Below are 243,793 nucleotides of genomic sequence, written 5' to 3'. Positions count from 1 at the left end.
CTTCAGGGCTCCAGGTGAGGTGTTAGTTCTCAGATATGTAATATACTGTGAAATTATCTCAGTAAATATGGCATTTGAAGCGTTAGTCTTAAATTAAGTTAAGCTGGTGTGAATACAAACCAGGTTACCACTGGTCAAAAATGATTGGGCGTTGGTCAGTAAGTTGTAAGGTCCCACCAAAACTTAGACCAAACCTTGCTGGTACCTGAGAGACTCACCTGAGCTCAGAGGAAAACTGAATCTGTTTGGTACTTGTCACCAAGGGCGTAGGTTTGGTCTAAGTTTTGGTGGGACCTTACAACTTACTGACCAACCCCCCCCCCAATCATTTTTGACCATATTTGTCTTTTTTCATTCATCTCTTTTATTTCATCTTTTCAAAGTAGTTTTTGTATTTGTGCAAAGTTAAACCAAGAAATGTTTCAGCGTTTTTGGAAATGTCTTTGTGTTTGTTTCCTATTTTGATCTTTTTCTCTTTATTTTTAACATTTAATTCATTTATCTGAACCAATGGCGCCAAAACAAACGAGAAGCAGAGAGAATCAGATCAGGTTAAAACCATCGGATCGGATCCAGGACGGACAGAGCCTCGCTCGCCAAGTTAGCGGTGATACCGCTGGGGCGGGGTTGGGTGAAATGGTCCGTGAACGCACCAGGGCCGGCTCTAATCATCTGGATAATCCCTGTTTTTCTTTCTCCTTCCTCATCGGCTCTGACATCATCATCATCATCGGAGCTCTGACTTCATCCCTGAGATCAGAACAGAGAAAACCTGATGGAGTCTGAGATCAGCTGCTTCTGCATCCATCATTCATCCATCCATCATTCATCCATCCATCCATCCATAATCCATCCATCCATCATTCATCCATCCATCCATCCATCCATAATCCATCCATCATCCATCCATCCATCATCCATCCATTCATCATCCATCATTCATCCATTCATCCAACATCCATCCATTCATCATCCATCCATCCATTCATCCATCATCCATCCAGTCATCATCCAACATCATCCATCCATTCATCCATCCATCATCCATCCATGATTCATCCATCATCCATCCATCCATCATCCATCCATTCATCATCCATCCATACATTCATCATCCATCCATTCATCATCCATCCATTCATTCATCATCCAGCCATTCATCATCCATCATTCATTCATCATCCAGCCATTCATCCATCCATCATCCATCCATCCATCATCCATCCATTCATCATCCATCCATCCATTCATTCATCATCCAGCCATTCATCATCCATCATTCATTCATCATCCAGCCATTCATCCATCCATCATCCATCCATCCATCATCCATCCATTCATCATCCATCCATCCATTCATCATCCATCCATTCATCATCCATCCATTCATTCATCATCCAGCCATTCATTCATCATCCAGCCATTCATCCATCCATCATCCATCCATCCATCATCCATCCATTCATCATCCATCCATCCATTCATCATCCATCCATTCATTCATCATCCAGCCATTCATCATCCATCATTCATCCCTCCATCCAACATCCATCCATTCATCATCCATCCATCCATCCATTCATCCATCATCCATCCATTCATCATCCATCCATTCATCATCCATCCATCATCCATCCATCCATTCATCATCCATCCATTCATCCATCATCCATCCATTCATCATCCATCCATCCATTCATCATCCATCCATCCATTCATCATCCATCCATTCATTCATCATCCAGCCATTCATCCATCCATCATCCATCCATTCATCATCCATCCAGTCATCATCCAACATCATCCATCCATGATTCATCCATCATCCATCCATTCATCATCCATCCATCCATCCATCCATTCATCCATTCATCTATCCATCATTCATTCATTCCTCCATGATAATGACTGACAAAGAAAATAATCAAATTGTTCTAGTCAAAGTCCACCATAAACAGAGCGCCATGGCGGCCATCTTTGCTACCATAAGCTGCTGGGAGGCTACGTTTTTCTTCTTGGTGGATTTAATCGTATTTAATTAGAACCATGAACGATCAGGCAGAAAAAAAAATTGATGTTGGTAAAACAAGAAAAGTCTTAATTGAGCATCAAGATCTGCTGGTAGCTTTAAGGTGTGTGTTCAGAGTTGCCATGGTTACCAGACGTTGGCCGCAGGTAGAGTCAGACTCTGCTCTTTCAGCAATATTTATTGCTTCATGTTTCCCTGAAATGTTGGCAGAACCGGGCCGGTCATTACATCAGAACCAGGAGAACCTCCGGCTGCTTCCTGCCGATGGCCGCTCTGATTGGCTGTTCATGTCCTCACAAGACTCACAGTGGCCCTCACAGAGGCAGACATCCACACAGCTGACACACACACATCATTGATCTTTTTCTTGCACTCAAGAAGCAATAATGTCACACACACACACACACGCACACACACACACACACACACACACACACACACACACACACACACACACAGCTGGTCTTCATGCCACTTTAAGGCTGTTAGTGTTTCCTGTTGACGTCCAACAAGAGGCTCTTCACCAGACATTATTATCCAGCTGCAGAGACTCCAGGCTAACGCTAAACTGCTAAACACATAAAAAACATTTGTGTAAATTTACGTTAAACCACTAAGCACACAAAAATCTGCAGAAGCTAATGCTAGCTTACAAGTTCCTCTCAGTCTGTCTCCTTCCAGTTGATTGGTGTGAGACTCTCTAACAGCAAAGTCCTGATTCTTTTGCTTCATATTGTCACTTGATAGTTGCTTGAACAGGATGAACAACGATTAAAAATTTGGTGTGACATAACATCATGGCATGAAAATGAGAATAAATGGTTCGAAAGGTTCAAAAATGCCAGCCATCATGAAAAATGTCTATCATCCAGAAGTTCAAGTGGCTGATGGGAAAAATGAAGAACATCTGAGCTGAGGAGTTAGCATGCTCATATTATGCAGCTTTATTTTTGTTTACAGAAATATTCTGAACTAATAAATGTTGTTTTCTGTTTGCAGGTTTCCAAAGAACTTCTAAACACAGATCAGCTTTACGCAAAAGAACAGGTTGGTTCCTGTAACGGTTTGTATCATAATGCACAGAACAACCTGTTTACTAGTGATGTTACGTGATGAGCCGAGGCTTCGAGGCGTGTGTCGAGTAATGGAGGGGGCGTTTCCGTGAAGCGCGTATCGAGGCTTGCTTCATTTAGGGGAGGAGCCGAAAACGATGACGTCCGAGGCCTCGCTGCCCGGCTGTACCACGTGACTGCTTCGGGAAATGGCTCAGATTTTGTCGCGCGGTTTGACAGCTTTATAAACCCCACAGGCTCCATTCAAAATGTGGGTTGTTGTAGGCGAGTTGCGGTCAGTTGAGAGAGTGGATAGAGTTTTGATAGTTTGGATAGCAGAGTTTGGATAATGGTTATTTAGTTTGAGACAGTTAGTTTGGTGTTTGGAGAGTTTAGGAGAGAGATAGATAGATAGGAGATTTAGGAGGATAGGAGTAGGATGGAGCCAGCGAGAGGTAAGGTGAACTGAACATTTGCAGATGCATTAGGTTTGCTTATGAGGAACTGTATTTTTCACTGTTTCTTATTTTCTGTAAAGGTGAGGTGTTTATTGTGCACCAAGGAGTTGGGGTACAATAATAACACCTCATCCATGCTAAGACACTACCGTGCCTTGCATGAGAATAGGGAGGAAACTGGAGCTTCACCCAGCCAAGGTATTTCATTACTATACTATATACTATACTATAATCATCGGTCACTGTACCCCAATCTGTACAAACTTGCACTTATTTATTTATGCACCCCGGCATTATCTGTGCCATGTGAGCGTGTCTTTTCAAAGGCTGGAGAAGTAGTGTCAAAAAAGAGAAATCATTTGAAACCTAAAACTGTGGAGAAATTGTTGTTTCTTAATAAAAATGAATGAAATCATCCAAGTTACACAAGCATTAGCCTATTCACTACCCCCTCCCTACTTCCACAAGCACTTTCACTGTCCTCTGCCTGATTAAGCTCATGCCATTTTTCTAGAGTCACAGAAAAACATTATTACACAACATGCCATATCACATGACACTATTTTGGGAATAATTACACACAGAGAATACATTCAAACAATATTTTATTGTTCAAACAATATTTTATTGTTCAAACAATATTTTATTGTTCAAACAATATTTTATTGTACACATATGTACACCTTTTGTGAAGTTATTCCCAAGACCCATAATAGACAAAAATTCAATGCATCACATGTGTTAAGATACAGCGGGCTGTGATTGTACACCTGGCCAGTAGGTGGTGTCGTGTGCACATGAAGCCTCAAGAAATGAACCCTTTCTCGAACCAATTGGCTCAAGTGGTACAATGCCTCATGAGGCTTCATCTCACCATCACTACTGTTTACCAATTCAGACTAAAAATATTGATATAAACATTAATGGGCTGAACACTGAACCCTGTGGCACACCACACCCCACTATTAAACCACCACAATGTATTTGTTTGAACATATCAGTCTGCCTTCTAAGTAGTTGGAATATTACTCATTTTTAAAGAGCTTTTTAAAAGTCTCACATAAAGTTTAAATTGAATCCTTTCTAAATTCACTCCAGATTTCACCTGATCATTTCTGGATTTTTGTTTTCTTCTCTTTTTATGTTCATGATTTGGTCTAGGTGGTTCTTTCTGGACCTAAATGCTGAGTTTCTGTCTCCAGGCAGGTTGGATCTGATGTCTGCCTCAGAGTTCATCATGTTTTCAGCTGATGGAAAAATTGGACTGTTCCTCCAAACTGGTTTATAACCAACTAACTAACTAACCAGACTGACAGACAGACAGGCAGGCAGGCAGGCAGGCAGGCAGGCAGGCAGGCAGGCAGGCAGACAGACAGACAGACAGACAGACAGACAGACAGACAGACAGACAGACAGACAGACAGACAGACAGACAGACAGACAGACAGACAGACAGACAGACAGACAGACAGACAGACTGACAGACAGACAGACAGACAGACAGACAGACAGACAGACAGACAGACAGACACCGCCGCACAGAATGGAGGTCGACCTTCCTCTTCTGCTGCTGCTCAAACTTCTGCTCTCCCCACCTGTGGAGCTGGCTCAAACACGTGACTCGACGCGGAAGTGGAAACAGCGCAACGAGTTGTCAACAGCTGAGCTATTACAGAGATCGTCTAAGAACACAATGACCCACTCCGCAGTTTAGCAAAATAGATTTTGTTCTAAAAATCTGTTTTTAAATTTAAACCAAACACAAACAAATAAATACAAAAAATAAACAATAAATTATGACGTTTAATGCTGGAGTGCTATAAATGGATATCTTCAAGTCAAATCCAGAGATTAACAAACAGATTCAAACCATTTCTTTTTAGATAACACCTGTTCACTTCCACTGTCCACATCATTTGATACTGAAAAATAAAACGATATTTTATTTATTACGTTTTACAGAAGCTATGTGTGAAAAATTACAATGCGAGCATTTGCTTTGTTATGAATTTTTTTTAAGATGACTGAAATTTAACAAAGTATAAATAAAAGCTAATGTTTTCAATAAATGCTGACAAAAAATAAAGCCAAACTATTTTGTACATAAACTATTGTAGAAATATACCAAACAATTATGAAAATTTTAAAAATATTGAAAAATATGTATTAGATTTTAAATTTTGGGAAATTTACAGAGTCTTTATATAAAACTAAATGCATTAACATACAAAATGTAGATACAAAAACTACATTTTAATTAAAATATATCAACACACTTAGCACGCTAACTAAAGGTTTCAACATGAACCTTTATTTACATACAAATAGGAATATACAATAACATGGCCATGTAAATATTAGGTAATAAAGACATATGGACTAGATAAAATAAGCAAAAGTGATCAAATATAATGAGATTATGTTATACTTTTGTCCAAGCTATATAGAAAAATAATATTTCACATCAAGTATTCTCTTAATCATACTTTTTACCTATTTTCACAAAAATTACACTCAGATACACTTAAAAAATGTATAATGATTCGTTCTATTTCATATTTATTTTTGGTTTATTTTCTCTGATTAATAACTTAGTTTTTCGTTTATTTTACGTGTGTATTCTGGATTTAGTTGCTGTATTTATAACCATAAATTATGTATATATTTAATTTCTGCAGGATATTTAATGAATAACTGAGTGAACAGAGTGCATCCATGTTGACGATCCCATAGAGCCTCTAAAAACGGACTCAGAGTGAGCCCTCTCGCAGCTCTTCCTCTCTCTGCGCAGCTAGCAACGGCGGCTAATCCGGCTAACGGCGGCGGTGATGGCGGAGCTGGTGCAGGGACAGGCCTCGATGAACCAGCCGGGGCTCAAGTCAGACGGCCTGGTCGATGTTTTACAGAGGGCCCGGCAGGTAACAACTCCTCTGGGGCTTAGCACACACTTGTTCCGGGCGGAGCCGCGTTGTTTGGACCGAGTCGGAGCACTTTTCATGGTGTTTGAGCTGTTGCTGCTCCGAACTTCTGCTCCGTCAACACAAACACACTTAGCATGCTAACTAGCTCAGAAAGGTGCTCGGAGTTGGACTTGAGGCCGGTTCGGTCCGGTTTACCGGGCCTGACACAGTTCCCGAGTTAGTTTGAGGGGAGTTTGAGGAGCTGTCAGCGGGAACGGAGCGCAGGGGGAGTCGGAGTGGAAGTGAAGGGGGGAGCGGGACTCAAGTTTTGGCCACACGTGTCAGAGACTCTGCGGGGCAACCTGTTGGTTCCGAGCGGGCAGGAGGAGGGAAAACCCCGCTCACCGGTGGGCTTCTGGACCCAGCCACCGGTCCGGGGAGGGGGTCCAGACCCGGCCGGCAGGACGGAACCCCCCTCCCGCACCGCTCCCTGTGCGGGCGGCTACTTACCGTGAGGTGGGAAGGTAGAAAGTAGGCTGGGTTATGCAACAGCAACAGGGAGGGGAGGGGAGGGGGGGCCTAATGCTGTTGCACCCACTGACTCACCTGTTCAGGTGGCTCCACACGCCCGGACCGGAGCTCTGTGGACGTGGGCAAGAAGGTTCTGGAGCTGGAAATGGACCGGAACCACAAAAACAGAACCACAGAATGAAATAGGAGCCAGGCCTGGCAGAGACCAGGAGAACCATAACCGAGCTGGAACCAGAACCAAACAGGGACCAGAACAGGGCTCTAACAGGAGAACCAGAATTGAAGTGAGCTGGATCCACAGAACCAGAACCGAATCGGTACCAGAACCAGATAGGGAACTAACAGCAGGACCAACTGAACCCAGTCAGAAGTAAAGTTTCTTCTTCTCCTCTTTCCTTCAGAAAGGAACCATAATCCAATTTATAATCAGAAATAGTTTATATTTCTCCTCAGGTAGTCAGTTTCCATAGAAACAAACGTTTCCAGCATTTCGTTTTAAAAACAGTCGCTCAGGGTTGGTTTCTGAAAAGTTTCCTCCACATCAACAAATCTGTTGATTTAAACATGCCAGTCCCACAGGGGGCAGTGTAGCACCACATTAACACCTGTCAGCCAATCCGATGGCTTCAAAACAACCACCACTTCCTGTTAGGAATTAAACATGGCGCCCGGAGGTTCCTCTGTAGGTGGAGCTTTGTTTAGAATATAAAGATAATAAATCCACGTTGATCTGGAATCGTTTCAAAGCCGACATATGAATATTAATTAACACACGGCAACATGTTTGACCATAAATCTTCCCATCTTTTCTCACACACAAATGTCCAGGTTGGTCAAAGTTTTCATAAATTATCATTTTTAATTATATTAAACTGAGATTTTGTATGGTTGAAAAGCAAAACTCATATAATATCTTTGTTCTCCCAGATATCAGGTGGACCAAACTATAAAACAATAAATCAGTTTATTACTGTCAGAGTTTCCTCCAGTAAACCTGCTCAGCCCGGGTATAAAACATGTTTTATAATAAAACATGTTAAAGTGACAGGAAATGTAAAAATATTACTGGGTGATTAAATGTTACTGGAAAACATGGAACCACTAGGAACCATATTTAAACCCACAGCTGGTCTTCAAAACTACAAATCAAAGAATAGAATGAAGATGAATCAATTATTTTCACTTCTGTTTAATCTAAATGAAGTCAGCGGCTCCATGAGGCCCCCAGGGCTTCAGGGGCCAAAGATGATAATATTTTAACACAAACCACAGATACATAAACGTAACATTTATTTACTGACATGATCAATGCTGTTGAATTTGATTTAATGGTTTCAGCATAAATTAAAATATTTTTAATTGTTTAACATTTAAGTGTCAGATTTTAAGGTTTACTTTGTAAAAGTTCAAAGACCAGATTTCATAGTTAGATTGTGTTGTTACCATAGCAACAATCTGATGCTGTGAGTGAAATCTGTTTGTTCATAAATACAAATGAATAAACTGTAATTCTAACTGATTGTTTTCAGGTTGGCCAGTTAATCTCCTCCCTCCTCCCAGATTAAATCAACCCAGAAGCTGTTAGAGCTGCTGATGTTTTAGCAGCAACAGGGGCCCCTAAGTCAGATTCTGCCCCAGGCCTCATGCAGCCTTGGACCGGCCCTGCAGGATCAGTTCAATCTGCTGTGGCTTTAGCAGCTCTAACATTTCTGTCTGTTGAGTTTTAATAAGAGTCACAGAAACTGTTTTGGTTGCTTCACTTTATGGGACGAGTTTCTCAGATCTGTGTGCATTAACTCTGTCTGACTGAGTGGACAAAGCATCTGATATGGTTTGATGGTTCGTAAGTGGAAAAATAAAACTAAAAATAATAAGAAAATGATACAAAACTAGCATGAAGCGTGTCTACGAGCAAAAGTTCCTCACTGGCCGAACCTGCATGATGAGGTTAGCGCTGGTTTGTTAACCGCTAACGCTCCGACCAACCGGGAACACAGACATGAACTTTACAGCGCAGACAGCGCCACACGCTGGGCAGCTGTTGAGATGAAAACGACCCACATAATTCTTTGTTCACAAATATAAATCATTCTTGCTGCTCCATCATTGCATCACTGAAAGCCACTACAAGTTATTCCTGCGGTTCACATAGAGCTACACAACCAGAGCTAACGCGGCGGGTTTAAACTCCTACCTTGAGTTCTCCAAAGACACATGATTTCTTACAGGGGGTTGATGTAAATATCCATACAGGTCAGCTTGTGTCCAGTTAGAGTGAAAGGAGGCCTGCGATCCCACTGAGGTAAACTTCACAAGCAGAGGCCCACATTCCCAGCTTTAAATGCATCAACTATAAACTTCTTTTGGTAAAAAAAATTTGTTCCACCAGAGCAACAGAGATGCTTTCAAATTCAAGTAAATATTAATTTATTTTTTGGGGATTATTAATTTTTCTAAAAACAAGCAACAAGGCGTCGCCCTGCAGGTTACCTGGAACGATTTAAAACTTCCAGATCTTCATGTTTATTTTCTGAACGTGAAAAACATCAAAAACAATAAGTTACCGGATCAAAACCTCTCCTCTGTGCTGACTGTAATCGGACTGGTTCTGGTTCTGTTGGGTTGCAGCTTCCCACTCAGACTTGTAGTTTCACTGCAGGTACATAGGGGGCGGTACTGAGCTGGAGTGTCGGCCTCTGTTCAGACAGAGGAAGAGGATTCCAAGATGTTTTCAAAACCGACAGAAATGTTCCTGATGATGCTGATTTGGTTTTTAGTTCTGAACCAGAAATCACAACAAATTCTTTCAATTCTCAAAATTACATATTTCATAAATTCTGTTTATCCTATTTAAAGTTAACTAAATAAGTTTAATGTCACTTTTATTATTATAATAATAAACAAACATGGCCGACTGGGCAGCTGCAGACAATATTTAACAGAAAACTAAAACCGTCTCCATCGTCCTTCTGACTTCCTGATCCGCCGGGTGTCCATTTCTGGACTCTATGTTTTGGTCACCTCGCTCTCTGATTGGCTACCTGGGGCGATAGTCATGTGACAGTGATGCAGCGTAGGATTATGGGATGTTTAACGGAAGCAGTGAAGGCGGTGTACCTAAAGCTGAGCCGCATTAAGAACTGATAAAAAACGTTTTTAAATCAAATCCAACATTTTTCTTCCTCCTAGCGCTGTGACTCTGACAGGAACGTAATGTTTGCTAGTTATGTTCAGAAAAACCTGTAAAAACATACAAATGTAACTTTTTTTCTTTTTCTTTTGTGTTTTCAAGAGTCATTGTGTGATGAATAAGTTCCAACTTGCTAATTTCTCAGTATCGGTTCTAAAGTACCGAGTTTGGAAAACGCTGGTGTTTCTGTAAAATCTCCAGGTTTGATACGTTCAAGATGATAAACTGAGTTTTTTCTTTTTGTCTCAGATTGTGGGAAAAATGGGGGGAGAAGCCATGTCCCACCTCAACAGCTCCTCAGGAAGCGTGGAGTCCACGCTGTACTACCCTGGACAGAAACGACCCGGAGAGGACGGAGGTGAGCCGGACCAGGAGCGCCTCATGTTCAGCTGTTAGCTGGGCAGCTTCTGAAGCGTTAATGGTTCCAGATTATCGATTAAATTGAAACACGATTTAATCCTCCAGACCTGTAGGTGGTGCTAAACATAGTTTGGGAGAAGGCCATATAGCCTCCACACGACGTCTAAAACACCGTCTCCAGGATGTGCTGTGGTGGCGCAGGGGTTAGGCACAACCCACATAAGGAGGCCTTAGTCTGTGAAGCGGCCGTCGCAGGTTCGATTCCCGGCCTGGCGACCTTTGCCGCACGTCTTCCCCCTTCTCTCATTACCCACTTTCCTGTCAATTAACTATTGAATAAAGGCCACTAGAGCCAATAAAACCTTTAAAAATTAAAAAATAAAACACTGTCCCTGGCAACGATGGCTCAAAAGAGTTTAACGTTCCTGTGTGGGCGGGGCTTAGGCTACAGCGAACAGCGGCGCGTCCCGGTTTAAAGCAAACATCCAGACCGGGTCCAGAGAGTAGTTATCACCGTTAGCTTGTTAGCACAGTTTCTGGACCTTATACTGTACCTGGAGAATGTCTGCAGTGTACCTCAGTTGCAGGAACTTTAGGTCTGTTCTGTGACCTTTGACCTATCAGCAGCAGCCATGTTGTTCCTGTTTGCAGTCAGAGATAGATCAGTAGACGTGATCTAACGGTGGCTTCTCTCTCCTCAGTGGGTAACCAGCTCCCACCCATGGGCCATCAGAGGTAGGAGCAGCTGCTATCGATCTCTCTCACACACACACACACACACACACAGCAAGGATCCCATAATCCTCTGCTCTCAGCTCCATGTTCTGTTTGCTAATAGCTCTCAGTGTGAGCCAAGATCATTATAGATCCATCATCTGTGTGTGTGTGTGTGTGTGTGTGTGTGTGTGTGTGTGTGTGTGTGTGTGTGTGTGTGTGTGCGCGTGTGCGTGTGCGCGTGTGCGTGTGTGTGTGCAGGGTGATGACTGAGGAGTACAAGGTCCCGGACCGGATGGTGGGCTTCAGTGAGTATCACCCTGAGGTTCTGGTTCTGGTTGGCGGCGGCCCGCTCACCTGTCTGCTTGTTGCTCCTCAGTTATCGGCAGAGGCGGCGAGCAGATCACCAGGATCCAGCTGGAGTCGGGATGTAAGATCCAGATCGCCTCAGGTGAGTCTAGAGTCGGCCCAGGACCTGGTTCTGACCCGGTTCTGATCCACTGATGGCTGCTTTGTGTCTCAGATAGCGGAGGGCTGATGGAGCGGCCGTGTTCGCTGACGGGAACGCCAGAGAGCATCGAGTGAGTATCGTCGCGCTGACCGGGTCCGATCAGAACCGGTTCGTTTGGTTCTGGTTCCCGTGGACCTGGCTCTGTAACGGTTCTGGTTCTGTCCAGGCAGGCGAAGCGGCTGCTGGTTCAGATCGTGGAGCGGTGTCGGAACGGGCCGGGTTTCCATGGCGATGGCGATGGCGGCGCCGCGGTGCAGGAGATGCTGATCCCGGCCAGCAAGGTGGGGCTGGTGATCGGCCGCGGCGGCGACACCATCAAGCAGCTGCAGGTAGGATGAACCGGACCGCTGGGGGACGGGTTCTGCTGGACCCGCCTTCAGCCTCTGGTTCTGGTTCTGCCAGGAGCGGGCCGGGGTCAAGATGATGATGATCCAGGACGGACCGCTGCCGACCGGCGCCGACAAGCCGCTCCGCATCTCTGGAGACCCCTACAAAGTCCAGGTATCAGAACCTCTGAACTGAGCGGTTCTGGGTCCGGACCCGGTTCACGGGCCTTACGAGGTGACAGGAGGTCAAAGGTCATTGTTGGAGCAGGTCGATGCAGAAAGTTACAGCAGTCATGAATCTGGATGAGTTTTGATTCTGGGTTAAAGGTTCTGTCCGGGTTCAAAACCTTCCTGGTATGAGTGGACCTGGAGTCGTCCATACTAAACCCGGTTCTGGTTCTGATCCACAGGCGGCCAAGGAGCTGGTTCTGGAGGTGATCCGGGAGAAGGACGGGGAGTTTCGCTCCGGGCGCAGCGACTTCGGAGGCCGGTTGGGCGGAACCAATCTGGACGTAAGACCGGACCCTGGCTCCAGAACACGTACCGGACCGCCATCCCCACATCTCGCTAACCCGAGGTCCGATTTGTCCACAGGTCCAGGTTCCAAGGTTCGCTGTCGGCATCGTGATTGGCAGGAACGGAGAGATGATCAAGAAGATTCAGAACGACGCAGGGGTCAGAGTTCAGTTCAAAGCAGGTCAGAGAACTGTTGGAGAGCCAAACCCTAAACCCGTTGTAGACGAGAACCATAATAATCAATGTTGTAATTCTTGTTCTTTGTATTTGATGTTTAACATCCCTCGGCTGTGGGAAGTGGTTCTGACCTTTGACCCTGGCTGTGTTCAGATGACGGCATCAGTCCGGAGCGCGTTGCTATGGTGATGGGTCAGCCTGAGCGCTGCCAGCACGCGGTGCACCTCATCAACGAGCTCATCCAGACGGCCCAGGTAAGCCTGGTGAGGCCAGAACGGGCGTTGCAAGAACCGGGTCAGAACCGCCCCTCATCCCTCCCTGTGTCCAGGAGCGGGACGGCTTCGGCTCGGCCTTGCGGAGCTCCAGGGTCAGAGGTCGCGGCGACTGGACCATGGGCTCTCCCGGTCCGCTGCAGGAGGTCACCTACACCATCCCAGCTGATAAGTGCGGTCTGGTCATCGGCAAAGGTAGGTGCACATAACCCCCCCACTGGTTCTGCTCGTACTGGACCCTCCGTTGACCCGGTCTGGATCGGGTCAGAACCGGGAACAAACTCTGAGAGCCACAGAGAGGAGAAATATTCAGAACCTATTAACCATTCAGTGTGTGGGGCGCTGTGGTGGTGCAGGGGCAAAGTACTCGGTACTTTAGAACCGATACTGAGAAATTAGCAAGTTGGAACTTATCACACAATGACTCTTGAAAACACAAAAGAAAAAGTCTTTGTGGCATTGGTTGCAGGTTCGAGTCCTGTGTGTGTGCATGCAGTGTGTGTGTGCATGCAGTGTGTATGTGTCCATGCAGTGTGTGTGTGTCCATGCAGTGTGTGTGTGTGCAGTAACCAGCAGCTCTGCTCTCTCAGCCAAATACTTTCTAAACTCTTGACATTAATTTCTCTGTGTGGCTTTTATTTTGGAAGCTGCAGCTTAAGTGGTCGATCAAGAGGAGTTCAGTTATTGATTATCTGATTGTAAACTGTAAAATGTTTCTCTATTTTCTTCAGTTTTAGTTTAAGTTTCCTCCAGATATTGATTATTGATTTCTGAACCAGAGAGCGGTAATCGACGAATCGTCACTAATCATTCAGTAAAAAAGGTTTTTAATAAAATAAAAAACAGAAAATGTTTCAGTGCTCCGTCGGACCTCCAGTCAGAACCAACAGAACCAGAGGCAGGTTATGATGGTTCTGACTGGGTTTGTGTGGGCCCATCAGAACCAGGAGCTCCTCATGAGTGCAGCTGCTCTGGTCCAGGTGAACAGGAAGTGATGCGTCCCTGCAGGTGGTGAAACCATCAAGAGCATCAACCAGCAGTCTGGTGCCCATGTGGAGCTGCAGAGGAACCCGCCGCCCTCCACCGACCCAAACACCCGGGTCTTCACCATCCGCGGCTCCGCCCAGCAGATGGAGGTCGCCCGCCAGCTCATCGACGACAAGATCGGGGTGAGCCGTCAGAACGCGCCCCGCTGAGGGTCCGGCCCGGGTTCTGGTCCGGCCCGGTCCGCGCTCACTCTTCCGTCTCGTCTCCCTGCAGGGATCAGGGATCATGAGCAACGGAGGATTCGGCTTCGGCCCCTTCACCCAGGGCCCTGCCGCCCACCAGAAGTAAGAACCTCTGACCTCTGACCTGTTCGCTGCAGCTGGGAGCCTCCCAGCCAATCAGAGGCTTCAGCTTTAAACAGGAAGTGAGGAGCTGAATGCCGTGGATCGGTCCAGAGCGTTTCCTGATGGTTGTTTAGAAAACAAAATAAAAAGTTAACATGTTTTCTAACAACAATCAAAATACAAACACTGCTAGATCTACCTTTATAGATCTATAGATCCTCCTTTATAGATCTATATATCCTTTTCTGTAGATCTATAGATCCTCCTTCATTGATCTATAATTCCACTGGTTTGTGGTCAAACAGCTCAAAATGCTGCTGTTTCTCCACCAGTCAGAAATCCCAGTTTGTTTCAGATTACAGTCCGATAATCTGATCTATTTCAGATTATTGATTAGATTTTTGGCTGAGTGTGAGCTGACGACGTGATTGGTTGGTTTAAGCAGGTGTTCACCAGGTGTTTGTGTCTGCAGCAGCGGCCAGCCGTTTGTGACCGGCGTTTGGGGAAACACCTACCAGACCAGCTGGCAGAACCCGGGACAGCAGGATCCAGGTGGGACCACACACACACACACACACACACACACACACACAGCTCTGGTTGCAGCTGCTTCCTCCTGCCTGTGTTACTCGAGTTCAGAGAAGCTCCAGGTTGGTGGTCAGAAGCTCAGAGCTGCTGGTTCAGCGGCTGAAGCTGTTTGTGTGAGTAGGTCACAGTGTGTTTGTGTGTGTTTGTGTGTGTGTAGGTCACAGTGTGTTTGTGTGTGTTTGTGTGTGTGTAGGTCACAGTGTGTTTGTGTGTGTTTGTGTGTGTGTAGGTCACAGTCTGGCTCAGACAGGACAGATGGATTACTCCAAAGCATGGGAGCAGTACTATAAGAAGCTAGGCAAGTGCACACACACAGACACACACACAGACACTGTGCATCCTTCTGAGGGAAGGGAGAGTTCATCCAGCAGGAAGCGGCTGCTGGATGGCCAGAGGCTGACGGTGTGTGTGTGTTTGTGCAGGTCAGCAGAACCAGCCCCAGAATATGATGACGGACTACAGCAAGGCCTGGGAGGACTACTACAAGAAACAGAGTACGACTGCATGAACGCTCACTTGTTGCTCAATGTAGAGTCCAGTTCTGATCCGGTACGGCCCACTTCCCTCCACCTGACATGTGAAACTGTGGCAGCTGCCATCAGGAAAGGTCACAAACAGAACCAGAAATAAACCCAATAAGGATGGAGGTCCGATGATAACACGGTGTTCCATTCCTAAGGAACCCACTAACCCTGGACTATGCTAACCCTGGACTATGCTAACTCTGGACTACGCTAACCCTGGACTATGATAACGCTGGACTATGCTAACCCTGGACTACGCTAACCCTGGACTATGATAACGCTGGACTATGCTAACCCTGGACTATGCTAACCCTGGACTATGCTAACCCTGGACTATGATAACGCTGGACTAAGCTGACCCTGGACTATGCTGACCCTGGACTACGCTATCTCTGGACTACGCTAACCCTGGACTAAGCTAACCCTGGACTACGCTAACCCTGGACTACGCTAACCCTGGACTACGCTAACCCTGGACTACGCTGACCCTGGACTATGCTGACCCTGGACTATGCTGACCCTGGACTATGCTGACCCTGGACTATGCTGACCCTGGACTACGCTAACTCTGGACTACGCTAACCCTGGACTACGCTAACCCTGGACTACGCTAACCCTGGACTATGCTAACCCTGGACTACGCTAACCCTGGACTACGCTAACCCTGGACTACGCTAACCCTGGACTATGCTAACCCTGGACTATGCTAACCCTGGACTATGCTAACCCTGGACTATGCTGACCCTGGACTATGCTGACCCTGGACTATGCTGACCCTGGACTATGCTGACCCTGGACTACGCTGACCCTGGACTACGCTATCTCTGGGCTATGCTGACCCTGGACTACGCTAACCCTGGGCTACGCTAACCCTGGACTACGCTAACCCTGGACTACGCTAACCCTGGACTACGCTAACCCTGGACTATGCTGACCCTGGACTACGCTATCTCTGGGCTATGCTGACCCTGGACTATGCTGACCCTGGACTACGCTATCTCTGGGCTACGCTAACCCTGGACTACGCTATCTCTGGGCTATGCTAACTACGCTACGCTGTATCGTGAGCGGTTCTTGGTGTCATTGTGGTTTTGCTGTTGCAGGTCAGTCGTCTCAGCAGAGTTCGGTGCCAGACTACACTGCAGTGTTAGCAGAATACTACAGACAGCAGCCCTACCTGTGGAACCCCGCCCAGATCCAGGTAACACCGGAGGCTCTGCCCTCATTGGCCGGGCTGCGGTGAACCCGCTGAACCACCGTGTCGTCTTGTTTCTGCCAGGATCACTAGAGGCTCCTTCGTCTCGGGCTCCAGGCGTCGGACGGTCGTTGACAGCAACCAAAACGGGGTTTCCAAGCAACGCTCTGCCGCTTCTTTCTTCCTTTTTGTAGAGAAAAACTAAGGATTAACTGAAAAATCACAAACTCTTTTCTTTCTGTTTTTTAACCTTTCAGAGTTGATATTTTGTCAGGCAGATTTTTTTGGACTAGCCTCTGGTCTCCACAGCATAGACCTGATTTTATTTTATTATTTTAATTTTTTTTTTTTATCAAACTTGAACTTAAAGATCTATCAGTGTGGCTTTGAACAAAAACAAATCCAGTATAATCTATATTTTGTCTAGTTTTATTTTTCTGATAAACGGTAAAAGGCTTAGCAGTCTTGAGTAAGAAAATCAGATATATTATTTTGTTCATGATAATGTTTTAAAGCATGCGTCAGATTGTGTGTTGACTCTCAGTTATCTTTTTTATTTTGGCATAGAAATATTTTAATAGCGTTGGATGGAAATGTGATGTTTTACCGTCGGAGATAAAACTGTATTTTGTACTAAATTTCTGCTCGCTGGGTCTTTCTACTCACCTGATTTCACCTGTTTAGTCGCCATCTTGGAGGTGCAATGACACGATTGTTTCCTTTGGTTTGATGATTCTTCTTCCTGTTTACCGATAGTGAACTCTCTAGGTTTTATTATGTAACGATGAAACAAGTGGCGAACATATTGTTGTCTAAAGCCAGATCTCTCTGTGGTCGACGACGTTTCCTGGCAGGAAAGAACCTCAGCAGTTCAGCACCAGTTTTTATTAAAACAGGAGGATTTCTCCTGTTTTCTTCCACAGTGAATCTGAATTATTGCTGTTAGTTCTGCTTAGTTTGTGTGGAGAAACGTTGAAGCTGGTCAGTGTTACCTCAGCGGGTGTTTGCTGAATGATTGTCTTGAGGTGAATGTTGCTGAGTGGATGTGGGAAACGAATGGACGTCACGTTCTATCAAAAAGTCCTAAACCAAGTAATCAGGTGAGCCTGATGGTTTAACATGTGAACACTGTTTTGCCTTGACAAAATTTAAAAGACCTGACAGAATAAAAAGCTATTGATCTTTGACATTTACTGATATTCTTTTTCAACTTGCTAACAAACTGCCAAACATGGAGCGCTCTATGCACAACTTTGCTTTTTGTTTTAACTAACGAAGCTCATTAAATCTGGCCTGACATGCATGAAATATTCATGTAGGCCTCCCAAATATGCTAATACAACATTTAAGTTAACATTTAAGGAACTGAAGTAACAGCAGACACTTTTCTAACCAGCTAACTTAACGTCCCTTTATTGGCTTCTAGTATTTCTCCAGTAACATTTTAACAGACATTAAGAAATTCAAACAATCATTAAAGTTAATCCTCTATTACTTTCTGCAAATAATGTGAATATTCTGCAACAGAAATAAGAAATATTTTTTAAATATCTGTTAAACTTGCTGATATTATCAGAAGTTGAGCTTAATCTGTATAATCTTTAAACAAAATATTTAGAAATCAGATTTTCATCTCTGTCCTCAATATGCAGGTTTATGCTAACCTGTGATGTCATCAGCTCACAGGTTAAAGGTCAGCTCTGACTTTACAATAGACTTTAACTTGAAAATTTTAAACTAGGTTAAATCTTGTTAAACTACAGGAGAAAAATTAAAATTTTTATAAACCTACTTGTGAAATTAATAAACTAATAAAGTGAGAAACAACCAGCAGCACGGTCAGTATTTTAATATTTACTACGTTTCATTTTTAACATCCTGATTGTTTCAGTGTGAACGTTTGTCGACTTGAACAAAAACTTAAATCCCGAGTCTTTTAACACAAAACAAGCTAGCTTAGCTTCATGCTAAGCTCAGACTCGACTTCATCCTCTGCATATGTACGCTCATTAAAATGTAAACATCTTACCCAGGTTGCATATCTTTGACATTATTGTTGGTGTTGATTTTCCAACTAACTGTAAAAATGGGTCCAGATTTCAGTTCTGATGTTTCATTTTTAAACCGTGGAGTTAGCGTGAGGAAGAACTCAAATGTGGATTTGAAATTAATAAACTACTAAAAAATTTTTGACTATTGCTAGGAAAACGGACAAAACCAGTAATGAAATGGCTCCAAAGAAACAGCTGGTCTAAATGGTTAAATATTAAATATTAACTCCAAAATGATCCGTTTTAATTTGATGAGCTGCCAAACCTGCTTTGAGTTCAACATTTTCCTGATGAGTCGTTTAACAATAATTTAACTGAAAGTGTTTTAGCTTAGCTACCAGAAGCCATTAGCTTAGCTTCTTGAAGACATTAGCTTAACATTATGTGTATCTGAGCGATGCTGATTTATGCTTTAGCTGTGTGTGTGTGTGTGTGTGTGTGTGTGTGTGTGTGTGTGTGTGTGTGTGTGTTTATTAAAGGTTGGTAATGTTCCTCACAAAGTTGTAATGTTTTTTTCATAAACTTGCACAAATGTAAATATATTTTTGGCTTTTCTTATTGAAATTCAGCTAATTTACTGTTTAAGCTTATTTGATGCAAATTTGGTCAATTTTAAAGACTTTATTTTTTAAGAGATGTCAGTCCTGAAGTTTTTAGTTATGTCTATCTTAGATTTTTCTACAAGTTTAATTCCATCTGTTGCAGTATTTCAGATTCCTTAGCGACCATCTCCTGTTAGCTGCGTGTTTTATCCTCAGATTATGCTAGCGGGCTACAGTTTGATGCGTTTGTTTGGTAGCCATGTCCTGCAGCTAGCTAGCTAGCCAGCTAGCGGCGGTTGCTCTGTTAGCGTCGGACCACAGAGAGGTTTGTCTTGTTTCTGGAGATCTGGCTGTTATTGAATCAATGGTTCTGCTTTCTGTATGTGTGAAGTTGATTAAGACAATAATAATGAGTTCTCCTCTTCAGGGGTCTATTTAAATCGTATAAATATTCAGTTTGTGGAAGAGATGCTTTGGTTTGTGTAAATTTCCACTCTGGCGGTGCTCTCCAGTTAAAATGTTTGGTTTTTTGTTCTACTGTTTAATTCACATGTTGAGTTTAACCGATATGCGAGTGTGTGTGTGTGTGTGTTTCCTCAAGACTGCTAGGTGAACTGCCTCCTCCCCCACCCCCCTCCTCCCCCCGGAGCGCCGTCCCGGCGCCGGTTCGGTTCCGACCCTCCTGTAATTGGGCCAGAGATGAGCTGAAGCTCCGCCCCTTTATGGCAGGGCGGCTCCGGGTCGGGCGGCGCCACATTGTTAAAACAGCTGGAGTGGATTCACCAGGTGTCCGGTTCTGGTTCCGACAGCTGCGACCAGAACCGGAGCTCCGAGCGCCGGCCCGCTCAGCGTCCGGCTTCCTGATGGGAGTCGGGTTCTGGAGGGCAGCTTCTGGTTTCTGTTGTTTTTCTAATGGACTGACGTCCGACTGTAACCTGCAGATTTTTCTATTAGATTCTACTGACAGACAGAACCGAGCCGAGGGCTGTTGTTCATCTGAGGGCTAATAAACCGGATCCTTCTTTCTGATCGTCTCCTTGTTTCTGAGTGAAAAAACTCTGTGGGATTTTTATCTCTTGATTTTGGTTTCAGGACAAACTGAGGTTTTCATGTGAGGAGCGTTTTGCTCCTGGATGTTTCATATCACATAGATCTAGATCTATAGATCCGCGTTTATTTGTTTTTAATGTTCATTTCTCTCCTGGCAGCCAAACTTTGTTTCTGACATTTTTAAAACTGAAAACGTTTTACTGGCTTCATTCATGAGGTTTTACTGTAAATAATAGAAAACGCTTCTAAACTCAAAACCTATTTGAAGTCAAACCAGCTGATTTCTGTTCTTTAGTGGGTTGGGTTATCTAACCCTGAAATATCTATAAAAACATTCAAATGAAGGAAAAACCTCTGGAGGTCTGGACTTCACCTCCTCCACTCATTTGGGTCAGATTTGTTTTTATGAAAATTATGGATGAATTTCCTGCTTGGCGCCAATCAAAGGACCAAACTTGTGTGTTTTGGGTCAGAACCGGCCCGCGGCCCGCTGCTTGAGCCCCGGAGGTCCTGACATGAACACGGTTCTGATCATTTATTTATGCTCCCTGAGCGGCGCAGATGGTTCTGGTCCGGCTAACGGCGTGATGTCATCGGGTCGCTAAAACGTTCCTGTAATCACCGCCGAGCGGCCCCGGGGGCCCGGGGGCCGCTGGGGGCCGCCGCGGCTCCCAGGAAGGCCGCCTCACCGTGGAAACGGATATTTACAGGAACATGAACGCCTCATGGGGACCGAGGACATTCTGAAGAATCTGGACCGGTTCCAGACGGGGCCCAGAACCCTCAGAACCGAACAGAGAAAAGTAAAGAAGTGTTGAACAACAACAATTAAAATTATTGCCGTAGTTCTGGTTCCGGTCCGTAGTTCTGGTTCCGGTCCGTAGTTCTGGTTCGTCCAACTGAAACTGATTTTGATGAATTTATTAAACAATCGGAACCAAAGTTCTGAAGGTTCTGGTCCGGTTTGTGGGAAGCTGCGGACTCCGGTCCGGTTCTGGATGTTTTCCTGATGGACTGAAGCTCTTCATGTAGCGGCGGAACCGGCCGGTTCTGTTTGTGGTTTTATAGTTCTGGTTGGGCCCAAGGGTCCGGTTCGGCTAATGCATGCAGCTCTGCGGTCATAAAGTACCGGAAGGAGTTCGGTAAGTACCGATGAAGCGGAGACCTGATTAAACATTAACGTGATGGGGATCTGGACCCGGTCCAAATGCTTTCCCTGAAGGGGCCCGGCGGGGCCGCGCCGGTTTTGACCCAAATGTTCTGGCTGAGATTATAGGCTGAAGATTTATCCTGAACCGTCTGGATCAGAACCACGGATTGGACCTGGAAGGATTCCTCCAGAACTTTAGTTTGAGACGACCGGAACCAGAGCCGGATTCCTGGTTCAAACTGAAGTCCAGGTCCAGTCGGAACCGGGCGGGTTGAGCGGCTCAGCAGAACCGGGTTTATGAGCTTTGAGAAACGAATCTTTGATTCCCGCCGGACGGAACCGAACCGGAACCTGGAATCTGAGGTGAAAACGGAAACTAGTTTTTATTTTTCTGTTTATGAATTTTATTTTTTAGATTTCATCATTTTATATTTTATAATTTTATAATTTTATTTTTTAGATTTCATCATTTTATATTTTATAATTTTATATTTTATATTTTCTCTCCCTGCTGATCCATGAAGTTTTTCTGGTTCTGGTTTTCTGCGGGTTTTCGGTTCCAGCAGAACATTTCGGAACCGCGAAGTTTTCCAGGAAATGTCCTGAAGGTCATCGGACCAGAGACCGAACCACAACAGGTTCGGAAACATTTCTGGAGAAAAGGAGGCCGATGTTTGAGGATCTGGGTCATAGAACCTCAGCAGAACTTCTTCCAAAGTGAGATTTAATTAAAAAAAAAAAACAACAACAAAAAAACGTGGGAAACCGTCCGGAACCGAGGACTCTGGGCCCGGTTCTGCAGAACCCTGAAGATGTTCAGGTTTTAGTTTCTGAAGCTCTGGACCGAACCCTCCTCCTGCCCTTGGTCGTGAGAAAGGTGGGTTCGGTTCGGTTCGTGCAGCTGACTGATGATCATTAAAAGGTTTTTAAAGCGGATTATTAGCGGCGCGCGCGCTGCGTCTGTCCGCCGCATGAATACTAATGAGCCGCTGCGCCACTTAATCGCGTTAGCGGAACAATATTATTGCGCCATTTGGGCTGATTCCCAGCCCCCCCTCGCCCCCCCTGTCTGTGCGCGTGCCAGTCACCTGCCGCTCCCTCCGCCTCTGACTTCCCGGCGTCTTTTCGGGCTGAAGTGGCTCGTTGTTGCGGCGGCGCGGAGCTTTTTGTTGGGAAGCTCATTAAAGCGTGTCCTCCTGCGGCCCAGACGCGCCTCTCCATTAAGGAACCGAAACGCCCGGATCCGCGTGCGTGGAGCCCCGCTCTGCGCCACGCAAAGAAAGGAGGGAGAGAAAGGAGGACCCAGCCTTTCTCACTCCAACGAATTGAAAAAACATTTGAAAATCTGCTTTTATTCCCGGATTTTCTCCCCTTTCTCTCCTCTCAGACTCCCGGGACAAAAGCGCCCGGTCCGGCCTGTCCGACTTGGTTCGGCCCGCTCCGGGGCGCACGGAGCTCCGCAGAGGCCGGCGGGACGGGGCCGGGGCCGACGCCGGGAGAGGAGCCGTGAAACCGGCCTGCAGGGTTCGGTGACCACCCGGAGCTCCTGGAGGAAAATTCATGATGCTGAAATTATTTTTGATTTTATTTGTAGGAACTTTTTAAGTATCCTATATTTATTTTATTTACTGGGATATAATATTTTACTGTGGGATTATAAAGGATTATTCTGAGTTTTTATTTGGTTTGTTTCGCCTGAAATTAAATAAATTTGAAATAGAAATAACTGTGTCAATTCATTTAAAAATAAATAAAAACCTGCAGTTAAAATAAAACTACACCGAGTTTCAAACATCAACAGGTTTCTGGATCCGGTCCGTTCAGGTTCGGTTCGGGTTTGTTTCAGGTTTCATTTAAAATCTGATTCTATTCAACATCCAGCGATATTTCAACGACGGGCGACAGGAATGTGTGTGTGTGTGTGTGTGTGTGTGTGTGTGTGTGTGTGTGTGTGTGTGTGTGTGTGTGTGTGTGTGTGTGTGTGTGTGTGTGTGTGTGTGTGTGTGTGTGTGTGTTCGGGGGGGTAATAAATGTTTAAAAGCTCATAAATACAGATCAGAGTGAAAGCGGGAATAATGCCGGTGTCGGGAGGAGGAGGATGATGAAGAGCAGCTGTTTCTCTGTAATCTGGCCTCTAATCTCATGTTCTGCTCCGTCACTCAGCCTGGATTCCAGCGCTGCTGGTTCCGGGAGGTTCTGCGGATCCATTTTCTGAAGCCCAGAGCATGACGGAGCCTCCCCCGGCGGGCCGGTGACCCCCGGTCAGTGCTGCGTGTTTGGGCTGTGTCTACCTGCTGGTCTGGGTCAGATCGACTCTTTCCGTCCTAATTGAGCGTGAGACCGCAGCGGAGCCAATGACAAGCCTCCTGCTCTTCCTCCTCCTCCTCTTCCTCCGTGGCTCCGGTATAAAGGCCCCCCCACTCTCCCTCAGCCCGGTTTTCCTGCAGAACCTCTCGACTCCTGCCAGCGCCTCCCGGGCTGCAAGCGGCTGGATCTTCTTCCCCGGTGAATCCAGACCGGGAGCTTCCGCCCAACTTCCGCCCCGGTCCCTCCTCTCCCCGCCGCCATGGGCTCCGTGCTGCCCGCCGGTTCCTCTCTGGCCCTGAAGCCGCAGCAGCCGCTCTCCCTGGCGGACATCATCACCTCGGACATCCTGCACAGCTTCCTGTACGGCCGCTGGAGGCACGTGCTGGGCGAGCAGCCGCCGCACGCGCACCAGCATCACCTGCAGCACGAGGAGCGAACCGGGCCGAGCGCGAGCCCCAGGACCGCCTTCACGGCCGAGGTGCTGGCCCAGTCCTTCTCCGGAGGTGAGAGAGTAGTAATAATAATAATAATAATAATAATAATAATAATAATAATAATAATAATAATAATAATAATAATAATAATAATAATAATAATAAAGTTAAAACATGGAACTCATCGCTCATATTTCAGGGACTTTAGATGAAAATGTAATTCCGTTTTCAATTTTAAACATCATAATTTGATCCATCCACCCAAAACCGAAGAAAAATATTTTCTGCTCAAAGTTCCGATCAATGAATTTGATCAGTTATTGAAACTTTTCTGAACATTAAGATGATTTTTCCAGCTCAGCGCGGATCTTCTCTCTGATTTCTGATTCATTTTTATTTCATTTTATCGTTTGATTCGTTTTGGTTTTTGATAAATTTCGTTAGAAATAATTCCAGAGAAAATATTTCACTTTTGTTTTGTCATTTTTATCATTTTCTGTCATTTTGACGGAATTATTTCTGTTTCTCTGCAGGAGTTTAGAGGCGGTTCGGGCTCAACCCGCCGCTCCGGTACCGGTTCTGTTCTTCTTTTCTAGACTTTGAATGTTTTTTTCTGTTTCTGCTGGTTTCGTGGACCGAACCGAACCGAACCCTGATAGTTCGGTTCGGTTCGAACTTTTCTTACAGTTTTATTCTTGTTTTTTCCAGCTAGTCTCATTTGGCTCCGAACCTCGGGAACTGGGTCGGGGTTCGGCGAGCAGCGGGAGGTTCTGGTGCCGCTGAGCCAGACCCGAGCCTGGTTCTGTTCGGAAGGAATCTGAGCTAAGTTTAGTTCTGTTTGTGTTCAGAGGTCCAGAAGCTGTCCAGCCTGGTTCTGCCCAGCGAGGTCATCATCGCGCAGAGTTCGGTTCCGGGTAAGCAGAACTTTTACCGAATATTTTATGTTTCTGTGAAACTAAGCAGAGATAATATTACACGCTGTAGAGGTTCGGTTCGGTCCGGTCCGGCTAATTGGACCCGTCTATGCTGCAGGAGAAGGACTCGGGATTTTCTCCAAGACCTGGATCAAAGCCGGAACCGAGATGGGTCCATTTACCGGCCGCCTGGTCTCACCGGAACATGTGGACCTGTACAAGAACAACAACCTGATGTGGGAGGTGAGGCCCGGCCCGAACCGAACTGAACCGGTTCGGTTCGGTTTGGTCCGTCATACACACCGTAACCTCCGGTTCTGTTCGCGGATTTCAGGCTTTTGGGAACATCTGAACACTTCTAGCAGAACCAGACAGAACCGAATCAGCTCCGGAAAGATTCTTTAAATGAGCCGAATCTTCAGCGGTTCTTCCCGCTGCAGCAGCGATCGGAACCGGTTCTGGACTTCCATCACATCCAAATATAAAAATATCAGTTAAACAAACAAACGGTGTGAAATTTATTTACAGGTTTTATTTTCTAAAAGTTTCTCTAAACATAAATAATAATAAATATAATAATTAATTTTTACTGGAGCCGAAAATCACAAAGAATCAGTAATAAAATCCAGTCATAATTCATAACTTTAGATTTGATTTTATTAAACATTAAAAACGTGTTTGACTGTCGGATCAAAATTGCGCAGAAAAAACTATAAAATATGAAATAAAAGAACATTAACTGTGATTTCTGTTTATAATAACAGAAATAATAAGGCTGCAGTAAAAATGATATTTAATGAGGGAATAAAACGGTCCAACAGAACCGCTGAGCGGAGAGCAGAACTCACGGGGTCAAAGGTAAAAGACTGAAGTGAGACTGAGAAGAAGAAGAAGAAGAAGAAGAAGAAGAACCGACAGAGAGACAGGAAGTGATCCGGGAACGAGACTCACGTGGGAACTAAAGACGGGAGAGAAACTCGGACCAGGAGAGATTTAACTTTAAACAATTCAGAAATAAACTATGCAACAGTTTAATAATAATAATAATAATAATAATAATAATAATAATAATAATAATAATAATAATAATAATAATAATAATAATAATAATAAAACTGTTGCTGTAAGGGACTGTAAATAATTATTAATAAAAATCTTTGCACATTTTACACTAAAAGAAAAACTTTTGACATTTTTAACTTTTATTAATTTCTCTGTGATTTTAGTGAAACTGATTCGTTTTATTAAAGATAAATAATGTGTTTAATTCATCAGAGGTTTGATCTTATTGAGAAAAATATTTCTATAATTCAAATCCAAACATTGTCTGGAACTCGAACCGCTCCACCATCGGTTCATTGGTTCCTGATCGGTTCCTGATTGGTTCCTGATTGGTTCCTGATCGGTTGCTGATCGGTTCCTGGTCGTTTGGGTCTCCAGGTGTTCAATGACGACGGGTCGGTCCGGTTCTTCGTGGACGCCAGCCAGGAGGACCAGCGCAGCTGGATGACGTACATCAAATGCGCTCGGAACGAGCAGGAGCAGAACCTGGAGGTGGTTCAGGTCGGCAGCAGCGTTTTCTACAAGGCGGTGGAGGTCAGAGAATATTGATCACTGATTATTGTCTGCAGCTCCAGATTAAAGTTATTCAGAGGTTAAACTGAAACACAAAATAATTTTGAGGTTTTTTTTATTAAATAAATAATAATTAGAATAAAACAAATGAAATGTTTTTGGAATTTAAAAAAATAATTTTCATCTTTCTGAGTGTAAATCCTCTAAGTCCAGAGGATTCCAAAGCCCTCCATTCATTCAATCATTCATTCAATCAATCACACAAAAAACTTCCTTTAAATAATTCAAGTCTCTAAATTGTTCTAATTAAATTTATTTTAAGAATTTAATAAAATACATTTGGTTGATTTTTTAAATTAAAAAAGAAAAAAATTTTTAAATGAAAAAAATATCTAAGAAAAAAAGTCAAAGTAAATTAAACAGCCTAAAGAATAAATTAGTGGTTAATTAATTTATAATTAGATCCTAACAAGCAAAATTTAATTAAATTATAAATAATTATTGACAACAGACGAAGAGAAATTTGCATAAAACTGAAATAAAATGATATAAAAACATTTTTACGGTGAAATGTTTAAAACTAAAAAGGTAAAATTAAGAGCAGATCCAGAACGTTCTCACCTGGATCGGATCAGGACAGGTGAACGCCTGGATCCGAAACGGTTCTTCTGCTGGTGCCTGGCGCCACCTGCTGGCCACAGATAGAAAAACACTGAAATCCTGAAATTTACTTGATTTGAAATTATTTAAATTCACCCAAAAAACATGTTTGGAAATTATTACTTTATCAGTAGAATATTTTTGAAATCACCCAGAGTATGTTCCAGCTTCACAATAAACTGATATTTGTTGTATTTTCATAATAAACTGATATTTGTAGTATTTTCATAATAAACTGATATTTGTAGTATTTTCATAATAAAGTGATATTTGTAGTATTTTCATAATAAACTGATATTTGTAGTATTTTCATAATAAACTGATATTTGTAGTATTTTCATAATAAACTGATATTTGTAGTATTTTCATAATAAACTGATATTTGTTGTATTTTCATAATAAACTCATGTTTCCTCAGACCATCCCTCCGGACCAGGAGCTGCTGGTCTGGTATGGAAACTCCCACAACACATTCCTGGGAATTCCTGGGATTCCAGGCGCCGACGAGGAGCAGGGAAAGAAAACCAAAACCGGTAACTTATCAATAGAGATGAGCTTGGAAGACATTTCAGAACCAGAACCAGAACCGCTGGTTTGGTTCTGGTTCCGGCAGGTCTGGATCTTCTTCTTCTTCTCCTGCTTCCAGATGACTTCCACACCTGTGAAGGCTCCTCCTCCTCCTCCTCCTCCTCCTCCTCCTCCTCTTCCTCTTCTTCCTCCGCTTCCTCCTCCAGTCTAGGGCGCATGCGCTGCGTCATCTGTCACCGCGGCTTCAACTCCCGCAGCAACCTGCGCTCGCACATGCGCATTCACACGCTGGACAAGCCGTTCGTCTGCCGCTTCTGCAACCGCCGCTTCAGCCAGTCGTCCACGCTGCGGAACCACGTCCGGCTGCACACCGGCGAGCGGCCCTACAAGTGCCACGTCTGCCAGTCGGCCTACTCGCAGCTGGCCGGGCTGCGCGCGCACCAGAAGAGCGCGCGGCACCGACCCAGCGGGGACGCGGGCGCGCCGGTGGTGGTGGTGGGCGGTCCGGGGGTCCACTCGCCCCCGCCGCCTCACCCCCCGCAGCTGACCGCGGTGCCTCACCCCGCCTCCCTGGTCCACCACATCCCCGCCATGGTGCTGTGAGCCAATCAGGGCCAGCCACGTGGTCAGCTGACCGAAAACATCTGCACAAACACAGGTCCAGTTGGCGTTGATGAGCCCGGTTCTGTTCGAAGATTAAAAGTCCAATATTAAAACAGAAACATCAAATGATGATCAGCGATAAAATCCTAGAAACAGAATAAATAAACTCGTTGGTTTATTGATTATTAATCATTTCCTATATTTATCAGGCACTCAGAGTCCGGACCGGTTCTGACCGCCCAGCTGCATGATGACCCATGTTCTGTTGATGTCGTGTTTGTGTTGCATGCTTCTGGTTCCTGTTAAAGGTTGTGATGTTACAGAGACAGAACCGCAGGTCCAAACATGGGAGGCTTTAAATGTTCTGAATATTAATGTGAAAAAGGTTCTGTCGGGTCTCCAGGCTCCGATTCTCCTGTCAGAACCTTTGAGATGTTTTGACCCAAAGTTACTGGACGTCGGTTCTGGAAGGTTCAGCTAGTGGAAGAACATGAGATGTTCTTCACGGCCTGAACTCTGCTGTCACTTTATTCCATTAAATGTATCAAACTTTAATCTGTACATAAATGATGTTTAAAGTCTTAATAAAGTTTTTCTCCTGGACTCGGCTCTCTGGACCATTCAAAGGTTCCACCCACAGAAACCAGAACAGAACCTCCAACACAGGATGACCGAGTCCAGTCCGTCTGCCTAGTCAAAGTCCGGTTCGGTTGGTGAGGTGTGAACACTAGCTGACCTCTGACCTCTGGTTCGGTTTGAATGTGAACGCCAAGCGGACCAGAGACCGCTCCTAAAGCAGGAAGTGGACTACAGCACAGGGCATTCTGGGTAAACACATCCAAAGCTAACATGCTAGCCTAGCGCTAGCAGCAGAAATGTCTCCTGGTCTTCAGCCAAAGACTAAAGAGATAAAATCTGACGCCTCCATCTTGTTTCCATCTGGTGAAGAAGGAAGTTGCTCTCAGTGTCTTCAGAGGTTTTTGTGTGGTTTCCTTCAGTGGTTGTTGGTGCAGCGCCCCCACATGCCAGGAGGGGAACAGGTTGGTTTGGGTCAGAACCACAGCAGCTGCAGGTGGAGCAGATGTTCTGGTTCCAGTAGAACCGGGTCCAACGGACCATCAGGAGGAAAACATCCTTAGAGGCGTCTCCTCTCATCATTCCTCAATCAAAAGGCTGAATCCAGCAGCCCATTCATTTTATTCAGGTTCTGGATGGTTCTGGACCCGGACAGAGACGAGGAGCAAATCCAGGTCCAGATGTGAGAACTGAACACCTGCAGCCTGAACCACAGACAGATGTTGGGAACATTTCAGTCCCCGACATTCATGGTTCCCCATGTGAGCCGATCCAGTCCTGTTCTGGAGACGTTCTGTCTCCAGAACAGGACTGTGGAGCTGCAGGGGAGAAATGAGTTCTGTGGTTCCAGCAGAACCCAGGGAGAACGTTCAGGTGGGAGAACCTCAGAACCTCCAGGGGTTCAACACCGAGAACTTTATGTTACATGAAAATGACCCAGAAGGACGCAGTGGAGGTCCAGTCCCAGACCGGTCAGGTCCAGGTCCGGTTCTGGTTCCAGGATCATTGTGGATTCTTTGAGTCGTGTTGAAAAGCATCTGTTGCAACATTTGGGACCCAGAGGGTGACGATCATTTTAAAGATATTATTAAAAGTCTGCAGAGGTCATCAGAGGTCAACAGAGGTCAACAGAGGTCAACCAGCCCTTCCATAGTTACTAAATCAAGCAGGTGTTTTTCCACTGCGCTACGTTTGTCCAGCTAACTTTTGTAGCTCAGTTGATTGATTGAAAATCAACTTGGATAAAACCAGGAACTGTTTGGTTCCCTGCTGGTTTCAGTCCAGGTTCTGGTCCAACTGGACAGTCCTCCTCTGGTCCGCTTGGTTCTGATCAGCCTGGATAAACATTTCCAGTTTCTATAAAGATGCAGAGAAAACCCAAACAGTTCAGTGTTTTTTGTCTAGTTTTTACAGCAGCTTTTCTCTGTCGGGTCGTCGGTGTTGGGCAAGACTGGAAAACACAGCAGGCTGAGTAAACTCACCTTTGGGACACTCAACCCGTCCCAGAGGAAAAGTCCTGCTGTCTGAGCGGATCGATCCCAACCCATAAAGAGACGCTCGGCGCCGCTGGCCGTCAGTCTGGCTGCTCAGGATGAAGCCGTCGGTCCTGCTGGTTTGGGTTTGGTCTCTGTGCTGGAGGACGGACGCTCAGAGACAATCGTAAGTGAAGCTCCTGTCTTCTCTGGTTTTCATTGTGGAGATAAAAGATGAAAATGATCAACCAGCTGCTGGGGGTTTTAGAGAAACTAAATGTGGAACATTTCAAACCTTCTGGCTTTAATCTGACACAAATCCTGTAAAACTGAATCTGTTGCAAAGAAAAATGTGAAAACCAAAGTCTGTCCTTTAACTGGACCAAGCCTTGGTGGCAGGAGTTCGGCCACAGCAACCCCACATCATGACGTTCACACCGCCGTGTTACACCGGAACAGAAAACGGTTCTGCAAGGCGACGCTTTGGTCCGGGCCGGTCGTCGTCTCCTGTAGAACCAAACCAAAACGGGTTGGAAACCCTGCAGCTCCTCCAGTGCTGCTGTCAGCCTCTTGGTCCCTCCCCCACCTGTTTCTGACTGCCTGTCTGAACCTTTCAGCTCATTACGATCCAACAACTGACAGGACTAAAGGAGGAAACTCAGCAAATGTGAATTCTTTTCCTGAAGGTTGGTTTTCCTCTGCTGCATGTCGACCTTCTTCTGGAAAGTTCATTTTTCTTCAGCACAGAAACAATCAGGAGCAGAAATCATCTGACGGATGGACCAGAACCGAGCCTCAGAGCAGACGATTCATCATGTCCACAGCTGAACCAGCCCAGCAGGGGGCGCTCACACGGGCCAGCAGGTTCATCTGGTGAACAAATATTTACAGCAGAATCCCAGAAAATGATCAGTGGCAACAAACATCAAAGTTCAGAGGAACTCTGTGGATCTCCATGACAACCTGAACCCGGCCCAAAAACACCTTAGAGTTTCCAGAACTTTTCCTTCTGTCCAGATTTATTCTGATGCTCAACATTTATTCCTTTTACTGAATCCTGCAGGTTTCTGGTCTAACTGGCCTCTGACTGGGAGCTTTAGTGCTGCATCCAGAGTCCTGGATCAAATCTACTCCGTTTGTCTAGAACGTTTGATGTTTTTGGAAAGTCTGAATGCAAATTTGAATTCCAAAACGGACTTAAAAACCGACCTCTGATCAGCCGGAAAACCTCAGCCTGGGTCCGGTTCAAGTGAACTCTAAAACGGTAGAAAACCTGTCTGAATGCAACCTGAATGGAGGCGTTTCAACAGCAGGAAGTTAGCAACAGTGCAGGGCATTCTGGGTAATGTCTGTCTGAGTGACAGGCTGCCACAGTTTGAACAGCAGGTGTCACTAGAGAGAAATGAATGAAGCATCGAGTGATGAACCTTTGGGTGAAGCAGTGGGCCGGGAAGCTTCATTACTTCAACAGGCTTCATTTGGCCACCACTGGCTCTAAGTCAGGGGAGTCAAAGTCCAGACGGCCAGTCGCCGTCCTGCAGGTTTTAGATGAGCCACAGGTACAAAACACTGGAATGAAACGGCTTCTATTCAGAGGCACATCTAAAAGTTTCAGGACCGTGGCCCTCGAGGGCCTAGAACATTGGCTGTGTTCTAAGTGCACCAGCCAATGTTTCCCCTGGAAACACGTGGTCCGCGGAATGAAATAGAAGGTCCCCCCACATTTGAATGTAGTACACTTAACCAAACACAAATGTACTAAAACTACCACATATTTAAACTTAATGTTTTATATTAAATACAATTTAACTACTGCAACCTTAAGCCAAACAACAGCAGCCAAAACAATAAACCAGATGCGGTCGCCTTGACAGAACTACACCATGTTTATAGAAATAAAGGAATCCTGTTTGTGGTTCCTGCTCATCCCGCGGTGGGACAGCCTGGTTTCGTGGACAGACTCCCGCCTGGTTTCGTGGACAGACTCCCGCCTGGTTTCGTGGACAGACTCCCGCCTGGTAACGGCGCCCGGAGGAGCGTCGCTAGCATTAGCGGCTAACAGTAACCAGTGACACAACCGCCAAAATCTGACACTGCTCCGTTTTTGTTTACTTTTTGTGAAGAAGAAAGTGGTTTTGTGTCGAATCCTTCAGTAGTTCTTGGTGCAGCGCCCCCACAGGCGACAGGGGGAACAGGTTTTTCAGTTAGTTTTAGTCGTTTGACTCAGTGCAGTGTGAATGCAAACTAGAGTTCTGAAAATGTAACAAATGTTGCAATTTTAGTCCCCAATCGAACCGGGTCTACTGGACTATCTGGTCTGAATGCTCCCTAAGTTTCATCGACAGGATTTCTGTGATTTATCATAATAAACCGATTCATAACGGAGTCCTGTTGGTGAACGGACTCTTCTTCTTCTGTGGTATTTCACCACCAGCAGTGATAGCATCTCTTTCTGTCAGCTTCCTGATCACAGCGCCCCTGTCGGTGTGCCTGGATGCTGTGGAGACGGTGTTTGTTCAGCTGTTCGGCTCCTCCACGGAGGAAACCGTCTACGTCTTTCTGAAGACTTCTATGGGTTCGGATCACAGGGAACTGTCCAAGGACTCCCTGCGGCTCAACAGCCAGAACAACTACCAGGGCGTCGCTAAAGTCCGGGTGAGAAATCCTCCTGAAGCACTCTGCATTACTCACCTGACTGATTATTATTATGATTTCTGTAAAATGTCCAGCAGTGTGGCGCTCAAAACTGTCAGCGTGCCGAGGAGAAGCCCAGCAGAGCGATGGCTTCCACTATGACGCTGACCTTATTAGACATTTGTTGTGTATATTTCCAATGTAAAGGACACATAAATGAAAAAAAAACAAGACAGACAGGTTTAAAGGGACAGGGGAAGTCTGCCTCCATACTTGCAAAACAAGAGCAAAAACAACTACAGAAAAACGAGAAACCATGGCAACAAACATGAAGCACAGATAACAACATCACTGAACAGCAGTTAAGACCAGATGTATTTAGTGGCAACCACAGCTCAACACGGAGTGGATCTGAAAACACCTGGGTGTTGATTCCAGTATTTCTGTGTCTCTTTAGTTGCTGCCACTTCCAGAGAATAAGGATTTGAATCACGTGATTCTTCATGTCCAATCAAATGGGATCAACCGTCACCTGTCCATCCCGGTTACCCGATCCAACGGCTTCCTGTTCATCCAAACAGACAAACCGCTCTACACGCCTCATCAGAAAGGTCGGCCGCTCTTGGTTCTTCACTCAGATTTTGGTTGACTGTTCAGGTTTGCAGAATAAAACTGTTTGTGATGTGTTCAGTCAAAGTGAGGGCGTTCTCCATGAACCAGGAGCTGAGACCAGCCAATCGCAGCGTCTTCTTAACTTTCAAGGTGAGCCCGATGAGTCCAGGACCATAAATGAGTTGACAATTCGTTGCCATGTCAATGAACATCTTTGTTCCCGACAGGATCCAGATCAGGTCACGGTAGACGTTGTGGAGATTGTCGATGTGAACAATGGAATCCCGTCGATGCAAAACCCCTTTAGGATTCCCATCAAACCAAAGTAAGGAAGACCTCTGCCGAGGCAGGAAGACCTTCGGGTGATTCCCAGATGGTTTTCCTGAGTTCTCTGTACTTGCAGGTTGGGAATTTGGACAATAGAAGCTTCCTACACAAATGATTTCACAACAAAAGCAAAGACAGATTTTGAAGTTAAAGAATACGGTACGTGTAGGAATTTGATATGAGCCCTGCTGATGGAGGCGATGATCTGTGATGTTCTCCTTCTCTGTCAGTTCTTCCTAGTTTCTCCATCCAAATGAACCCACGGACAAACTTCATCAGCCACAGTCAGTTCAGTCAGTTCCACTTCAGGATTTCAGCCAGGTGAGGCCTGATCTCCTCCAGCTGCTCAGACGTTCGACCTGAGCGGCCATGTTTACCCCGCGGTGCTCTGACCTTTGGCAGGTATCTCCATGGCGCCCCGGTGGCTGAAGGAGAGGTGTTTCTGCGTTATGGATACGTCAGAGAGAAGAACGCTCCTGTCATCATTCCCACATCAGTCACCAGAGAAAGAGTAAGGCACTGACACGCAGCAGTTTCAAAGACTTCTCTGACGGCAGTTGATGAGACTCCTGAGAGACACCTCCAACATGGGGTTGGCTTGTCTCCTCTCAGCTCTCTCCGACAGGTGAACTGGATGTGACCGTTAACATGCAGAAGGTTCTGCAAAAACATGATGGACTGAGAGACCTGGACAGCCTGGTGGGAAGCTACCTGTATGTAGCGGTGCTGCTGCAGGAGGACACAGGTACGCTGACATCATACCACCCTGAAACCAGGTCCTCACCTACTCACCGTTTGGACTGCATGTCGCCCTCCAGGTGGGATCACTCAGGAGGCGGAGTTTGCTACCGTGAAGTTCGTCAGGTCTCCGTACCGTCTGAGCCTCATCTCGACTCCGCCGTTCATCAAACCTGGACTTCCTTACAACATCCAGGTATGCTTCATGGAGTTCCACCTGAAAAGTGTTTAGCACCAGCTGGTCTGGGCTCCTTTTGCATGAATTCCAGACATGTCCAGGAAACGGACCTCCACTGAGGCGTTCCAGGTGTTGAGCTGTTCCAGAACCAGAGGCAACATCTGGTTGGACCTTCTGACTCCCCCGCGGCGCACACCTTGTTCAGCTCCACAGGCTCTTTGTCTCTGCAGGTGTTGGTGAAGGATCACCTGGACAAGCCGGTGAGCCTGGTGCAGGTGCGCCTGGTGGAGCGTCAGCTGATCTTGAACACAGGAGGAAGCGAGGTTATGTCCTGTGGGGACAGCAGAAGCAGTGGATCTGATGGCCTCTTGTATTTTATCTGCAACCCCCAGAAAAATGCAGTCAGGGCGCAGCTGAAGGTGAGGAAGATCGGTCACTGCAGAGCTGTGAAAAGTATTGACCCCTTTGAAGGCTTTAGAAAGTGCTTTCATATTCATTCATGTTCTGTTAACATGAGCTTGATGAACTGAAATGTTAGGTGGGACAAAAACAACAGATTTTTCCTTTCAGTACTCTTGTTGTAACTGGTCTGGTTGTTGTTGACCCAGTTTGAGACGGCGGACCCCGCCCTGCCAGCTCAGAGTCAGGCCAGTCTGACCCTGGAGGCCGTGGCCTATCACTCCCCAAACCAGCGGTACCTTTACATCAACACGCCCATGTTCGGCCACAGCCTCCTCGTCAGCCACTACGCCAACATCCAGGTGTACGCTGCCGCTCCCTCCTACCTGAACATCAGGACTCTCAACTACTTGGTGAGGAGGCGGTCACACACATTGCTTCCTCTGTTGCCATAGTTACTGATGGCTTCACTGCTCCTCCCCCGTAGGTGCTGTCTAAAGGGAAGGTGGTGTTTTTTAAGAGTCAGAACTTTGCCTCCAGCGTTGATGGAAGACAGAACCTGAACTTCCTGGTGACGACCTCCATGGTGCCGTCCATCAGGCTGCTGGTCTACTACGTCCTGGACGGAGAAGGAACGACGGAGCTGGTGGCGGACTCCGTCTGGATGGACGTCAAAGACAAGTGTGTCAACGGCCTCCAGGTGCTGCAGTCTGGCTGCGTCTCTGGTTCCACAGCAGAAATTCATCTGAAATGTGTCGGCGCCGGCTAACATGGTGTTGTCTGTCAGACCAACATCTTATTCCAGGAAAGACTCTACAAGCCAAAGGAGAACATCAAGCTGGACATCAGAACCAATCAGGGCAGCATGGTGGCTCTGTCGGCCGTCGACTCTGCTGTCTTCAGCCTACGACCCAATTACAGGGACCCCGTTTCCATGGTAACCATCAGTTTGACCTGAGCTTGTTTGTTGTGTTGCTTTGAGCGGTGCCGTCGGGCGGCACTCTGACAGGATGTACGGTGGCCCGCAGGCAGTGATGTCAGTAACGCGTTAATTTGTAACGCGTTACTGACGTTGGTCCACTATTTTCAGTAACCAGTAATCTAACGAGTTGCTGTTTCAAATCCAGTAGTCAGACTACAGTTACTTATCAAAATCACTTGCGTTACTATCTTCTTTTGTAATTTAATCGTATTTCCTCTACGCGTCTTGTCGAGTGACCGACGTCTCTATGCAACAGAAATGTAAACAATGGAGGGAGATGCGCATTTTGTTGGTGGAAAAACTGGAAATATTTTGAGTTTCTGTCGCCAAGTCCGATTATTACAAACGGCTTTGGGCTTCATTTTTTTAAAGTCGCTTGCAAATTTAATGAGTGGCGGGTTGCGCCTTTTTGGGCTCGTTTTTGAACGTGAAGTTGCTCATTTGGGTTTGGAAATAATCAGAGACTCATAATAAATCCCAGAATTTGTTCGTCATTAAGGTAGTTTTACTCAGTCTCTCCCTGTCCATCATTTCCCGGATGATCCGTCCCGCTGTGTCTTTGTTAATGTCAAGTTAATATATTACCTCTGAATGACGTCGAGCTTCATGTTGCGCTCCAGAAAACTGCAAATATCGAGACCAATATGAACAGCGCAATAAACGTGAAAACAGCCACGAATAAACGTGTCTGTAGTTGGCAATAATTATTATGGAAACTTAAGGCCACTATAATTATTAATGTTAAGATAAGTGTCACAAATCTGTGCAGCCATCTGGGCCGTAACGCAGAACCTGGGGAGAGGGGGTGGGGGGGGGGGGGGCTTTAAAATCCTTCTTAGAGTTTTCCAGTATTAAAGGAAGAATTACTAAGTTAGCTTAATTTTGGAAAAAGCTTGGCTCTCTTCCTTAAGGTCCCGGATACCGGGCTCTTCCGGCCGAGCGGCGTGAGGCGACAGGAAACAACGATGCGTGATGACGTCACAGAGTTTAATTCTCAAAACAAGCAACGTATGAATTAACAAGAAAACTGCAGAGTTACAGAGACATACATTCTTTACCTGAGACAAAAGAATTAAAAGAAAAAGGGACAAAGACAGAGAAAGAAAAGGCAAAGACATGTCTTTGGAGAAAGCTGATGCCAAAAAAAGGCAGAATAGGGCAGCTATCTGAATTATTATTACTGAGCACGGACTTTTATTCTGGAGGTGTGTCTTAACTTTTTAATATATTCGAATGTATTCGAAAGGCGTACCTCTGTTTTAACCAACCCGGCGCCACCTCAGGCACCCAGAAAAACTTAAGCCTTCCCTTAACTTCACGACAAGATCAAAAAGCCACTTTTGTCTCCTGTAAGACAAAAGAGCAAGAAGCTGTATTGTGACCCCCTGGTCCTCTAGGGCCACCTGAGCAAATAGACCCTTAACATAAGACTTCACATATACCTGTGAATTTTAAAGTGTCTCCTTCACAAAGTTAAACTCAGTAATTTGGTTTAAGGAAAGATTATCTTCACAAACCTAGTTTTTGCTCATCTGCACTCAGCATCTCCAAAGATTTGAATCTTTGCCTTATCACATAAATCCTGAACCATTTTCTAATACTAAACACATTTTCATTCAAACAATTTCCATTTGGTTCAGATATTATCATAGACAGTACAATTTTCAAATACATTCATCATTCACCATTCTAAACTTAGATAATGCACTTTAATTAAAAACTTGCTATTAATACTTAGAAAAATGTCTTAGAAATGTCTAGAAACACCAGACAACAGAGGATCACACAAATTATTCATGTTTTTTAATTCTTTTGTACTGTTTTTTGTACAATCTCCTCTTCAGTTCAACCTTATCAGTGGAGACACATTGTTGTTAAAGTTACTTTTTCAAAGTAACTATGCCATCACTGCCCGCAGGTCCTTCGTCACTTCGAGCACAGCGACTTGGGCTGTGGAGGAGGCGGCGGAAAAGACAACGCCGACGTCTTCCGATTGGCTGGCCTCACCTTTATGACCAATGCCAACGCCGCCCCCTCGTCCAGCAGTACGTCCTTCGCTCAGAGTAAGGAATCAGAAACAATCATCATCTGTTCAGTAACGGCTCCTTGTTTCACAGGTGAGCCGTGTACAGCCGCCGTCCGTCCAAAGAGAGAATTGACCAACGCACAAAAGGAAGCTAAAGGTACGATTCCACCGTTGCTACGTCCGTCTAACGTTCCCGTTCATAGTTTAATCCTCTTTCACATCTATATGTGTAATAACTAAAGATAAAAAATTATTTGGGTGATTGATTGATTGATTGATTGATCTGTCTGTTTGGCTGATTGAGCTACAATCTGAAACTATTTCAAAGATTCAAGAAAGCTTCACAAACAAAGACAAAATAATAAAAAACAAATTTCCCTGCAAACAGCCATGAAGATTTAAAACATCCAAAGTGACTAAAAACGTAAAACAGAAACAAAAGCAATGTTGCAAAACCAGCCCAAACAGTTGCTGTTGTCGGTTGTCGGTCAGTCACCAGGTTCTGTCTGGGTCCGTCTCTCTGCAGCCAGAACTTTCGGCTCCAAGAAGAGCTGCTGCTTAGCGGGAATGAAGTACATCCCAAAGAGCGTGACCTGCCAGCAGTTTGCAGACCAGGCCTTCCAGAGGCTCACAAAGAAGGATGAAGGGTGCAAGACGGCCTTCAGGCAGTGCTGCGAGTTCTACCAGCAGCACCTGGACCAGAGCGACGGGCTGGTTCTGGGACGTTACGGTGAGTCCGGCCGGTTCCGGTCGGTTCCTTCTGGACCTGACTGTGATGCCTGACGTGGTCTTTCTCTCCAGAACTGGGCGCAGACTTCGATCAGGCGCCGTTGTTGGTGAGAAGCTACTTTCCAGAGAGCTGGCTGTGGGAGGTGCAGCGTGCAAGGTAGCACAAATCAAACGCACCCCAACAGGTCAACGCTTGTTTGGCGCTTGAGAGGAACTCGACTCTCTTCTGTTCTGTTAATATTAATGAACCACGGTACAAAGAATATTCTATTCTGTCAATCATTGCAGTCATATTGGTTTATTTTCGTTCAATTATTTCAATAATTACACATGAGAGCCTCCGTATTCTAGAGGCGCTTATAGCGGAGCTGCTGCTGCTCCTCCAGATTGAGAGGAGTCAGCTGAGGAGTTTCATTTCATCTCCTGGATGGATTGGACACATTCAATATGTCGTTTTCATCCTTATTACCCAAGGAGGAGTCTAGGTTTCTTGATGGACCTGATAGGATCCCAGCAGAAGAATCAGGAAGCTGTGATCACTTTTTGTCACTTAGAAATGACTGCTGGATGATTCCCATGACTCCAGAGTCTCTCTGCCTGGGTGGAGGAACAACAAAGTAAAGGTGGTGGAAAAGCAGAGCTTGTCAGCATCAGACTGAAGGAGGTGAGCCCTGTTTGCCTCCTTCAGGTTGCTGAAGTTAGCTGCTCCAAACAGCTCCTCTTGGCAAGGCGACAGTTTCTGCACTGCACTTCTTTCAGATCACTGGTGATCCAGGAGTTTATCAGGGAAGCATCTCACAGATCTCTTAGTCTGTGTCTTTGTTTGGGACGAAAACCAACCACTTGCGCTTGGACTACACGACCCAGCCTGTCTTGTCATTCCTGGCTCAGCACAGCTCATCCTTTGACTGAGGAGATCGCACCATCTGCAGGAGATTCACTTTTAACCTGCTGATCCCTCCCGGCCCCGCCCATAATCCCCCGTCGCCATGGTGCTGTCACAACGGCAACGAGACGAACTAAATCGTGTACCAGACAGACCACAGTTTGTGAGGCTGAAGGACTGAGTGTCTAGGACTCTGTACTCTCACTGCTCCTTTTCTCTCTCCACAAGTCTGACTTTTGTCATCTGCAGAAACTCTCAGATTTCTCTGCAGTTGTTGGGAGAATCAGAGATGGACAAGAGGCTGAGTACAGAAACCCCCCAGTGTTTCCCTCCAACAGCCTGGACTGGGCAGACAACACAGAGCAACAGTTTAGACAATCGCTACACTGACAAAAATACCTCTTTGGATGAACATAAAAAAATTATAGAAAGGTTTTCCACCTGATTACTTTGCTTTATTTCAGCACCATGTGATTCTGTTAGTCCTATTTAAAGCAAATGTGTTGGGTCAATTTAAGTTATTATAGTTATTCTAATTTAAATAAAATGTTTTGGCTCAATATAATTTATTAAGGTTGATTCAACCCATTTACTATAGTTGGACCCAACATAATTTAAAAGAACCAGCCCAACTAATCTACAACGCTTTGGACCAAATAATTTACTTGATTAAGATTAATGGCAATTTAGTTGAAATCAACTTTTTTTTTCTCCAGAGTTTTTGCAGCTCTAGTGGCTCATATTTTTTTGAGACAGTATCCAGACAGGATGAGGACGTGGCAAAGGTCACCGGGAGTCGAACCAGCGACGTCTGCATTGAGGACCAAGGCCTCCAAACGTGCAGTGTGCTAAACCGCTGCACCACCACATCACACTGGAGAAACCAACTGATGTTACAGTGATTCCTTCACAATAATTATTAAGTTGATCCAACTCATGAACATTAATTTAGTTTAACAAACATACTTCATGCTGAAAGAAAACTATTCAATCGTGTGAAAATCCTTTCCATGATTTAATTACATTAATTCAAAGACTTTTCTTTAAAAAAGTGCTTTTTAAAAAAAGACTATTTTTTTACAGTTCTTAAATGCCAATAGTTCCCTGCAGAGAAAAACAAACATCTATAGTTTAACGTGTAACTAAAACCACTTTGAAGTTTTCCCAGGTGTAAAACAGTGATGTGTCATGATCTCTCGTGATCCCCTGATCTCACTAGATCCTCTTCAGAGGGAAATGAATCTGACTAAATTGAATCACGTTATTTCAACTTGAATATGTTATTCAAGTTGAGACAAAAACGATTGACATCCCGTGATATCCTGTATTCTCACTCGGCTTCAGCACCAGATCAGTCTGACTTTAATGAATCCTGTTATCTCAACATGATTCAATTTCATAACCATGAAGTTGTTGAATTTCTTGTTTATCCAACATGATTGCATCACGTTTTTGTTTGAAACATGAAATTATTTAGTTAAAAGTACATGATATTCTTTTGTCAATCTGATAACCCCCTAAGTTCATTTTTTACAGTGTACTTCTGTTGTGGAAACTCTGTAGCTTTTGTTTAAAACACTGATCATCATGACCATCAGCTGGAGCAGCTAATCCAGTGTTGGTGTTTGTCTCTTCAGGTCAGGCCAACTGTCCATCAGCAGGGCTCTGCCGGACTCTCTGACCACCTGGGTGATCAAAGCCATCGGCGTGTCTCCAGAGGGTGGTGGGTTTCCTCTCCATGTCTTGATCACTTCAGACCGTCGCAGGAATGACCCTAACCGCCGAGTCCTTCTGGTTCTGTCAGGGATGTGTGTGTCGGATCCTGTGAAGGTGTCGGTCAATCAGCCGCTCAGCGTGGACGTCCCGCTGCCCTACCAGGTGGTCCGAGGGGAACAGCTGGAGCTGCAGGGCTCCGTCTACAACCAGCAGGACGACATCATCACCGTCAGTTCAACCACACATCCCATAATAAACACTCAGATCATAGCTGCTGGCTGGGTCTACAACTGATTCTTCCAAGGACCAGCAGCTCACTTCCTGTGTTCCTCTACACAGGAAGGGGAGGGGCTAACACACGCTCTAATTTCCTCTCTCTCTCTCAGTACTGCGTGACGCTGACGGTCGGCCCGGCGCTCTGCCTGCTGAAGTCCCGGCCGACGCCCAGGCAGGAGGGGCATCACACCACGGCCTGCACCTGGAGCCGCCTCGCCGCGGGGGGGGTGGGCAAAGTGAGCTTCACCCTGCTGGGCCTGGAGCCTGGAGAGCACACCCTGACCTTCACCCTGACCATCCGGTCAGGGGCCAAAGACATTGTGAAGAAGACACTGCGTGTGGTGGTATGTGGACCATGAAGGACTCTACTTGGAGCATACAAAGTCTGACACTGGGCACCTAGTTTTGTTCTGGACACTGGTAGTCCTTACCATGTGTGTAGTTACCAGTGGTCAGCTTGGCTAAACATCAGTTCTGCTTTGGTTGTTTGCAGCCTGAAGGAGTGAGACAGGAAGTGAACTCTGGGGGAAGACTGGATCCTCAGGGACTCTACGGTTTGTGGACTCCATCTTGGTTCGCCTCGAATCCTCGTCATCATCATCGTCTCACCTGCGCTGGTCTGGATTTCTGTTACAGGTTCAGAAAAGCAGACTGTGGTGCTGAAGAACGTCCTGCCAGAAAACGTGGTTCCTAACTCGGCTGTGGAGAGACAGCTGACCATAAACGGTGAGGCGAGGAGAGGAGGCGCCGCCGCTGAACTTCTTCAGGTCTGCAGAGATGATCAGGATGGTTGTTCCTAACAGGCGAGCTTCCAGGAGAAGTCGTGTCAGTCATGCTGGACCCCGAGGGCCTCCAGAAACTCCTCAACCTTCCGCATGGATCAGCAGTAGATGAGGGTGATGAAGCTGATGATGATGATTGGTGTACCAGTACCTGGAGACCAACAGCCTGATGGATGACGATGATGGGATGAAATGACATATGAGAAGATGATGATGATGATGATGATGAGATGATGGATGAGCTGATGATGCATGAATGATCAAACATGGTGATGATGATGCATGATGGTGATGATGATGATGACATGATGATGATGATGATGATGAATGATGATGATGATGATGATAATGATGATGATGAAGGGGATGATGATGATGATGGTGATGATGATGATGAAGGTGATGATGATGATAATAATGATGATGATGAAGGTGATGATGATGATAATAATGATGATGATGAAGGTGATGATGATGATAATAATGATGATGATGAAGGTGATGATGATGATGATGATGATGATGGTGATGATGATGAAGGTGATGATGGTGATGGTGATGATGATGATGATGATGATGATGAAGGTGATGATGATGATGGTGATGGTGATGATGATGATGATGTGATGGTGATGATGATGATGAAGGTGATGATGATGATGATGATGAAGGTGATGATGATGATGATGATGATGATGATGATGATGATGATGAAGGTGATGATGATGATGAAGGTGATGATGATGATGATGATGATGATGGTGATGATGATGAAGGTGATGATGGTGATGATGATGATGATGATGATGATGATGAAGGTGATGATGATGATGGTGATGGTGATGATGATGATGAAGGTGATGATGATGATGATGATGAAGGTGATGATGATGATGATGATGAAGGTGATGATGATGATGATGATGATGATGATGATGGTGATGATGATGAAGGTGATGATGGTGATGGTGATGATGATGATGAAGGTGATGATGATGATGATGAAGGTGATGATGATGATGATGATGAAGGTGATGATGATGATGATGATGATGGTGATGATGATGAAGGTGATGATGGTGATGGTAATGATGATGATGATGAAGATGAAGGTGATGATGATGATGAAGGTGATGATGATGATGATGATGATGATGATGATGATGATGATGATGAAGGTGATGATGATGATGGTGATGAAGGTGATGATGATGATGATGATGATGATGATGGTGATGATGATGATGGTGAAGGTGATGATGATGATGATGATGAAGGTGATGGTGATGATGATGAAGGTGATGATGATGATGATGATGATGATGATGATGATGGTGATGATGATGATGATGATGAAGGTGATGATGATGATGATGATGATGGTGATGATGATGAAGGTGATGATGGTGATGGTGATGATGATGATGATGATGATGAAGGTGATGATGATGAAGGTGATGATGATGATGGTGATGATGATGATGATGTGATGATGATGATGAAGGTGATGATGATGATGGTGATGAAGGTGATGATGATGATGATGATGATGATGATGAAGGTGATGATGATGATGAAGGTGATGATGATGATGATGGTGATGATGATGATGATGATGTTGATGATGATGATGGTGAAGGTGATGATGATGATGATGATGAAGGTGATGATGATGATGAAGGTGATGATGATGATGATGAAGGTGATGATGATGATGGTGATGATGATGATGGTGATGATGATCAAGAAGATGATGATGATGAAGGTGATGATGATGATGATGAAGGTGATGATGATGATGATGGTGATGATGATGATGATGGTGATGATGATGGTGATGATGATGATGATGATGATGAAGGTGATGATGATGATGATGGTGATGATGATGATGATGGTGATGATGATGGTGATGATGATGATGATGGTGATGATGATGGTGATGATGATGATGATGATGATGATGATGATGATGATGATGATGGTGATGATGATGATGATGATGATGATGATGATGATGATGGTGATGATGATGATGGTGATGGTGATGATGATGATGGTGTGTCTGCAGGTCAGACCAGCCTTTCGTCCTTCAGGAACGGAGACAACAGCTACAGCAGGTGGATGAAGTCTGAACCCAGCACCCTGTGAGTGGACCAGAACCTCCCGCTGCTCCACAACACCAAACCGATCCGATTACTTCAGTACCTCATTATCCAGACTTTTCATTCCACACGATTCTTCATGATGATTTCAGACTGTCGCAGTCCAAACGATCCTCCTGATGTGATCCGGACTGATCCATTAAAGTGTTTTGTTTCACGTTTATTAAGTTTTAAATATTAATCCATTCTTAGAGTGAACCACTTCCTCCCTACATCCTCCATTTTGTTTTGACAAACCTCAGAAAAAGAGCGCCACCTTTCTGCAGGCAGGACATTTCCATCCAGGAGTTTCTAGCCGTCTGACAGCCTGTGGCGTTATTTAGTGAAGAATTGTAAACAGAAGAGTTCATGGCACCTGCGGGTCCAGAGAAACGATAGTGGAAGAAAAATATCAACAAAACACAGTAACAAACTTCTGACCAATCACAGCCCACCTCACACAGCTCTGTACCAGAAGGAACAGCTTACCTTAGCTCCGCTTTTGCTTTAGCTTAGCTGTAGCTTTAGCTTAGCTGTAGCTTTAGCGGCCGCCTGAATCCCTGTTTCATGTGTGAAGTTTCCTCTTTGTCGCGCTGCTTTCTGCACATGCGTAAGCGGTACGGTCCAGTACCGTCTCCATGGTGACATCAGAACCTCCCGCGTTGTTAAAAAATGGAGGCCTACAGATAGTGGATTGACTCTATTTTTTAAATCGATTCTGAATCGTAGTAAATGAGAATTGTGATTCTTATGTGAATCAATTTTTAGACCCAGTCCTATAAAACTCTAGATTTTAATGTTTTATTTGTTGTTTTCTGTGTTTCTATCATACAGTGCTTTGGCCTGTGGTGTTGTTGTAAAGTGTTTTATGAATAAAGTTGTATCTGTGAGCTGATGACCTTCTGTCCTGCAGGGTCACCGCTGAGGTGGTCAGGACTCTGTCTTTGGCCGACCCGTTTGTTTCCATGGACCATCAGATGCTCTCAGACTCTGTCAGCTGGTTGATCCGCAAAACTCAGCAGCCTGACGGCTCCTTCATAGAGCGGGCTTCCTCCGAGAACAGCCGACCTACGGTCAGTTGGGCCGGTCGGCCTCCTCTGGCGGTCAGTTCCTCTGTGACGGTGCTTCTGGTTTCCAGGTTGGCGGCACTGGCGAGGAGCAGACGGTCGTCCTGACTTCCTTGGTGCTGGTGGCCTTACACCGAGCGACGAGCATCAGGGACCCCATCCTGCAGCTCCGGGTGAGAACTCACTGCTGGGTCGTCCTAAACCAAAGAACATCGGGGTCAGAGGTCAAAGGTCAGCGTGGGAAGAAGATGGATTTGTTTTGTCAGTAGAATCATGTCTGAGCAGTTTAGATACCAGATTTTGGTTTCTGCAGCTGCTGCTCCGGGGCTCTGGGACCCCGGGGCTCTGGGACCCCGGGGCTCTGGGACCCCGGGGCTCTGGGACCCCGGGGCTCTGGGACCCCGGGGCTCTGGGACCCCGGGGCTCTGGGACCCCGGGGCTCTGGGACCCCAGAGTCATCAGCTGAGTTCACAGGTCCAGTTAAAGTCTCAGTTGTTTGTGTTTGTGGTGGTAGAACAGAAGAGGATTTCCCAAACACCCAGTATGCAGTCTGCATTTAATGGTTGCCATGGAAACTAGTGGCGGGAACTAAATTAAGGTCTGCCAGTTTTCCAGTTGGTTGAAAGTTTAACTTGCTGCAGGATGTAGACGGTGGACGTCTCGTTGTCCTCGTCTTTCCCAGGTTGAACCTTGGTAGAGACATTCTTCCGTGTGTCGCGTTATTTTCTTCCCCGGAAACAAGAAGTCTTGGTGCACCTGGTTTGTTCGTGAACTGAAAAGAACTGAGTCGGTTTTCGCTGAATCTCCCATGAGAACAGATTCAGTTTTTATTTTCTTTTTTCTAAGATGCTGCTGCTGTTTTTTGTTCTGATCCGTGTTGGTTCCTCTCCTTGTCGTTCCTCCTCTCAGTTCCATGACCACAGCAAGCGTTCAGCAGCAAACTACCTTTCCCAGCATGCCCTGAATGTGACGAGCATGTACGCGTGTGCGGTGGCGACCTACGCTCTGACGCTGCAGGACCCCAGCAGCGCGGAGGCCTCGGTGCTGCTGACCCGCCTGGAGCAGCAGGCGCGGCAGAAAGGTAACGTCCAAATGATCGTTTCACATTTATTCAAAACCAAGATTTCCTCTTCATGTTTGAGGGATCTTTGGGTTTATTGATTCCTTCAGTGTTTATTACATTTTTTTTCTTCTGATGTATTTGTGCTTTATTCTGTTGTTTGTGTTGCCACAGCTTTGAACCTCTGGTATGCCTGAACCCCCACACATACCAGAGGTGTCATGATGCTGCTTTCTGTGTCCAGGGAACCCGGTTGTGCGGCGGTACTGGCAGGAGCCCAGCGTGACGGATGATTGGCAGAAGCCTGATAAATCCAGGGGTCAGACGGTGGAGATGACAGCGTACGTCCTGCTGACCGTCCTGCTCAAGGTGCAAACAGCTTTCCCTTCAATTTACACTTTTATAATATCACACAATTGTTTTTCCTTCCGCCTGTAGAGGGCGGTGTTTCTGCCGTTCCTCTCTCCGCCTGTAGAGGGCGGTGTTTCTGCCGTTCCTCTCTCCGCCTGTAGAGGGCGGTGCTGCCTCATTAATTTGGTTTGTCTCTTAAAGGGGATGATCCAATACGCCAACCCTGTGGTTTCCTGGCTAACTCAGGATCAGCATTACGAAGAAGGTTTCTACTCCATCAAGGTAAACGTGTTCCACTCCTCCAGCGGAGGGCGACATTGAGTTCCACACCCAGCTCAGCTTCTTTTCTTCTTCGGTGGTGCTGTGTGACATCAGGACATGGTTCTGACCCTGGAGGCCCTCACAGAGTACAGCAAGGTCGTTCCTAAAGCTGCACTCAACCAGGACATCAACATCCGCGACAGCAGGCAGGAAGTGCTGAGCCGAGTCCAGCTGAGCCGCAGCCGCCCGGTGGCCCCGCCCCTCCAGGTCAGGCCGAGCCCACCTGGAGGGGCGGGGCCACAGAACGACTCACTTCACCTCCTCTGTTTCTGTCAAAGATAACGAAGAATGATGACATCATCGTGAGCACCGGTTATGGGAAGGGCGTGTCCAGCGTGAAGGTGGGAGGAGCTTGTTGTGGTCACCTGTCAGGTGAGATGTCCTCCCAGTAATAGTCTGTCTGTGTTTCCAGATGAAGACGGTTTACTATCAGACCACGACGTCCACGCAGACCTCCTGTAACTTTGACCTGACCATTGAGCTGGTCGGACCCGCCGTCTCCAGCAGTACGTCCTCCCCACGGCCCTCGCCCCCCCTGCTGGATTCAAGGAAACTCTGTTGATCTTTCCATCTCCTGCTCTTGCTCTGCTCCTCAGATCCAACCATGAAGGCTCCTCACCTGGTCGCCTGCGTGAAGTAAGAAGGTAAAACCTGACCCGGTCGGCCTGGATCCTCAGTGGTGGACGCTGTGACCTTTGTGTTCCAGGTACCGACCTCCACCCAACGAGGTTTACACCGAGTCGCTTCTGACCGTCATGAAGATCCAGCTGCCCACAGGCGTGGAGCCGTACCTGGAGGACCTGAGACAGGTAATCAGTGGCAGGTAAACGGCCTCGGATGCTTTGACGTCTTTCGGTCTGGTTTCCATGGTTACCATGGAGACCGCCAAGGTCAAAGTGTTCAATGACATCCACATAAATACAAATCATGGAAGAAGTGCTGGTTCTGTTGGACCCAGTGGCGATTCCAGCCCAGTTTTAGAGCTGAACCTCAGCAGCCCAGAGCAGGATGACCTGGATGACCAGGATGACCTGCATGACCTGGATGACCAGGATGACCTGAATGACCTGGATGACCTGGATGACCAGGATGACCTGGATGACCAGGATGACCAGGATGACCTGGATGACCAGGATGACCTGGATGACCAGGATGACCAGGATGACCTGGATGACCTGAATGACCTGGATGACCTGGATGACCTGGATGACCTGGATGACCTGGATGACCAGGATGACCTGGATGACCAGGATGACCAGGATGACCTGCATGACCTGGATGATCAGGATGACCTGGATGATCAGGATGACCTGGATGACCTGAATGACCTGGATGACCTGGATGACCTGAATGACCTGGATGACCAGGATGACCTGGATGACCAGGATGACCTGCATGACCTGGATGACCTGGATGATCAGGATGACCTGGATGATCAGGATGACCTGGATGATCAGGATGACCAGGATGACCTGGATGATCAGGATGACCTGGATGATCAGGATGACCTGGATGACCTGGATGACCAGGATGACCTGGATGACCAGGATGACCAGGATGACCTGATGACCTGGATGACCTGCATGATCAGGATGACCAGGATGACCTGGATGACCTGGATGACCAGGATGACCTGGATGACTTGGATGACTTGGATGACCTGGATGACCAGGATGACTTGGATGACCTGGATGATCAGGATGACCAGGATGACCTGGATGATCAGGATGACCTGGATGATCAGGATGACCTGGATGACCTGGATGACCTGGATGATCAGGATGACCTGGATGACCTGGATGACCAGGATGACCTGCATGATCAGGATGACCTGGATGACCAGGATGACCTGGATGACTTGGATGACCTGAATGACCTGAATGACCTGGATGACCTGGATGACCTGGATGACTTGGATGACCTGGATGACCAGGATGACCTGGATGACCTGGATGACTTGGATGACCTGGATGACCTGGATGACCTGGATGACCTGAATGACCTGGATGACCAGGATGACCTGGATGACCAGGATGACCTGGATGACTTGGATGACCTGAATGACCTGGATGACCTGGATGACTTGGATGACCTGAATGACCTGGATGACCTGGATGACTTGGATGACCTGGATGACTTGGATGACCTGGATGACTTGGATGACCTGGATGACCTGGATGACTTGGATGACCTGGATGACCGCCCCGCCGTAAAATACCGTTAAATGTGGCGTCCTGTATTGGACCGATACATAACTGTCCGATAGACAAGCCTGTCACACATCAACACCAAATGTAACAATAATGACCAAAATAAAACACAGGAAGTATTAAGGTCAGCTAAATTCTGGTGGCGGGAGCGAAAGGACCCCAGAACGCTGCGGAGCGACGCTGAACGTCGCCGTTGCCTAGAGACGGACACTGCGCAGCCGCGGCGAGCTGCTAGCAACCCGCGTCTTGTTAAACGGCCACCCGATGCTCCACCGTCCTCAGAAACAAAAACTAGCAGAAATCCAGACGTGAAGACGAGGAAGACGCTCGTTCCAGGCTGAACATGTCAGCGAAGACGGATAACGTGTCCTTCGATGGACAGAAAAGTGTCCGTCGTGGCGCCGTGTGCTGCTGTATGATAGACAGAATGGATCAGGAGAGGAACCGCAGACCCGTCAGAACCTAAAGAACCAGACATCAGTCTCTTCATCCTCAGTCATCTGATATGGTACAGAACATTTTATTATTGATCAGTTTTTATTGAGCTTTTAGTAGACTATTATGGTTTGATTATTTGCTTCGGATGTTGAGTTTGGATGATACTTTATTTAAAATGTAATAGCATTAGCCAGAATAATATAAATACCCATTTAAAGAACAAATCATGCTAATAGATTAACAGTACATACATATTTCCAACATTAAAAAAGTTTGTTAGGACTTTCTGTGAGTTTTATTCAGAAATGTTTTAATATTTTATGAATAATTGGTCAGTGGTCATTTAATGTATTATTTCATTAATATTTTATTAACGTGGTTTATCAGTGTGGATAACCTGACTTCCTATCAATGAAGAAAAAACATCCATCCATCCATTGTCTGTTCACCCTTCGTCCCTAATGGGGTCGGGAGGGTTGCTGGTTCCTCTCCAGCTACTTTCTGGGCGAGAGGCGGGGTCACGGGGTCACCCTGGACAGGTCACCAGTCTGTCGCAGGTCAACACAGAGACACACAACCATTCACACCTAGGGAGAATTTAGAGAGACCAATTAACCTGACAGTCATGTTTTTGGACTGTGGGAGGAAGCCGGAGAACCCGGAGAGAACCCACCATGCACAGGGAGAACATGCAAACTCCATGCAGAAAGACCCCGGGCCGGGAATCGAACCCAGGAAGAAAAAACATGATAACCAAAAATGAACCAGACCTGCAGCCCAGGGGCGGATCTAGACGGGGGCCACGAGGGGAACAAAAGAAATGATACTAAATGTCTTTTGTTAATACTCAGTGGGGATTTTTTAACCTTCACAATTTTTCTTTAACAATGAATTAAACATTACACTGATGAACTTTTAGCTGCTGTATAGAACCACATTTTCCATCTGCTGGATCTGCAACTGGACCTCTGGAGACACAAGTGGCTCTTTGGCTCATTATTAAATGAAATGATGAAATATTAATCTGTTTTTGTTGAACTCTTTTGTAAGTGTCTCCATAAAAACACAGTCTGCACGGCCCTGTGGTAAATTTGGTCTAGAACCAACCTCTAAACAAAACAGTAAAGACCATATAAATTCCCTTCTCACCCACCGCGGGTGGTCTTCTCTCTCTCTCATCCTCTTAGCTCGGGTCCTCTACCAGAGGCCTGGGAGCTTGAGGGTTCTGCGCAGTATCTTGGTTCTGCCTAGGACTGCACATTTCTGGACTGAGATGTCTGATGTTGTTCCTGGGATCTGTTGTAGCCACTGTTCCAGTTTGGGGGTGACTGCCCCGAGGGTCCCGATGACCACAGGTACCACTGTGGTCTTCACCTTCCAGGCCCTCTCCAGTTCCTCCCTTAGGCCCTGGTATTTCTCTAGTTTTTCATGCTCCTTTTTCCTGATGTTGCAGTCACTTGGTATTGCCACATCCACCACAACGGCTTTCCTCTGTTGTTTATCCATCACGACTATGTCTGGTTGGTTCGCCCTCACCATTTTGTCTGTCTGGATCTGGAAGTCCCACAGGATCTTAGCTCGGTCATTCTCCACTACCTTCGGGGGTGTTTCCCACTTTGATCTTGGGGGTTCCAGTCCATATTCTGCACAGATGTTTCTGTACACTATGCCTGCCACTTGGTTGTGTCGTTCCATGTATTCTTTCCCTGCCAGTACCTTGCACCCTGCTGTTATGTGTTGGACTGTCTCAGGGGCATCCTTGCACAACCTACACCTTGGGTCTTGTCTGGTGTGGTAGATCTGGGCCTCAATTGCTCTGGTGTTTAGGGCCTGTTCCTGGGTGGCCATGATGAGGGCCTCTGTGCTGTCCTTCAGTCCAGCTTTTTCCAGCCATTGGTAGGACTTTCTGATGTCAGCCACTTCGGTTATTTGTCGGTGGTACATCCCATGCAGGGGTTTGTCCTCCCATGATGGTTCCTCTGGCACCTCAGGTTCTGTTCCCCATTGTTTGAGACATTCACTGAGCACATTGTCTGTTGAGGCTTTGTCCCTGATGTATCTATGGATCTTGGATGTCTCGTCTTGGACAGTGGTTCTCACACTCACTAGTCCTCTGCCTCCTTCTTTGCGGTTCGTGTAGAGTCTCAGGGTGATGGATTTGGGGTGGAACCCTCCATGTATTGTTAGTAGTTTCCGGGTCTTAACATCTGTGGCCTGTATCTCCTCCTTTGGCCAGCTAATTATTCCTGCAGGGTATTTGATTACAGTAATCCCTCGTTTATCGCGGGGGTTACGTTCCGAAAATGACCCGCGATAAGTGAAATCCGCGAAATAGAAAACTTTTTTTTTTTTTTTACAATTAGCAACTATTACATGTACTGTATAAAAATACAGTGACTGACGTGTAGGCCGTTTCACTGCTCTTCAGACTGGGCCGCTGCATCCTGACTGCGCTCTGCAGTGTTCTCTTCTCTGAAGCCCGCGGTGCAGGTGTGTTTGTTCGGGAGAAGAACATAGTGATAAGCAGCTGTTGTCGCTCTTTTTTCTTCTTTGCAAAAAGATCCTTGTACACCGACATGCCACCATCGATTACGTTGGAGAACTGTAATGAACGGCTCATCAAAGGGTCCCATTCCTCAGTGCCAAGCTGTTTTATGTACGTACACATAACTGCACAAGACGACAAAATGATAGCACAATTCGTAGCATGTTTTGATACAAGAAGCGGGAGTGAGTTTTTAGCGAATCAGAATGCAGAGCACAATGCACCAAAAAAAAAAAATGCATCATGAAAATCCGCGAAATAGCGAATCCGCGATAAGTGAACCGCGAAGTGGCGAGGGATCACTGTACTGGCAAGGCAAAGCTGTTTATTGCACGGATCTTGTTCTTGCCATTGAGCTGGCTTCTCAGGACTTGTCTTATTCGTTGGAGGTATTTGGTTGTGGCTCTTTTCCTTGTGATCTCATCAAGGTTGCCATTTGCTTGTGATATTCCCAGGTATTTGTAACCTTCCTCTATGTCTCCTATTGTTCCTTCTGGGAGTGAGATCCCTTCTGTGCGGATGACCTTCCCTCTCTTTGTAACCATCCGACCACACTTCTCTAGTCCGAATGACATCCCAATGTCCGTGCTGTATATCCTGGTGGTGTGGATCAGTGAGTCGATGTCTCGCTCGCTCTTGGCGTACAGCTTGATGTCATCCATGTAGAGGAGGTGGCTGATGTTGGCTCCATTCTTGAGTCGGTATCCGTAGCCAGTCTTGTTGATGATTTGGCTGAGGGGGTTCAGGCCTTTGCAGAACAGTAGCGGGGACAGAGCATGTCCTTGGTATATGCCACATTTGATGGACACTTGTACAAGCAGTTTGCAATTGGCTTCAAGGGTGGTTTTCCACAGCCTCATCGAGTTTGCAATGAAGCGTCTCAAGGTCCTGTTGATGTTGTCTCTAAGCATTCGATGGTTCGAGTGTTTGGCATTGAGTCATAGGCTTTCTTGTAATCAGTCCAAGCCGTGCACAGGTTGGTGTGTTGGTTTTTACAGTCTCGGGCAACTGTGTGGTCTACAAGGAGTTGGTGTTTGGCTCCTCTGCTATTTACGCTGATGCCCTTCTGTGCCGTGCTCATGTATTTATCCATATATATATGGATAAATATACACACACACATATATTTATATTTATTTATTTATTATTATTTTTTTTCCCTCCAGTTTTTTTTTTTTGTGGGCTCTAGTGTCCTTTATATGACAGCTGACAGGAGGGGGGACGACATGCGGCAAATGTTGCCTGGTCCGGGAATCGAACCTGCGATGGCCGCGTCGAGGACTCAGGGCCTCCAAATGTGGGTCGCGCTATCCCCCACGCCACCACAGCACACCCCAATATAAATATATATTAACCAGCTATAACGGACCAGATTTGTATCATCAGCTCATTTTATCCAGATAACAATTTGCAATGCTAAATATTATGATTAGTGATTATTTTACAATAGGCAATGCAGTACTTAATACATTTATAATTATTTTTCTATTTATGAATGAAATTGTGTGCAGCATTGGTTTATTTATTTGAATATTATTTTGTAGTTGTTCAGTACTAAATGTTGTATAAAACATTTGGATAAATAATGGATGTGTCTGATCCTTCTGCTTTCTGCTGCTAGCGCTAGGCTAACATGTTAGCTTTGGTTGTATTTACCCAGAACGCCCTGTGCTGTAGTTAACCGTCTCCGGTCCGCTTGGCGTTCACAAACTGAACTAGAGTTCACTTCAACTGAACCCAGACCGAGGTTTGGAGGACTAGAGGTCAGAGGTCGATTAGCGTTCACACCTCACCAACCGAACCGGAGTTTCTCGTTTCTAACTTTAATGGAAGTGGACTAAACAGGGCTGAATGCTCCCATAGAGAACTGGGATTTCTTTGTTTCAATAGAAAACTTCTCACTGAAGAGGTCAGAGGTCACATGTGGGGTTCCCCAAGGTTCATTCCTAGGACCTCTAATGCTCAAAATCTACATACTCCCACCGGCTCAGGTTATAACAGGAAATAATATCAGCTACCATAACTACGCAGGTGATACTGAGCTCTACCTTATGATGTCACCAGGTGACCTTTGACCCCATCCAATCAGTGAACAGATGCTGAGAACAGATCAATGTGTGGATGTGACAAAACTTTCTCCAGCTGAACAAAAACAAAACTGAAGTTATTTTTGGTCCTAAAGAGGAACGATCTAGATCAGTGGAGCCCAAAGTGGGTCCTGGAGGCCCGGCATCCTGCATGTTCTAGTTCCCTCCCTGCTGCTATCACGACCTTTCAGCAGGTCAGTGTTCTCCTAAGGCCTCTAACGATCCATCATTGGATCCAGGTGAGTTCAACCAGGGAGAGACTAAACCACGCAGGATGCCGGACCTCCAGGACCCACTTTGGACTCCCCTGATCTAGAGTTACCGATCTAGAGTTACCAATCTAGAGTCAGCTTCAGTTGTTCCAGCTATAAACCAGAGATCAGGCTGACCTCTGACCTCTGACCTGACCCTCCAGATCCACATAAAGCCGGTTCCAAGGTTTCCTGGATCAGGACTAATGAAACTCATCATTCTCTGTCTGCTGATATTCTGCAAAATCTGAGTCAGTTGAGCCAGAAAATCTCAGATGTTCATAACTGTGACTCAGGCCAGGTTTACCTTAAATCTCATTCTGCGTGTTTTTTTATCTAATATTTTGGTTTTATGAATTTCTGAGGAGATTCTGAACTTTTCTTTCTGCTGGTCTTCAGTTCACAGATGGAGAGTACCCGTCTATCTCCCACTATCAGCTCCAGGGAGACACCGTCATCATCCAGATGGACTCTGTGAGTACCTCAGCTCTGGACTTTGACTAGGCCATTGCAGGACCTCACTTCTTCTGGTTCAAGGTTGTGAACTTTAACCTTCTAACTCCGGTAAAATGTTTTCTCAATTTCTCTAGGACGTATGGTTTTCTGTCAATGTGCTTCAGAGTACAGTGATGCGACAGAATTTTCTGCCTCTAACAGAGACTTCTCTTGTTGCATATGAGTCATGACAGTTAATTAGCAACGGATCAAGGCTGCTTAGGACTACAAATACGCATCGCTGTAGTTCTAAGGTGGAGAATCAGTGGACACAGAGGAGGAGCTGCAATTTAGAACTACTTGTGTGTTAGGTCACTGCTGCAGGTGGTGCAATAAAATTATTCTGCATTATCTTTTTTTCTCAGGTGATGGAACTGCCTTGCAAAACATGGCAGTCCATTAGCATTAGCCTTTTAGCTTAAATAAGCTATTACCTATATTTCTGACTTATTAGCCTTGTTTAGTATGCTGAATGGAGTAAGTAAAGTACAGAAAACACGCCAGTGATGCCCGACATGCTACTGACAGCATTCATGCTAACATTAGCATTTTGGCTATTTTTAGCTGATACATTTACATTATCATTCTGAATGGTGCAAGTCCATGTTAGTGAAGATGCTTGTGACTTTCCACACACTATTTACTACTATTTAGCGAAGCTTAGGCAGTTTGTTAGCATTAGCCTGTTAGCTTAAATAAGCTATTACCTATTTTCTTACTTATTAGCCATGTTTAGTACACTGAATGGAGTAAGTTAATTATGGACAACATCCTAGTGATGGCCCTCATGCTACTGACGTTAGCATTTTGGCTAATGTAAGCCAAAATGCTCATGTGCATTTTAGCTTACGTTAGCATTTAGCTAAAATGCTAAATGCAATTTAGCTAAATGTTAAAATTAGCATTTAGCTAAAATTAGTAAATGCTAAAACTAGCATTAGCTAATTAGCACTTAGCTAAAATCCTAATTAGCTCAATTAGCATTTTGACTAATATTAGCCAAAATGCGAAACGTCTTGGCTAATGTTAACATTTAACCAAAACGTTAGCATTTTGGCTAATTTTAGCTCAAAAGCTCATTTTAACACGCTGAATGGCGCAAGTCCGTGTAAGTCCACGTTCTCGCGATTCTCCTCATGCTGTTGATTGTGCGGCAGCTTTCTATGGCATCGATGCTAACTTTCAGCATTGGAACACCGGGTCCAGACCAACGGGCGCACTTTGGCAGGCCCCATTTAAATTTCTTCTGAAATTTTCTAGTTTTATTTTAATTATCTTCTATTTGATTTTTAGTACTTAATTTTTTTAAACTCATTAATTCAAATTTTTTTATTGTTTTAAGTTCTTGTTATTATTTTTTATCATCTTGGGAATAACCTTATTCTCTCTAGAATGACAGACTTCAGGTAGATGACCTTTGACCTTTCCCAGCAGCAATTGCTTCTTTCAGGTCATCACTGATGTTTTTCCATCTTGGCATTGTGCTACCCTACACCTGATGAAGATGATGATGATGATGATGACTAGAAACCTTCATCAGTATTTTTGTTATTTCCCGTCTTTTGGCCCTCAGGTTCCCTCTGAGGTCTTCCTGTGTGTCGGGTTTCGGGTCAGAACCAGGTTTAAGGTGATTGGTGCTGCGGAGTCCCTGATGACTGTCACAGAACCTCAGGACAAAGGTAAGCCTGCAGTGAATGCTGGGATATCCATCCATCCATCCATCTTCTTCCTCTTATCCGGGTCGGGTCGTGGGGTCAGCAGCTTCAGAAGGGAGGCCCAGTCTTCCCTCTCCCTAACCCAACTGTTCTCCCAGAGCGGTTCTGGTTCAAACCCACTCAGGCCGTTAATATTTGGCCCTTCCTGAGGACGGTCCCGGTTCCCAGATTTCCAACCTATTTCTAATGTTTTCATTGAGCAAATATCATAAAATCTTTTTTCTCTGTTTCCATGTTGAAGAGAATCTGCTGCTAACCTGCAGCGTTTCTGTTTCCAGGCAGCCTGTGCACCAAGCAGTTCTCCGGCCAGCAGCAGAGGCTGCAGCGCCTCTGTGTGGGCGAACAGTGCCAGTGCATGGCAGGTGAGGCGGGTTTCCGCTGTGATTGACTGGCTCCATCTGCAGCTGACCTTATTCAGCTGAGTGCTGTGTGACCCTGTAGCTGCGTGTGCGACCTATAGAGGGAACGTGGACGCCACCCTGACTGCAGCCAAACGCACCGAGGAGACCTGCCAGCCGCACATCAAATACGGTGAGAGGCTGGAAGCTGATTGGCTGCTTTTAGCTGCAGCGTTGTTAAAACCAGATGGAGGTTCTTGGATCGGATCGTTATCGGAGGTTAAAGATGACATGATCTGGTCACACCAGCAGCTCTAAACTCACCTGGATGGTTTATAAAGTTAAAGGAATTGAGACAATAATAATCTGATATGCTTTAATTATTATGTTGGAAAATCCCAACACGCCCCCTAGAGGCTCCTGGAGGAGCTGCATCTGGTCCTCTGCGCTCTCTCTCAGTGGCCCCGCCCTCCTCACAGCAGAACTTTGGTCTGATTGGCCACAAGGCTGCCAGGCAGCCAATCACATGTGAGGATTTGGGATCATGCCATAATGTGAAAACAGATGACCAACAGTTTAAAGAGGTTATTTATAATAATAATCAGTTATTATGGATTTGTTTGGTAGATTTGAGGTGTTTCAATTTGTTTTTGTTTTAAAATTAAAAGTTTGATTGAAATATTACAGAAAAGTAATAATATCCTCATTAATGAAAGAACAAATACATAAAAATAGGGAAATATGAGGCTTCTCATAAAAACACTGAATGCAAAAGGATTTATTAATGTTCAAACATTCATAATTACCAAGTTAAGCTAAAGTTTGAGGCTGCAGATAATAAAGTAATATCCATTTTGGAGCTGAACCAACCGGACTTCCCATCTCCACTGGATCGGATCTATCACTGATTATTGATCTGGGGATTCTAACAGCTAACTGCTAGCAGGTATGCTGCTGGCGCTAGCTACATAATTCACTTTTTTACACCTAACTACACTTCCTCTCCCTCCACTGACTGTCATTTTATAAACGTTGACTTTTACCTCAGTGTGTGAAAAATAGATGTATATTTCATGAAAACATGTTTCTCTGTGTGTTTCTGTAAGAACCACTGGTTGGTTGTTGTTGTGAGGAATACTAGCTCCAGATCAGACCATTGTTCCCAGTTGGTGTTGAATGGTTGGAACCTGATTGGTCTGTCTGCTTCCTCTGCAGCCTTCAAGGTGACGGTGAAATCCTCGGCAGCAGAGGGAGACTTTATGACCTACACAGCCACCGTAGCTGAGGTCCTCAAGAAGTCTGAAGGTGAGACTCCGCTTGTTACCATGGAAACGCAGTAGCAACCATGGACGCCGCTGCATGGTCTTCCACCCAGTCACTAACATCAATATGGAGGAAGAATGACTGAAGTTTAGTTTTTCTATTCACTTTTTTCTCTTGTAACGCTTCATGAGGCGCTAAGTGGAGCTAGCATGGAACGTAGCGCAGAGTCAGACAGGAAATGACCCAGCAGACGGTGTTCTGGTTCTGTGACTGAGATGATCTGGTCTGGCTCTGTTGGTCCAGTAGAACTGGGTCCTTCCTGACTTCACGCTGACTCTGGTTCTGGTTCTGGTTCTGGTCCCAGTGCTGGAAGCAGCCGGTCCTGGCAGCGACCTGGACCTGGTGAAGAAGGTGACCTGCAGCAGCGTGGAGCTGCAGAACAACCAGCAGTACCTGGTGCTGGGCTCGGGGGGGTCAGAGGTCACACAAGGTGGTGGCTCCAGGTGGGTGGTTCTGCTCAGGTTCTGCTCAGCTTGGTCAGGGTCTCACCTGTGGTGTTTCTGGACCTGCAGGTACCGGCTGCCTCTGGACTCGGAGGCTCTGGTGGAGCTCTGGCCCACAGATTGTAGTTCTCCAGAGTGTCAGGACTACAACTCCCAGCTGATGAGCTACGCTGTGGACCTGCAGCTGTTCGGCTGCCCCTGACCTGCGGACCGGGTCACTTCTGGATCTGGTTTAAACGTGAATGGGTCCGAGGCAGAACTCTGCATTTATTAAACATTCATTATTTGTCATGTTGGATTCTATTTGTCTCGCCCACATGCAGAACACCACACAGGAGAAACGGAATCAATAAAAATAAGTTTTTTCTTTACGCTCACAGTAATCTGCTGGGATGGGTCCAGTTAGAGCGGGAACGTCTCTTGGAGCGGTCGCAGCTTTGTGTGGGTGAGAATACTCGGTGCGGGAGGAGTAGTCCGTGGGTTCGGGTTCCTTTATCTCTTTGTGAGTCCAAGTTCCAGGTTCTGGGCGGATAATAATCAAGTGATTCCGTGAAGGAGCGGTGGAGAGCGGGCAGGTAAGTTCTGGCAGGCCGGCGCCAAGGGAGCGGTTCGGTTCCAGGGAAGACTCGAGATCCAACGGGGGGGTTTGCAGACGGGACTCGGGCAACCAGTGGGTTCTGTCCACAGCGTCACGAGGGGAAGAATCCGGAAGGGAAACCAGACTAGATCGTCACTGGGAGATCCACGGCGTCTCGAAAGGGAGCACCTGAAGACGAGATACAAAGAAAACACGAGAGGAGTCACTCGGAGGGAAACATCTCTGAGGGATCACTGAGACAAACTCTGGGGCTCAGAAATACCATTGCTGACAAAACACTCTGGCAATCCGCTCCTCTTGTACTTCTCAGCCTGATGAGATGATGAAAACCCGGTGTGCAGGAAGAGGCGCCAGTGTCCAGAGAGAAGGTGAATCTGACGCCATCTAGTGGCTGAAGGTTGAGTAAACAAAAGAAAACAAAACCCACAAAGAAACCCAGCAACCCCCAAAACCCCCCACATTATTAATACTGATGTATTTTTTCTAGTGTTGGAAAATAAATAAATTTATTAAACAAAAATGTGTTTTTATTTTGCTGTCATTGCTCCTAAAAGATGGCGGAGAATGAAATTAATCTGGATTATCATCAGACGTTTCAAAGGGGTCAAAGGTCACCTGGAGGCTCAGGTTCTGCAGCAGCTCAGAGTTTATTCTGAGGTTCATCCGGATACTGACTGAAAACACAGAACAACATGTGGGGGAGGGGCATGTAGCAGATCAAGAGGTTCAACTCCAGATGCTTCCTGATTTCTAGTTAGGAAAAGAAAAGAAACCTACATGGATGAAAGTGAGTTAAATCTGGAGTAAAAATCTATGGAAGCCTGTTTCCACCACTCCGGTAGAGAAAATAATAAATTATCTCAAAATTTTGAGATAGTGTTTTGAAATAATGAGATAATTTATTTTATTTTTTTCACCAGAGTGGCAAAAACTGGTAAGTTTGATCTGACAACAAGACACACTGGGAGGTAAGTCTTAATTTATAGAATATGTTTGTATAAATTTCTACTAGCAGAAAATGGCTTTGTTTTAATATTTTAGTGGAGTTCTTAAAAACATAAAACATCACGTTTATTTCAGTTTCATTTTTAATTTCTGTTGGTTATCAATGTCTTATTTAATATTACACAGGAATGTAATATGTAATTTTAAATGTCATATTTTCATTAGCCGTAAGTGGGAAAAAAGGATTTACAGAAATAAAAGCTTTCAAACAATTATCTCTGTTATTAATCCAATTAGTGTGTTTGAATTAGGGAAGGCAAGGTAACTTTATTTATATAGCACCTTTCAGCCAAGGACAATTCAAAGTGCTTCTACAAAACAAGTTAAAAACAACAAGAAGATAATAAAAAGAAAGTAAATTAAAGACCAAGCAGATTAAGATGTACAAAATAAACATTACAGTTTTGAATATAGTTAAAAACAAACATTTAAGAATATGCAATGTCAAATAAGAAGGTTTTTAACCTAGTTTTAAATAAACTCAAGGGGCAGTCTTACAGTGAGCAGGAAGTTTATTCCATAGTGTTGAAGCATAAAAACTAAAAGCTGCTTCACCATGTTTGGTTCTGACTCTTAGTGATAAAACTCCTGAAATAAATTCGTTTTTAATTAATAGTTTAATAATTTCAGTGTTGTGAAGTAACAAAGTACACGTACTTCGTTACTGTACTTAAGTACAATCTTCGTGTATCTGTACTTTACTTAAGTATATTTAATAATGGATACTTTAGACTTTTACTCCACTACATTTTACAGTAAGTATCTGTACTTTCTACTTACTATATTTCTACAAAACCGTCCCGTTACTCGTTACATCCAAGTCGCGTTGCGCTTTTTTTAAAAATATGAAGTTCAGGGACTTAAGGCTGTAAATCCAAGTATTAACTTGACCTACTAATTACTGTCGTCACCCATCGCCTCCTCCTTTCAGTCGCACGCGGAGCTCCCAGACATGCGCAGTGGTTTCCACTAAGCGGGAGATGATTGTGTCTAATCGTCAATAATAGAATTTCGCTACATAAATCATAAGATTTGGCGACATGTAAAATCAGCAGCGCTTCACTTTCACAGACGGTGGAAACTTCGTCCAACTTTTAGCGTCACTTGGAAAGGAAGCTTAAAGGAAGGTAAGCTAAGTGGACCGGATGTTAGCAAAGCTAGCTGTACAGAGACACATATGGTGCTTCTGTGATGACAAAACGTTGTCAGTCATGCGTTTAATTATTGTGTGGAAGTGTTGTTTTAGGTGTCGCATATATGGGACAACGCTGTGACCAAAATCTGCTATATAGTGATAGTGATGAACGATCCGATTCTTCTGGACGGATTTTTACTAAGTCCTGTAGGACTGAAGCCTCACTGAGAGCCGTTCTTTGTTCTTGTGATGCTCTGCAAACACTGCAGTAGCTATTATTATTTTATTTAATTAAAAAATAGATAGATTTATTTAATTGGCCAATAAACAAAACAAGAACGTGTAGCAGAGCTGCTCATTGCTCTTTGATTGTGTTGGTAACCTGTCATGGTGGCAGACAGGGTCAGAACCGTCACTGTCCTTCTGCCTGGTTACTTCTTGCTTCTTGCACATTGGACAGTATTCATAGTTGAGTGTTGTTTACCAGTAATACATTGTCTTAATTGCTTAATATTTAATGGAGCAGACAGTTGTGGTTTCTGATATGGGCAACCACCCAGGGCGTTATCTTTTAGGGATGGTAGGAAACCACTGCGGATTGTGCCACAGAGATGGAAGCAAAGCAGAATGAAGAAGAGTTTGAATTGATAATGATGCTGGTTAAATTTATTTCAGCTCTCAGTATTTAATATCTAGGTGTTTTTATGGGAATGTGGATTTTTCAAATCAATTTGAGAAGCAGTTTTGAAAGGTGCACTTCATTTTATTGTGTCATGTAGCGCAGGGTGCTGGTCTTTGTCTTGACTACAACACTGCTAAGTGGCTCCTTGGTTGCATGTTCTCCCTCATCCACCTTCTTTCCATCCCCTTTCTGTTGGATTTCTTCCAAAATAAAGGCCATTAGTGGCAAAAAAGTGAAGTTCATGCTATGTGAGGACAGGAGACAAAATGTTTCCATCCCTGAAATTATGATGCATAGAATCACAAATCTAAATCTAAACTGTCACAGAGAGTAAACACAATAAAAACATGCTTTATCTGTGGCATTGTTCATTAAAATGGCACATTATTAATGTATTACAATTAAATATGATAGGTACACTTAATGATATTGTATTAAAGATTAAGTAATGCATTCAGGAAGTACTTTTACTTTTAATACTTAACTATTTTTAAAAGCCAGTACTTTTTTACTTTTACTCAAGTAACAATGTTAATGTGGTACTTTTACTTTTACTGGAGTAAATGTTTTAGTACTTTCTACAACACTGAATAATTTCTTGAACGAGTCTGTACATATTCCTCCTTCAATGAGTCTCTGAAGTAGAGAGAATCAGGTCACTGTTTCTTTAAGACATATTGACGCACTCTGGTTTTTCTGTGCTCCTATTGGACAGCAGCTCCGGTCACCCCGCAGACTCTTCTCTGATTGGCTGAGAGCAATTTCCTGTTTTTATTCAACAGAGTAAAGGGAGGAGGAGAAGTTTGTGAAGGAGGAGAAGATGGAGGAATGAGAGGAGGAGATGAAGAAGAGGAGGACAGAGAGCTGAACGCTGTGAGTAAAACAAACTGAGAGTCCGAGGAAGAGGAGCTGGAGCTTCCTCAGGAAAATTGCAGAAACTCAGTTCTGATCCAGAAGTTCCAAACCGAACCTGACTTCATCAGAAGAAGAGGAGGAGCTTCTGTTAGGAAAACCTGGTCCAGGTTTTGTTTCTGTGATTTATGCTTTTCACATTAAGACTGAATTATGAAGAATGTAATTTTAAGCCATGCTAAAATTTGGGGGGGGGGGGCAGGGGTCAAAAGGTCGCTGGAGAATGCGGGCATCGATCCCGCTACCTCTCGCATGCTAAGCGAGCGCTCTACCATTTGAGCTAATTCCCCTGCAGAGTGCTTCCTCTTCCTCTTCCTCTTCCTCACCACTCACCAGGCTTCCCCCTCCAGCAGGAAGTGATGCGGCTCCATTTCCTGCTCTGCTACGTGTTCAGATTTTAATCTGGAAATATTAATTTAGTTTTAATTTAAATTAACTTTATTTCTGGAGAAGAGACGAGTGCTCAGCTACAGCCGACTGCTGGAGGAGTGCTGGTGTCTGCAGCTCCTGAGCAGCTTTCTTCTGACCTTTGACCTTCTGGCTGCAGGCTGTAAAGTCAGCAGTGAGACCCTGACAGAAGCCTGGTTCTGATCCAGACCCAGAGTAAACCGCCTCTGGTTCTGATCCAAACTAACCTGGATGTCTTCTGGGTCAGAACCAGACACAGAACCGGATCTGTGTTCTGCTCAACTGGTGCTAATCATAATCATAATTTTTGTTCAACATTGATCAAATTAAAAGTTTAATGGAGAATAATTTGATGTTTTATTGGCTGAAAGATGAAGACAGATTACCTCTACATTCCAGATGGTGACCTTTGACCTCTGATGGAGCTCTGGTTGTGTTCCCATTTGGAGTCATGAACTCACCTTTGTGCTTATCGTTGAAATCAGGATGGTGCGTCTTCAATCGGATGTGATGATGTCATCATAAAGGGCCGACAGCTTCAGCTTGTCATCAACTAAAAATTTTGAAAAATATTTCTGTGTTTACAAACGATTAAAGATTAACAGCAGTAATTTGTTTAATTATTAATATGTAACCTCAAATTAAATATTTATCTAGATATTCAGATTGACAATTAAATTTTATCTTGTTTCTAATTATTTTACTTGCTTGCTAAATATTTAGTTTAGAACTTAATATGTAGCATGCTAGATCAATATATTATTTAACTTAAAATAAAGATTTAGCTAGATATTTAACTTGATGGCTAACTATTTAGTTTGACAAAAAATAGAATATTTAGTTTGGTGGCCAGATATTTATCTCAGCAAACATTTAAGTCCATTTCAGCAATTGACCTGTGATGGTCTTATCTAAGAGCCAGTCCTTGGGAGCGCTCAGGTCGCACGTATGTCTTCAGAAAGGAGTGGGATGGGCAGGAGCGTCATGTTTACGTTTCTTCCAGGAGATTTGAGATCCATCCATCCAGGGCTAACACAGCGGAGCGGTTCAGATACAGACAACATGCTTTAAGTCAGGTAGATTTTACATTTCAGTCTATCCTGAAGTGTCACCAATGCATTTCTGTTCATTCCAATAATCCAAATGAGTGCAGTCGTTCCTGCCGGACTGAAACTAGCAACTTCTTCAAGATGGATTTCATCCCGCTAGTGAGCTTTAGGGTCGTCAGCTGGGCAGGGAGGGAGCGGAGGCCTTAGCTCAGACTTTAACTGGGTTTTCTGGTGCTGCTCAGATTAAATGTTGTGACTTTAAATCCAGATTATTCCAGTGAGTCGTTGCTTGTTTCTGAGGTCCAATCAGAACCCGCTGCAGAACCACATGAGGGTCCAGCTACCCAGCACCATGAGCAGGAAGGACGGCCAGCTGGAGGGTCGCCTTGACGACCTCCTGTCACGCATCGCCATGGAGACGCAGGAGATCAAAGAGCTGGAGCAGCAGCTGACCAGCAGTGAGGACAACCAATCACAAAGCAGCTCCGAACCTCCAGCCTTCTGATTGGCTGCTTAAACAACATCGTGTTGTCCTGCTGCAGATCAGATTCTGGCCAACGAAGCGCTGCAGAGGGATCTGCAGGAGGCGACTACTGGACTGCAGGACTACCTGAGAGGGCTGAGGCAGCAGGTACACCTGGAGGGGTGCAGAGGGAGGAGCTACCGGGGCGGTGGGGGGCGGCCCGGTTCATCCGTCGTCTCTGTTTGTGTTTCAGGCCCGGCGGTCTCAGCAGCAGGTCCATGTTCTTCAGACGGAAAACCAGAGCCTGCGGCGCCTCCTGCAGGACTCCCACAGACACTGCAGGATGGTGCAGGACCCTCAGGTCAGAAGGTCGAGTAAAGGTCACTGTCTCATGAAGTCATGGTGTTAATCCCCTCTGTGTCCAGCAGGAGGAGCTGTCTGCCCTGTGGACGGAGGTTCAGGCTCTGAGGGTCCGACAGGCAGAGCTGGAGGCGGAGCTTCAGCAGCTGAGGGCGGAGCCAGCCCACCAGGTGACATTGGGAGGTTCCAAGTTTGAGAAGCACCTGGATGCAGGAAGGGGCGGAGTCATACCATATATGGAAATATGACATTTGAACTCCCAAACTGAAGGGGGCGCCATTTACTGAATTAACCATAATTAATTTCGTAATTGTATTTTATGTTACAATATTGAATAAATCAAACATTATGATTAATACAAAATACACAATCTGTTTAGTTGTAAGTATATTGATATTTATAATTATGATGCTTTCTGAAATATCACAGCTAATATAGGCAACAGTGCCGGCTTCACTTCCAGATTGCAATGTGGCCAGCCATTCTGTTCAAATAAAACATTAACAATAGAAATAGAACATACACTACACTCATAATAAACCATGCATTATAAATAATATTTACAGGAAGAATTATAGAAATAACTTTGATAAAAAACAACATTGTAAAACAAAGCAGCATGTACAGTCAACAAATATTAGATTTTTTCAAGAAACTTCATTTAGCAAATGGGAAAAACAAACAAATGAGTTACGCAGAAGAATACGATACTTGCATGAACAAATAAATAAAAAATACTTGGCATAGATTCACAGATATAATCTGAGTCTGATTTTTATTTTACCTTTTGTTTTACTTCCTTTAGAAAATAAAGTGTGACGTTTTATTAGAGAAATGACCTTTATGGTGTTTGAAACTACCAGAAAACATTAAACCACAGCTGTGATAGGAAATGACGCCCCTTCAGTCCCAGAGCGCAGATGTGATATTTCCATATATAGTTCTGTTCTGATGCTTGACCCGGTTCTGATTCTTCTTTCAGCCGAGTTTTATTCCCAAAACCAGCAGGAAAATCCATCTAGAACTACGGCTGGGGGATATGAGAAAAATCTAATATCCTGATACACGATATATATCACGATATTCTTTTTTTTTATCATTGAACTTTTTATTAGTATTTTTCACTTTTGTTTACATATACAATGTACATGATCACTTTACAATCAATGTAACATAACAGAAAACTTTAGCCTGGGAGCTGTTCCTCCATTTGATCTTGGTCCGTCTAGTTTGTCTAGTTCTTTATTTTTGTTGCTGTCTTTTGTCTTGAATATTGTCCATTTCTTCCATTTCTCTTCCATTTGTGTTTGCTGAAGTCTCAAACGATGTGTCAGTTTTTCCATGATGTAGATTTCTTCTATTATTCCAGTCCATTGTTCTTGACAAGGGGGGGTCTGCCTTTCCCCATTTCCTCATAATAGCTTTCTTGCTAGCTATTAACAATATCTTAATCAGATACCTGTCTTTTACCCTTACTTTGATATTGTTAAAATTGCACAGATATAGTACCACACTACTCATAGGAATATCATATCACAGAATCTTCTCCACAGTCTCATGAACATTTTTCCAAAATTGGACAGTTTTAGGACATTTCCAGAATATGTGAGAATAATCTGCGTTCATTGATCTACAGTTCCTCCAATACTTCATGTTTGTGCCCTTATAACTATTCTGGACTTTAGGCGTGATGAAAAATCGTATTAGATTTTTCCATGACAATCCCTCCATATCCGTGAGTTGGTGGATGTTTGATGTGTTTCCCACATATCCAACCAATCTTCATCTGAAACTGTCGTGTTAAACTCTGATTCCCACTTTTCTTTTATATATTTAGTTGAATGTTTGTTCATCATCAGTTTTTGATATAGAGTAGAGATTATTTAAATTTTTGTTCCACTGAATGAATTTATCACAATTTTAATCACCCCATTCACTTCCACAGAGGGATCCCACCTGATTTCTTTCTTATTATAGTCTTTCAATTGTAAAATTCATGTTTATCTAAATTATACTTCTCCTTCATGTTTTGAAAACTCTCCAGCTCCGTGTCTTTCTGAAGGGTACACCATCCTGTCACCCCCTGGCTTATCCATTGTTTGAACCCTTCATTTGCTGCTCACCTGAGCTCTTTCATTTCTTTCTTCATCTTGTGTTTTTTTAATGTTTTGAACCACAACTCCAGTGTAAACACTGTAATTGGGTCCATGTATTTCTATCTCAATATTCTTAAATGAACTCCAATGTTTTGTTTTTTTTAACTAGACTACTTCCAGCATGATGTCACCATCGCAAGATCCCGCCCCCATTTCTCTGCTAGACTTAAATGTAAGCTCATATAAAAGGGATGCAGTGTTTTGTTATGAACTGTCGACACTAAGACTAGATAAGATGAGAAGTAAGTTTTAACTAAGAAAAAAAAAGCAAGGCAGAAGGAAGTAGGTCAGTTATGCTTGACTTTGAAAAACGTAACATATAGATGTGCTGTGGAATAAAGTGTGTTTTGGTTCAGCTCAAAAATTAAAAGGCGACCCACACACACACTGACAGATCATCAGTAGAGCAGAGATTTAAATTATCTAATTAACCACCGATGTGTTAGCATGGCTAATAGCAGCGGCGACTAATCTACCACAGTTGTGTTAGCATGGCTAATAGCAGCGGTGGCTAATCTACCACAGCTGTGTTAGCATGGCTAATAGCAGCAGTGGCTAATCTACCACAGCTGTGTTAGCATGGCTAATAGCAGCGGTGGCTAATCTACCACAGCTTTGTTAGCATAGCTAATAGCAGCGGAGGCTAATCTACCACAGTTGTGTTAGCATGGCTAATAGCAACGGTGATCTACCAGAGCTGTGTTAGCATGGCTAATAGCAGCAGTGGCTAATCTGCCACAGCTGTGTTAGCATGGCTAATAGCAGCAGTGGCTAATCTGCCACAGCTGTGTTAGCATGGCTAATAGCAGCGGTGGCTAATCTACCACAGCTCTGTTAGCATGGCTAATAGCAGCGGAGGCTAATCTACCACAGTTGTGTTAGCATGGCTAATAGCAGCGGTGATCTACCAGAGCTGTGTTAGCATGGCTAATAGCAGCAGTGGCTAATCTGCCACAGCTGTGTTAGCATGGCTAATAGCAGCAGTGGCTAATCTGCCACAGCTGTGTTAGCATGGCTAATAGCAGCAGTGGCTAATCTGCCACAGCTGTGTTAGCATGGCTAATAGCAGCGGAGGCTAATCTACCACAGTTGTGTTAGCATGGCTAATAGCAGCGGTGATCTACCAGAGCTGTGTTAGCATGGCTAATAGCAGCAGTGGCTAATCTGCCACAGCTGTGTTAGCATGGCTAATAGCAGCGGTGGCTAATCTACCACAGCTCTGTTAGCATGGCTAATAGCAGCGGTGGCTAATCTACCACAGCGATCACTTGTTAATAAAAGCAAAATACACATCAAGCCTAAAACCATTAAACTGTAACAAACTAAATGTTTTGCTCAATGTTTGAGTGTTTTTGGTCCTTAATCCTGATACATAAAGTTGTGTTGTTGTCACTTGCTATGGCAACAAGTCTACGTGTAGCATAAAGCTGACAGAGAGTGAGAAAAAGAGAATGAGTAGTTTTGAGTTATTTTTTTCATTTAATGAATGGTTCAAACTTTTGTGGCAACAGTTTGATAACATGTTTTGCAAATTACCTCATTTTGCTCGACATTCTCCATATAAAATCCAAACCGGTGCCAGATTATTGATCCGGCTGGTTCTCTTCGGAACCAGACGGTTCATCTGATTCCTCTTCAGTTTCCGTCTCATTCAGCCGCTCGCCTCAAACACTCGCTGTCACCATGTTGTTTGTTTTCTCCGCGCAGCTGATTGGTAGAAAATGTTCAGGTTGGGAGGGGGAGGGACTAGTGATGCATTCATAGGGTGTCGGATAAACCATACGCTCCGTGAATTTGACGCGAAAGTTTATTATTTGAACGACAGTAGTTGCGATATAGCCATTTTATCTATCGTAAATTGAAAATATCGCGAAACATCGAGTATACTCGATATATCGCCCAGCCTTATCTGGAACCAGGACCAGAGTTAACCCAGTTAGGTTCTGTCTGTCTGCAGGTCCAACTGGACCAGTTTTACCCGACCCGATTACAGCTGGAGCGGCTTCCCGACAGTCTACCAGAACCAAAGAACCAGACGGAACCACAGCATGGAGCCAGGTACCTGAACTGCTGCTGATTTACTGTGAAGCAGTCCAGAGTCTTTTGGACCTGAACTGGTCCGTCCGGATCTGTGGTTCTCAGCAGAAGAATCTGACTACTGTGAAGTTCTGGTTCTGACTGGGTCCAGTCTGCAGAACAGCATCAGGTTCTGCTCTCAGGCTGCAGAACTTGGAGATGTTTCAGGTTCTGGTTGGTTCTGGTCGACCAGTCAAAAGAATCTGATCTCATGTCTGCTCCTCCCAGTTCTACAGACTCTCTGAGCGCCGAGCGGGTCCACGGGTCGGCCCACCAGAACCGGACCGGCAGGCAGGAGGTCCGACCGGGCCAGAACCAGACAGTGGAGCAGAACCTGGTCAGTACCAGCCGGGTCTGTCCACTTATAATAACAGACAGAGACCGGACCGGACCACCCAACCGGTCAGACTACTCAGAACTCAATTCTGGATCTGAGTCACAGGTTGGATTCTAGGGGTTCTGGTTCTGTTCAGATCCTCAGCAGGGGAATTAGTTCTAATAGGAGAGTGTGATCAATGCCCGCATTCTCCAGTGACCCTTTGACCCCTGGGCCCAGCCGCCCTGACCTCCAGAGATCAGGAGGAAAAAGCTTCATGTTTTCATTTCAGCTCAGTTTATTTATTTTGAGCCAAATTACAGCAAATATGATTTCAAATCAGTTTTCTGGACTGTAGAATTGAAACCAAGATGATTTAAAAAGGGATTTATTGACAGTCTGCATGTCCCTGTTTCACATGCAGACTGTAGAGCAGGCCCATGTAATCCGAGGTCCTAACCGGACCAGAACCAGGATCTGATTAGAGCCTTTGGTTTTCTGCTTTATTCTTTCAGTTTTCTGGGTTTGCTGTTTCACTTCATGCTGGTCCAGAACCGACCCAGACCATGATTCTGAAACAAGAACCTTTGGCGGTGCATGCTAAGTCAGAAAAACTAAGTTTTATACAAATAAAATGCTACAAATTGTATAAAAAAGAATAAATTAACATAAAAATAAAAAACAAGTAAAGTGTAAAAACATCACAGAAATATAATAAAATGTTGTGTGATGGACTATTGATGTATTGTTAGGTTTATTCTTCAAATGAAAGAATCACAAGGACACAAAAACTTGTCTTCCTGCAGAAAGCGGAGAAGCGTGTCAGACGAGCTAAGTCCAACAGGCTAACTCCAATAGGATAACTCCAACAAGCTAACTCCAACAGGCTAACTCCAATAGGATAACTCCAACAAGCTAACTCCAACAGGCTAACTCCAACAGGATAACTCCAATGAGCTAAGTCCAACAGGCTAACTCCAACAGGATAACTCCAATGAGCTAAGTCCAACAGGCTAATCCAACGAGCTAAATCCAACAGGCTAACTCCAACAAGCTAAGTCCAACAGACTAACTCCAACAGGATAACTCCAACGAGCTAAGTCCAACAGGCTAACTCCAACAGGCTAACTCCAACAGGCTAACTCCAACAAGCTAAGTCCAACAGGCTAACTCCAACAGGATAACTCCAACGAGCTAAGTCCAACAGGCTAACTCCAACAGGCTAACTCCAACGAGCTAAGTCCAACAGGCTAACTCCAACAGGATAACTCCAACGAGCTAAGTCCAACAGGCTAACTCCAACAAGCTAAGTCCAACAGGCTAACTCCAACGAGCTAACTCCAACAGGCTAACTCCAACGAGCTAACTTCAACAGGCTAACTCCAACAAGCTAACTCCAACAGGCTAACTCCAACAAGCTAAGTCCAACAGGCTAACTCCAACAAGCTAACTCCAACGTGCTAAGTCCAACGAGCTAACTTCAACAGGCTAACTCCAACAAGCTAACTCCAACAGGCTAACCCCAACAGGCTAACTCCAACAAGCTAACTCCAACGAGCTACGTCCAACAGGCTAACTCCAACAGGATAACTCCAACGAGCTAAGTCCAACAGGCTAACTCCAACAGGATAACTCCAACGAGCTAAGTCCAACAGGCTAACTCCAACAGGATAACTCCAATGAGCTAAGTCCAACAGGCTAACTCCAACAGGATAACTCCAATGAGCTAAGTCCAACAGGCTAACTCCAACAGGATAACTCCAATGAGCTAAGTCCAACAGGCTAACTCCAATAGGATAACTCCAATGAGCTAAGTCCAACAGGCTAATCCAACGAGCTAAGTCCAACAGGCTAACTCCAACAAGCTAAGTCCAACAGGCTAACTCCAACGAGCTAACTCCAACAGGCTAACTCCAACGAGCTAACTTCAACAGGCTAACTCCAACAAGCTAACTCCAACAGGCTAACCCCAACAGGCTAACTCCAACAGGCTAACTCCAACGAGCTAACTTCAACAGGCTAACTCCAACAAGCTAACTCCAACAGGCTAACTCCAACAAGCTAACTCCAACAGGCTAACTCCAACGAGCTACGTCCAACAGGCTACCTCCAACGAGCTAACTCCAACAGGCTAACTCCAACAAGCTAACTCCAACGGGGTCTTGCACTTGTGGGCAATTTAGAATCACACAGAAAAGCTCCAAAAGGGAATAAAACTTGTTATAAAGGCTGAGCCAAGAATATTTATGTCTGTATCAAACAAGTAGCCCTTCGTGTTGCTCTGGACCCGGGGAGCAGCTCCCAGCCTCTAAAAGATTGGTGACCCCTGCTCTAATGTATTTTAGCTTTTATTATGATAGCTTAGCATATTTTAGCTTATATAACATACATATTATACATAGCTTAGCATGTCATAATTTGAGTTACCTTAGCATTGCATTAAAACAGCAAATAGTGTATCTGTGGGCCTGTCTTAAGATGTCAGAATCACAGATGTAATAATAGCACACCGATGTATCAACATAGATTTTAGATGAAACTTTATTTAAGAATAAACCTCAAGCCATGGAAGAGTTTTTTGTGTTTGATTTTAGTTTTTTCTGCAGTAGAATTAGAAATTCACAGCAAACAGAGATAAATGCTGGAGGAGGGGCAGCCGGAGGGGCAGCGGGAGGGGCAGCTGGAGGGGCAGCTGGAGGGGCAGCATCAGGTTCCTGCTGTTAAACAGCCAGAGTCTAAAAATAACCCTGAAAGCTTTTCAGAGAGCCGGGAGCCACAGAAACATCTGAATCACGGGAAACAGGATTCCTCCTTCCTGTGGTTCTCCAGCAAGATGTCAGGCTGATCCAGGGTCAGCGCCCTCATGCTGCACCAGCAAGGGTCAAAAGGTCACTGGAGAATGCGGGCATCGATCCCGCTACCTCTCGCATGCTAAGCGAGCGCTCTACCATCTGAGCTAATTCCCCTGCCTTAGTTTTGCAGGTGGCCGATAACAGAACCGGAGCCGTGGTGGACTGGACCCACAGGTTCTGGACATACAGGTTCTGGACCCAGTTTGTTTCTGTCAGCTGGGATATTGTTGGTCCTTCAGCAGAAGGAACTGGAACAGCAGGGAGCGACAGAGTAAATCTCCTCTTTAACAGGAAAAAACCTCCAGCAGAACCAGAACCCGACTCAGTACCAGCAGCCATCTGCAACGACTAACTGGGGTTTTGAACTGAACCAGAAGTATTTTCTTTCTTCATGAAAGGAAAAAGTTAATAACAGGAGAGGGAGATCGATTATGTCAGGTGATGTCTTATGGTTTTCGCAGAAAAATAACTGAAAACAATAAGTTAACATCTTAAATAAAAGCAAATATAAACTGGATTGTAGTAGAAGAAAGTGAGGAGAAAGTGGTGCTCCGTTGGTCTATAGCAGCAGAGCTACAGAAACACATCAGGATAAGTCAGACCTTAGAATGAGAGAGCAGAACCACGTTACCTGGAATGTTTTGTAGATTTAGTTTATCTCTTTGTCAGGTTCATTTATCCTAAACACTTTCAAACAGACAAAAGAAGAGAGACAAGTGGTTAAATTTGTTCTTGAGTGTCGAGGAGAAGAGAAAGAAGAATCTGATTTTTACAGCCTCCAAATAGAAATACAATGGAATCTCCTGTCTTAGTGCATGTGAGGTCTCAAGGCAGTTCCCTTGTCCCTGGGTCACACAAGCTTTGACCTTTAGCCTTTGGGTGTTTTTCTAAGAGCAGCTGTTAGTTTTGTCTCCAGAGTGGCTGGCTTCTGCTTCCAAATTGGCTTATCAGCTTCCTGGAGGCATCTCTCACAAAAACACACAGGTCAGAAGAAAACAAAAGAATCCCACAGTCCTTGAAGTTAATTTTGAGTATATACATCTGGAATATTATTTCCAAATCTAACACTATTTTTTATTTTTTTTGGTTTTAGCTGCGATTCATTATATTTTAGTCCAACTAACAGCTAACTCCAGCTGTCCAGTGTCTCTTAGTTTCAGGAACTTGTTCAGGAGTTATTTGTGTTGTTTGTATGCTTAGCCTTGTTCATCTAATTAGAGCTCTTGTTTTATCTGCTGAGAGGTTAAAATTCAGCTTTGTGTTTCAGGCTCCCAGTCTGGCCTCTCAAGGGACTCAGGACTCCGGTTTGGAGCTGCAGTATCTCAGTTCTCCCGACAGGGGGCGACATCAGGAAGCGCTTCCTTCAGGAGGTTAGTACGTCTCTAACACTGTGGGGAGAGTTGGCTCACAGGCTGATGATGCATTTCCTGCAGGACGAATTCGTCCAACACCCCATGACCCGACTAAAGTTGTCTCTGCTGGTACCTCCCAAAGTTTTCCAGCAGGGGGCAGGATGTCAAGGCGCAGAGAAAAGGTGAGGGTCTCACACCAGCACAGGTGATGTCACTGAGCACTTGCTTTCATCTGTGTGTGTGTGTGTGTGTGTCAGCAGGGAGGCAGATGTGTGTCAGACTGCCTGGAAGAGAAGAAGATGCAACGGTCCCTGCGGCGACACAGGTCCCAGATTTACGCTGATCAGCTGCCAATAAATGACTGCTGAAACAACAGAAACAGACCTGTATGTGGGTGTGTGTGTGCAGGAGTGTGCTGCAGGTGTGTGATGAGCTGGTGTGTTTGGAGGAAACTCTGGTGCAGAGACGGGCGGAGCTTCGCCAGGCCGACCGGCTGCTGCTGGAGGCTCAGAACTGCCGCCGGACAGCCAGGAGAGACGTAAACACACACACACACAAACCTGCCTTTCTATCTTTGCTGGGACTTTCAATTGACTTCCATTATTTTCTGAGAACCAAAACTCAATTCACACCGTAGTCCTAAACCTAACCCCTAACTCATAAACAGTGTTGCCCCTTGTGGGGACCAGGCTTCAGCCCCACAGCATCAAATACAAGGACCTCCTGACCTCCTTTGTTCCCATCAGGCTGACTCGCTGCAGTACCAACTGGACGACAGCGCCACCTGTCTGCTGGAGGCCACAGGGCACCTCAGGTAAACTCTAATCTCTTCCTCTTTCTCCTCCCCCTCTTCCTCATGCTTTAATGTCATCTCAGGGAGCTGCAGGATGGGGCGGAGCTGCTGAGGAGGAAGAGGGAGGAAGAGGAGCGGCGACTCAGGAAGATGGAGGAGCAACTGAGGAGCCGACAGGAGGGGCTGCAGCAGGTGGAGTCAAAGGTCACCAGAGCTGCAAATAGGTCAGGCAAGCACCTGTAGCTCATTCACAATAAAAACCGCCAGGAGTTAGGCTCACTGTGTGTGTGGGTGTGTGCTTGCAGACTAGCTGATCTGCTTTCAGACTGTCGGGAGGCTCGGGAGCGCCTGGACTCTCTCACCTGTCAGGTAACTGCTGGAGGTTCAAAACGTTCAGCAGGAGGCACAGTTTACAGCTCGGGTTTTCCTGCAGGAGCAGCACAGCGTCTGGCTGCCAAGAGGCAGCAGAGAGCTGGAGGACCGGAGGAGACGTACTAACAGGTCTGGGACCAGAACGTCCTGTCCGCCCTTCATCATCTAAGGGGGCGGAGCTACAGAAGAAGATGGAGCCAGTGGAGGGCAGGAAGTCACTAAAAGAGGAGCTACAAAAGGTCATCTGTGTTAGAGGGAGGAGCTACATGGAGGGGCGGGTTATAAATGACTGATGAAGAGGAAGAGCTACAGAAAAACTTTATTACATGAATTCAAAAAACATTTAATTTATGCAGCCAGCTGCTGATCCTCTGGACTTGTTTGGGTCCTTCTGACAAGGTCAGATTAGTCCCCAGGACTGATCTGAACCTTGTTCTCCAAAACGTTTTACTCTGAAAACCCAGCAGGAAGTGAGTCCCCACCCTCTGGTTCTGGTGGGCCGACCTTTGGACTCGGCTGCGGCTTGGTGCTGCTCGGTCTCTTAAAGCTCCAGGTGCTTCAGGTGTGCTTTCCCTCTGCTGTCACGGTTGCCAGGCAACAGAGAACCTGAGGGCTGCAGTGGCGTCTGTCGACCTGCAGGAGGAGCCGCTGCAAACAGAAACCTGAATCAATAATCAACTCAGTGGATTTACTTAAGATTTATCGTTGTTAAATGTATTTTTACTGTACAAAAATAATTACATGTTTACACAAATGATAGATAAAAAAATAAACATTTTACTTTGGGTTCCATATAGTTTACATTTAATTTTTAATGGTTTCATTTTCAGTTTTGTTCATCTGACGTTTAAATGGATATTTGTTGCAATCTTTTTTCTGCTCATTTTATATTTTCGCTGATCTTTTCACTCAGTTTTGTTTCCATTTTATGATCATATGGAAAGTATGAATGGTTGAATTGAAATTATTTTTTGCTAAGTGCTTTGAGAAAATGTTTGTTGTTAATTGGTGCAACAGAAGTAAACTGAAAAAATTTTTAAATTGCATTTTCATGTAAATAATAAATATAATATTTTAATTATTCTGATTATTTTTATTGATAAAAACAGAAACACTAGAAAAAAAATTTGTTTGTTGTTTCTGTTTGTTAACTGCTGTAATCTGAACGCCTCTCTGTAGCGCCACCACCAGGTGACTCACCTGAATGCGTTGCTGCGTGGCGGCGTCCAGCAGGCGTAGGGAGGTGGAGCTTCCCTCCATGAGCTGCAGCCGGACCGAGTCGCTGAGTCCCGGGTCTGCAGTGACGTCGACCAGCAGCCGCAGCAAACAGCGGAGCAGCACATTGGTGCGGCTCGCCATCCTGACAGGGTCAGAGGTCAGATTTTAGGGTAAGGTGTTTCAGAGCGAACTGGTTCTGGCAGGTTTTCTGTTACCGTGGCCACGCCAGCCTGATGGTCGACTGCAGAACCTCCAGCATCTTCAGCCGAACCGACTCCTCCGGCGGATCCCCGACCTCCAGGTAACCCAGCAGCACCGGCAGCAGCCGCCGCAGGTGTCTGCACACGGCCACACCCACCCTGAACACATCACAGCATGAGGCCACTGTTTGCGTCTGGTTCTGTTTGGGTTGGGTTCTGATTCGGAGTCAAGGTGTAAGAATCAAACGCACCTCTCCACGTAGAGCGGCAGGGCCGAGGAGTAGACGCGCCTCAGCGCCACCTTATGCTCCGCCTCCATGTGAGTCAGAACCAGATGCAGCACGTCGTCATGGCGACATGGCTTCCTGCGGCAGTCGGAGGAGGGCGGCTTCTCCAGAACCAACAGCAGGTCGAGCAGGCAGGAGAGAACGAGCTGCAGGTCAGAGGTCAGAGGTGAAGAGTGGGACAGAGAGAGTGTGTGAGAACCAGGTTTTTATATCCTTGTGAGGACCTTTTTCTGTCTACATTGGGAGGTTGTGGGAACCCTCTGCTCCTTGTGGGGACAATTTCTTGTTCCCAATGAGGGGAAATATTATGGAGTGAAAATAGTCTCAAAATACCTGTGTGTGTAAAATTGTCTGTGTCTGTGTAATACTGGATTTGTAACTCGTGTAAGCATCTTTGTGTTTAAGTTTGGATAGTTATATCAGTGAAAATGATTTGTAAACTGTAAAAAGACAATTTGTGTGTAACTCCGGGTACTTGAAAAAATTATGAATACAAAATAAAAGTACACACGCACCATTACAATTTCTACAAACGTTAAATTTCTACACACAAACTTTTTAACCACTACCTCACAAACCTCTTACGCCTGCAAATGTTAAATAAGTACGCACATGTCGCCTGGTACACACACACACACACAAAACTGCATTTACACACAGATCTGCTTACAATGCATGAGAACATTTGAGACTCATTTCATGCTTCAGCAACGTTCTTTTTACAATTTACAAATCTTGTTTCACAGATACAACTATCCAAAGTTACACACAAAGATGCTTACACGAGTTACAGATCCAGTATTACACACACAAATATTTTTACACACACAGGTATTTTGGGACTATTTTCACTCCATAAAATGCTGTTTTTGGGTTAGGGGTCAGAGTTTGGACCAAGCCAACCAAGAAGTCCCCACAAGGCACAAAAACACGACTCTGTGTGTGTGTGTGCTACCTGGATGACAGCGGCCTCACTCGTGTACAGGTGTCTGAACAGAGCCTGGTACAGAACCTCGGCTCTGTTAAACTGACGAAGCTCTGCAGCGGGCTGGACACAGACATCATCATCGTCATCATCGTCGTCATCGTCATCATCATAATCATCGTCGTCATCGTCATCATCATCATCATCACAATCATTAAACATACACCGGAGATATGCTAACACTAAGGCGCTATACCAACATGCTATTCAGCGGAAGCTAATGCTAATGCGCTACCTTCCACAATACTGATACCCTCTATGTGTCGTGAGACTCAAAACATTTCATATTAATTTCTAATTAACAGTTAATTAAAAGTTTGTTCATGTTGGTTTTCTGCTCTGCTCCTCATCCATTCATTTGTTGCATATTTGCCTTTTGCTCAATAAAGTTTCTTGAAATCTTATCTCTGCTGTTAGCATGCTAGCCAAAGCGTGCCGACCACTGCGTGGTTCTGGTTCTGATCAGGTGGAAAGTTCTGACCGTGTTGAGAACGATGTGATGCAGACAGCGAACCCCCAGCATGCAGTTCTCCGGCCTGTAGTCGTCATTCAGGAGGAGCGAAGGGGGGAGGAGCCGAGGCAGGAAGGGGGACAAGAAGGGGCGTGTCACCTGTGAAAACCAGAGCTGTGATTGGCCGAACACACATCAGACACTTTAACGAGGAATCAGTTAATGGAATCAGTCACGTATGTAGGAAACACTTCTGCCAGCAGGTGGCGTAATGCAGAGTAATATTTAGTTTGACTCCGCCCATAAAAAACTTTTTTTTCCAAAATTTATTTATGCTTTAACACACAGGTGTCAAAGTCCAGTCCTCAAGGGCCGGTGTCCTACTGTTTTTAGATGTGCTACAGGTGCAAACCTTTGGAATGAAATGACTTAATCACCTCCTCCTTGTGTAGAGCAGTTCTCCACAGCCTTGCTAATGAGCTAATTATTCTATTCAGGTGTGGTCCAACAGTGGCACATCTAAAAGTTGCAGGACACTGGCCCTCCAGGACTGGAGTTTGACACCCTGCTTTAACATGAGGTACAGTGTAAAGGCAAAGCAATAGCTATACAGTTAACAGCGTACCTTTAAATACAAACATACTTGTGCTAGAACAAGCCCAATTAAACCCACATATATACACCAAGACGAAATACATAAAATAGATCAAGTCAGAGTAAACATACTGCGCTAGCGGACAGAAACAGAAACATCATAAGACAAACATTCAGCTACATTACGTACCACCCTATCAGTCTGGAATATTAGGGAAATTAATCTTTCTAATGGTTCTTAACAAGGAGCTCCACAAAAATCCCGCCCATAAAAAACTTAACGAATCTATAATAAATCTGATTGGTTAATAAACAGCAGCTGATTTAAACTGATTTCACATTCTGGATATTCAGAAACATATTCATATTAAGAGTTTTATTTAATTATTTTACATAAAAACTTCTTAAAATGTTCAATAATATTTAGCACCGTGATTTTATGTTGTTAACATTCATCATCATGCTGTCGTCACAAGGTTGTTGCCATGGCAATGCGATTACCAACCTGCAGCAGCGTCCAGGAGAACTGAAGCTTCAAGGCGGCACACCGTCGCCATGACTCCCTGAGACACAAACAGGAAGTGAGAGGAACAGCAAGTGGCCAGGTGAGGTTCCGACAAAACCAACCGGGTCACAGGTTTTGGTCTCACCTGGTCAGCTGAGGCTGCAGGATGTCCATTACTCCTCCCAGAATGCACCTGTCCTCCTCCTCCCCTGCCAGCAGATGGGCGGAGTCTCTCCATCCGCCTGCCCTCAGCAGCGCCCCCTGTAGGCGCCGCGCCGCGGTTCTAGAAGCGATGCTGGTCCAAACCTCATCCTGCAGACATGGAGCCATCAGAACCATCAGAACCACCAGAACCAATGCTGATGTCAGCAGCAACTCACCTGGAAATGCGTGACAGAGAACAGGTAGATGGGAGGAGCCACAGCGAGGAGCAGCCTGGCTCTTCTGGCTCCGCCCCCTTCCTCCCAGTTCCCTAGCAGCGCTGTGAGGGCGGAGCTTACAGCGGTGGCGCGCTTCGGGACGCTCTGATAGGCTGAGGCATGTAACGGGCCGCAATCCTCCTCGCAGAGCGGCAGAGCAGCACAACCAATCAGAGCGCTGATCACTGAGCTGTACGCTGCCTGGAGCTCCGCCCACCCGCGGTCATGGTCATCCAACAGCGGAGGGAACAGCCAATCAGGATCTGCAGCCTGGAACAGATGCTCAACCTGGCCAATCAGAGCGCTGCTTTCAGCCACACCAATCAGCTTCTTCTGCAGTTCAGAGAGGATCTCTGTGATTGGTGGGAGGGGAATAGAGGGGCGTGTCTTCTCTGAGGAGGAGGAGAGATGAAGGTCATGAAGAAGAGCTGAAAGCTCCATCCTGACAAGAAGAAGAAAAATTAAAACCATGCGGAAGGAAAAAACGTCATCTGAGGTTAAAAAGACACAAGTAAACAAAAAGTTAAACTAAATTAATAAACATAAACCATAAAATAGAGGAGAAACAGATCCGCTGACCGGAAGTAGCCAAACAGCTGATTCATGCTGCCGTTTCTGTTCTTCCGGTTGTTGTAGGTTCTGTCGTTTCCTCTTTCTCTTTTAGCCTCTTTTATCTGCTTACACGCTGCAGCTTACATGACCATGTTTATGTGTGTCCGCCGGCAGTCACACATAAACAGACTGGAACTGATTATTAGACCCTTTAGGCTGCAGAGAAGAAGAAAAGCTGAACTCTCCAGGCTTTGCCTCACCTGGTTCCGTCCAGAAGGAGCTCAGTGGGCCGGCGCTGGACGGTGAATGTAACTCTGGTTCTGATCCGTTTCTATGACATGAATGGCTTCTAACGTTTGATCATTTGTCGGCATTAAAGTCTGTTTTCATGTAACCAAATCTCATTATTTCTCAAGGTGACTTACACTGAGGGGTTCTGGTCGGGTTCTGAAACTGGTAAACGGACCTGGTACAGAGATAGAACTGAATAAAGTCCAATACTGTTTTCATTTCTAACCCGACTGACAGTCTGGACTGGACCCGCTGGTTCTGACGAAACCAGAACCGGAACCGGTTTGAGAAACCTCCAGCATCAGGCGGTACCGGTCTGGATCTGAAGAGTCAGAACCACACTGGTCAAAAGAACGAAATGAACCGGACCCTACTGGACTAACTGACCTGGGATCCGCGGAACCAAAAGCTGCTCCGGTTCGGTTTCAGTTCGGTTTGTGCTGGCCGAGCCGAACGTGCGGGCAGCTCGCGGGAATTTCCGGTGAAAACATCCGGTCGAAGGAGGAGCGCCGTGCCGCCCCCTGGTGCTCCGGAGGAAACACGAGCAGGACGTTCTGGTTCTGTTCAGAATCTGGACCTCAGGGTGGAAAACAGGTGGAGAAACGCAGGACTGCCGAGAATTGCGCGCCCTGTCGCGGGAGCGCGCATCGCTTTAAACTCTCATATTGATGAGAAAACGGACTGAAATATGACGGAAGAGGAAACTTAAAGATACTCGTAAGATTATCACGTTTCTTAACCATGTAATACCTAAAACGGTGGGTTTTATATCGCAGATTATTTAAAATAAATACGGTTTTTACAGCTTTATTGAGACAAATGAGTCGAACGTTTTTCAGTGTCTGATGAAAATGTTCTCCACAGATGGTTTGAAATTCCCCGAATGTTGTTTTAACACCATAATAGCTAAAAGCAAAACAGAGGCCCGTTATGCGGAACATTTTATATCATCCTTAACTGTCTAGTCTATTAATGTAGGGGATTCATTTTAATTTCTGAGCCTGCCAATATTTTATCAGACCAGGTCAGGATTTAAATAAAAGCTTTATAAGGACGGTCCAGCTGAGAAAATCTAATAATTATTATTATGAAAAAAAGAAAATAAACAAGCAGAAAAAGGAAACTTTTAAGGTATTAAAAATTATCCATGAGGAAATTCTGTGAATATTTTATTCGTTTTTTATTTTTAAACCATTTTGTCTTTGCTCAGGTTACCAGAAAATATGGATTCTTAGTAAGAAGTTGATTTTTTATTGTCTTCAAATAAACCTGAAATAAATTTAAAAACCGTATAGAAATCAATATTTCCCGTGTTATTCTGGACTTGCTGCCATCTGGGTTCAGGTCTAATGTTTGGCCAGAAGGTGGCGCTCCTTCCACCAGGAACAGTGCAGCTGAGCGAAATCACGTTTATTTCCTGTTGATTCATTAAAAATGGAAACTGAGCAACATTCTTACATCAGATCTTTAAAGGTTTTTCTTGCTGCTGACTGCTGGATCCTGTCAGAACCAACTTTATGCTTAATGAAATGATTAATATTGACTAGAAAATAAAATCAGCTGCCCTTAAAGTAGAAATATATAAACCTAAATATTATTTATTGTAAAGAAAAAACAGGCCAATCCAGAGCCGCTTCGTTCAGAGTGAGGTCAAAGTTTTATTATTTTCTGGTTTTTATCAGTATAAACTCGGTTCTGCAGCAAATCGGACCTTCACCATCTGCAATAAACAATATGAGTTACAGCAACGTTTCATTTCCTTTGGGATCAACAAAGTATCTCTTCATTTCATTTCTTTTAATGGCTCAACGGCAGCGAGTGTTGCAGGAACCTGTGTGTGTGTGTGTGTGTGTGTGTGTGTGTGTGCATATGTGTGTGTGTGCAGTAGCACCAGATTAAATGATCTGGATCCTCTGATTAATGATGAATCAGCATCAGATCTGCAGCCTGCAGCAGTTCCTGCGACCAAAGCAGCCGCCGCCTTGATGGAGCCGCTGATGGTGGTTGAAAGGAGCAGGAAGCCTCTGAAGCTGCTGACACACACACACACACACACACATATACACACACACACACACACACAGGTGTCCTGAAGGGACAGTTGACCTGTCCAATCACAGCATGCCGACCTTTGAACCTGAATGAAAGCATCACTAAAATGTTTCTATTATTACAAAAATAATAATAATAATAATAATAATAATATTTTGTTTTAAAAACCAAAGTATGAATCACTTTTGTCCTCAGTAGAAACTTTTTCTGGTGCCTGAAACTGGATTCTATATGTCAGGGTGTTCATCGGGTCACCCCGAGTTCGGTGAGAGCTTTAACACGAACCGGACCGAACCGGTTCAGCTGCAGCAGGTTGCAGCCTGATAGATCAATCCTGAATCCTGAATTGGTCCTTTCCCGTTTTTACTATTTCTAGTATAAATGAAACTGTTCATCTCTAATTTTGTTTTTAAATTTTTACTTCTCTGTGAATCTGTGATCTGCTCCTCTAGCGTCACCCTGCTGCGGTGCCTGACGTCCCTGTGCTGGACAGAGACAGAGAGGACTTTCTGTGGTGAAGACTGAACCCCGAGACGCGTTCGGCTCAGAGACGACAGGAGGCATGAGGCCTGTTGAAGCGTCCTGTTATTTTTGCACAAACACAGAACAACATGAGGAACCAAAAGCAGCTGCGGCTGAAGCCGCAGGCGTCTTTAAATTATTCACACCCTGCAGGATGTCCTCCAGCTGGACCCGAGCCAGCCTGTCTCTGGACAGGAAGTGGGAAGACGTGTCTTCGGGAGACGCCACGGCGGGACGCGAGTGTCTCACTCCTCCGTTTCCTCTTCATCTTCTTCTTCGCTCCAGTCGCTGAGAGGAAACTCGCGGCTGTCTCTGGTCGTGTTGTAGCTTTTCCTGTGCATCACACACTCCTGGTCGATGATCGCCTGAAACACAACAACGCTCAGCTGCAGCGACAGAGAACAGGCTGACTGCTGATTGGACGGTCCAAAACCAGACTGACTGCTGATTGGACGGTCCAAAACCAGACTGACTGCTGATTGGACGGTCATCAATAAACCAGGGACATCCTTGAGGAACGCCTCCAGAATCAGAACCAGAACCAGGATTGCAGCGAGTCAGCCAGATACGGCCAGACCCATTGGACCAGTCACAGACCTCCTTCTCAGGTTGCCATAGTTACCATCTTCTCTTCACGAACAGCTGGGTTTCGCAGCAGGAAGCAGAGCGGCGCGTACAGGATGTTGATCACCCCGATGAACACCATGAGACAAGGGAAGCCCACCGCCTGGACCAGAGCGCCCCCGGTGGACGGGCCTGGAACAGCAGAGGGAATGACGGTGAGTTCTGCAGGAAGTCTGTCGTTCCACCATGTTGTCCTCCTGGTGCCGTTACCGATGGCAAACCCCATGCAAAGCGCCACGTCGGCGATGGCGTACACGCTGCCGTACACCGAGGCGTGGCGGATGTCCACCAGGTACGCCATGATGGCCATCATGGAGGAGTCCACCATCCCTGGAGGAGCAAACACACGTCATCAGAGCGCCACACCAAGACAGGTCGCATCAGGACAGGAGGTCAGGAGGTCAAGGTCACCGATAGCGAAGCCCAGGCCACCGTTTGGACCAATCAGACCGTAGATACTGGTGGCGAAGGGAACCTGGGAGACGAGACGCATCAGAACCACCAAGAGGGACGGGGGAGACAAGATGGATGAGGATTAATCTGTGTTTGTGTTGATGAAAGTGGCTGTTGCCATGGTAACCAATGGGCGGGGCTCTGACTCACACACAGCAGGCTGACTCCCACGACGAACATTCCCACCATGGAGCAGAGCCACCTGCAGACACACACAGAACCTGAAACCAGCCGGGTCGGGTCAGAACCGGGTCAAAACTGGTCCAGTATTGGACCAGAACCAATGCAGAACTGAGTCGGAACCGGGTCCAAACAGGACCAGAACCGTCTCAGAACTGTGTCAGAACTGAGTAAGAACCGGACCAGAACCGGGTCAGATCTCTTTCATTGTTTGGGCTTCCAGAGATCCAGTTTCAGGAAATTCTTCTACTCTGACCATCAGAACCAGCAGCTCAGGTTCTGGACCAGAAGCAGGAGTTCTGGTACTGACCGTCCCATCTTGTTGGCCAGAAGTCCGAACAGGTTGGTCCCGATCAGGTAGGAGACGCTGGCCGGGAGGAAGGCAATTCCTGCAACACACGGAGGACGGCCGACGGCCAATCAGAGCTCTCCGGCCACAAGCTGAGCTCTGATTGGCCAGAAGTTCGTACCGAGCTGCCACTTGGGGGAACACATGGTCTGCATCATCCAGATGGGCAGCGTGGGCTCCAGGATGGCAACGCCCATGTTGGCGAAGCACAGAGACCCTGCAGAGGGAGGGAGGGAGGGAGGGATGGAGGGATGGAGGGAGGGATGGAGGGAGGGAGGGACGGAGGGATGGAGGGATGGAGGGAGGGATGGAGGGATGGAGGGACGGAGGGATGGAGGGATGGAGGGACAGTTAGACGGACAGTTAGACAGAATCCTGCTTAGAAACAGGTGAAGGACCAGAGGGTCTACCTGCGCTGATCAGGATGTACGGGTCTTTCAGGAGTGTCAGTAGAGGCGTTCCCTCCACGCTCTGGAACACACAAACCCAACCGGGTCAAAACCAACAGAACCAGAACAGAACTGAAAAGCCCAGAAGCTAACAGAAGGAGAGGAGTAGAACAGGGCAGGCAGGTGGATCAGTGCTGGACTCACCCCAGGGCAGATCTTAGAGGGTTGCAGGATGCACAGCTGCAACGCTGCAACACACAGAAACACCTGATCACCACCTCTCCCACCAGCAGGGGGCTCCACTTCCTTCTGCCACTTCTTACCTCCATCAAACATAGCCAGGAAGGCCAGGATCAGGAAGGGGGCGCTCTTCCCCACAAAGTCATACATCACGCTGCCAAACGGCGCTCCGACTGAAACACAGAGGAGGACATGATGCAGTGGAACATACACCTGGTTGCAATGTGTGTGTGTGTGTGTGTGTGTGTGTGTGTGCGTATGTCGCACTTAGGACTCCCATGGCGAGCCCTCCCAGGGCGACGCCCATCGCCACGCCTCGCTCCTCATCGTCGGTGTAGACGCTGGCCAACATCCCCAGACCTGAAGGTGAAACCAGAGCAGTGAGAAGTTTGTGGAACCAACGCTGACATCTAGTGTTCAGGATGGGAACTGCAGCCATCTCTAACGTTCTGTTCTGTGACCTCTGACCTGTGATTTCATCTGATTCTGCCTTAATAGATCCCAAATTTTTTATAGTTTAACTTAACAGACGGCTAATCGCTGCATGTCGACTGATTACATTCTGTCCGTGTTTGTTGGTTCTGACCGGCCACAGACGAGAAGGACGAGCCGATTCCCTGCAGCGAGCGGGCCAAGAACAGCAGCACGTACGTCCCTGAGAAAGCAAACACTGACAGGAACCAGGAGTCAGACACACCCAGAAACGGTCAGCAGGAGGCTGGTCTGAGTCTGAGAGGAAAAACTCACTAATGGTGGAAACAAACATGATGATGAATCCTGCGAACATCGGGATGTGGTAACCGATCCTGCAGACAGGACATCATTAGGGAACACTGACCCAGTTTGATTCAATCTAAACAGAAATTCTGGGAGGTTTTCACAGAATTATAAACAGCTAATAACCAGCTAATTGACAACTAATGAACAGATGATATAAAGCTAACAGACAATTATTAAACAACTAATAGCCAGCTAATAGACAACTAATAAACAACTAATAAACAGCTAATAGACAACTAATAAACAGCTAATAAACAACTAATAAACAGTTAATAGACAACTAATAAACAGATAATAGACAACTAATAAACAGTTAATAGACAACTAATAAACAGCTAATAGACAACTAATAAACAGCTAATAAACAACTATTAAACAGATAATAAACAACTAATAACCAGCTAATAGACAACTAATGAACAGATGATATAAAGCTAACAGACAATTATTAAACAGCTAATAGACAACTAATAAACAACTAATAAACAGATAATAGACAACTAATAAACAGCTAATAGACAACTAATAAACAGCTAATAAACAACTAATAAACAGCTAATAAACAACTAATAAACAGCTAATAGACAACTAATAACCAGCTAATTCACAACTAATGAACAGATGATATAAAGCTAACAGACAATTATTAAACAGCTAATAAACAACTAATAAACAGCTAATAAACAGTTAATAAACAACTAATAAACAGTTAATAGACAACCAATAATCAGCAGATAAAAAGCCAATAAACTTCTAAAACAACTTAATAACAAGTTAAAATGTTTCCACAATCTATAAAGCGTTATTAATGTGGTAATAATACCTGTTGGTGAGCGGACCAACAAACGGGTTGACCAGCAGCTGGACCAAAGCTTTAGAGGCAAACAACAAACCAACCCGGACATTTTCCTCCTCCAGGAAAACACTGTCCTGAAGACAGGAGGAGTCCTGGAGGGAGAGAGAAAGAGAAAGAAATAGGGAAAGAACGAAAGAAATGAAGAAAAAAAGAAAGAAGGAAGGAAGGCTATAGATGATCAGATGAACATCAATCAATAAACAAATCTTTATTTGTAGATCACTTTTCCTACGGAACAAGGACAACATAAATGTTTCCCAGAAGATCAAAACAGGAAGTGATGAAAGCAACAAAAAAATACAAAGTGCCCAAAGAAACTCAAGCTAATAAACCAGAAGGTTTATTAGTGTTGATGTGACATGAGAGGAATAACCTGAATCATAAATAATAAATAACTAAAAATAAAACAAAACAAATAAATAAATGAGCTAAAAATAAGACTGAAAGTTAAAACCCTCAATAAATATCAACTGTCTAATAAAATGACTGTTAATAGTGGAGAATTTGAATTCCTGATTTTTAGATTCTCAGAGGCAAATTATTAAAACTTCAGTTTCCAGCCAGGTCAAAGGTCATCAGGAGGCGAGCTGAAAGAACAGGAGCCGTGGTGGACTCGGAGCCGACCCGGCTGAACGCCGTGTGATGAAGATGATGAAGATGAACTTACCGACGTGTTGGAGGTCTGGTTGGCCAGCAGCAGCTCTGCAGCCACCCCAGCTCGGCTCTCCTGCAGGTCAAAGGTCACATTGTTAAATAAAGACACCAGGGGGGGCGGCCGGGGGTTCTGCTGCGCCTCTGGACCCGGGACAGCGGTTCTGCTGCTGGAGATCCGGGAGGATGTGGCGTCCAGGACGGTTTGTGGTTCCGGATGCTCCATGGCGTACAGGAAGGTCGGGATGATGGGAACTGAAAGAGGAAAACGGTTCTGATGATGTCAGAGGCACCAGAACCAACAGAGAGAGAGACGGGTCTGAGCCGAAACAGTCCGATCTAAAGTTCAGGAAACATGTGAGGATGTGACCTCTGACCCCGCAGAATCTGAGCACCACTGCGGCTAACAGAGAGTGACAGTGTCGACCCATTGGGTCAGAATGCGGTTATGCAGGAGTCCAGCCGGGTCAGTTCCCCTGGGGCAGGCCGGTTCTACAACAGGCGGTCCAAACCTTTGGTCCAATGAGCCAAAACGGTAACATTAGGTAAAAACTCACTGCGTGTTTTCCACCAGTTGATGATTCAACAGTTTAATGAAGTCGTCAGAAAAACGAAAACTGTGAACTGTTTGTATCCAAAACTCAAGACGTTTATATCAGATTTATATCAGATTATATGAGAAATATTTGTCAGGTGATTTTTAGAAAAAAGGTAAATGTTGTCAGTTTGGAGCAATAAAAGCAGAATTTATCTGATCTGGGAAAAGGAATTTAAAGGTGAATACTTTGTAAAAGATTTAAGTTTATTCCTGAGACTGGGGTCAAAGTTCAGCAGGAGAACAAGCCTGTGATGGTTTAGATCAGCGGTTAAAATGGCCTAGTCAAAGTCTGGACCTGAATCTGACTTTAAATTAGATGTTCTCCATCCAACCTGAGTGGACCTATAGTTCTGACTCAGAAGGATGAATAGAAAAGCAGATTTCAGAACCCGTTGATCCGGTCCTAGTCAAAGTTTAGAGTGTGTCGTCGTTCCCTCACCGACGACAGTCAGTAGCATGTTGTCGAGCAGCAGAGCAACGCAGACCACCACCAGCACCAACCTGGGAGAGCCGCGACTCTGGAGCAGCCACACCATGCCTGCACACACACACACACACACACACACACACACACACACTTGAGCCAACATAGAAATGTCAAAAACTGTCTCTGCAGAGGACAACAATAATAAAAATGACACTAATAACCACACGCTGTTTGTGTTTTTTCAGTGTAATTTGAAGCGTTTCCTGTTTTTCACCAGTTTTTCTGTGAAATTATCATTTGATGAAAGTGAATTTCTGTTTTATTTCCATTCATGCTCCCTTCATATCTTTTGTGCTGCATATCACATTTGATCTTTAATAAACTCCAAGCCAGGCTGTTATCATGCAGGATCCAGGTATTAGTCTGATCCCGCCGTCTGCAACTGCTCCGCCTGGCGTCTGACCTGACACTCTGGACGCTCAGCAGCTTTGGCCTTTAGCGATAATTTCTCACTCAATGCCTCTGATCCTGCCCTCTCTCTGTGTTTTATTGTCAGGTTTTAATCCTCTCTAAAGCTAAAGTTTTTTTCAGTGACAATGTTCCAGGATCAGACTGGATATTTACAGATTTCAACTCACCATCAGGCCAAAAATGTCCAGAGGAAACATTGAAACATTAATCTGATTTCAAAGAAAAAGAATAAAACCAGCTTTAAATCACGTACGCCCTGTTATTCCTACACATCCGTCTTTGTTTAGTAGTTTCTATCGTAGTTAAAGTGAATTTAACTCAACCTGGTTTCTGATTAAACTCTTCTGGATCATAGCAACACGAATGATGAAACTATTTGAAAGCTGATAAAAGCTGTAATTAAGTATCTTTGGTTATAAAACAGTGAGGGTAAAACTAAATTCTAACATATGAATTTATTCCCAGAAATGAACTCTCATAATGTCAGCAGCAGGTTCGTTAAGTTTTGGGTCTGTTGATTGTTTCAGATGCTGTTTCCTGCCTCCGTAACGTAATTATCCCACATCCACATGCCGCCTTCTCCTCTTATCTCCATCTCATTTCCCATCTCTACCTCCGCTCTCCTGTCTCCACAACAAAAATGATCTAAAATTTCATTTTTCTTTTCAGTTATTTGTTGGATACAAGAGGAACGGACACAGCAGATTGTCTGCCAGAGTTTTAGGAAATTAAAGAATTTCCAGAAATTAAACTTCACAGAAACCTTTTCTTTAAACAGACAAATAATTTATTCAGAATGAACACCAGCAGACGATTTTAAAATAAAAAATAAATTAGAACAATTTAACTAAAGTAGAAAATCCAAATAAAATAAAAACTAAACTAATAAACTTAAAATGGAAAAGAAAGCATTTTAAATAAATGTATTTTAATAAAAATTAAAATTTAAAATAAAAATTGTTAAAAAGCCTGAAATAAAATAACCAAGAAAAAATTAAAATCCACTAAATATTAAAAAATTGTCAAAATGAAACTTTAAAATTTGATGATTTTTAAAAAGAAAGAGCAGAATCAAATCCTATTTTTTACCATAATGTAAACATGTTCTGCAGTCTGTTAGCGCTTCATTTACAGATCAGATTTTAGGTAAGAACAGTGAGTCAGAAGCAAACAGGTGGTCCTACCTGAAGCTGAGATGCTCTTTTATTCTCTGTCCAGCAGCTGAACGTCCGGCTATAAACCCCCCCAGAAAGGAGGGGCTAGGAGTGGGGGTGGGGAGGGGGCGGAGGAGATGAGGTGGATGTTTCCTCTTTTTCATTCTAATCGGGATAATCTCAGCCATCATGGAGACAGTCTCAAAATCTGAACTCTCCACATTCTTGTTTTCATAATTTATGGGGACTTTTTCGGTCGTTGTGAGGATTCTGTGAATTACGGGAACATTCAGGAGGTTTAACACATCTGAGTCCATTTCAGGTTCAGATCAGAACCATGTTTGGGTCAGAGCCACAGAGAGGAGGCTGGCTGACGTATGTCAGTGTTTTGTGAGCGTGTGTGTGTGTGTGTGTGTGTGTGTGTGTGAGAGAGAGAGAAAGAGAGAGAGTGAGTGAGCATGTGTATGTTTGTTTGTAATAACTTGTGAGGACCATTTTTCTGCCACAGGTACAAGGGGAAACGTTGTTTTTGGGTCAGGGGTTAGATTTTGATTTTAAGGTGTGAACTGAGTTTTGGTTGGTTAGGGTAAAGTTTAGGCTGTAGAAATGAATGGAAGTCAATGGAAAGTCCCCACAAAGATAGCCACGCAAGCATGTGTGTGTGTGTGTGCGTGTGGGTGCGTGTGTGTGTGTGTGTGTGTGTGTGTGTGTGTGTGTGTGTGTGTGTGTGTGTGTGCTTGTAATTGCGAACGTCTGCTCCTCTCTTATTGAAGTCCTGGAACAACCTGCGGGCTTCAGATCTTATCTCCGGTTCCCTTCTCAACACAATGCCGCTCTGCTTACACAGCAGCAGGACACGCTTCATGTATGTCGTGTTGGCACACGATCCATATACATGCAGAGATGAAACAGATGCAGCAGAAGGTTAAAGGTCAGATGCAAGTCAGATGACGAGTATGTCTCTGTTTTAACGTCAGCACTGATCAGTTTCCAAATCATCCACCACCGCAGCAGTTCAGTTTAGGTCAGCAATGCAGGGCTGGAGATAATGTCAGGAGGCCCCAGAGCACCGGGGGCCCCAGGAGGGACAGCAGGGGGCCACCAGGGCCCCAGCAACCAGACAGCAGGGCAGTAAGGAGCCTCCAGCTACGTTAGCCTGACAGAGAAGCTGTTCTGCGCTGCTGATAATGACCAGACCAGAGGAGGACTGGCTGAAGTTCTTCATCTGCTGTGATCTATTGATCTATTGATCTATTGATCTATTGATCTATTGATCACAGCAGATGAACCTGTAGAGGAAGTGGGTGGGGCCAAATGAAGACGTTTCTCAAGGGCCACATTTGATTAGACAAACAAAATAAAGTCAAAGCAATTGGCCGAACATGTCATCATAGACGTTTCTCAGTCACTACATTTGATTTGACAAAATTAACATCTGTTAATTAAATTTCGAAATAAGGGCATCAATGTCAACCACTGTTTCAATGAGTTATTGTAGAGATTTTTCAGAGGTATTTATAAGCAGTGAAGGCTAAATATTGACAGGATTTGAAATGGCGAGTTTCATTTGTTTAATGAAATTAATTAAATATACAAAATGTAATCAATCAATCATCAATCAAATTTTATTTGTATAGCACATTTCAACAACAAGGCATTTCAAAGGGCTTTACATCAAATCAAACACAAAAACACAAAGTCATGCAACACAGAATCAACAATAAAAACAACATTAAATCAGATTCCATCAATAAATTTATAATTGATCACGTTTCCAATAAAATCCTAAACAAGTGGGTTTTTAGTTGAGATGTAAAGGAAGTCAGTGTTTCGGCTGTTTTACAGTTTTCTGGAAGTTTGTTCCAGATCTTTGGTGCAAAGATGCTGAATGCTGTTTCTCCTCGTTTGGTTCTGGTTCTGGGGATGCAGAGCAGAACCAGAACCAGAACCTGAGAGTTCTGGAAGGTTGATACAACAGCAGCAGATCTTTAATGTATTGTGGTGTTAAACCATTCAGTGATTTATAAACTAACAACAGTATTTTAAAGTCTATTATTTGAGCTACAGGGAGCCAGTGGAGGTTCTGGAGAACTGGGTTGATGGGCTCTATCGTCCTGGTTCTGGTCAGAACTCCAGCAGCAGCGTTCTGGACCGTTGGTTTGTCAGTCAGACCTGTGAAGACGCTGCTCCAGGAATCACAGCCGCGAAAATGAAACGCCTGGATGCTAAAATATAGTCAGCCATCACACTGCAGTAAATGGCTTGCAGCAAGGTTCAGTAAATGATAAATGTGTGTGTGTGTGTGTGTGTGAGTGTCAGTGTTACAATGTTGTTGTTTTAACAAGATTAGCTCACAAGCTAACATTACTTCAGGCTTTCATTAGGTCAAAGGTCAAAGGCAGGAGGTTTGGAGAAGGAGAGCCTTGGTTTCATTCTTTTATCTCTGAGTCCAGACGGACGGATGGATGTCAGATTTCCTCTCTGATCCTGTTCTTTCATGAAAGATTTTCCAGTTTTTTGAGCTAATTTAAATCAGTTTGTGTCTAATCTGGAGATTAAAGCAGCTTCCTGTAATCCCATCTAAGCTCCTCTCCTTTCTTCTTCTTCTCTGCTGGCAGAAACAAACTTCCTCACTCCGTTAGAAGAGCTCCTGAGGTTTAAATCTGTTTTCATCATCGGTTAACTCGGCTTTAATCGCCCACAAACAGCCGCACATCCGCCGCCGGAGCGCCGCAGCTCCAGCCTGATGAGTCGCCATGGTGACCTCAGCACCACATGAAGGGAAAACCACACACGCCTTCAAACGCAGCAGCGCTACCTGCCCGGCTTCCCAGGTGTGTTTTAATCTCTCTGCGGTCTCTGTGGTGTCGGGTTTCAAACGGCCGCCTCACCTGAGGCCGTCCAGGAAGGAAACGAAGGCGGCGCTGTCCGCCGACTGATGCGGTCGAACTTCAAACGCCACGCCAGACTTCTGAGGCTCTGCAGGCTCAGCGGAGACGGATCAGAGGCAGCACGGCGCTATAAAACCCCATGGCTCCTGAACGCAGCGCAGCACTCACCTGGCTGGCTGGGAGAAAGGAGGAGGAGAAGCTCTTGGGAAAGAGGAGAAGATCCTGAGGAAGAGGAGTGTTTTCAGAGGAAGGGTGGGCTGGTGGATCGCAGGATGTGGATCTATCGCAGCTTCCTGTGCGCGTCGCTGGTCTGTGGTTTGGCGCTGGACTCCAACACCATCCGGTCGTCCAAAGAGGCGGCGCTGCAGAGCGCCGAGCAACCGGTGAGGCTAAAGTATTCACACCCCGCTTTGGAGACTCTTCCTCCTCTTCCTCTCCTCCTCCTCCTCTCCTCTTCCTCTTCCTCTCCTGTCGGTTGAATAAGACTGAGGAGTTTCTGCTAACGCTGCCCGATAATCTGCTGTTAATGTTCTCTGTCTCCTCTTTCCAGTTTTTTATTATTCGAGGTAAAAATTGATTAAAAATTCATCAAATGATGCTGAGAATCTTAGATAAAATACATCTGCAAGCAAAATGTTGTTTTTCTGCAGTCCAGACTCGTTTCTTTCCTGTTGTAAGATCCGCCGTTGAGACATTTGGAAATGATTTGGGTCAAATGTTCTCAAGATGCAAATAAAACAGAGAGAAAGCAGAGATGAATCAATTCATTTAAGAAAAACCCTGAGAGATTCATCCAACTTTTATTTTGTGTTTTCATAGATTCAGGCATGAAAAGCTGCTAAACTCAAAGGATGAACCAGTTTCTGTTTGATTCAGGATCAATAATCCAGTTTTAGACTTTAGAAAGTTTAGTCATTAAGGCTCATTAAAGCAGGAGTGTCCAAATGTTTAAAATCAAAATTAATCAAATACAGAAATTAAAAGCAGATCTGAAGAATCAAGGTGAGATTTAGAGTATAAGTCAATGAGGATGTGTTTCTAGTTACTATGGCAACCAAAGGAAAGCAGAATGCTTGGAAAAGATGATCACTGTGTGTCACATTCAGCATATTTGTAAGTAGATTTTAATTTAAAAGTTGTGGTTTTGTCATTTTTTTAAATTTTGATTTAGGTTTAATCTAATCCACTAAAAGTAGATTAATAATCCACTGTGAACAGCTGTGATCTGGAGAAAATCCCACAGATGAAACGGATTCAGTCAGGAGATTTTAGCTCCAACAACATTAGACGTCATTTTAAATGTTTATTTTTAAAGATCTTATTTCCAACCAACAACCCAAAAATGTTAAAAACTCATTTTAACCTAATTACTTTAATCAAGCCAGCTTTTGTTTGGGGTTTCTGTTTAGCTTTCCTAGCTTAGCATGTCTCAGCTCAGGTTAGCTTAGCTGAATACATCTTAGCTTGATCTACTTTCAGTTTTTTTCCTCTTCCTAACTGAGCCTCATTTACCTTAGTTTGTTAGCTCAGTGTTTCGTACTTCACATTTGCTAGCTTTGTTTAGTTTAATTAGTTAGCAACACTGCTTTGCTAAGCTAAGCTTTGTTTATTTAAGTTTGACTTGTGTTCCTAGTGTCTGTATTTAGAATATCTTCTAACTTAGATTTTTTAAAATTGGTTAACATAATCTTACCTATTTATCCACGTTTAGCTAAATTCTGTTGTTTCAGTTAGCTACCTGTAATAAGCCCAGCTAGCCCGGTGTTTATCCTACCTTTGCATTATTGATCTTTATTTATTTTTGGTCTGTTTAGCTTGACTTTCCCCCACTGCCATTCTAATTTAGCACATTTTGTATCTTAATTTAGGTTAGCTTATATTATTTTTGCTTCTATTAGCTAATTTCAGCCTAGCTTAACTTAGTAGATGCTACTTTTTCTCATGTTCACAAATTTTCTGTCCAGATAAAAAAAGAGTTTATTTATTTTTAGCAGCTAATCAGTTGATATAAATTCAAAGTGGACTGTTAATCAGAGACCTGAGCGTGTTGAAGTCGTATGTTTCCGTCATCAGTCGATATGCTGACGATGCGCTTCTGTTCTCCAGAGAGGAGGCTGCAGTAACAGAGCTCAGAGGAGACACTCCAACACTGACCGACAGCTGGATCGACACCAAGTCAAAGACAGAATCACAGATAGCTTCAACAGAACCAAAGGTGAGTGGCTGGACTCCGACTCCCAGCATGCTCTGTGGCCCCGCTCTAACACCTAGCATGTTTTAGCTCCACAGATGTCGAGCTGCGTCCGATCTGGGGACTGCGCCGCCGGCCTCTGCTGCGTCCGGTACCTGACCGGGAAGCGGTGCCAGAGGATCCCGCTGGAGGGCGAGGCCTGCCTGCTGTGGGGCGCCACCAAGCGCCGCCGCAACCTGGGCCGCTGCGACTGCGCCGCCGGCCTGGTGTGCGCCGCGGAAAGCGGCGCCGATCAGGCCAGCAGCAAGCGACAGGGAGTCTGCATGGTCCGGTCCGGACCGGCCCAGAGGAAGACCAGACACTCCGGCCGGAAAAAGAAAAGGACGGCGGAGCGAAGCTGCTGAAGGAACTGAGCCGGGGATAGGGTCCAAACTGGCCTGGGGACCGTGACCGGGCCCTCCGTCCCACCTTATGGACTCGTTCTTCTTCTGCCCTTTAGGGAAAACCCAATAAACGTTCATGTGAGCGGCTCAAAAACTGGATCAGAACTCAGAGTGAACCCAAACATCTGATCCAGTTCTGACTTCATCTCCCAGACTCAACATGGCAACCTGCTGCAGGCAGCCTGGTCCAACATGGCAACCCGTTGTCTGGTCCAAACTGAAAACCTGTCAGTGTTTAAATCAACCAGATCTTTTTTTCCTATCAGAACCAGAACCACCCAAGATTCTGAATCTGTGAGTTACTTAAAAATCCAGATTCTTCTGTTTGGGTTGAGCTGAACCAGAACATTTTGGTTCCAGACAGGACTGGCCTATGAAGCCTTTCTTCTGTTTCCAGTTAGCATAAAGTTAAGATGTTCTGATCCAGATTAAACACAGCGGTTCTGTTCTGTTCAGCAGAAAGGCTTCGCTCCAACATCGGCCCAGTTCTGGTTTCGCTGACCTGTGAATTTGCCGATTGGACCTAGAGGAAACCGGAACCAGAACCTCGGGCCCAGGCTGAAACTGCGGAGGAAAACCACCAACCAAATGTGGGGGTCAAAGGTCACCATCTGAACATAAACTGTGAGAACGTTCATCCCGGTTACAGATCAATGAATCGAGGTTCTGGTGGTACCAGAGATACTTTCCTGTCATTCAGAGGTCAAAGGTCACCTGTAAATATAGAAATGACTCGCATCGTCCTGTGGATATTTTTCTGATTAAATCTCAATAAAAGTTAATTTGTTATAAATCTGAATATCTGACTTTTTCTCTGGGAAACATGTAAGTGCTGCCCCCTGGTGGAGGAGCGGAGTAACTGCTGCTGACCTCTGAACTGGTCCTGTCAGATATTCCTGTCCTGTCTCCTGGGGCAGAGTTCGGGTTTTCCCTGAATGACTCTATTACAGCAGAACACAAGGTTCTAGTTTATGTTTCAAGAAAAGTTGTATTCTTTTATTTATAAAATTTCCTTTTGTTTAAATAGGCCAATTCAATAAATTATGCTATTTAAAAAGGCAAAGTGAAATAATATAAATTTGATAAATGCATAGTAATCTTGTAGTTTGGTTGGAGGTCAGTCACTCTGGTCTGAATCCAGTTTAAAGGAGTTTTTGTTTCATTCTGAACACTAGAAGTTCAGTTTCCTTCTCCTTATGGTTTCTACTGTTTCCCTTTACTGTCTGTGTTTATTTCTAACTTTAACTGTCTTTAAATGTTAGGGGTTTAGAGATGGTATTAAAAGAAAATCAATATTTCTTTTTCATAAAAATGCAAAAGCTAACTGTATATTTTTATAAGAAACATTTTTCTGAGTATTAAATGATTATTGTCTGGATTAACTAGTCAGAAATATTCCACAACAATTTCATTTTGGGGGGAGATTTCAACACGGTGCATAATGAATGGATTGATAGATCAACATCAAACAGAAATCTCATCTTCTAAATGTAGTTTTATAAAGTTTTGCTTAGATCTGAACCTGGTGGATCCTTGGAGAGAAGCAGGTCAGAGGTCAGAGGTCAGTCCTTCTCCTGGTTTAAACCTGGTGGTCAGCTCAGTCCCGTATCGACTTCTGGCTCATTTCAGACATTCTGATGCAAAATAGTGTAAATGCTGGAATTTGACCTGCACCTTTATCTGATCACTGCCTGATACAAGTCAGTGTCACCACTGGGTTGAAAAAGTCCCTTAACAAAGTTACTGGAAGTTTAACTCAACCTGCTGAACAATGAAAAGTTTAATAACCAAATTCTGGAGCATCGCAATTTAATTTGATAAAAATTAAAAATCTGAATTCTTGCACGGAAAAATAATAATTCTTTAAATTTAAAGTCTGGCAAATCTCAATCAAACACAGTAAATTAATAGTTATCCAAAATAAAGAAAAGGAATCAGAAATCATTCAAGAACTTGGTCACATCAAAACCATGAATGGTTTTTTAATGATGACGACAAAAAACCTCTCCAGTCTGAGTTTGATGATTTTTATACTAAAAAAGCAAAAAGCAGCAAATCTGAGGTCTAAGTGGTTGAAGGTGGTGAGAAAAGTTCTGCATATTTCTGTAGATGATAAAAAATTAGACAGGAAATAAATGCCATAACCTGCTTGTTAATGAATAATAAACCATGTACTGACTCAAAATGAATATCCAAAGAAATTTGACCTTTTATAGCAATTTATATTCTTCCACATATAAAAACTCAGAGGCAGAAACCTTCAATCATTCTGCTCAGCGTTCGATTCCTCAGACTGATGAGAGTTGGAAGCAGATATGTGAGGCTGACGTCACCAGAGGACTTGGATGAAGATTTATTTGGGTTTTAAATAAATGCATTAATGTCATTAAATCATTTCACAAAGATACAAACAGTTCAGAGTGTCGTCCTCATGGAACCTCACAGAGATTTAACATGAACAAAGATAGAAAACCTTCATCTCTGCTCTGCTGCACAAATGATTTCCATATCGATTCAAAATGATCAGTTTGTAAATGATCAGTGGGAGGCAGACAGTTTTCTACTGGTCATCTATCTGGTGACCAACCATCTGAAATAACCTGAATGAAATCAACAACATTCTTAAACTGAAAGTTTCTCAAAGGCTTCAGGACTTCAGTGAAATTTAAACAAATGTAAAATGTTTCCTCTAAAAGACTCTCCTATATCTGCTGCTTCTAACATTCCTGTCAAATCCAAAGTCAATATCTGGATGTGCAAATAAATAAAAATAAATCTGATTTAGAAAATCAGAATCTCTGGGAGAAACTTCAGAAATGTAAAAGTCCTTTAACTAAATGGACACACAGAGATTTATCTATAGATTCATCTATAGATTCATCTATAGATTCATCTATAGATTTATCTATAGATGAATCTATAGATTCATCTATAGATTCATCTATAGATTCATCTATAGATTCATCTATAGATTCATCTATAGATTCATCTATAGATTCATCTATAGATTTATCTATAGATTCATCTATAGATTCATCTATAGATTCATCTATAGATTTATCTATAGATTCATCTATAGATTTATCTATAGATTCATCTATAGATTTATCTATAGATTCATCTATAGATTTATCTATAGATTCATCTATAGATTCATCTATAGATTCATCTATAGATTCATCTATAGATTCATCTATAGATTCATCTATAGATTCATCTATAGATTCATCTATAGATTCATCTATAGATTCATCTATAGATTTATCTATAGATTCATCTATAGATTTATCTATAGATTCATCTATAGATTTATCTATAGATTCATCTATAGATTCATCTATAGATTCATCTATAGATTCATCTATAGATTCATCTATAGATTTATCTATAGATTCATCTATAGATTTATCTATAGATTCATCTATAGATTTATCTATAGATTCATCTATAGATTTATCTATAGATTCATCTATAGATTTATCTATAGATGAATCTATAGATAAATCTATAGATTTATCTATTCTGGGAAGAATATTTCTCACCAAATGGAAAGTATTTCCAGACTTATCTACCCTGCATATACATTAGGAATAATCAATAATTCAGCAATCAAATCGATCAACTGGATGAATTTTGACTTCATTTGGAAACAGAAAACTCACTAAATCAGAAAAGGTTTTTAATCCAACAGTTTGAAGATGGAGGAATTTGACAGCATGAACTTTAACAATAAACTGGCTTCACTTTAATTGAACTAATCAGAATGAATTATGGTTCCATATTATATTTTTATGTCTGAGTTCATTTTCTCCTTAGATGAGACTTTGATGTTAAAAAACTGCCTGTTAAACTCCAATATAATAAAACACCAGAAAGTTTTATTATATTGGAGATGAATCTATAAACACACAATAAGAAACTGCTGCTACATAAAAATGAATAATAAATTAATCTTTGCACATCAGTGGCTGAAACAAAATGTTTAATCTGTGATGCATTTATTAAATAACGGATAGATTCAATTTTAAAAATAACCTGCAAGTTAATAAAAGTGAATTTCAACAAATTATTAGAGATTTTCCCCAAAATATTTTAATCACAGTTAAATGTTTTAATGAGAATCCTGATGACAGAACCTCTGATCCACCTGGACTTCTGATTAATGACCCAATATCACCAATAATAAACTAAATAACTCAAAAATTAGGGAACGTTTTAATAACTTTACTTTGTTTCCTTTTATATCAAATCCAAATTTTATATAATTTCTTCTCAAAGGTTCAAAAAGTTAAAATCAGAACAAACTATTTGAAAACCTTGCAGGTGTTTTTCCCTTTGAGGAATCCAGACTTTGATAAAACTTATTTATTTTGTGATATCAAGTCGACTGAAAATCTTTTCTATGAATATTTTATTTGGCAAAACTTTCTGTTATGATGTTCAACTACTGGCTTTTCCCTAAAAATAAAACTTACCTGAATTTTCCAAGATTATTTTTGGGATCCTGAGAGAAGAAAATAAATTTGAAAATCTATTAAATGTAATAATGATTATGTGTAAGTTTTTCATTCACTAATGTGGTTTTCTAAAAACCAAACCATCTTTTCTCTGAACTGCCTCCTGTTCTCATCTCTAGTTTATGAACAGAACTGGAAAATCTGATAAACTGTTGGAATCTGATGGAAAATCCATGTTTTTGTTTTTCCTGTAAACAACCTGGATCAAGTTCTTCAATATTTCCAGGTTTGTGTTCATCTGATGCCGATACCATATTTGTTGCATATGATAAGATTGTATGGGAAAAAAAAAATCTTAAAGCATCCAATCAGAAGCCGAGATTCACCCAGACACCAGCTGACGTCATCAGGGAACTTTCCAGGTGCAGTTCCAGGAAACCTCCAGCAGGGGGCTGCAGCAGAATCTGTTTCACATTGAAACCCAGAGACTGGTGTAATTATCAAGGCATCTTTTATTTCTTCATTTCATTTGATTTAACAAAAAACCGTCAGGACTTTGTGGAAAAACGTTAATGCAAAAGAAACTTCAGAAAGGCAAAGTCACAGATGCAGCAACATTATCAGTCGACTGAACACAAACAGGACGAAATCTGCTGAATCTCCATCGATAGGAATGTTGATTTATGGAGGGGGCGGGGCCTAAAGGGGGCCAGACTACAGGGTCAGCAGGGGGTCGTGTTGGGGTCGGGGGTGGTTGCCATGGTGCTCAGAGCTGGCCGCAGTCGGCGATGACCGTCTTGCATTTTGGTTTCCCTGAAGAGGTTCCGAAGGACTCCATCTTCTTGACGATGTCCATTCCCTCCACCACGCTGCCGAACACCACGTGCTTCCCGTCCAGCCTGCAGACAAAGAGCAGGGATTAGCAGAGGCTCACCACGCGGCGGGCGGCGATAGGCCGGCGCCGTACCATGTGGTCTTCACGGTGCAGATGAAGAACTGCGAGCCGTTGGTGTTGGGCCCGGCGTTGGCCATGGACAGGATGCCCGGCCCGGTGTGGGTCAGGCTGAAATTCTCATCGGCGAACTTGTTGCCATAGATGGACTTCCCGCCGGTTCCGTTGTGGTTGGTGAAGTCGCCGCCCTGCAGGCCAGACAGAGGTGAGCAGCATGATGGGACCGACCCACGGGTCGACCCGGAGCGGCGGCCTCACCTGGCACATGAAGTCCGGGATGATGCGGTGGAAGGACGACCCCTTGTAGCCAAAGCCCTTCTCTCCGGTGCACAGCGCCCGGAAGTTCTCCGCCGTCTTGGGAACCACGTCGGCACGGAGCTGCAGAGAGTTAGCAACACGGCTGAGCAACGGGCCAATCATCCATAAAACCCAATAAACTGATCAATTATTAATGTTTCATCGGATTCAGTAAGAACTTCTAGAGGTCAAATCAAGGTGGGGGGCAACTGCAGTCCTGGAGGGCCGGTCTCCCTGAGGGGCCGGTCTCCCTGAGGGCCCGGTCTCCTGGAGGATCCGGTCTCCTGCAACCTTTAGAGGTTTCTCTACTTCAACACACCTGAGTCCAATCATGAGGTCATCAGCAGGACTCTGGAGAACCTGACCGGTTCTGAGGAGGAGATTCAGCTCTTGGATTCAGGTTGTTGGACCAGACCGGACCTCCAGAACCAGGACTGACCAGCCCTGCTGTAGAGCCTTTCAGAGTGATGGCCACCAGGGGGCGCCCCAAGGACAAAATATACATTAAATTTTTAGCATAGATGCTAATTAGTTTCTCAATCAGAAACAATCTTAAACACTTTATTGGAACGTTCTTATGGTCGGATCATCCTGGAAGCCTTTTGCTAAACTAAACTCTGCCGTTGTTTGGAGCATGTAGCTCTAAAGGTTCATGGAGGGCCCTGAAGGATCAAGTCCAACAGAACCAGAACCCAGTTCTGTGACCAGAACACAGATGATTCATTAAAACACAGAGAGGTTCTGGACGAAGTCGGCTTCTGATTGGCCGTCTCTTACCTGCTTCAGGTAAAAAAACGAAACTGGATTATTTTACACCAACCGCAGAATATTTCAAAAAAAGATCCAGAAACATCAATATAAACAGTTTGTGCTTTTTATGCATCTGAAGCTGCTGCACTTTGATCCAGATTTAAAGAAATAAACCTGATAATGTGGCTTTTTATTAACGTTTCACTAACAGGTTTTCTGCAGTCAGTGCAGAAAAATCCCGTCTAGATTTGAAGAGTCTAGCTGTTGTAGGTCTGGATTCTTTCTAATCTGGTTCAGAGGAATAAAAAACAGATACATTTCCCTTTAAGCGTCTAATTAAACTTTATCTGAACTATTCTGCAAACCCAGTAGAATAATCCCAACCAGGTTTGATGAGTTCAGATGTTTTAACTTTATATTATATGTACATTCAGATTTTTTATGTTTTAATCTGCAACTGTTCATCTGCTTAGCAACATGACACTTTATCAATTCATTCCAACATAAACAACAAGTTATGTCTAGTTTAATTTATGCCTGTTTTTAAAGTCTTTACATTTTTTCTGTAAAGAATAATCTTAATTGACTTGCAAACTAACTGCAACTGGACAAAATTACACTTTATTCAAGTGTCACTAATAAACTGTTTTAAATATTCTGCAACCAGAGCAGAATATTCCTGAGCAGATTAGAAGTATCTTAGTTTTTAACTTGCAGGAGATTAGATTCCTATCGCCGAATCAGAGACCAACTTCAGCTGCTGCAGCGCCTCATGGCTGCAGCAGCTGCAGCAGGCCGGGCTGCGGCCCGGGAGGTAACCGGAGCTCTCAGCAGGAGCCAAGGGTCAACTCCGGGAACGCCCAGAGCCTGGCTCAACGGCAGCACAACTCATGAGTCAGACCGGCTCCCCGGGAACGTTCCTGAACCGCTCCGTATCCCCGAACCGAACCGGGGGGGCTTAACTGGGTCTTCCTACTTACATCCGCATTTCGCAGCGTTCAGACGGCGCTCCTCCTCCCCCCCCCCCCTCACTCCCCCCTCCCGCACAGCGCCAGTTCAGTGGAACTTTCCAGAACCGGACCGGGCCCGCAGCGGCCGCGCCTGCCGACCCGCACGCCCTGCGTGTCGCGCCGCTGAGGTCCCGCCCAGATTACACGCGGGAAAAACCACCGCAGCGGGCCTCGCGCGCCGCAGCTCCAGTCGCGGAAAGTAGGCCGCGCGACCCTGCAACAAAGACTCGCGCGTGACGGCGACGGGACTCGTTATAGCTGCGGGTCTAAGAGGACCGTTACCGGAACAGAGCGCTAGCATCCACGGCTGTAGCCGCTACGGGCTCCGGTTGCGGATCGGGTCAGCCGCTGCGGAAAGTTCCGACAAAAGACGCCGGAGAGAGGCGGCTGGAGGGCGGCGTGAAGCCGAGCGAACCCCCGATGAACACCAGTTTCACCCACGCACACCAGCCAGCTGCAACCGCCGGCTGTGAGCCGCCTTACCTCCATGACGATGCGGCCCAGAGGTTTGCCGTCAGCGGTGATGTCGAAGAAGACTCTGGGCTTGGCCATGATGTCTGCAGGCGGGCTTAAAATGGTTGGACAGAGGAGTTTTCCGGCGAGAGAACGAGACAGGCCACAGGAAACCGAAAAAGATGGCTGAGCTCCGAGCAAATTTATATAAGACCCTAGTGGGCGGGGCTTAGTTTCAGACAGCTAATCAGTTATGAGGACGTAGTGAGTGACACGTTTTTGAACTAATCAGCATCCGCAGCAGCAAAGGCAAGCGTTTTAGTAGTGACGCACATTTTTGAGTATGTTGCATTGTTATGACAGCGTACACCGGCTCGGAGACGCAATGAATGTTTTCAAACATGCCCGTTAAACCCCGCCCCGCTGAGACATCCCGGTCACAGAGTCATACTCACAGCAGAGCGGGCAATGCGCGCCAAGCATCACAGACGTGTGCTCACGCAGAGCCCCGCAGTGAAGGCGCGCGCCCGGTGCCAGGGTTAAAATGCAGCTGTGCGGTCACGCGCTCAGGGTGCGGTCGGTGGCCCGGTTCAGAACAAAGTTAGTGCGCGTGTCCCGGTATTACCGGAAAAATCACAGAGAACACCGACAGCCAATCAGACAACACCGGGAAAGAGAAACACAGAGGTTTAAAAAGACCCAGAGCATTCTGGGTGAGATAAATTCACCCAGAACCGGGTCGAACCGCTCAGAACCAGGATAGAACCACTCAGAATTAGATTAGAATAGTTTTCGTAAGTTTCTCCGTTAAAAAGCCACATTTTATTAATCATCAATAAAATGATTAATAGTAATTTCCCTGCTGGGAGGAATAAAGTACTTCTATTCTATTCTATTATTTAACGTATTAAAGCAATAAGAGGGTATAACATCCAAGGGGGCGGATACCTTTCCTAGACTGTTATTCAATTTATTGTTTGGTAATTTGAGCTGAACTCCACAGGAACTAAATATTCCCGACTGCAGGGATTCATTTGAACGTTTGAAGAAGTTAAGGCTTTATTTAGAAATGTTGTAAATCAGCAGCGCGATACACATGATCGTATTTTTGGCACCAATGGAACCCCGTAGATCTGCAGGTTCCTCTGGTCAGGCAGCTGAAGTTCAGGTCATCATTTCATTGAGGTTTTCTGCTGCATTGACTCGAACCTCAGGATGATCTGAGCATGCTCAGAGAGAACTGCAGTATTTCTACGTCGCCACCAGAGGGCGCCACTGAACCAGCAGCGGCTTTAGCAGACAGACGAGGTTCCGTTTGAAACCAAAGATCTTCAGGAATGAACTCCTATTGAACCAAATCCAGATGATTTGGTGGAAGGAAGAACTTTGTAACCTGGAAAGAGGAAAAGTCATTTTCTTTGACTGGGAACAATTCTGCTCAGGTTCTGACGCCCTGCAGAAAGGTCCAGAACGGCTCAGTTAAAGGACTCAAATCAGGGTTTTTAATCCATAATTCGAACATAATCCTGACTGAAAAACAGCTGTTGAACTAAAACATGATCCAACTGCAGTAACTAACAACATGGTATACATTATGTAATATTTCCTCTCAAATTAAAATACTTAATCCCAGAGGAACAAAACCTCCTGATGGCGGAAGGATCTCCTGTAGCAGTCTGTGTTACAGCACACCTGAAAACGCCTCTGACTGGAGTCATTTTAGAAAAGATGATCTGAACTCTTTTGGAGAACTTATGAGAACTTTTGAGTTAAACTGAAACATCAGGAAAACCGGATCAAACTGGACCTGGACCGAACCAGACCTGGACTGGATCCAGACCAGACCTGAACCGGACCTGGATCTGAACCGGACCCTTGATCAGACCGGACCAGGACCAGTCACCTAGTTCTTGCCGGTTCTGTTGGTTGTTCTGTGTTGCCATGGTTACACACCCTACATCCAAAGACAACCCCAGAGCTTTGTTGACCTTTGACCTGCAGACAGAAACACTCGGCAGACTTGCGTCTTTCCAGCGTTTATTAAATTACAGGTTATGAACTCGTCTCATGACTCTTTATGTTAATGTTACTGGATCACAGATGTTGCCCCGGCAACACGCAGATGTCACGACAGTGGGCCAGCCAATCAGCTCACAGAGGGCGGGGCTTGGTCTGGAAGAGTCTCTGATTGGCTGAGAGCAGCCACTGGTTCCTCTGGCCCAGCAGGCACTGGTTCTGAGAGGGTCTACGGTACCGGAACCAGTTAACAGTTAAACCAGAACTGGACCTCAGCTCTGTTTTGGTTCTGTAGCTCATTGGTCAGAACGAGAACCAGCCTCAGATCCAGAACCAGTCCACGGCGCTGCAGCCGGGCCAGAACCAGAATCAGGAGATAAAACCAGTAAAATGAGAACGACTTCAGTTGCACACAGAACCAGGTCCAAATGGTTTAAAGTTCTGCAGTCGGTTCTGACTGGGAGGGAACAGTTGCTCCGGTCCGGTCCAGTCCGGTTCTGGACTCCTCAGTTGTTCTCGAACAGACTCAGCAGGTCGTCGTTGTTGTTGGGCAGGTCCGGAGGTCCGAGGTAGGACAGCAGCTCGTCCGGGTTCGTCAGGTCTGGAAGCAGCTGCAGACAAACGGGTCGGAGAGCGGGTCAGAACCAAAACCTAAGTTCTGGTCTACCATGCATTTACCGCTAGTTGAAGCTGGTTCTGATCCGATCCGGTCAGTCAAACCTTTTGGAAAGTTTTAAAAATCTCTGGTCTCGAATGTTTTGGACCGACTCGGTTGTACTCACATCTAAAGAAGGTTCTGGAACATCCGTGGACCCGCCGAGCCCAAAGGAGCCGTCGCCTTGGAGACGAGGGTTCTGGTTGCCACGCTGCATCATCTGACCGTTGCCATGGAGACCCTGTTGCTGCTGCTGTGAGAGAGAGGCACCATGGGAGATGGAGTCCAAACGGCCCGGTACCTGAGGGAGGGACAGGAAGTCAGAACCACAACACCGACTGGTTCTGACGGACCAGCAGCAGAACCAGCCGCGGTACCAGTAGAACCAGCAGTGAGGAGGTACTGCTGGGTGAGGCGGCACCTTGTCGGGCGTCAGCAGGGCGCTGGACAGATCCGGCTGGTAGGACAGCGGCGGCGGGCCGGGGGAGGAGAAGGTCCGAATGCTGGGGGAACCGGGCCCGGTGGTGAAGGTCCGAATACTGGGGGAACCGGGCCCGGCGGTGAAGGTCCGAATACTGGGGGAACCGGGCCCGGCGGTGAAGGTCCGAATACTGGGGGAACCGGGCCCGGCAAAGTCTGAGAAGGCAGCAGATGGAGCGGAGAAGGACGGACCTGAAGGACGAGAAACACAGATCAGAACCGGGTCAGAACCTGGATCAGACGGGGTCATGTGACCAACCTGCTGAGGGGAAGTCTGGCGTGTTGCTGCCTCCTGGTGGCAGGGAGGAGTAGGGCATCGGCGAGGAAGAGGAGGAGGGGGTCATGGAGGACGAAGAGGAGGGGGCGGGGCCTAGTGATGCGATCATCTCCATGACGCTGGGCAGGACCATGTGACTCGGGCTGAGCGTCCGGCAGCGCTTCAGAACCGGACCGTCCGACTCCTCCTTCACGTGGATGTCGGGTTTCACCGGAACCGGCTTCCAGCTGCAGACCGGGTCGATGGTGATCTCCTCGTAGTCGGAGCTGAGGAAGAGGAGGGGAGAGGAGGAGTTAGGTTCTGCTGGTACCGATCCAGGCACCGGAACCAAGCAGGATCCGGTGCTGGACGCCAACAGGACAGGAGAAGAAGAAGAGGTCTCACTTCTGGACGTAGATGAGGATTCCCAGCATGTACTGGTCCACTTCCAGTCCCTCCAGCAGAGCCGTTTTACTGAAACACAGACAGATTCGGGTCGGTTCGGTCAGCAGAACTCTGGACGGGTTCTGACGGACCGAGCTCCTTACTTGCACACCGGACACCTCCAGGTTCCTCTCTCACAGTTGAGTTGCAGATACGACTCCAGGTCGAAGCACTGCGGAGACAAACGGCAGCAGGGTGGGCACGCGATGACATCACAGCACAGCCAGAGCTCTGATTGGCTGTCGCCCTCACCTGTATGTGTCGGCAGTCGTGGCCCCTGGCGGGCAGCTGGATCCGTCTGAAGGTGATGGGACATTTCAGCGACACCTTGATGGCCGTCTGCTCCACGCCGTCCTCTCCGTTCAACCCGGGGGTCCCGGGAATCGAGCCGCTGCTGAAGTTCCTCTTAACTGAGAGAACAGGGTCAGAGGTCAGAGGTCAGGAGGACACAGAGGCTCCCAGGGATTAAGGAGGACTCACTCTTGGTGACGCAGTGCTCAGCGGGCAGCAGCCGCTTCTTCATCAGGCCCTGCAGGACGGAGCGGACGGTGGGACGGTGGACCAGCTGGAGGACGAACAGATGGGACTGGGGACAGAGAGGGCCGTTAAACTGGGGGCCACAGAGAGGGCCGTTAGACTGGGGGCCACAGAGAGGGCCGTTAGACCGGGGGCCACAGAGAGGGCCGTTAGACTGGGGGCCACAGAGAGGGCCGTTAGACTGGGGGCCACAGAGAGGGCCGTTAGACCGGGGGCCACAGAGAGGGCCGTTAGACCGGGGGCCACAGAGAGGGCCGATAGACCGGGGGCCACAGAGAGGGCCGTTAGACCGGGGGCCACAGAGAGGGCCGTTAAACTGGGGGCCACAGAGAGGGCCGTTAAACCGGGGGCCACAGAGAGGGCCGTTAAACTGGGGGCCACAGAGAGGGCTGCCGGGGCCCATATATTAAAAGGCACTTGTTGGGGTGCTGTGGTGGCGCAGGGGCAAAGCACGACCCACGTATTAAGACCTTAGTCCTCGTGGCAGAGGTCGCAGGTTCGATTCCCGGCCTGCTGATATTTGCCCCATGTCTTTCTTCTCTCTCATTACTGCTTCCTGTTGAACTACTTTCTAATAAAGGCCACTAGAGCCCACAAAATCTAAAAAAAAAAAGGCACTTCAACAACGTTGACCTTAATTATCTTCTAAATATTTTCTCTCTAATTGATTTTTGTTTCTGTCATTTTTAAGGTGTTTGTAATAAATGTGCTAACAGGAAGTAGCATCATGGAAAGCAACTGCAGAGTGAAATCAAGGTGTTACCTGGTGGTTTAGATTAACGTTTAACCCTTGGACTTATCGATCGGCTGTTATTGACGGGTGATCTTACGCAGCAGCAGGCGGTGACGGTGATCTGGATGGTGTTCCGGCCCGGCTGGCACACCTGCTTCAGGTAGAGCGGCTTATGGGACGTCTTGTTATCTCCTCGCTTGATGGTGAGCGGCGTGGCGTTGACGCTGACCTGAGGGACGGAGACGCAGCGTTAACTTTTGACCTGCAGCGCCGGGTCCAGACGGAGGGCAGGAGCTGGAGAACCGGCGGCAGGTCGGACCTGGACGGAGGCGGGCCAGTTGGTGTTCATCTGTCGGTCCTCGTGGTGGTAACACTTGAACTGCAGCTCCAGGTCGGGCCTGGAGACAGAACCGGGTCAGAATTTGGCCAGATCCGGGTCAGAACCAGGTCAGAACCAGGCCTTTACCTCATGATGAGCGTCTTGTAGACGGACTCACGCAGCTGGAACACGTGGTTGCTGACAGCCAGGTTGTGCTCCAGCCGGAACGGCTCCAGAACCACGCCGTCCCGCACCGGGAAGGTCAGCCGAAGGTCGTCACTAGGGTTACCTACAGACAGGAAGTCACACATCTGAGCACTTCCTGTGACATCACAGTCATTCAGGACAGCTGGAGGATGGACCGATCAGCTGATCTGTGAGTCTACCTGTAGGGGGCGCCAGGGCCGCCATGTTGGGCTTGATGTCCGGAAGGAAGGAAGACGCCATCGGCTTCACGTCGGTGTTGCCGGGCGACATGTAGGGCGGAGCCAGGGAGCTGCCGGGGGTGATGGGCGGCGTCGGGTTTCCGGGGACGGGAGAGGACGGGTAACCGGGTAACCCTCGGCCCGGCTGGGGAGAAAGAACAGTTCCTTTAGACCGGATCAGTTCATTTAGACCAGATCAGTTCATTTAGACCGGATCAGTTCCTTTAGACCGGATCAGTTCCTTTAGACCGGATCAGTTCATTTAGACCGGATCAGTTCATTTAGACCGGATCAGTTCATTTAGACCGGATCAGTTCATTTAGACCGGATCAGTTCGTTTAGACCGGATCAGTTCGTTTAGACCGGATCAGTTCATTTAGACCAGATCAGTTCGTTTAGACCGGATCAGTTCGTTTAGACCAGATCAGTTCATTTAGACCGGATCAGTTCCTTTAGACCGGATCAGTTCGTTCAGACCGGATCAGTTCATTTAGACCGGATCAGTTCATTTAGACCAGACTGCATTGAGTCCAGACCGGATAGATCAGCTCAATGGTTCTGTCTCAACCTGGATCAAATCTGTTGCTATGGGAACCAGTCCCAAGCTGATTGTTTCTGTGAATTTAATACAAATTTTAGAAATATCAGGAAGGATAATTTGTTTTGCTCAGTCCTCTGCGCTCATTCAAGGCGGTAAATGTCTCTATTGCTTCTCTCCACAGAGCCGGTCCAAACCTCCATGGGGCCCTGAGCCAAACGTGGCTCTGGGCCCCTCTAGTTCTGCTAACAATGTGGACCGGCTGCAGTCAGCAGTCTGATCAGTACATCATTCACACACCTGCTGTAAACTGATTGCCTCTCTGGCTGTTTACATTATATTCATGTTTAATAGGAAACATTTATTGACCAACTGGTTTATCCACCAGTTGGTTTCTGGGAGCCGATTTCCTTCATTTTGGGGCATCGTGATCAGCTGATACTTCCATGTGAAGCTGATCTGATCTTCATCAGTAAAGGTTTATAGATCATCTCTGTCCTCTTCTGCTCTGAGGTTTGACTGACAGACCAGGTCTGAATGTTTACAGTTAACAATATTAACCTCATTGTTACCAACTCACTGACTTTATTTCTACATTTAGCAACATTTAAAAATTCATTTCAGCCTAAATCCAAACCAGCAGGTCAGGATGTTTAAAGATGGTAACCAGACAGAAACCTGCAATCGGTGCAGCTCTACACATATTCATCACATTGTTTGGTTAAATTTATTTCTCTTAAGCTAAAACAGCTAAACATGTCATTTATACCAGGTGAGTCTTTCTCCCCTGAGAATGTGGACCGGTACCGGTACCGGACTGATTCTGAGCCTTCAAAGGATTTTAACAGAAGTTTCTCATAAATTAGAAGTTGATGTAAAAATAATGTTTGTTTTATCCACTAAATGATTTAGTTCAGCAGCAAACAACAAATCCCAACTGCAGCCTAGAGCAGCTAATCATGTAGCAGCTATTCATGTAGCAGCTAATCATGTAGCAGCTAATCATGTAGCAGCTAATCTTGTAGCAGCTAATCTTGTAGCAGCTAATCATGTAGCAGCTAATCATGTAGCAGCTCGTCATGTAGCAACTCATCATGTAGCAGCTAATTATGTAGCAGCTCATCATGTAGCAACTAATCATGTAGCAACTAATCATGTAGCAGCTAATCATGTAGCAGCTCATCATGTAGCAGCTAATCATGTAGCAGCTCATCATGTAGCAGCTCATCATGTAGCAGCTAATCATGTAGCAGCTAATCATGTAGCAGCTCATCATGTAGCAGCTCATCATGTAGCAACTAATCATGTAGCAACTAGTCATGTAGCAGCTAATCATGTAGCAACTAGTCATGTAGCAGCTCATCATGTAGCAACTCATCATGTAGCAGCTCATCATGTAGCAGCTAATCATGTAGCAGCTAATCATGTAGCAACTCATCATGTAGCAGCTAATCATGTAGCAGCTCATCATGCAGCAGCTAATCATGCAGCAGCTAATCATGTAGCAGCTCATCATGTAGCAACTCATCATGTAGCAGCTAATCATGTAGCAGCTAATCATGTAGCAGCTCATCATGCAGCAGCTAATCATGTAGCAGCTAATCATGTAGCAGCTAATCATGTAGCAGCTCATCATGTAGGAGCTCATCACGTAGCAGCTCATCATGTAGCAGCTAGTCATGTAGCAGCTCATCATGTAGCAACTAGTCATGTAGCAGCTAATCATGTAGCAACTAGTCATGTAGCAGCTCATCATGTAGCAACTCATCATGTAGCAGCTCATCATGTAGCAGCTAATCATGTAGCAGCTAATCATGTAGCAACTCATCATGTAGCAGCTAATCATGTAGCAGCTCATCATGCAGCAGCTAATCATGCAGCAGCTAATCATGTAGCAGCTCATCATGTAGCAACTCATCATGTAGCAGCTAATCATGTAGTAGCTAATCATGTAGCAGCTCATCATGCAGCAGCTAATCATGTAGCAGCTAATCATGTAGCAGCTAATCATGTAGCAGCTCATCATGTAGGAGCTCATCACGTAGCAGCTCATCATGTAGCAGCTAGTCATGTAGCAGCTCATCATGTAGCAGCTAGTCATGTAGCAGCTCTGTATCCTGACGGAAAATCATTTTACTAGACGATGTCAAACATTGACAGGTTTTAATTATTCTTATCAAACACGATTTGAAGCCAAAATACCTCAGAAATATCCAGAAAATCAACTCATTTAAAGTTTAAACTCAGTTTCACACAAACACAAAGACCCTAGCATAAATGTTTGTCTGTTGAACTGGACCGGTCCAGGTCGCTATCAAGCTAATGTTCTGTTAGCAGCTTTACTAATCTTTTACATCACATCACATCACCAAGGCTCATTAAAACAAACCTTTATCTTGTTTTTTCTATTCTTCCTCTTTCTTTTCTCCCTCCCTGAAGGATCAGTCATTTTATGAGACGTAGTTTTGTTAACTTAACTTCTGACCGGAGCTTTGGACCTTTAGATGTTCTGCACAGCAGCTCATGATACCGAAGCGTGCAGTACCTACCGCGGCCACCAGCGGCCCCAAGAGCAATTCATTTTTTTTCTTTTTATCAATAAAATAATGATTTCTACATACATTATCAAATATATATTATTGTAAAAACAAATCATTTTATAATGAAATTTTGTGTTTTAGATATTATAATGATTATTATTAATAATTAATATAATAATTACTAAAGTAAATAAATAAATCCGCTCCACTCAGGGGCCCCTTAGTGGCCCTGGGTTCCTAATCAGCTGCTTGGTTTGCTTATGCCTTCCACAGCGGTCACAGTCTGTCAGGAGTGCTGCCCCCTGCAGGTGGGGCAGCACTCCACCTGCAGGGGAGTGCTGCCCTGCACCTGGAGTGCACCTGCAGGGCACTCCAGGTGCACTCCACACAAAAAAAGGTTTTTTGTGTTTTTTCACACAAAAAACCTTCAACAGGTTTTTTGTGTGAATCTCCAATTTTGCATAAATTGGAGATTTTAATACAGAAAGTTTTTAAACCAAACCAATCACCCCAGCCTGCTGGTTGAAGGCGTTGTAGCCGCCTGCGGCGCCCCCTGCTGGCAGAGCATTCAGGTTCCCAGTCTGGCTGTTGAACTGGTCCTGCTGAACAGAACCCAACGTTAGCCATGCGGTCCGGTTCGGTCCGGCGGTTCAGACGATCAAACCCCAAGCTCACCTTGTAGAACTGGGAGTTCGGACCTCCAGAGGGCGGGTACTGTGGGAGGGGCATCTTATAGGAGGGGGTGGGGCCAGAGCACTGGGGGGCGGAGCCTGGACCTGAGGAGGAAGACCAGCCGGTTTAACTTCTGCATTTTGGTCAAAATCAACTGAAAACGGTTCTGGATGATCGGTACCTGGGTGGTACTGCATGTTGGGTCCAGAATACGGACCGGGTCCCGAGGTTCCAGCACCACCGGAGGCCCCGGCTCCTCCAGGGCCGCTCATCACGCTGACCCCAGAGGGAACACCGTACTGCTGGGACATTCCTGGGAACGACTGGGAACAGAACCGGGTCGGTTAGCCAACAGAACCGGGTCGGTTAGCCAACAGAACCGGGTCGGTTAGCCAACAGAACCAGCCACCTGGCGGCTCGTCATGCAGTCTCACCTCGGAGCCATAGGGCCGCTTCAGGCCCTGCGGGGGCCGCATGTGTCCCTGTTGGGGGCCGGCGCCGTAGTTTGGGTGCTGGGGAACCCTCTGCTGGCCCGCCCCGGGGCCGTACATGGAGCCCATGGAGGGCAGGCCCCTGGTGGGGCCGGGGCCGCGGGGGCCCGGCAGGCCCATGAACTGGCTGCTGTACCCAGGGGCCGCCATCTGAGAAGGACAGGAAACGGGTTCAGAACCAGCAGAACCAGCTCTGGTTCTGTTCAGGGTTTAACAGGTTTAGCTTGAGATGTTTCCATTTTAAGAAACGGATTCATCTGAGTTGAACCGTCGGAACATTTCTGAGGAGTTTTGCTGAAAGCTGAAAGCCGCCGACATAAACATCAGTTTGAGATAGTAAAATAGATTCATAAACATAAAAGACATCATGTCTGCATTTCAGTGTGTTTTAGTTTTATAGACGTTAGTTACAGTTTTTATTTATTTCAGTTAATGAAAATGTTTCCGTTTTTTTAGCTTTGGTATTTTTGGTTCTGGTGACCCGGAGCGTCCAGCAGGGGCCGCCACGGCCCGGCTCACCTGTCCGTAGCTCATCTCCTGGTTCTGTTTCTCCTGGATGGCGGCTACGGTTGCCGTGGCGGTGGCGGTTGCCGTGGCGGCGGCGGCGGCAGCCACGGCGGCGGCAGCAGCAGCCTGGGTGAACTCAGAGCCTCTGGAGCCTCCAGGGGCCGGCGGGTAACTGGGGACAACAGGACCACAGCGGGGGGGGGGGGGTTACTGCTGACCTGGATTCAAAAATCAATCAATCGATTGATCAATGAGGGCCCCACCTGCCTGAGTAGCCCCCTGGGGCCCCGCCGTACCCCCCGCCGGTCCGGCCGTACAGGTACCCCTTCCCCGGCTCCCCGTAGCCCGGCTGGCCCAGGTAGGCTCCGGGGCCCCCCGACATCCCGGGGCCCCCGGAGCCCTGCATCATGGGGCCACCGGCCGCGCTGGCCCCGGGGCCCATCCCACCTCCGCCCAGGCCCTGGGGACACAAACACAGCTCTGGTGATGTCACAGACGCCTGCTGGTGATGTCAGATGCCTGATGATGTCATACCTGGCTGGTGGGCGGGTTGGGGACGCCCCACACCGTGGTGACCACCGACAGGGACCCGGTGGGCTGGTTGGGGGGCTGCTGCCAGGCGGACGGGTCATAGGGGTACGACCCATCGCTGTGGAGACGGAGTGTTGTCATGGCAGCCGGAGTGGGACACGTTAGACCGGGTCTGGGCTGAGACCGGAACCAGAACCGGACCTACCTGTGGGGGTTGGCGCCCAGGCCGCTCTTCATCTGGTTCAGCGGGTTCATGGCAGACGGAACCGGCGGCCCAATCCGGCATACAGAACCCTGGCACATAGAGACAGGCCGTGTTAAACTACGTTTCCCATCAGCCACCTGGGGCCCACTCAGCACCAACCAGAACCAGTTTCTTCTACGATAAAAACATTTTGAGACAGCCTGATGTTTACACGTGGAGTCCCTCAGGGCTCAGAGCTCGGGACAAAACAGGTTACTGTAAGTTTAGGTTAAAATGTGAACTTACTGACTGGATTAAATTAAATAATCCATAAACTGGAATAAAATTTAATTCATGACTTTTGGTGACAGAAATGTCTATTATTCTATTATAACAACCATTAATGATAATCTAGTAGAGTGAATAAATCCAGTTACATCTTTAGGAATTATTTTGTCTCATAAACTGAGAATTAAATATTTAAAATACAAACTGTGTAACATTATTGACCTAATAAATAAATAAAGTAATAAATGTTTCATTATCAACAGCCAGACATTATTATCATGATTTGGAGCAACACATTTCACACTAAGCTGCTGTTAGGACTTTATATGAGGTGAATGTAAACCGACAAATCTAATTTATTACATCTAAGTGTTAATTATGTCTGAAGCTGGAAAGAGATTTACTGTCAGTTTACTAAACTTCTTTCTTAAATGACAGAAACCAAACAGGAAGTAGGGCTGACCAATACATCAATAATAATACATAAATCAATAGACATACGATCAATATCAATTAATACATCTGATAGAATATTTCACTGAACTCTGATCCAGAACCGCACAGCATTCTGGGAGATGTAGGCAGAGGAAAAGCAATAGCTGCTCAAAGTCTCAGCGATAGCTAAGCTAGCTGGTAGCATCAACTCAGTCTGGAGAAACTATCAACACATCAGCTTGTTCCTGGAAGGTCACCTGATCTCCAGGAGAGCCTGTTCACCTGTAGGCTGAGGACAGGAAGTAAACAATGGAGGCTCCGCCTCCAGGAAGTTCCTGATCCTTGAGTCTCCCTCTGAGTCAGCCCTCAGCTAGAAGCCGCCCTACAGGATGTTTTCAGGTTGAGTTGGATCAGAACCAGTGGAAGGAGTGAGACCTCCTCTTTCAGAGGATCTTTGATGGTCTCTGTCTGCAGGCATCTGATTGGCTCTCCCGTCGGTCCAGTCCAATCACCTTTATTTTCCTCAGGGAGGTTCTGACCAGAGCAGCGATCCGTTAAAACCGGTCCAACAGCAGAACCGGCGCCGCCTGATCACACCTGCAGCTGACTCACCTGAGTGACGTGAGCAGACCTGAACCCGACCTGTTTCCAGTTTGACTGCCAGCGCCAAACAGGTCCACCAGATCAACAGATCAAAGTTCTGCTGGGTGGAACCGCAGGAAGCAGGAAGCAGGAAGTAGCTCTGAGAAGCAGGAAATAAAAACAAGAGTCTTCCTGGTTCTCCTAAAACAAACAAACCCTGAGACCCGGTCCAACTGTAGTTAACACCCACACTCATCAGAACCACTCTGACAGATCAGAACCAGCTCTCCGGCTTCCCGAGGTTCTTCAGAACCAGAACCAGAATATTTCAGATGAAGGTTTGTTTATTTAGATGAATATTCAGGGAAAAGTGTGGCAGTAAAACCAGCAAGACACAGGCCTCAGCAGAACCTCCAGCAGAACCTCCAGCAGAACCTCCTGACCCGTGTTCGCTGAAGCCTCATCAGAATCTGCTCCGTAATGGAACAGAACCAGGCCTTCAGCAGGTCCAACAGAACCTCAGAACCGGATCGTGAGACCATCCGCTCTGACCAGAACCTGCCAGGTTCAACATAGGAACGTTCCCATGGCAACGCTGGGAGAAGCTGCACTGCAGGAAGATCTAACCATAGCTAAGGGTCCATAGCTGGTTTCCATGGCTACGGGTTAGCTGGTTTTCATGACCAGCTAAGGTTGTTAACTAGTTTTCTACTCGGTAACCTGGGCTGCCTCACCAGGAATCACTCAACGCGTTTCACTGTAAAGGTCAGAGGTCAATATTATTCTGTGAAACAGAAGGCAGACAGCAGATCGTGGGTTTATCTCGCGTGGGCTGTTTCACCACGTAATAACGGAGAATAAAAGCTGACTGAATTTTATTTCTGCTTTGCTCTCTGGACTGGTTTTAAACCCCCAACCCCACTGCCACCCTGAACGTGACACATTAATGTAATTAGTAACAACAGTTTAATTAATCATGAAAACAGAAAAGCGTCCAAAGCGGGCCATGTCTCCTCCGTGAGCCGCCCCTCTGCCTCCGGCTCCCCCCTGGAACAATGACGGCCACCGGAGACATTTTGAGGGAAGCTAGGGCTAGCATGCTAACATTAGCATTAGCATGCTAACAGAAAAACAACAACAACCGGAAGTTCAGGACCGATAAATGCTACATGAAATTATGTGGTTCAAATATCCACAACTAACATCTGTTTACGCGTTCAACCCGAGATGTTTTACATAAAATTATTGTATTTTTACAGTTAGCATGGTAGCCTAGCAAGCGGTGACAATGGAATGCTAACAAGTTAGCAGCAGCAGATTCTCCAGCGTGAAACCTTCAGCTGATGGTCTCCCAGTCAGTTTCCATCGAGCAGACCATCCCGAGTCCACCGGACACACACCTCACACACTCCGACCACACACACACAGGAGCCAGCAGAACTCCTGTCACACTGCGGACATACCTCCTTTAATTCCCCGGTGTCCGAGCCCTGCTCCGGGGCTCCGCAGTCTCAGCTCCGCGGGGCCTCCGAGGCATCAAGAACCGAGAGCCCGATGAGTCTTTACGGTCCCACCGACTGAAGACACCGTGCGTCCTGAAAGATCCAGAAATGTTCTGAGAATAGATCCAGTAAAGATCCGGGATCGAGAGATTCAGCTCCGGCCAGTTCACACTGCTTCTAGCCGGTTTCTGCGGCTTTTAATCCGGCCTCAGAAGGACCCGCAATCCGCTGGAGCTCTGGCAGAGTTCACACAGAAATCCAGAGAAACAAACCGGAACAACGAGGGTTAACCACAGAGAGGAGGTTAGCAGCGGCTAGTGTTTCCTTCTTCATCTTCTTCTTCTTTTTGTTATGGCGGTTGTCAAGCAACTTACTGATATGCATTACCGCCATCTACTGGAATGGAGTGTGGATCGGGACGCTAGTGTTTCCTTCTCCGCTTCACTGCTCCCGGTGTGGGGGTTCGCTTCTTAGCAGTCGGCTGGAGGACGATCCGGTTAGAAGCCACAGGGGCGGAGTTCCTCCGGTTTAACACGAGGACGATGAATCAGAGCAGTAACCGGCCCCCTCCAACCTGCTGCTAACCCGATGTTATTCAGCAGGTTCAGTCAGTTTACAACATGATTCATCTTGAGTTGAACAGGGAATCAGAGCGGAGGCCAAACCCCGCCCACCAGGCGCACCGCCGGCCGCGCCAGTATGTAAATGGACCAGAGTCACTAAATCACTAAATCTGGTTTAAAGGACATTTGTTTTCTGTGACGCAATACAAAAAGGAAAAGAATATCTACCACTTATTAATTTAAACTTTTATTTTTAAAAATGTGCTTTTAGATATAAATATGTTTTTTATTCCAATCAAGCGGGACTCTGAAAACATTCCAACATGTTTGTTTCTACATTTGGAGTTTAAACGATCAGCATGGGGCTGCACAGTGGTGCAGCAGGTAGCACTGCTACCTTGCAGCAGGAATGGGTTCGATTCCCGGCCCGGGGTCTTTCTGCACGCAGTCTGCATGTTCTCCCTGCGCATGGTGGGTTCTCCAGAAACATGACCGCCAGGTTAGCTGTTTGTCCTGTCTGTCTCTGTGTCGCCTCCTGACCCACCAGGGTAGAAAGAAAATGGACGGACAATCAGCTTGTTCTTGTCAGTTACATATTTCCTGAAATATGGAGATGTTCAATGATGCATTCATCCGTTACTCTCATCCGGGTCTCTATCTCCTCCTGCTGAAAATTTCCCACACAGTTTGTGATTTTATGTTAAAAGTTAAAAGTTATTAAACTGAGATGGAGCAGATTCTCCTAAAGTTTTGGATTTCACTTTGCTGAGAGTAAATCAGGGTTTATGATGGTTTAATGAATGAAAACACTGCCTGATGTACTCCTTGTTAAATGTAAACATGTTATAGATGATTTATTGATTGTATTTGATCAGAATGAATTCTTATTCTGCTCTGATCAGAGATGATAAAACTATCGACATAAAGAGCATTAAATGGAGATTTTGTCATCAGTTCTGCTCACACAGACACTCGGATATGACGTCAGAGATCTCGGAGAATGGATTTATGTCAGGACGTAATAAACAGAACCGGAACCCGGAGGAACCAAGCGGGTTCTGATTCTCCCGGATCGTTTCTGTTTGTGCTGCTGTTTCCCGTCTTGGCCACTAGATGGCCTCATCAACTTTTTCCAAACCTTTTACACCAGCAGGGGTCAAAGATTATGACCTTTCAACGTGGAAACTCAAAATAATTTTATTGTAAATTATTATTTTCTTTGCATTTACTCATTAATAAATCAACAAACATTTTAACGGAAAAAAGGTCTAATTTTTGTTGAAACAAATTATTTTAGGTCCTGAAATCTCAGCTGTTTACTGACAAGATTGTGATGCTTTAATGGTTAGGATAAAATTAATTGCAAGGAAATAAAAAATAAATAAATAAAAAGCACAGTTTGTATGTACATAAATTCAAAAATGAAATACCAAAACTATCCCAATTCTCCCCGATCTGGGGCAATATGTCATTTGAACCAGGTAGGAAAGACATGGGCTTTAAAACATGGTTTGCTAAAGGTTTATGCAAAATCTCAGATTTATTTGATAATGGGATTATGATGAGGTTTGAAGATTTGAAACAAAAATTTTACATTCCAACTAAACATTTTTTTAAGTTTCTGCAAATCAGAAGTTTTGTCTTGGTACTCAAAAGTCTCTAACATTGCCTACTCTTTCTTCTATAGAAGAACTGGCAACAAATGACCATTTGAAGAAGGGCCGAATATCCTGCTTTTATAACATCATCAAAGGCAGACATCCTCAGAGCACAAACGACTGGCTTGGTGTGAAGACTTGAAATGTAACATATCAGTAGAGGAATGGCAGAGGGCCTGTCTAAAGGCACAGACACAATCTATTAATACTCAGTTTAAGTTAATCCAATACAAATGGTTGATAAGAACATATGTTACTCCAACATTACTAAATAAATTTAATCCCAACATCCCGGATACATGTGCCAAGTGTGGAGATAAAGGCAGTTTGATTCATTGCCTTTGGGAATGTCCTGAGATTCAGAAATTTTGGAAGGAGGTTCTGGACAAACTTTCACTTATCATTGGTATTAATCTCAATCTGTGTCCTGGGTTGTGTGTCTTAGGAATTTTTCCCACTCAAACTCAAATAAGCAAAGTCGATCAAAAGTCCATAATTTATTGTTTGGTGCAGGATAAATATAGTATAACCAGGTCCTGGAAATCTGTAACCAGACCCCAGCTAAAAACTTGGATGTCTACATTATCAAGCTCTCTTGCCTTGGAGAAACTCACCTTTATGATTAAAGGTAAATACTATGTGTTCCAAAAGATATGGAAAACGTTTTTGCTATTCTTAGAAAATTTAAATACTCATAATGAGGATTGACTGAATGTTTTCTAGCTAATTTTGATTATGTTTTCATTCTTATAGTGGCTGTAAGTCTGTTATCTTCATGTTAATTCCAAATGTACTCACTTGCTCAAAAATGTATGAAACTTAAACACTGACGTCAGGATGCATAGAATCAGGGAGGACGATGCCTTCACCTCATACCTAGCCGGTGGACTGTGATTAAATCTCTTGGACTAAGTCTCAACATACTCCCCTGAGATATCAATCTTAAAATATTTTGTCTCACTGTAATCATCTAATGCTGGTCACCTTGAATGTTTAAATTGTTAATGTGTTTTCTTTTTTTTTTTATTTTGTTAGGTGTTTTGTGCACTTGTGAGTTATTTGTCTGTATGTCTCTTTGAATTGTAAAAGACAATAAACAGATTTTTGAAAAAAAAAAAAAAGCACAGTTTGTTTCCATTGCCTTACATCACTTTTAACCAAACAACTTTTACAAAAGATTAAGAGATAAATGAACCCAAAGACAAACAGGATAAACTACTTTAACGTTCAACGGTGAACATCTTCAATTTTAATCTGAATCCTCTTTAACCTTTGATTTCACTGTTGAGGACGAGTCCGCTGAAGCAAACAGAAACGTTTTCTGTGTCTTGAATAAATCATCATCACACGAGTCTCCTGATGACCAGCGGCTCCTTCTGGCAAAGGGTTCTGGGAAATGTCCTGTTAAAGTAACGTCTTCACTCCGAGTGCTGATGAACCGTCTGGTCTCACAGGCTGCATGTTGTTTTCCTGCAGTGACCAGGTTTGAACTGAGCCAAAACCCAACGGAGCAACGGCAACTTCAAGCGATTTGTGGGATTCAAACCAGCGGCCTGCAGGTCACACAACGCCTGGAGGAAGTTTGTTTTCCTTCAAAACCAAGACAAAAAATCATGTTTGGATGCATTTACTTTATGAACAGATCAAACCTTTTCATGGTCAACATCATATTTTAATCTGTTGTAAATAAAATATGTTGATCAGAGAGTTTAGAAGAACAAGAACAAGAAGCTGGTTTTGATGTAGAAAATAAAATCTAGTAAAATGAACAAACTTCTTCATGCAGGTGGGTGGTCATGAGGTCTTTTACCAACCAGTCAGTCAGTCAGTCAGTCAGTCAGTCATGTCTTCCCTCCGGTGGCCACTAGGGGTCTCTGTCTGAAGGGAGGCTTGATGATGTGCACTTTAATAAAAATGAAGCAGTGACTCCGATAGGAAACGGTTTATAAACCCGGCCTGGGATCTCCACAATAAGACCGGATTTAAAGGTCAACAAAGATTAAAACTTTGTTTTAATCCATTTATTGTTATGAAATAAAAACATGAAACCAGGCAGTCTGTTCAGCACAGATTTCTTTATTGAATGAAGCAAAACAACGCAGCAGACTTCAATCCCCTAATATGAAAATAAATAAATGATTTTTAATCTTTGTCTCTCAGAAGCTCTGATCGCCACGACTTCCTCCTCTGCTGACGATTCTTCCGGTTTCCCGCCGTCAGTTCAGCTGCACCAGGAAAATGACCAAACAGAAAAACTGAAGGCGGCAATTTGGCACGAGATGAACGCAGACCGGCGCGGGGAGGGCGGGGCTAAATCAGCAGCGCGTGATTGGTTCATCCCAAACATATCCTCAGAATAATATATGACAAAATCTCAGTGATAGGCGTTACCATGGCGACTAATTACAAATAGAGAAGCACCACCAAACTCCTTCTGATCTCTGCTAACGATGCTAAAGAGCCATAAAAGCTAAAATAAAACTCAGGAGAAGAAGCAGCTCCGATCCTCTGAGTGAATGGAGGAAACAGGAGGCGTCACTCTGACGGTTATCTGCAGCTGGAGCGGGTGTGTGGACGGAGGGGTGTGTGTGGAGTTTGTTGTGGCGACGTTAAATCAGCCGATTTCAGAGGAAACTTCAAACCTAAACCCAAATGTTTTTGCTGCATCAACTTTAACTCAATAATTACTGAATTTATGGATAAATCTGATCGATTCTGCATGAATCATGAGTGTGAGTCCAGTGCGGCCGTCTACTGCTCGCTGAACGCCTCCAGGTCGAAGGCCGTGTCCAGGAAGCGCCGCAGCTCCACCAGGTGTGTGTTCTTGTTTCCGGTGGCCGGCGCCGCCGCCGGGTCTCTGCCGGCGTACCTGAGGCATAGAGAAGGGGCGGAGTCAGAGCCGGCAGTGCCGCCAGGCCGTGACCGGGGCGACGGCGACGCTACACTTACCCGACGTTCTTGGCCTTGTTGATGGTGGTCCTGATGCGTGGCTTCACGTAGTCATAGTAACCCTGGTTCTTGTGCTCCTCCTGACACCACACCAGGTCGGCGTTGTGGAAACGCTCAAACTCCGCCTTCACCTGGTCGAACGGGAACGGGGAGAGCTGCAGGGAGAGAGGGGCGGGGCTTAACGTTTGCTGGGTTCTGCGTCTTCCTGAGACCCGACCATCTCAAAGATTGTAAATAAACTGATTTTATGAGTTCTGCTGTGATAATCGGCCCAGTCAGACTCAGAGTCCAGAGCAGCTGGAGGTGAGAGGTCCAGGGGGTTCTGTTGGGGTCAGCGGGCCGGTCCTGTTACCTGCTCCATGCGGCTGATGGCCACCGTCTCCTCCAGGCCTCTCCTCTGCCTCTCTTTGGTCAGCTCGTAGTAAACCTTCCCGGTGCAGAAGATCAGCCTCTTCACGGCGTCGGGCCGCTGCGCCGCCGGCCCGTCCTCCGGGATCAGCCTCTGGAAGTGGGTTCCTGCGCACAGGGAGGAAGACGAGGAGAGCGGAAGGTCAGGCTGAGCAACCCGGGCTAGCGGCTAGCTGCTAGCATCAGAACCACGAGCGGCGGCGGCGGCGTTACCGGGCAGCATGCCGTCGAAGCTGGAGCGGGCGTCGGGATGGCGCAGCAGAGACTTGGGAGTGAAAACGATCAGCTGAAGAAACAGGAAGTCCAACAGAACAGGTAAGTTTTCAAACTAAAAGCCCACACAGGAAGTGAAGGCTGCGGGCGGTACCGGCTTCCTGAAGGGCAGCAGGATCTGCCTCCTCAGGACATGGAAGTAGTTCCCAGGACTGGAGCAGTTCACCACGATCCAGTTACAGTCGTACAGCTGCCGGACCGCCAGGTCCTCCGTCAGGTTCTGCAGGACGGAACCACAGTCAGAACCTACAGACCCAAACACCGTACCGGTACCAGAACCTACAGACCCAAACACCGTACCGGTACCAGTTTGGGTTCTGTTTTTAGAACCACATATTGTTTATTTCCTGTTTCCCGGTGTTTCTGGACTGGACTGGACCGGACTGCCTCATTGCTGAAGGGTTCTGTAAACCTACCGGCGTGACGTCCGGGTCGTCGTTGCACATCTGGAGGAACCGTTCGGGCCGGGCGGAGGAATGTTCTGGACCCTGCGGACGCGAGCAGAGCGGCATGTTAGGAGAAGTTCTGAAGGCCGGACCCGGTTCTGGTTCCGGAGCCTCACCATGCCCTCCATGCCGTGCGGCAGCAGCAGAACGATGCCGTTCTGCCGGACCCACTTGGCCTGACCCGGGCAGATGAACTGGTCGATGATGCACTGCGCCGTGTTGTGGAAGTCTCCGAACTGGGCCTCCCACAGGATCAGCGCGTTGGGGCTCGCCATGGCGAAGCCCAGCTCGAAGCCTGCAGGGAACCGGATCAGAACCTCAGAGACAGGACCGAGCAGCAGAACCCGAGGACCCGGAGGGACTCACCCAGCACTCCGTACTCGGACAGCGAACTGTTGCAGACGGTGTAGGGAGCCTGGTCCGGCGCCAGGTGGTTCATGGGGATGCAGGTTCTCTTGTCGACGTTCTGGTCGTGGAGGACGTGGTGACGGTGGCTGAGAGGGGACAAGAAGGCTACAGAACCCATCCAACAGAACCCAGGTTGCTCTAAACAAACCGGACCTGACCAGAACCATCGGAGAGCCTGCAGCCTCTAACCCAGAAGTTCTGCCTCAACCAGAAGTTCTGCTGTCTGCGGTCCGGTTCTGGCTCTGTTTGGGTCACCAGGGTTACCTGAACGTTCCTCTCTCCACATCCTGACCCGACAGCCGGACGTGGATGCCCTCCTTCAGCAGGGAGCCCAGCGCCATGTACTCGGCCAGAGCCCAGTCCACGGTCCGGTTCCGGACCATCTCGGCCCGGCCCTTCAGGATGCGACTCAGACCTGGTCCAACAACAACAGAGTGCGTTTAGGGGCCGGTTCCGCCCAGCAGAGGCTGCTGCGGTTCCGGAGCGTTTCGGACCTCCGTGGATGGTGAAGTCCTCCACGGGGACGGAGGACGCCACCAGTCCGATCTGGTTCAGGTTCTCCTCAGACAGGCCCGTGCTCGGGCAGCTCATCGACTTGGGCTGCCCGTCCAGAGTGAAAAAACCTGAGGAGGACATTCACAACGTCAACGTTCTGGTTTCTGATCCACCGGCCGACCCGGAACCGACCCAGAACCCCCCGAGCTCACCGGGCCACGGAGAGTCCAGCCAGTGCTTGATGTGCAGGATCTTCTCGTCTTTGGAGCGAGCGAAAGCCTCTTCGCAGATCTTATCGTACTTGGCGATCTCCTCCTGCGTTCAGACACAAAACCCATCAAAGGTTCTGCAGAACCTCTGTCCTGCACCGACAGAACCTGTGACCGTCCGGTCCAGGGTTCTGGTCCAGGCTTCACCTCGTACTCCTGCCGGCTCACGGCTCCCTCTGCGATCAGCTTCTCGGCGTATTTCTGCAGAACCGGTTTCTGCTTCTTGATCTGCTTGTACATCAGCGGCTGGGTGAACATCGGCTCGTCCATCTCGTTGTGGCCCATCCGGCGGTAGCACACCTGGGCGGTAGGCACGGCGACAGGGTCAGAGGTCAGGCTGCGGCGCCGCGTTGTGGGCGGGGGGGACACTCACCAGGTCAACCACCACGTCTTTGTGGAAGGTGGCTCTCCACTCCGCAGCCACCTTGCAGACGTAGGTGACGGCCTCGGGGTCGTCGGCGTTGACGTGGAAGATGGGGGCGTTGACGACGCGGGCGACGTCCGTTGGGTACGGAGAGGAGCGGGCCATGCGCGGGTCGGTGGTGAAGCCGATCTGCAGATAGAGACGGGACGGTTAGCCGACAGGAGGTACCTCTCACTCGGCGCCCCCAGCCGGTCGGCAAGCGTCACCTGGTTGTTGACCACAACGTGCACGGTGCCGTGCGTGGTGTAGGACGGCAGGTCCGACAGGTGGAAGGTCTCATAGACGATGCCCTGGCCAGCGAAGGCGGCGTCTCCATGCAGTAGGATGGACATCACCTGGACACGGAGCGGCAGGTAGATCGGGTCGATTGGATCGGCGTCAGGTCGGTCGGGTCGATTGGATCGGCGTCAGGTCGGTCGGGTCTGTTTCGGTTTGTCCTGCATTCAGACTCACTCGCTTCCCGTCGGTGTCTCCGCAGTAGAACTGCTCCGCCTTGGTTTTGCCCTGGACCACGGGGTCCACAGCCTCCAGGTGGGACGGGTTGGCCACCAGAGACAGGGTGATGTTCCGGTCCGTGACCCGGTTGATCCGACGGTGGTACATGCCCAGGTGATACTTCACGTCTCCGGAGCCCTGAGGAAACCACAGCAGGTCTCAGGTTCACACAGGATGTGGTAACATAATGAACCAAACAACATGATCCCTCAAACACTGAAACTCAACACTAAAGTCAGATTACAGGGATTGACAACATGAGATTATAGGGATTAACGCTTTAACGGTTTTCACCCTGATGGAGTCACAGTACCTCATCGGCCGCCTCCAGTTTGGAGTCGAACTGGCAGAAGATCTGCTCCAGTTCCTTACGGATCACGTTGGCCAAAACGTTCAGCCGACCCCTGGAAACACAAAGACCATCAAATCAAGCGGCAGCAGGAAGTCAATATTTCCCACAGGGAAATTATTCTGATCCATCCAGAGAAACTCTGTCAGATTTTCACTGATATTCTGGTTACTTTTAAGTTCTTGGTGTGTTTTTTAAAAGTCAGAGGCGATAAAAAGTGACTGAAATAAAACAAATCTTTGTGGTTGGGAGTTCAACATTCCTGTTGGTGAAAACCTGCATGTAGCTGTGATTCCTCCGGTTCTGGTAATCAGTCCGTCTCCGACCCAGAACCGAGACTGAAGAAAACCTCTTACTTTATTTTAACTTTATTCTAACCTCAACCTGGGAGAAAATGTCTTTATCAGACAAAGAAGTCAAAGTTTTAAAGAATCTGCAGAGGCAGGAAGTTAAAATTTATGTTTTACCAATAAAAACATGAAACTGAAAGATTTAAAATGTTCACATTCACTTAGAAAACTGGATTTATTTTATTGACTGAAACTGGAAAATACTTAGAAACACTCAGATATGATCCTGTTACCTGTGTGTGTGTGTTACCTGTGTGTGTGTTACCTGTGTGTGTGTGTGTGTGTGTGTTACCTGTGTGTGTGTGTTACCTGTGTGTGTGTTACCTGTGTGTGTGTTACCTGTGTGTGTGTGTTACCTGTGTGTGTGTGTGTGTGTGTGTGTTACCTGTGTGTGTGTGTTACCTGTGTGTGTGTGTGTTACCTGTGTGTGTGTTACCTGTGTGTGTGTTACCTGTGTGTGTGTTACCTGTGTGTGTGTGTTACCTGTGTGTGTGTGTGTGTGTGTGTGTTACCTGTGTGTGTGTTACCTGTGTGTGTGTTACCTGTGTGTGTGTGTGTGTGTGTGTGTTACCTGTGTGTGTGTTACCTGTGTGTGTGTTACCTGTGTGTGTGTTACCTGTGCGGCATGCCCATGATGATGTTCTCCACTCCGTTCTCGGAGGATTTGTCGATGATGGTCTTCAGAGCCGGGATCAGAGACTCGCAGCCCTCCAGTCCGAATCGTTTCTCTGCAGACCATTTCTTCTGCAGGAACTCCTCAAACCTGAACAGAGCCAGAGGTCAGGTGATCCCGGCCCCGCCCCGCCGGCCGCCCCGCAGGTGAGGCCTACCTGGTGGAGCGGACCATCCGGGCCAGCAGCGTCCTCTTCTCCTCCAGAGTGAACTGCATCAATCCTGGAGTCTCAAACTTCTGGCGGATCCACTGGCACTGCTCCAGGTCGTTGATGAACATGAACTCCACACCGATGTGCTGGCAGTACGCCATCTGCAGCCACACACACACACACACACACACACACACACACAGTCTGAGTCAGAGGGTCACATGTTTACATACCCCCCCGGGGCGAAGCGTTCCCCTACCTCCAGGCGGCGGATGATCTCCTTGAGCGGCAGCGCCGACTCTGAGCCGCCGATGAAGGTGGTGGTGGGAAGCCGGAACACCTTCTCCAGGTCTGATTCGTCCAGACCGTAGAAGCCTATAAGTCCCATGATGCAAAGCAGGACAGGAAGGGAGGAAGAGGAGAAACAAGACAAAGGTGGTGAAGAAACAGAAGATTGAAGGTGAAGGAAATGAAGTTAGAGATGAAAACCAGAGGAAGAGGAGGAAGATGTGAGAGGATTAAAGCCAATCAGCATGAAGCAGATCTTCAAACAGGTCGGTTCCTCCTGATCAGAACCAAAACAGTTCAAACTCTGCAGACATCTTTGTTTCTTTCTGGAGTCCTCCACTATATTCAGGACTGAGCAGCCATGATACCAGCCGGTCCAGAGCTCCCCTTGAACCGCTCCATAACCGCTGTGGAACCGATCCAGAACCGATCCAGGTGGATTTAAAACCAGCAACCTGGTTGGGACGCTCCAAGATTCTGGAGGCTTTAGAAACGCAGTTATGTTGCCTTAGCTTCTGGTAAATACAGCATTAGCATATTGCTTTAGCATCAGATTCTGCTAAATAAGCACTAGCATGTTGCTTTAGCATCAGCTTCTGGTAAATACAGCATTAGCATATTGCTTTAGCATCAGATTCTGCTAAATAAGCACTAGCATGTTGCTTTAGCATCAGATTCTGCTAAATAAGCACTAGCATGTTGCTTTAGCATCAGCTTCTGGTAAATACAGCATTAGCATGTTGCTTTAGCATCAGCTTCTGCTAAATAAGCACTAGCATGTTGCTTTAGCATCAGATTCTGCTAAATAAGCACTAGCATGTTGCTTTAGCATCAGATTCTGCTAAATAAGCACTAGCATGTTGCTTTAGAATCAGCTTCTGCTAAATAAGCACTAGCATGTTGCTTTAGCATCAGCTTCTGCTAAATAAGCACTAGCATGTTGCTTTAGCATCAGATTCTGCTAAATAAGCACTAGCATGTTGCTTTAGAATCAGATTCTGCTAAATAAGCACTAGCATGTTGCTTTAGCATCAGCTTCTGCTAAATAAGCACTAGCATGTTGCTTTAGCATCAACTTCTGCTAAATAAGCACTAGCATGTTGCTTTAGAATCAGATTCTGCTAAATAAGCACTAGCATGATGCTTTAGCATCAGATTCTGCTAAATAAGCACTAGCATGTTGCTTTAGCATCAGCTTCTGCTAGATCCAGCATTAGCATATTGCTTTAGCTTTAGCATAACTAATATTTGACTATTGCTTTTGGGTTAGAGCAGCTATCTTTTCAGTCTGATCCAGGTTTATTTTGGTCAGGTTAGTCCAGAACTGGAAGGAAACCTTCAACGTCTGAACTGTTAGCAGCTTCCTGGCCTGGCCAGCAGAGGGCGACCTGGAGGCTGGAAACTTTTCTTCAACAAGCAGAACCTCCATGTTTCTTCTCAAATTAAACTAACAAGACGAAAATCTGAGCGCCTGCAGAGGGACGCAGCGTCTCCGCAGGGGGGAGTCCTCCATCATGATGCTGGTTGGCTGACCTGGTCGGCAGGTGTTTGGGTTCTGCAGAGACCCGTTGGCGTCTCTGACCAGACCCGTCGGCCATCTTGGCGTTTGGCTGAATTTTAGGATCTGATGCAGAAATTTGACCAACAAAAACAAAACAAGTTGAGACCAGAGCTGAGAAGAAACCAGAGGATGAACTACAAATTAAAGGTTGACGTGTTGCCATGGTTGCAGTAGGGCGGGTTTCTTTGGCGATGTAATTAGTGCATCAAGTCTGGGGTTTTCCAGCTCTGGTCTCCCAGAGGACGGGTCCAGATCTGGTTCTGACGGTAACATGTCGCTTCACTGCAGACGGATGAACAAATGAAAACAGATGACATGAACGTGTTATTATGGCAGGTGAGACGTTACTATGGAAACAGATAAGACAGGAAGACCTGGGATGGGGGAGGGGCTTCATTTCTCAGCCAACCACAGAGCTCACACAGGCTAAGCCAATCACAGCCCAGCCTGAAGACCAGGAAGTCCTGCAGCAGATCTCAGGTCTGATCTTCATTGTGGTACCAACAGAATTTCTGAGGCGTCTGATGAAACGTCTGGAAAAATCCAAAACCAGAACCAGAACGGCTCTAAAGAGGATCAAACATTTTAACTGTAGGAGCAGAACCGGTCCAGATCCAGCCTGCAGACATCAGAGGGGAGTTCTGTGATGCTTTAACTTTTACTGGCTTCGTAAAGAAATCCTGACCAACATAATCCGAGTTTAAGACAATTTACAAAATGATAAATTAACATTAAAGTGAAAACGGGATTTCATTTCTACAGGAAACCGTCTCCTCTACAGCAATTCTGAAAATATTTACGGAAAGCCGACAGACGGGGCAACAACGCGACCAAATTTCATGACAGTAAACACAAATTTGTCAAAACAGTGAATTAAAAATCTCGGTGAAATAAAACCGCCATCTTTCCTCCTGACTGACCGGCAGTTTCACTGAAATCAGTTTTTCCTCAAACTTTTGGAGCCGAGAGGAAAAACCGGTTCATCCATAAACGCCGTTTCTATCTGAAACTGTGAAAATCCTCCAATATTCCCGCGGTGTTTTAAAGGCGTGTTTTTTGGCTAACTGTGCTGCCATGTTTTCATGTGCATGCTACAATCTTTAGCAGAGAGCCCAGTTCAGAGGCGCCATTTGGCTGGAATAGGTCAGTCACTTTAAACTGGGTGAATATTTATACAATCCTTCATTTCATTGTTTACGTTTTAATCATTATTTTGTAGAAATCAGTTTCACTTTGACCTTAAAGCTGCATTATGTAACCGTTATAAACCGTTATGACACAGATAATCTGTGAAAACATCGAGCTTCCAGTGTTCCCAGTGCTAACTGGAGACAACCAGAGCCAGGAGGTGGGTCTTAGCGCTGTACATCACCATCATGTATGGGGCTGCTCATCCCTCTTTCCTCCTTTGCTCTCTGCAGCCGGCATATCCTGTCATCAATGCTAAGGCTAGTTAGCATAGCCACCGATGACAACAGATTAACGGTTTTCCTGTATGTCGTTTCTACGCCGGTAGCACATTTAGCAGCGAGTACATGAAGACTATTGACAGCACTAAAACCTGCCTCCAGGCTCTGATTGGCCGTTTTTGGTCTGTATCAATGCTAGCTCAGGCTAGCTCCAGGAGATCGTCTTTTTACAGGTTATCTGTCTCATTAGAAGTTAGGTACTACAGCTTTAACGTTTTTTATTTTCTTCTAGGTGAAAAAGTAAATGTATCTGATGTTGATGATTCATAAACGCAACGAAACGCAAAACATCCACAGAGTCAAACACTTTTCTACGACTGCTGCTAATCATATAAAGACTCAGCAGAACCGGAGGACGCTCTGCTTTGTGGTGTCCATCAGTCCCTACTGACCGCTGGACCGGGACGGAGAGGACAACTGCAGTCTGACGGACCGGGTCAGAACCGGCAGACAGATGGACCCGTTTGGGGGTCCAGAACCTGAGCAGCAAAGAGAAGCTGATCTACAGAGCAGCAGCGTCTCCTACCTCCTACCATTAGGAACCTCAGCCTCTTCTTGAGCACAGCCACGTCTGGAGGTCACCAGCAGGGGGCAGCGATGGGGAGAAACACCCAGACAACATTAATGACCGTCAGCCTGTTCGACCACCACCACACCAACACCATCCGGCCCGCAGCATGTCTGGATCTCCAGCACCGCCCGGTTCTACAGAACCTCCGGCTACGGATGAGGAGATGAAGGCCACACCATGCTGGGGTTAGTCAGAACTCGACCCAATCAGAACCATAGCACCAAGCCATTCCACCGGGACGTGGCTAATTCCTGGTTGAGAACCATAGCACCAAGCCATTCCGCTAGAGTGCGGCTAATTCCTGGTTCAGCAAAGCAACAGCGTTTCTAACTTTGGCCCAACAGGATTCTGTGTATCTGACTAGGGTCCGGTACATTCAGCTCGACCCGTTGTGGACCGGTTTCATGGTTCCATACTGTTTCTCTTTCTCTGGCTAATTAAAGCTGGGGCCGATCCATTCATCTGATCAGTTTAGCAATATGGACCAGAACCATCCCCAAACCAAAACCTTCTGAGCAGGTAAGCCTCGGGTCCACCAGCAGAACCGCTACCGGGTCAGGTTTCTGTCACAGGGTACAGAGTAACTCTGAGGTTAGACACTGTTGTGGGCTCCTTCTAAACTACAGAACATCCTGAAGATCTGGGCTCTGTGGATCAGAGGCACTCAGTCACAGTGAGCGGGTTCTGTTAGTATGTGGACTTGAGTTCTGATCGGGTTCTAAATGCTGCCTGTCTGGTACCCGGCTCAAAATTATTCTGGAGTATTCAGACTTTGCGTTTTTAAATTTTAACCAAAAATGTTGCATCAAAATAAACACAGCAATCAGAACCTTCCTCTGGTTTTCCTGGTTCTGATGGATCTCCTGGTTCTGATGGTCCATCTTTGGTGATGACCTCCAGGTCTTTGAGGTTGGTCATGACTCTGCATCATTTCATCTCTGGGGTTTCCTTTCAGTTCAGGACTAAACTAAGCGGCGACCATGTTGACCTGCCAGCCGCTCTGGGGACGGGGTCACATGACGTCCATCTCCTCTCGTCTCTCCTCCAATCACGACTCAGATCTTCACATCGACTGGAGCTAAAGCTGCTAGCAGCTATTGTTAGCATTAATTACAGACACGGAAGCTGCAGCAGTGACCCAACAAACCGCCAGCCGGTCAGAACCAACAAGCGCTGAGAGGTGATGAGTCAACAAGAAGCCACACAACCAGCATTGTCTATGTTTATATCTCTATACGTAGAGCTAGTTAAGTCAGAGCAGAACTGGAACTGATCAGACATCTTGGTGATGGTTCCTCAGGTTCAGACCAAAACCAGCCCTGATTGGTCCTCCAACAGGAAGTTTGAACTAAAGGTAAATGATGTGGAGAACCACTGCAGGGTTCTGATGGTACTACCTGGTCTCTACTAGTACCATCCGGTCATACTGGTGGTGGTGGTATCATGCTGTGGTGGAGAGTTTATTGGGTCACTTTGGACCTTTGAGCGTCACCTGAGCATCATTCAGCCACCACTGTGGACCGTGTTCTGATCCATGTCACAAAGCCCAGATCATCTCAGGATTCTAGAGCTTCACTATGATCAGTGGTGGGCACCGCTAACTAAACTATGCTAACTCTGAACATGAATATTAGCACCTCTAACTAAAACACTAGCTATGCTAACCCTGAAGTGATAATCATAAACATTAGCTGGAGGGAAAGGTGGGCCCAAACTGATGCTAGGAGGGGAAGTGGATCAAGTCGTGGGGTTCTGAAGTCCCAGTCTAGTTTCACTGGGACTCCAATCTAAAAATAGACTGGAGTGTTTTAACTCAAACTCCACCACTAGGTGGCGATCAACGTCTCGCTGGAGGCCTTAACGGATGAAAGCTGGTTTCAGTCTGAACTGGAGTTTTCAACCAGAAAACAGACAACCTGATCATTTCTCCCAGCTTTATGAGTCTTTATGAAGGAATTTTAATGACCACCGTCTAAAACAATAAGACCAACAATTATGTTGGTTTTACTGAGACAGAAGATTAAAAACGGTGATTGTAGTTTTTACTGGTTTGACTTCCAACAGAAGACAAACCAGTAGAGAAGCTCCAGTTAGCTGAAATCTGTAGGTTAATGATCTAGACGTTCTTCATATGCCAGAAGATTCCAGACGCCATGATGGACGTTTGAACGAGACGCCGGAACCTTCCTGGCATGCGAGAACGTTTCAGAGGGAACTTCTTCTGGCGCACGTCCAGGTTTTTAGTGTGGGACGCATTCCCAGCTGGGGTGAGTGTGGAGGGAAAGAGGTGGAGGCTGAGGGTGGAGGTCCTCACCCAGCTTGTCGGAGGATGTGATAATGTCAGTGGGAACGCACGAGTCCAGATCGGCGTCCATGATGCCCAGCGGGTCCAGCTGGGCCACGTGGTGCCCCCGGATCTACAGGGGGCGACACAGAACCCACCCAGGACAGGACAGGAGGAGGAGGAGTGATGAAGAGTCACGACAGAGGGTTAGAGGAGGAGGAGGAGGAGGATGGGTGGGTGGGTGGGAGGAAGAGCAACGTTAACATCAGAGTTCTGGTTCTGTTCTAGCGTCTCACCGACGTCCTGGAAGCCGGCGCTGACTGGAGCGTCGTCAAAATTCACACAGCTGATCCCCAGAGGGTCCAGGTGGGCGTTGTGATGGCCCAGGACCTGAACACACACACACCGTTAACACTCTCCACCTGCGTTTCATGTGTCAATATTCTGGTAACGTAGAAAAACTGTTTCCTGCTACGTTTCCATTAATTAAGAAAATAAATTTAAATCTTACGTATCAAATCTTTTGATATGGCTGGAAAACCACTGCATCCTATAAAACATTTAATCAGAAAACCATTTTTAATGTGTCGTTTGCATTAAGCAAATTTAGTTCATAATCCTAATTTGTGCATTAATACGATCAATGATGCTGCAGCGTTACGAAGGTTCCACCAGCAGAACCCGTTCCACGTTCTTCATTTTATCAGTTCATTTGTTTAAAGGCAGCTTTACTCATTTCATAGACTTTCATTTCTTACCTCGGTTTTACAGGCTGTTTTTACTGAAATTCAAATGAGGGGGCGGGGCTTTCTCTGGGGGCGGGACGTAGTTCCTGTTCTCATTTGCATATGAGAACAGGAACTAAAGAGCCTGAAATACATGAAGTAGCTTTACAGTAAGACCCAGCATTACAAGAAAAGTATCTTGATTTTAATGACGCGACACTCCATCTGATCTTTGCTCTCGTCTTAAGACTCATAATGCAGAAATATGAATCACATTCACCTGGATTTATTTTTAACCTGAAGCTCTGGGCTGTGACTACGGCTTCCTGTAACAAACATGGAGTCAGTTTAAATGCAGCCACTGATCCCTGGTCAGATGTTCAGCTGGTGGCAGCGATGCTGGCAGGCCAGGATCTCATCCGTGAGCTCTGATTATTAGATTTACTGTCGCCTCAGATCCGGGGTCAGGGTTTGTTTTTGCTCCACAGAGAGCAGCCAAACGCAGCTTTGGTTTGGAAGTGAAGTGGTTATGAATCTGCAGCTGGATTAAAGCAGCTGAAAACTGTCGGCCTGCAGGAGGGAAACTGACTCTCTGCTGGCTGATGGAGCGATGAACAAGTTTCAGTGTCACTGTACAGAAATAAACAGGCCACTCTTGTAAATGAGACTTTGGATCTCAATGAGACAACCAACATAAATAAAGTAACATATAAATACTCTGATATATTCTATAAGTTAGATAATATCTTCATAATAATCTATTATTTAAGCCACATCCCAGCTTTTCTTCTCCACATTAATTCACCTGGAACATAAAAGCCTCATTAGTAAAGTAATCCGTTGCCATGGAAACAATGCGGCGCTGCCTTCAGCATTGCTTCAGTCAGAAAGCAGAAAGTATTTGTTTTCAAGAGAAGAAGTGCTTCCCTCTGCGCTGGTTGTGTGGAGGAAGGTTTGATTCTTCCTCCACACTGAAGCTGAAACACCGAAACACTGCAGCAAGGAAAAGAAACGGCTTCTTCACAGCCTCAGCATGTTGAAAGTGATCAACATACCAAGACCGAACGGTCAGTTTCTTTCCTTAAGTGCCTAGTGTCGCTAATTAGCATCACAACTGAACTTACACTAATGGTACCCGGCTCAATGTTAAATTTATAATCTATTATGTTAGACTGACAGCAAAATCACAAGTAACTGGAAATAAATGTCAAAGTGAGTCTGGATAAATCTGGGAATTATTTGTTTCAGACTTTAAAGCGTTAGATTTTAAATCTCCGTTTCCCATAAACAGATCACCCTTTTTAAACCTTCACTTTGGTCAGACTTTTTATAAATAATTGTTTTTAATATTAAACTGTGTTTTCATGTGGATGAAAGAACAAAACCAATGAAAATGTTTTAGTTTTCCCAGATATCGGCAACATGGACTAGGCCAGGGGTGGGCAATCCTGGTCCTGGAGGTCCAGGGTCCTGCAACTCTTAGAGTCTCTCTGGTCCAACAACCTGAATCCAACAGCTGAATCACCTCCCAAGTGCAGTCAGGTTCTCCAGAGTCCTGCTAATGACCTCATTATTTGACTCAGGTGTGTTGAAGTGGAGATACATCTAAAGGTTGCAGGAGACCAAACCTCCAGGACCAGGATTGCCCATCCCTGGACTAGGCCCTTTTCTCTCATAACCCAGACAGAAACACCCAACGTGTTCAGAGAAATCAGAGGAATCATGGCTGAAAGATCAGAAAGAAACAGAAAGCTAAACATTTCATCTCAGTTTCCCACCGACGTTTAGTCAAGTTCAAACAATTTCACTAAATAATTTATCATTTTAAAAATATGGAGATTTTAACCAGTTAATATGCAGAAATTGAAGAGAATCTTTTCTGAGGCCCCGATTTCATAACAATGATCCAACAAAAATAGATTTTTTTCCCATTAACTCATTCCAATTACAATCTTTGTTTACACAGAAGGTACGCAGTGAAAAGGTGCAACGCCCTCACCACACCACTAGTGGGTGCTAGGTTCTGCGTTAAAAAGAAGCGCTACCTCAAAGTCGTTACGTGGATTCACATTTTCCCCGATACGGTTTCCACCAACACACACACTGTGTATGTGTGTTAGTGTGTCTGATGAGAGCCCAGGTGAAGAAAGTGGGAAACTTTGCTGAAACACGTTTGAGCTGTCAGGGTGTCCGTAGCTCTCTGGATGAAAGCGGTGAACAATCAGGTGTGTATTTTGCCACCTGGTGGTGCAGTTCACATAAAAACAACAAACTGTTGAATTTTCCAACAGAATCAGGTCCAAGTCCAGCTCAAAGTGACAGAAACTGAATCAGTTCAGGTTCATAGTTCACTGGTTCAGAGAAGGTTACAGTTTTATCTCCAGGTGAAATGAAAGGTCATGTCAGTGTTTTGGTACCTGGTAGGCTCTGATGAGGGTCTGGACAGCCAGATGATCCTCCACCAGCTTCTCCGCGTTTGGCTGAGTGCCGACCAGCGAGGACAGCTGAGGACCCGCTAGACCCAGAGGAGACTGGTAGGCGGCGCCGGGGGGCGCGCCGGCGTTGGCGTTACGGAAAAACACGTCCCACGACTGGAGGGAGGGAAGAAGAGGTCAGAGGTCAGACAGGATGGATGGGAGGAGATTTTTAACGTGTGCATGCATGTAATTTATCGTTCTCCACGTTGGGCGCCAATCTGTTGTCAAACTGTCATCAAAATCACACAGGAGCAGAAATCAGCAAAACAGAGAGGTTCATCTGCACCACAGAGATCTATAACCACAAAAATCTCTGACCCTCTTATAGTTACAAAACTTTATCAGTCCTTCTGAGATTTCACAATAGTTTTAGTGATTTGTTTTGGTGCTACTATATAAATATTTACAAGGATTTGGCAACATTTTGTCTTCAATCAAAAGCCACATGTAGAAAAAAACAGTAGAAGTCCTTTGGTGGTCAAGAACTGCAAAGTGTGAAAAAGTATTTCTCATGGAGATCAGAGCGATGCTGCTTTGCTATGAATCATTTTCACTCCCAATGCAGAATGCAGGTTGTTCATTTCACTCAGAGCTGAAACCGAGTCACAGGAGGGAGAACAGTCCAGGTCAGCGCTGTTCAGACCAGCAACCAGACCAGGCTGGGGGAGAACAGGAAGCTAACAGCGCTAGTCGTGGAGTAGCACTGAAAGCTACCGTTGGCTTGCTAACTAGCCAGACATTCTGCAGTAGAAATTAGCTCAACAACAGTCATGCTGGGTTCTTCAGGTTCCAGAAGATTAACTTCCAGGATTCGGATTGGTTTGACCACAGGAAGGGGCGGGTCCGTCTCAGGCTCCGCCCACTCTGGATCCCTGCCATGTTGTTAAACCATAGGGCCACGTGACATTCAGTGTTTAAAACCATGGTACAGTTTGGGTAACCAGTCTGGTTACCATGGAGATACTGCCAGCAGGAGAACGAGGTCACATAGCAACACAGGTTGCTAACTTTAGCAGCAACACGTCCACCATGTTGGCTCGAGCAAAACGACCCATAAACACCCAGTCAGTTCCTCCAAAAGCTTCTAGACATGGTTTAAACACACGCCAACATCACTTATGACTTATTAATACTGATGTTTATGTTCTATTCAGCATGTCTTCATTATTTTACAGTGAAAATCACATTTTAGTTTCAATTACTTTACAGTTTGGTTTCTGTAACTTAACCAAAGATTCAGAAAAACATTCCAATGAGGAGAAACGACGATTATTGTGGGATGTTTATTAATAAACAGCAGAAATTATGTTTAACCTTGCAGAGCAAGACTGGTTGTGGTTCTGGTTCTGACAACTCAGATAAATGTAACATAATAGAAACATTTCAGACATTTTCAACGAAAGCTGAACAACAGCCGACTAACTGTGATCACAGAAATGGGAGCAATACTGAGATTATGATGAAGAGACGGAGAGGCTGTGGGGCTGAATGGTCTGTCCTTCTGTGACCTTTAACCTTTTTGGTGATGTCATCAATGTCTGATGTGAGGCTGAATATCATATGAACATGAGAAACAAGTTTGTGACACTTGGACTCCAGACTCTCCTGTGAGATGCTGAAATGATGAATTCATTTAGTCTTGGTGATTACCGTAATATCCCTACTACTGTTTTGTGTCTGAGTGAGGATGCTCATACTTCCTAAACATTAGTTAGGCCTGTCACGATAGCAAATTTTGCTGAACGATTAATTGTCTCAAAAAACTATTGCGTTAGACAATAATATTGTTTGAAGATCTTTTTACACTGATTTAATGGAAATGACATAATAATTCATGTGATTTCCTGTCAAAGATAGAAACACTTTATTTTCAAAAGAACATTTAACACTGGAACTGATAAAATAAACAAAACAACCAAAAATAAAAATAAAATGGATTCTCAGTCTCCATTAACAAAAATGTACTTGAATAAAAACGCCAAAGTGTAAATAAATACTGGATTCAACCAAAAGAGTTCAGATTATGAAGTCTGTAAACCATATTGTCCTTCAGTAATCATTAGATTTAAATAGAGAAGATGGAACATCGACTACCTGATGCAATAGTTCACACTACACGTTAGTTCACTCCTACATTTTCCCCTTAAGACAATCTGAGAACGTTGATGTTCTAAGATTGTCTCTTGTGGTTTCATAACCGATCATCCTGTAGTGTGTGGTGTGTTACGGTAGATCGTTGTGGCGCTCCGATCTAAATCAGGGGTTTTCCCCACTGGGAGCTTAACGCAGCCTGTTGAATGTGACAGGTAGCCAATCAGAAAGCCGGATTCTCCTCCTGCTTTCTGAGGGGAAATTACAGAGGGGAATCCCAAACAGCTGACACGGAGCAACCCGAAGTCCAGCGGACATTGGAGATGATATGTGGAAACAACATTAATGTTTATAAAACATTTGGTGTTTTAAGAATATAGAAATGATGAGGGGAGGAGTTGGAGCCAAATTGGTACCAGTTGATGAACCCGGTAACTTTTCAGCTGTTCTTCGTTAACGGGACATAAATAGGTTCTAATGATTTTCATTCAGTCAGGACGTTACGCTGACACTAGAGACACATGCACTGCAGGTAGATTGTAGTAAAGCTTTGATTAATGCCTGGTTTTAAAATGACTTCACTGGACTTGGAGCCATTATTTTGTGCCCATTGTTGGACACCACACGGCCCGATGGAACCCGATGGAACCCGATGAAATCCGATGGAACGCGATGGAACCCGATGGAACCGTTATACCTAGGATTTCTGTCGGCTAATGTGTGATCTCTCAGGTTTTGGAAATGGGCCGACAATCGGCCAACAGCTCTAAGATGGTGTAGTGTGAACTGGACATTACACTGAGGAAATGAGGAAGGGAGGGTCAGTGGAGAGCAGCGGAGTTGAACCTTTTTTCATTTAGCGTCATCAACAGAAAGAGAAAAAGGCTGGAAGAGACGATAATTAAAATGACGTTGATAGTTTTAATTTATTGTATGATTAATCAATATATCGTTTATCGCGACAGGCCTAAATATAGTCCAGACATTACGGTATTGATTAATATAGTCCAGACATTACGGCAGCGATCGATATAGTCCAGACATTACGGTATCGATCGATATAGTCCAGACATTACGGCAGCGATCGATATAGTCCAGACATTACGGTATCGATCAATATAGTCCAGACATTACGGTAGGCATGGATCAGGACGCCTGCAAGACAGCAGGTACATCCAGAGGGTGATGACCATCACTAATCTGCAGTTACTGATTGATTCTTTTTGGTATATTTTTATTTTTATTGATTTTCTGGTGGAACCAAAACCCGCCACTACTGGCACATTGGAGTGTTTTAAACATGTTTAGAGGTTTCATGAGGATAAATAACTGAAAAAAGCGTCGCCTTTGTCAGGTTAACAGATTTAAACCCTCTTCCTGCCAGGAACCGCTCTGGACCCGGTTTCTGTTCTGACTCGGTCCGATCTGAGCTTAACACCCAACCGCTCCGGCTAGAAATCTGGACCAGAACATGCAGAGGTTCTGGTTCTGGTTCAGTGCAGCAGCTGGGCCATGTGTCGGAGCATCGGGGCGCTAAAATTAGCTGGTGTCCTTTAGCGGCGTTGCAGCAACATCGGGTCGGTTCTGATGGCAGCTGAGTCACCTTCAGGGTCCCGTCTGAACGTGGCATTTACAGGTTTTGACCCGTCGGGTCAGAACAATAGAACTACTACAGCTCAGAGGAGAAGAGGTCATCAGGTCACGCCTCCAACCAGAACCTGGACCAGCTGTCACATGACCAGACAGTAAAAGCTTGTGGATCTTCAGAACCTTCTGGACCCAAACATTTCTCTCCAGAACCAGAGGGGATTCTCATCAGACAAGCAGGAGGCACCACCATTTCTCCAGTTGATCACCCGGAGTGCCGTCCTGACCTCTGACCCCGGTCCAGCAGGGGTCGCCTCACCTTGTGGACGCTCTTGGGATTCTCCAGCCAGGCGTAGTACATCTCCTCCACGTAGTTGGAGCTCGTCCCGTTCAGGAACGGCTCCGACGCCACCGGCGCCGAGTAGCTCCTGATTGGCTGAAACGTCCTTGAGCCAGCGGCGCCGGTGGCTGTGATTGGCCGCTGCTGGGCGACAGTCTGTGCCGCCTGCGAGGCGGTGAGCGGGCGCAAGCGCGCCGCACAAGTCCTTAAGCGATGCATGAGCGGTCCTCACAGCGCCTCACACACGGTGGTGCCGATCGGTCCGATGGGCTGGACGTCCTGCGCCTCTGACAGTAAGCTCCACCCGGGCCGCCGCTGCACAGGAAGCGTCAAATCAAACGTCCACTGAGGGAGAGAGAGAGAGAGTTACGGTTCTGATCTGAGAAACCAATCAGATGTTTGAGCAGAGACTGAATAGATTCTGACCATTAAACATTATCACCATGTATTGATCTGTTCAGATGATGATTGATTAATTCTTGGAGTTTTCTTTATAACTTTGTGATAAAATTATAAAGAGCAACCACACTTCTGAATTTGATAAACCAATAAAAAGATCAATTCCCTTGATTGTTGACATGTTGTGATACATTTTGATTCATTTTAGCTCAGATTGTTGTGATCTGATATCCTCTCCTGGAGGGCCAGGAGGGTCGGTCTCCTGGAGGGCCGGTTTCCTGGAGGGTCGGTCTCCTGGAGGGCCGGTCTCCTGGAGGGCCGGTCTCCTCTCCTGGAGGGCCAGTCTCCTCTCCTGGAGGGCCAGTCTCCTCTCCTGGAGGGCCGGTCTCCTCTCCTGGAGGGCCAGTCTCCTCTCCTGGAGGGCCAGTCTCCTCTCCTGGAGGGCCGGTCTCCTCTCCTGGAGGGCCGGTCTCCTCTCCTGGAGGGCCAGTCTCCTCTCCTGGAGGGCCGGTCTCCTGGAGGGTCGGTCTCCTGCAACCTTTAGATGCATCTCTACTTCAACACACCTGAGTCAAATAATGAGGTCATCAGCAGGACTCTGGAGAACCCGACCGGTTCTCCGCAGAACCTGACTGCACTGAGGAGGAGATTCAGCTGTTGGATTCAGGTTGTTGGACCAGAGAAACTCTAAGACCTGCAGGACACCGACCCTCCAGGACCAGGACTGCCCACCCCTGTCCTATACCCAAACAACATTTTACGATTATATTAACTAAAATAAAACTCAACAGTTTTACCTCTGAACTCTGACAGGAACTGAACAATCAAAGTAAAAGTTCCTTAAACGATTGTCTGGATTCATATTTACATTTTGCATCGTTAATCATTTAATGGATATAGATGGATGTACGGTTATTCCCCTAACCGGGTCAGAACCAGGATGTAGCCAGCAGCTTGTCGGGTTCCTGCTGGTCCTGGTTCTGGTCTCCTGTGAACCCGGACCGACTGAAGACTGAAGTTACAACATCTCATCGATTTAATCCAGACATTTTAATTGCTAGCGCTAGGCTAACTTGTGCTTTGGCTGCATTTACCCAGAATGCCCTGTTCTGTAGTCCACTCCCTGTTTTAGGAGCGATCTGGTCCACATCAGGTCCGAACCAGAGTTCACCTGAACCAGACCCAGAGTTCACTTGGTGTTCACTCCTCCAAACAGAACAGGCCCGAAGGACCCGGCAGAACTCCTCAGGTGTTTGTCTCTGAACAGGTGAATCCATCAATCACGTCTTCAGATCAGGTTGTCACGGGAACCGGTTTGGAAATGAAACCCGTGAACTCGTTATTCTGGTCCTGATCCATGCCTGATGTAGTGAGTGAAAGACGATGTAATAACTTTCCTTGAACAGCCGAACGAATCACTACCAGCGCTGATGAATCTCTTTGGAAAGTATGGTTATCTTTCAGGATATAAAATTAATGTAACCTAAACACAAATTCTAACACTCAATTACATTCCTTCAAAAGAAATTCAGGAAACATCTCCCATCAAATGGAATATGAAGGAAATTAAGTACCTAGGGGTTAACATTACTAAAGGATTATCCACACTGTACAAAGCAAATTACGATAAAATAAGCCAAGAGACACAAAAAGATATAAACAGGTGGACAACTCCGCCCTTAGATCTGAACTCAAGAATTGAAACTATTAAAATGAATGTGAATGTTCCAGTCATTACTAATAGAGGTTCCTCAAACACAATTTGCAACCTGGGACAAGATAATATCAAGATTCATTTGGGGCGGTAAAAAACCTGGAGTTAAATATGAAAGACTTCAGCTACCGAAAGACAAGGGAGGTTTGGGTCTCCCAAAACTAAAGCAGTACTTTAGTGCAGCTCAGCTCAGACATGTTATATGCTGGTAAACACCAGAATACATGGCAAAGTGGAAAGATATGGAGAAAGAGTTACCCAATTCAAAGTGTTATTGGAGATGAAGATCGATACGAGAAGATCAAGAAATACATGGACCCAATTACAGTGTTTACACTGGAGTTGTGGTTCAAAACATTAAAAAAACACAAGATGAAGAAAGAAATGAAAGAGCTCAGGTGAGCAGCAAATGAAGGGTTCAAACAATGGATAAGCCAGGGGGTGACAGGATGGTGTACCCTTCAGAAAGACACGGAGCTGGAGAGTTTTCAAAACATGAAGGAGAAGTATAATTTAGATAAACATGAATTTTACAATTGAAAGACTATAATAAGAAAGAAATCAGGTGGGATCCCTCTGTGGAAGTGAATGGGGTGATTAAAATTGTGATAAATTCATTCAGTGGAACAAAAATTTAAATAATCTCTACTCTATATCAAAAACTGATGATGAACAAACACTCAACTAAATATATAAAAGAAAAGTGGGAATCAGAGTTTAACACGACAGTTTCAGATGAAGATTGGTTGGATATGTGGGAAACACATCAAACATCCACCAACTCACGGATATGGAGGGATTCTCATGGAAAAATCTAATACGATTTTTCATCACGCCTAAAGTCCAGAATAGTTATAAGGGCACAAACATGAAGTATTGGAGGAACTGTAGATCAATGAACGCAGATTATTCTCACATATTCTGGAAATGTCCTAAAATTGTCCAATTTTGGAAAAATGTTCATGAAACTGTGGAGAAGATTCTGTGATATGATATTCCTATGAGTAGTGTGGTACTATATCTGTGCAATTTTAACAATATCAAAGTAAGGGTAAAAGACAGGTATCTGATTAAGATATTGTTAATAGCTAGCAAGAAAGCTATTATGAGGAAAAAAGGCAGACCCCCTTGTCAAGAACAATGGACTGGAATAATAGAAGAAATCTACATCATGGAAAAACTGACATCGTTTGAGACTTCAGCAAACACAAATGGAAGAGAAATGGAAGAAATGGACAATATTCAAGACAAAAGACAGCAACAAAAATAAAGAACTAGACAAACTAGACGGACCAAGATCAAATAGAGGAACAGCTCCCAGGCTAAAGTTTTCTGTTATGTTACATTGATTGTAAAGTGATCATGTACATTGTATATGTAAACAAAAGTGAAAAATACTAATAAAAAGTTCAATGATAAAAAAAACAGCAACTGCAGAAAACAGCTGAAACACTGACTTCCTTTAAATCTGGACTAAAAACCCACTTGTTTAGAATTGTATTTGAAACGTAATCAATTACAAATTATTGATGGAACTTGACTTAATGTTGTGTTTTGATTGTTGATTCTATGTTGCATTGTGTTTCTGTGTTTGATTTGATGTAAAGCTCTTTTAAATGCCTTGATGCTGAAATGTGATATACTAATAAAATTTGATTGATTGATTGATTGATTGATTCTAATTAAAACGTTCATTAAACAGAAGAACATTCATCAGAGTGAAACTCCTTTCTGGACTTGATGCTGCTCAGACATCCAGCTGGTTCTGGTCCAGTCACCAAGGCAACCAGCTGGCGTTCTGGGAAGTTCTGACGAACTTCTCCACAGTTCGTGTCCCTCACCTGAAACTTAACCGGTTGGTTCTGGTTCGGTCAGAGCCGTCAGAACCTCCGCCCAGACCGAGCTGGAGGTTCTGTTTTGACCTTGTTGTGCGGCTCCAGTACCCGTCTGGACACGCCCACCAGCGGTCCAGCCGGCCCTCTGATTGGCTACTCGTCAGAAAGCCCGTCCGGCTATTGGCTACTGAAGCTGTCGGTAACTTTGTCCTTTCGCGAGTCATGAGTTCCTCAAAATTACAGACAGCTTATTAAAACTCTGGAAACTCAGCTGCTGGGAGTGATTTAACGGTTAAAAACTGCTCCGACAGGCCAAATAGTGCGGGATACTCCTCCGCAGAGAGGCCGATTACCTTCATGGCTGAAGCATCAGGTTATGTAATTAGCCGGTTAGCTCCGCAGATAACCTGGCGCTAACCAGAGTAACTCAAAAAATGAAAATGGACTCAACCGAACCCCAGAGGAGTGACCGACCCGCCTCAGGTGGGGCTGTTTTTCACAGGTGACCTCAGAGTTCAGCTCGGACTGCTGTTAGCTCACACGAGGCTAGCGGCGCAGCATGCTAACACCGAACAGGGTTTAGAAAATGTTTAAACTCTGACAGAAATCCTCCTTCATCACACAGACAGCAACAGGCCGTCTATACTCACTCTACTCCCCAGCATAGAGTGCTTTGAGCTGGGTACTAACCTCCAGAAGAGTCCCAGCGGCTCCGCTCTCGGCCAGTTACCCCCGGACGCCCTTCTCTCCCGGTGAAGTGATGACAGCAAGGACGTCGCTGACGTCACGACGTACAACAGGAGGAGCGGGACTCGGGGAAAACTTTATAAACTTTATAATTTCTACAAGTTATTTTTATGCTGGTCTTTCGTGCTGGTGTACACTCGCATGGTATTTAGCACACATTTTCACAGATCTATTTGTGAAAAAAGCAATTGTTTTTCCACAAATACTGTATTTGAAATAAGAATACTCTTTTTTACAGTAGCTAAACCCCAAGTCTATTTTTCTTGCAGATAAACTTTACAAATTAAATATATATATATATATATATGTATATATGTATATATACATATATATATATATATATATATATGTATATATATATATATATATATATATATATATATATATATATATATATATATATATATATATATATATATATATATATATATATATATATATATATCCCAGGAAACGCAGAACTGGAAACTTTAACAGTTTCCTGTTTTTGTTTGGGCGATTGAGCTGTTGGTCACAGTAACTAACAATGTCTGGAGGAGTAAAGCATGGTGGTGGCAGCATCATGCTAGAATAGCCTTCCCAAAGCTCTGACCTCCACCTCATTAAATATTTAAGGTTTATGAGGTTTATGTAAATATTTGTGTTAGTGTAGATCAGAGAATGAAATAAAAACATGAAATATTAGTGATGACCAGAAACAGAATCAAACAGAAATCCTATAAAATCATTTTGTAACAGAAAATAAGATTCTGTGTCCAACTCAGATTCATACACAAGTTCACCATCAATGAAACAAGCTCACATCTATCAGCCCTACTTTATATTCCTCAACACTCGTGAATTATATCTATATATGTCATAAATGTAAAGAGTGAAAGTGATGGATTTCCTCTCCTCTCTGCTCATGATCCCAACCTGAAGGACTGAACTGGGAACAGACAGTGAACAAACCGATCAGACGCTTCAAACAAATCTCATGTTTGGACTCAAACCACCTGATTTAAAAATATGGCTTTAATCTCTGGCCTCCTGCTAAACAACTCACTTAGAAATAACTTCTGTAATTTATCATATTATTTATTTTGAGTACATTTGCAGCATGTTCGTTTCCACTCTTCTGAATGTACTTTGACATGCAACAAACTATTACAAAGTTTAAATATTAAAGCAAAAATACTGATATATATCAAAGGCATCTAGACTTTGACAATTTGTCTGTTTTGGTGATTTTTCAGTTTAAAGGGTTTAATATTTTTTCAGTTTTATTATTAATGGAAACATTCCTGACCTTTATGTTTATGATTGTATTGTACAGTGACAGCTGTGTGCACCAGCGCCCCCTGGTGACAGCCTACAGGTTCAGGGGAAAACAAATTACCAGTGGTGGACACAGCTAACTACAATGCTAGTTGCGCTAACCCAAAGCCCTAATAATAAACATTAGCTCTGCTAAGCTAAAGCGCTACATCTGCATGGTATTTAGCATAAGCTAATGCTAAGGTGCAACACCAAAGCTGGTTTTGTTTGTTGCATATTGCCAGTTGCTCAAAGTTTCTTAATTAAAAATATAAAATGTGAGGAGAGAAAACAGAATTGCTGCATCTTCACCCCCTTCAAAATAAGAGCAGGAATATAAACATCCAAATCATAGGTATCAAATTTTATTCAATTGAAACTTTACAAAACAGCCAAGTAAATCAGTGCTTTAGAGTTTATATGGACAAATTAATTTAGGGGAAGCTAAATATGCTAAATGTTTTCAAAGTTAGCAATAGCTAAAAGAGGATGAAATATTAGCTCTGCTGTTAGCGTGCTAGCGCATTAGCAGAGATGTGTCCGCCGCTGGAAATTACCAAAGAAAGAAACGTGTATTTTCAGCTGATGTTTTGATAATGTCTCTGAGTAATGTTTTATATTTTTTATATTTAATTCTGGACATGGATCCAACCTGGATCAGAGGATTCGGACGGAACGAACCTTTCAGCAGAAGCTGTGCAGCATTCTGTGAAACGCAGAGACATCTAGTAAAATGTACGTAGAATCAGCATCAAACCAGAGGTGAAAAATAAACTACAGGTCAAAATTATCTGTAGAAAATCTGATTAAGAGCCCAAGGTAGATTTGTTCCTTTTTGGCTGCCGTACTGAAATGACAGAGGAGAAATAATGATTAGAAAACTATCAGCTTCTAGCTTTTCACGAGGAAATCTTGTTCTAGTGGTGGAGGGGTCAGGAAGAGTTGTTGTGTTTCTTTGTGAAGAGTTGAACTGGAGGCGGCCATGATGTCAGAGCCTTCAGATGGCTTGAGCCTCAGCATGAGATCTGCTTTGTTTCCTCCTCGCCGACCGGCCGGCGCCGACCCGATGCTTCTGCCCGCCTCACGTCTCGGTTTGGCATCCAGGAGTCAGTTGGCACAAAGTTAGCTAGCCCTAACGCAGAGTCCTCAGGGTTCTGTGCAAAGAAGAGCAGGGAGAGTCTGCCAGGTCCAGGTCCATGTCCAGTTCCAGGTCCAGGTCCAGGTCCGTGTCCATGTCCAGGTCCAGTTCCAGTTCCAGATCCAGGTCCAGTTCCAGATCCAGGTCCAGGTCCAGGTCCGTGTCCATGTCCAGGCCCGGGTCTGGGTCCGGGTTCAGTCAGTGCAGCGCTGCAGACACATTTTGTTCGCTGCTGCAGTAAACGTTCCTGGTTTGTAGAGACTGATGTTCGTTTCCTTAGAGATCAAACTTTATAAATCGTGCAGACGCCGCGTACCACACATGGAAACCCAAAAGTCTGAGCCGCCCTGAGCTCCTCGTGTTGCATACTGGGAGAATATTGAGAGAGCCAGGCGGGGCTAGGGTGCGGAAACTAAACGCACCTCCACACGGCGCCTGTAGGGTGCGTTACATTCCTATGACAGTGCTGAGTGGAGCTGCAGTTCAACACACTATCTTTAACTAGAAAAGATTACAGAAACCAGGTGAAGGCTCCACCCCCTGCAACACAAACCAGCCAATCAGAGCAAGGCTACCTTCTTTTTACTGGTAAGATGTCATGCTCCTTTTTATTGAACATCTCTTTTACTGTGTGATGTAGAGAATTACAGAAGGTCCAGTAATATGGCTGCAGTATCGCTAATGTTAGCATAGTAACCCTTAAGATTCACACCTTCTGGTGTTTTCTGACAAATTTAAAACATGACAAAAAACTACAGATATTGCAAATGCCACTAATTCTTCATGCACTGAAGAGCTAATGTTAGCATGCTAACACTAAGTCCTCAGATAATTGTGGTTTTCAGATAAAGAAATCCACAATAATTAAAGATTATTGATTGGATTAATAGATTATTCATTATTGTTAAAAACACACGCTAATGGAAGCACTGAAACTTTTTCATCTTTTCTAATTCACTGCCAGCGGAATAGAAGATGCTAATCTTATGCTAACATAATTGTTGTTTTCTGATATTTTAAAGATTATTGATAGAATTAAGACACAATACACAATTGTTGATCATAAATATCAATGAAGCACTGAAACAGTGTTTGAAACTTTTGTCATCAAGTCTAATTCACTGCTGCTGTAACAGAAGATGCTAATGTTAGCATGCTAATACTAACTAGACAGATGCAGTGGTTTTCTGACAGGATTGTAAGTATTACTGAGTTCGTATGCTTTTAATAATATATATTAGTAGTAATGGAAACATTATATAAAAGTTTTAAATGGTTTGATTAAAAACACTGCTGCTTAGTCTGGAGTATTCTAACATAGCATGCTAATGTTAGCATCACCTGCTAACACCCAGGATATTTTAAGAATTTCAGAGAATGATTAGAAAGTTAGAAACATTTTTTCTGTCCATATTTAACGATATAAATATCATGGCTATAAGTTGCTATATTAGCAGTCAGTTTATGAATTGTTAGCTTACAGGCTAACAGCTCAGCAGTTGAAGGGAATTACATATTAGTATTTTATGGGTATACATAATTTGCTATGTAAAACTTAGGAATATGATATAATTTTATTGCATCATAAAATTGCAGCAGAGCTGGGCCAGTGTTTCCTGCTAAGGTTTATCATCATGTAACTGGTAAAACTGGGAGCCCAGGTAAAAGCCCCAGTAGAATCTGAATGTAACTGCTCCGTGTGGCAGTGAGTGAACTCAGCATTGTTTCTGCTCCAGTAACCCCTTTATGAACAGAAACTGTGTTTGTTTAGCTGCTATTTTATGCTCTGCAATCTGATTGGCTGGTTTGGCTACAGCAGAGGTCACCTGACCAAGTTAAGGTGAAGAAAAGAAAGAGCTGCTTCGGTTCAGTTCTGCTGCGACCCAGTCCAAGTCCGTCCTTTTGGCCTAGTCCAAGTCCGGCAGCACCTCAAGGTCGGCCTCATTGATCCCTCCCTGGGGGTTGCTAAGGAACCAGAGAGAGCAGACTGAAGGTCAGGAGGAAGAGGAGGAGGGCGGAGTCGAGAGGAAGCTCCTGATTGGCTAAACAGGCGGAGCGGGGGCGGGTCTTTGAGGCACCAGAGGCTGAGATGCAGCAAAAGGTTTCGGTTTTCTACAGAAGACAAAAACAGAAAACATGACAGGTTTCTGCTCCTCATCAAGGTGTGTGTAAGGTGTGTGTAGGCCAGGTAAGAGTCCCTACAGAGGAGGCGGTGGCGGCCTTGCAGCGAAGGGCGGAGCTCTCTCACTGGTCTCACTGGTCTCACTGGTCTCACTGGTCCCCACCGCCTGAAAACACAACAGGAAGCTCAAACTGTTTGAATCAATGGATTCATGTGGATCCACTGATCCACATGAATCTCCAAACTCAGAGCAGAAGGAAAACATGTAAAATGCGTTTTGTTTTATTAGCTAAAACTAAAATAAGTAATTATCATAAACTACAGAAGCCACTGAGAAAAATACTGAAAATCGATAAAGAAAAACCTTGTTACAGTTTTGGTTTAGTTTCTGTTTCAATCTTGCTCAATTAATTTAATTAATTTTGCTCATTTAATTTTCCCCAATAAATCTTTATTAATATTATTGCTATTAAATAGTTCTTCAAAAAAATTTTGTTTCTGTAATTTTAATATTTTGGATTTGAAAAAATTGTAATTTGGCACTTTTGGAAATGAATGAGATATAAATTATGTGAAAAAAGGTGCATTTTTATTCTAATTTTATGTCAGTGTTGAGCTGGACGTCAGGGACGTCTGTCCAACACCGACGTCCAGCTAGAAGGAGCTTCGCCTTCAGTCCAGCTCAGTTCATTTTTATTCAGCCAAACAGTGAAGTCAGGATGTCAGAAGGTTAAAGTTTGAGACCGAATGGACATTAGAGCTGGGACTGCATTACTATTATCATTATTATTATCATTAATGTTATAAATATTATTATTATAACTCCTCTGGCAGTGAGGTGAGAGGATTTTACCTGCGGCGGCGGCAGCAGCTGAGTGTGATGCTGTGAGAAAAACACAGGATGTTAGTTTATTTCAATTAGCTCCAATTAGTCACACACATGTTTGATTAGCTATTTTTGTGGGGACTTTCCATTGACTTCCATTCATTTCTACAGAACTGAACCTAAACAAAACCCAATTCACACCTTAGTCCTAAATCTGACCCCTGACCCAAAAACAGCGTTTCCCCTTATGGGGACCAGGAAGTGGAATCAAAAACAAACACACACACCGACACACACACACTTTCATCTACCCACTCAACCAGCCAATCAGGTCAAATTTCAAGTCAAAGGATTAGTGTCATGATGAGTCAAACTGCCGATGGATTATTGGTGGTGATTGATTACTGATCAGCTGACGAGTTCATCAGAAATAAATCAATTAGAGGATCTCAGTGTCTCTTTCAACTGGAAGGTATAAAAGTGAAGCAGCAGCATCACTGCAGCAGCACTGCTGCAGCAGACTCACCCCGTCCCTGACGATGAAGTTTGCCGTGCCGTGGCCAGCAGGGGGCGGCTGCGTTCTGGGAGGCGGAGCTCTGCCAGGATTGGTCGGTTTAGTCGAAGTCGCTCCGTCGGCCCTGAAGACGAAACGGAGAAAAGTTCACTACACAGAAACATAAACAAACACTGCGAACTGCAGGGGGCGCTGACTCAGGAGGCCCCCTGCGTGAGCAGAAACTCTAGCCATTCGAGGCGGGACTTCCTGTCTCGAGGCAGGACTTCCTGTCACATGGTGAGCTGCTGCGGGTCGGGACTCACTGGTATCCCTGCGACCTCTTCCTGCGGCTCAGTCCAAGGCGCCGCAGCAGCTCATTGCGGCGCAGGAAGAGAAACACTCCCAGAGCCAGCAGAGGAAGGACGAGGAGGAAGAAGACGAGGAGGCCGTCCCTGAGAGACGTGTCCTTATCTGTGGACGACACATCGAGTCAGCGTGGAGCGGGGACGCCGCGGGACACACGGACAGTACCGTTCCATGTGGGTCCGCTGTCCACGCTGCCGCCGTATCCCGACAGCTTGCAGGACGGCGGCGCCCAGCTGTAGTCGCAGTGGCAGTTCCTGTTGCTGTTACACACCTGTTAGGGACACAGGTACGCATCAGACTGGGTCACATGACCCGGTTTGCCTCGCAGGCCGGATCCACCCCGTCTCAAACCCAATCCACCCCGTCTCACCCCGTGTCCGTGGCACTTTGTCTCCACATCACAGTCATAGCTCAGGACGTCCGCGCTGCGACACTCAAAGTTCATACACACCTGAACACCATGGAAGAAGAAATCATTAGCGTCTCCTAGTAACCAGTCCTCCCAACCCTCCCAGTCCTCCCATCACCTTGTTGTCTCCACACTTGGTCCCTTCGTTCACCATTCCTGGGTCGGGAACGTCGGATCCCAGCATGAAGTCGACCCCGAAGCAGGTGGCTCCGTGTATCGGAGTGGTGATGATGGACGGCAGGATGCCGAACACCGTGCCCCCCTTCACGTTCAGGCACTGCAGCTTCCCGCACTGAGCGTTTCTATGGGGACAGAGTCATGTGACCCAGAGGGGCTGGGCCTCGCCTGGGGTTAAGCAGGGTGTGTCCGTGTGTGTGGGTTACCTGCTCTCACACTTCTTGTAGCCGTAGTGCTGGTAGCCACAGTTGCCGAAGCGATCTCCTTTGCTGTTGACGTCTTTGAAGCAGATGTCAGGAGCGGCCGTTGCCTCTGCAGACGAGGAAGAGTCAGAAGATTCCAGAACATCCCGACCGGGTCAAGGATGAACCAGAACCTACTGGGTCCAAACAGGGCCTGGCACTGTCCGTCCAGGTGCTGGCACCTCCCGTTGTAGCAGTAGGCCTGCTGGTTGCGGCAGGGATGCCCGTTCTGAAACGCACAGCCAGTTAGAGGCAGCGCCCCCCTGAGGACGCAGCGTCACCCTGAGGACGCAGCGTCACCCTGAGGACGGGGCGACCCCCTGAGGACGGGGCGTCACCCTGAGGACGCGGCGTCACCCTGAGGACTCCTGGGGGGAGCCAGGGACTCACCTGGACGAAGACGTCGCTCTGACAGAAGGAGGTGGAGCCGTTGCAGTACTCCGGCAGATCACACTCCTGGTCCTTCTTGGAGCGGCACACCGTTCCTCCAGGGAGGAACTGCAGACAGAAAGACCCAGACCCAGTTTGGCTCTGAGGTTCGCTCTGGAAAGCCGTTCTCAGCAGCCGGCGGCGGTTACCTGACAGCCGGAGCAGCACTCTCCAGACGCACACTGAGCCCCAGGCTTCAGCTTACAGGTCCGATACTCACAGCAGGGGTCCTCCTCACACTCCTGCACACAAACCATCCAGGTCAGACTCTAAGTTCTCAGAACCAAACTCTGGGTTCAGAACCCAGATTAAGGAGATCCGACTAAACTCTGCAGTTATATCAGTTTCTAACAACAGAAACATTCAACTGAAGACTGAAATCAAAGAAACATTTTCTTACAACACAAGAGGGTGTTATCCAAAACTCAGCAACTGGTGTTAGCTCTAGCTAATGCTTTTAACGTAAGTTAATGGTGGTACCTCTAGCTAATGGTGTTAGTTCTAGCTAATTGCTTTTAGTTCTAGCTAATGGTGTTAGTTCTAGCTAATTGTTTTTAGCTCTAGCTAATGGTGTTAGCTCTAGCTAATTGTTTTTAGCTCTAGCTAATGGTGTTAGTTCTAGCTAATTGTTTTTAGCACTAGCTAATGGTGTTAGCTCTAGCTAATTGTTTTTAGCTCTAGCTAATGGTGTTAGTTCTAGCTAATTGTTTTTAGCTCTAGCTAATGGTGTTAGTTCTAGCTAATTGTTTTTAGCTCTAGCTAATGGTGTTAGTTCTAGCTAATTGTTTTTAGCTCTAGCTAATGGTGTTAGCTCTAGCTAATTGTTTTTAGCTCTAGCTAATGGTGTTAGCTCTAGCTAATTGTTTTTAGCTCTAGCTAATGGTGTTAGTTCTAGCTAATTGTTTTTAGCTCTAGCTAATGGTGTTAGCTCTAGCTAATTGTTTTTAGCTCTAGCTAATGGTGTTAGCTCTAGCTAATTGTTTTTAGCTCTAGCTAATGGTGTTAGTTCTAGCTAATTGTTTTTAGCTGTAGCCAATAGTTTTAGCCCTTGTTTCAGCATGTCTGATGTGAAGCAAATCATGAAACCAAAGGACCTTGATGAGCTGAAAGCTTCAGACCTTCTCTGATCCACAGTCGCACTCCTCTCCGACGTCCACCAGCCTGTTTCCACAGTAGGGGGCGCTGTAGGCCTCGTCGGGCCGGGGGACATTCAAGAGACACGTCCCTCCCGTCGACAGCATCATCTTCTCAAAGTCGTCGGCGCTGCAGCTGCTGAAGTTTCTGGATCCTCTGCAGAAACAAAAGGAGAGCGATGAAGACGGCGAGTTCTGTATGACGGTCCGATCCAGCTCTCCTTCCGCCCTGGACTTTCCCTCCTGCTCCTCAGCGGTCTAACTGGGAACACCCAGGTCAGGACCAGGGCTCAGGGGAGGAGGTCTGTGTCCGACCTCTGACCCCTCCAGGAAGAGAGGGAGGCCCCGGGGAGGAACGAGGTCCGGACGGGTTCTGGTTCTGTCCGGGCGGCGCGACGCCATACGTGGCTCCGGAGTGCATGATGCAGGCGGCGGCGGGGCAGCTGCAGGTCCGCCCGTCGTCGTGGTTCATCCCCAGGTTGTGTCCGAGTTCATGAGCCACGATGGAGGCGAAGGCCGCGACGTTGTTGTTCAGGAACTGAGAGGAGAGAGAGAGGATGACGCTTCGGCGGCCGACAGGGGTCAGGGTCAAAGGTCATGAAAAAAGCAGCGGTACCGCGTTGATTCCTCCTCCGTGACTTCTGGAGCAGACGGTGGAGACAAATGCCATTCCTGCTGTTACACCAAAATTCTTCATCCTGCAGCACCAAGAAGACCTTCATCATCACCTCCTCCTCCTCCTCCTCCTCCTTCTCTTCCTCTTCCTCCTCCTCATCCTCCTCCTCCTCCGACTCACAGGATGAGCTGGGCCGAGTCGTGGCGCTGCCGGGGAACCAGCTCCTTCTCCCTCCACTGGGTGAAGCGGCTCAGCACCTCACCGGCTCCGCCCTCCGTGTTGATCAGGTTCTGCTTGGTCCAGATGTCCAGACCGACCAGAACCACCCGGACGTTCAGCTGCATGTAGATCTGCACCGGGTCAGAAGCAGAACCTTAACGACCAATTGGAGCGCAGGAAACCATTTGTTGCCAAGTTCAGTCTGACAGCAGAACCTCAGATTTCACTCGATTTCTCATTCACAGTTTAAAAAGAAATGTTGATGGATTTGTTGCCTTTTTGGAAAGGTTTGTTGTTGCTCAGCGGTGTGTGTGTGTGTGTGTGTGTGTGTGTGTGTGTGTGTGTGTGTTCTTACGCCGTCTATAAGGTTTGCCAGATGAACCATCTGCTCTCTGACCGCCGTCTCATTTCCATTCATGTGTTTAAACTGCAGAAGAAAAGACGACCAATCAGCACAGAGCCTAAGGGAGGCGGGGCTTAATAGCAGTACAAGTATTGTGTGTGTGTGTGTGTGTGTCTCACCCTGTCGTTGTCGACCACCAGCAGCAGCTCCACATAGTGAGTCTTGTGGAGAACGGCTCTCTTTACCTGGAAGCAGCCATGTTTCTGATTAACAGTCAGTTTTTCTGGTGAATTTCTGTTTTCAGTTTTAGTTTTTATAAACACAGTTCTGGTGGTCAAAGTGTTTGTGTTCCTGTCTGCTGTGTCGGCTGGGATTTGAACCCTCGCCTCTTGCCCTGCCCTCAGGCCTGAACTCACCCTGCTGCGCCGGTGGTGCTGGATCTCCTCCGGGTCGTACTGAGCATGCTCCGTAGCACCACCGTGCCCGTAGTGAGGCGTTGCACATCCCCGGGGCTGTGATGTCACATCCTGCAGGCGGTAGAGCAGGTGGTGCTCAGGGGCGGAGTCTAGCGGCTCGATGCCGTAGCTGTCGTTGGTGAGATGCATCACTCCTCTGAGAAACCAGGAGACGGACCGATTACCGAAACGCCTTGCAGACAGAACTCAGGGCAAACTGATTTGTCTGTTCGGACCCGATTCTGGTTCTGTCGGGTCGATACCTGAGGCCGCCGCAGACGCTCATGGCCACAGCAGAGCCTTCCATGTCCTGAACGAAGCCCTGGTACTGGCAGTGGTTCTGGAACAGAGAGGATACCGGGTCAGGCCGATTCCAACAGGAAGGAGCCGAGTCCAGCTTCCTGTCCCACAGGACGCCACTTCCTGTATCATACTCAGTGTCTCTCACTTCCTCGCCAACAGTTTTTCTGCTGCAGATCCTCACTCCTGGTTCGGGGGCCAGAAGTGGCCCTGCAGCCTGAGACCTCGGGTCCCGAACAGTCAGGCTTCCATCATTAATGTGTTCATCCGGACCAACCAGCTGACCCAGGACAGCAGCAGAAGCTTTATCCTCTCAGCTTTCAGTGGGTTGATGGTCGAGCTGGATCAGAACCGTTGCTTAGCAACAGATGAGTCAGCAGATTCCACATCAGCCTCCAGGAAGTGACACACAGATGATCTGCTTCCTGTTTCTGTCAGCTACAGACCAGAAGCTGCTTCATCAGCAATAAAACCTCCTCCAGCTTCTCAGCCGGTCCTGGACCCACCAAGGCTTCAGAACCGTCTTGTTCTGGTCCCAGTGGTTCTGACCCTGCAGGGACCAGGTCCCTGGGCACCGCTAACCAAAAGGCTAGCTGCGCTAATGCTAAAGCACCAGTCAAAAACACTGGTTAACGCCAAGCCAACACAGAACGATGCAGAGCGCTCACCTGGACGGGTGGTCTGGATGTGATCAGGGATCCGTTTGGGCCGTAGGTGAAGACGGTGAAATCTGGAGGCAGCAGGACCCTGGAGGCGACAGCAGCTCGTTAAACGGGTCGGAACCAGCAGAACAGAAACAACGACGACAGGAAGCTCACAACGTCTGTTTACTAAAACATTTAGCAGCAAAACGAGGAATGGATGGAAAATGTAACACACACACACACACATTCCTACACACACACACACTCCTACACACACACACAGTCTTACACACACACAGGCTTACACACACACAGTCTTACACACACACATTCCTACACACACAGTCTTACACACACACACTCTCACTCACAGAACTGTTGAGTGAACTGATCATCAGGAAAGCTAAATTCGTTCTTCTTGCTGTGGCTCCAGCTCTGCTCCTGCAGCTGTTTAGTGTTGCGGCCTGACCCCTGGTGTTTGTAGGTTTGGGGTCAACAAGGAAATACTGCTGGACTCCTCCCATTATGTATTTATTTATATTTGATGTCGTTTTTGGTTTGTTTATTGTTTTTATTTAACTCTGATACTTTATCTTTCAGTTTTTATACTTGCTGTAACATCAATTCCACATCTGGGACACAAATAAATCTGAACCTGAATCTGAATGGTGGTAAAACGTCAAAGGAAGTTCTGGTTCTGAAGGAGCCGACCAGAACCTGATGTTTGATGTTGGGTCCTCTTTGGTTCCTCCTGGACTTCAGAGGAACCAAACAGCTTGATGAGGGGAAACTTTATCGCGTCACTTCCTGGTAACCTTCAGAAGTCGTTTCCATGGTAACATGCTGGATTTTATCTTCAGTGTCTGTACAGGAAGTAAGCCTCTGATTGGATCCTGAGGCAGGTCGCCATGGCAACATCAGCTGCTGATTGGACCGACCCGTTTGGCACCATCACACTTCAGAGGCTCACATGGCAGAACCCGACCGGACTCCAGGTTCTGTTCCATCCAAACGTCAGCAGAACTTTTAAAATGTCACAGAAAAGACGAAGAAGAAATCAGGAGATTCTGTCTGCTGGTTTGGGGCGAATCAAGCAGCCTGTGATGTCATCGTGAGCTGACGCAGCCTGTGATGTCATCGTGAGCTGACACAGCCTGTGATGTCATCGTGAGCTGACACAGCCTGTGATGTCATCGTGAGCTGACACAGCCTGTGATGTCATCGTGAGCTGACGCAGCCTGTGATGTCATCGTGAGCTGACGCAGCCTGTGATGTCATCGTGAGCTGACGCAGCCTGTGATGTCATCGTGAGCTGACGCAGCCTGTGATGTCATCGTGAGCTGACGCTACGCCCAGATTTCTCTGAGTTTGTTTTCCTCTGGTACGGCCCTTTTTATGATTTAACTGTTTATCAGAAAAGCCAAAAGTCGACTGAAGCTGGCGTGAAATACAGAAACTTATTCTGAATTTTGCTGTCAACATTTTCATGTATCAGCAAACTCCCAAACGACAGAAACTGGGTCAGATTTATCGGTTCCTGTTGAACACGGAGACCAGCTGAGAGTCTCTGGGTCGGTTCCTCTGGCTGAGGTACCGACTGCAGAACCTCATTAATAAACACAACCAATAAGACGCCATCACAATCAGGATCCACTGGAGATCCCCTTTAAGGACCCACTGGAGATCCCCTTTAAGGATCCACTGGAGATCCCCTTTAAGGATCCAGATCTCCCCTGGATCACCAGATCAGATTCCTGTGAAGCGTCATGGAGGTCAGAAACAGCTCCTTCATCCAAACTCACTCGTTTCTCTGCAGATGGACGAGGAGATCGTTTCCATCCACTGGGATGATGAAGGAGACCTGCAGAAACACACACACACACACACACACACGCACACACACACACACACGGTTAATCCCGACAGCTGTTCTCTAGGATGCACTGATTTTCTTTCTGATCATTGATCTTTAAGAATCAGTTTCTGTCTGAAATGCGGCAGCAGAGTCTCTGACTGACTGTTGTTGACTATAATCAACAGGAGGCGGCGCTTTGTGGCGGTGAGCGTTTCGGCACCCCGATGGTTGCCATGGAGACTACAGGATTTCTGAAACCACTCCAGGTGTTTCTGAAGGGATAATGTAACACGATGAAGGCAGTTTTACTTCATCTTCTCATCGTGTTTCTCTGATGGATCACGGAGGCAGAACCATCAGAGCTGGACCTGCAACTCCAAGGTCACGAGGTCACATGACTCACCTGGCAAACGCTGCTGCTGATCTCTGCAGGTGTGTTATCACACACACTGAGGCTGCCAGGTGTGTGTGTGTTAGAGGTGAGTCAGGACAGGAAGTCAGCATGGTCTCCACCCACACACCATCATCATCATCATCATCATCATCATCATCAGGTCTCTCTGTCCTCTAACTCAGCGAGGCTCAAAGGTCCGTCTGTCCTGGTAGTAACAGACCGACCAGCTGGTCCCGGTTCTGGTCCAGTCCTGAACAGTTTAGCTTTGAATCCATCTAACTTTATTTAAACGGACCTGAGGGACGATCACCTCCTCTGAAACCATGGCAACCAGGTTTCAGCTGGAAACGTATTGAATCATATCTGAGAGTCGGTGTCACATTTCAGAACCAGAGTGTGTGTGTGTGTGTGTGAGATGCCATAGAAAACGCTGATACCTGATTGGGCGGCCTGCCCTCAGCGTCCCGCCTCAGCCGGCCTCCAATTGGCCGAGGAGCAGTCAGCTGGTATGAGGCCAGATGCTCGGTCTGCTGAGAGTCTGAGGAAGGAAAACATTCAGCTCAGTTTATTAACGGATTATTACCAATATCAGAAATCTGCCGCTGACCGCCGGACCGTCAGCCAGAATTAGCTAAACTCAGCAGAATCTCACTTTTCTGAAACATTTACTTTACTTCTGCCAAACTGCCTGATGATTGGACTAGACCAAAGACACAGAAACAGACTGATCTGAGACGCCTAAAACTGTTTATCGGTTTTTAAATCCACCCATGGAAATCTGGTCACAGTCAGGAATCAGTTCAGTCAGGAATCAGTTCATTGAGGAATCAGTTCATTCAGGAATCAGTTCAGTCAGGAATCAGTTCAGTCAGGAATCAGTTCAGTCAAGAATCAGTTCAGTCAGGAATCAGTTCAGTCAAGAATCAGTTCAGTCAGGAATCAGTTCAGTCAAGAATCAGTTCAGTCAGGAATCAGTTCAGTCAGGAATCAGTTCAGTCAGGAATCAGTTCATTCAGGAATCAGTTCATTCAGGAATCAGTTCAGTCAGGAATCAGTTCAGTCAGGAATCAGTTCAGTCAGGAATCAGTTCAGTCAAGAATCAGTTCAGTCAAGAATCAGTTCAGTCAAGAATCAGTTCAGTCAGGAATCAGTTCATTGAGGAATCAGTTCATTCAGGAATCAGTTCAGTCAGGAATCAGTTCAGTCAGGAATCAGTTCAGTCAGGAATCAGTTCATTCAGGAATCAGTTCAGTCAGGAATCAGTTCATTCAGGAATCAGTTCATTCAGGAATCAGTTCAGTCAGGAATCAGTTCAGTGAAGAATCAGTTCAGTCATATCTTCAGTGATTCTTGTGACAAAATGGAAGAAATAAAACTAAACAAAGTTTCTGATAATTATAAAAGTGACCAAATAATTTTACTCTAATTTTTTCATGTGCTAATTATTTTTGGTTCAGTTCAACTCTAAATCGGTTTTAATAAGAATTTTTTTTTTATGTTAAATATGAAATTGTCAGTTTTTCTCATAATGTTTGAGCTTTTTAAACCAACACCTCATAAAACCATTAGCCCTTGTTAGCTTCTGCTAACTGAACCAGCAGCTCATGAATTCTCAGTTTGTTTCGCGTAGAAAAAGCTGAAAGGTTGCAGAGCTACAGGAACCAGAACCAGAGGAGGTTTTATGATGGTTCTGGTCCAGATTTTTATGGACCAGAACCTTCAGAACTCAATGAGACAGAACATCAACAACATCTTCATGAACCCGATCTGCAGTCAGAGCTTCATGCTGCCCGCGGCGGGTCAGAAGCTTCACATCAGAACCGTGACCCAAACACAGACAGGATCCAGGGATAATGCTGAACTGGTTCTGATCCAAATGGACCAGGAGCTCCATAATCAGGCTCAGTCCAAATGGGTCAACAACAAAATCAGCTACAGCAGAGGATCCAATCAAAGTTTGGAATGTTCCGGTGGGACCTCCAAGAAGGTTCTACAACTTGCCGGGTCCAACAGAACCGCCGCTGATGTCTGCTACAGCCTATCAGCTGCCAGAATACATCTGATTGGTTCTTAAAGGAGAAGCTCAGAGAAAGAAGCTCTAGTCGGGTCGGTTCTGATCCGCTGAGTTCAGCATTTAAAACAAGACGAGTCCAAACAGAACCGAGGAGGAAAAAACCCAGGAAGTGAGTCATGAGTCTTGGAAAGAAATCCACTGGGTGTGCGTGAGTGGGTGGGGGTTCTGAGTGTGTGTGTGTGTGTGTGTGTGGGTGTGTGAGGAAGATTCTGAGTGTGCGTGTGTGTTCCTGGAAATGTCGTTTTGACTCGGATTCATGTTTGTGTTTCTCCATGAATAAAAAAGGCCAAATCCAGATTGATTCAGAATTTAACTAAAACGATCAGTTTCCATGTTAACCACACACACACACACACACACACACACACACACACACACACACACACACACACACACACAGGGTTTTACTTCCTATCAGCACTGCAGCGTTAAGCAGCTTATCACAGCATTCTGGAACAACACACACACACACACACACACACACACACACACACACACACACACACACAGACAATACGGTCTTAAAGGGACAGTACATGTTTTTCCTCCGAAGGTTCATGGAGCACTCCTGAGCAGTCAGTATTCTCCCTGCAGGAACCAACCAGGAGAGAGCCCTGACCTATGACCTCTGGAGGACCCAGGTCTCTTTGACAGGCACATCGAGTCGTCGTTCTGCTGATCAGCGTTGAGCCACATGGACTCAGTTTATCACCATAGTTTGTGGTAACACTGATAACGACCTTGCTTCTGTTTCAGCTAGCTGCGTAGCTGCGACCGCGTGTCACAGCGATTACTGCCCCACAAATACAAATACTGATGGTGAAAAACATCTCCCGTCACATAAAGATTTTCCCATTTTTACTGTATTCAGCCACATTTTCGCATTTATTTTTTGTGTTTTCATCAAACAAATAGAGAAAACTTTTGTTCGACTGTTTATCGGGAACTAACAGATAATACGGACAGTTTGAGGTTTTTACACGTAATTAATTGGATTTTAATGTGACAACGATCAATTAAAATTTTTATAACGATAAGTGATAATCAATACGATAAATGCCCACCCTACTGAGCATGCTCAGTTCCGACTTTTAAGCTAACATGGCGGATAAAGCAGAACTTCAAGTCACATGACCATAACCAGGAGCTTTGAAACTATGGCAACCAGAGGAGGCGTCATGAAGCGCAGCGGACCGGTTACGGACAGGTGAAAGGAAACACTGAGTCAGAACCAGAACCTTTCGACCCGGTTCGGGTTTGACCCGCCGCGTCCTCACCTCCGCAGTGACAGCTTCCGGTCAGCAGCAGCAGAATCCCGCAAAGTTCCAGCAGCGCCGCTCCTCCTCTTCCTCTTATCTTCATCTTGTCCTCCGGTTCGGAACCGATTCTTCTCCCTCACCGCTCCTCTTCCTCCCTCGGGTCGGTTTCACTTCGAACACCCACAGGAGGGTTTCTTCCTCGGCCGACCCATTCCTCTGCGTTCCTGCTGAAGATAACAGCAGCCCAAAGTTCAGAACAGAACCGGCTCTCGGTTCTGTTCGGGTTCCGTTCGGTCCAGTTCTCGGAGGGTTTTGGGGCTGGTTCCGGTCCTGTTGGGCTGAAGTCCTTCCTCTCCGTCAGCAGTGGGTCTTTCTCTCCTTGGAGGCTCTGGGACTCTAAAGTAACGGGAAAAATACTGCTTCCGGCCAGACCCTTCAGAATAAGAGCATCTTCTGCATAATTATTTCAGTCCAGTTTATAAACGTTGCGCTAATTCACAACAAATAACAACAGGATCCAGTTTGTTTTTAGAAATGCACAATCAGAAGAGTGATATTTAAATTAAATTTGATCCCATCTATCAAACAATTCAGTCAAATAAAAAATTTAATCTGGGAGATTTAGTTATTACTTTAGTTAGATAAAAAAAAAATGTGTAGATAAATAATTTTTAGCTATTATTGTATTTTCATCCGCAGCAGCAGTAGTCCCTTCCCTTGATCCTGTAGTTGTTTTATTGTTATTATTTATTTTTTTATTTATTTCAAAACGGACATTGCCAATAATAAACTGGAGTCAGAGGTTAGTTTTCATCTCCAGGTCATTTTAAATAATATAACATCACAGAACAACAAAAAACTTAACACGTTTCTTCAAAAAATAAATGTGAAACTTTAAAGCTGCTGAAACCGTTTTTTTTATTTTTCATGTTTCGCTGGTTATGATAGATAGATAGATAGATAGATAGATAGATAGATAGATAGATAGATAGATAGATAGATAGATAGATAGATAGATAGATAGATAGATAGATAGATAGATAGATAGATAGATAGATAGATAGATAGATAGATAGATATCCAACGGAGCTTTTATTTTGAAGGGACTTACGTTGATCCAAAGTCATTGCTTGTTTTTCCTCTCGTGACAAAACTGAGCATAAATCTCATGTTCTTCCCGCGAGGCGCTGTAAAACAAAGCGAGCGCTTCCTTCAGTGGAGCTCCGCCCCTTTGAGACGCACTGGGAGAAAATTCAAACAAACCTGTGGAAGAGAAGAGATGCTGGGCTCTGATTGGCTGGGATTTGATGTAACTTTACCTGGGCTTTCAGGTTTAAATGCAGGTGGGAAACTAACCCACGGTGAAACCTGGTGGTGGCAGCATCATGCTGTGGGGATCCAGCAGGAACAGGGAAGTTGGGGAGAGTTTTTAACCTTTATTTATGTTAAGTTTCCATTTAAGATCCAAGATCTCATTTCATAAAGAGTCATGTTTTAACAAAACAAAAATTACAAACAGCAACAAGACAAATAATTAAACCATTAAATTAGTTAATACAACCTAAAAACTGCAGATGGATGGAGCTAAAGTTCTGGATCAAACCCAGTCAGAAATTTTATGGGATATTACATCAAAGCTAACCTCTGGGTTACAGTGGCCTAGTCAAAGCCCTTCGGAGCTGCAGAGTCTGAATACAAAGCAGTAAATCAGTGAATGGAGAGTTAATCTGTCAAATGGATTAATTATGACGGTTTTATAATTATTATTATAACCTGAAGCCAGACAAGCACAAAGCTTTGTGATGAACTTCCAAACATTATTTTTTATTTATTAAACATCAAAACACCATCAGGTCAGGCTGCCAATATTTCCAATATCTGTAATCAATATCTGATCATTTCTGTTATCTTTAAAAACCTCAACGGCTGATAGTTTTATTTCTTGTAGTATGTGATGATGATGATGTTTATTTTTATCAATTTAGGAACTTTTTTGTGAACCTTACAAGCTGCCTGAAGAGCAGGTTAACAGTCAGACACTAGGTGGCGCTCGATCTCCCGGCATTTTCACTTTTTAGAAAAAAATGTCCTTTTGAAATTATTATTATTATTTTACAGTGTGCAGCGTGAGTCTCATTTCTGGATTTATAAGCCTGTATCATCAGTGTCTCATATTTTTGTAATTTTTCCTGACGCGACGTTCCCGCCTCACCCGAACTCACGTGACGTTTCTCGCCCGGTGCGCGCGCCTCTCCTCTCCTCCACCTGGCCAGGTGTCCGCTGCTAACCGTCCAGGTAACAAACTTTTTCCTCCTGAACTTCAGATACAAAAGTTAAAAGTTTATTTTCCCCAAATGAATGTGAGCGGCTCAGCCAATCAGCGGCCTTCAATGGCGGCCGCCAGGAGAGACTTTGAGGTTAAACCGAAAAATAATATTTTTATATTAAAACATAACTTATCTCCTAACAGCTAAATTTGCTCCGGGTTCTTTTTGACTCGTTTTTATTGCAGACGCAGTAAGTTGCTTCTGTCTGTTAAACATTTCAAAACATAAATTAGGCCAATTCTTACGGAGCTAAAATTAAGTTCTGTTCGGTTAAAATGGGGCAGATACATTAAGATGTTTTTTTTACTTGTGTAAAAACTTTGATAAAGTATTTGAATAATCAGATGCTGGAGTTTAGATCATTTTTCATATTTGTTTAAGCTAAACGGAGGTTTGAACCGCAGGATAAAAAATGATTTTATCTGAAAACGTTTTTCAAGCTTCTCTTCATTTCGCTGAGCGCATTTCCATCCATCATCCATCCATTTTCTGTTCACCCTAATGGGGTCAGGAGGGTTGCTGGTTCCTCTCCAGGTGCGTTCCGGGGGAGAGGCGGGGTCACGGGGTCACCCTGGACAGGTCACCAGTCTGTCACAGGGCAACACAGAGACACACAACCATCCACACACACACTCACACACACACACTCACACACACACACTCACACACACACACTCACACCTAGGGAGAATTTAGAGAGACCAATAAACCTGACAGTCATGTTTTTGGACTGTGGGAGGAACCCGGAGAACCCAGAGAGAACCCACCATGCACAGGGAGAACATGCAAACTCCATGCAGAAAGACCCCGGGCCGGGAATCGAACCCAGGACCTTCTTGCTGCAAGGCAACAGCTCTACCAACTGTACCACTGTGCAGCCCTGAGCACATGTGATTCACTAAACATTGTTTATCTGGGTGAAGTTTATTGAAGCTGCTCTCTGGTTGATCGGTTTATGATCGTTTGTTTATTGATTTATTATCTTTGCTGTAATTTCAAGTTATTTGGTGCAAAAGGACAAACAGAATCTTCTCAGTGTGTAAAGAGATGAATAAGGTTAATGCAAGTTTCACATTTTACTCAGAAAGTTAAAGTTTGGTTGTTTTCTAGATTTTTCATTTGATTAATCCTAAAAACTCGATCAAATGAACTAAAGCTCATCTTTATTCCGAATGTTTGAAGTTTTCTGTTTCAGATTCATCAGATCTTTCTGGTCACATTCAGAACGAGATTATTAAAAACCAGACCAGGTTTTCAATATTCAGGGACTTTCCAGGCGAAAAACCCCCAACAGGCGGAGGATTTAACTAGGACACAGAGCGGAGGCTGCAGGTGATTCGAGGTGCTGCAGCATGGAGGAACATCAGCAGCTGGATGAGGTTTCCCTCAGGCTGAGGTCAGGAAACATTATTATTATTATTATTATTATTATTATTATTATTATTATTATTATTATTATTATTATTATTATTATTTTCACTCTGATATTCGGGCTTAGATTATTATTATTATTGTAGAATAACTATAAACAAGAAATAATCAAAGCTAGAAACTAGAAATGAACTAAAGTAAAACAGAAACCAGATGATCCAGTTTTTGTCTCTTTCACTTCATTTTAATTAGTTTTTATTACTTATTAGTTTAATAATGCTTGGTTTTATTTTTGTTTTAATGAGTTATAGTTTTTTAGTTTTTTCATACTTTTCTTCATTTTTAGGTACAGATTAAAAAAAGTCAAAGTGATTTTGTTTACATCGATTGAAAACATTTTTTAAAAACGTGTTAAATTATTGTTGAACAAGAACATCAGCAGAACGGAGCGCCGTCGTTTGCTGATATAAACATCAGTTTGAAAAGCTAATAAATAGATTAATAAACATGAAAACAAAGGAAATATTCCTCTGATTTCAGGATGTTTGGTTTGTAAATACAGTTCCAGTTAGTTATTGTTTCTCCCCATTAATTACTGCTTTTACTTATGAAAATGTTTTTTCAGTTTTTGTTGCTGTTAGTTTCAGTTACTATAGCAACCTGGTTCTGATCCAAACCTCTGCAGATCTCTGTCCATTGATGCCGAACAGAAGATGGAAAAGTACGAAAGGTAATTTATTGTTGAAATCAGCAGCTGAAGGAAGGAACCACGGGCCTGGTGGAGGTTCTGGTTCTGGACCGGTATTCCCTCAAACGTTCCCGACCCACCGTGGAGAAGGCCGGGTTTTCCACGGCGCCTGCAGCTTCAACCTCTGGACTCGGTTTTTCCTCAGGGGGAAATCTTCATGTGCAATATTGAAATATTTTCCCACTGATGTTATTTAATGTCAGGAAAATTAATTTGCATAACAGCAAGTGAGCTGATTGATAAAAAAAATATTTAAGATCACAACTAAACAGGTGCATTCTACAACTAGAACTGATATTATTTACATAACAAAATAATCAATCTTCATTTCTACACAGAACCTAATCTACTCCACTTTCACTGAACTTTATTAAAAGTTGAATATTCAGGAGATGAAGGCAGAAATATTTGCTTCATGTGCAGAAATCTGGTAACATCAGCTTCAAAATCCTGAAAGAAACTTTAGACAAAAAATCTGATTTTAGAAACAAACATTATCACTGAAAAGACGAAGGTTAAATCTAAATAAGTGGTTTTATTTCATCAGAAAGGGTTTTAAGGCAGCAGCTTGGTTTAAACTGAGCTGGACTCGGTCGGCCCGGTCGGACTTCTTGGTTCTGTTGCCTTTTCTTCACTGTTTCTAAACAGTTTGATCATAAGGAACGAGATTTTTTCTCCTTTTGTCATTTTGACTGAAAATCCAGCCAATATCTATTTTATCCACCAATTTTTAAGGTGATTATAGAAACTTACTCAGTGGCATTTCATCTTCATTTGGTTTAACATGGCTCCAGGAATTCTGGGTCAGAACCAGAACCAGAGATCCGTTGGAGAATTCCTCTAAAACTAGCTGGTATTCCTGTAAACGTTCCCAACCTGCCGTGGGAAACCCGGGGATTTCTGCCGATGTTTTGTGGAGGGGAATCCGGCAGGACCAACGGCTGCGGCGCCAAACCGACAACCTCTGACTCAGATCCAATTATCTGGCTGCAGGCGGCGGCCTGTTCAGACTGACTCAGACTCATATATATTTTATGTTAAGTTTGGTTTGAAATGACTTGAAAAAGAAGCAGAGCTGTAGAAAGTATTCACACCCGTACAGATTTTTGGTTTTGCTTTTATTAGTCTTAAAATGTTTCAGATTGAGAAACTAAACAGGTTTATTTGTACAGCAGACTTCAGCAGCAAGGCAGTTTGAAGAGCTTTGCATCATGAAAACCCAACATTACAGCTGCAGAATAAAGAGCTTCAGTCCAGAATGAGTCAATGCTGCAGTTATGAATCAAAAGTAACTCTAACCATTCAGACCTTTAAAATGAAATGAAATGACTGCAGGAATAAAAGCCAGTTTCTCTGGCTGTGAAGATGATGGTGGTGTAAATGTGACCTGCAGTTCTGAATAAATCCACCTCAGTTGCATTTTGTTACCGTGTCTCCTTCCAATGCTGACTCGACCACAATAATCAAACTGTCAAAATCAATGCATACAACAGATAAAAGATTACCAGTTCAGTGAATCATTTTATTAGGCAACAAATGGCTGGAAGTCATAGAAATATGAATTCTACTTTATTGTTGTTGCCTGACGGTTTTGATGCTGGATTCAGTTTTGATATGATTTTGGAAACCATCCCCAGATATTTTATCTGTTCTGGCAAATAAACTTCACACAAAAAGACAAAAGAATTGTTTCTAAAGAATTACTAGATGTTTTTACTTCACCTGAAACTTAACAACATAGAGTGAACTTGTTAGAAACACAATGACTTATTAGTTTGCAGAATCCATGCCATTTATGTGACTAAAATAAAATTAACCACTTCAACCTTTTTACTTCCAGGTTGATTTCAGACGGCAAAGCTGTTGCCAAACAAGGAGACATTCAGCAAGCTCTGAAGCTGTTCAAACAGGCCTTCAGCATCCACCAAACTCCCAAACTGGAGAGCAGAATAAAGAAGATCGAAGAACTCCTGGCTGAGAATGACTTGGAGGATGAAGACGACGAGTTCGTCAATGTGAACAACAGCGGCTTGATGCTGTTTAAAGAGCTGCATGACAAGCTGTACGACTATCAGAGAGACGGAGTTTCCTTCCTGTACGGCCTCTACAGGGACGGCCGAAAAGGAGGAGTTCTGGCGGACGACATGGGACTCGGGAAGACCATCCAGATCATCTCCTTCCTCTCTGGCATGTACGACAACGACCTGATAAAACACACTCTTCTGGTCATGCCAACCTCCCTCATCACAAACTGGGTCAAGGAGTTCAGCAAATGGACTCCAGGAATGAGGGTGAAGGATTTCCACGGTGCCAGTAAAGCAGAGAGGACCAGGAGTTTGGAGAAAGTTCAGAGGAGAGGAGGAGTGATCATCACCACCTACACCATGCTGATGAACAACTGGCAGCAGCTGGCCTCATTTCAGGGAAAGGAGTTCTGCTGGGACTACATGATCCTGGATGAAGCACACAAGATTAAAAACTCTTCCACCAAAACAGCCAAAAGTGCCTACGCCATTCCCTCCAAGAACAGGATTCTCCTGACGGGAACTCCGGTCCAGAACAACCTCAGGGAAATGTGGACCCTCTTTGACTTTGCCTGTCAGGGAACTCTCCTGGGAACAGCCAAGACTTTCAAAACACAGTATGAGAACCCCATCACCCGCGCAAGGGAGAAGGATGCTACTCCTGGGGAAAAAGCTCTTGGCTCCAGGATGTCCGAGAACCTCATGACTCTGATCAAGCCCTACTTCCTTCGTAGAACAAAATCAGAAGTGCAGAAGAAGAAGACTGGTGGAAAAGAGGCAAACTCAGAACCTGATAACCACCAATACCCTCAAGATCAGCCAACCTCTGGGGCAGTCATGCCCAAGCTCACCCGAAAGAATGACCTGATCGTCTGGACTTACCTGAGTGCCGTTCAGGAGGACATTTACAGACAGTTCATCAGTTTGGACCACATCAAGGAGCTGCTGATGACCACCAAATCACCTCTAGCTGAATTAAACATCCTGAAGAAGTTGTGTGACCACCCAAGACTGTTGTCTGCCAATGCTATTGCACAGTTAGGCCTGGATCAAAATCCTCAGGGGGATAATGATGAGACTGATGTTAAGAGCATTGCAAACGTTTCAGATGAAACTTTGATATCAGAATCTGGAAAGCTTGTCTTTCTGTTGGCTCTTCTGGAGCGACTCAGAGAGGAAGGCCACCGAACGCTGGTCTTTGCTCACTACAGGACAGTCCTCGACATCCTCCAACGGATCCTTGGCAACAGAGGGTTCAAACTGTTGAGACTGGATGGAACCATCACCCAGATCACAGAACGAGAAAAACTGATCTCTCGGTTTCAAACAGACAAACGTTACTCCGTGTTTCTCCTCACCACTCAGGTTGGAGGAGTGGGCATCACCCTGACAGCAGCAAACAGAGTAGTCATCTACGATCCGAGCTGGAACCCTGCCACAGACGCTCAGGCTGTCGACAGAGCGTACCGCATTGGCCAGACAGAAAACGTAGTGATCTACAGACTGATAACCTGTGGAACGGTGGAGGAGAAGATCTACAGACGGCAGGTTTTCAAAGACTCCCTAATCAGGCAGAATACCGGAGACACAAAGAACCCATTCAGGTACTTCAGCAGACAAGAACTGAAGGAGCTCTTCACCCTGGAGGACCCAAGGTCTTCAAGCACCCAACTTCAGCTGCAGGATCTGCACTCCAGAGAACGACGGACTGACCCAGCTCTAGATGAGCACATCGCTCAACTGCATGCTATGCACATGTTTGGGATTTCAGACCACGACCTCATGTTTTCTCTTGATGTGAACCATGATGAGGATCCTGAAGACCAGGAGGCATGTCACTACATCGAAGGGCGTGTCCAGAAGGCTCAGGAGCTAATGAAGGCGGAGTCTGAGCTGCAGGTGGGTGAAAGACTAAATATCAAATTATATTTGTACAAACTAATTTGTTTTCATTATATGACACAAGTTAGTTTTGTATGTTCAGTGCTGTATCCAATGGAGTCGACTTTTGCAAGTTATGACTAACCTTTTGATAACTGTCTCCCCCAGAAGCCTTTCTGTTTTGGTTCTTCTTGACCAGACTACTATAGATCACTTTTAAAGCAAAGTGTAGTGGTAGGCATCATGACTCTTACTGGTTGCGGTAAGAATTTCTTGTTAATTTTGAGGAAAAATATTCAGATGCAGGTTCTCCCGAGGTTCCATTCTTATTATTCTTTTTTCCTCTGGGGTCCAAGTTTCCCAAACACTCCATTCTTAAACAGTATTGATATACTGATAATGTTTAGATACCTCTACCCCAAAAACCAACAATTGTACTCAGATCTTACTCATTGGTTTCCTGGATGACCACAAGACCAACATAGTAGGCTTTAGAGCTCCTAAAGCCTACTATCATGCGTCACTTGGTGGAAGCAGGGAATGGGGACTCGGAGTTGGGCTTGTCCATAACTCAGGCTGAAACAACTGAGGTAGTCAAAAAGCTACACAGTGGGAGGAGGGGTGGAGGAGATCTGCCCTGAGTACCTTAGGTTAGGGGATGTTCTGTGGCTGTCATGGCTGACATGCCTCTCTGGCATTACATTATGGACAGGAACAATCCTTTGGACTGGAAGACTGGGGTGGTGGTCCTCCTACATGAAAAGGGGGATCAGATGGACTGTTCCAGCTACAGAGGGATCACTCTCTTCAGCCTTCCTGGTAAGGCTTATTTCAGGATGATGGAGAGGAGAGTCCAGCTGACAGTTGAACCTTGGGTTCAAGAGGACCAGTGTGGTTACAGCCCTGGTCAAGAAACACTGGATCAGCTCTATGCTCTTCACAGGGTTCTTAAGTCTTTCTGGGAGTTTGCCCAACCAGTGCATATGTGATTTTTAGACCTAGGGATAACTTTTGACCATGTCACTCATGAGCCCCCTCAAGAAATATGGAGTCTGGGGAACTTTATTAGGGGCTATCTGTTTTCTGTGCAAGCAGCATTGGAGTTCGGTCACCATTTCCAGCACTAAGTCGGACCTGTTGCTGGATTTTGTCTCTAGTTTGTGGATAGTGAGGTTCTACTGGCTCCCTCTGGTCAGGACCTAGAGAACGCATGAGAGGGGTACACAGTAAAGTGTGAGGTGGGTGGGATGGAGATCAGCTCCTCCAACTCTGAGACCATGGTTTTAGACCAGAAAAGTCTCTCCAAATTCCTCCCTCAAGTGGAGGAGTTCAAATATTTTGGGGTCTTGTTTACAAGTGAGGTCAGGATTGAGTGGGAGATCAACAGATGGATCAGTGCGGCTGCTGCAGTAATACGGCCAAAGCATAGTCCATTGTGATGAAGAGAGAGATGAGCCTTGATTTACCATAGATATGCTCAGGAAATTTGGGCATTGGCCCAAAGAATGATATTGTGAATATAAGGGGCCACAGGGTGGCTTGTCTCTCCCTTAGAGTTAGGTTGAGGAGACCAACCATCTGGGAGGGGCTCAGAGTAGAGTCGCTGTTACTCCACATCGAAAGGAGTCAGTTGAAGTGGCTCTAGCATCTTTTCTGGAGACCTACCTCAGCTGGGTATGTCTCTCAGCTGACCTGGGAATGCCTCAGGCTGGAGGAGGGCAGTATCGGCCTATCTGGTGAGACTGCAGACTCTGCGACCCAGTCGCAGTGGATGAGTGCAAGTAGTTTGAACAAGAAGGTTTTAAATGTGGCCTCTTCAGCTTTAAAGGTTTTGAATCCAGTCTATGACTGTTAATGTATGGTTTGGGGGTTTTCTGCAGATGCAGTTGGATGTGGGCACAGAACCAGCATGGCAGAGACGACAACAGGACACTAGAGAAGACCCTAATGAGAAAAACTCAAAACATCTAAAACCTTCCAACCCACAGCCTGTTAACAACAACTTCTCCAACTTAAAAAGGCCAGTTGCAGTTGAAATGGATTTGTGTGGTCCAGGCAGAAATGAGCCACCACATCATAAGGCAGATGAACATACTGAGCTGTCTTTAAACACCTTGTCTCAGAAAACTTCTGCTGATGTTGAAGAACCAATGGAGAAATCTTCAGGAAGTGATTCCAACCTCCAGATTACAGCAAATAATGACAGCGACAAACTGAACAGAACCTCCCACTCTGAGATGAACCTAAACTCCAGCATTGAAGCAGGCACCTTCAGAGTCCTCTCTGAACCCAAAGCCTCTAAAGAAAACCTGGAGTTTTCTGACTTTGTTGCCGAGAATGCTCGAACTGAAGAGGACCAGAGATTGTTGTCTCCACCTCAGTTAAATGGAAAGTCTTTGTTAGAGAGTCTACACAACAAAACTGACCACAGCAGAGACAAGTCCAACAATGACTTGAGCTGGACAACCAAGAAGCAAACAGCCAAAGATAATTATGACAGCGGTAGGGATGATTATGAAGAGCAGCAGATAATCACTCTCCAGGTCAGCCCCTTTCAGGTGCTCACAGCCTCCACACCTAAATTGCCACTTTTTGGTTCTTCTGCTCACCATGTGAGAAAGACTGCTGGAGAAAACACACCAGATGACTTCCGTCATTCCTTGCTCCAGTCCACCATAGAGAATATCAATGCTCAGGAAATAGAGGAGGAGGGCAACAAACATGACAAAGGTAGTGATGTTTCAAGAAAAAATGTCCTGTTGACTTCTGAGGAACCTCAGTCAGAAACGTTTCTAGAGACATCTCTGTATTCCTCTTGTGAATATCCTGTTGTGAGCAAGATTCCCCTGGACAAGACATTCACCCTGGAAGAGGATGAAGAAGAGAACAGTGATGATGACAATGAGACGGAGATATCAGAGTCAAACTCTGAGGGAAAACAGGAGGGTGGGACTGAATCAACTCAGCTTCAGATGGACGAATCCAGCAGTGAGGAAGAGGAGTCTGAGGAGAAGATACAAGAACATGAGCCTGTGGAAAACCAGGAGGAGCTTAAGAAGGAGGAGCCAGATAAGGAGAAGGGGGAAGGGGAGTTACAAGTTGAGGAGCCTGAGGAGATTCAAAATGAGGAGGTGCAAGATAATGACCCTCAAGAGGAGTCTGTGGGGAAGAAGACACAAGATGTGGTGGTGAAAGAGGAGGAGTCTGTGAAGACGGTAACGGAGGAGGCTGAAAAGGAGAACCTAGGGGGGGCGCTAGAGGAGGAGAACAACTCAGGAGAGGATGACCCTCAAGACGAGAAGAGTCAGGAGGAAGATTCTGAGGTGGAGGAGGTGACTAGAAATTCCTTGAAGTTGACCTTCATCGACAACTCTCCAAACCAAAAGGTCAGTTAGAACTTTTTTTGTTCTTCACTCCAGTTCTGACTGTTCCCAACGATGATGCTAAACTTTTGTGCTCAAGCAGCAGACCAGGAACCAGGAACCTGTTTGGATGACTAGTTGATGTCTGTTGATGTGTGTCCTCCTGCAGATGAAACCAGCTGACACCACAGTCCAGAGAACAGAACCAACCGGGCCAAGTGAGCCGCTGAACACCCATAGCAGACAGAGGGAACCGAGGCCTTCACCTCCACAGCAGGACAACAACGTCAGCACTGCAGAGATGGACCGGCCTGGTTCTGGAGCAGAGGAACTCTGGCTGAGTCTGACTCTGAACGCCTCACCGCAACATCCTGCTGCTGTTGAAGATCTGATGGACCAAACAACAGAATGTGATGCCAGCCACCTGCTGATCATGGCAGATAACAAGAATGGAGTGAACAGAACTTCTCACTTTGAAATGGGCTTTGAGCCTGACTTTAGCTTCGAAGAGGAACCTTACAGAGAAAATGTTAAGTTTGAAATATTCAATAAAAACTTTGTCCTCCAGTTGGAGAGCAGTGACAGTGTTCAGGAAGATGTGGAGTCTGAAGAAGGCCCTCTGTCTCAAGGTCTGCAAAAACTGACCACCAGTAGCGCCAATGCCTCAGGCTTGGACAAGTCCATCGATGAACATCACGAGAAGACGCCCCACATAAAGAATCCAACTGACAGCTCCTTTCTGGTGATTGAATCAAACTCCTCTGGATCTGGATCTGGTTCTCACCATCTGAGGAACAGAGATGGGCGGAGTTTGTCTGTGGGTTCCTATAAATCCATCCTTTGGTCTATCATCAAGAACAAAGATGTTCTGGACTTCCAGGGGGAACGTGAAGACAGCAAAGATGCTGATGCACCAGAGAAAATTAATATCCCTTTGATGTGGAAAGAACCTCAGTCAGAGGAAACTGACAACAGAGAAGAAGAAGATGAGGCTGTGGACATGTCTATCCCGAAAGAGGAAGAAGAGGACGACCTTATTGATGCCGATGATGAAATGAAGACAGATAGTGATGAAGATGCTGACAGATCCTCTGATGGACGAGAGAAAGAAGAGGCAACTCATTCAAATCCCAATGAGCCGGATGGAGAAGATTTTCAGGAAGATAAAAAGCAAGAAGAAGAGGAGGCAGATAAAGAGGAGATACAAGAGGAGGAACTAGTGCAGAGAGACACCCTTAAAGAAAAGACCCAAGAAGACTTGTTTGAGAATGTACAGATACAAAACGATGAGAGTCCAGAGTGGAGGTCTGAGGATGAATATGGAGAGAAGAAGTGTGATAAGGAGGCCAAAAACGAGAGGGAGTCTGAGAAGGTGCAAGAGATGGAGGATAATTCAGAACATGATGATCCCCAAGACGAGACTCAAGAGAAGCTTGATGGAAGGAGACCACAAGAGGAGGAGAAAATTCAGGCGGAGGAGACCCAGGATTGGAAATCTAGGGAGGAAACTGTGGAAGATGAGTCTGAGGAGGAGGAGCGATTTGATCACAAGACTCAGGACAAAGAATCTGAAGACGAAGACATGAAGAGGATGATTCATTCCTTCAAATCCACTCTCATCAGTTCTCCAAACTTTCCAAAGGTCAGATATTTTTCTTCACTCAGTTTCAGCCGTTGCATTTGACTGGTCATTCTGGTGGAGAAAAGATGAACCAGATTCTGGTTCTGGTTCATCCAGAATGATGATGAACAAAAACGGGTCCCAGAGTGTTTATGTCAGCCTCGTCTGTTTGGAAACGATGACATCATAGCGCCATCACTCTGTACTCTGCATGTGCTTCACTCTCACAAATACTAAAAATGCTTGCTGTTGCTTTAAATGTCGTATGACTTCTTGATGCATACGCAGTGATTTCTGAGTCATCCTGCCACCGATTGGCCCAGCATACTTACTACAATGTGTTCTGTCCTGACTGCACAGTTTGTCTCAGTCATTTAGGAGAATGATTGTCTTTGTGTGGACGGGGCTTTAGACACTTTGTGAACAGTACAAGCTCTGGGTTCTGCTCACCTGTCGACCAGCACACCTGCTGATTAACTTGTTGGGTTTTCTGCAGATGCAGCTTGGGGAGAACGTGGAAGTGAGTCCAGAAACAGACAGGCCAGGACCAGAAGCTGACAGAGAGACCTCTCAGGACTCACAAGGTGAAGATCATTTGAACACTGTGCCTGAGGAGGTAATTATGGATCAGTCTGGTTCTGGAGGAGAAAACCTGCAGCACATCCTGACTAATCAGGATATTCGCCACTTTGGTGCCTCCTATCAGGAGGGCTCTGCTGATGTTGGGGAACTGATGGACGAATCTTCAGAGACTTGTGAAAAGTCCAGTGTGACCATCAAGCTGAGAGACCCGCTGACTGAAGGGGGCTCTGGAGACCATCAGGAGAGTCCAGTTTACACCAGTTTTCAGCTGTTTGGATACTACACACCAGAATCAGAACCCTCTCATAGATCTGTCCTCCAGACCGTCATCACAGACTGTCAGGAGATCCAGGAGGAACCTCGGGTCAGGAATGAGACAAAGACTAACGGTGAGATAGCTGAGTACGGCTCTGAGAAAGGACAGGGAGACGATTCATGTCATCAGGAGCTTCGGCTGCATGAAACCAGAGGCAACAAAGAGGAGTTAGAGGAAGAGACCCAGGAGAAAAGGTTTGAGAACAAGGCAGAAGAGGAGATGCAAGACAAGCTTTGTGAGAATGATATAAAAAAAGGAGAGAGTGAGGGGATACAGGACGTCCAGGCCAAAGAGTCCAAATCTAGGGAGGAAGAGGAATCTGAAGAGGAAGAAATGAGAGAGGAAGAGTTTGGTGAAACGGTGATAAGATGCAGGAGGAGGAATTTGATGAAAAGGAGGGATCAGAAGAGAAGATGCACAAGAAGATGGAGGAAAATAGAATTAAAGAAGAAGAGACTCAAAAGGAGGAGACCAGAGCGTTGGAGTGGGAGGAGAAAATGTCTGATTGTGTCTGAATGGGAGACTGGAGATGGGGAGTCTGAGTTGCAAGTGGACAAGGCTGATGAGGAAGATGAAGAAGAGGAGATGCAAAGAGGGGAGTCTGAGGAAAAGGAGACGGAAGAGGAGATCCACGATGAGTTAGAAGAAAACAGCTTCTTAGAAGAGGAAACAAAAACGCAGGTTTCTGAGAAAGAGGAAACCCGAGAAGTCCAGGACCGAGGGTGGGAGTCTGGGGAGGACTCTGAAGAAGAGGAGTCTGAAGAAGAGGAGTCTGAAGAAGAGAAGATGCAAGTGGAGGAGAGTCAGGAGGATTCTGGTCAGAAGGAGGAGCTGAACATGGAGGAGTTTGATGAGAGTGAGATACAAGGGAAGATGGAAGAAAATGAAATTGAAAAAGAGGAGACTCAACAGAAGTGGGAGGGGGGCGTGTCTGATTGGGAGACTGAAGAAGAGGAGTCTAAGGAGCAAGAGCCTGAGGAAGGAGGGGAGCATCTAGTGGAGGACATAAACCATCTGCAGAACGCCCTCCTTCAGTCTGACTGCAGCTTCCAAGCAGAAACTCCCAGGATAAAGCCTGAGGTTGACTTGCCCTGCAGAAACTTTGTCCTACAGTTTGAGGACACAACTGTTGACCTGCAGGACTCAGACACTGAGGAAGAGGAGCAGACGCTGCTATGTGAGCTTCAGAGGAATGGCAGCTTCAATGTTGAGAAGTCTCTGTCAGACAGTCTGGACAGACGGACCTTCAGCAGCTGCAAAGTCTCCGATTTAGATGAAAACATCACAGTCCCTATGAAGAGGAGAGCTGCTGAAGAGGAGGATGAAGAGCTGCTTCTGCATCTTTTCAACAAGTCGCTCCGGGTTCTCAGAACCTCCACACCAACATCAGGAGCCTCTGTTTGCTCTCCTCAGATCACAAAGAAAAGGTCTGGAAGAAAAGCTCAGGCGTCCTCCCATCACTCCCTCCTCCACTCCGTCACTGACCATCAGGAGGGAGAAGAAGGTTCTGGTTCTGGTTCTGATGGTGGTGCAGATGTTTCAGGACAGAGTTCTGAGGCAAAGGAAGAGAGTGTTGCTTTCTTCACCTGTAATGAGTCTGAGCAGGAACAGAGAAGCAGAAAGAGTCTCAAAACAGACGATGAAGAGGAGGAAGAGGTGAGTAATACTGTTTATTTATCTTTAGAAGAGTTGGGAACAAACACATCAGAGGAAGATGATGTGATGTGTTGAACTCAGGGGGAGGAAACCCACCAGGACAGCCAGCAGTCGGGTTCTGGACCTGAGCTGACCTCTGGGCAGACGGATCCAGTCTCAGAGATGTGAGTCGCACATCAGCAGAGGAAAGACGTGAGACGGCCGGACCAAGATGGACGACGCCCTGAGCTTCTTCCTCAGACGGGTCCAGGACCAGCTGGTCCAGCAGCTTGGGCCCAAATAAAGGCTGAGGACTCAAGTGTCAGGACTTTTGGACCCGTTTGTCCCAGCTGGTGCCTGAAGGGTTCTGACACTGACATGTGGGCTAACGCCACATCCTGATTGGTTCTCCTGCACTGACACCAGAGTTGAAATGTAAACATTGTTGTGACACTAACAATACTGTATTTTTCTGTTTTTAAAAGTAACTTTCAGATTTCTTGTCACTAAATGCTTTAAATTTGGAGAGAAAAATGTTGAAATTAGTTGATCTGAAAATTGAGACCACATTTCTCGTCCATAATGTTACAGTGTTACAACTTCAACCGTTTTACAGGGCGGGACGGTCTAGTCCAATAATCAATAATAATCAATTATTAGAGTCCAGATCAGTTCTGTGTTCAGTTTCTACTGAACGCCTGGTTACGTCTGATCATCTGTTTCTGTTTTAGTGAGACTATTCTGTAAAACATGTTTGTTAAAAACAGTTTGAAAATACAGAAGAGTCTCATGATGTGTTTGGTTTTGGGTTCCCAGCTGTTCTGGTTCTGTAGGTTAATTGTTACTTGTATTTTATTTAAATTAGATTTTTGTTTAATTTAGCTCCAGGCAGTTATCTTCAGTTTTAGTCTGGATTATTATCCCTTTGCTTTAGGTTCTACTACCCATGATTTGATTTTCTTTTCATTTCTCAGGTTTTATTTCTTGTTTTTGTTCATCCCTTTAGTTAATTTAGTTCCTCAGCTCAATATTTTTTCCTTCAGCTCATGTTTTCACATGTCCAACTTAATATTTAAGTTCTAGTCATGCTTCTGTCTGGTGCGTCTAGTTTAGTGAAAACTCATTTTCTATTAAATCTTTCAGTTAAATAAATCTTCAATGCGTCATTGTTTGCATTTTGTCTCTCTTGTCTCCACCTTCACCAATCCTGACAAAAAGACCTTATTAGCTTGCATTGCTATCAACTATCATACTGAGCTGATCTATATTAGCAGTTGGCTAATATCACTTAGCCAATCTATACTGGCTAAGTGATATTAGCCAATTAAATGATTGTTCATTATTTAATTAACAAATAATTGTTAATTAGATAGCAATTATCTAATTGCTCTTAGCTAGTAGCATTTAGCTGAGTCACTGAGCGTTGCAGATCCGTCCGGTTCTCCGTGTTGGAGAACCGGACGGATCTGGAACCGAACATGGTAACAGGTCATTTGTTCCCACTGGTTCTTGTTCTCAGATCAGTTGCTGTTTCCACGGTGATCCTAATTAATGCCAGACTCTCCAGAGCAGGGGTGTCAAAGTCAAATGGACGGAGGGCCAAATAAAAAATTTAGCTACAAGCCGAGGGCCGGACTGATCGAATGTTCATTGACATTTTTTTAAATGACGCATATAGTCTAGTGAACCTAATTGAACCTACTGAAAACCTAACAAATATATTCCAATATGATCAGATAAATAAAGCAATATTTTCTTATGGCTCTGTCAGTAATCTTTAATTTTCAACAGACACAACTGAAATATTTTTAAAATATAATTGGATTGAAATACAATAAAATAAAGTGCAAAACTCTATTAATCAAAAACAACACTTTCATCAAGGAGAAGTAATATGCAGTGAAAACAAATATTAAACTTTAACTTTTAAACTTGAACTGAGTAAAACCTCTAAATATAAACTCTAAGCCTTGTTTGAAACCCCCGGTTCTCAGTGTCCACCTTCCTTTTTGCCATTTTTGATGGGTATCTGAAAGTTAATTTTACAGTTATGCTGATGACTGCTGTGCTAATAACCCTTCTAGACCGGACGTGTCGCCGGCGACACATCTAAATTTGCAGTACCGTAATTCCGCCACACGTAGCGCTAAGTAAAATTCCAACAGTTTCTGAAAGGGGAGACGTTGCACTTTCCAGCAAGTATCGGGTTAATACGGTAACTGTAATTAATCCGGGTGTACCCGTTTAATAGACGGTATATTTCGGCAATAACTTGGTGGATATTGAAAGTACCTGTTGTTATGGATACATGGGTAAGTACATCATCTCACATAACATTTAAAGAACTACTTACAGTTCAAATAAGGAAGACGGGGTGCCGGCTTGCTGCGGTCTGCGGGCCGGTTCTAATAATAAATCAAGATCATCCCAGGGGCCGTAAAAAATCTTCTCGCGGGCCGGATGTGGCCCGCGGGCCTTGACTCTGACATATGTGCTCCAGAGTCTCACTAAAGGCAGCAGAAGTGGGTCAGCGGCTCCTGAACCAGACTGAGCAGGAAACTCGACTGGACCTGCTGCTGCTGGAAACTAAATCATTTTGGAACCATTTAATTTTTCTATGAACACTGAATCTGAGTTTGTGCTGAATAAACTGGGCTGACTATAAATTCAATCTGAAATTGAACTAATAAATTAATTAATATTATACTTTATTCATAAGATGAATTCAATATATAAGCTTAAGAAATTTGGTTTTAATTTCATATTTAAAATAACTAAAGTACAGAAAAGAGAAATGAATAACTGTCTTTTCTCACATCTGGATGTCTCATTAAGGCAGGTCCTCCAGCCCAGATGCAGTCTGGAGAAGACGGTCCATCAGTGACTTACACACTTTATCAAACAAAACATGGCGCATGTTTAAATTCAGCACGCATCTGAAAATCTTCTGACTTCTTGCAATAAGAAGAGGAATAGGAAGCTGATCGTTTCCTTAAAAAGTAAAATAAGAATTCATGAATCTTTCTCCGTTCATGTAGCTGCTGTAAACTCAGGGGCGATGGAAACACTTAGAAACTTTAGTTGTATCAAATAAAATCAAGGGATCCACTCAGTTTGATTGTTTACAAGAAATTGAACCAATAAAATATTTACAGCCCGATACGCATGTCCCTGCAGTTCGAGGAATGTCCTCTAGGTGGCGCTACACGGCCCAATAACCGGGAATACAGTGATAAACTGTCTGCTGGAATCAATATCAGGTTTGGACCGGTACAGCAATCACCAACATGTAGTGAAACATTTTTAGCCATGTTGGGAATGACGAGCAGAAATAAACATCCTGGTCACCAATGTTGGGTTATTATATTGAAATGGTGGAAAATAAGCAGCATCAGACGCAGTTCAGCTTCAGTTCTCGCGTTCTCTTCTTCTCCACATAGGGCGCATTTTGTCACATATTCAGAGCGCCCCCTTCTGTCCTTTTCATGCAATAACAGAACATAACATCCGGCTTCCTCCCAGTCCAAAAACATGACTGTCAGGTTAATTGGTCTCTCTAGATCAGGGGTCTCAAACTCCAGTCCTGCAACTTTTAGATGAGCCTCTGCTGCACCTGAGTAGAATAATTAAGGTTCTGGAGAACTGATCTACACCAGGTGGAGGTAATTAAGACATTTCATTCCAGTGTTTTGTACCTGTGGCTCATCTAAAAACTGCAGGACTGAGACCCCTGAACTTCTCCCTAGGTGTGTGTGTGTGTGTGTGAATGGTTGTGTGTCTCTGTGTTGCCCTGTGACAGACTGGCGACCTGTCCAGGGTGACCCCGTGACCCCGCCTCTCGCCTGGAACGTAGCTGGAGAGGAACCAGCAACCCTCCCGACCCCATGAGGGAGGATGAACAGAAAATGAATGAATGAATGAATGGATGATATATAATATATAAAGTGTTAATGGGCAGAAAAGGTCAGTAGTTGTGAGGGTCTCTTAATATTAATATTGCAGTGAAAAAGTGATGCATTTCTGAAAAGTGGAAGCTTGTTCCGATCCCAGATTTGGATCCACATAGAGAAATTCAACCGAATGTCTTCCTGTAGTAAAATGGACCCGACCCGGTTAGTTTCTGTTCCTCGGTTCTGTTGAAGGATCCACATTCAGAACAAGATTGAAAATGGCTCCTCATCAGTATTGGTACATTTATGTCCAGACATTAATCAACCCGTCTGGTTCTGCTGCTGATCCCTGGAGAAATCCAGATCTGGAAACAGATCAGCATCTTTACAGATTTAAAAATATTCCAGACGATCCTGGAGCAGCAAAGGACTCTGGGAACTGATGGCTAAACTTCACTAAGGGTCACATTTAGAGCAATCAGCAGAATCCAAAACCTGAGCCTCTATTTACAGAAACATTTTTGTTTAGTCACAACTTTATTAGATTTGTTTTACATTTAAACCATAAAACTGTTTTCTGTTGAGTAGAAACGATTTCAGCTGGCAGAGATTTCTCATGATGACAGGAGGGAACGTCCAAAAGCAGAGCTGGAGAGACGATCAGAGTCCATCTGGCTTCCTGCCGGTTCCGGGTCGCTGGGCGGTTCTGCTGCTACCGCCTGTGGCTAAGCTGCCGGTACAGCTGGATGGTGATGAGCTGGACCTCGGGGTCGCCGGGTCGGAGGTCGATGGCTCTGAGGAAGAAGTCCAGCGCGTCGTCGGGTCGGTTCTGGCTGATCTTCTCCTTCCCGCTGCGGACCAGAGACTCGTAGCTGTCCGGGTCGGCACCAGACGCGGCGCAGCGGTCCATCTGCTCGCCGGGGGCCAGGTCCGGCTCCACGCTCGACTCCTCCAGGCTCAGGCGCTCGGGCGATGCTCCGTTACCATGGCAACTCCGCTCCTCCTCCGGCTCATCTTGAGCAGATCCCACCATGCTGTCGCCGCCCGCAGCAGAGAACCGCTCCGATGCCTCTTCATCATCATCTTCATCATCCTCGTCATCATCTTCCTCTTCATCTTCCTCATCATCTTCCTCATCCTCTTCCTCTGTATGCAGAGTCTCTCCATCCATCACTTCCTGCTCAGAGTTCATCCCCAGCATCTTCTCTGCTTCCTCTTCATCGCTCTCGTCCTCCTCTGAGTCCCGGATGACAAACTGGAGCCTGGAGCGATTGGAGACCACAGACGTGTTTCCTGCGACGCTCCGTCTGGACCTGGGTGGAGACATTTTGGGCGTGGACGATCCGAGCGCCTGGAAGGAGCCGACCAGCTGCTGCTCTTCTTCATCACTGTCATAAATCACTGCTGCCCTCTTCCTCTTGGTGCCCACGATGGACTGGTCGGCGGACTGGTCCAGACCCGAGACGCCGCTCCGTCTGCAGAGACTCTCCGTCAGGGACTTGTGGACGCTGAAGCTGCCGTTGAGCTGAAGCTCAGTCAGAAGTTTCTGCTCCTCTTCCTCGGTGTCGGCAGCATCCTGACCCTCGTCTTCGTCGCTGTCCTCCAGCTCCAGGTTGAAGTTTCCGTGAAGAGACTCGAGGCCGGCACTCAGTCCGGAGGCGTCGTACTGCTGAAGGTCCGAGTCGCTGTGGTTCTGCCCGTCGGCCTCAGAGGTTCTGTTCGGCCCGTCGGGCTTCTCGTCTGCTGTTATCTCAATCAGACTGGCGTCCGGTCCAGAAGAACCGCCTATTGGTTCTCCAGACAGATCAATGACTTCATTGCTGGACTCCTGATGGCGCTGCTTTCCTTCGGAACCGGACCGGTCCATATCCACCCCCTCTGAAGACACGTCGGGGTCAGGAAGTGGAGGAGGAACTCCTGGCGTTGGGTTCCTTGGTTTGTTCTGGTTGGTCCGGTGTCCGGTGAGGTCCGGCGGCTGTCTCAGCCAGGCTGGTTCTGTGCTGGACGCCATGCTCTCCGCCAGCTGCATCTGCAGGAACAGAAACAACATCAGCAAGAGGAGAAGAGCAGGATCTGCCCAGGGTCAGAGGTCACAGCATGAAGACATGACCCAGAGCTCCATCTCTACAGGGCAACAGAACCATGATCCCAAACACAGCAGCTAATCTACAACAGAACGGCTCGAGAAAGAAGAATGAATCTGCTGCAGTTGCTGAGTCAACGTTCTGACATTATGGCGACGAAAAGCTTTAGTGGAACCTTCAGAGGGCCGAGCAGAACGTCTGAAGTAACCAGGTTGGTTTAGAGAACGTCTGGAGGCCTCTCCTACATCTTCTAGGGTTACTGTTGATCTGACTCCTAACAGGCCTTCACCTCTGATCCCATGTAGACATGATCTTTAGTCTTTCACCCACCTGCAGCTCAGACTCCGCCTTCATTAGCTCCTGAGCCTTCTGGACACGCCCTTCGATGTAGTGACATGCCTCCTGGTCTTCAGGATCCTCATCATGGTTCACATCAAGAGAAAACATGAGGTCGTGGTCTGAAATCCCAAACATGTGCATAGCATGCAGTTGAGCGATGTGCTCATCTAGAGCTGGGTCAGTCCGTCGTTCTCTGGAGTGCAGATCCTGCAGCTGAAGTTGGGTGCTTGAAGACCTTGGGTCCTCCAGGGTGAAGAGCTCCTTCAGTTCTTGTCTGCTGAAGTACCTGAATGGGTTCTTTGTGTCTCCGGTATTCTGCCTGATTAGGGAGTCTTTGAAAACCTGCCGTCTGTAGATCTTCTCCTCCACCGTTCCACAGGTTATCAGTCTGTAGATCACTACGTTTTCTGTCTGGCCAATGCAGCTCTGTCGACAGCCTGAGCGTCTGTGGCAGGGTTCCAGCTCGGATCGTAGATGACTACTCTGTTTGCTGCTGTCAGGGTGATGCCTCCTCCAACCTGAGTGGTGAGGAGAAACACGAGTAACGTTTGTCTGTTTGAAACCGAGAGATCAGTTTTTCTCGTTCTGTGATCTGGGTGATGGTTCCATCCAGTCTCAACAGTTTGAACCCTCTGTTGCCAAGGATCCGTTGGAGGATGTCGAGGACTGTCCTGTAGTGAGCAAAGACCAGCGCTCGTGGCCTTCCTCTCTGAGTCGCTCCAGAAGAGCCAACAGAAAGACAAGCTTTCCAGATTCTGATATCAAAGTTTCATCTGAAGCGTTTGCAATGCTCTTAACATCAGTCTCATCATTATCCCCCTGAGGATTTTGATCCAGGCCTAACTGTGCAATAGCATTGGCAGACAACAGTCTTGGGTGGTCACACAACTTCTTCAGGATGTTTAATTCAGCTAGAGGTGATTTGGTGGTCATCAGCAGCTCCTTGATGTGGTCCAAACTGATGAACTGTCTGTAAATGTCCTCCTGAACGGCACTCAGGTAAGTCCAGACGATCAGGTCATTCTTTCGGGTGAGCTTGGGCATGACTGCCCCAGAGGTTGGCTGATCTTGAGGGTATTGGTGGTTATCAGGTTCTGAGTTTGCCTCTTTTCCACCAGTCTTCTTCTTCTGCACTTCTGATTTTGTTCTACGAAGGAAGTAGGGCTTGATCAGAGTCATGAGGTTCTCGGACATCCTGGAGCCAAGAGCTTTTTCCCCAGGAGTAGCATCCTTCTCCTTCTTGCTGGGTGATGGGGTTCTCATACTGTGTTTTGAAAGTCTTGGCTGTTCCCAGGAGAGTTCCCTGACAGGCAAAGTCAAAGAGGGTCCACATTTCCCTGAGGTTGTTCTGGACCGGAGTTCCGTCAGGAGAATCCTGTTCTTGGAGGGAATGGCGTAGGCACTTTTGGCTGTTTTGGTGGAAGAGTTTTAATCTTGTGTGCTTCATCCAGGATCATGTAGTCCCAGCAGAACTCCTTTCCCTGAAATGAGGCCAGCTGCTGCCAGTTGTTCATCAGCATGGTGTAGGTGGTGATGATCACTCCTCCTCTCCTCTGAACTTTCTCCAAACTCCTGGTCCTCTCTGCTTTACTGGCACCGTGGAAATCCTTCACCCTCATTCCTGGAGTCCATTTGCTGAACTCCTTGACCCAGTTTGTGATGAGGGAGGTTGGCATGACCAGAAGAGTGTGTTTTATCAGGTCGTTGTCGTACATGCCAGAGAGGAAGGAGATGATCTGGATGGTCTTCCCGAGTCCCATGTCGTCCGCCAGAACTCCTCCTTTTCGGCCGTCCCTGTAGAGGCCGTACAGGAAGGAAACTCCGTCTCTCTGATAGTCGTACAGCTTGTCATGCAGCTCTTTAAACAGCATCAAGCCGCTGTTGTTCACATTGACGAACTCGTCGTCTTCATCCTCCAAGTCATTCTCAGCCAGGAGTTCTTCGATCTTCTTTATTCTGCTCTCCAGTTTGGGAGTTTGGTGGATGCTGAAGGCCTGTTTGAACAGCTTCAGAGCTTGCTGAATGTCTCCTTGTTTGGCAACAGCTTTGCCGTCTGAAATCAACCTGCAACACAAAGAACTAGAGCTGTCATGGTTGCTTGAATGATTTGAATATAATTTCAAAGTTTTGTATATTCTTTGTCCATGTTAACTAAAAAAAGTTCAACAAAGTCCATGAAGAATCTGAAGCATTCCACACCAAGTTATCGTCTCATTGAGAGTGCAAATTTAAAAAATAAATAAAAAGGCTTCATTGAGCCCAAAGGGAAATGTAACTAATTAATTAAATGCATGAGTTGATCAAGTGGTGTGACTTTTATACCAGACCTGTACATCAGTGGAGTGAACATGAGTCGTCACACAGGGATCATATAAATACTGGTACAGCTGAACCTGCTGTGCAAGAACATGTTCCAAATAATCCCTTTTAATGAACGGAGGCATCAACAATCTGTGCAAGTTACAGAAGTGTTTAGGTGTGGACCAACTCGCCGTGAGGCCAAGGTGCAGGACAGGGACGTGTGATTGGCGCCTCACATGCACCCAGCTCAATACATCAACTACAAACCTAGCTTAGCACCGCGCTACATAGTATAACATAGTTTAACAAGCCTGGAGGCAGAAAATTTGCCTTGAAGAATTTAAAAAATTGAAGTTTGTTACAAACTCTAATGTCTCACTGACACCAGCACTAAACCATCAGTAACTTCATGATTCTCCAGACTGACGGGCCTGAACTTCATCCAGCTTCTTCAAACAACATGGGTTGAAATATGGAAGCCCAACGGTCTCAATAATCACATCAACAAGCGATCCAACAGCCATCACAGTTAAACAGTCCACCAGCTGTTTCAGGGTTTATGTTTCTGTTACCTTCCACTTCCTGTGAGGTCTAAGGTCAAACTGAGCATCAGAAAAACACGTTACAGTGTTGGTTAATGTTGAGATAATAATGTAATTTATATAAACACTGAAGAGTTAATGTGTTTCTAGGCTCACAGTAAATATACCTGCATGAAAACTTGTCTGTTTATCTGAACACAGTTCTTATGAAAAAGTTGCTTCTTGCTGTTTTAGCCTTAAAACATAGTTTTAGTTTTTTAATGACTCCAATTTACCAGGTTTTAATTAACATAAGGCCTTTCAGTCACAACTTATTCAAACTGGATGGAAATATAAAAGTTTTTTTTTATTTTAAAGTGAATTTACTGCCTCACTAATAGGTGGTAAAATAAATATTTTATCTAGGGTAAGTCCCTCATTCATCTGTTCTATCTGTTAAATTCAGGTAGAACTGGACTCTTTAAACTGGTTCTGGTAAATTTGCCATAAAAGTGCTTCTACTGGGAATGTTAACAAACAGATTAAAATATACAAAAATGAACAGATTGTGCCTGAATGATTTGCTAAAAGAGTCCTGGTGGAAAAATAAAACCAGTGAAATGGTTCAGATATGAATCCTGTCTGAGCTGCTTATGGATATTTTGATCTCAAGTGTTCAGAATTTTAGAAAAAATGCTGAAACAAATTGAACAAATTGGAGAATTTCATTTTGTTAACTTATGTATACACATAAATCAAAAAATTTTTAAAAATTTTAAACTTTAACATTTCCTTACCTGCTGTATGCTTCCATCTGGTCTTCCATACACAAAGATCTGCAAAAACATAGTTTGGGTCAGAACCAGAACCAAACCAGAGGAAACATCCAGACCCATCCGGAAACCAAACAGCTCAAAGATTTATCAAATATTTCTCTAGTTTTGACTTTACAATGAATCGCTGCTTGCTGCTCATTTTATCCATTTATGGTCAGTTTTTCTCCAACCTTCATCTGCATCGACTCAGACTCACTAGCTGTTGATTTAAAGTCATATTTAATGTCTGCAGTACAGAAATGTTGTTTTATGACTTTAAATGTATTTATAACCTGCATCCAAACCACCTGAAACAGACTCTTCTTCAGGTGAAAGACCAGACTGTGAGAGTTGAGCATTAGCTATAAAGGTTTCTTTAAATTAATCATTAGGAAATATTTAAAAACAACAAAGAGAATGTAATAATTTACATCAGGGTATCCAAAGCGTAGACTGACTGCAATTCAAACATAATTCTGCCCACTAGTACAGAATGTTGATCCACATGGAGAAATCAATAACTACAGACAAATTTAAATGTTATTAATAATAGGGAAAATGGTATGTACAGCACAAAGTATGCATTTCAATAACCAGGCTTCTTCTCACGTTGTCTTCGGACTGTTGCTAGCATCAGTTAGTTGCTAACTAGCTTTTCTATTATAAACCATGGGAATGTCAGCTAGCTGAGATGCTAACTGAGCCGTTCATATAAACAGCCGTTAGAGTCGCTTTACTTACTTCTCCAGCCTGTCAGAAACCTCCGACACCTCCCCGTCATCCTTACAGCCCTCCATGTTCATGTTTTCATAAAAATTTAAATCTACTTTATTCTATCTTTAACTTCAAGACGACAAATCAGCAGCTGCCTTCTCGAAGAAACTTCCTGAATGAGAGATTTGATGTTTTCATGTTTGAAGCAGAGATTCTTCCCCCCGCCAATTCAACACAGCCAATCAGAGAGCACGCTGTCGTGACGCAGAACACACGTTGTCCAATCAGAAAGGAGATATGGCTAAAAAAAAAAATCTAATACATGTATGAGTCTTATCAAAACTGGTTATAAGAAATTGGGAAATCACACACAAAATTATGGACGTATATATATATATATATATATATATATATATATATATATATATATATATATATATATATATATATATATATATATATATATATATATATATATATATATATATATATATATATATATATATATATATATACACACACAGCAACTAAATCAACGATACTAAAAGCAGACAGAGTCCAGAACAAAATACAAAAATCGGTGTTAATAAAAATGTTAGTAAGAGACACAGAAGAAAATAAAAAAATGATGAAACTGAGGGTTGCTCATACCAATCTAGATGAAATCTCGAGACTTTACCTACTTTTTATTAAAGAAGTTAGAGCTTGCCGCTGCGGAAGGTGGCGCTGGTGAGTCTCTGTGTGTCAATCAAAGAAGAAGAAGACAAAAAGTAAACAGGAAGCGGTATTTCCCAGCAGATTTTCTCCTTGTTTTTTGTGGTTTTTCTCTCCAACTGTGATCTTTAGCCGTAGTCAACAACTTCACATGTAACTATCAAGTTTTATTTGATCATAAATCATCAGATTTATCGATCCGCTAGGCCGCCATGTTCGGTTCTGGAGGAGAGATGAGCAACGCGCAGCTTTTCCAGCAGGTCAGAATATTAATAAACTTTAAAACTTGATGTTTATTTCATTACGTTATTCAGAAGCTAATATCTATACTGAATAATTTTTCTCATATTTGGTGGAGATATCATTTATAACGTATGTTTTATTTTTGAGTAGTCCATGTTCTACTTGAATTGTCAATATTTATTACAAAACAGATTACTAACCATCCATCCATCCATTTTCTATACACCCTTTGTCCCTAATGGGGTCGGGAGGGTTGCTGGTGCCAATCCCCAGCTAACGTTCCGGGCGAGAGGCGGGGTGACCCTGGACAGGTCGCCAGTCTGTCGCAGATTACTAACCATATGAATATTATTTAATATTCTATTTTAACTATTTATCTAAGACATATTCATCTGTATTAAACTATAAAAGGGAAAATAATCTTATAAACAAACCTTTTCAGGAGTTTAACCTTTGTGGTAATATTTATTTCTCTTTGTTTTTATAGATTACAGACAAAAGCAAAAACAAATATTTGACATAAAACTTTAATAGTTCTGAATTCAGTTTTGGTTCCATCTGTGTTTGGGTCAGTTAGCCTTTTCTAAAAATCTGTGACCTCTGACCCATTAAAGAGTCCAGTGTGATTCCAGGTTCAGGGTTGGTTTGGGTCGGTCGGAACCAACATACAAGATTAAACAGACTTAGGTGTAATGTTTGTGTGTGGGCTGCAGGTGGCGCTGCTGCGCTGGCTGTCCTCCCAGTCGGAGGCCGACCGGAAGCTGCTGGCAGCGGTGACGGGGGTCCAGGTGGGCCGCGAGCTGCTGAACCGGATCACCGGCCACGACCAGGTGGAAGCCTACAAGGTGTGCGTCCGGCTGCAGGAAGCTGCTGAGGTGAGATGTTTCCAGGATGAACAGCGGTCCTGATGCTGGTTCTGGTTCTGTTCAGAGGGAATGCATCCTGAGCATCGCGGGTTTCCTCCAGAAAAACCCGCGGGCCTCGCAGGCCCAGATCAACGCCGAGGTGGAGAAGAACGTTCTTCTGTTCGCAGCGCGGGTCAAAGCCCTGGAATCCGCCCCCTTACTCTGACTGGAGAGGAATTATTCACCCCCAGAGTTTAAACTACATCCTTTCTGAGCTGAACCTCAAGGCCTTTCACAATAAAAGCTTCACTTTGTGTCGCCTTTTTTTCTTCTTTAAACCTTAAAACATTTGTATCTTTTACTCTAAATCAAAAAATAAACAGAAGCTGTTCTTTAATAACTGGGTTTATTTTGTTTTCCAACATTGTTTTGTTTCTCTTATCTAACTGTCACCATGGAGACGGTTAGATAAGACAACCGAGTTCATTGACAAACTTGATTTCATCTTCTAAACTAGTTTTTCCCAATTCCAGTCCTCAGCCCCCCTGCCTGCATGTTTTAGATGTGCCTCTATACCAGAACAGCCGATTCAAATGATTGCATGACATCTTCTGCAGCCACCAAGTCCTGCAGGAGCCTGTTAATCACCCAAAGATTCAATCCAGGTGTGGCAGAAGGGAAACATCTAAAACATGCAGGCAGGGGGTCTGAGGACTGGAATTGGGAAACACTGTTCAAAATCATTCTCAGCAGTTCTTCAATCTTCTTTATTCTGCTGTCTAGTGGCAACAGTGAGAACTGTTATAACATGCCAATCCACCAGGGGGCACTGTCAGTAGCACATGTTATGGGCTTTATACTCTTTATGTTATGTGTTTCTGTGATGAGCATTGTGGGATAAAGTTCACCAGGTCCAAAGCAGAAGTTAATTTTACTAAGCTCAGGCGGTGCAGCCAGTTTCAGACTTTAGTGCTAAAACTCAAAATGAGTCCATGAAGAATCTGAGAAACTGAACACAGAGTCATAGTGACACTTTTACAAGTTTGTGATGAATAGAAACTTGTGGCTTTTATTTCTGACGTACATATCAGTCAACAGTTCTTCAATTGTTGGATTTCAGTTTTAAATTTTAGTAATTATGTTTAGTGGGGATTTTATTTCTCAATAAATTATAATAAACATTAATTATCAATATTTTATTATACAGAGAATGAAACTGAAATCGCAGAATTCCATCCCATAAATCTGGAGATATCAGCAGAAGAGAAACTTAGTTATTTCATATCTAAGAATGAAATAACTGAGTGATGAAGAAGAATGATTTCAGATTCTCAGAAATGTTACTGGTTAGATATCAGAACCAGAACCAGAACCAAAAAAGCAGCTGATGGCTGATCAATCTGTTCCAACAGAATCAAGTTTTTGTCTGATTTTTGATCTTCTGTTATAAGAAATCAGACAATGAAGCGACTGGACGTGACGCTGACTCGGCATGCAGCAGGAACCAGAACCTTGGACCTTCCAGAACCAGAATCTGACGGATCTGCTGCTGGTTAAATGTTTTACTGAGTAACAGAGAAAAGTTTCTTTTATAGTAGCAGGTTTCATGTTGCGTGCAGGTTCTGCTCCAGTCAGTGAGGTATGCATTAGATGGTTCTGCTGGTCCGGTCGGTGGTTCTGATGGTCAGCCCGGCTCGCTGCCTCTGGAGAAGGAACCCAGCTGCTTGGTGTTGGCGTCCCTGAGCTGCTCCAGCTGCCGCTGGCCGCGGCGGTACAGGTACTCGATGTGCATCACGTCCGTCTTCTTGATGCGCGCGTTCTCCCGGAACTCGTCCCGGATTCTGGGCAGGAAACCCGGTTTGTCCTTGCCGGCCCGCAGGAAGTGGCGGTACAGAGCCAGGACCTGCTTCTGCAGCTTGCTGTGCCGCGACATGGCCCGGTTCTGGAGACGGTTCTGATCAGAGAGACAGCGCACACATCCTGGACCTGGATCAGAGCTGCTGCTCCCAGCCAATCACAGAGTTCTGAGGTCCCTGAACGCAACACCGCTCTGGTTCTGGACCCTGAACGCAGCACCACTCTGGTTCTGGACCCTGAACGCAGCACCACTCTGGTTCTGGACCCTGAACGCAGCACCACTCTGGTTCTGGACCCTGAGCAAAACAAGAAGAAGAGATGAATTATTAAAAATGTAATGTGACGATTTCAATTCAGTTTTCAGTTCTTTAAATACAGGATAAAAATTTACAGAGTGACAAAGATTTGTCTTCTGTGTAGGATTTATTTACGTAATCGTATGACACTGTTTTCTAAAATAAGTGTGCACATTTTAGTTCACTGTGTGTTTGAGTCAGTGTTCTTGTTGTCAGTTTGTTGAGTAAAGGTCAGTTACTGACCTCTATGGGCCAATATTGTTATTTTAGATCATTTACCCAAGTTTGTTTGTTGTGTTAAATCAGGAGCGGGCAACTCCAGCCCTGGAGGGCCTGGAGGGCCTGGAGGACCTGGGTTAAATGGTAAATAAAACAAGTATTTTGGACTCATGACTGTCCTTTTACTGCTCTGTCCATCAACATAACATAATCAAGCAGAAATGATCAGTGAATGTTGGACTGAACACAACACGGATGGACGGTTGGATGATGCTGAGCCAGACTTTAGAAAGGCCTTCCGGGATCAGCAGCCCAGCGCTCTGACTTCAGTTATATTCTGAATGTGTTTTACAAACATTGCACCTCATATTAAAGTCACAGTTTTATTTCGAATGTGTGTAAAATATTGTTAGCTTTTATTAATTGAAACAACATTCAAATATTTGAACATGGAAAATATGAAGTCATCTGCCAGATGTTTTAACTAACTACCCATTTGTACCAGCAGATTAAACTTCTGTAGTATAATATTTTTTGTTGCTTTTTAGGAGGCTAGGGGAGACACCAAAACTGTCTCCAGCCCAGGGCCCTGATTCTTCTAAGTCTGGCACTGGTTAGCTGGACTCTTTCACAGCTTCACCTGGTCCTACAAATATTGACTAAACTTAGTGAATAAAAAGGTTAGCATTTTTTCATCTTTAAAATCCCACAGAAATGGTAATCAGGTAGAAACAGAAATTCAGGTGACTCTTAAGGTTTAACTGTTGCTTTTTATTTTAATTATTTAAAAAGAAGATTACCTAACACATAATAAAACAATAAAATGCGCCTGAATGATAATGAAATATGAAGCGGCTTTAAACTCACGTGCTTTATGAAGATGTTCCGATTAAAACCAGTTAATATTGGTCCGTTAAAGGTAATAAACCTTAGATTTAGAAGGGGCTAGCTGCTGCTAGCTTCCTCTGTGACCTTTTTCTGCGTTACAACACAGGATCTTAGCGAAGAAACTACAAAACACGTGACTTCCGGTGGCACCTTAAAAACAAACTCAGGATTCAAGAATTCACTAAAGATCACTAAACAGAACCGAAACATCCGGTTTTTGATTAATGCAATGAAATAAGAAAAAAAATTAAAAACAATTTGAGTGAAACTTAATGCCAGACCGGAACCGGAAACAGGTTCGACTTCGAATGGAGCAGTGAATGCAGCGGAGTCGAATACAAACAGGTCTGTGGTTTAATCCGTTTAATGTTTCTGACAGGCGCCCGTAAAACCCGATCGTGTCGCCATGGTAACGGCAAGTTAACAATGCGTTAAGCTACTTCCGGTTGGCTTCTGGTACCTTTTGGCATCTTGAGAAGGACTTGAGAAGGGACGAGGACGGACCACTGTCAGTCTCATACCTAATTTGGAAATGAGACTATTGCACTCCGGAAATGCAGGGGGCGCTATTTCCTATTTTATCCGCCGCCTACCGTTTATATTTTCTTTTGAAATCTGACATACCTTCACCTTTAGGAAGAAGTTTCACTCTTCTTCATGTATGTGAATTTCTCTCAAATTTAATTGAGCAAAAGTTAATAACAAACAAATGAATTAGGTACAGAAGAATTACAACCAAGGTTGTCAAACAGATATAAGCAAAAATTCACATTTTGTTTTTATGGTGCCATGTATATTTTTCTGAGACTCTTTGTTGGTAACTGCCGCTGTAAAACAACTGTAAAACAGCTGAAACACTGACTTCCTTTAAATCTTGACTAAAAACCAACCTGTTTAGAATTGTATTTGAAACATAATCAATTCCAAATTTATTGATGGAACTTGACTTAATGTTCTGTTTTGATTGCTGATTCCATGTTGTTTTGTGTTTATGTGTTTGATTTGATGTAAAGCTCTTTGAAATGCCTTGCTGCTGAAATGTAATATACTAATAAAATTTGATTGATTGATTGATTGATAGAGTCTTATATATAGGAAAAAATAAGATTAAACTATTTAATCTCTTACTTGGAAATTTTTCTCCGACTCTATAAAGATAAATCATATTCCTAGAGTCACATTATCAACAATTTGTGAATAGAGCAAAATACTTAGCATGCTATAGGTAAATGTTATCATTTAGTTTGGTTAAGAATAATTATTGCACTGTCAGTAAATAACTTCTAATAGATGTTCTATATATTTGCCAGAGGACAATAGTGACGCCTTCATGAGCTCAAAGCCTCAAACTGATGAATAAACCAGATGGATGCTCTCTGCTGAAATATTCATTTCATGTTCTTTCAGCAAACAGTTGAGACAGATTTGTTTTTGGTTTCACCACTATTTATTTACCTGCTGTTATACCTGCCATTCAAAGTTTTCTTAAAAGTCTGTCTGTTATTCTGCACTTCATGTGACCAAACCAGCCGAGGAGATAAAAAGTTAAAACTTGAGGTAAAATGTTGTTTTAACATTTTAACTCAACAACCTTTACCTAACTAGAGGTTGTACACAAGCTCTGGTTGGGTAACCCAAAGATCTCTGGGTAGATAGAGTCTCTGAGAACAGTTCTTAAAGATATAACCAGTGTTTGCAGCAAAGTTGAACTGACTGTCCTGGAATGACAAGATATTTAAAATTAGTCACAGAATCAACAGGTTGGTCATCAAGTGAAACTGGAACCACTTTAAGGTCTTGTTTAGGTCATTTAATCATCTCTACTTCCTTAAGAAAATGAAATGGTTTGTTCTTCTGTGAGGGAATTTATCTTCTACTGTTCCAGTAATGCCAGAATTGTTAATAAATAATAACGATGTTGTGTTATTCTGATTTAGTAATGTGATTATATTAGTTGTGCTACCACCCCCACGCCACTGGAGGCAGTATCAGGCCTGAAAAGATGCGACTAAGGAGCAGATTTAGAAGTTCACAGAAAGTTACAGAGTTTGTTAAAAACTGTGAGCTGAGCGGAAGTAAATAAGAGAGAAGTTCAAAAACATGCTGAGAGTGAAAATTCTTCCTAAAGATGAAGATATATCACAGACTTCAAAAGAAAATAAAAATGGGAGACCGCGGATAATATAGGAAATAGCGCCCCCTTCCGGTCCGGAGTGCAATGGTCCCATTTCCAAATGAGGTCTGAGACTGACAGCGGTCCATCTCGCCACTTCCTGTTTGCTGCAGGAAGTGAACTTGGGCATCTTGGGTCGATTAAAGGGCTGTTTCACCATTTCTGAAGGTTTAAGGATTCTGCTTTAACATCCAGAACACTGAGATCAGACAGAACCGGGCCGGAACCGAACCCCTGGACCACTGGGTTTCTGTTTCTGACTGAAGAGAATATTATGACCTCTGATTGTTAGGGGTTGGAGGGTTTCAGTCATCAACAGAACATCTTTACCTCTAACTGGGTCAGAACCTCTCCAGAACTGCAGCTCATAATGGTTTACAGTCAGAATGATCCAGTAGAGGGGTCAAAGGTCGCCAAGGCTCAGTGAGGCTGACCCAGTAGAACTCCTGCTGGTTCTGTGTTCCTGCAGGCATGGAGATGACGGCGATGGAGCGGCAGCAGGTGGAGGAGCAGGTGGAGCAGCTGCTGAGCGGCCAGGGGTCAGAGGTCACTCTGTGTGACCTGGGTCTGGAGCTGAGCAAGCCAGCGACTCTGAGGAAGAACGTCACCTACATCGTCTGCGGGATCATTTTCAACGAGCAGGTGACCAAAAACCAACATGGCGGCACGCGAAGCTTCATCCAGCTGCTAGCATTAGCATCATTGGTGATTAGCAGAGTTGTTTAACTGTTGCTTTTTATTTTAATTATTTAAAAAGATTACCTAATAAACACTAAATTCACATTAAACACCAAATTTAATAACTTATATTTCCCCAGGAAAGAAGAGTTTAACCTGTTATGAATACCAGAAATCTTTTCTCCAGGAGTAAAAGCATTTAGTTTCTATTTTACAAAATATTTCTATTTACGCAGGAGGAGGTGCTGATGGTGCAGGAGGCGAAGCCGGACTGCTACAAGCAGTGGTACCTCCCAGCGGGGCGGGTGGAGGTGGGGGAGAGCCTGGAGGAGGCGCTGCGGAGGGAGGTGAGTCCAGCCTGTCACCATGGTAACGGGAACTCAGGTTACCTGGCCCTGTCGGTCCGCAGGTGAAGGAAGAGGCGGGCTTTGACTGCCAGCCAATCACATTGCTGCTGATCCAGGAACAGGGACCGCAGTGGATCCGCTTCATCTTCCTGGCCCGCATCACAGGTCAGAGGTTCTTAAAGATACGCTGCGCCGGAGACAGGGAGGGGTCGGGGTCAGGTGGGCGGAGCCTGAAGGTGAGCTTCCTGTCTGTCAGGAGGAAGCATGAAGACGCTGACGGCGGCGGACCAGGAGTCTCTGCAGGCGTCCTGGTGGGACAGACAGTCCAGCCTGTCGCTCAGGGGGCGGGACATCCTGCGCCTCATCGACTACGGACTCAGGTCAGACCCAAACGCTCCGACCAGAACCAGAACCACCATGACCACCTGGAGAGGTCAAAGGTCAGGTTCTGGTCCGGTTTCCATGCTGTGGATTGGTCAAAAGTATTCATACGGATCAGTAACCAGAATGTTCTGTTGCTGTGAAACGTTTGATCCAGATTAAATCAGGTCTGCCGTGTGCTGACCTCTGACCTCTGACCCTGCTGCCTTCAGGTACCACCGGAGCCCCTGGCACGGCGCCTCGCTGCCTCTGGACCTGAGCTGCCGCCACATCGTCCAGCGGACGCTGCTGCTGTTCGTCGGAGCCGAGAACCGGGTCTGGATCCTGCTGGTCCAAGGTAATCGCTCTCTGCTGTCACCATGACAACCGGACGCCATGCTGTTACTCATCTCCCCCGCGCCCCACAGCCCCGACCCCCCACCTGCCCACGGCGGCGGCCCTGAAGACGCACGCCGTGACGTGGGCGGCCAACATGGCGGTGCAGGAGGCGCTGCCGGCGTCGTACTACGACCACGACGTCGCCACGCTGGGCATCCTCAGCCTGCAGCACAACGGCCGGCAGCACGGCCGCACCGACGGCGTCTGCTTCAACACGCTGGCGGCGCTGACGCCCGACCGGCCGCAGCGGGACGAGGATGGCCTGGCGGTGGAGCGGCCGGCGCCGGCCACGCCCCCGCCGGTGGAGAACCCGCGCTACGTCTGGATGGAGGTCCGGGCGCCGGCGCTGAGGGAGGAGCTGCTGCGGCAGAGCCAGAACCCGACCCTGCTCCCGGTCCAAAGCCTGTACTGACAGGAAGTCACTGCCGCCGGGCTCTTATTGTGAAGGGAACGTCACAACGTTCAGCTTTTATTCTGAAATGTAATGATGACGGTCCGACCGGCCTGTTCAAACCCACCGGACCTTCAGAACCTGGTTTTAACAGAACCTGAACAGAAAACGTCTCCAGGTGAATAAGAAGCCATAAAGAGACTCCCGGTTCTGCAGGACAAACGGGTCGAAACGGTTCTGCTCAACAGGAAAAACACACATGATGAGTACGGAGGCCTGAAAGGGACAAAATAAATAAAAAGTAAAACTTCCTGCTCCTGTTTTACCACAGATTTAGTTTCTTAACATTTTAAAAGACACTTGCACTTCGATAAAAGTATCTTAAAATATGCATCTTATGTTAGTTTGCACCGTTTCTTATTTCTGATATTAATATTATTTTTATATTGTGTTTTGTTTCATGGGACCACAGATGGAAATTAGTTTTCATTTGCTTCACCCTTTGAAAACAGTTCAATTACATCATTAATTAAATATACCATAGAATAAATAAAAGTTTACTTAATTTATTCAACGTGTAACTAAATTCAAAATCCTTTTTTTTTTTACCAATAAACTATCTAATTATTCCATATGGTTTTTATCTTTACGTTTCTGTGGAAGTTGTGACTTTTTTGTGATATTCAATAATTTCTCAGAATGATTTCATTGTGACTCTGCAGGCACAGAAACAATAAATTAATTAAATACACCATTATTTATGTACTTATTAAATTATTTAAACCTTATTTTAATGTTTATTTTTGGATGATTGTATATTTAGTTGTTGGTTTGCTGTCCTGTTTTTTGTTTAGTTTTATTTTTTGTTGGATCTGTTTGGATGTTGAGTCTGAAATAAAGTTTAATTTCTATTTATTTAATTTTGTTTCCTTTGGCCTCCATATAACCACTGAGATAATTTATTATAAAGTTTCTCTGTTGGAGGTCGCCGTGTTACGGTCTGAAAGCTTAAAGTTCTGACCTCATCAGAATTTTATCTTGTCCTCGCCTGGATGACCTTTGACCCTTGGATCCAGGAATGAGTCCCAGCTGCTGTTCTCTGGTCTCGCCAGCAGGGGTCGCTGTTTCTCAGGGACGCTACAGCTGCAGATAGAAAATTATTTGCTTGTTGAAGAAAATTCATGAGTTTTTGTCAGAAGTTTCCTCCTTGTTTTCTGGTCCGGATCGGCTGCTGAGGCTCGTCTGGATCCACCGGAACCTTTAATAATGAAAATAATGAGAGTGGCTCTTCAATCGGACCCAGACGGGTCAGAACGCGGATGTTCTGGCTGCACATCATCATCGTCATCATCATCGTGTTAGTCCAGTTCTGCTGAATCAGCATCAGAGTAAAACCCAGAGGAACTCAAACAGCCATTGTTTCATTTCACAGCAGAACTAAACAATTTATTCAGAAACATTTTATGAATCTAAACACTGAAACTCGTCCGTCGCTCCTGCTGTCCTCTGATTGGCTCATGTCTGGTCAGCTGACTTCTCCGTCTTCGCCTTGCGGACGAAGCCGTCGTTGAGCTTCTTCAGGTGTTTGTTCCGGTTCTCCAGACGGACGAACCATTCTTCCCTCAGCCTGAAACACACAACACCACCCGGTCAGGACAGCTGCCCAACATGTGGCACGCGGGCCGATTTGGGGCGTCCGGGACAGAGATGTGGCCCCAGCAGGAGCTGCTCACATTCTGTTCATGCTGCAGAGATCAGACGTTTTTCTTCTAGACCAGAAAATTTAAAATCAGTTGACTCTATAAAGACTGAATTTGAATGTTTTGGATTTTCACAGATGTCTGTTTTTTATTTTTATTTGTTTCATTAAAATGTTTCTCACTTTCTGGTGAGAAGGATGAAAAAAAATAGAATAGCAATTTTCCACATTTTTTATTTGAAAAATCATAATTTTGGCCTGTGAATGCTTGGATTACACCACTCTATTTTTATCTGTTAGAATGTCCCAGTCAAAGTTCAGACCTAAATCTAAGGACAATCTAAAGCGCTACACGTTGCTACAGTTCATACGCCGTTTTATGGTCGGTTTATTCAGGAGTGTAAAAAACAAACTCCTAGCATAGTGCTATGCTAGCCAAACGACAAACGCGGCTTGAATGTCTCATCACGTTTTTCTGTCCAATCAGTGGACTGTGTTGAAGCTCCGCCCCAGCCGGACCAAACTGTGATCCAATGTGACTTTGATCAAAAAATTTTCACAAAAACAGTCAAGAAATCCTGGAGGGACTGACTGTCCTGAGTCTCAAACATCCTGAACATCATCCCTGTTCAGTCCACTTTAATCCAACTCCGGTCCATCTGCCTAGTCAAAGTCCGGTGCAAACCTTCCTTCAGTGGTTGTTGGTGCAGCGCCCCCACAGGCCAGGTGGAGCAGATGATGCAGTTCTGGTTCCTGTAGAACCGGGTCCAACGGACCATCAGGAGGAAAACATCCTTAGAGATTTGTCAAGGCTCAGAGTCCGATATGTTAACGAGTCGCCACAAAGACAGAGGAACAAATGTGAGAGCATGTCAGCAGGTTGGAGAACGAACACAAGTACAGACCTGTGTGTGTGTGTGTGTGTGTAGATGTAGGTGTGTGTGTGTGTGTGTGTGTGTGTGTGTAGATGTAGGTGTGTGTGTGTGTGTGTGTGTGTGTAGATGTAGGTGTGTGTGTGGGTGTGTGTGTGTGTGTGTGTGTGTAGGTGTGTGTGTGTGTGTGTAGATGTAGGTGTGTGTGTGTGTGTGTAAGCTGACTCTCTATGTCAGCTGTCCTCACCATTTCTTTGCCGCCTTCCTGACGAGTTTTCCGGATTATTCCATTTGTCCTTTCAGCTGCTGATAATCCTGCTGACCTCAGCAGTCAGAGCCACAGACAGAAACTCGCCCAGAACATCTCGACCCGAACGGGTCATTTATTCAGGAATGTGTGGATCACCTGAAGGAGTTCTTCCACCAACTGAGACCTAGTGCAGCCTGGTTCTGGTTCTGACCCATTTCCATGGATGCACGCCTACAGCTCTGATTCTGTTTGTGCAGAACCTGAGGGTCACAGACCTTTAGCTCCAGGCTGACACCAGATATTTCAGAAAATAATCAAATTAGAATGTCATCAAATACAAATTTGCTGCAAAATGGTCAATAAAAACCCTGAGTTGAAGTGCTGCCAACTCCCTCCTGCAGGTGGCACTGTTTCCCTTTCCTCTGCTACTTCAAGTTTACCTGATGTCAAGTTACCGTCGGTGATCGATGAGAAGTGAAACAAAAAGTCGTATTTACTGTCAAATTTTAACGCAAGCAGAGGAATCCAACATTAGAGGGAGGAAATTATCGCAAAAACAAAACGCAAATATTTCTAAAAACACACCACAAAATAAGTGAAACTATTTTTAAAACTATTATGACCTCCTGGAGGGTTTGGTTTGTGTCATCACTACTAGAAGGATTTTAATGTTGATGCAAAAAACAGAAAGATGAAAAACATCATTTTCAGCTGTAAGCGACAGGAGCAGTCCAAAACACGCAATCACAAAAAAATCCAAAACAACAAAAAACAATACAAGCAGCAGGTTTTTCTGCCACCGTGGTTTGATGAAATTAAATCTTGAGAGTGGTTTAATCTTTGAAACTGAAACTGCGTCGGCCTCCTGAGAGCTTCGGCGTTTAAAGCTTCATGAAACGGAGAATCTAAATCCATCCTGCTGGCTGTCGCCTTCCGTCACTCATCGCCTCGTCCTCCAAGCTCCGCCCACATCACACATAGTGCTCACAATTAGCCGGCGAGCCGGTAACAGATACCCAGGGGATTAGGAGCAACACGGTATGATAGGAGGGGGATTAGGGGACGTGGTAATGGAGAGCAGGGGATTATGGGAGTCAGCAGAAACCCGTCCAGATGTTCCTCTGCTGGAAGCTGTGGCATCACGATGAGTTCATTCACAGCAACCCGAAGGGAACCGCAGAGAAAGGCTCAGAACATCCAGAGACACATAGAGACGGTCACAAAGTCGGCCTTCCGTCACTTGTTCTTTAGGACTGACGGCTCAGATAGAGGAACTCCTCCATGTTTTTCTGTAGATTCCTGCAGCAGGAGCAACGCAGCAATGTGAAACATGGTGGTGGCAGCATCATGCTGTGGGAAGCAGGTCAGGGTTCATGTGAAGCTGGATGAGCCAAAGCAGGACGGGCCTGGAGGGAACCTGGAGGTTTCAGTCAGAGCCAGGAAGTTAAAGTCTGGATGAACCGGTCAGTTCTGACCCGGCTGGTCCGGTCAGTTCTGACCGTTCAGAACCTTCAGAACCTCTCCCAGCTGAGGAATCAGTCGTTTGGTGCTGTATCTCTCCGGCCTGCCACCATGAGCCGCGTGTCATTCCTCTCTCCACTTCCTGCCCGAACTGGCGACCCGGCTGGCGGTCCGGCCGGCGGTCGTTTCCGCTCATTAGCGTCCGGCGGCGCGGCGGTCCTTTGAGGACCGGATTGCCTCCGGGGGCCGCAGCTTGCTGAGAGACGGGCCGTTTGTAATGAGCGGTTCTGTTTTTAGATGTGTCTATTTGTTATCTACGCTCACATGTCGGCCCGCTGCGACCCAAACGCATTCATCCGCCGTGTCGTAAGCGGGTCCACACGCAGCGCACAGGGTGAGGCTCAACACGCGGCGCCTGCACAGGTGAGGCGGCCGAGCAGGCGGCGTCCGGTGGTCACTCAGCATGGAACTGGAGACCAGCTGTATGGAGCTAAATTAGGGCCATCAAGTTTTTTCGCAGGAAAAAAATTAAATGAAACTGACAAAACATTTCAAACTGGAAAATTTGAAACTACTTTTCAGGTTCCATGTTCAAACATTTTTTTTTCAGTTTGAAATCTTTTTTCTTTTGAACATTATGGCCCCAATTTAGCTCCGTACAACAGCAGCTCCATCTGAGCCGGGTTGATTACAGATTAGAGATTAATCTGATTATGGGGATAAATTACATCCCAGCTCAGATAGTAGGAAACAATCATGTTTAAGTTATTTTATGACTTGAACTGAAAATAATGTATAATTCCTAAAATTCAGCTGCTGATTAGCAGGCAGAGACTTAATGAGGACGATCAGACATAAGGGTTCGTCTATATTTTATTAACGTTATAAAGACTTGTTGATATTGGATATTGTTTATGACATATTTGGGGTTTTTAGCAGGAATTTTAGTTACTCTGATCAGAACTGTTCAGAACCCAGTGGGAAAGGTCTAAAAACCCAAAACCAAAACCTTTTAACTGTTATAAAGGTCTTCAGAACCAGCGGAACAGAGTTACCAGAACCAGAACTAAACAATTTGAGGGGCATTTAGTTTCTACGCTCCTCAGATCTGCAACAAACTGTCTGAAAACCTGAACGGTTCAGAATCCGCTGGTTATGGAAACATCTATGGCTAACTGGATGTTTGGCTAAATGGTTGTTTGGCTAACCGGATGTTTGGCTAACCGGATGTTTGGCTAAATGGTTGTTTGGCTAACAGGATGTTTGTGTCTGCTGTGATAAAGAGATGAGGTCTTACTGACTTTTTCAGGGCACTCTTGTTCATCCTGGTTTCTTCGCTCTCAGCATGCTGGCTATCGGCGCTGATCCGGTTCTCCCAGAACGACTTGATGTACAGACGGTCGTGGATCAGAGCCAAGTTCATCTGCAACAAACAAAACCAACAACAGTGGTTCAGCAAAACGCCTTCATCAGAAGGAACTGGTACCAAACCACAGAACCCAAAAGGTTTCATTCCCCAGTTTAAAGGTTCGGCTAGCTGACTCAACGATGCTAAACTGGCTAAAAACAGGAGCTGTTAGCTAACTGAGGCATCGCTGTTCAGTTGCTGTTTCGGTTGAAGCTATCACTGTGAGCAATGAATTTAAAGGTCACACTGCTTCAAGCTATTGTATCTAAGTTTGGGTCTCTTATTTTGACAAGGGACAGGAAGTGGTTGGGTTGTTGTCCCCTTATGATAAAGACAACAATAGCCCTCTGGTACCAAAGAGAGGCTTCCTTAAACTTTAGACTGCTCTGGAAATGGTCACAGATTAACAGATAAGATGGAAACTTCCTGTTAGCATTGTGAGGCTAGCATGAATGCTAACAATTAGCCATTACAGACTCGGAGGCTAGAGTCCTATTGGGGTGCTTGATTTTTCTTTGAAGTTGTAACTTGAAGCTGTGACTGATGTAGGAAACATCGTTCCTGTTAACATTTCTGGAGAAGTTTGGATTCCAACATGGCGACGCCCAGGCTTCACTTTTCATGAACAAACATCACTCTTAACCTGGTCAGGTTAGAGTTGCAGGCGCTACACATAATGCTGACTTTAGACGGACTCTTATCTCGTAAATTAAGAATATTTTCATTGCTGCTTCCTACTGTTGGTGTGAGGAGCAGCCATATTGTATCTCGCAGTCGGCCTTATGAAATATTCTCCTGTCCCAGCTGATTTTTACAACTGGGAAGTCGGAATTTCTGAATTCTCACCGCAAATGGAACGCACCATTTGCGGTTGTATCTATTTTTAAGTCTCTTATTTTGACATAAGACAGGAAGTAGTTCTTGAGTTGTCGGGTTTTGATAAAGGCAACGACAGAGAGGTTTCCTCAAACCTCAAACTGTTCAGGAAATGAGTGGAGAAAAGAATCGTAGACAGATTAACGGACAAACTTCCTGTTAGCGCTGTGAGGCTAGCATGAATATTAGCCACTACCGAGACTACAGCTAGCGTCCTACAGGGGCTAAAGGGCAAATCCACCAATGTGACAGGATTTGATCGTTCCTGGTTCCAGATCACTGAGATTCATAAAATCTTTGTTTTTACTGAGAAAATAAACAAAACTGATAAATTTCTGTGTTTCTCAAACGTAGAATCCATCTTAGATTAGGATCAGACCAGGGATCAGTTCAGGTTTGTCCAAAATACATTAACCAAAACTTCAGCGTAAAGTTATAATCACAAAAATAATTGAACTCATTTGTTTGTTTCACTAAAAAGTTTTTAATATTTATTGTGGAACAAGCACGTAAATACACAAAAAATCACGCTGAACTTATTTCATTTCATTAGCTTCTGCCATCTCATTTCTGGAAACTTTCAATTTGTCCTAAAATATTTGGCCTCCATTATGAGTGAAATCTGTTCTAGAGACGTTTCAGGCTCTTTAAAATCCAGATCTTTGTTTTTTTGTTCAAACTAAAATAATTGATTCTTAGTTTTCTCCCAAATATGAATAATATTTAATCTCTGATGCAGCATCTTTAGTTCAGTATGGAGGCCTCGCTTTGGACCCAAGAAAAACTGTTCATATGTTGAGATGCCAGGCGAACAGCAGATGCTTAATAAAGTTTAATGTTTAATAAAGTTTAATGTTTAATAAAGTTTAATGCTTAATAAAGTTTAATGTTTAATAAAGTTTAATGCTTAATAAAGTTTAATGTCGGGTTTTATGTGCTGATCAGCCGCCTGGGAAACGTTTTGGACCACAGGAATCATGTTGGTCATAAACAGATCAAATAAATCTAAATTTAAAGAGCGACTCGTATAAATTCAGTTACAAAATAAACATGGAGCAGCCAAACCAACCTCAGGACTGAAAGTGTAATTATATAAAATCTAATCTCTGTTTCTCTGAACTTACATTTGAACACAGTTTGATTCTTTTCTCCCTTTTCATTTTACCCTCATCAGTTTAACAATAACACATTATTTTAGTTATTCAATAATACATCAGCTGTACCTGGAGGGGAAATAAGCAGATCTGTTTCTGATTCCCAATTCGTCCACAACTCTGCAAAGAGAGAAAGATGTTAAATCCAGAAATCCTCAGTTTATTTATTAAAATACTTCTATTTGCTGAGTAAATCTAAATAATAACCTAAAAAGGCTGAATGAAGTCGCTAAAGCAGATATTTGATCTTATTTAGGAGGAGGAGAAGCCACTGACCTTCAGGCAGAGCCCCAGCTGAGCGTCCGTCCGTCCCTCACAGTGCGTGATGTCAGTCTGTCCGTACGTCCTAGCCAAAGCCCGGAGCCACGCCCCCAGCAGCAGGACGCCTCCCAGATGTCAGGGCTGGAAATATGTGGAGCTCCAGCTGGACCTCCAGACACCCAGGAGAGAAAACTGAGGAGAAACGCAGCGTAGAGATTCATTCATTCATTCATTAGAGATCAAATCTGATTGGCTGATTTAATCATTCTGCTATTTTCTACCTTCAGATTTTAATATCATAAAATAAATCCAAACTTTTCCAAAAAGCATTAATATCTCGCTGAGGAAGCTACACTCACAATGCTACAAAAATATGTAAATAAATATCAAATTTGAAATGTTTTTATACTCGACTCAATAATTATTATATTTCTGTAGCTTAAATGCTAACCCATACTGTCTGATTTCGGATGGCCATGAGTTCTCTGGTGGAAAATTGTCATGATTTGTAGTGGTGAGGTAGTGCAGTAGACCCAGGTATGAAGAGTAAATGATGATTTAATGATAAAATACAAAAACAAGAATCAGGCAGCACAGGTGAGCAGAAGCCAGGAGCTCAGAAACTGGTAGCAACTGGAATAACAACAAACACAGTTACTGGGGAGACACAACAAACAAAGAACAGAAGACCCGAAAACACAGAGGCTAATCAGGGGAACGAGACACAGCTGGGATCAATCAAGGTGTAGACAAGACAACACAAGACTCAACTGACTCAGAAACCACAATAAACACACAGAAAACTCAAATCCTCACCAAAATTTTATTACTTTATTACCAGATAATACAAATTTTCATCAGAGTTTATAAATGTATTGGATTTACTTTTATTCTTAATTTTGTTTTTCTAGTATATTTTATTACTTACCTTTGTGTGAACCTACCTGCCTCAATGTCACGTCACTTTGCTGCAACACCTGAATTCCTCCGTCATAGGACAATTAAGTTCTTTTCTATTATATTCTGCTAGACTTCAGTTTGGGTTTTAGCAAAGAAATAAACGTGAAACTGTTAAAAACCTATATTTCTTTTTAAATTTAAAACTGCTTAATCTGTAGCCCCGTTAAGTTAGCCTAGCTAGCTTTAGCATTAGCTACAGCTGCTAATTCCATCGCTACGGTACATGTCTAGTAGATGTAGTAACCAACTGCGACCAGCAGGGGGACTCTGGAGCTAGTGAGTCATGGTAGCTTTATGCCGAACGGCTTCCGATGGCGCAGAGGAAGGATGGAGTCCGTGGCTCGGTTACTGAATTATTCCGTTTTTCAGGTATGAGTTTACACATAAACACACATGTACTGTTGCTAGGGTGTTTTACTAACCGTTAGAAAGATCATAAATACAGTTAGACATCGATTTTATTTCCATATTGTTAGCTGTGTTAGCTCACAGCAGGTGTGCTAACCCATGTAGCATTATGCTGTAGACTGCTTTAACAGTATTGTTGTTTATGTTGTGCTGTTGGTAAAGTTACACAGTAAAGAATTAACTTCAGTGTTTTTGATTTATTCTGCCTGCTATAAAGAGAACAAATGGTGTTCAATATTTACTGAACATTTAGCTACAAAGTAAATATTTATTTTCCGAACTAAACATTTAATTTGAAACCTATTTTCAGCCTAAAAATATATGTATATAATATAATATATATGTAAATTAGCTTGCTGATAAGAGTAAGTGGACTATCAAAATAAAGACTGGCGAGACGTAATTGGTTCAGTCACTGCTCAAGTAAAGTTTTTCAAGAAAACTTGAGAGAAAATTATTTATATGAAATCAAATCAAAATGTTGTTTGTGTTTTAGAATTTAAAATGTTACTTAATTTGTCATTCTATGGTTTTTGGTTAAAATGTGATTAATTAAAGACCCTGTGATTATTTTCATCCAGTCTTCATTCAATCAGAGTGGCAGAGACGATCTGAAAGTCACAGAGAAATAGATGACAGACTGGCACTAAATAAGAAACACACACACACACACACAGAGAGTTATTTGGACCCTGCATGACATCATTACAAACTGGGATCAGTTTCAGGGCTCCGTTTTCTGCTTCCTGAGTCGAGTTTCTGTCACTTATGTGTGAAGGTAGGTAATAAAATAAATAAAGGTTACAGTTACTCAGTTACAGTTACTCAGAGTTAAAAAGTCCTCTGTGAATCATTAATGCGACGTAGTGCTGCTCTAGGTTTCTGCCTCCTCCCAGCCATAACCCTCTGGTTATTTCACCGAAGGATTAATAATTAACTAAAACACAGAAACTCCAGCAGTTCACGTTGGCAGCAGACTTTTTGTTTTCACTGGAGTTTTATTGATTTGATGTAATTTCTATCTACTGAGGCCTTCAGAGGTCCAGTAAAAACACCACAAAAATTTAATCTGCCAAAATAAGTTACTTTGTAATTATGTTTCTAATTATGTAATTATGTGTTATTTTAGTTTTCATAAAATAGAATGTTTTGATCATAATTTAATATTTTCATCTGTCTGATTACAAGTTAAATCAGATCCAGTGACCAAACAGTAACTTAATTCCCCTTCCTACCAAATACCTTTTACTCTTGGATTTAGTATTTATTTACTGTGGTGATGACATTTCAAACATTAAGCTCTGGCTGTAACACACCGAGGTATCAGAGTCCCGTCACTGATGCCGGAGTGCTGAAAGCTCCTCAGATCACGTTGACGCTCTAAAGTTCAGAGTTTCTTTCCAGACTTCACGCTGAACTCAGCTGTGTTTAACCAGACCAGTTTTATCCTACCAGCAATCTGGTTTGAACAGGAAACGTAACATTTGATCTGGGTGTGTTATTGGAAGACACTACTAGTAATACGTAACCACCAACTAAACCACTACAGTATTAATGGACCAGCTTTTCTTGTCTTTTTCTACTTCCTCTCATTTTGTTTGGTAATGTCTGCAGGTTGGTGCAGGATCTTGATTTTCTGGTTCAAATGGCTCAATATGCTAACTATAAACCTAGCGTAACCAGTCTAACCAGTCTTTGCTGTCATTGTTACTGCTTTCTAAAAAATACTATTTAAAAAAACCTGAACACTCAGCCTGGCGGGGGGCAAGTAAAGCCTGGTGGCCTGCCAGACTTATGATACACTGAGGGAAACTTTGCTGTTAGTTATTAAACATTTCAGTTACTGATATTATTCACCTAGCATCTCTGTAGCCTGCAGCATCAACACATCAGCATAAATCAAATATCAGCCCATTAAAACGGTACGTTGTTTAATGAAATGGTCCCATAAAGGTTGTGTATTTGTTCATATTAATCATATTTCAGCTGATGACTTGGTTGCTGAAGCGCCTTCATGTAAAGCAGTTTATGGCTGCAGACTGAACAGGTGTGCAAATGTTTTCATGACCCTTCCTGAAACTCAAACTTAAACACAATATTGTTTTCTCTCATGGCTCGCCTGGACCCTGCAAACACAAACATGACCTGCGTCCTGTCAGGCCTGATAAAGATAGAAGTCCAGACATGGGAATGTGTGTTTGACAGCCTGCTGCAGAGTCACATCGCGCCCCGAGAGGCTTGACATTCAACTTGTGTTGTCACCCAACAGTCTCACAAACAGACACACATTTTTACTTCTATCTTTATGAGAACAGCCATCAAGCAGCGCTCACGGTGCCAAGGTGGCGCAGCAGCTCCGCTACGTAAGTTTCCTTTATTTACCTCTTTGTTTGAGGCTAATTTGAGCTAGCATACTAGCTAGCCAGCATGTCAGATAGAATAAAGCCTTAACTGGCTTAGATTAGCTCATTAAGATCCCACTTTCATTATTATTTAGTAATTTGCTAAATTTTTTGTATTTTTATTTTTTACCTCTCTTTTGTGTCTCTACTGTTCCTTATATGACAGGAAAGGGGGGAAGACATGCGGCAAATATGGCTGTGTCCAGGAATCGAACCTGCGACGGCCTCCAAACTTGGGTCACGCTGTCCTTTACGACTCCACAGTAATTTGCTATTTTTAAAACAAATTTTTACATTTTGTTCTATTTGCAGCTTTGGAGTCTAAAAAGTGTGAAGCTACATGAAAGTAGCCTGTTAAGTAAAACTTAAAGTTTCTGGCTGAAATCAAATTGTTCTTGTGTAAAAATCAGAAACATTTTAGCAAATGTTGATTATTACATGTCCTTTAGTGTTGCTATACAGATTTACTCATTTTCTCATTATTACTGTTTGGCTGGAGTAAGAGTTAATTATATATTGTCAAATAGCGTGAAAAAAATGGCTGATTATGTTTCACTCATTTTGAATGTAAGGATGAGTGACAGGAACCAGCTTTACTCCGACCAGGACGACAGGCAAACAGCAGCGTTTATCTAAAATAAATGTCAGAAATGGAATCTGGAAGCATACAAAAGACGAGCATTTCACGGATCACTGAGCTCTTTATGCAGTTCCTCTGACAGGAAGGGAAATCAGGAGCTTGAACCTGGATATTAAAGTAAAGCTGAGCTAAAGCTATGCTAACAAACATCGAGAGTGTGGGAAGCTTCTTACCACGAGGAGGATCGATCTGCAATTAGAGCGTTGTTAAGCGCACTATTCGCATTAATATGCGGCTGTTATACAGAAAATGGAAATAAATCACAAGAAATAAGCCTGATAAAGGGAGATGAAGCCTGCCTTACCTAGCATGCAGCGCCAGCTAATGCCGAGGTCTGAACCAGCAGGAAAACATCGTGATGTCAACCAGGTGAGGAAGAGCCCTTTATATACTGACAGCCAGCGCAGCAACCAATTACATTCAGGCCCTTGTGTGGTGCGTTCAGAGCCCACAGGGCGTACCGCCACACAAATTTTCCATCCATCCATTTTCTTTACACTCTTGTCCCTAATGGGTTCAGGAGGGTTGCTGGTTCCTCTCCAGCTACGTTCCAGAAGAGAGGCGGGGTCACGGGGTCACCCTGGACAGGTCGCCAGTCTGTCGCAGGGCAACACAGAGACACACAACCATTCACACACACACACTCACACCTAGGGAGAATTTAGAGAGACCAATTAACCCACCATGCACAGGGAGAACATGCAAACTCCATGCAGAAAGACCCCGGGCCGGGAATCGAACCCAGGACCTTCTTGCTGCAAGGCAACAGTTCTACCAACTGCACCACTGTGCAGCTCCACACAAATATCTCTACTGTCAAATCAGTTTATAAGATTAGAAAACAAACTCAGTCAACAGGATCACAGCAATATAAATTGGGTTCAATAGACTATAAATGGATTTAATTAAAACCTTATTGTGACATATTGCCTAAACTGGTAAGTTCTAATATAATTTGAAGTATGATTTATTTGAGTGACAACGTGTCACAGTTTTAGTTCAACAGCAGATGTCACTAGTGAGCAATGAATGAATTACTGTCAGTCGACCCCTGATGCTTGACGTCTTTGGTACAAGTGATCAGGTTTCTGCTCTTTCCATTCCAGATGTTTTCCTATCTTTACCTCTGCACTCCTAGGTTCCAGTTTGAAGCTCCTCACTCCTTACCTCTGTCTCGGCTGAGATCTCTGCAGAACCAGACTCCCGTCCATCCTGTAGTGATGAACAAATGGAGCCTCTTTAAACAAGCAGAGCCACTGGTCACCTGCTGGTGTGCAGGCAGCAGCAAGTGGAGCTTCTCCAGCAGAGATCCTCTTGGAGGAAAGATCACACACTCGCACAGAAAAACACACAGTTACACAGATTCTTCCAATCTGTGGAAATGTAGAGAACTTGATCCAGTTCTTTGGAAATACTGCAATGACACGATGGTGTGTATTTTCTTAATTCTTTGAAAAAATACAATATATTCTTTCATTTCATTGTCTAAAAATGTCAGCTAATTTTTTTGTAAGTATTCAGAACTTGTTCAGCAAATAAAACTGGAGGGTGAGCCAGAAAGTGTCGATTTTGGTGCTGAGGCCTCAGTGAGGCGGCAGCATGCAAACCTGCAGGTCAGTCAGTTTCTGTCTCATGGCTGAAGTCAGAGTTTTATCTTCATAGATCAGTTTCTGTTGGATGATTTCATTAAATCCTGAGAGCTGTTTTAATGTATCCCAGGTGCCTCTGTTCTGTTAATAGAAAAATATTTAACCAATTTCAAAATGGTAACAGAATGTTTCTGCAAGTAAGCTGTTAAATATATTGATTACCCTCAACTAAATTATAAATTATTGTTTTGTCTGACATGTAGATGCCTAAATACTTCAATTGTGAAATAATTATTGATTCATATTTAATATTTACCTCCCTTGTTATTTCAGACAGAATCAAACATCAAGCAATTTCCTCTCAGTTCCTGCAAATGGAGCTGAGAAGCTGCAGCTAAACCACCGTAGTATAAAGATCTGAATACAGCAATAAATCTAATCTGATTGGGCCCTGATTGCCAATCAAAAACCACCAATTTAAATGGAAATGTTTTAGTCCTGAGATTGAGACTGGAGGTTTCACATCATTATTCTACATAGAGTTCCTACTTTTCCATTTGCCATCAAGACGGGCAACCCAAACCGAGAAAATGATCAGAAAAATGATGCACTTTAGTTCAGATGAGTCACAACGGGCTTCACCTCTTTCAACGTTCTGGGCTTCAGTTGTAGTTGAATAGTTAATCATTCAGAGACAATTTATTTATATGGGTTGGACTCCATCCAGTCCACTGTGATCAGCAGTCCTCTGGTTGGTCAGAAAACACATCAAGTATTAAAATACAGGATTAAAAGAAATGTTTGCTTTCAGTATTCTGTCCAGCACATTTTGCAAAGGTTTTGTGTCAGAATATGAGTTTGATCAGCCGACCCGACCAGCGTTTATCACTAGGCTGCTCTTTGAAGGACAGATTTTAAGTGCAGTCTGAAAAAATCTTGCTTTGCATTTCCAGTCAAATTCAACTCCTGGTTCCCCTGTGGCAGCGAGTCTCAGTGTCTTCCCCCGATTCATCCTCCAGTCTGACATTCAGTTTCATCTCCTGTTGTTGTTTTATACGTGGAGTATTATCATCCATCATTAGGTTTTCATTGATTTCTCTTTTTCATGGTTCCTGAATGTTGTGCTGCACTTTGTTTAACCTTTTGGAACAACACAATGTGCACATGTGGCACATCTTGTACCTTCATGTATCACAGGGTCCCCAAAGTGGGTCCCTGAGGGCCGATTGCATCCTGCATGTTTTATTCTCTCCCTGGTTTTTAGTAGCAACCTTTTCAGCAGGTCAATGTTCTTCTGAGGATTTTTAATGAGCCATTATTGGATCCAGGTGCGTTAAACCAGGAGAGACTAAAACACGCAGGATACCGGCCCCCAAGGACCCACTTTGGGCTCCACTGATGTGTCTCATAATCACAGTGGGCCGGGTATAAAGGGTGTAAAGTGCCATTGTACCCAGTCTCTGAGTGTTTCAGTGGAAAATGCAAATGATAATTATTAGACGACAAACTAAAATACAAAACTACTTTAACTGTCTTTAGACTGTTTTTTAATCAACTGTTGGGACAATATATATTCCTTTTAACCAATACTTTTATTGAACCTTCATTCTGTCATGAAGTGTAGGTGAGGTGTGATGAGCCGAGTGCTGGTGACCCGGATAGAAGTGAAAAAACGAAGTTTAATGATGAAAATGTCCAAATATCCAAAACAGTCCAAAAACCCTGTCAGCACAACAGAGCGGGACACAAAGCAAAAGGTAAACGAAGGACAGCATGACGGGCTGGAGCAAACGACAAGAACCCGACGAGGAACAAGGACAGGTGGGGTTAAAAACACAGAGGGTAACGAAGGAAACGAGACGCAGCTGGGAACAACCAAGGGGAGACGAGACGGATCACAACATTCCTAACTAAACCAGCCGCTTGGACTCCTTCCAGTCTGGTTTCCATGGTTACCACAGCACAGAGACTGGCCTAGTCAAAGTGTTCAATGACATCCATATAAATACGGACTGTGGGAGAACCACAGTTCTGGTTCTGGTTCTGTTGGACCTCACTGTTGACCAGGACATATTACTGAATGGACTGGAGAGTTGGGTCGGACTCTCCGGTCCAGAGATTAACTGGTTTGAATCGTACATAAAGAACAGGGATTTCTTTGTTTCAATTGGAAACTTCACATCAAAGAGGTCAAAGGTCACATGTGGGGTACCCCAAGGTTCAATCCTAGGACCCTCTTATTCAATATCTATATGCTCCCACTGGCTCAGGTTATAACAGGAAATAATATCAGCTACCATAACTATTCAGATGACACACAGCTCTACATTATGATGTCACCAGGTGACCTTTGACCCCATCCAATCACTGAACAGATGCTTAGAACAGATAAAAGTGTGGATGTGACAAAACTGAAGTTATTATTATTGGACCTAAAGAGGAACGATCTAGAGTTATAGAGCTAGAGTTATAGATCTAGAATTATAGATCTAGAATTATAGATCTAGCATCAGCTTCAGTTGTTCCAGTTGGAAACTAGAGATCAGGCTGACCTCTGACCTCCAGAGCCACATAAAGACAGTTCCAAAGTGGACTTCCTACCAGCTGCAGAACATTCCTGACCCCTGACCCTTGACCCCTACCCTATGAAACATTAATCAATAATCTGATTTGTAATAATGTCATCAAGCAAAATATAATGTTTCAATTGTTGATTCTGTTTCATGACTTTGTATTATTTGTGTTTTTATGATGTTTTTTGAAATAGTTGCTGAAATGTGCTTTACAAATAAACTTGATTGATTGATTGATTATCAGTGCTTACTGTTTTTAAAATGCTGTATAAATAAAGTTAGTTTTCTTGTCTCGCTTTCTACTATGAATAAGTTTAGTTCCGTTCTACCTTCCCACATAGATTAATAATGTCTTGGACGACCAATATAGTTCTTTATAAATAACTGTGAAGCTCCCGACCTCAAATTATAACTAAACTAACAAAACTAAACTGCTTGAAGGGGTTTGCATAAGACAGACGACATGCTGTCATGAAAACGAAGGAGTCTTTATAAATGTTAATGACTCATGAAGAGTCATTTGGGAAATAGAGGCACTTTTAAAGCAAAGATTTATTAATAGGCCATTCAAAATGCCTTAAAAGTCTCATTATTTATGGATTAATGTTTCACGAAGCAGCCAAACATTTGAAGGCCCTTCATGTTTATGACCGTCATGTCGGTCTCACGCTCACCTTCAAATAAAGTGAAACTGAAAGGTGAAACTCAGACAGCGGATCATTGGCGTAATAAACCTGGACTGTGAGGAGTTGCTGAGTTGCCCCACTAACCTTGTTGGGTTAGTGGGGTGTCCTTTTCTTCTAATCTGTAAACGGAACCAGGAAAAGTCTGGGTCACATGTCAACTCAAACTTTGATCCTGGAGGTTTTTCAGGCCCAGCAGCACAGAAATGGCGACTGCTGTAGATCATCTCAAACATCTCCGTTCTGTCAACATTTCTGCTGCAATGTAACGGAATATTGTTTGGTTTTCATGTGGAGTCATTTTTATTTATTTATTATACGTGTTTTTATCTGAATATTCAGCATCAGTTCAACTAATCTGAATCATGTGGATTATAGTTATTTTACTGGTCAGATTGGACTGGAGCTGTAGGGACCGTCAGTTTCCACCAGATGGCGCCACATTCAGCAGAACTGAGGACAAGAAACAGGAAACTAAGGAAACGTGAAGCTCTGAATAATTGATTAAAGCATTTTATGATGTATGTGTGTTAATTCTTTATGTTTTATTTTGTTTAGTTAGTAATGTATGTGGTGTTCCAGACAAAGAAATGACGGAACTACCAGGATTAAGATTGTTAGATACTTTGGTCTGATTATACTCCTGTGTGTTGGAGGCTATTTTGGTTAAATGTTCTGAAAGTAAACGAAATATAACCATTCGCCAGTGGTGGCGCTCTTTCTGTACACAAGAGAGTGAGCTGGAGCTGTGCAGAAGAAGAGAGAGGCTCCCGGTTAGAGAATAAACGTTGCCATGTCCTGTTCCAGTTTTCTGCTTGAACATTATTTATTTTTAACTTAGTGTTTCATACACAACAATGTACACTATTTTATTTTTAAACTCTTTAATTCAGGAAAAAATACAAACATTTAAATAGAATTTCATAATATTTTGAAGTCTTTTTCATCAGAATTATTGTTTTCTGTTATTCATTTTTAAAAAAATATGAAGTAAAAGTTGAAATAATTCATTTAAATGTTATGTCTGACACTCATTTTGTGATTGGCTGCCAGTCAAAGCTAGCTTAGCTAGCAAGAACTGTGGGGATAAAATAATATGTGATTTAATATAAAATATTTCATATTTTCTTAAAATCAAGACGCCTAGTGATGAAAAAAAAAGATCTGGCAATAAAATCATAATAAATTATCTGATGGCTATAATTTTCCATCCGTCATCTTCAGTCAGGAGGTATGAGTTAATGTTTATGCTAAATAAATGTAATAATTATTGAAGAGTGAATGAAAAACCTTCTGTGGTTTTGCTAAAACCTCCAAAAAGAACCAAAAGGAAGATTCCTGCACTGTTTATTATTCCTAAGGAGTGGAAGTGGATCGATGTTTTCTGGTTGCTCCAGAGCGAAAACGGAAGCAGAAACATCGCTAATAATTGGGAGCCTCATGTTTTTAAAGATGATGTGATTTATCTGTAAAACATGTTTCCATAAAAATTGAAAAATGATCCATCTGCAGCAACTTGTGCATCAGAATTGAGGTCAGGGCAGGCCGCACAAAATCCTTCAGAGGGCCCTAAGTGGCCCCCGGGCCGCACTTTGGACATCCCTGACCTCCAACCAGGAACTGTCAGGGTGAATCAACCAGTAAATATAAAACATCCACTGAACGGTCGGGTTCTGGTTCTGCAGGAAACGGATCCGTCCGTTGATTCGGGGAAACGCCTGTGGGTGTGTGTGTGTGTGTGTGTGTGTGTGTGTGTGTGTGTGTGTGTGTGTGTGTGTGTGTGTGTGTGTGTGAGGAGCGCTGGGCCTCGGTGTCATGTGACACACACTCACATGCAGCAAAACACTGTTAAAAATAGCCTGATGGGTCACACACACACACACACACACACTCCGGGTCAGTAAACAGGACGGACGGACGCTGAGCCTCAGGTAGGAACCAGACGACGGGTTCTGGGTTGGAACCAGAACTATGACCCGATCTGATCGTTTGTTGGATTTTCTAATTTTTATCAGTTTGTAGATTTAAAAAAACAAAAAGTTTGTTATGAAATCATCTAAAATTAGGAGCAAATTATTATTGATGAGCAGAACGGAGATTTAGCACAAAATCTGTCAAACGGATCAAATGTGTTAAAACTGAACATTTCAGCTGAAATGATTTTAAATTAATTTCAATAGTTTAAGAGATTAAACTCCACAAGGATTCAGTGATTTAAAGTCCATTTATCCAGAACCGGACCGGATCTGCTGCCACATCTGGCAAACCTCTGGCACGGCAAACCAGAGTCAACCAGACTGGGTCAGATCTGGTAACGATGGCCCGGTTCACCTGAGGCTGGACTCACCTGGACCGGTGATGTCACAGCACACCTGGGCCAGTTAGGGAAGTTCTGTCACCTTCTGACAATTCATTCAGTCATTTCAGGAAATCAGTTCTTAAACAAAGATCTATTAAAAAAAATAAACTAGAAAAATTAGAATCAATATAATAATATATTTATAATAATATATTTCACTTGTTACTCTGGCCGTTGTTTTTGTGCATCTAAATTTTATATGTTTATTGAATATGAAAATGGAACCAGTTAATTTTATTATTTTAATCTCTTTTCAGATGTTTTGTTCCTTTTACATTTTAATATCCGTCCATTCAGAGGAGATTCAACGTCAAACAGCTGGAGATGAAATCAGCCTTTAAAACGATTCTGAAGCTTTTCTACCTGTCCAGTTCATTACAGCACATTTATGATTTCATTATTATTAAAACAGGAAACAAGAATCTGCCGTCCATAAAACTGTTTAAACTAAAACACGTTTTTAGACTCATCAGTCGTTATTACAAGCTGCTGTCAGTAAAACCAGATATTAATAAATCCTTTGGTTCTTCTGCTTTTAGCTCCAACAATTATTTAAATATTCCTTAAAGTTCCTCCAACAAGCAGATTAGAAAATATTCTGGAGCCGCCGGCTGAACTGCTTCCAGTTTTTATTTGTACTTTTAACCAGATATGTTGGAGCTCTGATTTGAAGTTATTTAACTTTTTGTTATTTTATTAGTTTGTTCAATCTGAGCTAAATTCACCTGGAAAGGTTTCCTCAGTCCCATCCTTCCATCCCGCAGGCAGAACGTCACAAACTTCTGGGTTAAATCACAGCAGTTTTAAGGAGTTACAGTCAAACATGGAGAGACGCGTTAATCCGTGATAATCTGGGTTTAAACTGTTTTATAATCTGTAAAACCATTTCAGGCTAAAGATTCTGACAGAAAAAACTGGATATTTTGTTCCTCACCAAACCTTTAATTTGCATCTTAAGTTTGAATTTAATCCTAATATGTAAGACCCTTTTCAGCCTCTGGGTGGCGCTGCAGCACACAGAGGCTCTGAAATAACTCAGTTTGAACAAATGTTCATAAATAACTCAGTTCATTTTTGTGTGTTTTTCTGGTCCAAACCCGGCAGAGCCGATGGGTCCGAACAGGAAGCTCGACGTTCCGGTCTACGATCTGTCTGCGGTCCGAGGAATCTGGGAGGTCCGAGTGAAGAAGTACCGAACCAGGCAGAAGAAGGAGCAGGAGAGGGTGGAGAACAGCGCCCTCGCCAGGTCAGTTTCATCAATGTCAGAGCAGCGCTGCCTTTCACAGCCTGGCCTGAAGGGGGCGGTGTTCCCGTTCACAGCCTGGCCTGAAGGGGGCGGTGTTCCCGTTCACAGCCTGGCCTGAAGGGGGCGGTGTTCCCGTTCACAGCCTGGCCTGAAGGGGGCGGTGTTGTGTCATCAACTTACAGCTTCGATCCCAAAACAAGACAGAGATTCACTTCAGAGTTTTAGGTCTAAATACAACATTCCTGAATTTCCAACAGCTAAATATTCCAGAAACAGTTGGAAGAGACGCACATATGACAGGAAATGACCTAATTAATGACATCAGCAGTTTGTGCTCTCTGACCAACAGCAGCATCCAGTCAGTGGATCTTTTCACTGAGGCTGAATCACACACAGCTGACTGGTGATGGAGGAAACCAGTGAGAGCAGAAGCTGCTTTTAGCAACATGAACACTGTGAGGTATTTATAGCAGCAGGTCGGAGCGTAGAGCAGAAAGGTCAACTATCCGGACAGCAACCCGGCAGAAATGTCCTGCTGCTGTTCGCTCATTAACACGTGGGAACTGTCCTTCATGGACTGACCGTTTCCTGTCTGCGCAGGATCGATCAGCAGTGGCAGTACCGCATCTACTGCAAGAGCATGAAGGCCAAAGAGCTGCAGCAGCTGCACCACTACCTGGAGAGGTCGCTGCTGACGGAGCCACCGCCGTACGGAGAACACCTGGACCGGAACACAGGTAGAACCGGAACTCAGGTAGAACTGATCCAAAACCAGAACTCAGGTACTGAGTTTAATCTGGGGAGATTTTATCTTTGATCTTTTGGAAAAAACCCAAATATGAACCGTTATTCTGGTCGTTTCCACGGAAACGTGAGTTTTCTGTGATTTCATTAATAATTATGACCTTTCATGTAGCCGAGTCTCATCAGCGTAACATTTCCTCCATGCTCCCATTACACCAACTGGTGTAGGAAAGGGAAATGGACCGAGCTCAGAACCCTGTGGTGTCAGATTAGACGCAGACAGCAGCAACGGTTCTGGTATCGAGTAGTTTTGGTTCTGTTGGACCCGACCTGCTCCCAGAGGAAGAGGCTCCAACATGGAGGAACTTGGAGACTTTTTGTCTCCGGATCAGAGGACATCATGGTCCCATCAGCTGCTTCTTCTCTAAAACATTTCTCATTATTCAGCAAACAGAAATCATGTTGCTCCTCCTGAAAGGAAACCTTTAGTCTGATCTTCAGTCAGACATTCAGGAAAATGTTTCTCTCCCTGTTAGACGTCCAGCGGGAGGATCCGAGAGTCCAGCAGGACGGGGATCATCCGGATCGGAAGGATCTGATCTTCCGGCTGGAAGGAGATCGCTGGCTGGTGAGTTCCCACCTTCCCAGGGTAAGGGAACCCGCTCTGTGATGTTTGAGGGAACCGTTCTGCAGGACTTTCCCCGGGAGCTGCAGTGGACCACCTACCTGCAGGAGTGGCACGTCAGACGGACTCGGATCCGCCAGCTGCCCGACTTCCTGGTTCTGTTCACGCAGCTCACCGTCCTGGAGATTCCCAGGAACCTCATCGCGGATCTGCCGCCTCAGATCGGTGAGCCGAACCGGGCCAGAATCTGACCCGACTTCTACAAGGCTTCATTGTCCGTTTGCTCTTCATCAGCAGGACGGTCGATCGTTTCCACATAAACTCTGTCTCCACTTCCTGTTTCCGGTCTCTGTTTCCTGTCTCCGCCTCCTCCAGGGAAGCTGGCGGCGCTCCGCAGGCTGAACGTCAGCTACAACCGCCTGTCCAGAGTTCCTCCGGAGCTCGGAGACTGTGAGAAGCTGGAGCGTCTGGAACTGGCCGGAAACCTGAGCCTCAGCGAACTGCCCTTTGAGGTGAGGCCGCGGGTCTCTGGACCGGGTCGGAACCGGGTCGGAACCGTCCCTCATGGCGTTTCCTGCCTGCAGCTCAGCAGCCTGAAGCAGCTGGTCCACCTGGACATCTCGGAGAACCGGTTCGTCTCCATCCCCATCTGCGCCCTGAGGATGAGCCGCCTGCAGCTGCTGGACCTGAGCAACAACCAGCTGAGCGACCTGCCGCAGGACATGGACAGGTAGCTGCTGCTTAATGGAGCGCTAACAAACTCTGCCCCCTACTGGCAGGACGTGAGGACCGAATGTCGCCCAAACCCCAAAAACCCGTCTTATCCACTCAGTCAGATTCCAGCGTCTTAAAAAACAGAACATAGCCTGATAGCGTTCACAAGCTAACAAAACCCCCGAAGAATCATAAATATTAGATCTACGAATGCTAAAGCGCTACACCTACATGGTATTTAGCAGAAGCTAATGCTAAAGCGCTAACTTCAATTCAAATTATTTCTGTGGTTGAAACACTTGAACCCTCAAACACCAATTTAATTTTTTACAGTATAATTTAAGTCTTTTGTAACGACCTTAGATATAAATTTATGATTCTGTTTTTCTCTACTGTCAGCTTTACTTTGTTTCTGTAGGTTTCTTGTTTTAAATAAAATTCCTGGAAAAAATTAGAAAACATGAGGAGGAAATGGAACTGCTGTGTAAACAGACTTCAGCTACTTCAAAATAAGAGCATGAATATACATGCTAACTGCTGAAAGTTTGCTAAACAGATGAGTAAATTAGTGTTTTAAAATTTATCCAGAAAAAAGAAATAAGGGGAAGCTATGTGCGCTAAATATTAGCAAATGTGCTAAACAAACAATTAGCTCCACTAGCGGAACCGTTGTGTATGTGTCTTGTTGGGTTAGTGGGGTGTCCTTTCTTTCTGTGTCCAGGCTGCAGGAGCTCTCCACCCTCTACGTCCATAAGAACAGCCTGTCGTACCTCCCAGTTTGTCTCACCAACATCACCAGTCTGAAGATGCTGGTTGCCAGCGGCGACGCGCTGACCTGCGTCCCGACCAAACTCTGCAACGACCCGGAGATCAAGTAAGATCCCAACAGGTCGGCGAATCCGTGAACCATCGGACCGACCGGCGCCTGTGTCCCCTGCAGGTTCATCCGTCTCTATGACAACCCCGAGAAGAAGAGGAAGACGGAGGAAAAGGAGAAGAAGAAGAATGAGAAGAGGAGGAGGTGGAGGGAGCAGGAGGTGAAGGACGGCAGTGAGAAGGAGTTCATGGAGGCGTACATCAGCACACTGAAGGACAGAGGTCAGTCCAAGGTCGCCAGCAGCACGACCCGATGCTAACTGCTAATGCTGCTAACTGCTAATGCTGCTAACCGCTAACTCTGTTTGTCCCAAATCAGACACCGTCCCCTTCTCCACCACCAAGGTCTCCATCTCATGCCTGCTGTGACGGACCGGAACCAGAACCGGACCAGTTCTGCAGAGTCCAGTTGGTCAGAACAGCTGCTGGACGGGGGTCCAGATCCTGGTTCTGATGGTTCTGGAGGTTCTGGAGGTTCTGGAGTCGCCCAGAAGGTTCTAGTTTTTCTTGTTGGGTTTTATTTCAGTTTAAATTCCAAATTTTTATACGTCTCAAAGTTTTAATAGAAAATAAAAATAAAATCAGAAACAGCAGAAAAACTAAATAATGAGAATAAAATGTTCCTGTTTCATGTTTTACAAAAACTTTATTCTCTTATTATCATAACATTGAACTTTATTCTTTGTTTTATTATAACTCATTATTTTTTATTGTTAATGTTTTAATCTTAATACGTCGTTGAGCAAATCAGATTAAAGCAAACATAAAAATTAATCCAGATCATCTGCGTATTAAAATGTGTCAAAATTAAATCTAAACCATAATTTTCCACAGAATCAATAAGGATTTAAATTTCAGTAAATATTTTCAGTGATACATTTATAATATTTTAATATAAACTATTTTATATGAATCATTACGGCCAGGATTAATTATGTTTTTGTAAATATGCCTGCAGTTAGAATGTTTTAATTATTTTAATTTAAAAACAGATGAAAATGAGCAAATTTAATAAAAAATGATTCATATGAAGTTTATAGAAAACTAATTCTAAATATTCCTCTGGAATTATTTCCATTTCAAAATAATTTTGTGTTTCTGAATAGTTTTAAAAATGCAGAAAATAAAAACATACATTAGTTTTCTCTCCAGGGTTGACCTTTGACCCCCTCAGGTTGATGCTTTGTGTGTTTTGTTTGCTTTGAAGAGTTTAAATCTGTAGTTTGAAGTTGTGACCAAACATAAAAATCAAAATTACAGAAATATTTTATACATTTATTTAACTGAAATGTTTTAACACATCAACATGATTTTAGTTTTTATGATATAAAATGTTTGTTTCTTCCCGAAGTTTTGATTTTATTCCAACATGAAATGTTTGTTTTGTTTTTCTAAACCTTCTGGACTTCCTGTAATTTCACTTTGTAGTTTTTATGATTTTCAGAAGCTTTAATAAAATCTGATGATTAATATTGCCGTGTGACTGACTTCATTTCGAATTAAACTAGAAACTGCAGAAAAAATACACTAAAAGTTATTTTAGTGTATTTTGTAATATCTACAATGGACAGAGGAACTAACAGGTTCATGTCATCATCTGGGAGGAGGTTTCTGGTTTCTCAGTCTGGTTGCAAAGCAGCAGGTGTCAGTCAGTTATGGTAGATCTGACCTTTGACCTCAGTATGAGAAGCTACAGACTGAAAGGAGGAACCAAAGAGCTCTGGAAAGGTAAAGGTAAATCTTCTGAAGCTGGGATATAATTCATTTAATTTCTCATAATTATCGCAGTAGAAGCCATTTGTTTGTTAAAATTTAATGAAATCTATTTGTTTTATGTGATGTTTGTTATGAATGACGTATACTCACAAAGGAACGAGGTAATTAGTCCAACGTTTAGAAACTACAGCGGCTGTAATGAGCCACAGCAAAGGTAAACAAAGGTAAAATAACCCGAACAGGTGATCAACTCAAAACCACTCCTACCTTTTTACTCTCTCTTTGTAGTTTAAACACACCTGTTACCATGGCAACCGCCTGCGCCCCGCAAGACGAGTAAAGATTAGTTAAAAACAAAACATTCATTCCGTTACGATATCAAGTTTATTTGTGGATTATTAATCGTTGGTTCCCTGAACACAGCGATGGTTGATTGACCAGCTGTACTTGGTGCTAGAGAGGCTAACAGGAGGAACAGTTTAGTCCAAAACCTTTTCTGTTAAAATAAAATCTTCAGTGTGTGTCAGATACACGTTGCATATTGATCTGTTTAGCTAACGTAAGACTGTAGCAGACAGGCTACAAGGTGTAGAAGTTGTATCAGTGCTGCTATTATGCTGTACTTAGCTAACAGGAAGCTGTTTGTGAGACGGCCAATCACGTGATCACGTAGAACGGGCATCAACCAATGAAAAGTGGAACCTGATTAGAATAATGAGGTCATTAAGGTTCTGGAGAACCGATTCACAGCAGGAGGTGATGAAGCCGTTTCATTCCAGTGTTTTGTGCCTGTGGCTCATCTAAAACCTGGAGCAGACCGGCCCTTTGAGGACCGAACTTTGACATTGTGCATTCCAGCGACCGCCGCTCTGCTAAACCCTCCCCTCCCCATACTAGCCACGCCCCACGGTCTCTCGTGGCTCCGCCCACTTTATAGTCAGGGGCGGAGCTACGCGCTCAGGGTAATACTCGATAAACGTTTTTAATTTTATATTTATTTGATTTTCTACCTTAAGTATTTCCTTTTTAATATACAACACATAAAATAAATACATGTTTTAACATTTCAGTTAATGGTTCTGATCCATTGACCTGCTCTTTCTGGTCCTGATCCAAACCTGGAAACATGCAGAGTGAAACCCGAAGGCTCGGTTCAAACAACTTTATTAAGATCGTCACAAAGTTCTGAAAAACCCAGTTGGTAGAAACCGGGTCAGTTAGAGGCACTAAAGCGCAGCAGAGACATCTGGACAACAGCTGCATGGTTCTGGAGGTTCTGGAGCTACAGGAACCGGGTCAGCCAGACGCAATGGATCGGGCTGCTCGGTTCTGTTAAACAGGATCCGCTGTGACGCTGCAGGAGGAACCAGGAAGCAAACCGGACCGAACCGGACTCCAGAAAACAGTCCAGATGTTTGGTAGAAACGTTCCAGAACCAGAAACATGGATCCCAACCGGACTTTCACGAACATCAGCTGTGGTTCTGTCAGGTCAAAGGTCAAACAGAACCTCCAGAACCAGGCGAGGTTCTGAAGTTTGACCCGACACCGTGAGTCCAGAACCTAACGCAGCTTTCCCTGGACATCACCATGGTAACGGAGATTCTGTCTAAAAGTAAAAACGTCGTCGGATCCAGGAGTGATGCCGTCGCCATGGTGACCGGGGGCGTGAGGGGGTGGAGCCAGCAGGTGCATAATGAAGCAGAGAAACTCCAACAGAGAGTCCAGAGGGGGCGCTGTTCCCCCCAGCCCTTTGGTCTCAGCCAATCAGGAGAGAGCAGCTCATGAACAGCGTCAGTGATTGGCCGCCGCCCGCTCACATGCTGCTGTCCTGCAGGAGCGGCTCGATGTCCTCGGTGTCGCTGGTGGGCGTGGCCAGCGCCGCGCCGCCGTTCTGAGCGTGTGCGGGTTTAGCGGCGGCCGGACCGGCGGCGGGGCGGAGGTTCTCCGGGATGAAGAAGGCGACGACCATGGCGAGGACCACGGCGCACGCCCCGAACAGAAAGGGAGGGCCCGGGATGGCGGCGTGCTGCAGGAGACAGGAGGAAACGGTGACCTTTAACCTCAGGTCTGGGTCACCTTTAACGTCTGACCTGTGATTCATTGAAACCTAATTTTTAGCTTTGAATCAAAATGTTCTGCTGTTTGGATCAGCTCAAGGTGAGAAGGTTCTACACTGATCAGAACCCGATCAGAACCGATCCGTTTATCCAGCAGGTCTGGATGTTTTTATTCCTCTAATGAAACCCGATCGCCATCAGAATTCTGATCGGTTTCAGAACCAAGTATTAGAAAGGAGCTGTTACCCAGCAGCCCTCTGTAAAGATGGCTGCCGCGGCGCTCTGGTTACAGATTAGACATACAGAAACAAACACAGATACCTCACTTCCTGTTAAATAAGGAAATGACAGGAAAAGCAGATTCAGGTTCAGACAGTTTTTATCTGAAATGATAAATGTTTCCATCTATTGTAATGTTTTGAATGTGGGTGTGTCCAGGTGGGCGGTACCTGTGTGTCCAGGTGGGCGGTACCTGTGTGTCCAGGTGGGCGGTACCTGTGTGTCCAGAGTTCCTGCGGCTGCCGGAACGTCGCTCAGCTCCACGTTGAACAGGAAGAAGATGAATCCGTAGAGAGCCGGACCCAAACCGTTACAGAGACCCCGGATCCCTGTGATCATCCCCTGGACCACGCCTACACACACACACCCACCCACCCACACACACACAGTCAGGCTGCTCCTGATTGGCTGCTGTAACATGAAGCTGCTCCTGATTGGCTCACCCTGCTGGTCGGCGGAGGCGTTGTGCGACACGAGAGCAGAGACTGCTGGGAAAGTGATGGAGGACAAGGCAGCGACGGTTCCTGCTGCCCACATCATCCTGCAGGAACAGAACCGACCCGACCCGTCAGAACCAGAACCAGAAGCAGAACCGGGAACAGAACCAGAGACTCACCACGGCTCGGACCCGAAGGCGTACCAGCCCAGCTGCAGCAGCTGGAAGCCCAGACCCAACAGAACCGTGTTCTTCTTCCCGATGGTTCGCATTAGAATGCTGAGCAGGACGGTCTGAGGGGACAGGTCAGGGGTCAGAGGTCACAGAGACAGCTGCTGCAGACACCTGGAGGGACCACGTTCAGGAACGTTCTGATTCCTTTGAACAGTTCTTTACCCTGATTCTTTTTAACGATAGATCTGAGTCGTTCTTTGTTTTTACAGTTTTCTCTGCAGCAGCTCTGATTCTTCCTTCATTTAGAAATAAATTTATTTAATCTGAATAAAACAGAAAGCGGCCGTCTGAACATGTTTGTTGTCATGACGACTCCCTGCTAGCTGCTGCTACGCTAACGCAGGACGAGGACAGTGTCAGTGCAGGCTTCATGTTTGGTTAATATTTATATTTAGGTTTGTTTACTGTTAATTTGTTGCATTAGCATCCACAACAGACTATGCTAGCTAGCATTAGCATTCACAACAGACTATGCTAGCTAGCATTAGCATTCACAACAGACTATGCTAACTAGCATTAGCATTCACAACAGACTATGCTAGCTAGCATTAGCATTCACAACAGACTATGCTAACTAGCATTAGCATTCACAACAGACTATGCTAACTAGCATTAGCATTCACAACAGACTATGCTAGCTAGCATTAGCATTCACAACAGACTATGCTAACTAGCATTAGCATTCACAACAGACTATGCTAACTAGCATTAGCATTCACAACAGACTATGCTAACTAGCATCAGCATTCACAACAGACTATGCTAACTAGCATTAGCATTCACAACAGACTATGCTATCATGTTGCAGCTCAGCAGAGAGCTGACAGCGCAAAGCCCTGCCCCTTGGCTCTGATTGGTTGTTTCTAGTTAGCGCTGGGAGAAAGAGGAGATAAATTTAGCTTTAGCAGAAACAATTCAACTTGTTTTGAACATTTAATCGAACCTGAGCAACGATGGAGAGGATTCCCACCATGGCGATGAAGGCAGCGATGGCTTCAGGGGAGAAATGGATGACCTGGAGGAGATGAGAGGAAAAAAGAAAATCAGCATGATGGAGGAGCTACCTGGAACCAGGTGTGTGTGTGTGTGTGTGTGTGCTCCGACCTGCTTCAGGTAGAGGAAGAAGCTGGAGTACTGTCCGGCTTCAGGCAGGTAGGACAGGAAGACGGTGACGCAGATCAGCAGAACAGTAGAATCCTTCCCGACGCGCCGCAGCGACTGAAACCCAAACAACCAATCAGAGCATCTGCTGCTGGTTCCGGTTCTGCTGCCGGGTCCGACTGACTCACAGCGAACGGGTCGGCCTGCTCCCAGGAGATGGGGAACCCCCACGACGACAACCTCATCTTGTCTGGCAGCGACTCGGGAACCATGAAGAACACGAAGGCGATGTCCGTCACCGCGATCACCGTGGCGACCAGCACCACCAGGCTGTCCCCATAGCGACTGGACAGGTAGGCGCCGATGGCCGGGCTCGTCACCAGGCTGGCGGCGAAGGTGGCCGACACCTGGGAGGAAGAGGTCAGGTGAACCGGGATCTACAGAACCGGATCTGGGCCGAACCAGGTCCAGAAAATCAGGAACACTGAGGAACGATCCGATGAAGCTACAGACCGACTCAGCGGAACCGGTTTCCCAGTGGTGGGATAATTTCTCATTTAGCAGTTTAGCTTCTGCTGACTATCATGTTAGCCTAGCGCTTAGCGCTAGTGGAACTGATGTTTATGATCAGTGAGTTAGGAGTAGCGCAGCTAGCATTTTGTTAGCATTGCTAACCACTGTTGTTTCCTGTAGAGTAAACCGTCCAATCAGGATTCAGCATTTCTACAAACTACCAGCTGGTTCTAAAGACGATCCGATCAGTTCAGCTGGTTCTGTTCAATCCATCCTGAGAACCAGAAACGTTACTAATGCGCTGATGGACCTGGATGATAATAATAATAACTAGAAAATTCCTGAAGAAATTTAACTGGGGCCTGCCAAAGTGTGCCCGTCGGTTTGGACCCAGCGTTCTGATGCTAAGAATTAGCATCAATGCTAAAGAAAGCTGCAATGTAATCAATAGAATCACAAGAATGTTAAGTAAACTGGACATGCACCATTCAGTATGATAAAGTAAGTGTATAAGCTAAAATGAGCAAAAATGCTAATGTTAGCGTGAATGCTCTCAGTAGCATGTGGGATATTATTAGAATGTTCTCTGTAATTTACTTAATTCCTTCAGAATACTAAACATGGCAGATAAGTAAGAAAAATAGGTAATAGCTTATTTAAGCTAAATGGCTAATGCTAATGAACTGCCTTGCTACGCAAGGCAGCTCCCTAACCTCGGATAAACAGATAATGCAGAATGATTTCATTGCACCGCCTCTGGCGGTGCACTGTCCAGAGGGGCATATTGAGGCTTTTATTTTGAAATTTGCAGTAAGCTTCATATTAAATGCCCACACTAATCCAATGTGTAAGAGTGCTTTGGATAAACCAGTCACATAAAGCCAAAAATGAGCAAATATATGATGTAAAAATTGCCAAGGCTTTTATTTTGAAATTTTCAGTAAGCATCATAAGAAATGGTCAAACTAATCCCATGTGTAACAGTGAATGTGTTAAATCGTTTCTATAATGCTCAAAACACAAGTAGTTCTAAAGGCCAGCTCAGTCCTCCTCTGTAGTAACTGACAGTTCCACCATGTTGTAGTTCTAACCTTCAGTCTTTGTAGTTCTAAAGAGCAGCTCAACTGTCATGAGAATGAAACACACAGGGAGAGATGGAATCCTAATAGTTTTAAGCAGTTAGTTTTTCTGATCAAAGCAGGCCAAACATATCTTTACCTAAGTGTTGCCAATAGCATGTGGGGTATCATTAGAATGTTTTCTGTAATTGACTTACTCAATTCAGTATATTTAAAATGACTAATAAGTAAGTAAAATAGCTAATAGTTTATTTAAGGTAAAAGTCTTATCTTAATGAACAGCCTTGCTGCGCAAGGCAGATCCCTAACCTGAGAGAAGAATATAAAGCATTCTAATATTATTGCATCGCCTTACGGCGATGCATTAACCTGAGGGAAATATGAAGGCTTTTATTTTGAAAAATAAACATAAGCTTCATATTAAATGCCCACACTAATCCAACAGTGTTTGGGTTAAATCTCTTATTTACTGGCCTAAACAGCCAGTAGTTCTAAATGGAAGCTCTGTTTTAACTGAGTGTTAGTTAGAACTACAGATATGGTGTTTTGGTTGTCCTATTTATTATCATTAGGTCAAAGGTTAATGCCATTGCACTGGCTTGCTGCGCAAGCCAGTGCCATAACCTGAGAGGAAAAGATAATATAGACAGAGATATTGGGGCTTTTATTGGGAAATTTCCATTAAGCTTTATTTAAAATTGACACATTAATCCTGTGTGTAACAATGGTTTGTTAAAATCAGTTATAAAATGCCCAAAACACAAGTAGTTCTAAAGGCCAGCTCATTCCAGAGTGTCCTCCCATGAATCAGCTGCTCTGGCCTCATGTGTTCCGTTGCTATGGTAATGGATCAGCTGCCAACTGTCATTTGTGTGTGAGACAGAAAGGGGGGAAAAAAATTCTATCTTTGTGAGACACCCAGCCAATTAATATGGAAAAAGCACTCCGAACAAACCTTTGCCGTTCAGGAACCGTAATACATATTTGAAAACCGTTTGAAGCGTATGAGAGGGCTATTTGTCGGCTCCGATAGTACAATTCATATTTTTACCTCATTCACAGTAATTGCAGTGATGAGACAAAAAATAGTGCAGAAAGGGCTCAGAAAATTTTCAGAAATACATGGAAGTGAACCTGGGAGAGCGTCAGTTACCCTGTCCCATGATTTCACTCTGAAGCACCTTGACAGAAAACCGTAAATGCTAGAAAAAAACCGAACACATTTTACCGGAGCAGGCATGCGTATCAATGTCATGACCGAGTTTGATACCAATCGGGCGATATTTGTGGGCGTGATGGCGATTTCAAAATTGTTTTGGGGTCAAAAATCTCCTTCAATTCTCACTCTAAAAAAGCGGCAGTTGGTGTCAGTTATGCTCTGCGTTTCGACCTCTGGAAATTTTGCTCGTTTTTCGCTTTTTACGTCTCCATCGTAAGTCCGATTCCTTATAAAAATAATAGCACACCTCACGGGCACGAGCCGCACGTTTTGATACCATTTTGTGGGTGGGCTACAGCGATGCGAAACGCATTCACGGTGACGGAAGAATAAGTTAAGAATAATAATAATAAAGAGGCGTTCTATTGGGTGTAGAACAATAGGTTCCTGCCCATGCAATGCATGGAGGCAGTGACTGACTTGCTTCGCAAGTCAGTCACTGCTCTCCTTATGCATTGCTATGGGGCAGGCCCCAATAATAATAATAATAATAATAATAATGAGGTTTCTGATCTGTGATGTCAGCAGCCTGCGCAGCGTTCTGATTGGTCGTTACCAGGCCGTAGGCGGTGCTCCTCTCGTGCTCCTCGGTGACGTCAGCGACGTAGGCGAAGATCACGGAGAACGTCACGGCGAACGTCCCCGACACGGCGATCAGAGCAAAGTACCACCTGGAGAGACAGAACCGGGTCAGACTGAACCAAGTCGGTTCTGAAGCACAGAGGGTTAACGGTAGAACAGGAAAACATGGCTGACTTTATGGAGGAAGATAAAGTTTCATTTAGAGTCCAGCTCAGACTCATGGAGGATTTACCTGAGACCAGAACCAGACCAGAACCTCTCTGTGGTCACATGACCTCTGACCCGGTTCTACCTGGTTCTGACTCGTTCTGAGTGCAGCTGATTTTTTCTCTCGTTTTTGTCTGTTTTATAGACTTCAGAAATGTTTACAGTGAACTCTGAGATATTTGCGCCACCTGCAGGTCGGAGCTGACATCACACTGACTGTCGGGTTCTAGTAGAAAACTAGAATAAAACTGAAATAAAAATGCCAGGTTTGTTGATGTAACGTGACTTTCTGTAAAAAAGTGATTTATTTGTCTTTAGTTGCAGTAAAACATGGAGCAGAAACAGATTTAGTAAGAAAAACAGGAAGTTTGTCACATTTTGATGGTGATTCTGGAGCATTAAACCCGTCAGGAAACCAACATTTTATGGAGGTGAAATTGCCACAGAAATTGTTGCAATAAAGAATAATTTCTTGAATTTCCCCTTTGGGGATCAATAAAGTATTCATCATCATCATAATGTTTTAAATTTAAATTCTAACATTTAAAACTGTAAAATGTTTTAAATACCCAAAATAAATAAAACAAACGAACCAAGAAATAGTATTTGTTGGAAGAAACGTGAAGAAAAAAGAACAAAGCAAATGATTGATCTTGTTTTGCTTGACCAGGAAGAGACATGAAACTGGTTCCAGCAGCAGAACTGGTCAGCATGGCTGCGTGTGGCGCAGTGAGCGGCCAGCAGGGGGAGCCAGAGGCCTGCAGCCGCTCACTGACGAACATGTGACGGTTAAACCAAGCAGAACCAGAACCCGACCGGGTCCCACATCAGAACATTTCTGCTTCATCAGAACCTGAGAAACTTCAGAACAAAGTTTCCCGCAGAGATGACCCAATCAGAACCGGGACCGGTTCCGATCCAAACACACAGGATGGGTTCTGATCCGCAGCAGGTTTTATAAACATCGGTTCTGATCCAGAAACTCGGAATACTTTTCAGTTGGACTCGGAACCAGAACCGGACTCACCAGGGGCTGATCCTCATGAAGGGGATCGGGGCGCAGGTGAAGAAGACGGTGATGAGGAGGAAGGACTTCCTGCCCCAGGTGTCCGACAGAGCACCAATCAGAGGAGCCGACAGGAAGGACAGGAAGCCCTGAGGACAGAGAGACACGGCCGTGAGAGGACGGGTCCGACCGGTTCTGACCCGGTTCTGACCCGGCCCGGTCAGGTCAGACAGTGATGTGAAACCCGGTGATAACAGAGAGAATTGGGACGCAGAGCGACCCGTTTGGCCGCGTTCCATTTCTATTCACACCAAAGTTTCTGATTTTAATCATTTTTTCCTCTTTTTTTATTTAATTTATTAAAAGTTATTTTAATAACTTCTGTCATTTGTGGAGAATCCAACATCATTTCAGACTTAATCTGGTCAGGCGGGTCGGAACCAGACAGACGGTTCTGGGAGGAGGAAGTGTTGCAAGATTCCACTTCCTGTTGTGGTTAAGCCCCGCCCCCTCACCTTGACGCCGTGCACCAGGCCGTTCATCAGGAAGGTGTGCTGAGGGAACGTCTCATGGAGAACCTGGAGAACCAGACCACAAAACGTCAGCCGACCCAAAGTCCAGTTCTGGTTCTGTCTGTACCGAACAGAACCGCCGACCCGGCTCTCACCTTCAGCATGGGCGTGGTCAGCAGGCCCCAGGCGAAGAACTCCAGGAAGATCACCACCACCGCATGGGTCACTCTGGCCCGGGTCCGCTTCAGCTGAGGAGAGAGCCACAGCAGAACCACTCAGAACCGGGTCAGAACCATTAAGGACCTCGGGTCAGAACCGGTTCTGGGTCCAGCACATTAAACTTTGATCCAAACAGGAAAGATTCTCAGGTAATGGAGGAACTGATTCACCTGGTGGTGCGTTTAAGGACAGAGAAAAGTGGGAATTTTCAGCTTAATGTGTTTATTGCATGGAGAGAAGTTTCATTAAAGATTGAATGAAAAAATCTGCTAATAATAAATCATTAATAATTACTCCAGCAAATAAATGAACCCCATGAAATAAAAGCTAAGAGTTTCTGAAATACAGGAAGTAGCCTTTCAAAATAAAATGAGCCTTTTTGATGGTATTAATGCATTAAGTTCTGATGGAGCCCAGCAGTTCTTCATCTGACCCAGTCCCATAATTTCTGATAAAATCTGAAAATCTCCTGTTCTGTCTGTTGTTTGTGAGACTAAAGTTCCTCCATGTCTGCAGGATTAAAATAAATAAACAATAACAAAAATAATAATCACAGAATCCAGAAAACATCTTGCTCTCTAGAATTTGCTCTTATTTAAATTTTCTTAAGGAAAAACTTCAGATTTTACTGATAAAACATAAAGTGATTATTTTAAATCAGAACCCGGGTCGATCCACAGCTTCGGGGTCAGAACCAGGGAACCAGACAGTTCTGACCCGATCTAGCCCTCCAGACCAGAACTTTCCAGTTCTGGTTGATTTGGTTCTGCAGCAGCGGCCCAGTCCAATCCATAGTGTTGGTAAGCAGGAGGGATTTGGTCCGTTTGAGCTGCAGCAGCTTCCGACCGGACCGGACCGGACCAGACCGGTGCTGATCCAGGACCCAGCTGCAGGTTAAACTGGACTGGGTCAGAAACTCTGCGCTGCAGCCCAGAACCGGTCTGAACAGAACCGGGCCTGAAGTTCTTGTTTCTGTTGAAGCTAATGAGTCGTTAGCGCTCAGATGCTAAGGGCTCATTAGCTTCAGGAAGTGGAGGATAAAAGCAGCGCTGTTCCTCTGCACTGAACCGGGTCACATGACCAGAGATCAGCTGCCTGTCAGCAGCACAGGGTCTGCATTCATCAGGTCAGAGGTCAAACTGAGCCTCCTCCCTGCCGTGCTGAGCTCCCAGAATGCAGCAGGGTTTCTGTCAGGTCTCTGTTTCCTCTTAGATCAGAACATCTGATTCTGCTGGGAGGTTCTGACTCTGGATCATGTCGATCATTTCAACAGTGAATCTGATGAGACCAACTTCGTCCTGCCGCTGATGTGAGCAGCAGCCATGTTGGAACGTGAAGTTTAACTGGGGGTTTGGACTCACTCCCAGTTTCCCAGTAGAAAATCACAAATGGTTTTCCAAAGTCGAAATTTCCCACTTCTGACCACAACTGGAACGCATCACATCCTCAGCTTGATTCTGTAGAAGATTTCTCCTCCAATCTGGTTCAGGGTCATGACCTTTGACCTGTGGAGCTCTGGGGGTGCCTGGTCATTTCTCTGAGTTTCACACTGTGACCTCTGACCTCAGGTGAAGCTGCTGGGACATCAAATGTTTTCTTCTCTGGAAGAGGATGATGGAGATGACCTTTGACCCTTCTCAGGTGAATCATCAGCACCAACCTGATATTTTCCCTCCTCAGCTCAAACTTTCCTTCGCTTCAATCATGGATCATATTTTATATTAAAAACAATAATAAAATATGAATTTAACTCATTTAAACCATCTCAACTATAAGCAGCACCAGATTACAGTGCATTCCGTTTAACCTGGATTTCTGACAATAATAAACATTTATTCTAGAGAAAAACACTAAACAGATTATAAGGTTATTTTTCTGCTGTGTTTAAATGGACCAAAGAGGTTCGTCCACCGGGAACCAGAACCAGCTGATGGTTCGAGGCGGGAGATCCGGAGGTATCGGTTCACAGAGCTAACGGCTAGTTAGCCTGTTAACCGGAGGCTGAAGTTGGTGTCTGATTCAGAGCTGGTGGCCAGGCTTTGAGTTAAATTAAATTAGCTCTAGACTATAATCCGAGAGGAAATCTGGATTAAATATTTCAGTCGGTTTCTACAAAACATTTCTACATATGTGAAACGCTCACTTTACTGTAAAAAATGAATTTCTTCAGAACAAACTTTGTTCTGGGAAACATTTATATTTTATGTTTTTCCTTCTTTAAACCACTTTAGAGATCTGGCTGAAAAATCTCAAGACTAGTGACACTTTGGCTTGTAAAGTGACCCATTCTAGATTAGATCAATCCAGAAACTTTAGACGTGGATCATCTTATTCTAGGGTTTTAAAAAGGTGATGGGTCATTTCTATGGTGAGCTAAATAACATGAAAGCACAGAATATTTTCTGTCCTTCACAAACTAAATGAAAGTTCTGTATATTTTATAGAACAGAGGAACCTGGTCCAGATTTAATCGCATATTTTAGCTTCATAATAGGAAATCAAAGGGTTTCCAGGTTCCTTGAAACTGTGATCTGGCCCTTTAAGGGCCAACTCTGAGCAGCGAACCAGAGGCTAACTTCTACACCGGAAGAAGCGACTACGGTTCGTCTGAAATAGCCGCTAACAGTTTAATCTGCCAGAACAGCGGATTAAAATCCATGCGTGTTGTAATTTAGCAACAACACCGAGGCCAGCTCACAGAACTAACCCGGCTAGCACTCACCGAGCTCCGGACCAACATCCTGCCGCTGGCCTCGGTCTCCGCTTTCTCCCGAGGCGCCTCACATCTTGCCGTAACGACTTTCAGCTCCACTCCTCGGAACTGAACATCCTCCTGAGATTTCTCCGTCTTTTCCAGGGTGTCCTGCCGTGTGAATGAGGCTCCGTGGTCTCCGCAATGTTCGCATGTATTCCGGTTCTGTTCGCTGTGAAGTCCGCTGGAGTCGCTCTGCTTTCGGTTTGACTAGAATTCCTCCGCTTTGATTGTAACTTTACCTTCCGTCTGTTTGGTTTGTGTACAGGGGTACGGCAGAGGGGCGGGGATGTTTTTTTCATGACACTATTGGAGTGGGTGGGCAAAACCCGCCCGACTTTACAGTCCCTTTAACCAAAACAAATCAAGCTGGTCCTGAATCAGCTCCAGTTCCTTCTGCACGCTTTAAAATGCAACAAGATCTGACTTAGGATCAGTCTCACTCCTACTGTAAACACCACGAGCACATCGCCTCCTGCTGGACTGAAGCTGTCACTACATTGCAGACACCGTTTCATTAAATCAACAACTTTAAAAAACAACAACTTTTGTTTAAAAAAAGACGTTCTGATCCCCTTAAATAAAATGTCTGGAGCTCGTGCTCCGTCTGCGGGACAAGCCTGCGGAGACAGGATTCAGTATTTGGCAGGAAGATCCGGCGTCTTCGTCTAGCAGGGCTCACTATTTGGCCAGAGGCAGAAAGGCGGGACTCGACGGTTGAAGAATTTTTTGGCTCCACTGAAATCCTGCACGCATGCACCTAGAAAACCACGGAAATGAGCAGGGTGGGTTCCTGTCTGGGTTGTTCAAAATAATATCAGCCTGTCTGGTAATGTCGCGTTATTAATTTAAATTATTATTCCGTTCTGATGTTGGAAAAGTCAAAACTAAAGAGTCAGATTTTTGAGTCAGAATAGAGGAAGAAGGAGAGGCCTCAGAATGAAACCCTGAGGAACCTGACAGTGATGAGTCCGTTTTATATCATACATCTGGATCACAGATATAATAAAAATACAACTCAGCTTAAACTGGAAATAAGAAAAAGTTTGCAAATGGCAGTGAAAAAGAGCATTTATGTACCAGGAAGAAACCTTCACCTCGGAGTTTCAGGCAGACTCAAACAAAAGTTTAGGAATATTCACTGTCGGAATGAGTAAAAATTTAACTTAAAAATAAAATGAAAAATATTTACCTAAATTAAGAACAGAAACTAGACTGAAAAATATGACGACAGAAAGGAGGAACAAACATCTTCCCAAAAAAATCTCAGAAACTTTAAATGTCTAGTTAAATTTAATTTTCCCTACTTTTAAATAAATAAAAAACATCAGAAATTTTCTAGATTCTGAGATTTAACTCAAAATTTCAGATTTCTTTTCTATAAAATTTGGGCTTTTTCTGCTCAGACATTTCCAAGTTTTTCTAGAACATTTCTGAGATTAATCTAAAATTATTTCAGTTTTTTTCTATCAAATTTTTATGTTTTCGAGAGGTAATTTTATGAGATTAATCTCAAATTTTCTGAGTGTTTTGACTGAAATTGACTATTTTTCTGTCTACAATGGTCGTAGAAAAATCATCCCAATCCTTAGAAGACCTGCTGAATGAAGGTCCCAGGAAAACAGGACAGTTGAGTTTTCCTACCAGCGCCTCCTCCCGGACCACCTGGGCTTTTATTTTGAAGGGCGGCGCCAGACTTTCCCGCCCTCCCTCCATCTTGGCGCAGCCAGCTTGACGCAGCGGAGCCTCAAACGGAGGCAGAGCGGATCAATCTGGAGCTTCGGCGGCTGATTGGGATCATGCGGCAGCGCTGACCGCCGTGTCGGTGAGTACCCGCGGCCCACGGGGCCCGCGGCGGAACCGGGCCAAGAGCCGCGGTTCCGGTCCAACGGTTTCCTGCGGAGCTGCAAGCTCGGCGCCGTGTTTTCTCCCCCAGCAGACCCCCCACCCCCCACTCTGCCTTTGTTCGCTTGCGCCTTTTCTTGCGCCTCTGCGGGTTTTGGTAAATAGTGGCGCAACGTGGCCGCCGCGCTGCGGGAGGAGGCAGTTTGCGGTGCGCTGTTTTTCTGCGGGTTTTTGTCGTGTGCGTGGATGCGGCGGTTTGCGCGGCTGCTGCGTGTTTTTAGCAGACTTTGAGTGACCTCTGGATGGACATCTTCATCATCCTCAGCAGCCAAAACAAGCAGCAAGTCCTCATCATGGGGCTGAGCGGCCGCCTGGGGGCGCTGCAGCTGCTGCTTTCCTGCTGAGTTTTATTAGTCCCAGCAGAGCCGGTCCCACCGCGTCCAGGGTCGGGTCCTGCAGGGCCCCGGGGGGGCCGGATTTACATGAGGCCAGCAGCTAAAATGTTTGTCACTTCCCACACTTTTCCCCAGGATAATAAATAATGATCAGCGCTGCTCTCAAGTCAAAATAGAAGCAGATTGTTGTTGGTTTTGGCTCATTTTAGGACACGTTTCCACATCATTAATATTGTGGCTGTTGGTGAGGAACAATAACATTAAATGCAGTTTCTGATTTTATTATTTTAACCACTAGAAATGCAAATCAGTAATTAAAGATAATTTGTTACATGATTCATTGCAATTATCTACAAATTACAAATTGTTTTTCTGACTTCGGGTCACAAAGATTTACTGCAGAATTTCAGCTTTTAAACCTCTGTTGCTTTTTTTAAAATGTTGATGACAACAGTTGTCCGATTCTTTTGTTCCAGTGATTCTTATTTGAAATAAAGTTATTGGTGGAAAAAGAGAGAATGTGAGGAGAGGAAATGAAAGTGTTGTGTAAACGGTCTTGATGTACTTCAAAATAAGAGCATGAATATAAACAGATTCTTAACTTTAACTGAAAGTTTATAAAACAGTCCAGAGAATGTTTTAGGATTTCTCTAGAAAAACTTGTTTACTGGAAAACGTTTTCAGAGCTAGCTAAGGCGCTAAATGAAAACTTAGACTTGCTGCTAGCATGTTAGCGCAGGTGTGAGTTTGGATCTGCAGCTTTATTATTAACCTGAGTCAGCTGAGCAGAACCGATCAGATCCACCGGGTCAGACTGGAGAACCGGATCTGTTCAGCAGCAGAGAGGAGAGCGTGATGAACCCACAGCGCCCCCTGCTGCTGGAGCAGGAAGCAGGTTTCCATGGTAACAGCTGTGAACAGACCTGAGAGTTTTTCTGCGGCTCAGAACCTGAACAGGAAGCCGGTGGCCCCCCGACCTGCTGCAGCAGCATGCGCTGCGGCTTCTGCTGCAGCAGCTGCTGTCGACTTCCTGCTGGGTCCAGATGCTCTGGTACCAGAACCGGGTCCACTAGAGTCGCTGCTGATCGGTTTTTAGTGTTCAGTCTCAGTTCTAGGCTCTTAAAGGTGCAGTACACTCAGTGCGTTGAAAAGCAGTTTGGGTTCTGATCTGGTTCTGAGGGGATCAAACAGAACTCTGGTCCGGTTCTGGAGAATTTTAACATTCCTGTTTGTTTTTGTTGTTTTTTTGTAGAAAATCTTCCTGCCGTTTCCAGTTTGAGTCCAACAGCTTGACGTCCCCCAGTGGCCCCTGTGGCTCCCAGTGGCCCCCAGCCTCCAGGCGTTAGACCGATCCTGACCTGGATGAGACGTCTCACCGGATCCGAATAATTCCTGGTTCACCTCCTCCCTTCTCTCCCTTCCCTCCCCTTTCCTTCTCCCTCCCTCCATCCTCACCCCCCGTCCTGAGTCCAGACTCAAAGCAGCGACCTGATTGGCTGTCCCCCCCATTCCCCCACCCACCACCCCCAGGTGAATGAATGAAGACTCCATTTAAGAGCCCAGCGGCGCCGCGGCCCCGAGCGGACGGGGGTGAGTCTGATCAGAACCGTAAGGCTCTGCTGGCGCCCCCTTCAGGCCGACTCAGGCTCATCTTTCTGTTTCAGGACATTCCGGCGTCTCTGCAAACATGATGAAGAAGAAGAATCCACACAAGTTCGTCCAGGAGTGATTTTATTGAAGCCAGATTATCTAATCTCATCTTTAATCTGAATCCGTTCAGATCTGTAATCTCGGGTTTTTGTCCGCGTCCCGGCAGGAAGCAGAGGACCAGCGTTGGACCCAGTAAGACGCTGGTTCCGCCCAGGAGGAACATCGTGGGCTGCCGGATCCAGCACATCTGGAAGGAGGGCAGTGAGTAGGCGACCTCTTGACCTCTGGACCTCCGGGTCGCTCGGTGTTGACGTGTCCGCTGTCCCTCCAGGTAAATCGTCCCAGTGGAAGGGGACGGTTCTGGACCAGGTTCCGGTCAACCCGTCTCTCTACCTGATCAAGTACGACGGCTTCGACTGCGTCTACGGCCTGGAGCTGTACGCCGACGAGCGCGTGGTCGGCCTGGAGGTTCTGCCCGACAGAGTGGGTGAGGAACCGCACCGCCGGGTCCAGATGAGTTCTACTGGGTCCAGCCGGGTTCATACAGGTTCTACCTGTTCATTATTGTTAAAGGCGACCCACATGCATCTATCTGGGCCTTCTTTGACCTCTGACCTCTGGTGGCTGTCAGGACTAGGGATGCAAGTTATTGATTAATTATTGTTCTGACCAACCAATCAATCAATGCTTCATGTCAGTTCATTCCATAAACTTTAACCTTTTGTTTTCTCACCTTGTCAAACTGAAACTTAGTTATAAAATATAATAAGAGGAACCTGTTGAGATGAAAAATAAATAAAAACAAACAGTTAAAAAAACAGTTGTGTGACCCACATATTCACGCTTGAAGAGAGATTTTTTCCTGTTCTCGTTTGGTCCTGCCAGCTTTATTTCTGTATCAACTGATTCTGCTTAAGGATGACCAAACATTGACCCCAACGTAAACGCTGCCAGAGACTGGAGACTCTAAAAATATGGCTAGCTATTACGCCTAGCTTATGTAAAAATTAATATGATGTCATCCAGGAGCCTCCATCTTGTTTTTACAAGATGGCCGCTCCACGGCTTCTGTTTTTTCCATTTTTCTGGACTTTGGAGTCGAGGTGAACTGTAGATCTGGAAGTGTGATCCAGAGTGATTCTGGTTTGGATTTGTGATCAGTGAAGTCGGAGTTAGTCTGGGTTGGTACCGTAGGTTCTAGAACCGGCCTGACCTGCCGCTCTCTCTGATTGGTCCAGCTCAGGCCCGGGTGAGCGACTCGCTGCTGGCGGAGACGATGATCGGGAAGGCGGTGGAGCACATGTTTGAGACGGAGGACGGGCCGAAGGAGGAGTGGAGGGGGATGGTTCTGGCCCGAGCCCCCATCATGACCACCTGGTTCTACATCACCTACGAGAAGGACCCGGTTCTGTACATGTACCAGCTGCTGGACGACTACAAGGAGGGCGACCTGCGCATCATGCCCGACTCCAGTGAGTGTCAGAGTCCAGATCCGGAGCGGCTCGGTCCAGGTTTGAGTCCGGTCCGATCCCGTCCGGGTTTTCACTCTGTGGTTTGTGTCTGCAGACGAGAACGTGGCGGCGGAGCGGGAGCCGGGCGAGGTGGTGGACAGCCTGGTGGGGAAGCAGGTGGAGTACGCCAAGGAGGACGGCGGGAAGCGGTCGGGGATGGTCATCCACCAGGTGGAGGCCAAACCCTCCGTCTACTTCATCAAGTTCGATGACGACTTCCACATCTACGTCTACGACCTGGTCAAGACCTCCTAAGGCCCGGCGCGTCCAGACGGCAGCCGGACTTTGTAGCTCTTTGTTTCTAGAGACGCCTTAACGCGACGGACGCGGCGCCATCAGTCATCGACTCTTCAACCGGACCAAACGGCTGGAACCTGCCTTGGGTTTCCAGACTATGGCGGAACAAGCGTCCGTCTTTACTAAACTTCTCCTTCCTGTGACTCCATCCGGAGGAACGCCTCATTCCTGACGGCCCTCTGGACCCGAGGCGGGGCGTCTGAGCCCGACGGGGTTAATGACGGGGTGGGACGGCGACAGGAACACGGACCGCTCTGAGTCTGGCAGAGAAAAGACCTTCCCTGTGAAATTTGTGCCAAATTGTTGAACTTTTCTAGAGCGTCACTCCAACCGGCTGGTTTTAGGTTCCTGAAGTGAACATCCGGATGATTCTGCATTTATACTGTAACGGTTTTCCACATGCCCCGCCCCCCGACTTCTAAATGTGGACAATCAGAACCTCATACCGTATTAACCCAGATAACGGTGAACTTTAGACCCTCTGACGCTTTCAGGATCTGCTTCTGGACCGAGGAACCTTCCAGATTCCAGAGCCGACCCTGGAAGACCACAGAGGAGGTTTTCCCAACAGATCCCTGGAGTTCTGACAGTCCGATCCAGATGATCCGGATCAACTGATCCTGGAGCTTCAGAGTATGTGGGGGGGACCGATCCTGGACTTCTTAACAGTCCAGTGATCCAGA

The 243,793-nt window shown here is 44.9% G+C and overlaps 19 protein-coding genes, 2 non-coding genes and 1 pseudogene across 59 annotated transcripts in view; 10 read left to right on the top strand and 12 right to left on the bottom strand.

The window, feature by feature from the left end:
- Positions 1 to 6,261: 6,261 nt before the first annotated feature.
- On the top strand, positions 6,262 to 20,294 carry LOC122828616 (far upstream element-binding protein 3-like). Of its 4 annotated transcripts, none has more exons than XM_044112336.1 (19): positions 6,262 to 6,457; positions 10,410 to 10,518; positions 11,222 to 11,255; positions 11,496 to 11,542; positions 11,614 to 11,685; positions 11,758 to 11,815; positions 11,912 to 12,074; positions 12,148 to 12,246; positions 12,482 to 12,583; positions 12,666 to 12,768; positions 12,918 to 13,018; positions 13,093 to 13,231; positions 14,045 to 14,205; positions 14,297 to 14,367; positions 14,843 to 14,919; positions 15,185 to 15,253; positions 15,378 to 15,449; positions 16,583 to 16,680; positions 16,759 to 20,294. In XM_044112336.1, exons 1-19 carry the CDS (start codon positions 6,368 to 6,370, stop codon positions 16,765 to 16,767), a joined length of 1,674 nt encoding a protein of 557 aa, XP_043968271.1. In that variant the 5' UTR covers positions 6,262 to 6,367; the 3' UTR covers positions 16,768 to 20,294. The 4 variants fall into 4 exon arrangements, with proteins under 4 accessions (XP_043968271.1, XP_043968273.1, XP_043968270.1 ...); XM_044112335.1 differs by having other exon boundaries at positions 6,266 to 6,457; positions 14,840 to 14,919; XM_044112338.1 differs by lacking the exon at positions 15,185 to 15,253.
- Positions 20,295 to 23,594: 3,300 nt separating this feature from the next.
- Positions 23,595 to 29,091, top strand: prdm12b (PR domain containing 12b). 2 transcript variants are annotated; one of them, XR_006370255.1, is made up of 7 exons: positions 23,595 to 24,277; positions 25,057 to 25,122; positions 25,241 to 25,365; positions 26,563 to 26,718; positions 27,776 to 27,890; positions 28,004 to 28,543; positions 28,698 to 29,084. XR_006370255.1 is itself a non-coding variant. In XM_044112363.1 (6 exons), exons 1-6 carry the CDS (start codon positions 24,034 to 24,036, stop codon positions 28,486 to 28,488), a joined length of 1,191 nt encoding a protein of 396 aa, XP_043968298.1. In that variant the 5' UTR covers positions 23,595 to 24,033; the 3' UTR covers positions 28,489 to 29,091. The 2 variants fall into 2 exon arrangements, 1 of the variants encoding a protein (XP_043968298.1); XM_044112363.1 differs by having other exon boundaries at positions 28,004 to 29,091.
- A 1,475-nt stretch (positions 29,092 to 30,566) lies between these two features.
- On the top strand, positions 30,567 to 59,980 carry c5 (complement component 5). The gene is made up of 42 exons (XM_044111098.1): positions 30,567 to 30,723; positions 32,996 to 33,191; positions 33,628 to 33,781; positions 33,862 to 33,932; positions 34,010 to 34,107; positions 34,186 to 34,268; positions 34,340 to 34,430; positions 34,512 to 34,620; positions 34,722 to 34,854; positions 34,928 to 35,043; positions 35,256 to 35,444; positions 35,634 to 35,837; positions 35,912 to 36,124; positions 36,212 to 36,361; positions 38,325 to 38,451; positions 38,524 to 38,589; positions 38,959 to 39,162; positions 39,234 to 39,318; positions 41,685 to 41,991; positions 42,150 to 42,383; positions 42,533 to 42,593; positions 42,676 to 42,765; positions 42,843 to 42,968; positions 43,079 to 43,090; positions 44,893 to 44,968; positions 45,879 to 46,038; positions 46,104 to 46,205; positions 46,942 to 47,113; positions 47,337 to 47,461; positions 47,645 to 47,725; positions 47,819 to 47,971; positions 48,043 to 48,105; positions 48,177 to 48,270; positions 48,361 to 48,400; positions 48,471 to 48,573; positions 55,695 to 55,769; positions 57,364 to 57,469; positions 57,784 to 57,867; positions 57,947 to 58,036; positions 59,059 to 59,148; positions 59,471 to 59,609; positions 59,679 to 59,980. Exons 1-42 carry the CDS (start codon positions 30,656 to 30,658, stop codon positions 59,809 to 59,811), a joined length of 5,073 nt encoding a protein of 1,690 aa, XP_043967033.1. The 5' UTR covers positions 30,567 to 30,655; the 3' UTR covers positions 59,812 to 59,980.
- Positions 59,981 to 62,081: 2,101 nt separating this feature from the next.
- Positions 62,082 to 76,334, top strand: LOC122828590 (centriolin-like). 7 transcript variants are annotated; one of them, XM_044112264.1, is made up of 16 exons: positions 62,082 to 62,339; positions 63,812 to 63,902; positions 65,709 to 65,856; positions 65,941 to 66,029; positions 66,115 to 66,222; positions 66,290 to 66,391; positions 70,335 to 70,435; positions 70,682 to 70,790; positions 74,889 to 74,991; positions 75,055 to 75,155; positions 75,231 to 75,298; positions 75,382 to 75,511; positions 75,720 to 75,787; positions 75,850 to 75,990; positions 76,072 to 76,135; positions 76,200 to 76,334. In XM_044112264.1, the coding sequence occupies exons 2-16, from the start codon at positions 63,858 to 63,860 to the stop codon at positions 76,305 to 76,307; spliced, it is 1,485 nt and encodes a 494-aa protein (XP_043968199.1). In that variant the 5' UTR covers positions 62,082 to 62,339; positions 63,812 to 63,857; the 3' UTR covers positions 76,308 to 76,334. The 7 variants fall into 7 exon arrangements, with proteins under 7 accessions (XP_043968199.1, XP_043968196.1, XP_043968194.1 ...); XM_044112261.1 differs by lacking the exon at positions 62,082 to 62,339 and adding an exon at positions 68,487 to 68,549 and having other exon boundaries at positions 63,850 to 63,902; positions 65,709 to 65,853; positions 66,287 to 66,391; XM_044112259.1 differs by lacking the exon at positions 62,082 to 62,339 and adding an exon at positions 68,487 to 68,549 and having other exon boundaries at positions 63,850 to 63,902.
- Positions 64,159 to 64,231, bottom strand: trnaa-agc. Its single transcript has one exon. It is a non-coding gene; the product is annotated as a tRNA-Ala (tRNA).
- trnaa-agc lies at positions 73,663 to 73,735 on the bottom strand. The gene has a single exon. It is a non-coding gene; the product is annotated as a tRNA-Ala (tRNA).
- Positions 76,335 to 76,438: 104 nt separating the features above from the next.
- On the bottom strand, positions 76,439 to 82,199 carry tti2 (TELO2 interacting protein 2). Of its 4 annotated transcripts, XM_044112266.1 has the most exons (12): positions 82,028 to 82,199; positions 81,775 to 81,962; positions 81,377 to 81,565; positions 80,759 to 81,239; positions 80,524 to 80,690; positions 80,379 to 80,436; positions 79,310 to 79,438; positions 78,799 to 78,891; positions 77,808 to 77,989; positions 77,572 to 77,715; positions 77,339 to 77,498; positions 76,439 to 76,786 (listed from the first exon to the last, which is right to left on the bottom strand). In XM_044112266.1, exons 3-12 carry the CDS (start codon positions 81,400 to 81,402, stop codon positions 76,697 to 76,699), a joined length of 1,530 nt encoding a protein of 509 aa, XP_043968201.1. In that variant the 5' UTR covers positions 81,403 to 81,565; positions 81,775 to 81,962; positions 82,028 to 82,199; the 3' UTR covers positions 76,439 to 76,696. The 4 variants fall into 4 exon arrangements, with proteins under 4 accessions (XP_043968201.1, XP_043968204.1, XP_043968200.1 ...); XM_044112269.1 differs by lacking the exon at positions 81,377 to 81,565 and having other exon boundaries at positions 81,610 to 81,962; positions 82,028 to 82,198; XM_044112265.1 differs by having other exon boundaries at positions 80,759 to 81,565; positions 82,028 to 82,198.
- A 1,112-nt stretch (positions 82,200 to 83,311) lies between these two features.
- LOC122828588 (chromaffin granule amine transporter) lies at positions 83,312 to 96,447 on the bottom strand. 8 transcript variants are annotated; one of them, XM_044112255.1, is made up of 16 exons: positions 89,774 to 89,952; positions 88,753 to 88,991; positions 88,053 to 88,177; positions 87,197 to 87,255; positions 87,036 to 87,119; positions 86,717 to 86,809; positions 86,533 to 86,622; positions 86,414 to 86,457; positions 86,231 to 86,291; positions 85,942 to 86,037; positions 85,782 to 85,860; positions 85,442 to 85,493; positions 85,250 to 85,313; positions 85,049 to 85,168; positions 84,837 to 84,970; positions 83,312 to 84,579 (listed from the first exon to the last, which is right to left on the bottom strand). In XM_044112255.1, the coding sequence occupies exons 1-16, from the start codon at positions 89,922 to 89,924 to the stop codon at positions 84,460 to 84,462; spliced, it is 1,611 nt and encodes a 536-aa protein (XP_043968190.1). In that variant the 5' UTR covers positions 89,925 to 89,952; the 3' UTR covers positions 83,312 to 84,459. The 8 variants fall into 8 exon arrangements, with proteins under 8 accessions (XP_043968190.1, XP_043968186.1, XP_043968185.1 ...); XM_044112251.1 differs by adding an exon at positions 96,316 to 96,447 and having other exon boundaries at positions 84,837 to 85,168; positions 86,414 to 86,622; positions 87,009 to 87,119; positions 89,774 to 89,872; XM_044112250.1 differs by adding an exon at positions 91,417 to 91,425 and having other exon boundaries at positions 84,837 to 85,168; positions 86,414 to 86,622; positions 87,009 to 87,119; positions 89,774 to 89,872.
- On the top strand, positions 93,462 to 98,269 carry LOC122828592. The gene is made up of 3 exons (XM_044112270.1): positions 93,462 to 94,660; positions 96,384 to 96,492; positions 96,559 to 98,269. The coding sequence occupies exons 1-3, from the start codon at positions 94,325 to 94,327 to the stop codon at positions 96,870 to 96,872; spliced, it is 759 nt and encodes a 252-aa protein (XP_043968205.1). The 5' UTR covers positions 93,462 to 94,324; the 3' UTR covers positions 96,873 to 98,269.
- Positions 98,270 to 101,862: 3,593 nt separating this feature from the next.
- Positions 101,863 to 105,313, bottom strand: ppiaa (peptidylprolyl isomerase Aa (cyclophilin A)). Its single transcript, XM_044112247.1, has 4 exons — positions 104,861 to 105,313; positions 102,579 to 102,698; positions 102,336 to 102,508; positions 101,863 to 102,267 (listed from the first exon to the last, which is right to left on the bottom strand). The coding sequence occupies exons 1-4, from the start codon at positions 104,927 to 104,929 to the stop codon at positions 102,135 to 102,137; spliced, it is 495 nt and encodes a 164-aa protein (XP_043968182.1). The 5' UTR covers positions 104,930 to 105,313; the 3' UTR covers positions 101,863 to 102,134.
- A 1,541-nt stretch (positions 105,314 to 106,854) lies between these two features.
- On the bottom strand, positions 106,855 to 119,384 carry LOC122828586 (zinc finger MIZ domain-containing protein 2-like). Of its 2 annotated transcripts, none has more exons than XM_044112244.1 (21): positions 118,927 to 119,384; positions 116,180 to 116,268; positions 115,978 to 116,092; positions 115,707 to 115,903; positions 115,456 to 115,615; positions 114,880 to 115,086; positions 114,627 to 114,768; positions 114,449 to 114,549; positions 114,283 to 114,375; positions 110,657 to 110,840; positions 110,418 to 110,559; positions 110,271 to 110,349; positions 110,049 to 110,180; positions 109,162 to 109,267; positions 108,934 to 109,091; positions 108,786 to 108,853; positions 108,643 to 108,711; positions 108,241 to 108,524; positions 107,923 to 108,173; positions 107,629 to 107,802; positions 106,855 to 107,457 (listed from the first exon to the last, which is right to left on the bottom strand). In XM_044112244.1, the coding sequence occupies exons 2-21, from the start codon at positions 116,227 to 116,229 to the stop codon at positions 107,353 to 107,355; spliced, it is 2,817 nt and encodes a 938-aa protein (XP_043968179.1). In that variant the 5' UTR covers positions 116,230 to 116,268; positions 118,927 to 119,384; the 3' UTR covers positions 106,855 to 107,352. The 2 variants fall into 2 exon arrangements, with proteins under 2 accessions (XP_043968179.1, XP_043968180.1); XM_044112245.1 differs by having other exon boundaries at positions 114,283 to 114,372.
- Positions 119,385 to 123,241: 3,857 nt separating this feature from the next.
- Positions 123,242 to 147,018, bottom strand: ogdha (oxoglutarate dehydrogenase a). Of its 4 annotated transcripts, XM_044112243.1 has the most exons (25): positions 146,908 to 147,018; positions 142,249 to 142,614; positions 138,192 to 138,365; positions 135,371 to 135,439; positions 135,080 to 135,182; positions 132,721 to 132,765; positions 129,136 to 129,251; positions 128,883 to 129,037; positions 128,669 to 128,815; positions 127,667 to 127,757; positions 127,312 to 127,491; positions 127,065 to 127,193; positions 126,808 to 126,987; positions 126,582 to 126,734; positions 126,378 to 126,480; positions 126,165 to 126,293; positions 125,935 to 126,085; positions 125,629 to 125,756; positions 125,379 to 125,557; positions 125,233 to 125,304; positions 124,911 to 125,036; positions 124,757 to 124,829; positions 124,488 to 124,651; positions 124,136 to 124,290; positions 123,242 to 124,055 (listed from the first exon to the last, which is right to left on the bottom strand). In XM_044112243.1, exons 2-25 carry the CDS (start codon positions 142,486 to 142,488, stop codon positions 123,938 to 123,940), a joined length of 3,180 nt encoding a protein of 1,059 aa, XP_043968178.1. In that variant the 5' UTR covers positions 142,489 to 142,614; positions 146,908 to 147,018; the 3' UTR covers positions 123,242 to 123,937. The 4 variants fall into 4 exon arrangements, with proteins under 4 accessions (XP_043968178.1, XP_043968175.1, XP_043968177.1 ...); XM_044112240.1 differs by lacking the exon at positions 135,371 to 135,439; XM_044112242.1 differs by lacking the exons at positions 132,721 to 132,765; positions 135,080 to 135,182 and having other exon boundaries at positions 135,346 to 135,439.
- A 1,591-nt stretch (positions 147,019 to 148,609) lies between these two features.
- adam9 (ADAM metallopeptidase domain 9) lies at positions 148,610 to 164,165 on the bottom strand. 2 transcript variants are annotated; one of them, XM_044112238.1, is made up of 24 exons: positions 163,776 to 164,164; positions 160,862 to 160,962; positions 159,978 to 160,036; positions 158,200 to 158,278; positions 157,495 to 157,571; positions 157,193 to 157,388; positions 156,956 to 157,021; positions 156,789 to 156,860; positions 156,395 to 156,564; positions 156,215 to 156,296; positions 156,003 to 156,136; positions 155,584 to 155,755; positions 154,615 to 154,707; positions 154,427 to 154,534; positions 154,175 to 154,265; positions 154,001 to 154,106; positions 153,736 to 153,919; positions 153,579 to 153,659; positions 153,374 to 153,479; positions 153,166 to 153,313; positions 152,873 to 152,984; positions 152,374 to 152,403; positions 151,601 to 151,686; positions 148,610 to 151,510 (listed from the first exon to the last, which is right to left on the bottom strand). In XM_044112238.1, exons 1-24 carry the CDS (start codon positions 163,858 to 163,860, stop codon positions 151,441 to 151,443), a joined length of 2,508 nt encoding a protein of 835 aa, XP_043968173.1. In that variant the 5' UTR covers positions 163,861 to 164,164; the 3' UTR covers positions 148,610 to 151,440. The 2 variants fall into 2 exon arrangements, with proteins under 2 accessions (XP_043968173.1, XP_043968174.1); XM_044112239.1 differs by lacking the exon at positions 152,374 to 152,403 and having other exon boundaries at positions 163,776 to 164,165.
- A 3,120-nt stretch (positions 164,166 to 167,285) lies between these two features.
- Positions 167,286 to 180,771, top strand: LOC122828582 (DNA excision repair protein ERCC-6-like). Of its 2 annotated transcripts, XM_044112237.1 has the most exons (8): positions 167,286 to 167,480; positions 168,141 to 168,185; positions 170,044 to 172,126; positions 173,989 to 175,494; positions 175,640 to 177,112; positions 177,588 to 177,707; positions 177,798 to 179,645; positions 179,727 to 180,717. In XM_044112237.1, the coding sequence occupies exons 1-8, from the start codon at positions 167,437 to 167,439 to the stop codon at positions 179,811 to 179,813; spliced, it is 7,206 nt and encodes a 2,401-aa protein (XP_043968172.1). In that variant the 5' UTR covers positions 167,286 to 167,436; the 3' UTR covers positions 179,814 to 180,717. The 2 variants fall into 2 exon arrangements, with proteins under 2 accessions (XP_043968172.1, XP_043968171.1); XM_044112236.1 differs by having other exon boundaries at positions 177,588 to 179,645; positions 179,727 to 180,771.
- A 3,264-nt stretch (positions 180,772 to 184,035) lies between these two features.
- LOC122828581 lies at positions 184,036 to 190,505 on the bottom strand (annotated as a pseudogene).
- Positions 190,506 to 193,117: 2,612 nt separating this feature from the next.
- On the bottom strand, positions 193,118 to 195,895 carry sdhaf1 (succinate dehydrogenase complex assembly factor 1). 7 transcript variants are annotated; one of them, XM_044112230.1, is made up of 2 exons: positions 195,811 to 195,895; positions 193,118 to 194,183 (listed from the first exon to the last, which is right to left on the bottom strand). In XM_044112230.1, exon 2 carries the CDS (start codon positions 194,021 to 194,023, stop codon positions 193,775 to 193,777), a length of 249 nt encoding a protein of 82 aa, XP_043968165.1. In that variant the 5' UTR covers positions 194,024 to 194,183; positions 195,811 to 195,895; the 3' UTR covers positions 193,118 to 193,774. The 7 variants fall into 7 exon arrangements, with proteins under 7 accessions (XP_043968165.1, XP_043968163.1, XP_043968164.1 ...); XM_044112228.1 differs by having other exon boundaries at positions 193,118 to 194,243; positions 195,811 to 195,872; XM_044112229.1 differs by lacking the exon at positions 195,811 to 195,895 and adding an exon at positions 195,330 to 195,677.
- Positions 195,611 to 200,010, top strand: nudt18 (nudix (nucleoside diphosphate linked moiety X)-type motif 18). 2 transcript variants are annotated; one of them, XM_044112223.1, is made up of 7 exons: positions 195,611 to 195,695; positions 197,993 to 198,165; positions 198,438 to 198,548; positions 198,611 to 198,713; positions 198,805 to 198,928; positions 199,142 to 199,266; positions 199,337 to 200,010. In XM_044112223.1, the coding sequence occupies exons 1-7, from the start codon at positions 195,671 to 195,673 to the stop codon at positions 199,717 to 199,719; spliced, it is 1,044 nt and encodes a 347-aa protein (XP_043968158.1). In that variant the 5' UTR covers positions 195,611 to 195,670; the 3' UTR covers positions 199,720 to 200,010. The 2 variants fall into 2 exon arrangements, with proteins under 2 accessions (XP_043968158.1, XP_043968159.1); XM_044112224.1 differs by lacking the exon at positions 195,611 to 195,695 and adding an exon at positions 197,580 to 197,863.
- Positions 200,011 to 201,117: 1,107 nt separating this feature from the next.
- Positions 201,118 to 208,737, bottom strand: LOC122828580 (protein FAM240B). Of its 2 annotated transcripts, none has more exons than XM_044112235.1 (5): positions 208,624 to 208,737; positions 207,626 to 207,871; positions 207,488 to 207,538; positions 205,282 to 205,403; positions 201,118 to 201,325 (listed from the first exon to the last, which is right to left on the bottom strand). In XM_044112235.1, exons 4-5 carry the CDS (start codon positions 205,401 to 205,403, stop codon positions 201,214 to 201,216), a joined length of 234 nt encoding a protein of 77 aa, XP_043968170.1. In that variant the 5' UTR covers positions 207,488 to 207,538; positions 207,626 to 207,871; positions 208,624 to 208,737; the 3' UTR covers positions 201,118 to 201,213. The 2 variants fall into 2 exon arrangements, with proteins under 2 accessions (XP_043968170.1, XP_043968168.1); XM_044112233.1 differs by having other exon boundaries at positions 207,695 to 207,871.
- A 188-nt stretch (positions 208,738 to 208,925) lies between these two features.
- On the top strand, positions 208,926 to 214,327 carry LOC122828577. Of its 4 annotated transcripts, XM_044112225.1 has the most exons (6): positions 208,933 to 209,008; positions 211,363 to 211,410; positions 211,616 to 211,712; positions 213,228 to 213,519; positions 213,604 to 213,702; positions 214,012 to 214,327. In XM_044112225.1, the coding sequence occupies exons 1-6, from the start codon at positions 208,951 to 208,953 to the stop codon at positions 214,060 to 214,062; spliced, it is 645 nt and encodes a 214-aa protein (XP_043968160.1). In that variant the 5' UTR covers positions 208,933 to 208,950; the 3' UTR covers positions 214,063 to 214,327. The 4 variants fall into 4 exon arrangements, 1 of the variants encoding a protein (XP_043968160.1); XR_006370252.1 differs by having other exon boundaries at positions 208,926 to 209,008; positions 211,207 to 211,410; positions 211,616 to 212,458; positions 213,228 to 214,327; XR_006370253.1 differs by adding an exon at positions 212,022 to 212,458 and having other exon boundaries at positions 208,926 to 209,008; positions 211,207 to 211,712; positions 213,228 to 214,327.
- A 4,497-nt stretch (positions 214,328 to 218,824) lies between these two features.
- lrrc2 (leucine rich repeat containing 2) lies at positions 218,825 to 224,129 on the top strand. 2 transcript variants are annotated; one of them, XM_044112219.1, is made up of 10 exons: positions 218,825 to 218,865; positions 220,398 to 220,539; positions 221,140 to 221,276; positions 221,820 to 221,911; positions 221,977 to 222,133; positions 222,284 to 222,420; positions 222,493 to 222,638; positions 223,344 to 223,496; positions 223,563 to 223,720; positions 223,818 to 224,129. In XM_044112219.1, the coding sequence occupies exons 2-10, from the start codon at positions 220,403 to 220,405 to the stop codon at positions 223,865 to 223,867; spliced, it is 1,167 nt and encodes a 388-aa protein (XP_043968154.1). In that variant the 5' UTR covers positions 218,825 to 218,865; positions 220,398 to 220,402; the 3' UTR covers positions 223,868 to 224,129. The 2 variants fall into 2 exon arrangements, with proteins under 2 accessions (XP_043968154.1, XP_043968155.1); XM_044112220.1 differs by lacking the exon at positions 218,825 to 218,865 and having other exon boundaries at positions 220,406 to 220,999.
- Positions 224,130 to 226,361: 2,232 nt separating this feature from the next.
- mfsd14bb (major facilitator superfamily domain containing 14Bb) lies at positions 226,362 to 237,673 on the bottom strand. The gene is made up of 12 exons (XM_044112218.1): positions 237,383 to 237,673; positions 234,597 to 234,689; positions 234,445 to 234,507; positions 233,951 to 234,078; positions 232,691 to 232,805; positions 229,512 to 229,730; positions 229,327 to 229,440; positions 229,166 to 229,237; positions 228,169 to 228,281; positions 227,996 to 228,093; positions 227,769 to 227,905; positions 226,362 to 227,242 (listed from the first exon to the last, which is right to left on the bottom strand). Exons 1-12 carry the CDS (start codon positions 237,398 to 237,400, stop codon positions 227,030 to 227,032), a joined length of 1,383 nt encoding a protein of 460 aa, XP_043968153.1. The 5' UTR covers positions 237,401 to 237,673; the 3' UTR covers positions 226,362 to 227,029.
- Positions 237,674 to 238,050: 377 nt separating this feature from the next.
- LOC122828575 (spindlin-Z-like) overlaps positions 238,051 to 243,793 on the top strand; it is an 8,547-nt gene continuing 2,804 nt past the window's right edge. Inside the window, exons 1-8 of the mRNA XM_044112221.1 lie at positions 238,051 to 238,197; positions 238,984 to 239,237; positions 240,905 to 241,242; positions 241,317 to 241,365; positions 241,469 to 241,563; positions 241,634 to 241,789; positions 242,541 to 242,774; positions 242,869 to 243,793. The exon at positions 242,869 to 243,793 is cut by the window's right edge and continues 2,804 nt beyond it. Coding sequence (XP_043968156.1) covers positions 241,191 to 241,242; positions 241,317 to 241,365; positions 241,469 to 241,563; positions 241,634 to 241,789; positions 242,541 to 242,774; positions 242,869 to 243,068 — 786 coding nt within the window. The 5' untranslated portion in view covers positions 238,051 to 238,197; positions 238,984 to 239,237; positions 240,905 to 241,190 and the 3' untranslated portion in view covers positions 243,069 to 243,793. The remainder of the gene's footprint in view (positions 238,198 to 238,983; positions 239,238 to 240,904; positions 241,243 to 241,316; positions 241,366 to 241,468; positions 241,564 to 241,633; positions 241,790 to 242,540; positions 242,775 to 242,868) is intronic.

The sequence above is a fragment of the Gambusia affinis genome, linkage group LG03 (genome assembly GCF_019740435.1).
Source record: "Gambusia affinis linkage group LG03, SWU_Gaff_1.0, whole genome shotgun sequence".
Classification (NCBI taxonomy): domain Eukaryota; kingdom Metazoa; phylum Chordata; class Actinopteri; order Cyprinodontiformes; family Poeciliidae; genus Gambusia; species Gambusia affinis.
Note: the sequence above shows the minus strand (reverse complement) of the source record. Positions and strands in the feature narration are given on the sequence as shown.

Bases quoted from the DNA above. Each gene is read 5' to 3' on its own strand.
- ogdha (XM_044112243.1), bottom strand. From the start codon at position 142,488: ATGCATCGCTTAAGGACTTGTGCGGCGCGCTTGCGCCCGCTCACCGCC. The intron at 127,492-127,666 runs GTACTGTGACTC...TGGTTTCCTCAG, and splicing joins AACTGGAGGCGGCCGATGAG to GGCTCCGGAGACGTGAAGTA. The intron at 126,735-126,807 runs GTGAGTGTCCCC...CCTACCGCCCAG, and splicing joins AAGACGTGGTGGTTGACCTG to GTGTGCTACCGCCGGATGGG.
- LOC122828592 (XM_044112270.1), top strand. From the start codon at position 94,325: ATGCGGTCGAACTTCAAACGCCACGCCAGACTTCTGAGGCTCTGCAGG. The intron at 94,661-96,383 runs GTGAGGCTAAAG...TCTGTTCTCCAG, and splicing joins TGCAGAGCGCCGAGCAACCG to AGAGGAGGCTGCAGTAACAG. The intron at 96,493-96,558 runs GTGAGTGGCTGG...AGCATGTTTTAG, and splicing joins TAGCTTCAACAGAACCAAAG to CTCCACAGATGTCGAGCTGC.
- LOC122828588 (XM_044112248.1), bottom strand. From the start codon at position 89,924: ATGTTGGCTCAAGTGTGTGTGTGTGTGTGTGTGTGTGTGTGTGTGTGT. The intron at 88,992-89,773 runs GTGAGGGAACGA...TTCCTCTTTCAG, and splicing joins CATGCTACTGACTGTCGTCG to TTCCCATCATCCCGACCTTC. The intron at 87,120-87,196 runs GTGAGTTTTTCC...GGTTCCTGTCAG, and splicing joins CATGTTTGTTTCCACCATTA to TGTTTGCTTTCTCAGGGACG.
- lrrc2 (XM_044112219.1), top strand. From the start codon at position 220,403: ATGGGTCCGAACAGGAAGCTCGACGTTCCGGTCTACGATCTGTCTGCG. The intron at 222,134-222,283 runs GTGAGCCGAACC...CGCCTCCTCCAG, and splicing joins GGATCTGCCGCCTCAGATCG to GGAAGCTGGCGGCGCTCCGC. The intron at 222,639-223,343 runs GTAGCTGCTGCT...TTCTGTGTCCAG, and splicing joins CTGCCGCAGGACATGGACAG to GCTGCAGGAGCTCTCCACCC.
- mfsd14bb (XM_044112218.1), bottom strand. The intron at 229,238-229,326 runs GTCGGAGCACAC...CATCTCCTCCAG, and splicing joins TCTTCCTCTACCTGAAGCAG to GTCATCCATTTCTCCCCTGA. The intron at 227,906-227,995 runs GTGAGCCAATCA...GTGTGTGTGTAG, and splicing joins CGCCTCCGCCGACCAGCAGG to GCGTGGTCCAGGGGATGATC.
- tti2 (XM_044112265.1), bottom strand. From the start codon at position 81,268: ATGGTTTTAATTTTTCTTCTTCTTGTCAGGATGGAGCTTTCAGCTCTT. The intron at 80,691-80,758 runs GTGAGTTGCTGC...CCATGTCTGCAG, and splicing joins TCTCTGTCACGCATTTCCAG to GATGAGGTTTGGACCAGCAT. The intron at 76,787-77,338 runs GTGAGTCACCTG...TTCTGTTTGCAG, and splicing joins CCACGCAGCAACGCATTCAG to CGGCTCCTCCTGCAGGTCGA.
- sdhaf1 (XM_044112230.1), bottom strand. From the start codon at position 194,023: ATGTCGCGGCACAGCAAGCTGCAGAAGCAGGTCCTGGCTCTGTACCGC.
- LOC122828577 (XM_044112225.1), top strand. From the start codon at position 208,951: ATGGCGCAGAGGAAGGATGGAGTCCGTGGCTCGGTTACTGAATTATTC. The intron at 211,713-213,227 runs GTAATTTGCTAT...CTGCACTCCTAG, and splicing joins CTGTCCTTTACGACTCCACA to GTTCCAGTTTGAAGCTCCTC. The intron at 213,520-213,603 runs GTGTGTATTTTC...TTTTTTTGTAAG, and splicing joins AATACTGCAATGACACGATG to TATTCAGAACTTGTTCAGCA.
- LOC122828586 (XM_044112244.1), bottom strand. From the start codon at position 116,229: ATGAACCCGCTGAACCAGATGAAGAGCGGCCTGGGCGCCAACCCCCAC. The intron at 114,550-114,626 runs GTACCGATCATC...CTTCCTCCTCAG, and splicing joins CAACATGCAGTACCACCCAG to GTCCAGGCTCCGCCCCCCAG. The intron at 110,181-110,270 runs GTCCGACCTGCC...TCCGTCCCTCAG, and splicing joins ACTGGCCCGCCTCCGTCCAG to GTCAGCGTCAACGCCACGCC.
- LOC122828616 (XM_044112335.1), top strand. From the start codon at position 6,368: ATGGCGGAGCTGGTGCAGGGACAGGCCTCGATGAACCAGCCGGGGCTC. The intron at 12,247-12,481 runs GTATCAGAACCT...TCTGATCCACAG, and splicing joins GAGACCCCTACAAAGTCCAG to GCGGCCAAGGAGCTGGTTCT. The intron at 12,769-12,917 runs GTCAGAGAACTG...GGCTGTGTTCAG, and splicing joins CAGAGTTCAGTTCAAAGCAG to ATGACGGCATCAGTCCGGAG.
- ppiaa (XM_044112247.1), bottom strand. From the start codon at position 104,929: ATGGCCAAGCCCAGAGTCTTCTTCGACATCACCGCTGACGGCAAACCT. The intron at 102,699-104,860 runs GTAAGGCGGCTC...AACTCTCTGCAG, and splicing joins TGGGCCGCATCGTCATGGAG to CTCCGTGCCGACGTGGTTCC. The intron at 102,509-102,578 runs GTGAGGCCGCCG...TCTGGCCTGCAG, and splicing joins TCCCGGACTTCATGTGCCAG to GGCGGCGACTTCACCAACCA.
- adam9 (XM_044112238.1), bottom strand. From the start codon at position 163,860: ATGAAGATAAGAGGAAGAGGAGGAGCGGCGCTGCTGGAACTTTGCGGG. The intron at 154,107-154,174 runs GTAGGTTCTGGT...CCTCGTCTGCAG, and splicing joins CCAGGCCCTGTTTGGACCCA to AGGCAACGGCCGCTCCTGAC. The intron at 151,511-151,600 runs GTAGGGACTCTT...TGTCTTCTGTAG, and splicing joins AGGCCGCCACCGCCTCCTCT to AAAACCGAAACCTTTTGCTG.
- c5 (XM_044111098.1), top strand. From the start codon at position 30,656: ATGAAGCCGTCGGTCCTGCTGGTTTGGGTTTGGTCTCTGTGCTGGAGG. The intron at 33,782-33,861 runs GTCGGCCGCTCT...TGATGTGTTCAG, and splicing joins CTACACGCCTCATCAGAAAG to TCAAAGTGAGGGCGTTCTCC. The intron at 55,770-57,363 runs GTGAGTACCTCA...TTTGGCCCTCAG, and splicing joins TCATCATCCAGATGGACTCT to GTTCCCTCTGAGGTCTTCCT.
- LOC122828582 (XM_044112236.1), top strand. From the start codon at position 167,437: ATGGAGGAACATCAGCAGCTGGATGAGGTTTCCCTCAGGCTGAG. The intron at 168,186-170,043 runs GTAATTTATTGT...TTTTACTTCCAG, and splicing joins AAGATGGAAAAGTACGAAAG to GTTGATTTCAGACGGCAAAG. The intron at 177,113-177,587 runs GTCAGATATTTT...GGTTTTCTGCAG, and splicing joins GTTCTCCAAACTTTCCAAAG to ATGCAGCTTGGGGAGAACGT.
- nudt18 (XM_044112223.1), top strand. From the start codon at position 195,671: ATGCAGCGGAGTCGAATACAAACAG. The intron at 195,696-197,992 runs GTCTGTGGTTTA...GTGTTCCTGCAG, and splicing joins GCGGAGTCGAATACAAACAG to GCATGGAGATGACGGCGATG. The intron at 198,929-199,141 runs GTCAGACCCAAA...TGCTGCCTTCAG, and splicing joins CTCATCGACTACGGACTCAG to GTACCACCGGAGCCCCTGGC.
- LOC122828580 (XM_044112235.1), bottom strand. From the start codon at position 205,403: ATGAACTTGGCTCTGATCCACGACCGTCTGTACATCAAGTCGTTCTGG. The intron at 201,326-205,281 runs GTCAGTAAGACC...TGTGTGTTTCAG, and splicing joins AACAAGAGTGCCCTGAAAAA to GCTGAGGGAAGAATGGTTCG.
- LOC122828590 (XM_044112258.1), top strand. From the start codon at position 63,858: ATGAGAGGAGGAGATGAAGAAGAGGAGGACAGAGAGCTGAACGCT. The intron at 66,392-68,486 runs GTGACATTGGGA...TTTTTTAACTAG, and splicing joins GGGCGGAGCCAGCCCACCAG to ACTACTTCCAGCATGATGTC. The intron at 70,791-74,888 runs GTCAGTACCAGC...TTTGTGTTTCAG, and splicing joins AGACAGTGGAGCAGAACCTG to GCTCCCAGTCTGGCCTCTCA.
- prdm12b (XM_044112363.1), top strand. From the start codon at position 24,034: ATGGGCTCCGTGCTGCCCGCCGGTTCCTCTCTGGCCCTGAAGCCGCAG. The intron at 26,719-27,775 runs GTCAGAGAATAT...ATGTTTCCTCAG, and splicing joins TTTTCTACAAGGCGGTGGAG to ACCATCCCTCCGGACCAGGA. The intron at 27,891-28,003 runs GTAACTTATCAA...TCCTGCTTCCAG, and splicing joins GGGAAAGAAAACCAAAACCG to ATGACTTCCACACCTGTGAA.